The 282558-nt window shown below is 58.2% G+C and overlaps 6 protein-coding genes, 2 long non-coding RNA genes, 4 other non-coding genes and 1 pseudogene across 38 annotated transcripts; 5 read left to right on the top strand and 8 right to left on the bottom strand.

Moving 5' to 3' along the window:
* Positions 1 to 12389: 12389 nt before the first annotated feature.
* On the bottom strand, positions 12390 to 12471 carry TRNAS-UGA (transfer RNA serine (anticodon UGA)). The gene has a single exon. It is a non-coding gene; the product is annotated as a tRNA-Ser (tRNA).
* Positions 12472 to 15410: 2939 nt separating this feature from the next.
* PER1 (period circadian regulator 1) lies at positions 15411 to 38055 on the bottom strand. 7 transcript variants are annotated; one of them, XM_050932731.1, is made up of 23 exons: positions 38007 to 38055; positions 26833 to 27153; positions 26598 to 26696; positions 25851 to 26005; positions 25488 to 25609; positions 25172 to 25373; positions 24972 to 25023; positions 24010 to 24152; positions 23828 to 23906; positions 23483 to 23589; positions 22619 to 22772; positions 22406 to 22514; positions 22178 to 22309; positions 21885 to 21993; positions 21546 to 21702; positions 21096 to 21223; positions 20446 to 20631; positions 19361 to 19561; positions 18764 to 19275; positions 18185 to 18350; positions 17624 to 17816; positions 17050 to 17200; positions 15411 to 15870 (listed from the first exon to the last, which is right to left on the bottom strand). In XM_050932731.1, the coding sequence occupies exons 1-23, from the start codon at positions 38048 to 38050 to the stop codon at positions 15670 to 15672; spliced, it is 3723 nt and encodes a 1240-aa protein (XP_050788688.1). In that variant the 5' UTR covers positions 38051 to 38055; the 3' UTR covers positions 15411 to 15669. The 7 variants fall into 7 exon arrangements, with proteins under 7 accessions (XP_050788688.1, XP_050788689.1, XP_050788692.1 ...); XM_050932732.1 differs by lacking the exon at positions 38007 to 38055 and adding an exon at positions 36243 to 36355; XM_050932735.1 differs by lacking the exon at positions 38007 to 38055 and adding an exon at positions 32032 to 33034.
* An 11965-nt stretch (positions 38056 to 50020) lies between these two features.
* On the bottom strand, positions 50021 to 61736 carry VAMP2 (vesicle associated membrane protein 2). Its single transcript, XM_050933231.1, has 5 exons — positions 61629 to 61736; positions 55854 to 55971; positions 55604 to 55762; positions 51045 to 51096; positions 50021 to 50269 (listed from the first exon to the last, which is right to left on the bottom strand). Coding segments are annotated over exons 1-5 (348 nt in total). The 5' UTR covers positions 61631 to 61736; the 3' UTR covers positions 50021 to 50252.
* Positions 61737 to 87573: 25837 nt separating this feature from the next.
* On the bottom strand, positions 87574 to 140473 carry AURKB (aurora kinase B). 3 transcript variants are annotated; one of them, XM_050933157.1, is made up of 9 exons: positions 140390 to 140473; positions 96531 to 96582; positions 94969 to 95119; positions 94476 to 94539; positions 93438 to 93629; positions 92759 to 92897; positions 88591 to 88739; positions 88332 to 88506; positions 87574 to 87759 (listed from the first exon to the last, which is right to left on the bottom strand). In XM_050933157.1, exons 2-9 carry the CDS (start codon positions 96579 to 96581, stop codon positions 87583 to 87585), a joined length of 1098 nt encoding a protein of 365 aa, XP_050789114.1. In that variant the 5' UTR covers position 96582; positions 140390 to 140473; the 3' UTR covers positions 87574 to 87582. The 3 variants fall into 3 exon arrangements, with proteins under 3 accessions (XP_050789114.1, XP_050789116.1, XP_050789115.1); XM_050933159.1 differs by lacking the exon at positions 140390 to 140473 and adding an exon at positions 98129 to 98282; XM_050933158.1 differs by lacking the exon at positions 140390 to 140473 and adding an exon at positions 96792 to 96922.
* Positions 140474 to 142360: 1887 nt separating this feature from the next.
* Positions 142361 to 142488, bottom strand: LOC127039790 (U8 small nucleolar RNA). The gene has a single exon (XR_007771323.1). It is a non-coding gene; the product is annotated as a U8 small nucleolar RNA (small nucleolar RNA).
* Positions 142489 to 146391: 3903 nt separating this feature from the next.
* On the bottom strand, positions 146392 to 160597 carry TMEM107 (transmembrane protein 107). Of its 4 annotated transcripts, none has more exons than XM_050933215.1 (6): positions 160535 to 160597; positions 157054 to 157180; positions 149465 to 149532; positions 149066 to 149166; positions 147817 to 147913; positions 146392 to 146660 (listed from the first exon to the last, which is right to left on the bottom strand). In XM_050933215.1, exons 2-6 carry the CDS (start codon positions 157138 to 157140, stop codon positions 146543 to 146545), a joined length of 471 nt encoding a protein of 156 aa, XP_050789172.1. In that variant the 5' UTR covers positions 157141 to 157180; positions 160535 to 160597; the 3' UTR covers positions 146392 to 146542. The 4 variants fall into 4 exon arrangements, with proteins under 4 accessions (XP_050789172.1, XP_050789171.1, XP_050789174.1 ...); XM_050933214.1 differs by having other exon boundaries at positions 160460 to 160567; XM_050933217.1 differs by lacking the exon at positions 146392 to 146660 and adding an exon at positions 147353 to 147716 and having other exon boundaries at positions 160460 to 160566.
* LOC127039470 (uncharacterized) lies at positions 146690 to 147451 on the top strand. Of its 15 annotated transcripts, none has more exons than XR_007770980.1 (4): positions 146690 to 146885; positions 147015 to 147084; positions 147155 to 147283; positions 147353 to 147451. It is a non-coding gene; the product is annotated as an uncharacterized LOC127039470 (long non-coding RNA). The 15 variants fall into 15 exon arrangements; XR_007770982.1 differs by having other exon boundaries at positions 147015 to 147154; positions 147225 to 147283; XR_007770981.1 differs by having other exon boundaries at positions 146956 to 147084.
* Positions 154692 to 156062, top strand: LOC127039518 (uncharacterized). The gene is made up of 3 exons (XR_007771096.1): positions 154692 to 154760; positions 154823 to 154909; positions 155744 to 156062. It is a non-coding gene; the product is annotated as an uncharacterized LOC127039518 (long non-coding RNA).
* A 1949-nt stretch (positions 160598 to 162546) lies between the features above and the next one.
* Positions 162547 to 162628, top strand: TRNAS-UGA (transfer RNA serine (anticodon UGA)). Its single transcript has one exon. It is a non-coding gene; the product is annotated as a tRNA-Ser (tRNA).
* Positions 162629 to 168300: 5672 nt separating this feature from the next.
* LOC127039744 (hydroperoxide isomerase ALOXE3-like) lies at positions 168301 to 194743 on the bottom strand. The gene is made up of 14 exons (XM_050933600.1): positions 194301 to 194743; positions 186433 to 186637; positions 185585 to 185669; positions 184194 to 184308; positions 181384 to 181483; positions 180841 to 181013; positions 178984 to 179127; positions 175321 to 175512; positions 174928 to 175014; positions 172843 to 173012; positions 170436 to 170557; positions 169830 to 169930; positions 169050 to 169220; positions 168301 to 168577 (listed from the first exon to the last, which is right to left on the bottom strand). The coding sequence occupies exons 1-14, from the start codon at positions 194445 to 194447 to the stop codon at positions 168398 to 168400; spliced, it is 1992 nt and encodes a 663-aa protein (XP_050789557.1). The 5' UTR covers positions 194448 to 194743; the 3' UTR covers positions 168301 to 168397.
* A 1256-nt stretch (positions 194744 to 195999) lies between these two features.
* Positions 196000 to 222780, top strand: LOC127039742 (hydroperoxide isomerase ALOXE3-like; annotated as a pseudogene).
* Positions 222781 to 234606: 11826 nt separating this feature from the next.
* LOC127039427 (cytosolic Fe-S cluster assembly factor nubp1-A-like) lies at positions 234607 to 254740 on the top strand. 2 transcript variants are annotated; one of them, XM_050933173.1, is made up of 11 exons: positions 234608 to 234697; positions 234811 to 234915; positions 237388 to 237521; positions 244659 to 244727; positions 245805 to 245837; positions 246576 to 246666; positions 248171 to 248325; positions 250623 to 250733; positions 252245 to 252347; positions 253920 to 254003; positions 254579 to 254740. In XM_050933173.1, exons 1-11 carry the CDS (start codon positions 234667 to 234669, stop codon positions 254641 to 254643), a joined length of 981 nt encoding a protein of 326 aa, XP_050789130.1. In that variant the 5' UTR covers positions 234608 to 234666; the 3' UTR covers positions 254644 to 254740. The 2 variants fall into 2 exon arrangements, with proteins under 2 accessions (XP_050789131.1, XP_050789130.1); XM_050933174.1 differs by lacking the exons at positions 253920 to 254003; positions 254579 to 254740 and adding an exon at positions 252576 to 252641 and having other exon boundaries at positions 234607 to 234697.
* Positions 254741 to 264858: 10118 nt separating this feature from the next.
* Positions 264859 to 264940, bottom strand: TRNAL-AAG (transfer RNA leucine (anticodon AAG)). Its single transcript has one exon. It is a non-coding gene; the product is annotated as a tRNA-Leu (tRNA).
* Between the last annotated feature and the right edge of the window lie 17618 nt (positions 264941 to 282558).

Genomic DNA, 282558 nt, shown 5'->3' with positions numbered 1-282558 from the left:
TGGACAGTATATCTGGGGGACAGGGACAGGCAGAGCTGGGGGACATGGATAGGGGTATCTGGGGGACAGGGACAGGCAGAGCTGGGGGACAGGGACAGGCAGAAGGGACAGGCAGAGCTGGGGGTCATGGACAGTATATCTGGGGGACAGGGACAGGCAGAGCTGGGGGACATGGATAGGTATATCTAGGGGACAGGGACAGGCAGAGCTGAGGGACAGGGACAGGCAGAGGGGACAGGCCGAGCTGGGGGACATGAACAGGTGTATCTGGGGGACAGGGACAGGCAGAGGGGACAGGCAGAGCTGAGGGACAGGGACAGGTATATCTGGGGGACAGGGACAGGCAAAGCTGGGGGACAGGCACAATCACAGGGGACAGGCAGAGTTGGGGGAGAGGCACAGAGGACAGGCAGAGCTGGGGGACAGGGACAGGCAGAGGGGACAGGCAGAGCTGGGGGACAGGGACAGGCAGAGCTGGGGGACAGGCACAATCACAGGGAACAGACAGAGCTGGGGGACAGTCACAGAGGACAGGCAGAGCTGGGGGACAGGGACAGGCACAGGGGACAGGCAGAGCTGGGGGACAGGGACTGGTATATCTGGGGGACAGGGACAGGCAGAGGTGTGTGGAATGGACAGGTGGAGCTGGGTGACAGGGAAGGTAGATCTGGGTTATGGGAACAGGGACAAGCAGAGCCAGGTAACGTGGGCAGGTAGATCTGGGTGACAGGGAGAGGCAGAGCTGGGTGAGATGCACAGGTACATCTGGGTAACAGGGACAGGTAGAGCTGGGTGACAGGGACAGGCAGAGCTGGGTGACAGGAACAGGTAGAGCTTGGTGACAGGCAGGCGGAGGTAAGTGGAATGGACTGGTATTGCTGGGGGACATGGACAGGCAGAGCTAGGGGACATGGACAGGTAGATCTAAGTGACAGAGAGGCAGAAGTGAGTGGAATAGACTAGTAGAGCTGGGTGAGAGGGACAGGCAGAGCCGAGTGACAGGTACAGGCAGAGCTGGGTGACAGGTAGATCTGGGTGACATGGACAGGTAGATCTGTGTGACACACAGATAGATGGATTCAATACCCTAAGTGCACTGGCTATTGCATAAGACCTTTATTATATGCCAGCGATGAAGGTGGGGAGACCCTTAGCGTGAGGTGCACAAAAGACAGACCCGTGCGCAGCCCCATATACTCCAGTCGCTGGAAACCCCTTGCAGAGGCTGAGCAGCCAGCAGGCACCTCTCGCTCTAGCCAGGGCTGCAGCCGCCCAACTGGGCCGTTTTTGGGCTGGCGTTTATCTCCATAACCCCGAGGGCTGTTTGCAAAACCAGACCAGTTTAACCTCACACACAAACCAACAGTCTTGCTAATTTTCACAACACGACCGGCCCTAATGCAGACGCAGTTACACCGGCACGAAGGTGCTTCGCAGGTCTCCTGCCCCCTCACTAGGAGTTTTACTGATTGAACTACGAAAAAATTGCAAACACACCCAAGCAAAACGGCTCAGGAACACGGTTGTTGCTTAGATTCCTGGATTCCTAGAGTCAAAGGCCAGCGGGTGACCCCCGTGATCATTTGGTGTTGTGGCTCTCCACCCCCTCCTGTCTTGATTGGAAAATTCCCTTGATGGGGAGAGAACCCACCAGGGCCTTGGGAAGCTAGTTATGTGTCTCCAGCCTGAACTGGTTCAGCTTTCAGCCGGTGGATCTTGGTAGACCTTTGTCTGCTGGATCAAAGAGGCTGTTATTAAGTATTTGCTCCCTATGTGTGTACTTATAGACTGGGATCAAATGCCCCCTTAACCTCCCTTATTAATGATCTGGACGATGGGATGGATTGCACCCTCAGCAAGTTGGCAGACGACACTAAACTGGGGCAGAGGTAGATACGCTGGAGGGCAGGGTTTGGGTCCAGAGTGACCTAGACAAATTGGAGGATTGGGCCAAAAGAAATCTGATGAGGTTCAACAAGGACAAGTGCAGAGTCCTGCACTTCGGATGGAAGAATCCCATTCACTGTTACAGACTAGGGACCGAATGGCTGGGCAGCAGTTCTGCAGAAAAGGACCTGGGGGTTACCGCAGACGAGAAGCTGGCTATGAGTCAATAGTGTACCCTTATTGCCAAGAAGGTTAATGGCATTTTGGGCTGTATAAGTAGGGGCATTGCCAGCGGATCGAGGGACATGATCATTCCCCTCTATTCAACATTGGTGAGGCCACATCTGGAGTAGTGTGTCCAGTTTTAGGCCCCACACTACAAGAAGGATGTGGACAATTGGAGAGAGTCCAGCGGAGGGCAACAAAAATGATTAGGGGGCTGGAGCACATGACTTATGAGGAGAGGCTGAGGGAACTGGGATTGTTTAGTCTGCAGAAGAGAAGAGTGAGGGGGGATTTGATAGCTGCTTTCAACTACTTGAAGGGGGGTCCAAAGAGGATGGAGCTCGGCTGTTCTCAGTGGTGGCAGATAACAGAACAAGGAGCAATGATCTCAAGTTGCAGTGGGGGAGGTCTAGGTTGGATATTAGGAAACACTATTTCACTAGGACAGTGGTGAAGCACTGGAATGGTTCCCTAGGGAGGTGGTGGAATCTCCTTCCTTAGATGTCTTTAAGGTCAGGCTTGACAAAGCCCTGGCTGGGGTGATTTAGTTGGGGATTGGTCCTGCTTTGAGCAGGGGGTTGGACTAGATATCTCCTGAGGTCCCTTCCAACCCTGATCTTCTATGGTTCCACTTACAGACCGGGATCAAATCCTCTCTTTACCTCCTCTTTGCTAAACTCTCACTCTCTAAACCACGTTTGCACCTCTCCTGCGAAGCCTCTGCCGTTCTTCAATAAGAGTGGGATCTTTTCCTGATAGAACCAGTCCAGTACAGAGTGGCTGTAGTTATGGGGCACAAAGCAAAGCATTTCCAGTGTGGGAATCCCTACACCAGTATAAGCACTTTCATCCCGGTATAACTGGAGGAGTTTTCCCAGCGTACTTAAATCAGCCCACATTTTAAGCATACCCAGGCAAGATGCAGCCATTTGACTTAAATCCTCTTTGAAACCAGTTTCGTTAAACTGGTGCAAGCTGCTGTGTGGATGGCTGTACGGCCTTGTCTACATGGGAAAGCGGTCTCGGATAAAGGCCAACAGGAATGTAGCCAAATCTGGTTATAGCAATGGGGATAAATATCTCCCACCCCTTTTGGTTTAGTGTATGTCATTTAGGGAGCGCGCGCACACACACACACAGACATTTGTCCACCAGGATCGTGTCCACACAGGGGTTAACCAGATATAACTGGAGCTTGGGGACAGGGCAATCTTCCTCCACAGCCTGGGGTGTGGCACAGATGCTGGGATCGCTAGTCAATTCCATGCTTGAGGCTAACTCAATACCGAGGTACCAGGGTGAAACTGGCAGGCTGGTGCGACAGTGGGGGACATCGCCATTAACCCCTTCCCCTGCCGATGCCCCCTGATTTCAGCGAACCCTGGCTCATCTCCACTTGGCTCAAAGCAGTCCATGGCTCAGTTTGGAGCCAGCCCACTTCCAGGTACAGACATGGGGAGGGGAGAGACCCCCAAAACTCAAATATGGGTGGAGAGACACCCCCAGATAAAGACATGGGAAGGGAGAGACCCCCCAAAACTCAAATATGGGGGGAGAGACACCTCCAGATACAGATATGGGGAGGGGAGAGACCCCCAAAACTCAGGTATGGGGGAGAGACACCCCCAGATACAGACCTGTGGGAGGGAGAGACCCCCAAACTCAGGTCCAGGTGAGAGACATCCTCAGATACAGACATGGGGAAGGAGAGACCCCCAAAACTCAAATATCGGGGAGAGACACCTCCAGATACAGACATGGGGAGGGGAGAGACCCCCAAAACTCAGGTATAGGAGAGAGACACCTCCAGATACAGACATGGAGGAGAGAGAGGCCCCCCCAAACTCATGTCCAGGGGAGAGACACCCCCAGATACAGATATGGAGGAGGGAGAGACCCCCCAAAACTCAGCTATGGGGGAGAGGGGCCCCCCCAGACACAGACATGGCACAGGAGGAGACACCCCCTGACACACAGGACGTGGAGGAGGGGGACCCCTTACAATGACACAGATATGAGCAACGCCCCCCAAAAGACAGATATGGGGGAGAGACCCGCAGACACAGACACGGGGGAGGGGGCCCCCACAATGACACAGCTATGGGGGAAGGAGAGACCCCCCCAAATACAGAAACGGGGGTTCCCAGCCCCTCTCTATTCCTGCTCCCTTTGGAGGCTGGTTCCAAACAGGCGGGGGGAGAGGGGGCAAGGCCGGATTTGGGCGGAGTTTGTTCCCTCCCCCCTCTGCCCCCGCCTCCCCGCTGAGCCCCTATGGCAGGATGTCCCGTGCTGGGCACGAGCTGTCCAGCCTGCCCCCATCTCCCAGCGAGGTGTGAACAGGAGGCGCCGGGAGGGAGAAGGGGGGCGGGGGCTGCCAGCAGGTGTCGGGGGCGGGGGACGGGGGTGGAGATCACAGGGGCGTGTGGACAGCACGGGCCCAGCACGGGAGACCCCCCATCGTCGCCCCAGCCTGGCTGCTCCGCCCCCTCCCGCTGGGCAACAGCTGGGAACATCTGTCCGCGCCTCGCCTGGCCGCCCCCCACACACAGGTGGCCGGGAGGGGATCAAAGGGACCGAGATAGATAGATAGATAGATAGATATATAGATAGATAAAGGGGGTGTCTGGGGATAGATAGATAGATAAAGGGGGTGGATGGGAATAGATAGATAGATAGATAGATAGAGGGGGTATCTGGGGATGGATAGATAGATAGATAGATAGATAAAGGGAGTGTCTGGGGATAGATAGATAGATAGATAGATAGATAGACGGGGTGGATGGGAATAGATAGATAGATAAAGGGGGTGTCTGAGGATAGATAGATAGATAGATAGAGGGGGTATCTGGGGATGGATAGATAGATAGATAAAGGGGGTGTCTGGAGATAGATAGATAGATAGATGGGGTGGATGGGAATAGATAGATAGATAAAGGGGGTGTCTGAGGATAGATAGATAGATAGATAGAGGGGGTATCTGGGGATGGATAGATAGATAAAGGGGGTGTCTGGAGATAGATAGATAGATAGAGGGGGTATCTGGGGATAGATAGATAGATAAAGGGGGTGTCTGGGGATAGATAGATAGATAGATAGATAGATGGGGTGGATGGGAATAGATAGATAAAGGGGGTGTCTGAGGATAGATAGATAAATAAAGGGGGTGTCTGGAGATAGATAGATAGAGGGGGTGGATGGGAATAGATAGATAGATAGAGGGGGTGTCTGAGGAAAGATAGATAGATAGATAGATAGATAAAGGGGGTGTCTGGAGATAGATAGATAGAGGGGTGGATGGGAATAGATAGATAGAGGGGGTATCTGGGGATGGATAGATAGATAAAGGGGGTGTCTGGAGATAGATAGATAGATAGAGGGGGTGGATGGGGATAGATAGAGGGGATGTCTGGGGATAGATAGATAGATAGAGGGGGTGTCTGGGGATGGATAGATAGCTAGATAGATAAAGTGGGTATCTGGGGATAGATAGATAGATGGGGTGGATGGGGATAGATAGATAGAGGGGATGTCTGGGGATAGATAGATAGAGGGGGTGGATGGGGATACATAGATAGAGGGGATGTCTGGGGATAGATAGATAGAGGGGTGGATGGGGATAGATAGAGGAAGTGTCTGGGGTTAGATAGATAGAGGGGGTGTTTGCAGATAGATAGATAGATATAGGGGGTGTCTGTGGATAGATAGATAGATAGATAGATAGATAGATAGAGGGGGTGTTTGCAGATAGATAGATAGATAGAGGGTTGTCTGTGGATAGATAGATAGATAGAGGGGGTGTCTGAGGATAGATTAGATAGATAGAGGGGGTGTCTGTGAATAGATAGATAGAGGGGTGGATGGGGATAGCTAGATAGAGAAAGTGTCTGGGGATAGATAGATAGCTAGATAGAGAGGGTGTCTGAGGATTGATAGATAGATAGATAGAGAGGGTGTCTGAGGATAGATAGATAGCGGGGACCCTGATCTCTGTCGGGGTCTGTGCAGTGCCGGACATGACTGGCCCCTGATCTTTGCACCTGGTTGTTTCACCCCAACGCCAGCCCTCCCCCCTTCTTCTCAAGCCCAGCATGGGGTAAGAGGGAGCAAATATTGATTGATGACACAAGACCCCCCTCGAATTTCCCCCCTCCCCTGACACCCTGTTCATGTGGGACCCGCCATTGCTAATGTAATACCTCTCCCCCCCAGTCCCTCCCCGCTCCCCCTGATCGCCTCAGGCACCGTCACTCCAGTTCATCCTGCCAGCAGCCCCCTGGGCGCTGTGCTCCCCCTCCCCACGACAGGACCCAAGATCACTGATTTGGGGGAGCTCTCTCATTGATCCTCCCGCCTTAGTGTGTGTGTGGGGGGCAGGCAGCCACAGGGGGTGTCCTGTACAGGGATGATAACCTCCTCCCCATCTCCGGGCCAGGGAGCCCCATAGGGGTCGCAGATGGCCGTGGTATTGTGGGGGAGGGGGCAACCCCTTGGGGGGGGGAGCAGCCTCCTTTCAGGGTGGTAGAGGGCTCCCAAGTCTCCCCAGAGCTGGGGGACCCCTGCTCCCCATCCTCCTAGGGTGCAAAGATAGGGGGTCACCAGGCTCCTCCCGCTCCCAGCCACACACAGGGATTCCTGGCAAAGGGGGGGCGGTTCCCAGCAACCCTCCCAGCCCATAATCATGGAGGTGTTAATGAGCAGCACGTGTCCCCTCCCTCCAGCCGCCTGCGAATTGCAAAGATCCCTTTGATCTGCCGGCCCTTCCTAGCCCCATTCCCACTGACACCTGGGGGGAAAGGGGCCCAGGCCGGTGGGTGGAGGGGAGGTGCAAACTTTCCCAAGAGATCCAGCCTCAGCCCCCAGTCCCAGCCACCCAGGGTTACCTGTGTGCCTCCCATGAATTGGTATGATTCCCGTCAATATCACAGGGTTACCTGTATGTGCCTCATAGATCGGTATGATACACGTCAATATCACAGGGTTACCTATGTGTGCCCCATGGATCTGTATGATACATGTAACCCTGTGATATTGACGTGTATCATACCGATCTATGAGGCACATACAGGTAACCCTGTGATATTGATGGGTATCATACAGATCCATGGGGCACACATAGGTAACCCTGTGATATTGACGTGTATCATACCGATCTATGAGGCACACACATGTAACCCTGTGATATTGACGTGTATTATAAAGATCCATGGGGCACACACAGGTAACCCTGTGATATTGATGGGTATCATACAGATCCATGGGGCACACACAGGTAACCCTGTGATATTGACGTGTATTATAAAGATCCATGGGGCACACACAGGTAACCCTGTGATATTGACGTGTGTGTGCCTCATAGATCGGTATGATACACGTCAATATCACAGGGTTACCTGTGTGTGCCCCATGGATCTGTATGATACCCATCAATATCACAGGGTTACCTGTGTGTGCCCCATGGATCTTTATAATACACGTCAATATCACAGGGTTACCTGTGTGTGCCCCATGGATCTTTATAATACACGTCAATATCACAGGGTTACCTGTGTGTGCCCCATAGATCCGTATGACACATGTCAATATCACAGGGTTACCTGTGTGTGCCTCATAGATTAGTATGATACACGTCAATATCACAGGGTTACCTGTGTGTGCCCCACAGATCTGTATAATACACGTCAATATCACAGGGTTACATGTGTGTGCCTCATAGATTGGTATGATACACGTCAATATTACAGGGTTACCTGTGTGTGCCCCACAGATCTGTATGATACATGTCAATATCACAGGGTTACCTGTGTGTGCCCCATAGATCCGAATGACACATGTCAATATCACAAGGCTACCTGTGTGGAAGGACTGGCGTGGGGAGGAAATTCTGGGCTCCCAATGGTCTCTCTGCCCCAGCAAAGAAAGACAGGGCCAACACACCGGCCGGCGGTCCAAACCAGCCCAGGTCCCATTGGAAATACGATGCCAGTTTTACACAGGGAGGTGCCACTTTTACATGGGAACAAACTGGCCCAAGGGCTGGTGGCCTGTCCATCGCTCAGCAGCCTGGAGACCGTCCGACAGATGTTTTAGCCCAAAGGGGCTCAACAAGGGTGTTTGTACCCCTGGGGGTATGCAGAGGTCTTCTAGGGGTCCATCAAGTCGGCTAGAGAGTTGCCTAGTTTTACCACCGGCTACATAAAAATCACAAGCGAAGTCAGAACAATGAAAATTTCACACAATGACTTCAGCTCCGCGGCTCTTCGCATTGCAATTATCCCGACTGTTAACGATCATTGAATTATTATCATCCTGGCAGTAGCCAGTTAATACTATCGTCGTTAGTCATAAGCCAGAACAGTTCGCCTGAGTCCGGCCCACCCATTTCAGCCCGGGGCCATGGGCTGAGAGCGTGTGCGACATGCGCTCGCTGGGAACTCAATCGGGCCTCAGTTTCCCCGAGTTCCAGGGACCCGGCCCCATCAGCTCCCAGGGATCCGGCCCCTCCAACCCCTTTCCCTTGTTGTCTCCGGCTTGTCCAGTCGCGCTTCGCCGGGTAGTTTAATTAAAGGGTCAGTGAGCAAACCTATTAAAGGCCCCTCTGCCTCACATGCTCAGGTGGGGGGGTTATTAGAGAGGGGGGATTAGTGAGCCAGGAGGCAGCACTAATCCCCCACTGCCCCCCCAACCTGCCATCCTTGGCTGCTCGCTGCAGCTAAGCCCCTTCGTGGCGGGGCAGAAGCAAGGCCTGCACATGCCATCGGGGGTCCCTGGCCTCTGTCATGGGGGGAAGTGGGTCAGAAGCAGAACAATGACGGGGGGTGGGGGAGAGATCAAAGCCCAACAGGGATTTGTGCCCAGTCCTCAAGGTTCTTCGCCCCAGTGCACTTCTCCCCACAACCCCACATGTGAGGATCCCTCCATCTATCCCCATATATACCCATCTATACAATCTATCCCCATCCACCCCCTATCTATCTATCTAGCCCCATCCATATCTATTTATCTATCCCCATCCACCCCCTCTATCTATCTATCTATCTATCCCCATCCACCCCCTCTATCTATCTATCCCCATCCATCCCCTCTATCTATCTATCTATCTATCCCCATCCGCCCCCTCTATCTATCTATCTATCTATCCCCATCCACCCCCTCTATCTATCTATCTATCTCCATCCACCCCTCTATCTATCTGTCCCCAGACACCTCCTCTATCTATCTATCTATCTACACACACACACATCCTCTATTTATCCCCATCCACTCCATCTATTTATCCATCCGTCTATCCCCATATACCTCCTCTATCTATCGCCCTCCACCTCCTCTATCTGTCTATTCATCTATCTATCTATTCCCATACACCTCCTCTATCTATCTATCCCCATCCACTCCATCTATCTATCCATCTATCCCCATATACCTCCTCTATCTATCTATCGCCGTCCACCCCCTCTATCTATCCATCTATCTGTCCCCATACACCTCCTCTATCTCTCTCTCTATCCACACACCCCCTCTCTTTGTACCTAGCTCTGTCCCCTTTCAGAGTAGCACCCCCTAGTGGTAAGGGGGGATAGTATGACAACGAGAGGCAGCTTGTGTGGGCTGAGTTCATGCTCCCCTCTATCCCCCACCAGCTCCCTGTGTGCCACCCCCGTCCCCCTCTACTTCAGGGGCTCCTGCCCCTCCCCCATCCGCCCTTGGCATGGGTTCTGTCTGTGTGCCCCCCATGTCCTCCTCCCCCTGTGGCAGGGAACCCCCCCACACCAGGGTCTCTGTGTGCCTTCCATTCTGCCCCCCAGGGGCTATGTGTGTCTCCCTCCCAGCCCCTCATCCCCCATGCCAGGGACCATGTGTCCCCCCTATTCCCCACCTTGCCAAGGGCTCTGTGCCCCCCCAATCCTCCTCCGTGCTGTGTGCCCCACAGCCCTCCCCCCATACTAGTGACCCCCGTTCTCTCCCCCTCCCTCCATGCCAGCCTTGTTAGCCTCCTCCATTGGACTCACTCCCCAGAGCCCCGTTATCCAGTGGTGGTGAGTCCCACAGGCTAAGCCATGCCCGGAGGTGTGAAAAAGGTCTCCCCGGTCTCTCCATTGAGAATCCACCCCCCCACCACATCCATTCCTCCAGCCGCCCCCACAAACACACCTCCCTCACCTGTAGGATGGGGACGCGGGGAGTGGGGGGTGCAGCATCTCAGACTGTCACTTCTGGGGTGGGGCTTCTGGCTCAGGGCCGGGGGGCACTTGGAAACGGGGCAAGCCAAGTGACTATTAGCCTCTGGGGTCCTCAGAGGGCAAAGGCTTTAACCCCCCCTGCTTTGGGGGGGTTATTAGGGGCTGCAGAAGCCCTCCCAGGGACGGCCACCCGGGGCCCTCCTGCCCTGCCCTATGCAGTGCGCCCCCTAGTGGGGATCCTGGAGTATGCGCCGTTACCCACCGCTGTTAGCGCTAAGCCCCAGCATTAGCTGCCCAGCAATCGCCTGCCACACCATGAACTAAACCACGTCTGGGGCCTGCAGGCACCCGTGACTGTGTGCGCCACACGCTGACTTAGGCCACTCAAGCTAAGGGTTGATCGGATGCCAGGACAAGACCGGGGGGACGGGGTGAGCACGTTGATTGCACGGGAGCTGAGGACCAAAGAGGCGCAACTGGACTTGCTGTGTGATGCCCCGGAGAGCCTGGGTGGGCCCAGAGGCCGGCAGGCACAACCTGGGTGCAGACGGCGCAAGGTGGCACCATGAAGGACAGGCTTCTGCCAGGCTTCTCCGTGCGAGGGGGCTCCGAGCTCCCCGGCCTGCAGGAAATGAGCCCCAATGCAGCAAAGCTAGTGTAATGCCGCTGACTCCTGATTCACTTCGTGGTGAGTGAGTGGGGAATCGGCAACTCTGACTCCACTGGAGTGACTCTGGATTCACACCAGAGTGGGGAATCGGCAACTCTGATTCCAGTGGAGTGACTCTGGAGTCACACTGGAGTGAGCGAGAGGGGAATCGGCCCCTCTGATTCCAGTGGAGTGACTCTGGAGTCACACTGGAGTGAGCGAGAGGGGAATCGGCCCCTCTGATTCCAGTGGAGTGACTCTGGAGTCACACTGGAGTGAGCAAGAGGGGAATCAGTGCCTCTGACTCCACTGGAGTGACTCTGGATTCACACCAGAGTGAGTGGATGGGGAATCGGTGCCTCTGACTCCACTGGAGTGACTCTGGATTCACACCAGAGTGAGTGAATGGGGAATCGGTGCCTCTGATTCCAGTGGAGTGGCTCTGGATTCACACCAGAATGAGTGAATGGGGAATCGGTGCCTCTGACTCCGCTGGAGTGACTCTGGATTCACACCAGAGTGAGTGAATGGGGAATCGGTGCCTCTGATTCCAGTGGAGTGGCTCTGGATTCACACCAGAGTGAGTGAATGGGGAATCGGTGCCTCTGACTCCACTGGAGTGACTCTGGATTCACACCAGAGTGAGTGAATGGGGAATTGGCACCTCTGACTCCACTGGAGTGACTCTGGATTCACACCAGAGTGAGTGGATGGGGAATCGGCCCCTCTGATTCCGGTGGAGTGACTCTGGATTCACACCAGAGTGAGCAAGAGGGGAACCAGCGCCTCTGATGCCACCGGAGTGACTCCTGATTCACATGGGAGTGAGAAGAAAATAAGGCCCCACTGATGCCAGCAGGGTGACTCCAGATTCACCTGGAGGAGATCAGCCCCCCCAGGTGCTGGCAGGGGGCAGGCCGCGTGGGGCTCAGAGCCCCTCTGGCTCTCTGTGCTGTTGGGGGGCAGTGTCTTGCTCGGGGTTGGACGGCAGCGGCTTGGTCCCACAGGGGCCAGTTCCAGCCACCGGCTGCAGACCCAGCCTGGCTTCTCCCGCCGGCATCTGGCTGGGGAGGCCGCTCTGCGGGGATCGGGGCTCCGGCACCGGGCTCACGTCCCCAGATCGGCCCTGGGGGCAGGGTCCCTCCGGAGCAGGAACCAGCCCAAGTGGTGGGGTTTTGGCTGGAGAGTCAATGACGGGTTTGTTGGGGGGAAGGAGCTCTGGGTCAGCGCGTGACTCCTGAATGCTGACCGCCCAGGGCCTGTCTCCAAGCATCGGGGGGATCAGAGGAATTTGGGGGGCATTCCTCATGGCCCCAGAATTTGCTTTTCCTGGACCCAGCAGTGCCACCCACCTGGCCAACCCACAGGCCCCTGCCTGGCATTTCACCTCCGAAAATGCCCCAAGCCAGTGAGATCTCTGGGCATCGCCTCTCCGAGCAAAAGCAGCTAACCGCTGCGAGCAGGATTTGAACCTGCGCGGGCAAACCCCATTGGATTTCAAGTCCAACGCCTTAACCACTCGGCCATCGCAGCTGGGTGCCAGGGACCATCCTGCAGCTCATCGGGGTTGTTACCCAGCTACCGGCGTGAGACCGACTTCAGACCGCAAACGACAACCCCCTCCCGCTCTCACCCCGGGGGAAAACACGGGCTCAGCTACCCTAAGGCCGGAGCGGAAGAAACCCAGCGGCGAACGGCTCGCGAACGGACGCCGAGCGGCTGCCGGGCGAGCCCACAGCCCCGGCTTTGCGGCCTGGGTTTCGATGCCGACGTCAGGGGAAGGCCCTGGTTGCGGGGTCGATTGGCGGGAGGCGGCGAAGGGGAAGTATCGTTTACTGGCCCAACTTTGGGGGAAGAGGGAGACTCGTGGGCCCTGAATACGCGTGGGGCAGCGGAGCTGGGGGCTAGAGCAGACGGGTGCCCCAACGTGAATAGAGAGGGGAAATACAGCGAAGAAAAATCGGCCTGACTAAAGACGCAGGAGGTAGGCCAGGAAGGGGCTCACGCGGCCCAGCCACGCCACGGAGATGGCCTAGAAACAGTCAGGCCCAGAGACCAAATCTATGGGGCCTGTGTCCCCCACTTCCACATCTACCCGCTGCCCCCACCCCCCTCCCACATCTACCTGCCGCCCCCGTCCAGATCTACCCGGGGCAGATCATGGCCTCCCCGTGCAGCCATGGGATGCCAACTGCCCTGCCGGCCCGCCTGTAGGGTGACTGCTCTGCCCCCACCCCTGTGCAGTTTCTGTGACTCAGTTTCCCCACTCCCATGGTATGGCTACCCGCTAGCTGGGACGGGGTGATTTCCTCCTGGCTGCGGAGACCCTGAGGAGGCAGGCCTGGGGTGGCACTGGCGCCACTGTGCCCCAGGACCACCTGGAGAAACCGTGCGCCCACCGTGAAAGGTGAACTCAAAGGACAGAGAGTGAGTGTGTGTGTGTGTTTGGGGGTGGGGGGGGAGGATTACACCGGGTCTGGGCCCCACGGTCTCTTCCAGCCCGAGTCCCAGGCTTGACCGCCAAAGCCCTGGTTGCCCGGGCACAGAGGAGAGGATCCCAGATTACTGGGGTTGCCCTAGAGGAAGTGAGGGGCTGGCAAAGTAAGAGGGTGGGGACGCAGGTCGGGGGGTACAGATGCCAAAGGAAGGGGAGCAGGTGAGGCCCATGGCACCAGCTGGAATTTGGGGGGGGGGGATTCAGCAGGCTTGATGGCCAGTCCGCATTGGGGGTCACCCATCCCAGCCCCATGGGGGCAAAGGGGGGCACAGAAGTCAGCCCCAGCACCCCACCCATGGGGTTCAGGCCAGAGCCCCCCCACACACACACGAGGAAGCGGGGTGGGTAAGAGCCCTGAGCCTGGATTCAAAGGCCCTAGTGCCGGGGGGGGGGGCGCGTTTCTGCCAGAAAACCAGCCCCCTGTGCCTGGCAGCCCCACAAGGCTTGGTGCAATCACACAGGGAAGGATGAAGCAGAAAGTGACCTGGTGGTGCGCCTGTGGGGAGATGCCCCCAGGGATGGGGGCGAGGGAAGCCCTGCCCACCTCCCAGGGCACCAGTAGCAGGAAGGGAGGGTGCCCTGAGGAAAGTAACCAAACACGAGTTGATCATTAGGACTCCAGCCTCTCTCAAACTCCCAGCTACTACAATGAGCGGCGATGAAACAGCGACGTGAAAACCAGGATTCAGCCCTGACAGGAATGATGCCATCAGGGGCTCCGGCTCTTGGCAGACACAGGCAGCGGTGGTCTCACGGGGGGCAGCTCCCTCTTCTCGCAGCAATGGGCTCAGGCTCTCGGCAAACTCAGGCAGCGTTGGTCACGAGGGGCAGCCCCCCTTTCTCACAGCGAGGGGGTCAAATACTCAGCAGCCACAGCTGGGGGTAAGCTACCTGCTCCCCCAGCAACAGCCTCACGCTCTCGGCAGACACAGGCAGCAGGGGTTACTTTCACTCAGGCCCTGGGGGCCACTACCAGGATGTTGTTCTTCCCCCCTCCCGTTTTGCACGGGGCCTTTGTAAATAGGAAACGCTGTCTCCTGGCCCCCAGCTCCGTACACTGGCATGCCCACAAGTCCGTCCACTCGCGAGCCAGTCTCCCCTCCCGCCTCCGCTGGGGTCACGACTTGGAGAAGAGGGCCAACGCGGGGCCCAGGCTTAATTTGGCTGGCAGTGAAAAACTCGCCCTGTATTTCCTGGCGGAGTCAGGCCGGCGCCAACGTCCCATGGATCTCGTTAGAGCTTGGCCGGATCGATGAGCTCTCCCACCTCCCATCTCAAACTGTCCCTTCCCCTAAGCCGGCTCCTAGCGTCTTCCCACTTTAACCACCCACAGAGCTCTTGGGCGACCGCTCTGCCAGGCTGCCCGGGGCCTCGGCCAGCGCACCGGGCCGCAGGACCCCACAGAGTGAGAGCTGCCCTGCTCCCACGCTGCGACTCCCATTCAGATTGGGCCGCAGCCTGGCCCGGGGGACATACATCAAGGGGGTCCCTAACCCCCCAGGCAAGGATGAAAACCAGCCACGTTTGTGGGTGCTGCCCCCCCCCCCACAGGGCAGGGGAGCGCGTGGCTTAGAAACATCAGGTTAGTGGGGCAGGCGCTGGGTGGGCACGGGCAGCTGGAGCAGACAGTTCCCACGGTGGCAGAAGGAACGTGGACTCAGGAGGGGAGTGGGGGCTGATGGGTTAGAGCAGGGGGTCTGGGAGCCAGGACTCCTGGGTTCGCTCCCTGGCTCTGGGAGGGCAGGGGATGTAGTGGTTAGAGCAGGGGGCTGGAAACTAGGACTCCTGGGTCCTATCCCTGATTCTGGGAAGGGAGTGGGGTCTACTGGTTATAGCAGAGACTGGTGCCAGGTGGACAATAAAAGTTAGAGAGGCGCATCAGGGGGTCGGGGAAGCCCGTAGGCCATGACACTCCCTGAGACGGGGGGTGGCCCACAAAGGAGGCAGCGGATCTCACAGGGACGTTGCGGGGACGGTTTATTGTCCCGCCTTTTCATACAAAAAAAACCTTCCAAAAATAAATACTCCACCCTGCGCAGGGCCAGCTCCGGCCTCCGGGGGGCGCCCGCGGGCAGGGTAGGGTCCGGAGCGGGGCCCGGCTCGGCTCTGCGCTCGACCTGGCTGAGTCCCGGGGCCAAGGCCGGGTCGGCACTTCTGGTCCATCCCATGTGGGTGCCTGGCTCCGAGGGGCAGCCGGCGCTGCCTGGCAGTGTGCGGTAAGACGGGCAGGGGCCTCAGCCAGCGTTCTCGGAGCCCGCCTCGGGCCGGGCCGGCTGCCCCGCCTCCTCCTCCTCCATGGCCATGTCCAGGCAGGGGGGGGCGCCGCTGCCCTCCTCCATGGGCTCCAGCGTGGCGCTCAGCTCCATGGCGTGCGGCTCCGTGTCGTAGAGAGGTGCCAGGCGGGAGGCCGGGTTACTGCCGCAGTCCACACAAGCCTGGGGGAGAGAGCAGGGAGGGTGTCAGTGCACTTGGGGCACCCCCGTGATGTTCTCCGTAACGTTTTATGGAAATACGCTTGTGAACGTAACTACAACGTAACTGGAATATGCTTCACGCAGAAGGTCTCTTGTAAGGTATCATTACAAAGCTTATAATCTACTGCGTGTGATCGTCCTATTTGTATGAATGTATCCGTCTTGCATCTGAAACTGGGAATATGATGTTAATTCTGAGGGCCTACTGTAATTATGCAAAGTGTGGGTCATTAATGGTGGGTTGGAAGCTGGATGGCTCCCGTGGACTAGAACAATTGGTTGTAAAGGGCTGTTTACTTGCAAACTTCCCTGGGGGTCGGTCTCACAAGATATGTGACCACATCACCTGATACCGGAATCGATCTTAAACCGGGTGCTTTTCCATTGAGGAGGGTGGGGACCCAGCAAGGCAAAGGATTCCCACCTTGGGCCAAAGCTATAAAAGGGGCAGGGGAGAACAAAGGGGGCTGCCCGTCGTGAGAAATCCCCGAGTTGCCACCACAGCTGGAACTAACATGGGCTGTACCAGGGGACAGGATTGGCCCCCGACTAGGAAGGAGACAAGTCTGTGAAAGAAGCTTAATGAGGGTGAGATTTCCCTGTATTCAGTTTCTTAATGGATTAGGCTTAGACATGCGTGTTTTGTTTTATTTTGCTTGGTAACTTACTTTGTTCTGTCTGTTACTACTTGAAACCACTTAAATCCTCCATTTTATAGTTAATAAAATCACTTTTGCTTATTAATTGACCCAAGATAAGTGATTAACGGGGGAGCAAACAGCTGTGCATCTCTCTCATAAGGGCTGGGCAGTTTATGAGTTGACCCTGCAGCCAGCGTAAAACGGATTTGTTTGGGGTTTGGATCCCATTGGGGGCTGGAGACAGGAGCACTTGCTGAGCTGTTTTCAGTTAAGTCTGCAGCTTTGTGGGGCACGGCCCAGACCTGGGTCTGGGCTGCAGCAGGCTGGCGTGTCTGGCTCAGCAGGGCAGGGTGCTGGAGACCCAGGCTGGCAGGGAAAACGGGCTCAGAGGTAATTCCAGCACGTCGGGTGACAGTCCCAAGGCGGTCTCTGTGACCGAATCCATCACAATCCCCCTACCCGGTGCCCAGGGAGCTGGGTGGGTCCGGGCCCTCCTCACCATGACGTTGATGGCCTTGGGCAGCAGACCCTTCTTCACCCAAGGGTGCACCTCGGCCAGCTCCTTCTTCTGCTCCTCCGTGAAGCGCGGCTGCTGCTTTTGCATCTCCCGCAGCTTCTCCCGGTCGGCCTGCAGCACAGCGGCCACGGGGCTGCGGGGCACAGAGCGGTGTCAAGGGTGGGGGCGATCCGGCTCTGCCCCCCACCTGCAGCGCTGCCCCTTGCCCAAGACCCCGGGGCGTTTCCCTGCCTGTCACCCTCCCCTGTGTGACCCGGTCAGCTCCCCACTCGCTCTGACCCGATCACCTCCCCCTCCCCCTAATTGCCAGCCCCCCCTCTTCCCCAATCACCCCCCCACCCCCCACCAGGACTGCCTATTCCCCCCTAGATCTGCCCCCAATCGCCAGCCCCACCTCTTTCTCAATCACCTCCCCCCTTGCCAGCCCCGCCTCTGCTGCCTCTGATCTGCCCCCCAATTGCCAGCCCTGCCTCTGCCCCCCCGATCTGCCCCCCGATCGCGAGTCCAGCCTCTGCCCCACCCCAGATCTGCCCCCCTAATCACCTCCCCGCCTCACCGGTCAGGCAGCTGGTAGGTCATCATGACCTTCTCGTCAGTGTTGGCCATGAGCAGCCAGAGGGGGTCCTGCAGCACGTACTTGATGAACTGCTCGCCGGCCCCCACCCTGCCCGGCGGCTGCCTCGCCCGCTCTGCCTCCGACGAGTCGATGCTGCCGAAGTATTTGCTGGTGTGGCTGCTTTTGCTGCTGGCTGCGCGGGGCAGGGGGAGAAAAGCGGGGAGGGGGGCAGGGGAGAAAGGAGCAAATCAGCACCAGAGGCAGAAACAGAACCCAGGAGTCCTGGCTCCCAGCCCCCCTGCTCTACCCACCAGCCCCCATTCCCCTCCCAGAACCGGGGAGAGAACCCAGGAGTCCTGGCTCCCAGCCCCCCCTGCTCTACCCACCAGCCCCCATTCCCCTCCCAGAACCGGGGAGAGAACCCAGGAGTCCTGGCTCCCAGCCCCCCCTGCTCTAACCCACCAGCCCCCACTGCCCTCCCAGCACTGGGGAGAGAACCCAGGAGTCCTGGCTCTGCCCCCACCACGGCTTTAGCCAATCCACTCCCAGCCTGTCACTCACTGGTGCCGCTGGCTGAGGTGCTGCAGCCGTTGGAGCCGCTGCGCACGGAGCCGCTACCCGAGGCGGCCGAGCCGGTCCCCGAGTGCGAGTCCTCCTGCAGCAACAGGTCCAGCAGGTCGCTGGAGCTGGACAGGGCATCGTTGTTGGACGAGTCCTGACCTTCCGCCTGCCGGGATGGGAGGAGAGGGGAGATCAGGACGGACCTGGGGGGCTGCATATGCACCTCCTCCAACTCTCACCCTCCTCACAAGACAGGGGTGGGGGTTCTGGAGAGAATCCAGGAATCCTGGCTCCCAGCCCCCCTGCTCTAACCCACCAGCCCCCACTCCCCTCCCAGCGCTGGGGAGAGAACCCAGGAGTCCTGGCTCCCAGCCCCCCTGCTCTAACCCACCAGCCCCCACTCCCCTCCCAGCGCTGGGGAGAGAACCCAGGAGTCCTGGCTCCCAGTTCCCCCTGCTCTAACCCACCAGCCCCTACTCCCTTCCCAGAGCCAGGGAGAGAACCCAGGAATCCTGGCTCCCAGCCCCCTCTGCTCTAACCACCAGTCCCCACTCCCCTCCCCAGCGGACAGCTCCTTACCAGGCCGGTTTCTTTCTGAGGGCCGAGCTCGACAGCACCCGGCGTCCCGCCAGCCTGGCCACCGGGCGCCTCCTGCCACTCGGCCGCCTTGGGGGCCTCCTCCATCTGCAGGAGGTTGAGCTGGAGCGGGGAGCTGCAGCGGGAGTCGAAGGGGGGCGAGTCGGGCCGCTCGGGCGTGGTGGAGCGCGAGGCCTCGGGGGGGCCGGGCAGGCGGGGGCCAAAGGGCTCCCCGAAGGGGGCTGGGAAGTACGGCGGAGGCAGGACATAGTTGGGGAGCATCAGGGCCACCACGGGGGCCACCAGGGGGGCGGGGAAGTGGGGGGCAGGCTCGGCAGGGGGTTGGCTGGGCGGAAAGACAGGCAGCACGGCGGGGAAGGGCAGGGAGGTGGCCGAGGGGGGCCAGGGGCCGGGGGGAGGCGGGGAGCCGGTGCTGTCGGACGTCTGGTGCTGCTTGACACGCTTGGCCTTGGATTTGCCGCGCCGGCCGGCACCCCGCCGCGGGCCGCGGTGCCCTGCCAGGAGAAGACAAGGCGGGGGGTTAGCAAAGGGAGGACAGGGGCCAGGCACGAACCCGCCCCCCCCGGACAAAGACCCCACCTGGCTCGGCGCCCGGCCCCTCCTGACGGCTGCGCCCGGCTGGCGCGTCGAAGACATGGAGACGGCTGAGCTCCTGGAAGCGGGTCAGGAAAGCCTGCTCCTCCTGTTGGGTGTGCACGGACAGCACCTCCTTGGTGAGCCCCACGCGGCGGTACTGCTCCCGGTCGGGGGGCGCGGGGCCCTCCTCCAGCATCGCCGTGTCTGGGGAGAGAGCAAGGGGGCAGGCGAGGTCAGCTGGGGGGGCCGCCGCATGGAGCCGCGTGCAGGGAGAAACGTTACGCAGTGCGCGAGCGGCAGAGCCGGGAGAGAGAACCCAGGAGTCCTGGCTCCCAGCCCCCCCCTGCTCTAACCCACCAGCCCCCACTCCCCTCCCAGAGCCGGGGAGAGAACCCAGGAGTCCTGGCTCCCAGCCCTTCCCCCCATCATGCCACCAATGCCCAGAGACGACCCTGTGTGGGGGCTCCCCGTAGCCAAGGGGCTGTTGCCAAGCAGCTGTGCTTTGTTGGGGGAACCCCCCCCCCCAACCCAGCGGGGGCTTCGCCGGCAACTCGGTCGCCACTAAGGAAGGAAACAAGAGAGGGAAAACACCTGTCAGGGGGAGGCAAATAAAAGGGGGGGGAAATGAAAATCCATTCGGGGAGGGCCACGAATCCAGCGCCTCCCCCTCTCCGGAGTCACCCGCAGGGGTGTGCTGACAGCAGGCGTGGGGTAAGGGGGAAAAAGGCAAATTAAATACACATGGGGAGTCGGGGGAAACCCAGCTCCCCCCACCCTGCCCCGCCACACTGGGGAAGGAAGAGGTGACGGGGTGCGGGGGGGGGAGCGGAGGCTGCCCCTGAATCTTACGCTGTCACTGAGATGCGGCGGAGATGGGGGGGGCCCCCCCCGACGGCAGGGGGAGACCGGGCGGCTCCCTGCCACTGCCGGGAAGGGTGCCGGGGAGCCAGCGGCAGATCCAGCCGCCTGGCACCCGGCCGGAGCCGCCCCACTGCGCTCCCTCCCCGCTGGCGGCCCCGGGGTCGAAACGGCCCCGGGCCGGGGCCCCCCCCCTTACCCCCCACCCAGCGGCGCTTCCCCTCGAGTACCCGATTCCGGGGCTTTCTTATCTCCCACGTGGACGATGGTACTGCTGAAGCTACACTGACTGGTGAGGGACACCACGCTTTCGGCTTTGCTGGGCAAAGCCAGCGGGGCCAGCGCGGGTCCCACCGCCGCGGCGGGCTCCTCCTCCTCCCTCCTGGACCAGCTGGGCAGCATTTCCTCCGCCGCATCTGTTCAAAGAGACAACGAGGGGTTAATGAGGTGGGGGGGGGCGTGCCGCGGTCCCTGGGGCGGCACGGGGCGGCGAGGAAGACAGACGAGGGGATAAACAACCGTCCCGGGCCGTTTTCCCGCGGGGAAAACGTGGCCGCGACCCCAAATGTGCCCCCAAATCGTTCTGATTTCAAGGGAGTTTTGGCGTCGGGAGCCAGCAAACGTTCACACACGGACGGGAGAGAAGCGTTTCGAGGCGGTCGAAGGGGGGGACGTCGACGGCCCCGAAACGTGGCTCCCGCCGGCCGAATTTCACCCGGCGCCGCCAGCCGGGCGGATGGATCGCAGGCCGTTAGCAGCAGCTGCCCCCGGGCCGGCATCTGGACCTGCCTCCAGCAATCCCCGGTAATATCCAGAGGTGGGGAGAGGGCAACAGGTGGACCAGGGAGGGATGGGGCGAACGGGGCAGGCGGGACGCTACCTTTTGCCGAGCCAGCCGCCTCCCGGCCTGCCCGCTGTTTGTCGTCGTCGGAGTTGGACGAGCCGGTGTATGAGGAGGAGCCGCATTTCCGCTTCACCCGGCTGGGGATGTTGTAGCTTTCCAGATACCTAAAAAAGCCACAGGTCCCAGGGTTAGCGAGAGATCCTTATATAGCCAGGCGCCCCACCCCAGAGGTGGCTGCATCTCAGCGCCGGGCAAGGGGTCCCTGAGCAACCAGCCACCCTGCCCCAGAGGTGGCCGCATCTCAGCGCCGGGCAAGGGGTCCCTGTGTAACCAGCCGCCCTGCCCCAGAGGTGGGCGCATCTCAGCACCGGGCGAGGGGTCCCTGGGTTACCGGCCACCCTGCCCCAGAGGTGGCTGCATCTCAGCACCGGGTGAACTCCCAGTGTGGGGAACGGCTCCGAGCTGGGGTCCCCAGCCCCTGCTCACCGGATGATCCCGTCCAGGCAGTTGATCTGCTGGTAGGAGTAACTGGAGGGCTCCTTCCTGCCGGACTCCTCAGAAGAGACCACCTGGCCCGGGCCCCGCTGCGCCTCACATGGGGCCTCCCTGCCTGGCCCATTGCCGTCCTGGGACATCTCCAGGCCTGGAACGAGGGGGGGGGACCCAGATCAGCTGGAGCTGCCCTCGATCCGCCCCACACAGGGGCCCTGCCTGCGTCTCCCCAGCGACTAGGGGTGACCGAAGAGGGGCTGGTACCCAGGCTGGCAAACCCCCCTCCCCTCCAATCTGCCTCCATTCTAGCCGCGAGGGGCCCAGGACTCTCACCTGCGGTGGGGGGCTTGGCAGGCGGCGGCTTGGTCCGGGACTCGATAAACATCTGCTGGCCCTGGTTCTTCACCATGTGCACGTCCTTGCAGAACTGCTGGAAAGTCATCTGGGGACAAGAGGTGGGGTCAGGGCTGTGGGAAGGGGAGCAGTCTCCCCCACACATACCCCCGCTCTAACCACTGGGCACCACTCCCCTCCCAGAACCAGGGAGAGAACCCAGGAGTCCTGGCTCCCAGCCCCCCTGCTCTAACCACTAGCCCCCAGTCCCCTCCCAGAGCTGGGGCTCTTACCGGCCGCTGGGCCGGCGTCTCCTCGGCGAGGAGGCCGTTGCTGTCGCTGGATGAGGCCGCGCTCAGGAACTGCTCGTGGGAGGTGTTGCTGGCCATGCTACAGAGCCCCACGGAGCCGTTGCTGTGCACAGGCTGTGGGGGGAAGGGAAGGTGGGGGGGGGTTAGCACTTAGAGGGAGGCATCTGGTGGGGGGGGGCGATGGGGGGCTAAGAAGGGAGCACGACCCACCTGAAGCAGCAGCCGGTGGATCTGCTCCGAGAGCTCCTGGATGTCTGGCTCCAGCGGTCGCATCTTCAGCGCCTTGGGGGCCATGAAGACGTCTTCGTTGAGGGGACCCCTGTGCGGTAGGGGGGAGAAGGGTCAGGGTGAGGTGGGTGGCCCCCAAGACCGCGAGGCAGCCGGAGAGCTGCGGAGCCGGGGGAGGGGGGACCCGGTACTCACGTGCGCACTTTGTGGCGCCCCATGACGAAGGAGATCTTACGGCTCCAGGGGTTAACGAAACTGGACCAGCTGGTGTCGATGGTGACGTACTCGCCGTGGCGGGTGCAGAACCGGAGCGGGGAGTGGTCGAAGGGCTGCCCGCCACACTGGAGAACTGGGGGGGTGGGAACACGGATCAGGGCCTGAGATACACACACCCCGTTCCCCTCCCAGAGCCGGGGGGAGAACCAGGAGTCCTGGCTCCCAGACCCCCTCCTCGAACCACCAGAGCCGGGGAGAGAACCCAGGAGTCCTGGCTCCTAGCCCCTCTGCTCTAACCCACCAACCCCTGTTCCCCTCCCAGAGCCAGGGAGAGAACCCAGGAGTCCTGGCTCCCAGCCCCTTCTGCCTGCAGCCTCTGCACTGCAGGGAACTGACTGGACAAGGCCCGATGATGCCAGTCGGTGAAAACTGCCAAAGGCCGGGCTGATGTTGCTGGGGTGGGGGCAGAATTCCTCCCTGACCCCAAACCTGGCAAGGCGCTGGACCCCACGGAGAGCTAGCCCCATCACCCGGACAGCTAGGGAGAGGTTCTATGTGTCAGCTAAGGTCACCAGCCCACCCTGGAGCTGAGCTCGGACATTTCAGAGGAAGGTGGAAAAAATTCCCTGCACAGATTTTGCCAATCGCACAGGGGGACCAATCTCCCTTCCTGACCCCGGCAGGCGCCAGGCTGAAGCCCTGAAGCATGAGAGTGGATTAGAGTCAGTGTCCGAATGGGGAGTCGCAAATGGCACTCACCCTTTGGTTCATTCCCCCCGGCACCCTTGGGATTCCCCCTTCCTCACTCAGACACCCCCAGGATTCCCCCCACCGCACACTCACTTTTTTTGTGGATGGCCAGCATGAGCGGCCTGTCCTCCGGGTGCAGGTAGAAGAGGACGGGCGTGCCAATCAGGTCCTGGGGGAGGTAACCCAGCAGGGGGGCAGCCCTGGGAAAACAGACACCGTGAGCTGGGGTCCCTGGACGGCCCCACCACCCACCAAGGTCCTGGCCTCGACAGGACCCACAGCCCAGCTACAGACAAGGCTGACCCAAAGCGATAGGAGGTAGGGGGGCGACAGTGGCTCACTGGGGACCCTCCAAGCTTCGCTGTGCTGCTGGGGGGCAGCCCGGACAGACAGTGGGTCTCCCCCCACCTGCATCCCAGGCTCTGCCAACCTGCTCACCTCTCGTCCACGTCCTGGAACAAGCAGCTGGGGGTGTGTCTGGTGGTGAAGATCCGTTTATCGGGCGGGATCCGGGGAGCTGGGGGGACGAGACACAGGCGGGGGTCAGGACACAAAGCGGAGGGCACAGGCAGAGGGAAGAAGCCGAGGGGCCCTCCCCTGGCCCATCCGCCCCAGCTCACCTTCGTATCCCGAATGGATGCGCTCGGCGATGAGCAGGCAGCAGGGTTGGCCCTCGGCGCCGGCCGCGGGGCGCACCTTGGCCAGGTAAGGGGTGAGCCGGAAGGGGGTGTAATACAGCTCGCGCCCACGGCCGCGGCCTCCACTGAGAAACAAACGCCTGCAATAAGACCAGAGGCCAGAGGAGACCGGGACCAACCAGCAACGACAACCGCAGGAGCCCCCTGCCCCAGCCCCCGGCGCAGCTCCCCATCCTAGCCCCTGATCCCTCCTCAGTCTGGCTAGGAACATGGGGTCCCCTTCCCTGTCCCACGTCCCCCAGGTGCCACCAGGAACACGGGGCCCCCTTCCCCACCCCAGAACCCCTAGACGCCGCTGGGACTGCTGGGAACATGGGGTTCCCTTCCCAGCCCCACCTCCCATAGGCGCTGCTGGGAACACGGGGTCCCCTTCCCTGCCCCAGACCCCCCACCTCAGGCACAGCTAGTAACATGGGTTGTGGGGTCCCCACCTCAGCCCCCGATTCTCCCCTCTACCCAGGGACAGCTGGGAACACGGGGTCCCCTTCCCAGCCCCCTGCCTGGGAGCTGCTGTGAACACGGGGTGCCTGCCTCTCCCAGCGGCACTGCCCACGCCGAAGGGAGCGAGGGGGAAGAGGGGGCACAGACAAGGTCAGCTTGGTTTCCCCAAAGAGGGAGCCTGGACCCCAGCGGACGGATCCGGGGCCGTCTTGCAGCCCCGAGGATCGCCCGTCTCGCAGCCTGGCCCGGCGGGAGCGAGAAGGCGGCAGTGGAGACGCTGGGATGTGGGGCACAAGGCCATAGGGGGTCCGGCACGGCACAGGGAAGCCGGCTGGGATTTGCCGCGTGGGATCTGAATGCCGGGCACAGCCCAGTTCCTTAGGGGTCCCCCAGCGCTACACCCCCTCAGAGACGGCACCCCGCCTGCCGCAGGTGGAACTCACCTGATCCGGCAGAAGACCGATTTCTCTTGGGTGTAGTCCACAGCGGCCGCAGCTGGAGACAAAGGCCAAGGGGCGGGGGGTTAGCGGGGGGCTGGGAAGGCTCTGTGCCCCTTTCAGAGCCAGGGAAAGAACCCAGGAGTCCTGACTCCCAGCCTCCTCTGCTCTAACCACTAGCCCCCGGCCCTCTCCCAGGCACTCACTGGCCGAGGTGCAGGTGCTCCAGGAGGGCAGGTGGTAGGGGGCGGTGGAGCCGTAGAAGATGCTGACGTCCTGGGGGGCCAGGAACTCGGCGAAGGTGGCCCCCTTGAAGACGTCCCTCTTGCAGTGCAGGACGAAGGCCGCCTGGTCCGAGATGTAGAGGATCTTGCCCGTGACGAAGGAGACGGCCACGGCGAACGTGTCCTGCGGGGACAGGGGGCAGTTGGGACACCGGGGAGAGCCGGAGAGGGCTGACAGCGCCGGGGTGAGATCCCGGGAGCAGCTCCCGCGAGGAGGGGGCGGGGGGGGGGCACTCACGGGGTTCTTGAGGGTGTACTCGGAGGTCATGCCCTCCAGCTCGGCGATGGTGTACGTGGCCACGTCCAGGTAGCAGGGCTGGCTCTCGTCGATGGCCCACTGCTGGTAGTAGTCGTGGCTGGCTGTGGGGGGGGGGCGGGGGAGCAGAGACCCGTCAGCACTGGGAGCGCGGGCACCCCCTGCCCACCACAGGCCGGGCACGGCCCTGCCCGGCAGCCTCCGCGATACCACAGACAGCGAGGGGGCGGGTGGGTCCCTTGGATCTCGCCTGGGACTCCCCCGCTGGCCCAGCGACCCCCAGCCGGTGCACCACGCCCCCCAACCGGCCCAGCGCCCCCCCCCCGCCAGCCCAGCACCCCCTACCTTGGACCTGCTTGACGCAGGACAGCGCGTACTGCAAGGTGGCCAAGGTGCCCGACTGGCCCTTGCCGCGTTTCTCCGAGGGCAGCCGGATCTTCATCTCCTTCAGCGCCTTCATCAGGTCCTTCTGGGTCTTCACCCGCGCAGACTGCTCGCTGCTACAAGGGGGGGCGGGACGGGTGAGCCAGCGGGCCACAGGCCAAGCCCCCGCCACCAGCACCCCCCCACCGGGGCCCAGTCGCAGGGAAAGGGAGCAGTTGCCCAAAGGTCATGTTGTGAGTCAGTGGCAGACCCAGGAAGAGAACCCAGGAGTCCTGGCTGCCAGCCCCCCCTGCTCTAACCCACCAGCCCCCACTCCCCTCCCAGAGCCGGGGAGAGAACCCAGGAGTCCTGGCTCCAGGGCCCCCCTGCTCTAACCACCAGTCCCCGCTCCCCTCCCAGAGTTAGAGAGAGAACCCAGGAGTCCTGGCTCCCCGCCCCCCTGCTCGAACTCACCAGACCCCACTCTCCTCCCCGAGGCAAGGAAAGAACCCAGGAGTCCTGGCTCCCAGCCTCCCTGCCCTAACCACTGGCCCCTACTCCCCTCTTTACTCCCACTTGTAATTCTGCACAGTCTGGCTTCTCCAGAGGGGAGAGCAGCTGATGTGCATCAGCCATGCTGCAGTATAGGGGGAAGAGTGGGGAGAGAGGATCTCCCCTAGGGCTGCGTGCACCCCCCACCCCGGCCCCCCACCGCTTGTGCTCGCCTACCTGCAGCCGCTGGTGGAGGGGTTGTCCTGCTCGGAGCTGGTGCTCAGCAGGCTGTAGGCGATGGAGCTGCTGGGGGGAGATGGGCTCTGCGAGTTGGTGCTGCGGGGGAGAGAGTAACGGGGGGCTGTTCAGAACCGCGGCCCCGCTGGAGCGGCACGGAAAGTGGGGTGCCCCGAGGCAGACCCAGAGGGGCCTCCACGCCCCCGGACGCCGGGGTCCACCCCCCTCTCCCTACCTCTTGCTGCTCTCGGTGGTCTCCAGCAGGGCCGAGTCTTTGCCGTTCCCGCTGCTGCTGCGGTCGCTGTGCAGGGAGTCCCGCCCGTGCGACTCGGTGCCGCTGGAGCCGTTGCTGGTGGCGTCCATGTCGTCAGTGGCCCGGGCCCGCCGGGGGGCTCCGGAGCCGGCCCCGCCCACGCTTCCCTCCTCGAAGGGCGCCTGGCCCGGCTCGCAGCCGGCGCTCATGATCGGGGAGGATCTGGGGACATCCCCCAGCCCGTGGGGAGGTGCGGGGTTCGGGGCTAGAGACAGAGCCGGTCGGAGACGTCGCAGGCTGTATCTGTGAGAGCAGAGGGAGCTGGGGTTAGAGGCACCGGGCCCCCCGACTCCAAGATCCGGGCTGCAGGGGGAACCCCCTCCCCAGCTCCTGGGGGGTGGATTGGCTCCGACACAGACTCCCCCCTCGGCCCAGGTCCAGCACCCCAATGCCAGGGCTCCCCCATCTTTCCCCCACACCTCTGCCCTCGCCTGCTGTGACCACCGTGCCAGGCTTTTGGCTGGGCCACCCCGCTGGCGCTTACCACTCAATTCACCCCCCATTCCCTGGGCGCAGCCAGCCCTGGCGCACACCCCGCCCCGATGGGTGGTGGGAGAAAGGGAGCTCCCCATCACACCCCATGGAACATGGACAGGCCGGCTTATTACTCATCAAAAATACACTGCTACGGGACAAACGCTGCCCAGAGCTGGGGAGAGAACCCAGGAGTCCTAGCAACCAGCAACCCTTGCTCTAACCGACAGCCCCCACTCCCGTCCCAGAGCCAGGGAGAGAACCCAGGAGTCCTGGCTCCCAGTACCCTCTGCTCTAACCCACCAGCCCCCGCTCCCCTCCCAGAGCTGGGGAGAGAACCCAGGAGTCCTAGCACCCAGCAACCCTTGCTCTAACCGACAGCCCCCACTCCCGTCCCAGAGCCAGGGAGAGAACCCAGGAGCCCTGGCTCCCAGCCCCTCCGCTCTAACCACCAGCCCCTACTCCCCTCCCAGAACCAAGGAGAGAACCGAGGAGTCCTGGCTCCCAGCCCGCCCTGCTCTAACCACCAGCCCCTATTCCCCTCCCAGAGCTGGGGAGAGAACCCAGGAGTCCTGGCTCCCAGCCCCTGCTCCCCTCCTAGAGCCGAGGAGAGAACCCAGGAGCCCTGGCTCCCAGCCCCCCCTGCTCTAACCACCAGCCCCTACTCCCCTTCCAGAGCCGGGGAGAGAACCCAGGAGTCCTAGCACCCAGCAACCCTTGCTCTAACCGACAGCCCCCACTCCCGTCCCAGAGCCAGGGAGAGAACCCAGGAGTCCTGGCTCCCAGCCCCCCCTGCTCTAACCACCAGCCCCTACTCCCCTCCCAGAGCCAGGGAGAGAACCCAGGAGTCCTGGTGCCCGGTACCCTCTGCTCTAACCACCAGCCCCCACTCCCCTCCCAGGGCTGGGGAGAGAACCCAGGAGTCCTGGCTCCCAGCCCCCGCTCCCCTCCAAGAGCCAGGGAGAGAACCTAGGAGTCCTGGCTCCCAGCCCCCCCCTGCTCTAACCACCAGCCCCTACTCCCCTCCCAGAGCCAGGGAGAGAACCCAGGAGTCCTGGCTCCCAGCCCCCCCTGCTCTAACCACCAGCCCCTACTATCCTCCCAGAGCCAGCGAGAGAATCCAGGAGCCCTGGTACCCACCACCGACTCTGCTTTAACCACTAGACTGCACTCCTCTCCCAGAGCTGGGGAGAGAACCCAGGCGTCCTGGCTCATAGCCCACGCCTCCTCTCCGCTGCATGACTTCCGACAGCCAGGCCCCAGCCCCTGGCCGTCGGTCGGGCAGGACCCTGGGGCACAGCCCGGAGGTGCGGGCACCGAGCCCCACCCCAGATGTCAGCCCCTTTGGTCACGTGGGGCCCACGGCCGTGCCGGGAGCGCTAAGCCCCGGAGAGCCGCTGTGGGTCTATTTCAGGCACCAAAGCCGGCCTATTCTTAGCTCAGCTGTTCGCTTCCAGCCTCTTATCGGGACTCTCCCCGCTCGGCCGGTAAGCTCTTCGCCAGCCGGCTATACTTAGCAGCCTGTCCGAGAGACAGGCGCTAAGCCGGTCTGGGCCGGAGCCAAGGGTTTGTAAACAGCGAGTCGGCCAAGACGCCGCGGAATGACCCGGATTCGCCCATTGCCAGACCCACAGGGCCCCCCCGAAAGCCCCACGGCCGTGCCTACAAACAATCGCTCATTTCAAACGCTTTAGCTACCAGCCGGGACCCGAGCACCGCGCGCCACGTTCCCCTGGCGACAAGAGGCAGCGATGGGGGAAGTCAACAGGCGGTTACCAGAGAAACTGGGAATGGGGTGCTCGGGTCCTGACAGATACGTACACCAACAAATCGATTTTAAAAAAAAAAAAAATTCTTCTTTAGACAGACAATCATTGCTGACGGATAGATGGATGGATAGATGTGGTCATTTTGGCCCAAAACATTACACCGATTGGGGAAACCAGATGGTTCCCCAAGTGCTTGCCTACACCCCTGCTGGCATGGAAAGAGTTCAGTCCACTGAGGCCTGGTCCACACTCCAGCGTTAAATCGATTTAAACAGCGTTAAATCGATTTAACGCTGTACCCGTCCACACTACAAGGCACTTTAAATCGATTTTAAGAGCCCTTAAAATCGATTTCTGTACTCCTCCCCAACGAGAGGAGTAACCCTAAAATCGATATTACTATATCAATTTAGGGTTAGTGTGGATGGAAATCGAAGTTATTGGTCTCATTCTTTTACTGAGCTACCCAGAGTGCACTGCTCCGGAAATCGATGGTAGCCTAGGACCATGGACGCACACCACCGAATTAATGTGCCCTAGTGTGGACGCGTAAAATCGATTTTATAAAACCAATTTTATAAAACCAGTTTTAGTAATTTCGATTTTATGCTGTAGTGTAGACGTGGCCTTAGATGCACACCTTTAATGACGTGTGTGAAAGTCTCTATGTGGCTGCTTATTCTGGAGCAAGTGCACCCTGTTCAGATTTCGTCTACACTAGCAATGGAGAGAATTCAAATCAGACCAGGGCGCTCTTATTTCAGATTAAGGCCTTGGCTACACACCAAAGCCGTATTGCTTCAACTACCCCAGAACTGTTCTGATTTCGATATTCTGTAAGGTTCCTCCCAGTTGATTGAAACTGGAATATAGTGCGTCCACACGGCCTTGTGGGCGAGTGAAACTAAGATGTTTAAAAAATAAATTAAACCTTGATTCAATAGCCCCAAATCAATAATAAAAGAGAAAATTAAAGCTTAGAGTTGGCCCTGGGAAAAAAAAATAAATTCTACCTTTTCTAAAGACAACATTAAACCTACCACTTGCTAGGATTTCACACACACACACACCCCGCCCCGAGAAACAGACACGCAGCAGGAGGAGAACAAACAGCTACGCCCGCACACACTTATTTAGCAGGGAAAGGTGTTTCTAAGCAAGCGAACCCTGACCTGGCTGCGTCTGCAACCCAGATACAATCGCCACAAAGGGGCTGTGTGTGTCTACACCAGAACCTTGCCCCAATTGAATTTAAGGGGAGGGATTTTTAAGCGATTGAAACTGATGCAAAGAGCTGCACGGACACTTTTCCAGTCTTTGCCGGGCAAAGATAAGCCAAGCCCCCCAAACAGCCCCCGCCCCGGGGCATGCACCAGCCGCACTCAATTGGTTTAAAACCTGATTTAAGTGAATCCAGCAGCAAAGCTGGGGCGGGGGGGGTGGGGGGAAATGACTGGTGTCTCTCAGCAGAGAAAGTAAATTTCAGCTCCTGCCTGTCTGATAAGCTCAAGAAAGGAGGAGTCAAAAACACGGACCTGCTTGCAAAGCTGACTCGATTTTAAACGCTTCCCCTGGAAGACTTTCGAGACCCATCTCCAAAACAAATCCAGTCATCCACGACCCCCATCCCAAGACTGTTGCTTCATTTCCTGCCCCCCACCCCCTCCGCAAGTTACAACTCTTGCATCCTTTCGCCTGTGCTGTTTATGAACACATTTGCTACACGCGCATCGGACTAACCAGCCACCTGTCTCTCCAAAGCGGGGGCACGCATCTCCCGCGCCGGCTTTCCACCCCCTGCCCTGGCGGCGTTGCAAAGCCTCGCCCTACAAAATAAATGAATACAGCTTCCCAGGGCTAATTAGCATGCCAGTGACGAAGGCCAAAGGCAGGGAAACCAGCAGCTGGCACGCCCTGTCTTGGCAAAGCAGGGCAGTCGGAACGACTGCTCCCTTTGCAGAGAGAACATTGTGTGCTGGCCGAACAAATCCCCGTGTGTCAGCACCCAGCTGACCTCCGGGGAGGAGCCCGCAGCCCTAGATCCGAAAGGCTGCGCAGGGGGAGGGAAGGCGGTGAGAACAGGGGAGCGCCCGCAGCCGTCAAGGGGGGCAAAGGGGCCGAAATCAACGACGGGGGCGGATTTCAGACTCACAATGACAGCGGCACGTCTCTGGGGTTCTGCCTCTCTTCGGTGCTGCAAACCCCGCCACGGCCGGCCGGCTCTTCCTGGCTGCCCAGGGCTCCAGGGTGCATCCTCTGCAGCCAGGCACCCCCCAAATGCCACCAGCGCCCAGTGGCTTCGGCAGAGACGCTGCCCCCAATTGTGTAACGCCCGGCGGCTTCGGCATTGGCCGACCGCCGGGTGATGTCAGCGCCGTGTTACACAGCCTCGCACGTGGACGGCGGTGCTGCCACCCCTGGTTCCGGGGCGGCTCTCATTGGCCAAACGGGCCGACCAACGGGAGCCAGGTCTGCCTGCATAATCAACCAGCAAAAGCATCAACAAACCGCATGCCAGCTGCTGGCAGGGCACCAAATCAGATGGGGGCGGAAAAAACAGAGCCAAGCAGGATGTGCCACGGGGCTGGAAACAAGGCAGATTTGGGAGGTTTCCCGGCCCATGTGGGAAATTTGGAAAATTTTTACAAACTGGGGGGGGCGGAGGGGAGACCCACAACTGAATCCAAAACTTTCACCCGGATCCTTTCTAACCGTGTGACTCAATTTCCTTAAAACCCCATCTTGGATCCACCACCCAGACCTTGGGGGAAAAAAACCCGTTCCAGAGATGCCCGATTGAATGGGTCATGGTCAGCAGCAGGATGGCCTTAGCCGCTCATAATAAGGAAGGGGACCCAGTAGGGCAGGACCGACCTACTTGTTGGGGCTTTGTACAGCTCCAAGCGCATTTGGGGTGGTCGACAGGCAGACTGCAGGCCAAATCCAGACTGCCAGATGCCAGGACCAAAGAGTCACAGATGGCACCGGGGAGGGGGGAACGACATTCAGTAGTAAGCAGCAGGCAGGAGGGCCGGCATTGGTAAATATTATTTTCTTTGGCAGATAAGAGGTCCCCAAAGAGGAGCAGGGAACGGAGGCACAGGAGGGGTGAAAATATTGACTCTAGCCCACGCTGGCTGATAAGGCAGCTGCGTTGGTCCCCTTTTGCTGATAAATATTTGCACTGTCAGTAAATAGGAGCACTCAGCCAGGAGCCCCAGAGCAAACCTGCTGCTCCCAGCACCGGCCCAGAGGGCAGGGTCTTCAAAGCCAAGCCCCGCCAGGACCAGAAACGGAGGGGATCTCAGCCGGGCGAGCTGCGTTTGGGTCGAGCACTTGTATGGTCCCCATAGTACACGAGCACCGCTCAGTCTTTCATGCATTTATCCTGGCAAACCCGGGCCATCACCCTCATTTTATAATTGGGGAAACTGAGGCATGGACTGACAGCACAGACCTGAGACCCCTGGACTGGCTTCTGTTCCAGCTTCCCTGTCCCCAATCTCACCATCTCCTGTTCTCTAACTGCATGCCCTGTGGGGCAGGGGCTGGCTGCCCTGAGGCCTCGACACACATTAGACTCATAGAATACCAGGGTGGGAAGGGACCTCATCTAGACCATCCCCCTGCTCAAAGCAGGACCAATCCCCAGACAGATTTTTACCCCTGTTCCCTAAATGGCCCCCTTAAGGATTGAACTCCCAACGCTGGGTTTAGCAGGCCAATGCTACAACCCCTGAGCTACCCCTCCCCACTGCACCGTGGACAAGAAGCACAGCTAGCCTCAGTTTCCCTTGCAGACAGCTCTGAGGGCAAAGGCCTGGCGCTCCCGGGAGTTCATTTTGTTCTGGATGGGAGGCCTGGGTCCCCCACCGGATTCACGCCCACGCGCCCGCAGGTCAGGAGCGGACCCCATCTGGCCCCCTCTTCTCCACACCGAGCTGCTTGGCGAGCCCCCCTCCCCGCCGGCTACATTGTTTCCCACCGCCAGGCCCGCTCGCCTGCAGGGCCATTATCCCACCACCCCCGCCAGCCCTTTGATGCAGGGCTCTGGAGAGCGGGGGGCCCCCTGACCCAGCCCACTCAGGGGAAGTGCAGTGTTCCTGCCAGGGGTTAATTACACAGGGCGGGCGAGGGATGACAGAGCCGGAGGGAATGAATGCTCTGAGAAGTTCACTGCTTCCCTCCCAGAGCTGGGGCGAGAACCCAGGCGTCCGGGCCCCCTGCCCCACCTGCTCTAATCACCAATCCCCACTCCCCTCCCAGAGCCAGGGAGAGAACCCAGCTGTCCTGGCTCCCAGCCCCCGCTGCTCTAACCACTAGCCCCCACTCCCCTCCCAGAGCCAGGGAAAGAACCCAGGAGTCCAGGAAATGCGTCTCCTGCACCCAGTCAGCTGTAACCGGAGCCCCCCTGAGCCAGCTTCCTGACATAACCAGGTCACTCGCTCCAGCCTGTGGTGGTTTCATTCACAGGGGCCTTTATGTAATATTTCCCAGCCAGGCACCTGCCTGGCAGCTCCTTACACAACACGCCAGCCCCCCGGGGGGCTTTCCAGGCGCCGTGGTGGTGTCACCGGAGCAGCGCGCCTGCCATTGGCCTGTCCCGGGGGCGGAGGATGTGGGGCAGGCATAAAAGCACCCGAGCTCTGCCCAGCGCCCCGCCCCGGGCCAAGTTTGTCGTGTGGAAATAAACCAAGGCAGAGCGCCGGGAACAGTGTGTTCTCTTGGCTTAACCACAGGCTGGGCGGAGACAGCGACTCCCTCCCCAGCTCTCACAGGCTAATTTATTCGTTGGCTGCACCCAGAGCCAGGGAGAGAACCCAGGAGTCCTGGCTCCCACCCCCCCACGCTCTAACCACTAGCCCCCACGTCCCTCCCAGAGCCGGGGAGAGAACCTAGGAGTCCTGGCTCCCACCCCCTCCTGCTCTAACCACTAGCCCCCACATCCCTCCCAGAGCTGGGGAGAGAACCCAGGAGTCCTGGCTCCCAGCTCCCCCCTGCTCTAACCACCAGACCCTACTTCCCTCCCAGAACCAGGGATCCACCACTGCCAGTAGACAGACACGCGCTAGCGCGCTGAAAACAGCAGCAGAAGGAGAGGGGGTGGGAGTATGTCCCGGCGTGTTTCTGGCCCATCCATTGTATACGGCTGGTCTTAGCATGCTCCAAGCCGCAGTGCAGACGCACCCCAGGCATCACCCCTTCTTTCCCTCCCGCCATCCCCAAAAACCCACTCCGGGACCACCCCTGCCGTCCGGCCTCAAACCGACAGGAGCCAGGCTGAGCAAACCGGGACTCATCTCCGGGGGACGAGCCGTGGGTACCTCGGTGGGACCGGAGAACAGACAGCGGTGGAGCTGGATGCAGTCCAAGAAACCCTGCACGTGGCAAAACACAGCACCAGGCACCACGCCCCCCGCCCCGCTAACACACCCCTGTGTGCCAACACAGACCGAGCGCTCCAATAACCTCTGCCCTACTGTACTTTTTATTATGGCAATCTCACGGGTTGACACACGCCAGGATTGCAACATTGACAGTAACCCCGGCACACCGGCTCTTTCCAAAACAACCCGTGACGCGCAGAAAGCTCGCCAGCGTGCTTTTAGCCGGCCGGGCGCGAACGGTCCTCCACTTCCCAATACACGCAGGAGATTCGGCATCCCCAAACACGGCGCAGAATTTCGCGGGCTTTGTGCAAACCCCCGGGGCTAGCACCAGACGATCCGGCTCTCTCCTGGAGGGGAGGGAGGACGAGACACGGTTACCTTCCTCTGGGTCATCCCGAGCCAGACAAAAGCAGGAATTCAGGAGACGCTTGTTTTAGGAACGGAACCGATGGCCTTTAATTCGGGCCTGGAGAGCAGTAAGGCTCCCAGGAAGAGCCCCTGATCCTCTTGACAGCCCAGGGCATGGATGTTCTCAGCCGTAATCTGTACGCCGGCAGCCCATGAGCGGCTAAGCTGGCTTTTTCAGCCATCCGCCCCCCCCCCCCACAAAGGTCAGAGGGCACTGGAGAATCCAGCATCGGGCAGATCTGCAGGACACACGCAGCCTCCTGGTTGGCGGACGGGGCTTCTCCTCTTTGGGCCCAGGAGGGATCGAGACGGAGACTTTTCGGTACAAAGTTGGGAGATTTCCCAAAAAGACAGGCGGTATTTACCAGTCCCAGTAACTGGCAAGGAGAACAGCCGTGGCAAGGAATGTGAACCCTGCTCCTCCGGGTCCCCATGGAGCCTAGTTACCCCAAAAGGCTGCAAGCCAGGACTCCTGGGTTCTCTCCTCAGCTCTAGGATGGGAGTGGGGGCTAGTGGTTAGAGCAGGGGGGGCTGGAAGTCAGGACTCTTGGGTTTTATCTCCAGCTCTGGAAGGGGAGTGGGGGCTGGTGAGTTACAATGGGGGAAGAGGGAGAGCCAGGACTCCTGGGGCCCTGGCTCAGCTTTGCCATTGTGCGCTCCTGCGTCACTACCCTTGACGCGCGCACACACACAAAGAACACCTCACGCACAGAGCAAGGCTGCAGCAGCAGGGCCGGGGAAAGACACAAAGAGTTTCCAGCCCAAACGCGCCGGGAGCCTCCCCGACACGCCACTCTCCCGGGGCTCTGGGCCCGGCAGCCGAGGGGGCGGCGGGGGGCACAACACAATGACTCAGTCGCCGCCGAGGCGAGCGGGCCCCTCTCCAAAGCCTCGATTACATAAGCCACTCGTGGCGATTATGAAAGGGGCCCACATGCACTTGTCAGCCCCAGCCACGGAGCCCAGCCACCTCCCCAGCTCATCCGCAGGGGGGGTCCCCCCATTGCGTGGCTGGCCAGGTGTGGGCTCCTGAGATGCAGCTAGCTCTGGGGTGGGGCACTGGAGCATAAAGAGGGGGATTCCGGGGCCCTTGCACAGCTCCACTGACCCCCCACAGAGGATCCCACCCGCCCGCTGCTCAGATCCCACAAGCCCTGTCTGGGAGCCCCCCAAAACTCCCCCACGGTGCTGTCAGCTCCCAATGCACCCTCATCAGCCCATCCCCCAGGTACAACTCCTAGCAACTTAGCATGCCCCCAACCCCCCCACAGAGCCTCCAGCTCCTACTGACCCCCAACGCCCTTGATCCGTCATGTCAGGAAAATTCAGGGGAGTGGGGTGTAAACCTGTGTCCAGGGGGGCGGGGGGGGGGGTAATGGGCTGGTCCCATGCCAGAGGGAAGGTGCCCCCGCAGCGCCTCCTCCCATAGACCCCTGACTCCACCCCCCATGGATACCCTATGGGACCCTCACATCCATAAACCCAGGACCCCAATCCCCTCTGCCCCATATAACCCCCAGGCCAGCCCCTCACTTCCCTGCTCCACCCCATCCTACAGACACCTCCAAACCCCTCCTCCTCCATGGATGCCCAATAGATATCCCAGACTCTCTGCCCTAAGAGACCCCCTCATGCCAGCCCCTCCCACTACAGGCACCCCTCCAGGCTAGCCCTGCCCCCCACAATAAAGGATCTTCGAGCCATCCCATAGCCCTATGAAATCCCCCAAACCCCTTAGTTCCTCCCCTTATGGACCCCCCATAGCCCCTCTGCACTCCCATGCTCCCCAGCCGCTCTAGCCTATGGGATCCCCAATTCTCAAATCCTAGCCTCTCACCCAGCCCCTCTACTCCCTCACCCTAGGGACCCACAGCCTCTCTGCCCTATAGATGCCCCCACAGCATCTCTGCCATATGGGACTTCAAAGCCCTCCGCACTCCCACACAGCTCCTCTGCCCTATGGGATCCCCCACAGCCCCCTGCAGCCTCTCTGCCCCACAGGATCCCCACAGCCCCCCCTCACAATCCCTCTGCCCCACGGGATCCCCACAGCCCCCACACAGACCCTCTGCCCTATGGGACCTCCCACAGTCCACCTGTCATATGGGTTCCTACAACCCCCCTATATCCTCCCTGCCCACGGGACCCCCACATCCCCTCTGCCCTATAGGATCCCCACAGTCCCCCTGTGCCACGGGATCCCCACAGCTCCCTCATAGCCCCTCTGCTCCACAGGATCCCCATAGCCCCCACACCCCACGGGGCCCCCAGCCCTTCCAGACCCCCAGCCCCAGGGACTCACCCTGCCAGCTCCCCCCTCTGCCCTACGAGATACCTCACGCCCCACGCGGCCCCTCTGGCTCCCCCCTCTGCCCCACAGGATCCCCACAGCTCCCCCGCCCCACGGGACCCCCCACAGGCCTTCCAGACCCCCAGTCCCACGGCCTCAGCCCCCCAGCTCCCCCTTCTGACCCCCCACGCGATCCTCACAGCCCCCCTGCCCCACAGGGCCCCCAGCCTCACGGACCCAGCCCCCCGACTCCCCCCTTTCCCCTACGGGATCCTCACAGCCCCCCCATAGCCTCTCTGCCCCACGGGATCCCCACAGCCCCCACACCCCACGGGGCCCCCAAACCTTCCGGACCCCCTGCTCCACGGACTCAGCCCCCTGGCTCCCCCACGGGATCCCCACAACCCCCACGGACTCAATCCACCGACTTCCCCCTACGGGGTCCCCACAGCCCCCCTGGCCCACGGGGCCCACAGCCCCCCGGGATCCCCCCCTCTGCCCCACGGGATCTCCACACCCCACGAGGCCCCCAGCCCCACGGGAGCCCCACACCCCACGGGGCCCCCCTCTACCCCACGGGATCCCCACACCCCACGGGGCCCCCAGCCCCACGGGATCCCCATACCCCACGGGGACCCCAGCCCCACGCGCCCCCCTCTGCCCCACGGGATCCCCACACCCCACGGGGCCCCCAGCCCCACGGGAGCCCCACACCCCACGCGCCCCCCTCTGCCCCACGGGCTCAGCCCCACGCGCCCCACTCACCGCGGCGCCGCTCCCCGATCTGCCCCTTCGGCTGCGCAGCCCATGCCCAGCCCCGCCCCTCGCCGCTCGCCCCCATTGGCCGCCGCCGGCCCCGCCCCGCTCGCCGCCCATTGGCCGCCCTGCCGCTCGCGGGCTCCCATTGGCCGGTCGGGCCCCGGGCATGCAGGCGGCCGCGTGAGGCCGCCCGGCCCCGCCCCCGAGGGGCGTGTCCCGGCCGGGCATGCAGGGCCGCGCGTGACCCGGCCCCGCCCCCCGCCGCGGCCCATTGGCCCGCGCCACGGCCGGCCCCGCCCCGCCGGTCGCCGATTGGCCGGCGCCTCACCGCAGCGGCAGCTGGGGGGACACGTGCGGGCTCGGCGCACGGGGCGAGCGGGGGTGCGGCCGGACGCCTGGGTTCCTTCCCGGCCTGTGGCGGGGGGGCGGGGCTGTGGGAGCCAGGAAAGCGGGGAAGGCCGGTACTGCCCCCCCCCAGCCCCGATCTGCGTCCACCTGGATCGGGGGGGAAACTGAGGCCGGGCACCCACAGCCACAGCGTGTACAGCTCGTGGGCCTGCCTTCCACTGGCTTCCCCCGCTCTAACCACCGGCCCCCACTGCCCTCCCAGAGCCGGGGAGAGAACCCAGGAGTCCTGGCTCCCAGCCCCCCTGCTCTAACCACTGGCCCCCACTCCCCTCCCAGAGCCGGGGAGAGAACCCAGGAGTCCTGGCTCCCAGCCCCCCTGCTCTAACCACTGGCCCCCACTCCCCTCCCAGAGCCAGGAGAGAACCCAGGAGTCCTGGCTCCCAGCCCCCCTGCTCTAACCACTGGCCCCCACTCCCCTCCCAGAGCCGGGGAGAGAACCCAGGAGTCCTGGCTCCCAGCCCCCCTGCTCTAACCACTGGCCCCCACTCCCCTCCCAGAGTCGGGGAGAGAACCCAGGAGTCCTGGCTCCCAGCCCCCCTGCTCTAACCACCGGCCCCCACTGCCCTCCCAGAGCCGGGGAGAGAACCCAGGAGTCCTGGCTCCCAGCCCCCCTGCTCTAACCACCGGCCCCCACTGCCCTCCCAGAGCCGGGGAGAGAACCCAGGAGTCCTGGCTCCCAGCCCCCCTGCTCTAACCACTGGCCCCCACTCCGCTCCCAGAGCCAGGAGAGAACCCAGGAGTCCTGGCTCCCAGCCCCCCTGCTCTAACCACCGGCCCCCACTGCCCTCCCAGAGCCGGGGAGAGAACCCAGGAGTCCTGGCTCCCAGCCCCCCTGCTCTAACCACTGGCCCCCACTCCGCTCCCAGAGCCGGGGAGAGAACCCAGGAGTCCTGGCTCCCAGCCCCCCTGCTCTAACCACTGGCCCCCACTCCCCTCCCAGAGCCGGGGAGAGAACCCAGGAGTCCTGGCTCCCAGCCCCCCTGCTCTAACCACCGGCCCCCACTCCCCTCCCAGAGCTGGGGAGAGAACCCAGGAGTCCTGGCTCCCAGCCCCCCTGCTCTAACCACTGGCCCCCACTCCCCTCCCAGAGGCGGGGAGAGAACCCAGGAGTCCTGGCTCCCAGCCCCCCCTGCTCTAACCACCAGCCCCCACTCCCCTCCCAGAACTAAGGAGAGAACCCAGGAGTCCTAGCTCCAGCCCCCCAACCACTAGGCCCCAGTCTCCAATCAGCGCTGCCCAGGAAAGCGTGTCTCAGCCCCTCACCTGGGGCAGGAAGCAGGTGAGGCTCCCGGCAGCCCCACCCCATTGCTCATGGGCTGTGTTTGGGCATAGCAGGTCTGTGGGTGGTAGGGGGCGGGGCCTGGGGAGCTAGGTTAGGAGGCGAGAACAGTTTGTTCCCGCTGCTCTGGGACATCTATTAATAGCCGGAGCTGAGAAAGCCCCAGGCTTTGGCTCTGCTGCGCCAACCAGGCAAGCACCAGTCTGACTCTGGCAACTGGATGTGGCCTACACCAGGGATCTCTCCAACCCCCTGACCCTGTCTCCCTCGTGTAGATTCAACCTTATGTCCAGTCCTGGCCCCTCTAACCACTAAACCCCACTTCCCTCCCTCAGCTGGAAATCAGGTGCCAAAACCTGAGCGACTTGGTGCAGAATCCAGCGTGCGAGGCATAGAAATCGGGAGGATTCGGGGGCAGGATCCAGCGTGCGAGACGTAGAAATCGGGAGGATTCGGGGGCAGGATCCAGCGTGCGAGATGTAGAAATCGGGAGGATTCGGGGGCAGGATCCAGCGTGCGAGGCGTAGAAATCGGGAGGATTCGGGGGCAGGATCCAGCGTGCGAGGCGTAGAAATCGGGAGGATTTTGGGGCAGGATCCAGCGTGCGAGACGTAGATATCGGGAGGATTTGGGGGCAGGATCCAGCGTGCGAGACGTAGAAATCGGGAGCATTTGGGGGCAGGATCCAGAGTGCGAGGCGTAGAAATCGGGAGCATTTGGGGGCAGGATCCAGCGTGCGAGATGTAGAAATACGGAGAATTTGGGAGCAGGATCCAGCGTGCGAGACGTAGAAATCGGGAGGATTTGGGGGCAGGATCCAGCGTGCGAGATGTAGAAATCGGGAGGATTTGGGGGCAGGATCCAGCGTGCGAGGCGTAGAAATCGGGAGGCTTTGGGGGCAGGATCCAGCGTGCGAGGCGTAGAAATCGGGAGGATTTGGGGCAGGATCCAGCGTGCGAGACGTAGAAATCGGGAGGATTTGGGGCAGGATCCAGCGTGCGAGACGTAGAAATCGGGAGGATTTGGGGGCAGGATCCAGCGTGCGAGGCGTAGAAATCGGGAGGATTCGGGGGCAGAATCCGGCGTGCGAGGCGTAGAAATCGGGAGGATTCGGGGGCAGGATCCGGCGTGCGAGATGTAGAAATCGGGAGGATTCGGGGGCAGGATCCGGCGTGCGAGGCGTAGAAATCGGGAGGATTCGGGGGCAGGATCCGGCGTGCGAGGCGTAGAAATCGGGAGGATTTGGGGGCAGGATCCGGCGTGCGAGACGTAGAAATCGGGAGGATTTGGGGGCAGGATCCGGCGTGCGAGACGTAGAAATCGGGAGGATTTGGGGGCAGGATCCGGCGTGCGAGGCGTAGAAATCGGGAGGATTTGGGGGCAGGATCCAGCGTGCGAGGCGTAGAAATCGGGAGGATTTGGGGGCAGGATCCAGCGTGCGAGGCGTAGAAATGGGGAGGCTTTGGGGGCAGGATCCAGCGTGCGAGGCGTAGAAATCGGGAGGCTTTGGGGGCAGGATCCAGCGTGCGAGACGTAGAAATCGAGGGGATTTGGGGGCAGGATCCAGCGTGCGAGACGTAGAAATCGGGAGGCTTTGGGGGCAGGATCCAGCGTGCGAGACGTAGAAATCGAGGGGATTTGGGGGCAGGATCCAGCGTGCGAGATGTAGAAATCGGGAGGATTTGGGGGCAGGATCCAGCGTGCGAGGCATAGAAATCGGGAGGATTTGGGGGCAGGATCCAGCGTGCGAGGCGTAGAAATCGGGAGGATTTGGGGGCAGGATCCAGCGTGCGAGGCGTAGAAATGGGGAGGCTTTGGGGGCAGGATCCAGCGTGCGAGGCGTAGAAATCGGGAGGCTTTGGGGGCAGGATCCAGCGTGCGAGACGTAGAAATCGAGGGGATTTGGGGGCAGGATCCAGCGTGCGAGGCGTAGAAATCGGGAGGATTTGGGGGCAGGATCCAGCGTGCGAGGCGTAGAAATCGGGAGGATTTGGGGGCAGGATCCAGCGTGCGAGGCGTAGAAATCGGGAGGATTTGGGGGCAGGATCCAGCGTGCGAGGCGTAGAAATCGGGAGGATTTGGGGGCAGGATCCAGCGTGCGAGGCGTAGAAATCGGGAGGCTTTGGGGGCAGGATCCAGCGTGCGAGGCGTAGATATCGGGAGGATTTGGGGGCAGGATCCAGCGTGCGAGACGTAGAAATCGGCAGGATTTGGGGGCAGGATCCAGCGTGCGAGATATAGAAATCGAGAGGATATTGGTGCAGGATCTGGCAAGCTGGTGGCTCGTCTGCTGGAAGCGATGCAGCAGGAGAGCGCCCTGGTAGGTGGGTCGATCCTAGGCCAAGGAACTGCCAGTGTAATGGGGCAGCGAAAAAGGCAAGAGCGAACTAAAATGTATCAGCGAAGACAGATACAGGCTGTCGCGTCAGACGAGGCACTGGTAAGACCCCATCTGCCTCCAATTCGGCTCCCCCATGCTTGGGAAAGATGAATTCAGACTGAAACCTGGTGCAGAGAAGAGCTCCTAGAATGATCACGGTCATGGAGGGCCTGTCTTAGGAGATGAGAAGAGCTGCTTTGTCTCGCCCAGCAAAAAACGGACTAAGGGGTGGTGGGGGCGACTGATTTCTCTATAAATACATCAAAGGGATTTGGGGCAGGATCCAGCACCTGTGATGCCAAAATCGGGGGGATTTGGGACAGGATCCAGCGTCTGTGATGCCGAAATCGGGGATTTGGGGCAAGATCCAGTGTGTGTGATGCTGAAATTGGGGGAATTTGGTGCAGGATCCAGCGTGTGTGATGCTGAAATTGGGGGAATTTGGTGCAGGATCCAGTGTGTGTGATGCTGAAATCAGGGGGGAACACCAACGGGTACAACGAGTGACTGAAGCTAAAGGACAACGTTCCCACAAGAACAAGTGGCTATAAACTGGCCCTGGACAAATTCAGGCTGGACAGTAGACGGTTTCTCACCATCCACAAGGTGATCTTCTGGGACAGTCTCCCACTGGGAATTGCAGGGGACAAACAGCTTAATTTGGTTGTAAGAAGGAGCTGGGCAAATGGCTGAAGGCCATTGTATGGTGGGGTTGCTTGGGAGGGTGGGGAGTGGGGCTTGGCCGTCCTGGGGCGGAGGGAAACACATTCCAGTTTCTCTCTTATGTTCTGAAGATCTCAGGCTTCAGGGCTCTGTCCGGTCGCCTGCAGGGGTCAGGAAGGAATCCCCTCCCCTACCTGCCCAGGATATTCTGTTTGTTTTTCTTTCTTCTGGCGCATCGGGGATGGCCAAGCCAGAGGTGGGACGCTGGGTGGGTGGCTGGGCCAGGGATCTGAGTTGGCACCAAGGATTCTTTCTCTCCGGTGCTCGGCTGGTTGCGTCTTGCTCATCTCCTTGAGGTCAAATTTATCACCCTATCCAGGAAGGAAGTTTTTCCCAGTTACATCAGCAGCTGTGTTTATGGGGTTTTTTCACCTTCCCCTGCAGCACGGGGTGTGGGTCATTTGCCAGGATCATCCATCTTATTCTCTCCCTGTAGCACATAAAAGTTTATGGCCTGTGTGCTGGGTTACTTCAGTCTGATTTCAGTTGTTGGCTTTGGTGTGCAGGGCTTGATTGCCTGTGAGGTACAGGAAGTCAGAGGAATCCCTCCTTTCTGGCCTTCAACGCAATGACTTTATATAATCAGGGGCTCTTTGGTGGAGAATTGAGCATGACACCCAGAAAGCATGGCGATTTCATGGACAATTCAGTGTGTGAAACACATTTCGGGGATTTGGTGCAGATATCAGCATGGGAGATGGGAATCAGGGATTCTGTGCAGAATTCAGTGTGCAAAACAGAAATCGGGGGGAACTGGGTGCAGAATTCGGTGTGTGACTTAGAAGTCAGGAGGAATTGGTGCCGAATTTGGTATGTTTGAAAACGAAATCAGGTGCGTGAGGCAGGATTCAGTGTCGGGATGGGGAAATCAGGGAATTTGGGTGCAGAATTCAGTAAGTGTGAAACAGAAATCGGGGGAATTTGGGTGCAGACTTCAGTAAGTGTGAAACAGAAATCAGGGAATTTGGGTGCAGAATTCAGTAAGTGTGAAACAGAAATCGGGGGAATTTGGGTGCAGAATTCAATAAGTGTGAAACATAAATCAGAAATTTGGGTGCAGAATTCAGTAAGTGTGAAACAAATCAGGAATTGGGTGCAGAATTCAGTGCGTTATGTAGAAATGGGAATTTGGATGCAGAATTCAATAAGTTGGAAACAGAAATTGGGAATTTGGGTGCAGAATTCAGTGTGTTATGTAGAGATGGGAATTTGGATGCAGAATTCAATAAGTGTGAAACAAATCAGAAATTTGGGTGCAGAATTCAGTAAGTGTGAAACAGAAATCGGGAATTTGGGTGCAGAATTCAGTGCGTTATGTAGAAATGGGAATTTGGATGCAGAATTCAATAAGTGTGAAACAGAAATCAGAAATTTGGGTGCAGAATTCAGTAAGTGTGAAACAGAAATCGGGAATTTGGTTGCAGAATTCAGTGCGTTATGTAGAAATGGGAATTTGGATGCAGAATTCAATAAGTGTGAAACAGAAATCAGGAATTTGGGTGCAGAATTCAGTAAGTGTGAAACAGAAATTGGGGGAATTTGGGTGCAGAATTTGGTGCGTTATGTAGAAATGGGAATTTGGATGCAGAATTCAGCGTGCGAGACAGAAGGCAGGGGGAACGGGTGCAGAATCAAGCAGGTGACCTAGAAATCAGGGCAAGCCGATGCAGAATTCAGTGTGTGCAACACAGAAGTCAGGGAAATGCGATGCGGCAATCGGGGGGCTTAGGTGCTGAATCCTGAGCACGTGCGGTAGAAACCGGAGGGGAGGAGGAGGTTGGTTGCTGAGGCAGCGTTCAGCGTGGGCGAAGCAGAAATCAGTGGATTCTTTGAGCACGTATCCGGGTGGACCCCATGAGATCAGGCTCTTTTGGCCAGCGGTGGCCATTGTACCCTTGTCCAGCTGTAGACAAAGGGCACAGCCGACCCAGCCAACCCCTCCGTCCCTTTTCATTGCCTGAAGCAAGCTGGTATTTCGCCCTGCCCACCTAAGCCAGATGGGCAGGGCCCGTGGGGGGAGTTTGCCTTCTGGTCCAGCCTGGGGCACCGATGCCCAGCCGGGGGCACGTCTCACTTTGCAGGGACATCAGTCCCGCCCCCCCCCGGTCTCTTGTGCCAGTTTAGTTAGCCAAGTGAAAGGCTTTGGGTGTGGGGCACATTGCAGGGGGGCGAGTGCAATGGATGGTCCGTGCTAGCCAGAGGGACAGGCTGGCTGCTCGAACGGGCCCTTTCTGGTCTTAAATGGCCTTCGTTTAAAATTATTCACCCCTGAGGTGTCAGGGGTACCGGGGGTTTGGCCTCATGGCTGAGATCTAGAGGTTGGCTGTGCTGGGGAATACCTCTCCTTCTAACCACCAGAGCGAAACTCCCCTCCCAGAGCCGGGGAGAGAACCCAGGAGTCCTGGCTCCCAGCCCCCCCTGCTCTAACCACCAGCCCCGACTCCCCTCCCAGAGCCAGAGAGAGAACCCAGGAGTCCTGGCTCCCAGCCCCCCAGCTCTAACCACCAGCCCCCACTCCCCTCCCAGAGCTGGGGAGAGAACCCAGGAGTCCTGGCTCCCAGCCCCCCTGCTCTAACCCACCAGCCCCCACTCCCCTCCCAGAGCTGGGGAGAGAACCCAGGAGTCCTGGCTCCCAGCCCCCCTGCTCTAACCCACCAGCCCCCATTCTCCTCCCAGAGCCGGGGAGAGAACCCAGGAGTCCTGGCTCCCAGCCCCCCTGCTCTAACCCACCAGCCCCCATTCTCCTCCCAGAGCCGGGGAGAGAACTCAAGAGTCCTGGCCACCAGCCCCCCCTTGGCCATGGGGGCTGCCCAGTGCCCCCTTGGGTTTCAGTTCCAGTCAAGGCTCCCTTGGTCCGGACTGCAGCCAGATGGGAATGGGGCTATGGCCCCGCCCCCTTTCTCTAGCAGTGGGGAAGGCTGCCCCCTGCTGGCAGACCCTGACGCTCACCCACCTCCACTGACAGAGAGAGAGTCTTGATTTTTAAGAGTCGGTTCTGGGGAAGAGGAGCCAGGACTCCTGGGTTCTCTCCCTGGCTCTGGGAGGGGAGTGGGGGCTGGTGGGTCAGAGCAGGGGGCGCTGGGAGCCAGGACTCCTGGGTTCTCTCCCCGGCTTTGGGAGGGGAGTGGGGGCTGGTGGGTCAGAGCAGGGGGCGCTGGGAGCCAGGACTCCTGGGTTCTCCCCCTGGCTCTGGGAGGGGAGTGGGGGCTGGTGGGTCAGAGCAGGGGGGCTGGGAGCCAGGACTCCTGGGTTCTCTCCCCAGCTCTGGAAGGGGAGTGGGAGCTGGTGGGATAGAGCAGGGGGGCCTGGGAGCCAGGACTCCTGGGTTCTCTCCCTGGCTCTGGGAGGGGAGTGGGGGCTGGTGGGTTAGAGCAGGGGGGGCTGGGAGCCAGGACTCCTGGGTTCTCTCCCCGGCTCTGGGAGGGGAGTGGGGGCTGGTGGGTTAGAACAGGGGGGCTGGGAGCCAGGACTCCTGGGTTCTCTCCCCGGCTCTGGGAGGGGAGTGGGGGCTGGTGGGTTAGAACAGGGGGGCTGGGAGCCAGGACGCCTGGGTTCTCTCCCCAGCTCTGGGAGGGGAGTGGGGGCTGGTGGGTCAGAGCAGGGGGGCTGGGAGCCAGGACTCCTGGGTTCTCTCCCCAGCTCTGGGAGGGGAGTGGGAGCTGGTGGGATAGAGCAGGGGGGCCTGGGAGCCAGGACTCCTGGGTTCTTTCCCCGGCTCTGGGAGGGGAGTGGGGGCTGGTGGTTAGAGCAATGGGGCCTGGGAGCCAGGACTCCTGGGTTCTTTCCCCGGCTCTGGGAGGGGAGTGGGAGCTGGTGGTTAGAGCAGGGGGGCCTGGGAGCCAGGACTCCTGGGTTCTCTCCCCGGCTCTGGGAGGGGAGTGGGGGCTGGTGTTCAGAGCAGGGGGTCTAGGAGCCAGGACTCCTGGGTTCTCTCCCTGGCTCTGGGAGGGGAGTGGGGGCTGATGGGTTAGAGCAGGGTGGGCTGGGAGCCAGGACTCCTGGGTTCTCTCCCCGGCTCTGGGAGGGGAGTGGGGGCTGGTGGGTTAGAACAGGGGGGCTGGGAGCCAGGACTCCTGGGTTCTCTCCCCAGCTCTGGGAGGGGAGTGGGGGCTGGTGGGTTAGAACAGGGGGGCTGGGAGCCAGGACGCCTGGGTTCTCTCCCCGGCTCTGGGAGGGGAGTGGGGGCTGGTGGGTCAGAGCAGGGGGGCTGGGAGCCAGGAGTCCTGGGTTCTCTCCCCGGCTCTGGGAGGGGAGTGGGGGCTGGTGGGTCAGAGCAGGGGGGCTGGGAGCCAGGACTCCTGGGTTCTCTCCCCAGCTCTGGGAGGGGAGTGGGGGCTAATGGTTAGAGCAGGGTGGGCTGGGAGCCAGGACTCCTGGGTTCTCTCCCTGGTTCTGGGAGGGGAGTGGGGGCTGGTGGTTAGAGCAGGGGGGGTTGGGAGCCAGGACTCCTGGGTTCTGGCCCTGGCTCTGGGAGAGGAGTGAGGGCTGATGGGTCAGAGCAGGATAGGTTGGGAGCCAGGGCTCCTGGGTTCTCTCCCTGGTTCTGGGAGGGGAGTGGGGGCTGGGAGCCAGGACTCCTGGGTTCTCTCCCCAGCTCTGGGAGGGGAGCAGGGGCTGGTGGTTAGAGCAGGGGGCTGGGAGCCAGGACTCCTGGATTCTGGTATGAACTGGGCCATGACTTGTTACCGGTTGAGTTAAAACCTCATTGAGAGGCACGAGTCCCCCTTTCAATTAACAAAACTGTAACCAGAAATCATCCCCCAAGCCAAACACACTCCCTAAGGGGGGCAAGGGTTATGGGAAGGGCCCCCCTAGCCCCCAAGCCGAAGAGGCTTGACGCTGGCTGCTAAGCCCCAGTTCCTTTCATTCCTGGTGCTGCCTCTGGGGTGGTGCATTTGGTTATGCAGGGACCCTTTATCTGGCACCAAGATGCAGCCATCTCTGGGGCGGGGTGGCCGGTTATACAGAGATTGCTCGCCCGGCCCTGAGGTGCATCCACTTCTGGGGTAGGGCGTCCGGTTACCCAGGGACCCCTCGCCCGGCGCTGAGATGCAGCCACCTCTGGGGCGGGGCGGCCAGTTACCCAGGGACCCCTCGCCTGGTGCTGAGATGCAGCCACCTCTGGGGTGGGGTGGCCGGTTAACCAGGGACCCCTCGCCTGGTGCTGAGATGCGGCCACCTCTGGGGTGGGGTGGCTCCCTCCCCTGGACAGACGGCGACAGACAGACAGACGGATGGACAGCAGCTTGGGCGTTCTCCACAGGACATTTATTTATTGTACATTTTCACAGCATAAAGTCACTCCCCGTTCCCTCCACACGGTGCCTCGCCCCTCGCCTGCCGGGGAGCGTGTGGGGGAAACAAGACCAACCCCCCCTCCCTCCGGCTGGGTCTAGGGGATTCCAGCCAGACTGCCCCCCCTCCACCGCCATCCCAGGTGTCTTTAGAATTAGGGGGCGCTGGTCCCACCGTGGGGCATGGTGGACCCTGCGCCCCCAAAGCCGAGGGGCAGCAGTGACACCTGCCCCCCGGCCTGGGGAAAACACGGCCTGGGATCTGCCTCCCCCCCCCCGTTCCCCAGCAGTTCACAACCCACTTTGAAGGGACCCCTGGACGCCCCACTGCCAAGCCAGCCCCATAGGGGGCAGAGCCAGCCAGGTCCTTAGCTCCTGCGTTCCCTCCAGATGGGGAGCAGAGGACCTGCCAGGCTGCCCCCCAAAAAACAGGCATAGTAGGGGACCCCGTGCCAACATCCCTCCGAGCTGGCAGGGGGGCCCCGATCTGCCCCCACTCTAGAGGGACACAGTCACACGTCACGTCTCCTAAGTGGGTGTGGGGGGATCGTGCTATAGAGGCTGGCAGGGAGGGGTCGTGCTATGGGGCTGTCGGAGCTGGGAGAGGTTTAGCGCTATGGGGCTAGCAGGGAAGGTTTAATGCTACAGATGACTGACTCGGGGGTGGGGCAGGGAAAGGTGGGGGTCACTCATCACACGACACGGGGATACAAAGCCGGGCAGGGTCCCGGTGGGGTGTGTGGGGGGGATCCGGCCGGCCAGCACCCCCCAATCCGTACCCTTCCCCCACATAGCCCGACCCACTGATTCCTGCATTGCGGAGCAGCTCAGGGTCACCCCCTGCTGGCCATTAGGGGAACCTCCCCATTAGGGGGTGGGGGAGGGGAATGCCCCATCTGTGCCCACACCCTGTCTGGGGGGCGGGAGGTCGCTGGTCCTGGGCTGCGCCCGCTGCTTTCTCCCCTCCTAGAGGAGACTTACCCAGCCCCCCTTGCTATGGGCTCACCGAGCCCCCTTGCCCCAGCCAGGCCCAGGCCCTGCTGCTGGGTGGGGGGCACTCGGGGGCCAGCCAGCCAGTTAATGGGGAGCCAGCCTGCCCCCCCCAGATCCCCAGAGGAGAGAAGCTGGAACTGCTGGGCTGTGGGGGAGGGGTGGATCTGGGGGCTCCTCCTTTCCCCATGCAGCCCCGCCCCCATGACTCTTAAAGGCTTGGAGCTGGGGGTGGGACACAGCACTGCCCCCTCACCGACATGGGGGGGGAGGAAGATCAATCCCCCCCCAAAACAGACTGCACAGTGCAGCTCCAGGAATGTTACAAAAGCTCACGGGGGAGGGGTTGGCGGATCAGGATGGGGGGGGAGAGGAAGGTAAAGAAACTTATGACATCCACCCCCCGCCACCGGTGGTGTGAGATGCAACCGTCTCTGGGGCGGGGTGGTTGCTTATTCAAGGACCCCTCGCCTGGGTGTTGAGATGCAGCCACCTCTGGGGCAGGGCGGCTGGTTATCCAGGGACCCCTTGCCCAGTGCTGAGATGCAGCCACCTCTGGGGCAGGGCGGCTGGATACCCAGGGACCCCTCGCCTGGGTGCTGAGATGCAGCCACCTCTGGGGCGGGGCGGCCGGTCACCCAGGGACCCCTTGCCCGGGTGCTGAGATGCGACCACCTCTGGGGTGGGGCGGCTGATTATCCAGGAGCTGAGACATGGCCAAACCAGGGGACCCGGCGCTTGTGCTGCCTGGCCTCGCTCTGAAAGGGCAGGGGTGGGTGCTTGAGTTTCTCAGGCTTCTGGGTACCCCCTATTTTATTTTTGGGGAAGGGGGATTGGTCCTTAAAATATTTAAATTAAAACACTAGACACTGAAAACACGGGGGGGGGGGGGGGGGGGGATCCATGACAGCTGGAAATCTAGTAATAAATCTACAAACAGACAAAATATAGAATATATATATATGTATAAATAAGTCAGCCTATATACAGGACGGCCACACGCACCGCAAGACACGCACACACGCCACGGGGGGGCCCGGGGGAGAAAGGGGAAGGGGGGGAGGCTGGAAGATATGGCTGAGATCATGGGAGGCGGGGGGGTCGCAGCCCCTCGTGCCTCTCCCAGCTGCAGCTCCTTTGGGGGGAGGGAGGGGGGGGCTTTGGCTTCCGAGGGTCCATTAAGTGCTGAAGTAAACTGGAAAGGAAAGAGAGACGGGAGCAGAGAGGAGTTAGTTCAACATGCGGCCACCTCGGGGGCCGGGCGGCTGTTATACAGGGACCCCATACTTGGCGCTGAAATGCAGCCACCTCTGGGGCCGGGCGTCTGGTTATACAGGGACCCCTCACTTGGCGCTGAAATGCGGCCACCTCTGGGGCCGGGCGGCAGGTTATACAGGGACCCCTCACTTGGCACTGAAATGCGGCCACCTCTGGGGAGCCAGGGCAGCCTAAGAGCCCTATGGGAAGCACCACAGTTGAGGACATAAAGTGGGACTTTCTTCACAGCGAAGAGGAAGTCTCCCTGTTTAGCCCAATTGGGTGTTAACCCTGGAACCTACTGATGATGGCTGATGTTTACAGGTGGACTGGATGGGAGGAGGAGAGGGGGCAGGTGGCATTTGGGGATGAGACATTACTGTTGCTTCATTCTGATGGGTGCCATCACCTTCACCCCAAAAATACAGAAGGGGCTGCCTCCTTTATGGTAAGGCTATTTGCCACCATGTGGGCGGGGCCACAGAAAGCCACACCCCTTCCAATAACCCTTCGCTGCCCTCTTTAGGGGCCGCTGTGGGTCTGTCTGTGGGCGGGGCCAAGGAAAGCCCCACCTCCTCATTGCCGCACCCCCATGGCAGCTGCCTGGCTGCCTTTTTCGCATCCCAAGAGTAGGAGTGTCCCTAGGGAAGGGGGTGGGGGTCACATGCCACCCCCCTCCCCTGCCAGCCCCCCGCCCCCAAGCCCCCACTCACCAATGATAATGATCAGGATGATGGCGCATATCACCCCCAGGATAATCATCATCTGTGGGGAGAGAGACCATGAGCGCCAGGGAGGGGCAGCGGGAGGGAGGTGGGGGGCAGGGGCTTGGGGCCGGGAGGGCAGCCCTGGCGGAGGGGGGCAGAGGAAGCCAGGAAGGGCAGCTCTGGAGCAGAGTGTGGCAGGGATGAGGAGATGGTATAGGAAGTGGGGGGTTGGGGTCACGGGGGGGCAGTCAGGTGGGCTGCAGGGGACCGTGGGGAGATGTGGGGAGGAAGATGGAGGGCTGCAGGGGGAGTCAGGGGACTGCAGGAGGCCATGGGGGGAAGTCAGGTGGCTGCAGGGGGGGGGAAATGGGGGGGCCCACAGGGGGCTATGGAGAGATGGGAGGGCTTCAGGGGGCCATGAGGGGAGTCAGTGGGCTGCAGGGGACCGTGGGGAGATCTGGGGGGCGGGGGGAAGAAGGAGGGCTGCAAGGGGAGTCGGGAGGCAGGAGGCCATGGGTAGAAGTCAGATGGTGGCAGAGGGGAGACACAGGGAAAAATGGGGGGGCCCACAGGGGGCTATGGAGAGATGGGGGGCCTCAGGAGGCCATGGGGTAGATGGGGGGGGCATAGGAGGAGTCAGTGGGTTGCACAAGGCTGTGGGGAGATGTCAGAGGGCCACAGGGGGCTGTAGAGGGGAGACGAGGGGGCTGTGGGGACTTCAGAGGGCGGGGGGGAGACAAGGGGGCCACAGGGGGCTGTGGGGAGATGTCAGTGGGCGACAGGAGGTTGTGGGGAGACGGAGGGGGGCATAAGGGGCTGTGGGGAGACGAGGGAGCCGTGGGGTGCAGAGGGCTGTGCGGAGATGAGGGAGCCGCAGGGGGCTGTGTAGGCTGCAGGGGAGCCCGTGGGGTGCAGAGGGCCGTGGGGAGATGGGGGGGGCTGCGGAGGCTGCAGGGGAGCCCGTGGGGTGCAGAGGGCCGTAGGGAAATGGGGGGCCGCAGGGGGCCGTGGAGGCTGCAGGGGAGCCCGTGGGGTGCAGAGGGCCGTGCGGAGATAAGGGGGGTTCTGGGGGGCCACGGAGCCTGCAGGGGAGTCCGTGGGGTGCAGAGGGCCGTGGGGAGATGGGGGGGCTGCGGAGGCTGCAGGGGAGCCCGTGGCGTGCAGAGGGCCGTAGGGAGATGGGGGGCCGTGGAGGCTGCAGGGGAGCCCGTGGGGTGCAGAGAGCCGTGCGGAGATGAGGGGGGCTCTGGGGGGCCATGGAGCCTGCAGGGGAGCCCATGGGGTGCACAGGGCCGTGCGGAGATAAGGGGGGCTCTGGGGGGCCATGGAGCCTGCAGGGGAGCCCGTGGGGTGCAGAGGGCCGTAGGGAGATGGGGGGCCGCAGGGGGCCGTGGAGCCTGCTGGGGAGCCCGTGGGGTGCAGAGGGCCGTGCGGAGATAAGGGGGGCTCTGGGGGGCCATGGAGCCTGCAGGGGAGCCCGTGGGGTGCAGAGGGCCGTAGGGAGATGGGGGGCCGCAGAGGCTGCAGGGGAGCCTGTGGGGTGCAGAGGGCCGTGCGGAGATAAGGGGGGCTCTGGGGGGCCATGGAGCCTGCAGGGGAGCCCGTGGGGTGCACAGGGCCGTGCGGAGATAAGGGGGGCTCTGGGGGGCCATGGAGCCTGCAGGGGAGCCCGTGGGGTGCAGAGGGCCGTAGGGAGATGGGGGGCCGCAGGGGGCCGTGGAGGCTGCAGGGGAGCCTGTGGGGTGCACAGGGCCGTGCGGAGATAAGGGGGGCTCTGGGGGGCCGTGGAGGCTGCAGGGGAGCCCATGGGGTGCACAGGGCCGTGCGGAGATAAGGGGGGCTCTGGGGGGCCATGGAGCCTGCAGGGGAGCCCGTGGGGTGCAGAGGGCCGTGCGGAGATGAAGGGGGCTCTGGGGGGCCATGGAGCCTGCAGGGGAGCCTGTGGGGTGCAGAGGGCCGTGCGGAGATAAGGGGGGCTCTGGGGGGCCATGGAGCCTGCAGGGGAGCCCGTGGGGTGCAGAGGGCCGTGTGGAGATGAGGGGGGCTCTGGGGGGCCATGGAGCCTGCAGGGGAGCCCGTGGGGTGCAGAGGGCCGTAGGGAGATGGGGGGCCGCAGAGGCTGCAGGGGAGCCTGTGGGGTGCAGAGGGCCGTGCAGAGATAAGGGGGGCCGCAGGGGAGCCCATGGGGTGCACAGGGCCGTGCGGAGATGAGGGGGGCTCTGGGGGGCCATGGAGCCTGCAGGGGAGCCCGTGGGGTGCAGAGGGCCGTGCGGAGATAAGGGGGGTTCTGGGGGGCCCTGCAGGGGAGCCTGTGGGGTGCACAGGGCCGTGCGGAGATGAGGGGGGCTCTGGGGGGCCATGGAGCCTGCAGGGGAGTCCGTGGGGTGCAGAGGGCCGTGGGGAGATGGGGGGGCTGCGGAGGCTGCAGGGGAGCCCGTGGCGTGCAGAGGGCCGTAGGGAGATGGGGGGCCGTGGAGGCTGCAGGGGAGCCCGTGGGGTGCAGAGGGCCGTGCGGAGATAAGGGGGGTTCTGGGGGGCCATGGAGCCTGCAGGGGAGCCCGTGGGGTGCAGAGGGCCGTGCGGAGATGAGGGGGGCTCTGGGGGGCCATGGAGCTTGCAGGGGAGTCCGTGGGGTGCAGAGGGCCGTGGGGAGATGGGGAGGCTGCAGAGGAGCCTGTGGGGTGCAGAGGACCGTGCGGAGATAAGGGGGGCTCTGGGGGGCCATGGAGCCTGCAGGGGAGTCCGTGGGGTGCAGAGGGCCGTGCGGAGATAAGGGGGGCTCTGGGGGGCCCTGCAGCCTGCAGGAGAGTCCGTGGGGTGCAGAGGGCCGTGCGGAGATAAGGGGGGTTCTGGGGGGCCCTGCAGGGGAGCCCGTGGGGTGCAGAGGGCCGTGCGGAGATAAGGGGGGCTCTGGGGGGCCCTGCAGCCTGCAGGAGAGTCCGTGGGGTGCAGAGGGCCGTGCGGAGATAAGGGGGGTTCTGGGGGGCCCTGCAGGGGAGCCCGTGGGGTGCAGAGGGCCGTGCGGAGATAAGGGGGGCTCTGGGGGGCCATGGAGCCTGCAGGGGAGCCCGTGGGGTGCAGAGGGCCGTGCGGAGATAAGGGGGGTTCTGGGGGGCCATGGAGCCTGCAGGGGAGCCCGTGGGGTGCAGAGGGCCGTGCGGAGATAAGGGGGGCTCTGGGGGGCCATGGAGCCTGCAGGGGAGCCCGTGGGGTGCAGAGGGCCGTGCGGAGATGAAGGGGGCTCTGGGGGGCCATGGAGCCTGCAGGGGAGCCCGTGGGGTGCAGAGGGCCGTGGGGAGATAAGGGGGGCTCTGGGGGGCCCTGCAGCCTGCAGGGGAGCCCATGGGGTGCAGAGGGCCGTGCGCAGATAAGGGGGGCTCTGGGGGGCCATGGAGCCTGCAGGGGAGCCTGTGGGGTGCAGAGGGCCGTGCGGAGATAAGGGGGGCTCTGGGGGGCCCTGCAGCCTGCAGGAGAGTCCGTGGGGTGCAGAGGGCCGTGCGGAGATAAGGGGGGTTCTGGGGGGCCCTGCAGGGGAGCCCGTGGGGTGCAGAGGGCCGTGCGGAGATGAGGGGGGCTCTGGGGGGCCATGGAGCTTGCAGGGGAGTCCGTGGGGTGCAGAGGGCCGTGGGGAGATGGGGAGGCTGCAGAGGAGCCTGTGGGGTGCAGAGGGCCGTGTGGAGATAAGGGGGGCTCTGGGGGGCCATGGAGCCTGCAGGGGAGTCCGTGGGGTGCAGAGGGCCGTGTGGAGATAAGGGGGGCTCTGGGGGGCCATGGAGCCTGCAGGGGAGCCTGTGGGGTGCAGAGGGCCGTGCGGAGATAAGGGGGGCTCTGGGGGGCCCTGCAGCCTGCAGGGGAGCCTGTGGGGTGCAGAGGGCCGTGCGGAGATAAGGGGGGTTCTGGGGGGCCCTGCAGGGGAGTCTGTGGGGTGCAGAGGGCCGTGCGGAGATAAGGGGGACTCTGGGGGGCCATGGAGCCTGCAGGGGAGCCCGTGGGGTGCAGAGGGCCGTGCGGAGATGAGGGGGGCTCTGGGGGGCCATGGAGCTTGCAGGGGAGTCCGTGGGGTGCAGAGGGCCGTGGGGAGATGGGGAGGCTGCAGAGGAGCCTGTGGGGTGCAGAGGGCCGTGTGGAGATAAGGGGGCTCTGGGGGGCCATGGAGCCTGCAGGGGAGTCCGTGGGGTGCAGAGGGCCGTGCGGAGATAAGGGGGGCTCTGGGGGGCCATGGAGCCTGCAGGGGAGCCTGTGGGGTGCAGAGGGCCGTGCGGAGATAAGGGGGGCTCTGGGGGGCCCTGCAGCCTGCAGGGGAGTCCGTGGGGTGCAGAGGGCCGTGCGGAGATAAGGGGGGCTCTGGGGGGCCATGGAGCCTGCAGGGGAGCCCGTGGGGTGCAGAGGGCCGTGAGGAGATAAGGGGGGCTCTGGGGGGCCATGGAGCCTGCAGGGGAGCCTGTGGGGTGCAGAGGGCCGTGCGGAGATAAGGGGGGCTCTGGGGGGCCATGGAGCCTGCAGGGGAGCCCGTGGGGTGCAGAGGGCCGTGGGGAGATGGGGTGTCACGGGGGGGGGGGCCGCACCTTGAGGTTCTTCCACCAGTATTTGCGTTTTAGCTTGGCGGCGCTGGTCTCGAACTGGGAGGCGCCCGCCTGCAGGGCGTCGGCTCGGTCGTCCAGCTCCGACAGCTTCTGGTCCCGCTCCAGCACCTTGTCCACGTTCACCCGCATGATGTCAACCACCTGGGGGGGGGCGAGAAAATCAGACATGGGGAGACCCGGCCAGAGCAGGGACCCAGGCGTCCGGAAGCCGCACGCCACCCCCCGAACTCACCTCGTCCACCTGGGCTTGGGTCTGCTGCAGTCTCCGGTTGCTGGTGAGGTTGGGGGGTGGTGGTGGGGGGCCACCCCCTTCTCCTCCGGCGGCGGGGGGCGCGGCAGCGGGGGCCGACCTGGGGGACAGAGGGCAAAGGTCACAGCGACCCCACACATGAGAAACAGCCCCGACCCTGAACACAGCCAGCCGCAGCGGGTGCTGCCCCTCGATTTTGCCCCATAGCCCCTCATTCCTGCCCCATAGTGCCCTGGTGCCCCTGAATCCCGCCCCATAGACGCCCCCAGCAATGCCAGTGCCCCCCAATAGCCCCTCACTGCCATCCCATAGCGCCCTGGTGCCCCTCAATCCCGTCCCATAGATGCCCCCAGCAATGCCAGTGCCCCTCAATGACACCCCATAGCACCCTGGTGCCCCTCAATCCCGTCCCAGATGCCCCCAGCAATGCCAGTGCCCCCAATGCCACCCCATAGCCCCTCACTCCCAGCCCACAGCGCCCTGGTGCCCCTCAATCCCACCCCATAGACACCCCCAGCAATGCCAGTGCCCCCAATGCCACCCCATAGCCCCTCACTGCCACCCCATAGTGCCCTGGTGCCCCTCAATCCCACTCCATAGATGCCCCCAACAATGTCAGTGCCCTTCAATCCTCCCCATAGACACCCTCCACTCCTGGACTGCCAGTACCCCATAAACCTGCCCCATAGCCAGCCTCTCCCCACAACCCCCCCCCCCATGGCACGGGTGTCCCTCTATCCTGGCTCTTTCGGGGGGGGGCCTGTGGGGCACTGGTGGAGCAGCACTGGAGAATGAACCCCTAAAATTAATCCCCGCCAGGCAGACGTAGACTGCGATCAGCTGGGTAACGACCCAAACCCAGTGCCAGGGAGAGATGCAAATGGGGGCTGCACTGGGGAGGAATCTGGGAGGGGAGTGGGGGCTGGTGGTGAGAGCAGGGGGGGCTGGGAGCCAGGACTCCTGGGTTCTCTGCCTGGCTCTGGGAGGGGAGTGGGGGCTGGTGGGTTAGAGCAGGGGGGCTGGGAGCCAGGACTCCTGGGTTCTTTGCCTGGCTCTGGGAGGGGAGTGGGGGCTGGTGGGGTAGAGGAAGGGGGCTGGGAGCCAGGACTCCTGGGTTCTCTCCCCAGCTCTGGGAGGGGAGTGGGGGCCGGTGGGTTATAGCAGGGGGGGCTGGGAGCCAGGACTCCTGGGTTCTCTCCCCAGCTCTGGGAGGGGAGTGGGGGCTGGTGGGTTAGAGCAGGGGGGGCTGGGAGCCAGGACTCCTGGGTTCTCTCCCTGGCTCTGGGAGGGGAGTGGGGGCTGGTGGTTAGAGCAGGGGGGCTGGGAGCCAGGACTCCTGGGTTCTCTCCCGGGTCTGGGAGCAGAGTGGGGGCTGGTGGGTTAGAGCAGGGGTGCTGGGAGCCAGGACTCCTGGGTTCTCTCCCCAGCTCTGGGAGGGGAGTGGGGGCTGGGGGTTAGAGCAGGGGGGGCTGTGAGTCCGGACTCCTGGTTTCTCTCACTGGCTCTGGGAGGGGAGTGGGGGCTGGGGGTTAGAGCAGGGGGGCTGGGAGCCAGGACTCCTGGGTTCTCTCCCTGGCTCTGGGAGGGGAGTTGGGGCTGGTGGGTTAGAGCAGGGGGGCTGGGAGCCAGGACTCCTGGGCTCTCTCCCCGGCTCTGGGAGGGGAGTGGGGGCTGGTGGGTTAGAGCAGGGGGGCTGGGAGCCAGGACTCCTGGGTTCTCTCCCCGGCTCTGGGAGGGGAGTAGGGGCTGGTGGGTTAGAGCAGGGGGGGCTGGGTGCCGACCTCCTGGCTCACCCAGGCGAGGGAATCTCCCCCGGATGGAGGCCAGTAACGGGTTTGGCTAACGTGCCTCCCGGCCGGATCCGAACACTGGACCAGCCCCCCTCTGCCCCGGGGCAGCCTGTTCCAAAAGGTCCCTCCCCTTCGCGGTCAAACACCGCGGCCCGATCGGGCCCAGCGCCCCCAGGATTGCCTCCGCGGGCCAGTCCTCCCAGAGACACGCCCCGGATGCCACCACAGCCCCGATTGCTCCGGCCCTCGGCTCGGTCCTGGGGCTCTTCTCTGCCCCACTCTCCGGCGTCCTTTGGAAAAACTGCCCCCACACCGCCCTCGTCGGAAGCAGGGGCCGGTCGCGGGCTCACCCACGCTGCAGCCGGGGCAAATCCCCTCCTGGCTCCCCAGAAACATGGCCCTGGGGGGGGGTGTCTCTGCGGATGGTCTGATGGGCCCTTCTCGGCTGAAAGTTGAATCCCTGAACCCATTCCCCCCACCCCGCCCGCTCTGACCATTCACTGCCACTTCCCTCCCAGAGCCGGGGAGAGAACCCAGGAGTCCTGGCTCCCAGCCCCCCTGCTCTGACCCACCAGCCCCCACTCCTCTCCCAGAGCCGGGGAGAGAACCCAGGAGTCCTGGCTCCCATCCCCCCTGCTCTAACCACCAGCCCCCACTCCCCTCCCAAAGCCGGGGAGAGAACCCAGGAGTCCTGGCTCCCATCCCCCCTGCTCTAACCACCAGCCCCCACTCCCCTCCCAGAGCCGGGGAGAGAACCCAGAAGTCCAGGCTCCCAGCCCCCCTGCTCTAACCCACCAGACCCCACTCCCCTCCTAGAGCCGGGGAGAGAACCCAGGAGTCCTGGCTCCCAGCCCCTACTCCCGTCCCAGAGCCAGGGAGAGAACCCAGGAGTCCTGGCTCCCAGCCCCCCCGGGTCTAACCCACCAGCCCCCACTCCCCTCCCAGAGCTGGGGAGAGAACCCAGGTGTCCTGGCTCCCAGCCCCCCTGCTCTGACCCACCAGGCCCCACTCCCCTCCCAGAGCTGGGGAGAGAACCCAGGTGTCCTGGCTCCCAGCCCCCCCACTCTAACCCACCAGCCCCCACTCCCCTCCCAGAGCCGGGGAGAGAACCCAGGAGTCCTGGTTCCCAGCCCCCCCTGCTCTAACCCACCAGCCCCCACTCCCCTCCCAGAGCCGGGCAGAGAACCCAGGCGTCCTGGCTCCCAGCAGTAGGGAAGGGAAACTCGCTCAGGTTTACACTGTACTAATGTTTCCGTTGCCCTGCAAGGCCCCAGCTCACAAACACCATCCTCCAGCCCCCATGGGGTGTGTGCAGACCCCCATCCCCGGCCCTAGAGCATCTCTGGGCACACAAGCCCCAGCTGTAGGGGGTTGGGGTCATCAGGAGTGGGGTAGGCAGACACCCCGCTAGAGAAGGGGTTTGGCGGGCAGTGAAATCGGCCAGCCTCCCGCCCACCCCCGAAAACACACACAGCTCCTGGGGGGCCCCAAAACAGGCACAGCCCCCCTCAATCACACGGCCAAAGACCCACAGCAGCGCTGCAGCTCATCCGCTGCAGGCCAGGGAGGGACCCCGGAGCCAGGACTCCTGGGTTCTCTCCCCGGCTCTGGGAGGGGAGGGGGTCTGAGGTGGGGAGGGGTGGGACCACAGCCTTGCCCTGCCCCAATGCCCTATGCCCCTCCAATCTGCCCAGGGCCCTGCCAGCCCCACAGCTGCCCCTTTCTCCATCCATCCCCCTCTTAATCCTCCAGGCCCCTGCCAGCCCCACATCCTACACACCCCACTGCTACCCTGTCCTCCATCCATGCCCCCCAGCCCCACATCCTACTCCCCTACTCCACTGCTACCCTGTCCTCCATCCATGCCCCCAGCCCCACATCCTACACACCCCACTGCTACCCTGTCCTCCATCCATGCCCCCAGCCCCATATCCTACACACCCTACTGCTACCCTGTCCTCCATCCATGCCCCCCAGCCCCACATCCTACACACCCCACTGCTACCCTGTCCTCCATCCATGCCCCCAGCCCCACATCCTACACACCCCACTGCTACCCTGTCCTCCATCCATGCCCCCAACCCCACATCCTACACACCCTACTGCTACCCTGTCTTCCGTCCATCCCAACCTGCCCCCTAGCCCCACATCCTACCCTCCCACCGCACTGCTGCCCTGTCCTTCATCCATCCCCCAGCCCCACATCCTACCCCCCAACCCGACCCACTCCATTCTCCCTCTGTTTCTTTGTGACCTTCCCGTCTCCTCTAAAAATAAAAAACGACACCCCCCCACCTCCCCAAAAATCCCAGCTGGTGGGGGGCTGGGCTACAACTGGCTATGTGGCCTCCGCATCGGAGGCTGGGGGGCTCTGCAGAAATGGGGGGGACTTCCCCCCCTCCCCGGGGAAAACAAAACATGGGGGGGGGAAGCCAGGCTGCCCACGAGCGGCCATGTTCAGCGTCATCCTGCTGCCGGAGCTAAAAATACCCGGCAGGAGAAATGGGGGATGCAGCCCCCCCGATCCCCGTACTGGGGGGGCTGTGGATGCCCTCTGTCTATGGGGGGGGCATTGGGGACCCTCCCAGAAATTCAGCTCGGCTGAGGCTCTTTTTAAATCCAGTATCCCCAGATGGGTGGGGTGGGGTGGGGGGGGGCCCCCCAATGACATGAGTGTGTATGGGGGGGGGGGAATTTCAGCTGCCTGGCTCTGCTGGGCGGTGGGGGGAGATGGGGTGATGCTAGTTTTAAACCCACTTCCCCATGGCTGGTTCCTGCCCTTTCCCGCTGCCCTCCTCCCCCAAGACTCCTGCCCCCCATCCCAGGCTCCCACTCATCTCCCTCTGCCCCCCAATCCAGGCTCCGGCTCCCCTCCCTCTGTCCCCCCGCACAAGACTCCCGCCCCACCTAACAAGCCCCTGCCCCCCATCCCCCTCTGCCCCCAAATCTGTCTCCCCCCCCACCCTCTCCCCATAACCCTGGGCCCCTACCCCCCACTCTTCTCTCCAGCCCTCCCTCTGCCCCTTTTCAGGGGTCCCCCAACCCAGCCCCCTCTCCTTTGTGCATGGCAGAGAATGCAGCCAGGGGCACCCCCAGGTCCTTTCTTTGCAACCGGGCTTTGCTGGGGCAGGTGCCATAGGGTGTGATGGGACACCCCCCCCCACGGGTGGGGCAGGAAAAATGCGGCTAGCTGATGCATTGGGGGAGGGGGGGTAATGCAAGCAGAGATGCATTGCAAGCGATCGATCTCCTTGCCATCGATCCCCTAGTCCCCTCCCTGCCCTTGCCTGGCTGCGCCCAGCCCCAGGGGCCCTGGGCTTTTGGGAATACGCCCCCCCCCCAAAATGCGGGAACGGGCAAGGAAATCACCCGTGCACCCGGGCCGATGCATCACCCCACGCCTTGCCCTGAGGATGCCCCTATCCCTGCTTTGCAGAGGACCGGCCACGGGAGGGTGGGTAAGCCATCTTCCCAGCGGGGGAGCCCGGATCTCGGGTGCACACCCCAGCCCTGGCTTTACGGAGACCATCCACGGGCGGGTGCATAAGCGCCCTTCCCCTGTGGAGACTGGACCCCGAATCTCGCGTGCACCCCGCTTTATGCAGCCTGGAGAGCATTGCACGCTATTTATCTCCTTGCATTGAGAACACCCCAGCCCTGGCTTTACCGAGCCCATCCACTGGGAGGGTGGATGAGCCCCCTTTCCCTGCGGGGGCGAGGGAGAAGGGGAAGGGCCCGGATCTCGCATGCCCCCGGGTTTATGCAGCCCGCGGAGCATTGCACGCTCTTTAGCGCCTTGCATTGAGCAGCCCCCTGCCCCCCGTTTTGCTGAGCCCCGGGCTCGGCAGAGCCCCCCAGTCCCTGCGGGGGCGGGCGAGGGGGGAGCCCGGCTCTTGCATGCACCCGAAGCGATGCAGCCCGGGGACCATTGCACGCTGCTTCCCTTCTTGCATCGGGGGCTACTCACATGTCGGGGGCGGCGGCGGCGCGGGCCGGGGTCTGCGGCGGGGCGGGCGCTCGGCGAGTGGCGCGAGTCCCTGAGCCGAGCGGGGAAGATGGCGGCCGGGCTGGCGCATCCGGGCACCTGGGCGGGGGGGGGGGAGCGGCTGGGCCCGAGGCCTCTGCAATCAGCGCGGGGGCGGGGCAGCGCGGGGGGCGGGGCCACTCGGGGCGGGGGGCGGGGCCACAAGGGGGCAGATGAAGGGGGAGGGGCAACAGAGGGGGCAGATGAAGGGATGTGGGGCAGATAAAGGGGGAGGGGCCACTCAGGGGAGGAGGAGGGGCAACACGGGGCAGATGAAGGGATGTGGGGCAGATAGAGGGGGCAATGAAGGGGGAGGGGCCACTCAGGAGAGGGGGAGGGGTAACACGGGGCAGATGAAGGGGGAGGGGCAGGAAGGGGGCAAATAATGGGGCACAAAGGGGGCAGATGAAGGGGGAGGGGCAACAGAGGGGGCAGAAGAAGGGATGTGGGGCAGATACAGGGGGAGGGGCCACTCAGGGGAGGGGGAGGGGCAACACGGGGCAGATGAAGGGATGTGGGGCAGATAGAGGGGGAAATGAAGGGGGAGGGGCCACTCAGGAGAGGGAGAGGGGCAACAAGGGGCAGATGAAGGGGACAATGAAGGGGGAGGGGCCACTCAGGAGAGGGGGAGGGGCAGCAAGGGGGCAAATAATGGGGCACAAAGGGGGCAGATGAAGGGGAAGGTGCAACACGGGGCAGATGAAGGGATGGGGGGCAGACAGAGGGGGCAATGAAGGGGGATGAGCCACTCGGGGGAGGGGCAACACGGGGCAGATGAAGGGGGAGGGGCAGTAAGGGGGCAGATAAAAGGGGAGGGATAGATAAAGGGGGAGGGGCAGCAAGGGGGCAGATAGAAGAGGGGGCAATAAAGGGGGAGGGGCAGATGAAGGGGGACGGTCACTCCGGGGAGGGGGAGGGGCAACACGGGGCAGATGAAGGGATGGGGGGCAGATAGAGGGGGCAATGAAGGGGGATGAGCCACTCGGGGGAGGGGCAACACGGGGCAGATGAAGGGGGAGGGGCAGTAAGGGGGCAGATAAAAGGGGAGGGGGGCAGCGAGGGAGCAGATGAAGGGATTTGGGGCAGATGAAGGGGGAAGGGCATCAAGGGGGCAGATAAAGGGGGAGGGATAGATAAAGGGGGAGGGGCAGCAAGGGGGCAGATAGAAGAGGGGGCAATAAAGGGGGAGGGGCAGATGAAGGGGGAGGGTCACTCCGGGGAGGGGGAGGGGCAACACGGGGCAGATGATGGGATGTGGGGGCAGATGAAGGGGGAGGGGCAACACGGGGCAGATGAAGGGGAGGGGCCACTCAGGAGAGGGGGAGGGGCAGCAAGGGGGCAGATAAAAGAGGAGGGGCAGCGAGGGAGCAGATAAAGGGGGAGGGACAGAAAGGGGGCAGATAGAAGAGGGGGCAATGAAGGGGGAGGGGCAGATGAAGGGGGAGGGTCACTCCGGGGAGGGGGAGGGGCAACACGGGGCAGATGAAGGGATGTGGGGGCAGATGAAGGGGCAGGGGCAACACGGGGCAGATGAGGGGGCAGCAAGGTGAGACAGAGAAGAGGGGACAGATGAAGGGAAGGGGCAGCCAGGGGGCAGATAAAGAGGGAGGGGCAGCCAGGGGGCAGATAGAAGAGGGGGCAATGAAGGGGGAGGGGCAGATAAGGGATGCCGGGGGCAAACATTGGACAGGGTCATGGGGCAACAAGAGGGGGAAGACTGGGGAGCTGGGGGCAATAAGGGGGCAGGGGGCCAGTAGTGGGCCCTGTCAGTCCGATTCTAGCCCTCCCCCCCCAGGCGCGGTGCCCGGATGGGGGGCAGGAGGGGCCCGGCCCCCTGTGGCCGTGGGGCTGGGTCAGTCCCCCGCACACAGACCAGGCCCGAGGGACTCCCCCCACCCCGAGCTGGGGCTGATGTGGGGGGAAGTGGGGCAATCGGGGTGAGAAGAGGCTCTGCCCCCAGGCCTGCCCCCCAAGCCAGCAGGCAGCGGCCCTGGCCGGTGGGTGAGGCCCTGCCCCACATCACCCCCTAGGGCCAATCCTGCCTGCAGACCCCCTGCTGAGCCCCCGCCCCACATCACCCCCTAGGGCCAATCCTGCCTGCAGACCCCCTGCTGAGCCCCAGCCCCACATCACCCCTAGGGCCAGCCCTGCCTGCAGACCCCCTGCTGAGCTCCTGCCCCACATCACCCCCTAGGGCCAGCCCTGCCTGCAGACCCCCTGCTGAGCCCCTGCCCCACATCACCCCTAGGGCCAGCCCTGCCTGCAGACCCCCTGCTGAGCCCCCGCCCCACATCACCCACTAGGTCCAGCCCTGCCTGCAGACCCCCTGCTGAACCCCCGCCCCACATCACCCCCTAGGGCCAGCCCTGCCTGCAGACCCCCTGCTGAGCCCCCGCCCCGCATCACCCCCTAGGGCCAGCCCTGCCTGCAGACCCCCTGCTGAGCCCCCGCCCCACATCACCCCCTAGGGCCAGCCCTGCCTGCAGACCCCCTGCTGAGCCCCCGCCCCACATCACCCCTAGGGCCAGCCCTGCCTGCAGACCCCCTGCTGAGCCCCTGCCCCACATCACCCCCTAGGGCCAGCCCTGCCTGCAGACCCCCTGCTGAGCCCCTGCCCCACATCACCCCCTAGGGCCACTCCTGCCTGCAGACCCCCTGCTGAGCCCTCGCCCCACATCACCCCCTAGGGCCAACCGTGCCTGCAGACCCCCTGCTGAGCCCCCGCCCCACATCACCCCCTAGGGCCAATCCTGCCTGCAGACCCCCTGCTGAGCCCCCGCCCCACATCACCCCCTAGGGCCTGCCCTGCCTGCAGACCCCCTGCCGAGCCCCTGCCCCACATCACCCCCTAGGGCCAGCCCTGCCTGCAGACCCCCTGCTGAGCCCCCGCCCCACATCACCCCCTAGGGCCAGCCCTGCCTGCAGACCCCCTGCTGAGCCCCCGCCCCACATCACCCCCTAGGGCCAGCCCTGCCTGCCGATCCCCTGCTGAGCCCCCGCCCCACATCACCCCCTAGGGCCAATCCTGCCTGCAGACCCCCTGCTGAGCCCCTGCCCCACATCACCCCCTAGGGCCAGACCTGCCTACAGACCCCCTGCTGAGCCCCCGCCCCGCATCACCCCCTAGGGCCAACCCTGCCTGCAGACCCCCTGCTGAGCCCCCGCCCCCCATCACCCCCTAGGGCCAGCCCTGCCTGCAGACCCCCTGCTGAGCCCCCGCCCCACATCACCCCCTAGGGACAGCCCTGCCTGCAGACCCCCTGCTGAGCCCCCGCCCCACATCACCCCCTAGGGCCAGCCCTGCCTGCAGCGCCCCCTGCTGAGCCCCCGCCCCACATCACCCCCTAGGGCCAGCCCTGCCTCCAGACCCCCTGCTGAGCCCCCGCCCCACATCACCCCCTAGGGCCAGCCCTGCCTGCAGACCCCCTGCTGAGCCCCCGCCCCACATCACCCCCTAGGGCCTGCCCTGCCTGCAGACCCCCTGCCGAGCCCCCACCCCACATCACCCCCTAGGGCCAGCCCTGCCTGCAGACCCCCTGCTGACCTCCCGCCCCACATCACCCCCTAGGACCAGCCCTGCCTGCAGACCCCCTGCTGAGCCCCCGCCCCGCATCACCCCCTGGGGCCAGCCCCGTCTGCAGACCCCCTGCCGAGCCCCCGCCCCACATCACCCCCTAGGGCCTGCCCTGCCTGCAGACCCCCTGCCGAGCCCCCGCCCCACATCACCCCCTAGGGCCAATCCTGCCTGCAGACCCCCTGCTGAGCCCCTGCCCCACATCACCCCCTAGGGCCAGCCCTGCCTGCAGACCCCCTGCTGAGCCCCCGCCCCACATCACCCCCTAGGGCCAGCCCTGCCTGCCGATCCCCTGCTGAGCCCCCGCCCCACATCACCCCCTAGGGCCAATCCTGCCTGCAGACCCCCTGCTGAGCCCCCGCCCCACATCACCCCCTAGGGCCAGCCCTGCCTGCAGACCCCCTCCTGAGCCCCCACCCCACATCACCCCCTAGGGACAGCCCTGCCTGCAGACCCCCTGCTGAGCCCCCGCCCCACATCACCCCCTAGGGCCAATCCTGCCTGCAGACCCCCTGCTGAGCCCCCGCCCCACATCACCCCCTAGGGCCAGCCCTGCCTGCAGACCCCCTGCTGAGCCCCCGCCCCACATCACCCCCTAGGGACAGCCCTGCCTGCAGACCCCCTGCTGAGCCCCCGCCCCACATCACCCCCTAGGGCCAATCCTGCCTGCAGACCCCCTGCTGAGCCCCCGCCCCACATCACCCCCTAGGGCCAGCCCTGCCTGCAGACCCCCTGCTGAGCCCCTGCCCCACATCACCCCCTAGGGCCAGACCTGCCTACAGACCCCCTGCTGAGCCCCCGCCCCACATCACCCCCTAGGGCCAGCCCTGCCTGCAGACCCCCTGCTGAGCCCCCGCCCCACATCACCCCCTAGGGCCAGACCTGCCTACAGACCCCCTGCTGAGCCCCCGCCCCACATCACCCCCTAGGGCCAGCCCTGGCTGCAGACCCCCTGCTGAGCCCCCGCCCCACATTACCGCCTAGGGCCAGCCCTGCCTGCAGACCCCCTGCTGAGCCCCCGCCCCACATCACCCCCTAGGGCCAGCCTTGCCTGCAGACCCCCTGCTGAGCCCCCGCCCCACATCACCCCCTGGGGCCAGCCCTGCCTGCAGACCCCCTGCTGAGCCCCCACCCCACATCACCCCCTAGGGCCAGCCCTGCCTGCAGCGCCCCCTGCCGAGCCCCCGCCCCACATCACCCCCTGGGGCCAGCCCTGCCTGCAGACCCCCTGCTGAGCCCCCGCCCCACATCACCCCCTGGGGCCAGCCCTGGCTGCAGACCCCCTGCTGAGCCCCCGCCCCACATCACCCCCTGGGGCCAGCCCTGGCTGCAGACCCCCTCCTGAGCCCCCGCCCCACATCACCCCCTAGGGCCTGCCCTGCCTGCAGACCCCCTGCTGAGCCCCCGCCCGACATCACCCCCTAGGGCCAGCCCTGCCTGCAGACCCCCTGCTGAGCCCCCACCCCACATCACCCCCTAGGGCCAGCCCTGCCTGCAGACCCCCTGCTGAGCTCCCGCCCCACATCACCCCCTAGGACCAGCCCTGCCTGCAGACCCCCTGCTGAGCCCCCGCTCCAGATCACCCCCTAGGGCCAGCCCTGCCTGCACACCCCCTGCTGAGGCCCCGCCCCACATCACCCCCTAGGGCCAGCCCTGCCTGCAGACCCCCTGCTGAGCCCCCGCCCCACATCACCCCCTAGGGCCAGCCCTGCCTGCAGACCCCCTGCTGAGCCCCCGCCCCACATCACCCCCTAGGGCCTGCCCTGCCTGCAGACCCCCTGCCGAGCCCCCGCCCCACATCACCCCCTAGGGCCAATCCTGCCTGCAGACCCCCCTGCTGAGCCCCCGCCCCACATCACCCCCTGGGGCCAGCCCTGCCTGCAGACCCCCTGCTGAGCCCCCGCCCCACATCACCCCCTAGGGCCAGCCCTGCCTGCAGACCCCCTGCTGAGCCCCCGCCCCACATCACCCCCTAGGGCCAGCCCTGCCTGCAGACCCCCTGCTGAGCCCCCGCCCCACATCACCCCCTAGGGCCTGCCCTGCCTGCAGACCCCCTGCCGAGCCCCCGCCCCACATCACCCCCTAGGGCCAATCCTGCCTGCAGACCCCCCTGCTGAGCCCCCGCCCCACATCACCCCCTAGGGCCAGCCCTGCCTGCAGACCCCCTGCTGAGCCCCCGCCCCACATCACCCCTAGGGCCAGCCCTGCCTGCAGACCCCCTGCTGAGCCCCCGCCCCACATCACCCCCTAGGGCCAGCCCTGCCTGCAGCCTCCTGCTGAGCCCCCGCCCCACATCACCCCCTAGGGCCAGCCCTGCCTGCAGACCCCCTGCTGAGCCCCTGCCCCACATCACCCCCTAGGGCCAGCCCTGCCTGCAGACCCCCTGCTGAGCCCCCGCCCCACATCACCCCCTAGGGCCAGCCCTGCCTGCACACCCCCTGCTGAGCCCCCGCCCCACTTCACCCCTAGGGCCAGCCCTGCCTGCAGCGCCCCTGCTGAGCCCCAGCCCCACATCACCCCCTAGGGCCAGCCCTGCCTGCAGACCCCCTGCTGAGCCCCTGCCCCACATCACCCCCTAGGGCCAGCCCTGCCTGCAGACCCCTACTGAGCCCCCGCTCCACATCACCCCCTAGGGCCAGCCCTGCCTGCAGACCCCCTGCTGAGCCCCCGCCCCACATCACCCCCTGGGGCCAACCCTGCTTGCAGCGCCCCCTGCTGAGCCCCCGCCCCACATCACCCCCTAGGGCCAGACCTGCCTGCAGACCCCCTGCCGAGCCCCCGCCCCACATCACCCCTAGGGCCAGCCCTGCCTGCAGACCCCCTGCTGAGCCCCCGCCCCACATCACCCCCTAGGGCCAGCCCTGCCTGCAGACCCCCTGCTGAGCCCCCGCCCCACATCACTCCCTAGGGCCAGCCCTGCCTGCAGACCCCCTGCTGAGCCCCCGCCCCACATCACCCCCTAGGGCCAGCCCTGCCTGCAGCGCCCCCTGCTGAGCCCCCGCCCCACATCACCCCCTAGGGCCAGCCCTGCCTCCAGACCCCCTGCTGAGCCCCCGCCCCACATCACCCCCTAGGGCCAGCCCTGCCTGCAGACCCCCTGCTGAGCCCCCGCCCCACATCACCCCCTAGGGCCAGCCCTGCCTGCAGACCCCCTGCTGAGCCCCCGCCCCACATCACCCCCTAGGGCCAGCCCTGCCTGCAGACCCCCTGCTGAGCCCCCGCCCCACATCACCCCCTAGGGCCAGCCCTGCCTGCAGACCCCCTGCTGAGCCCCCGCCCCACATCACCCCCTAGGGCCAGCCCTGCCTGCAGACCCCCTGCTGAGCCCCCGCCCCACATCACCCCCTAGGGCCAATCCTGCCTGCAGACCCCCTGCTGAGCCCCCGCCCCACATCACCCCCTAGGGACAGCCCTGCCTGCAGACCCCCTGCTGAGCCCCCGCCCCACATCACCCCCTAGGGCCAGCCCTGCCTGCAGACCCCCTGCTGAGCCCCCGCCCCACATCACCCCCTAGGGCCAGCCCTGCCTGCAGACCCCCTGCCCCAGATCACCCCCTAGGGCCAGCCCTGCCTGCAGACCCCCTGCTGAGCCCCCGCCCCAGATCACCCCCTAGGGACAGCCCTGCCTGCAGACCCCCTGCTGAGCCCCCGCCCCACATCACCCCCTAGGGCCAGCCCTGCCTGCAGACCCCCTGCTGAGCCCCCGCCCCACATCACCCCCTAGGGCCAGCCCTGCCTGCAGACCCCCTGCCGAGCCCCCGCCCCACATCACCCCCTAGGGCCAGCCCTGCCTGCAGACCCCCTGCCGAGCCCCCGCCCCACATCACCCCTAGGGCCAGCCCTCCCTGCAGACCCCCTGCCGAGCCCCCAACCCACATCACCCCTAGGGCCAGCCCTGCCTGCAGACCCCCTGCTGAGCCCCCGCCCCACATCACCCCTAGTGCCAGCCCTGCCTGCAGACCCCCTGCTGTGCCCCCGCCCCACATCACCCCCTAGGGCCAGCCCTGCCTGCAGACCCCCTGCTGAGCCCCCGCCCCACATCACCCCCTAGGGCCAGCCCTGCCTGCAGACCCCCTGCTGAGCCCCCGCCCCACATCACCCCCTAGGGCCAGCCCTGCCTGCAGACCCCCTGCTGAGCCCCCGCCCCACATCACCCCCTAGGGCCAGCCCTGCCTGCAGACCCCCTGCCGAGCCCCTGCCCCACATCACCCCCTAGGGCCAGCCCTGCCTCCAGACCCCCTGCCGAGCCCCCGCCCCACATCAGCCCCTAGGGCCAGACCTGCCTGCAGACCCCCTGCCGAGCCCCCGCCCCACATCACCCCCTAGGGCCAGCCCTGCCTGCAGACCCCCTGCCGAGCCCCCGCCCCACATCACCCCCTAGGGCCAGCCCTGCCTGCAGACCCCCCTGCTGAGCCCTCGCCCCACATCACTCCCTAGGGCCAGACCTGCCTGCAGACCCCCTGCTGAGCCCTCGCCCCACATCACCCCCTAGGGCCAGACCTGCCTGCAGACCCCCTGCTGAGCCCTCGCCCCACATCACCCCCTAGGGCCAGACCTGCCTGCAGACCCCCTGCTGAGCCCCTGCCCCACATCACCCCCTAGGGCCAGCCCTGCCTGCAGACCCCCTGCTGAGCCCCTGCCCCACATCACCCCCTAGGGCCAGCCCTGCCTGCAGACCCCTACTGAGCCCCCGCCCCACATCACCCCCTAGGGCCAATCCTGCCTGCAGACCCCCTGCTGAGACCCCGCCCCACATCACCCCCTAGGGCCAGCCCTGCCTGCAGACCCCTACTGAGCCCCCGCCCCACATCACCCCCTAGGGCCAATCCTGCCTGCAGACCCCCTGCTGAGCCCCCGCCCCACATCACCCCCTAGGGCCAGCCCTGCCTGCAGACCCCCTGCTGAGCCCCCGCCCCACATCACCCCCTAGGGCCAGCCCTGCCTGCAGACCCCCTGCTGAGCCCCCGCCCCACATCACCCCCTAGGGCCAGCCCTGCCTGCAGACCCCCTGCTGAGCCCCCGCCCCAGATCACCCCCTAGGGACAGCCCTGCCTGCAGACCCCCTGCTGAGCCCCCGCCCCACATCACCCCCTAGGGCCAGCCCTGCCTGCAGACCCCCTGCTGAGCCCCCGCCCCACATCACCCCCTAGGGCCAGCCCTGCCTGCAGACCCCCTGCCGAGCCCCCGCCCCACATCACCCCCTAGGGCCAGCCCTGCCTGCAGACCCCCTGCCGAGCCCCCGCCCCACATCACCCCTAGGGCCAGCCCTCCCTGCAGACCCCCCTGCCGAGCCCCCAACCCACATCACCCCTAGGGCCAGCCCTGCCTGCAGACCCCCTGCTGAGCCCCCGCCCCACATCACCCCTAGTGCCAGCCCTGCCTGCAGACCCCCTGCTGAGCCCCCGCCCCACATCACCCCCTAGGGCCAGCCCTGCCTGCAGACCCCCTGCTGAGCCCCCGCCCCACATCACCCCCTAGGGCCAGCCCTGCCTGCAGACCCCCTGCTGAGCCCCCGCCCCACATCACCCCCTAGGGCCAGCCCTGCCTGCAGACCCCCTGCCGAGCCCCTGCCCCACATCACCCCCTAGGGCCAGCCCTGCCTCCAGACCCCCTGCCGAGCCCCCGCCCCACATCAGCCCCTAGGGCCAGACCTGCCTGCAGACCCCCTGCCGAGCCCCCGCCCCACATCACCCCCTAGGGCCAGCCCTGCCTGCAGACCCCCTGCCGAGCCCCCGCCCCACATCACCCCCTAGGGCCAGCCCTGCCTGCAGACCCCCCTGCTGAGCCCTCGCCCCACATCACTCCCTAGGGCCAGACCTGCCTGCAGACCCCCTGCTGAGCCCTCGCCCCACATCACCCCCTAGGGCCAGACCTGCCTGCAGACCCCCCTGCTGAGCCCTCGCCCCACATCACCCCCTAGGGCCAGACCTGCCTGCAGACCCCCTGCTGAGCCCCTGCCCCACATCACCCCCCTAGGGCCAGCCCTGCCTGCAGACCCCCTGCTGAGCCCCTGCCCCACATCACCCCCCTAGGGCCAGCCCTGCCTGCAGACCCCTACTGAGCCCCCGCCCCACATCACCCCCTAGGGCCAATCCTGCCTGCAGACCCCCTGCTGAGACCCCGCCCCACATCACCCCCTAGGGCCAGCCCTGCCTGCAGACCCCTACTGAGCCCCCGCCCCACATCACCCCCTAGGGCCAATCCTGCCTGCAGACCCCCTGCTGAGCCCCTGCCCCACATCACCCCCTAGGGCCAGCCCTGCCTGCAGATACCCCTGCTGAGCCCCCGCCCCACATCACCCCCTAGGGCCAATCCTGCCTGCAGACCCCCTGCTGAGCCCCTGCCCCACATCACCCCCTAGGGCCAGCCCTGCCTGCAGACCCCCTGCTGAGCCCCTGCCCCACATCACCCCCTAGGGCCAGCCCTGCCTGCAGCACCCCCTGCTGAGCCCCCGCCCCACATCACCCCCTAGGGCCTGCCCTGCCTGCAGACCCCCTGCCGAGCCCCCGCCCCACATCACCCCCTGGGGCCAGCCCCGTCTGCAGACCGCCTGCCGAGCCCCTGCCCCACATCACCCCCTAGGGCCAGCCCTGCCTGCAGACCCCCTGCCGAGCCCCTGCCCCACATCACCCCCTAGGGCCTGCCCTGCCTGCAGACCCCCTGCTGAGCCCCCGCCCCACATCACCCCCTAGGGCCAATCCTGCCTGCAGACCCCCTGCTGAGCCCCTGCCCCACATCACCCGCTAGGGCCAGCCCTGCCTGCAGACCCCCTGCTGAGCCCCTGCCCCACATCACCCCCTAGGGCCAGCCCTGCCTGCAGACCCCCTGCTGAGCCCCCGCCCCACATCACCCCCTAGGGCCAGCCCTGCCTGCCGACCCCCTGCTGAGCCCCCGCCCCACATCACCCCCTAGGGCCAATCCTGCCTGCAGACCCCCTGCTGAGCCCCCGCCCCACATCACCCCCTAGGGCCAATCCTGCCTGCAGACCCCCTGGTGAGCCCCCGCCCCACATCACCCCCTAGGGCCAGCCCGGCCTGCAGACCCCCTGCTGAGCCCCCGCCCCACATCACCCCCTAGGGCCAGCCCTGCCTGCCGATCCCCTGCTGAGCCCCCGCCCCACATCACCCCCTAGGACCAGCCCTGCCTGCAGACCCCCTGCTGAGCCCCTGCCCCACATCACCCCCTAGGGCCAATCCTGCCTGCAGACCCCCTGCTGAGCCCCCGCCCCACATCACCCCCTAGGGCCAGCCCTGCCTGCAGACCCCCTGCTGAGCCCCCGCCCCACATCACCCCCTAGGGCCAGCCCTGCCTGCAGACCCCCTGCTGAGCCCCCGCCCCACATCACCCCTAGGGCCAGCCCTGCCTGCAGTGCCCCCTGCTGAGCCCCCGCCCCACATCACCCCCTAGGGCCAGCCCTGCCTGCAGACCCCCTGCTGAGCCCCCGCCCCACATCACCCCTAGGGCCAGCCCTGCCTGCAGTGCCCCCTGCTGAGCCCCCGCCCCACATCACCCCCTAGGGCCAGCCCTGCCTGCAGACCCCCTGCTGACCCCTGCCCCACATCACCCCCCAGGGCCAGCCCTGCCTGCAGACCCCCTGCTGAGCCCCCGCCCCACATCACCCACTGGGGCCAGCCCTGCCTGCAGACCCCCTGCTGAGCCCTCGCCCCACATCACCCCTAGGGCCAGCCCTGCCTACAGACCCCCTGCTGAGCCCCCGCCCCACATCACCCTCTAGGGCCAGACCTGCCTGCAGACCCCCTGCTGAGCCCCCGCCCCACGTCACCCCCTAGGGCCAGCCCTGCCTGCAGACCCCCTGCTGAGCCCCCGCCCCACATCATCCCCTAGGGCCAGCCCTGCCTGCAGACCCCCTGCTGAGCCCCCGCCCCACATCACCCCCTAGGGCCAGCCCTGCCTGCAGACCCCCTGCTGAGCCCCCGCCCCACATCATCCCCTAGGGCCAGCCCTGCCTGCAGACCCCCTGCTGAGCCCCCGCCCCACATCACCCCCTAGGGCCAGCCCTGCCTGCAGCACCCCCTGCTGAGCCCCCGCCCCACATCACCCCCTGGGGCAAGCCCTGCCTCCAGACCCCCTGCTGAGCCCCCGCCCCACATCACCCCCTAGGGCCAGCCCTGCCTGCAGCACCCCCTGCTGAGCCCCCGCCCCACATCACCCCCGAGGGCCAGCCCTGCCTGCAGACCCCCTGCTGAGCCTCCACCCCACATCACCCCCTGGGGCCAACCCTGGCTGCAGACCCCCTGCTGAGCCTCCACCCCACATCACCCCCTGGGGCCAACCCTGGCTGCAGACCCCCTGCTGAGCCCCCGCCCCACATCACCCCCTAGGGCCAGCCCTGCCTGCAGACCCCCTGCTGAGCCCCCGCCCCACATCACCCCCTAGGGCCAGCCCTGCCTGCAGACCCCCTGCTGAGCCCCCGCCCCACATCACCCCCTAGGGCCAGCCCTGCCTGCAGACCCCCTGCTGAGCCCCCGCCCCACATCACCCCCTAGGGCCAGCCCTGCCTGCACACCCCCTGCTGAGCCCCCGCCCCACTTCACCCCTAGGGCCAGCCCTGCCTGCAGACCCCCTGCTGAGCCCCCGCCCCACATCACCCCCTAGGGCCAGCCCTGCCTGCAGACCCCTACTGAGCCCCCGCCCCACATCACCCCCTAGGGCCAGCCCTGCCTGCAGACCCCCCTGCTGAGCCCCCACCCCACATCACCCCCTAGGGCCAGCCCTGCCTGCAGACCCCCTGCTGAGCCCCCGCCCCACATCACTCCCTAGGGCCAGCCCTGCCTGCAGACCCCCTACTGAGCCCCCGCCCCACATCACCCCCTAGGGCCAGCCCTGCCTGCAGACCCCCTGCTGAGCCCCCGCCGCACATCACCCCTAGGGCCAGCCCTGCCTGCAGACCCCCTGCTGAGCCCCCGCCCCACATCACCCCCTAGGGCCAGCCCTGCCTGCAGCGCCCCCTGCTGAGCCCCCGCCCCACGTCACCCCCTAGGGCCAGCCCTGCCTGCAGACCCCCTGCTGAGCCCCGCCCCACATCACCCCCTAGGGCCAGCCCTGCCTGCAGACCCCCTGCTGAGCCCCCGCCCCACATCACCCCCTAGGGCCAGCCCTGCCTGCAGCACCCCCTGCTGAGCCCCCGCCCCACATCACCCCCTGGGGCAAGCCCTGCCTCCAGACCCCCTGCTGAGCCCCCGCCCCACATCACCCCCTGGGGCAAGCCCTGCCTCCAGACCCCCTGCTGAGCCCCCGCCCCACATCACCCCCGAGGGCCAGCCCTGCCTGCAGACCCCCTGCTGAGCCTCCACCCCACATCACCCCCTGGGGCCAACCCTGGCTGCAGACCCCCTGCTGAGCCCCTGCCCCACATCACCCCCCAGGGCCAGCCCTGCCTGCAGACCCCCTGCTGAGCCCCCACCCCACATCACCCCTAGGGCCAGCCCTGCCTGCAGACCCCCTGCTGAGCCCCCCCCACATCACCCCCTAGGGCCAGCCCTGCCTGCAGACCCCCTGCTGAGTCCCCGCCCCACATCACCCCTAGGGCCAGCCCTGCCTGCAGACCCCCTGCTGAGCACCCGCCCCACATCACCCCCTAGGGCCAGCCTGCCTGCAGACCCCCTGCTGAGCCCCCGCCCCACATCACCCCCTAGGGCCAGCCCTGCCTGCAGAGCCCCTGCTGAGCCCCCGCCCCACATCACCCCCTAGGGCCTGCCCTGCCTGCAGACCCCCTGCTGAGCCCCCGCCCCACATCACCCCATAGGGCCAGCCCTGCCTGCAGACCCCCTGCTGAGCCCCCGCCCCACATCAGCCCTAGGGCCAGCCCTGCCTACAGACCCCCTGCTGAGCCCCCGCCCCACATCACTCCCTAGGGCCAGCCCTGCCTGCAGACCCCCTGCTGAGCCCCCTCCCCACATCACCCCTAGGGCCAGCCCTGCCTGCAGTGCCCCCTGCTGAGCCCCCGCCCCACATCACCCCCTAGGGCCAGCCCTGCCTGCAGACCCCCTGCTGAGCCCCCGCCCCACATCACCCCCTAGGGCCAGACCTGTCTGCAGCACCCCCTGCTGAGCCGCCGCCCCACATCACCCCCTAGGGCCAGCCCTGCCTGCAGACCCCCTGCTGAGCCCCCGCCCCACATCACCCCCTAGGGCCAGCCCTGCCTGCAGACCCCCTGCTGAGCCCCCACCCCACATCACCCCCTAGGGCCAGCCCTGCCTGCCGACCCCCTGCTGAGCCCCCGTCCCACATCACCCCCTAGGGCCAGCCCTCCCTGCAGACCCCCTGCTGAGCCCCCGCCCCACATCACCCCCTAGGGCAAGCGGTGCCTGCAGACCCCCTGCTGAACCCCCGCCCCACATCACCCCCTAGGGCCAGCCCTGCCTGAAGACCCCCTGCTGAGCCCCCGCCCCACATCACCCCCTAGGGACAATCCTGCGTGCAGACCCCCTGCTGACCTCCCGCCCCACATCACCCCCTGGGGCCAGCCCTGCCTGCAGACCCCCTGCTGAGCCCCCGCCCACATCACCCCCTAGGGCCAGCCCTGCCTGCAGACCCCCTGCTGAGCCCCCGCCCCACATCACCCCCTAGGGCCAGCCCTGCCTGCAGACCCCCTGCTGAGCCCCCGCCCCACATCACCCCCTAGGGCCAGCCCTGCCTGCAGACCCCCTGCTGAGCCCCCGCCCCACATCACCCCCTAGGGCCAGCCCTGCCTGCAGCACCCCCTGCTGAGCCCCCGCCCCACATCACCCCCTAGGGCCAGCCCTGCCTGCAGACCCCCTGCTGAGCCCCCGCCCCACATCACCCCCTAGGGCCAGCCCTGCCTGCAGACCCCCTGCTGAGCCCCCGCCCCACATCACCCCCTAGGGCCAGCCCTGCCTGCAGCACCCCCCTGCTGAGCCCCCGCCCCACATCACCCCCTAGGACCAGACCTGCCTGCAGACCCCCTGCTGAGCCCCCACCCCACATCACTCCCTAGGGCCAGCCCTGCCTGCAGACCCCCTGCCCCACATCACCCCCTAGGGCCAGCCCTGTCTGCAGCACCCCCTGCTGAGCCCCCGCCCCACATCACCCCTAGGGCCAGCCCGGCCTGCAGACCCCCTGCTGAGCCCCCGCCCCACATCACCCCTAGGGCCAGCCCGGCCTGCAGACCCCCTGCTGAGCCCCCGCCCCACATCACCCCTAGGGCCAGCCCGGCCTGCAGACCCCCTCCTGAGCCCCCGCCCCACATCACCCCCTAGGGCCAGCCCAGCCTGCAGACCCCCTGCTGAGCCCCCACCCCACATCACCCCCTAGGGCCAATCCTGCCTGCAGACCCCCTGCTGAGCCCCCGCCCCACATCACCCCCTAGGGCCAATCCTGCCTGCAGACCCCCTGCTGAGCCCCCGCCCCACATCACCCCCTAGGGCCAGCCCTGCCTGCAGACCCCCTGCTGAGCCCCCGCGCCACATCACCCCCTAGGGCCAGCCCTGCCTGCAGACCCCCTGCCGAGCCCCTGCCCCACATCACCCCCTAGGGCCTGCCCTGCCTGCAGACCCCCTGCCGAGCCCCCGCCACACATCACCCCCTAGGGCCAATCCTGCCTGCAGACCCCCTGCTGAGCCCCTGCCCCACATCACCCCCTAGGGCCAGCCCTGCCTGCAGACCCCCTGCTGAGCCCCCGCCCCACATCACCCCCTAGGGCCTGCCCTGCCTGCAGACCCCCTGCTGAGCCCCCGCCCCACATCACCCCCTAGGGCCAGCCCTGCCTGCAGACCCCCCTGCTGAGCCCCCGCCCCACATCACCCCCTGGGGCCAGCCCTGCCTGCAGCACCCCCTGCTGAGCCCCCGCCCCACATCACCCCCTAGGGTCAGCCCTGCCTGCAGACCCCCTGCTGAGCCCCCGCCCCACATCACCCCCTAGGGCCAGCCCGGCCTGCAGACCCCCTGCTGAGCCCCCGCCTCACATCACCCCCTAGGGCCAATCCTGCCGCAGACCCCCTGCCGAGCCCCCGCCCCACATCACCCCTAGGGCCAGCCCTGCCTGCAGACCCCCTGCTGAGCCCCCGCCCCCCAACACCCCCCAGGGGCCAGCCCTGCCTGCAGACCCCCTGCCGAGCCCCCGCCCCACATCACCCCCTAGGGCCAATCCTGCCTGCAGACCCCCTGCTGAGCCCCCGCCCCACATCACCCCTAGGGCCAGCCCTGCCTGCAGACCCCCTGCTGAGCCCCCGCCCCACATCACCCCCTAGGGCCAGCCCTGCCTGCAGACCCCCTGCTGAGCCCCCGCCCCACATCACCCCCTAGGGCCAGCCCTGCCTGCAGACCCCCTGCTGAGCCCCCGCCCCACATCACCCCCTAGGGCCAGCCCTGCCTGCAGCACCCCCTGCTGAGCCCCCACCCCACATAACCCCCTAGGGCCAGCCCTGCCTGCAGACCCCCTGCTGAGCCCCCGCCCCACATCACCCCCTAGGGCCAGCCCTGCCTGCAGACCCCCTGCTGAGCCCCCGCCCCACATCACCCCCTAGGGCCAGCCCTGCCTGCAGACCCCCTGCTGAGCCCCTGCCCCACATCACCCCCTGGGGCCAACCCTGCTTGCAGCGCCCCCTGCTCAGCCCCCGCCCCACATCACCCCCTAGGGCCAGCCCAGCCTGCAGCACCCCCTGCTGAGTCCCCGCCCCACATCACCCCCTAGGGCCAGCCCTGCCTGCAGACCCCCTGCTGAGCCCCCGCCCCACATCACCCCTAGGGCCAGCCCTGCCTGCAGCGCCCCCTGCTGAGCCCCCGCCCCACATCACCCCCTAGGGCCAGCCCTGCCTGCAGCACCCCCTGCTGAGCCCCTGCCCCACATCACCCCCTGGGGCCAACCCTGCTTGCAGCGCCCCCTGCTCAGCCCCCGCCCCACATCACCCCCTAGGGCCAGCCCTGCCTGCAGACCCCCTGCTGACCCCCGCCCCACATCACCCCATAGGGCCAGCCCTGCCTGCAGACCCCCTGCTGAGCCCCCGCCCCACATCACCCCCTAGGGCCAGCCCTGCCTGCAGACCCCCTGCTGAGCCCCCGCCCCACATCACCCCTAGGGCCAATCCTGCCTGCAGACCCCCTGCTCAGCCCCCGCCCCACATCACCCCATAGGGCCAGCCCTGCCTGCAGACCCCCTGCTGAGCCCCCGCCCCACATCACCCCTAGGGCCAGCCCTGCCTACAGACCCCCTGCTGAGCCCCCGCCCCACATCACCTCCTAGGGCCAGCCCTGCCTGCAGACCCCCTGCCGAGCCCCCGCCCCACATCACCCCCTAGGGCCTGCCCTGCCTGCAGCACCCCCTGCTGAGCCCCCGCCCCACATCACCCCCTGGGGCCAGCCCTGCCTGCAGCACCCCCTGCTGAGCCCCGCCCCACATCACCCCCTAGTGCCAGCCCTGCCTGCAGACCCCCTGCTGAGCCCCCGCCCCACATCACCCCCTAGGGCCAGCCCTGCCTGCAGACCCCCTGCTGAGCCCCCGCCCCACATCACCCCCTAGGGCCAATCCTGCCTGCAGACCCCCTGCTGAGCCCCCGCCCCACATCACTCCCTAGGGCCAGCCCTGCCTGCAGATACCCTGCTGAGCCCCTGCCCCACATCACCCCCTAGGGCCTCCCCTGCCTGCAGACCCCCTGCTGAGCCCCTGCCCCACATCACCCCCTAGGGCCAGCCCTGCCTGCAGACCCCTACTGCGCCCCCGCCCCACATCACCCCCTAGGGCCAGCCCTGCCTGCAGACCCCCTGCTGAGCCCCCGCCCCACATCACCCCCTAGGGCCAGCCCTGCCTGCAGACCCCCTGCTGAGCCCCCGCCCCACATCACCCCCTAGGGCCAGCCCTGCCTGCAGACCCCCTGCTGAGCCCCCGCCCCACATCAACCCCCTAGGGCCAGCCCTGCCTGCAGACCCCCTGCTGAGCCCCCGCCCCACATCACCCCCTAGGGCCAGCCCTGCCTGCAGACCCCCTGCTGAGCCCCCGCCCCACATCACCCCCTAGGGCCAGCCCTGCCTGCAGACCCCCTGCTGAGCCCCCGCCCCACATCACCCCCTAGGGCCAGCCCTGCCTGCAGCACCCCCTGCTGAGCCCCCGCCCCACATCACCCCCTAGGGCCAGCCCTGCCTGCAGACCCCCTGCTGAGCCCCCGCCCCACATCACCCCCTAGGACCAGCCCTGCCTGCAGACCCCCTGCTGAGCCCCCGCCCCACATCACCCCCTAGGACCAGCCCTGCCTGCAGATCCCCTCCTGAGCCCCCGCCCCACATCACCCCCTAGGGCCAGCCCTGTCTGCAGACCCCCTGCTGAGCCCCCGCCCCACATCACCCCCTAGGGCCAGCCCTGCCTGCAGACCCCCTGCTGAGCCCCCACCCCACATCACTCCCTAGGGCCAGCCCTGCCTGCAGACCCCCTGCCCCACATCACCCCCTAGGGCCAGCCCTGTCTGCAGCAACCCCTGCTGAGCCCCCGCCCCACATCACCCCTAGGGCCAGCCCGGCCTGCAGACCTCCTGCTGAGCCCCCGCCCCACATCACCCCTAGGGCCAGCCCGGCCTGCAGACCCCCTCCTGAGCCCCCGCCCCACATCACCCCCTAGGGCCAGCCCAGCCTGCAGACCCCCTCCTGAGCCCCCGCCCCACATCACCCCCTAGGGCCAATCCTGCCTGCAGACCCCCTGCCGAGCCCCCGCCCCACATCACCCCCTAGGGCCAGCCCTGCCTGCAGACCCCCTGCCGAGCCCCCGCCCCACATCACCCCCTAGGGCCAGCCCTGCCTGCAGACCCCCTGCCGAGCCCCCGCCCCACATCACCCCCTAGGGCCTGCGCTGCCTGCAGACCCCCTGCCGAGCCCCCGCCCCACATCACCCCCTAGGGCCAATCCTGCCTGCAGACCCCCTGCTGAGCCCCCGCCCCACATCACCCCCTAGGGCCAGCCCTGCCTGCAGACCCCCTGCTGAGCCCCCGCCCCACATCACCCCCTAGGGCCTGCCCTGCCTGCAGACCCCCTGCTGAGCCCCCGCCCCACATCACCCCCTAGGGCCAGCCCTGCCTGCAGACCCCCCTGCTGAGCCCCCGCCCCACATCACCCCCTGGGGCCAGCCCCGTCTGCAGACCCCCTGCCGAGCCCCCGCCCCACATCACCCCCTAGGGCCTGCCCTGCCTGCAGACCCCCTGCTGAGCCCCTGCCCCACATCACCCCCTAGGGCCAGCCCTGCCTGCAGCACCCCCTGCTGAGCCCCCGCCCCACATCACCCCCTAGGGCCAGCCCTGTCTGCAGACCCCCTGCTGAGCCCCTGCCCCACATCACCCCCTAGGGCCAGCCCTGCCTGCAGACCCCCTGCTGAGCCCCCGCCCCACATCACCCCCTAGGGCCAGCCCTGCCTGCAGACCCCCTGCTGAGCCCCTGCCCCACATCACCCCCTAGGGCCAGCCCTGCCTGCAGACCCCCTGCTGAGCCCCCGCCCCACATCACCCCCTAGGGCCAGCCCTGCCTGCAGACCCCCTGCTGAGCCCCCGCCCCACATCACCCCCTAGGGCCAGCCCTGCCTGCAGACCCCCTGCTGAGCCCCCGCCCCACATCACCCCCTAGGGCCAGCCCTGCCTGCAGACCCCCTGCTGAGCCCCCGCCCCACATCACCCCCTAGGGCCAGCCCTGCCTGCAGACCCCCTGCTGAGCCCCCGCCCCACATCACCCCCTAGGGCCAGCCCTGCCTGCAGACCCCCTGCTGAGCCCCCGCCCCACATCACCCCCTAGGGCCAGCCCTGCCTGCAGACCCCCTGCTGAGCCCCCGCCCCACATCACCCCCTAGGGCCAGCCCTGCCTGCAGACCCCCTGCTGAGCCCCCGCCCCACATCACCCCCTAGGGCCAGCCCTGCCTGCAGACCCCCTGCTGAGCCCCCGCCCCACATCACCCCCTAGGGCCAGCCCTGCCTGCAGCACCCCCTGCTGAGCCCCCGCCCCACATCACCCCCTAGGACCAGACCTGCCTGCAGACCCCCTGCTGAGCCCCCACCCCACATCACTCCCTAGGGCCAGCCCTGCCTGCAGACCCCCTGCCCCACATCACCCCCTAGGGCCAGCCCTGTCTGCAGCAACCCCTGCTGAGCCCCCGCCCCACATCACCCCTAGGGCCAGCCCGGCCTGCAGACCCCCTGCTGAGCCCCCGCCCCACATCACCCCTAGGGCCAGCCCGGCCTGCAGACCCCCTCCTGAGCCCCCGCCCCACATCACCCCCAAGGGCCAGCCCAGCCTGCAGACCCCCTCCTGAGCCCCCGCCCCACATCACCCCCTAGGGCCAATCCTGCCTGCAGACCCCCTGCCGAGCCCCCCGCCCCACATCACCCCCTAGGGCCAGCCCTGCCTGCAGACCCCCTGCTGAGCCCCCGCCCCACATCACCCCCTAGGGCCAGCCCTGCCTGCAGACCCCCTGCTGAGCCCCCGCCCCACATCACCCCCTAGGGCCAGCCCTGCCTGCAGACCCCCTGCTGAGCCCCCGCCCCACATCACCCCCTAGGGCCAGCCCTGCCTGCAGCACCCCCTGCTGAGCCCCCGCCCCACATCACCCCCTAGGGCCAGCCCTGCCTGCAGACCCCCTGCTGAGCCCCCGCCCCACATCACCCCCTAGGACCAGCCCTGCCTGCAGACCCCCTGCTGAGCCCCCCGCCCCACATCACCCCCTAGGACCAGCCCTGCCTGCAGATCCCCTCCTGAGCCCCCGCCCCACATCACCCCCTAGGACCAGACCTGCCTGCAGACCCCCTGCTGAGCCCCCACCCCACATCACTCCCTAGGGCCAGCCCTGCCTGCAGACCCCTGCCCCACATCACCCCCTAGGGCCAGCCCTGTCTGCAGCAACCCCTGCTGAGCCCCCGCCCCACATCACCCCTAGGGCCAGCCCGGCCTGCAGACCTCCTGCTGAGCCCCCGCCCCACATCACCCCTAGGGCCAGCCCGGCCTGCAGACCCCCTCCTGAGCCCCCGCCCCACATCACCCCCTAGGGCCAGCCCAGCCTGCAGACCCCCTCCTGAGCCCCCGCCCCACATCACCCCCTAGGGCCAATCCTGCCTGCAGACCCCCTGCCGAGCCCCCGCCCCACATCACCCCCTAGGGCCAGCCCTGCCTGCAGACCCCCTGCCGAGCCCCCGCCCCACATCACCCCCTAGGGCCAGCCCTGCCTGCAGACCCCCTGCCGAGCCCCCGCCCCACATCACCCCCTAGGGCCTGCGCTGCCTGCAGACCCCCTGCCGAGCCCCCGCCCCACATCACCCCCTAGGGCCAATCCTGCCTGCAGACCCCCTGCCGAGCCCCCGCCCCACATCACCCCCTAGGGCCAGCCCTGCCTGCAGACCCCCTGCTGAGCCCCCGCCCCACATCACCCCCTAGGGCCTGCCCTGCCTGCAGACCCCCCTGCTGAGCCCCCGCCCCACATCACCCCCTAGGGCCAGCCCTGCCTGCAGACCCCCCTGCTGAGCCCCCGCCCCACATCACCCCCTGGGGCCAGCCCCGTCTGCAGACCCCCTGCCGAGCCCCCGCCCCACATCACCCCCTAGGGCCTGCCCTGCCTGCAGACCCCCTGCTGAGCCCCTGCCCCACATCACCCCCTAGGGCCAGCCCTGCCTGCAGCACCCCCTGCTGAGCCCCCGCCCCACATCACCCCCTAGGGCCAGCCCTGTCTGCAGACCCCCTGCTGAGCCCCGCCCCACATCACCCCCTAGGGCCAGCCCTGCCTGCAGACCCCCTGCTGAGCCCCCGCCCCACATCACCCCCCTAGGGCCTCCCCTGCCTGCAGACCCCCTGCTGAGCCCCTGCCCCACATCACCCCCTAGGGCCAGCCCTGCCTGCAGGACCCCCTGCTGAGCCCCCGCCCACATCCCCCCCTAGGGCCAGCCCTGCCTGCAGACCCCCTGCTGAGCCCCCGCCCCACATCACCCCCTAGGGCCAGCCCTGCCTGCAGACCCCCTGCTGAGCCCCCGCCCCACATCACCCCCTAGGGCCAGCCCTGCCTGCAGACCCCCTGCTGAGCCCCCGCCCCACATCACCCCCTAGGGCCAGCCCTGCCTGCAGACCCCCCTGCTGAGCCCCCGCCCCACATCACCCCCTAGGGCCAGCCCTGCCTGCAGACCCCCTGCTGAGCCCCCGCCCCACATCACCCCCTAGGGCCAGCCCTGCCTGCAGACCCCCTGCTGAGCCCCCGCCCCACATCACCCCCTAGGGCCAGCCCTGCCTGCAGACCCCCTGCTGAGCCCCCGCCCCACATCACCCCCTAGGGCCAGCCCTGCCTGCAGACCCCCTGCTGAGCCCCCGCCCCACATCACCCCCTAGGGCCAGCCCTGCCTGCAGCACCCCCTGCTGAGCCCCCGCCCCACATCACCCCCTAGGACCAGACCTGCCTGCAGACCCCCTGCTGAGCCCCCACCCCACATCACTCCCTAGGGCCAGCCCTGCCTGCAGACCCCCTGCCCCACATCACCCCCTAGGGCCAGCCCTGTCTGCAGCAACCCCTGCTGAGCCCCCCGCCCCACATCACCCCTAGGGCCAGCCCGGCCTGCAGACCCCCTGCTGAGCCCCCGCCCCACATCACCCCTAGGGCCAGCCCGGCCTGCAGACCCCCTCCTGAGCCCCCGCCCCACATCACCCCCTAGGGCCAGCCCAGCCTGCAGACCCCCTCCTGAGCCCCCGCCCCACATCACCCCCTAGGGCCAATCCTGCCTGCAGACCCCCTGCCGAGCCCCCGCCCCAACATCACCCCCTAGGGCCAGCCCTGCCTGCAGACCCCCTGCCGAGCCCCCGCCCCACATCACCCCCTAGGGCCAGCCCTGCCTGCAGACCCCCTGCCGAGCCCCGCCCCACATCACCCCCTAGGACCTGCCCTGCCTGCAGACCCCCTGCCGAGCCCCCGCCCCACATCACCCCCTAGGGCCAATCCTGCCTGCAGACCCCCTGCTGAGCCCCCTCCCCACATCACCCCCTAGGGCCAGCCCTGCCTGCAGACCCCCTGCTGAGCCCCCGCCCCACATCACCCCCTAGGGCCTGCCCTGCCTGCAGACCCCCTGCTGAGCCCCCGCCCCACATCACCCCCTAGGGCCAGCCCTGCCTGCAGACCCCCCTGCTGAGCCCCCGCCCCCCACATCACCCCCTGGGGCCAGCCCCGTCTGCAGACCCCCTGCCGAGCCCCCGCCCCCACATCACCCCCTAGGGCCTGCCCTGCCTGCAGACCCCCTGCTGAGCCCCTGCCCCACATCACCCCCTAGGGCCAGCCCTGCCTGCAGCACCCCCTGCTGAGCCCCGCCCCACATCACCCCCTAGGGCCAGCCCTGTCTGCAGACCCCCTGCTGAGCCCCTGCCCCACATCACCCCCTAGGGCCAGCCCTGCCTGCAGACCCCCTGCTGAGCCCCCGCCCCACATCACCCCCTAGGGCCTCCCCTGCCTGCAGACCCCCTGCTGAGCCCCCGCCCCCACATCACCCCCTAGGGCCAGCCCTGCCTGCAGACCCCCTGCTGAGCCCCCGCCCCACATCACCCCCTAGGGCCAGCCCTGCCTGCAGACCCCCTGCTGAGCCCCCGCCCCACATCACCCCCCTAGGGCCAATCCTGCCTGCAGACCCCCTGCTGAGCCCCTGCCCCACATCACCCCCTGGGGCCAACCCTGCTTGCAGCGCCCCCTGCTCAGCCCCCGCCCCACATCACCCCCTAGGGCCAGCCCATCCTGCAGCACCCCCTGCTGAGCCCCCGCCCCACATCACCCCCTAGGGTCAGCCCTGCCTGCAGACCCCCTGCTGAGCCCCTGCCCCACATCACTCCCTAGGGCCAGCCCTGCCTGCAGACCCCCTGCTGAGCCCCCGCCCCACATCACCCCCTAGGGCCAGCCCTGCCTGCAGCACCCCCTGCTGAGCCCCCGCCCCACATCACCCCCTAGGGTCAGCCCTGCCTGCAGACCCCCTGCTGAGCCCCCGCCCCACATCACCCCCTAGGGCCAGCCCGGCCTGCAGACCCCCTGCTGAGCCCCCGCCTCACATCACCCCCTAGGGCCAATCCTGCCTGCAGACCCCCTGCTGAGCCCCTGCCCCACATCACCCCCTGGGGCCAACCCTGCTTGCAGCGCCCCCTGCTCAGCCCCCGCCCCACATCACCCCCTAGGGCCAGCCCAGCCTGCAGCACCCCCTGCTGAGTCCCCGCCCCACATCACCCCCTAGGGCCAGCCCTGCCTGCAGACCCCCTGCTGAGCCCCCGCCCCACATCACCCCTAGGGCCAGCCCTGCCTGCAGCGCCCCCTGCTGAGCCCCCGCCCCACATCACCCCCTAGGGCCAGCCCTGCCTGCAGCACCCCCTGCTGAGCCCCTGCCCCACATCACCCCCTGGGGCCAACCCTGCTTGCAGCGCCCCCTGCTCAGCCCCCGCCCCACATCACCCCCTAGGGCCAGCCCTGCCTGCAGCACCCCCTGCTGAGCCCCTGCCCCACATCACCCCCTGGGGCCAACCCTGCTTGCAGCGCCCCCTGCTCAGCCCCCGCCCCACATCACCCCCTAGGGCCAGCCCTGCCTGCAGACCCCCTGCTGAGCCCCCCGCCCCACATCACCCCCTAGGGCCAGCCCTGCCTGCAGACCCCCTGCTGAGCCCCCGCCCCACATCACCCCTAGGGCCAATCCTGCCTGCAGACCCCCTGCTGAGCCCCCGCCCCACATCACCCCCTAGAGCCAGCCCTGCCTGCCAGACAAGAGCGCCCCCTCCTGCGCCCGCACCCCACAGCGCCCCCTAGTGCCGTGGGACCAGCCCTGCCTGCCAGGGGAGAGCGCCCCCTGCTGTGTCCCTGCCCCAGAGCGCCCTGGGGCCAGCCCTGCCTGCCAGAGGAGAGCGCCCCCTGCTGTGTCCCTGCCCCACAGCACCCCCTAGTGCCCTTGGGGGAGCCCTGCCTGCCAGCGAGAATGCCCCCTGCTGTGTCCCTGCCCCACAGCACCCCCTAGTGCCCTGGGGGGAGCCCTGCCTGCCAGCGAGAGTGCCCCCTGCTGTGTCCCTGCCCCACAGCACCCCCTAGTGCCCTTGGGGGAGCCCTGCCTGCCAGCGAGAGTGCCCCCTGTTGTGTCCCTGCCCCACAGCACCCCCTAGTGCCCTGGGGGGAGCCCTGCCTGCCAGCGAGAGTGCCCCCTGCTGTGTCCCTGCGCCACAGCACCCCCTAGTGCCCTGGGGGGAGCCCTGCCTGCCAGTGAGAGTGCCCCCTGCTGTGTCCCTGCCCCATAGCACCCCCTAGTGCCCTGGGGGGAGCCCTGCCTGCCAGTGAGAGTGCCCCCTGCTGTGTCCCTGCCCCACAGCACCCCCTAGTGCCCTGGGGCCAGCCCTGCCTGCCAGGGGAGAGCGCCCCCTGCTGAGCCCCCGCCCCACATCACCCCCTAGTGCCCTGGGGCCAGCCCTGCCTGCCAGGGGAGAGCGCCCCCTGCTGTGTCCCTGCCCCACAGCACCCTGGGGCCAGCCCTGCCTGCCAGGGGAGAGCGCCCCCTGCTGTGTCCCTGCCCCACAGCGTCCTTGGGCCAGCCCTGCCTACCAGGGGAGAGTGCCCCCTGCTGTATCCCTGCCCCCACAGCACCTCCTAGTGCCCTGGGGCCAGCCCTGCCTGCCTGGGGAGAGTGCCCCCTGCTGCCCCCACCCCACAGCACCCCCTAGTGCTGCCCTTGGAAATTGGGACCCCCACCCCACACCCAGCAGCAGAGTGCCCCCTATGAACCAGGCTGGGTTATGGCCATGGGGGGGTGCAGGCAGCCAGGAGCTGGGTTGTGGGGACATCAGGACAAATCCAGGTCACGTGGAGGGCAACTGGGGCGTGGGGAAGTAGGAGTGGGGGGTTAAAGGCTAGAGACAAAGGCTGCTGAACCCCTCCCCGCCCCGTATGCCCACCCCCCACAGGCCCCACCCCCAAGCTGCCCCACACTCTTTTCTCTGCCCTTTCCCAACAGACAGACGCAAGGGGACCCCACGGCAAAGTAACTCCAAATTTTATTAAAAAGAGGGCAGGGGGCACGCAGCCTCCCGCAGGGACATTTAAAACAGGGCGCGCCGGGGCATGCCCCCGCCCTGTGGCACGTGGGCAGGAAAGGAGGGGGGGGCAGGGACCCGCTGCCCCTCTGGGCATGGGGGGGGGGGCCTAGCCTGACAGCTGGGAAGGTGGCCAGCAAAACCTCCCGGGGTCAGGGACCGGCAGCCGCACCTGTATTCACAGGCCCGAGCGGGTGTGTCGGCCCCGTGCCCCCTGCCCGTGATCGGCCGAGGGAGAGACGGGCACTGGCGTCATGTGTGTCCGTCGTCCCACCCCGGGGGGGGGGATGAAAGAGGCCGTGGGGCACGGCTAGTTGGCAGGGGCGGGGTTGAAGACGGGCGGCAGCACCCGGCGCGAGTGGGCCTTCACCCAGGGGTGCTCCAGCACGGCCCGCAGCGGCAGCCGCTCCGCGGGGTTGTGGCGCAGCAGCTTGGAGATCAGGTCCCGGGAACCTTCCGACATGAACGGCGGGAACTGCAGATCCACCTGCCGGGGGCACACAGAGTCAGAGAGAGCCCGGACGCCTGGGTTCGATCCCCGACGCGGGGAGTGGGCCTCGGGGGCTAGAGCATGAGAAGCTGGAAGCCAGGACTCCTGGGTTCTCTTCTCTGCTGTGGGGCCCAGGGGGGGACACCCCTTTGCGCCCACCTTCCCACTTGGAGCTGGGGTAACGCCCTCAGCTTGGAGCTCATGACTGAGGTGCCCAGGTGTGAGGGGCGAGAGCACAGATCATCCCAGACTTGGGGGACCCCTCAGAGGGATGCGAAAGGGCCGAAACCCACAGCAGCAGCCCGAGGGTGACTGTGGAGGGCCGCACGGGCAGTCCCCTATGTGCCGTGAGTTATTCTGCCACATCTCTCTGGGGCGGGGCGGCTGGTTACCCAGGGACCCCTGGCCTGGCGCCGAGATGCGGCCACCTCTCAGGTGGGGCAGCTGGTTACCCATAGACCCTTTGCCCGGCGCTGAGATGCAGCCATCTCTGGGGCGGGGCAGCCGGTTACCCAGGGACCCCTCGCCCAGTGCTGAGATGCAGCCACCTCTGGGGCGGAGCACCTCACCTTGGTGATACGGCGATATGTCTCCGTGTGGGTGGAGCTCTCGAAGGGCGGCTGCCCCACCAGGAGCTCATAGCACAAGACCCCGATGCACCACAGATCCACCTTCTCGTCGTGCGTCTTGCCCTCGATCATCTCGGGGGGCAGGTAATCCAGCGTGCCGCACATGGTCCTCCGCCTGCGGGGGGAGCGGTGCGGGGTGAGTGCCAAGCTGAGGACGGCGCAGGGACCCCCCCCCTCCACCCGGCCGGCCGGCTCTCACCTGAGCGAGGGCGCGTGCACGGACCAGCCGAAGTCGGCGATCTTGAGCTCGCCCTTCAGGCCCATCAGGAGATTTTCCGGCTTGATGTCGCGGTGAATCACCTTCTTGGCGTGGCAGTAGATGAGCGCGTCAGCGAGCTCCTCCATGAACTGCGGGGCAGAGCGCGGGCGGTCAGGGGGCTGGGCTGGCACAACCCCCCCCATTTCCCTCCTAAAATCCAAGCTTTTCAAAAACGCTTCGGGGGGGGGGAGGAGGCCTTTGAAACAAGGACAATTCCTACTTGTTTCCACCTGTGCCCCCTTCTTACTGCCCCTAAAAAACGGGGGCGCACAGGTTAAAAATAAATGTTCGGGGGAAAAAAATAAGTTCCTCTGCCTGCAGCGGAAAATGTTAAATGATATTCTGCTCCCCACAGCACAGTGCCCCCTAGTGCCGCTCTGGGGCCAGCCCTGCCTGCCAGGGGAGAGTGCCCCCTGCCCCACAGTGCCCCCTAACGCCGCTCTGGGGCCAGCCCTGCCTGCCAGGGGACAGCGCCCCCTGCTGAGTCCCCTGCCCCACAGCACACCCTAGCAGCCCCCTGGGGCCAGCCTTGCCTGCTGAGCCTCCCTGCTCCTCAGCGCCCCCTAGTGCCGCCCTGGGGCCAGTCCAGCCTGCTAGGGGAGAGCACCCCCTGCTGATTGGGAAACTGAGGCAACAGAGAGTAGAAGTGACTTACAGAAGGGCACGCAGTAGACCAGGAGCAGAGCCACAACCAGTGTAGCCCCAACTCCCCTCCAGAACCGAGGAGAGAACCCAGGAGTCCTGGCTCCTGGCCCCCTCACCCCCCTTTAACTCACTAGCTCCCGCTCCCCTCCCAGAGCCAGGGATAGAGCTCAAGACTCCAAGGAGGAGGAGTGCTAGGCAGAGACGGGCTCCACCTAACGGAGAGAGGGAAGAGCATCTTCACAAGCAGGCTGGCTCACCGAGTGAGGAGGGCTTTGAACTAGGTTCACCGGCGGAAGGAGACCAAAGCCCCGAGGTAAGTGGGGAAATGGGATGCCGGGAGGAAGCAGAAGGAGAATGCAAGAGGGGAGGACTCCTGTCTCAGACCGAGAAAGCAGGACAATCAGCGCGTTATCTTAAGTGCCTAGACATAAATGCAAGGAGCCCGGGAAACAAGCAGCGAGAACTGGAAGTCCTGGCACAGCCAAGGAACTATGACGTGATTGGAATAACAGAGAATTGGTGGGATAACTCACATGACTGGAGTACGGTCATGGATGGATATAAACTGTTCAGGAAGGACAGGCAGGGCAGAAAAGGTGGGGGAGTTGCATTGTATGTAAGAGAGCAGCATGACTGCTCAGAGCTCCGGTATAAAACTGCAGAAAAACCTGAGAGTCTCTGGATTAAGTTTAGAAGTGTGAGCAACTAGGGTGATGTCGTGGTGGGAGCTGCTATAGACCACCAGAGCAGGGGGATGAGGTGGACCAGGCTTTCTTCCGGCAACTAGCAGAAGTTACAAGATCGCAGGCCCTGGTTCTCATGGGAGACTTGAATCACCCCGATATCTGCTGGGAGAGCAATACAGCGGTGCACAGACAATCCAGGAGGTTTTTGGAAAGTGTAGGGGACAATTTCCTGGTCCAGGTGCTGGAGGAACCAACTAGGGGCAGAGCTCTTCTAGACCTGCTGCTCACAAGCAGAGAAGAGTTAGTAGGGGAAGCAAAATTGGACGGGAAACTGGGAGGCAGTGACCATGAGATGGTCGAGTTCAGGATCCTGACACGAGGAAGAAAGGAGAGCAGCAGAATACGGACCCTAGACTTCAGAAAAGCAGACTTTGACTCCCTCAGGGAACTATGGGCAGGATCTCCTGGGAGAATAACATGAGGGGGAAAGGAGTCTGGGAGAGCTGGTTGTATTTTAAAGAAGCCTTATTGAGGGGGCAGGAACAAACCATCCCGATGTGTAGAAAGAATATGGCAGGCGACTGGCTTGGCTTAACGGTGAAATCCTTGCTGAACTTAGAACACAAAAAGGACACAAGAAGTGGAAGATTGGACAAATGACCAGGGAGGAGTATAAAATTATTGCTCAGGCATGCAGGAGTGAAATCAGGGAGGCCAAAGCACACTTGGAGTTGCTGCTAAGAAGAGATGTTAAGAGGAACAAGAAGGGTTTCTTCAGGTACGTTAGCAACAAGAAGAAAGTCAAGGAAAGTGTGAGGCCCTTACTGAATGAGGGAGGTAACTTAGTGGACAGAGGATGTGGAAAAAGCTAATGTACTCAATGCTTTCTTTGCCTCTGTCTTCACGAACAAGGTCAGCTCCCAGACTGCTGCATTGGGCAGCACAGTGTGGGGAGAAGGTGACCAGCCCCCTGTGGAGAAAGAAGGGGTTCAGGACCATTTAGAAAAACTGGAGACGAGCACATGTCCATGGGGCCGGATGCGCTGCATCTGAGGGTGCTAAAGGAGTTGGTGGATGTGATTGCAGAGCCATTGGCCATTATCTTTGAAAACTCATGGCGAACGAGGGAGGTCCCGGATGACTGGAAAAAGGCTAATGTAGTGCCCATCGTTAAAAAAGAGGAGGAGGAGGATCCGGGGAAATACAGGCCAGTCAGCCTCACCTCAGTCCCTGGAAAAATCATGGAGCAGGTCCTCAAGGAATCCATTCTGAAGCTCTTAGAGGAGAGGAAAGTGATCAGGAACAGTCAGCATGGAATCACCAAGGGCAAGTCATACCTGACTAACTTAATTGCCTTCTATGAGGAGATAACTGGCTCTGGGGATGAGGGGAAAGCAGTGGATGTGATATACCTTGACTTTAGCAAAGCTTTTGATACGGTCTCCCACAGTATCTTGCCAGCAAGTCAAAGAAGTATGGGCTGGATGAATGGACTATAAGGTGGATAGAAAGCTGGCTAGATCGTCGGGCTCAATGGCTAGTGATTGATGGACCCATGTCTAGTTGGCTGCCGGTTTCAAGCGGAGTGCCCCAAGGGTCAGTCCTGGGGCCGGTTTTGTTCAGTATCTTCATTAATGATCTGGAGGATGGTGTGGATTGCACTCTCAGCAAGTTTGCAGAAGACACTAAACTGGGAGGAGTGGTAGATATGCTGGAGGGTAGGGATAGGATATAGAGGGACCTAGACAAATTAGAGAACTGGGGCAAAAGAAACCTGATGAGGTTCAACAAGGACAAGTGCAGAGTCCTGCACTTAGGATAGAAGAATCCCATTCACTGCTACAGACTAGGGACTGAATGGCTGGGCAGCAGTTCTGCAGAAAAGGACCTGGGGTTAAAGTGGACGAGAAGCTGGATATGAGTCAACAGTGTGACCTTGTTGCCAAAAAGGCTAATGGCATTTTGGGCTGTATAAGTAGGGGCATTGCCAGCAGATCGAGGGACGTGATCATTCCCCTCTATTTGACATTGGTGAGGCCTCATCTGGAGTCCTGTGTCCAGTTTCGGGCCCCACACTACAGGAGAGATGTGGAAAAATTGGAAAGAGTCCAGCGGAGGGCAACAAAAATGATCAGGGGGCTGGAGCACATGACTTATGAGGAGCGGCTGAGGGAACTGGGGTTGTTCAGTCTGCAGAAGAGAAGAGTGAGGGGGGATTTGATAGCTGCTTTCAACTACCTGAAAGGGGGTCCAAAGAGGATGGATCTAGACTGTTCTCAGTGGTGGCAGATGACAGAACAAGAAGCGATGGTCTCATGTTGCAGGGGGGGAGGTCTAGGTTGGATATTAGGAAACACTATTTCCCTAGGAGGGTGGTGAAGCACTGGAATGGGTTCCATAGGGAGGTGGTAGAATCTCCTTCCTTAGAGGTTTCTAAGGTCAGGCTTGACAAAGCCCTGGCTGGGATGATTTAGTTGGGAATTGGTCCTGCTTTGAGCAGGGGGTTGGACTAGATCTCTCCAACCCTGAGATTCTATGACTCCTAGCTCCCAGCCCCCCCCGCTCTAACCATTAGGCCGCACGCCCCACTCAGAACCTAGCAGAGAACCCAGGCGTCCTGACTCCCAGCCAGTGCTCTCCACATAGACCACGCCACCCTCACAGCCAAGGTGGAGATGGCCCGTGCCAGGCCTGTATCTAACAGGGGCCTGTAGCCCCCATCTGCCCTTGCCCCCGGCATGGGGGGCGCTGCACCCGGCGGGCCCCCGCACGCTCACCGTGGCGGTCTTCTGCTCGTCGAACTGTCGGCATTTCTGCAGCTCCTTGTAGAGCTCGCCGCGGGGCGCGTACTCCAGGATCAGGTAGACCCGCTTCTTGTCGTGGAAATAGTTGTAGAGGCGCAGGATGTTGGGGTGTCTGCGGGCCAAAGGCGGGGGGCAGTGAGAGCCGGGTCTGAGCACGGAGAAAGTGCCCCCCGCCCATGGCACAGTACCCTCTAGGGAGCCCCCCCACCCCACTCTCTACGAGGCTGCTCAGGGAGGGCCGGAGTCAGAGTCAGATCACCAAGGGGCAGGGCAGCTGGGGGGGGTGTCTCCCCTCCCAATACGGGGGCAGCACTCTTCCCTGCCCCAGATCCCCCCACCAGAGACCCCCACATGCACAGCCTGGGACATTGGTTACTGAGGGGGTGTCATGGGGGTGCCCCAGCTGGCCCCTCCCAGGGCAGGATGCCTCCCCAAGCCTGGTCCAATCCACAGCTTCAGGGCTGCGCCCAGAACACCCCCACTCCAAGGGGCTTCCACCTCCTCTCTGCTTCCCGATCTCCTGGGTCCCTTATCTGCAGGCCAGGCTTCGGGAGCCCCCTGCCAATCCCTTCCCAGGGTCGACCCCCCAGCCAGGACCCTGCCCCACCCGGCGCCCCCTGAGTCTGCCCCGCCCGCACCCAGCCCCACCCACTGGAGATGGGACTGGATCTCGATCTCCCGCCGCAGCTGGTGCTCCACGCCCTCCTTCTCCATCTGCGACTTGAAGAGCACCTTGAGCGCCACGATGAACCGGGACGCCCGCTCCCGGGCCAGGTACACGTTCCCGAATTTCCCCTTCCCCAGCGGGCGCCCGATCTCGAAGTCATTGATGGTAAACACTCGCCTGGGGGGGAATGGGGGGGTTAGAGTCGGGGGGTGCAGAACAGGATGCCAAGGGACAGCAGGGGATCTGCACTCCTCCAGATCCCTCCTCCTGCACAGGGACCCTGCTCCCACGCAGCTCTCCGCCTGGGACCTGGCTGCCCCACATCCCGACCCCCACCCCCAGGCAGCCATTCCCCCACAGGGCCTGGCCACCCCAGATCCCCTCTCAAGCAGCCCTTCCCCCCACCCACCCGGGACCTGACCGCCCCAGAACCTACCCCCCCAGGCAGCCCTCCCCCCGGGATCTGACCGTCCCAGATCCCCCCTCCCCCCCACAGGGCCCAGGTGCCCCAGATCCCCCCTTCCTCCCAGGCAGCCCTCCCCCTGGACTGCCCAGCCGCCCCAGATCCCTCCATTGGAGCCCAGCCTCCCCACATCCCACTCCTCTCTGGGTAGCCCTGCCCCAGCTATCCCAGATCCTCCCCGTCCCACACCCCGCACTGGAGCCCGGCCACCCTGGAAACCCCTCTCTCCACCCCAGGGCCTGGCTACCCTAGAAACTCTCCCCCCCTCCAGCAGCCCTTCCCTGAGGCCCAGCTGCCCTAGATCTCCCCTCCCTCTGCTAGCCCCCGCCCACAGCGCTCCCCCAGCTGCCCCAAATCCCCTCCCCTGCCCCAGATCTCCCCAGCCCAGACAGCAGATCGCCAGGGAACCACCTGGATCAGGGTGAGGGCGATGTCAGCCAGGACACGCAGCCCCAAAGTGAGCGCTCTCCCCTCCTCTTCCCCCCACGCAGGAGCCAGAGGAGTCCTCTAAGGGAAAGTGCCAGCCCGGCCCAACCCACCTTCCCTGCAGAGACACTCACTGGGGGGTGGGTTGAGCCGCCTGGGCACCGGAGCTGGATTCGGCGGGCACCCTGCCCGGGACGACTGCGGAGAGGGAGCGAGAGTCACATCCTAGCATACCCCGGTGCACCAGGCCCACCCTCCCCAACGACGGGTCCCGGCGGGCAGCCCTCAGCTCCCGGCTGAGCCAGAGGACGTCCCGTCAGACTGTGAGCGATGCCCCATCCACCGTCTCTGGCCTGGGCGAGCCCGGAGGTCGGGCTGGCTGATCGAATGGGTCCTACTGGGATGTCGGAAATCCCCACTTCGTGTTTCTCCCCCATTCTTAGCTCCTAGACCCATAGATTCCAAGGCCAGATGGGACCCCGAGATCACCCGCTCTGCCTTCCTGTCTAATATAGGCCTCGAAACTGCCCTGAATTAACACTCGGCTGAGGCTGAGCAGATCTGTTGGGGGGGGACCACAGATCCTCCCCCGAGTGTACCCCTAGCCCCCAACCTGCCCCTCCCTACCTGGCTTCTGGATGCTGGAGGACTTCAGGATAATCTTATTGGCGCTGGCCATGGCCCTCTGTGCCAGCAGCGACTCGGAGGGGGTGCCGCTGGGCATGTAGGGATCCTTCCGGGGGACTCGCTGGGGGCCTGGCCCGCTCAGCACCCCATACTGCAGGGGAGGAGAGAGAGAGAACAGCCGAGGGTTACAGGCAGGCGCCGGAGGCCGGACAGGGCCTCTCCAGGACCTGGCCTCAAAAGAAACCCTAGAACAGAACCGATAGAAAACCAGCCCATCTCGAGTGGGAAATTATCAGCGATGGCGAATCCCCATTGGGAAATACTGGTTCCCCGGGCAGATATTTACAGAGTTCACCCCTTCACCTTCTGCTTGGTAAGTGAAACAGACCAAGCTGCTGGTGTCTCTCAGCCCAAGGCCGGTTTTCTCCCAGTTCACTACGTCGCTCGGAATCAGTGCCCCGTCCACGGCCGTATTTATCACGCTGCTACCACTCCCGTTCCGTAGGTAGGCACTGAGCGGGGGCTTTCACTCTGCCTCAGCACCTGGCATGGGGCAGGGGAGTCCGTGTGGTGCCCTGATCTCGGGGGGGAGCGAGGACCCCATGCGGCACCCGGGTGACGGGAGAGGGTTTTGTGCAGCACCTGGGTGGGGGGCTCCGATCTCGGGTGGGGGGAGAGGGTTTTGTGCAGTGCCTGGGTGGGGAGCTCCGATTTCAGCCAGGGGAGGAGGGTTTTGTGCAGCGTCCAAGTGGGGGGCTCCAATCTCGGGTGCAGTGGGAGGATTTTGTGCAGTGCCTGGGTAGGGGGCTCCGATCTCAGGCGGGGGTGGAGGGGGAGAAGGTTTTGTGCAGTGCGTGGGTGGGGGGCTCTGATCTCAGGTGGGGGGGAGGATTTTGTGCAGTGCCTGGGTAGGGGGCTCCGATCTCAGGCGGGGGGGGAGGGGGAGAAGGTTTTGTGCAGTGCGTGGGTGGGGGGCTCTGATCTCAGGTGGAGGGAGGGAGGATTTTGTGCAGTGCCTGGGTGGGGGGGCTCCGATCTCAGGTGGGGGGGGAGGGGGAGAGGGTTTTGTGCAAGGCCTGGGTGGGGGGCTCTGATCTCAGGTGTGGGGGGAGGATTTTGTGCAGTGCCTGGGTAGGGGGCTCCGATCTCAGGCGGGGGTGGAGGGGGAGAAGGTTTTGTGCAGTGCGTGGGTGGGGGGCTCTGATCTCAGGTGGAGGGGGGGAGGATTTTGTGCAGTGCGTGGGTGGGGGGCTCTGATCTCAGGTGGAGGGGGGGAGGATTTTGTGCAAGGCCTGGGTGGGGGGGCTCTGATCTCAGGTGTGGGGGGGAGGATTTTGTGCAGTGCCTGGGTGGGGGGGCTCCGATCTCAGGTGGGGGTGGAGGGGGAGAAGGTTTTGTGCAGTGCATGGGTGAGGGGCTCTGATCTCAGGTGGAGGAGGGGAGGAATTTGTGCAGTGCCTGGGTGGGGGGCTCCGATCTCAGGTGGGGGGGGGAAAGAAGGTTTTGTGCAGCGCTCGGCACAACAGAATCCCTCCCACCACAGGCCCGCGAGCTCGGCTCACCTTGGCCAGGCTGGGGCCGGCACCAGGGGTCACGTTCTCCTTGTAGGCCATTCTGTGGGGAGAAGAGGACACAGCATCAGCACCAGTCCCCGCCCCAGGCTGCCTGCCCAGGGAGACCCCGATCGCCCGAGGGCCCTGGATCAGGAGGATCCCCTGGGGGCACAAGGACCCCCCCAGAGCAGTTCAGGGTCACCCGGGGAGTCAGGGCCAGCCCACTACCCGCATGCACCCAGGGCACCACGCGATCCAGAGTGACCCGACCTGGTCGTTATTCACCACGTCCCCAGCTGTCAAGCTCTGGTGGGGACGATTTGCTGTTTTCTCCCAGGCCATCGAGGAAGATGTTAAAGAGCGTCGGGCCCAGCCCCGATCCCTGTGGGACCCCACTGGAAGCAGACGGCCACGCTGGCATGCCCCAGGGGACCTGACGCACAGACACAATTGCTCCCGGGGGACCGATTTGGGGAGGGAAAGAACATTAACCCTCCTTTATAACAAAGGCTGGAAAGTCGATTTCCTCCCCAAAATAAGGTTATTCCGCTTCCCCTGTCCCCACCCCACAGGCCTGGTCCTGTGGAGGTCTCCGTGGAGGACCAGAGACGCGGACTGGTGATCACCCAACTCTGACGGGGAATTTTACCACAGAGGTCTTTCCTCCCCGCTGTTTGGCAGGCATTGGAGTGACATAGCTCGTCCCCGGAGAACAGGCTATGAGATGGTCTGGATTTACAGCCCCCGCCTGTCTTATCTGCCCCATCCCCAAGCCGGCTTTCCCACTTTACAGAGGGAGAACGGAGGCGCCGACGCAGCAACACGTTGTGTCACACGGCGCCTGGCGTGTTCGCAGCACAGCTCCCGGTGACTCCAGCTGCAAGCGCGTGGCCGGCTGCAAATCAGACCCCGCGGGCTCATTTTGGGCACCCAGAAAGGAAGACTCATCGAGTGGCCACCTGGAAAGCTTGTGGTGGAAGAGACTTGGCCAACGTCTCCTGGGAACTCTGGGACACAGACAAGGGCAGAATCCAGCCCCCCAGGGACAGCAAAAGCCGCGTCCCTGACACCAGGGCCAGATTTCAAGTCCCTGCTCCAGCGCTGGGGGGCGACGGAGGGTCTCAAAGAAAGTCCTAAGAATTTAACACGGGGAAAGCACCATATTTTTTCCTATCTTCATTCTCAGAAACGGCCGAGCCATTTTGGCTGAAATTTTCTGCCAAAAAAGTCAGCCCGAGGCAAAGACCCGGACTGGACAATTTCAGGGCAAACAGTTAAAAGTTTGCCCAAGTTATAAGTAGGCCTGAAAGAAGCTGATTTGTTCTTTTTTGTAATTTCAATGGATAATATCTATATTTATTTTGAAGCACTTCCCCCCCGCCACCAGTGTTTGCATATTTAAATCCCAGCTGTGCAAAATGATGGTTTTAAGCATTTTCCCCCCAATTTTTTTCATTTTCAATTTTCACAGTCATGGGAAATTGGCAAACAATTATTTCACGACTAGACAGCTTGGAAAAGCGAAAGCTTTGCACAGTTACGTGATGCAGACAAAGTGAAGACCCTTACGTCAAATTAATGAGTTTTCAAACAGCCTTTTTCCCTACTTTGCCTGTCCGTTTGGATTATTACGCGTGGAAGTATTTCTCAGCGGTTTGCTGCGTGCCGTGAAATCGACATTCACCCATAAAAGTCTGACCTGGCCAAGACTAGCTATAAGCGAACGGAAACAGGGCGCCGCCGATAAACATTCGGATTCAACTCACTCCTTCGCTTATAGTGGAAAACATCTCGCCTGCATAACCGTCAGCAGCCCTCCGCACAGAAGCGCAAAGGTTTTCATTTTGCACAACGCGCGGCCCGTTGGTGTTTTGCTAGCAAAGCAAATCGCGTCTTAAACCTTTTAAAAAACCTTATTTGCTTTACATACAATAGTTTCGTTCTAGATTATAGACTTCTAGAAAGAGACCTTCTAAAAATGTTAAAATATATTACTGGCACGCGAAACCTTAAATCAAGGTAAATGAAGGAAACCTCAGCACGCCCCTTCTGAAATGCTGCCGGCTCCTGCTTCAGATTTTCCCCAAAAAATTTGCATTGACGACTATCAGAAAGGTTAACTTCCCTCTGGCTAATTAGAATCATTGAACTGGATTGATGAAACAGCTGGAAACGGGTCTCGGTTTCTGCTTAACTCACCCTGCCGTGAACAACGCCCCCCTGCTCTTCCTGAAAGCCACGGGTGGGGGAGGAAAGACAGGGTCCCGGCCTGGGGGGAAGGGGTACCCAGCCCCTGGCATGGTGTGGAGAATGGAGATACTTATGGGGAGAGCTGCAGGGAGCCCCTGAAACAGAGGGGGGCGGGAGCTTGGCTGACATACTCTGAAGGGTGCCACCCTAGTTATGGGTACTAGGGCAGTGCTTGGAGATCCCTGCTGAGATCAGGGCCCCATTGTGCTGGCTATACAGGGCCTGCCCGGGGAAGTACCCTCTGAACAGACCGAGGGCAGGAGGGGAAACTGAGGCACGGGAGTGCGGGGGGAAGAGACCCCCAAAGGCGAGAACAGGGTCTGGACCCCACGGAGTAAACAACTGAGCCACCTGGTACGTCAAGCAACATCCTAGGAAGAGCTGGGCATGGATGGGGGTCGGGGCGGATGTATCTGAGTCACTAGAAAGCAGCCCACCCCCCAGTGGGGCCAAGGGGCTGCCCCCCAGCCAGACGAGGGGCACTCCAACCACCCCAGGAGAAGCCAAGCAATGGCCCCACGCCTGGGGGCCCTGTCCAGCTGCAAGTGGTCTCAGTGTTTCCCCATGAACAGCCCAGTCACTAGTTAGTTCTCTTGCTTACTCTGTGGGGTTCCCCAGGGCTCAACTGTCACCCCCCAACTCCCAGAGCACCCCCTCCCCCAAGCACTCCCACTCAGCCCACCTGCACCCCACACATCCCACCCTAGCCAACAGCCCCCATGCCAGGCCCAGGGAGGGGGAAGCTGGAGTAGCTCCCTGCCCTGCAGACAGTCTGCTCCGAGACGAGGCTCCCCCAAGTCCTGCCCGGCTGCGTAGGAAGCAGTGCCAGAGCGTCGCCCGGGGACCCTGTGACAGCCCCCCACTGCCCCATAACCCACTCATCCTCCAGCCCCCCACTGCCCCATAACCCACGGATCCTCCAGCCCCCACTGCCCCATAACCCACGGATCCTCCAGCCCCCACTGCCCCATAACCCACGGATCCTCCAGCCCCCACTGCCCCATAACCCACGGATCCTCCAGCCCCCACTGCCCCATAACCCACTCATCCTCCAGCCCCCCACTGCCCCATAACCCACTCATCCTCCAGCCCCCCACTGCCCCATAACCCACGGATCCTCCAGCCCTCACTGCCCCATAACCCACTCATCCTCCAGCCCTCACTGCCCCATAACCCACTCATCCTCCAGCCCCCCACTGCCCCATAACCCACTCATCCTCCAGCCCCCCACTGCCCCATAACCCATGGATCCTCCAGCCCCCACTGCCCCATAACCCACGGATCCTCCAGCCCCCCACTGCCCCATAACCCACTGATCCTCCAGCCCCCCACTGCCCCATAACCCACTGATCCTCCAGCCCCCCACTGCCCCATAACCCACGGATCCTCCAGCCCCCACTGCCCCATAACCCACTCATCCTCCAGCCCCCACTGCCCCATAACCCACTCATCCTCCAGCCCCCCACTGCCCCATAACCCACGGATCCTCCAGCCCACACTGCCCCATAACCCACTCATCCTCCAGCCCCCACTGCCCCATAACCCACTCATCCTCCAGCCCCCACTGCCCCATAACCCACTCATCCTCCAGCCCCCACTGCCCCATAACCCACTCATCCTCCAGCCCCCACAATCCCATAACCCACGGATCCTCCAGCCCCCCACTGCCCCATAACCCACGGATCCTCCAGCCCCCACTGCCCCATAACCCACTCATCCTCCAGCCCCCCACTGCCCCATAACCCACTCATCCTCCAGCCCCCCACTGCCCCATAACCCACGGATCCTCCAGCCCCCACTGCCCCATAACCCACTCATCCTCCAGCCCCCACTGCCCCATAACCCACTCATCCTCCAGCCCCCACTGCCCCATAACCCACTCATCCTCCAGCCCCCACAATCCCATAACCCACGGATCCTCCAGCCCCCCACTGCCCCATAACCCACGGATCCTCCAGCCCCCCACTGCCCCATAACCCACTCATCCTCCAGCCCCCCACTGCCCCATAACCCACTCATCCTCCAGCCCCCCACTGCCCCATAACCCACTGATCCTCCAGCCCCCACAATCCCATAACCCACTGATCCTTCAGCCCCCCACTGCCCCATAACCCACTGATCCTCCAGCCCCCACAATCCCATAACCCACGGATCCTCCAGCTCCCCACTGCCCCATAACCCACGGATCCTCCAGCCCCCCACTGCCCCATAACCCACGGATCCTCCAGCCCCCACAATCCCATAACCCACGGATCCTCCAGCCCCCACAATCCCATAATCCACTGATCCTCCAGCCCCCCACTGCCCCATAACCCACTGATCCTCCAGCCCCCCACTGCCCCATAATCCACTGATCCTCCAGCCCCCCACTGCCCCATAACCCACGGATCCTCCAGCCCCCCACTGCCCCATAACCCACGGATCCTCCAGCCCCCACAATCCCACGCTCCCCCAGCCCCCATAAGCTCCTTCTCCCCTAACCCTCACACACCGTAACACCCCCACACACCCTCATAACCTCCCAGCTCCTCCAGCCCCCCACATCCCATCCCCATCACCCACCAGCTCCTCCAGCCCCCCACATCCCCATCACCCACCAGCTCCTCCAGCCCCCCACATCCGCATAACCCACCAGCTCCTCCAGCCCCCCACATCCGCATAACCCACCAGCTCCTCCAGCCCCCCACATCCGCATAACCCACCAGCTCCTCCAGCCCCCCACATCCCCATAACCCCCCACTCTTACACACCCATAACCCACCAGCCTCCCATAACTCCCCCACCCCCAGCCCCCCATATCCCCATAGCCCCCCCAGCCCAGCCCCCCATAACCCCAAAGCCCAGCACATCCTCATAACCCCAGCCCCTCATAACCCCACCACTCTCACAGCCCCCCATAACCCCCCACCCCCAGTCTCCAATAACCCCCACACCCCAGCCCCCCATAACCCCCACATCTCCATAACCCCCCCAGCCCAGCACATCCCCATAACTCCCAGTCCCCCATAACCCCACAGCCCCATAACCCCCCAGCTTCCCATAACTCCCCCACCCCCAGCCCCTCATAACCCCATCTCTATAATCCCCCCCGCCCAGCACATCCCCATAACTCCCAGTCCCCATACACCCACCACTCTCACAGCCCCATAACCTCCCACCCCCAGCCCCCCATAACTCCATAGCCCCCCCAGCCCAGCCCCCCATAACCCCCACATCTCCATAACCCCCCCAGCCCAGCACATCCCCATAACCCCCAGTCCCTCATAACCCCACCACTCTCACAGCCCCATAACCCCCCACCCCCAGCCCCCCATAACCCCCACATCTCCATAACCCCCCCAGCCCAGCACATCCCCATAACCCCCAGTCCCCATACACCCACCACTCACAGCCCCATAACCCCCCAGCCCCCCATAACACCCCAGCCCAGCCACTCATAACCCCCAAGCCCAGCACATCCCCATAACCCCCAGTCCCCCATAACCCCACCACTCTCACAGCCCCCCATAACCCCCAGCCCAGCCCCCCATAACCCCCAGCCCCTCATAACCCCCAAGCCCAGCACATCCCCATAACCCCCAGTCCCCCATAACCCCACCACTCTCACAGCCCCATAACCCGCCACCCCCAGTCCCCCATAACCCCACAGCCCCATAACCCCCCAGCCTCCCATAACTCCCCCACCCCCAGCTCCTCATAACCCCATCTCTATAATCCCCCCCGCCCAGCACATCTCCATAACCCCCAGTCCCCATACACCCACCACTCTCACAGGCCCATAACCCCCCACCCCCAGCCCCCCACATCCCCATAACCCCCCCAGCCCAGCCCCCCATAACCCCCACATCTCCATAACCCCCCCAGCCCAGCACATCCCCATAACCCCCAGTCCCCATACACCCACCACTCTCACAGGCCCATAACCCCCCACCCCCAGCCCCCCACATCCCCATAACCCCCCCAGCCCAGCCCCCCATAACCCCCACATCTCCATAACCCCCCCAGCCCAGCACATCCCCATAACCCCCAGTCCCCATACACCCACCACTCTCACAGCCCCATAACCCCCCACCCCCAGTCCCCCACATCCCCATAACCCCCCCAGCCCAGCCCCCCATAACCCCCACATCTCCATAACCCCCCCCAGCCCAGCACATCCCCATAACCCCCAGTCCCTCATAACCCCACCACTCTCACAGCCCCATAACCCCCCACCCCCAGCCCCCCATAACCCCCACATCTCCATAACCCCCCAGCCCAGCACATCCCCATAACCCCCAGTCCCCCATACACCCACCACTCTCATAGCCCCATAACCCCCCACCCCCTGCCCCCCATAACCCCCACATCTCCATAACCCCCCAGCCCAGCACATCCCCATAACCCCCAGCCCCCCATAACCCCACCACTCTCACAGCCCCATAACCCCTCACCCCAGCCCCCCATAACCCCCACATCTCCATAACCCCCCAGCCCAGCACATCCCCATAACCCCCAGTCCTCCATACACCCACCACTCTCACAGCCCCATAACCCCCCAGCCCAGCCCCCCATAACCCCCACAACCCCCCCAGCCCAGCCCCCCATAACCCCCACATCTCCATAACCCCCCCAGCCCAGCACATCCCCATAACCCCCAGTCCCTCATAACCCCACCACTCTCACAGCCCCATAGCCCCCCACCCCACCCCCCATACCCCATAACCCCCCAGCCCAGCCCCCCATAACCCCCACATCTCCATAACCCCCGCAGCCCAGCACATCCCCATAACCCCCAGCCCCTCATAACCCCACCACTCTCACAGCCCCATAACCCCCACCCCAGCCCCCATAACCCCGACATCCCCATAACCCCCCCCAGCCCCCCACATCCCCATAACCCCCCACCACCCCACATCCCCATAACCCCACATCCCCATAACCCCCCAGCCCAGCACATCCCCATAACCCCCAGTCCCCATACACCCACCACTCTCACAGCCCCATAACCCCCCAGCCCAGCCCCCCATATCCCCACAGCCCCCCCCAGCCCAGCCCCCCGTAACCCCCCAGCCCAGCACATCCCCATAACCCCCAGTCCCCATACACCCACCACTCTCACAGCCCCATAACCCCCCACCCCAGCCCCCCACATCCCCATAACCCCCCACCACCCCACATCCCCATAACCCCCCACCCCAGCCCCCCATAACCCCACATCCCCATAACCCCCCAGCCCAGCACATCCCCATAACCCCCAGTCCCCATACACCCACCACTCTCACAGCCCCATAACCCCCCACCCCCAGCCCAGCCCCCCATAACCCCCACATCTCCATAACCCCCCCAGCCCAGCACATCCCCATAACCCCCAGTCCCTCATAACCCCACCACTCTCACAGCCCCATACCCCCCCACCCCAGCCCCCCATACCCCATAACCCCCCCAGCCCAGCCCCCCATAACCCCCACATCTCCATAACCCCCCCAGCCCAGAACATCCCCATAACCCCCAGCCCCTCATAACCCCACCACTCTCACAGCCCCATAACCCCCACCCCAGCCCCCCATAACCCCGACATCCCCATAACCCCCCACCCCAGCCCCCCATAACTCCCACATCCCCATAAACCCCCAGCCCAGCACATCCCCATAACCCCCAGTCACCATACACCCACCACTCTCACAGCCCCATAGCCCCTCACCCCCAGCCCCCCATAACCCCCACATCTCCATAACCCCCCAGCCCAGCACATCCCCATAACCCCCAGTCCCCATACACCCACCACTCTCACAGCCCCATAACCCCCCAGCCCAGCCCCCCATAACCCCCACATCTCCATAACCCCCCAGCCCAGCACATCCCCATAACCCCCAGTCCCCATACACCCACCACTCTCACAGCCCCATAACCCCCCACTCCCAGCCCCCCATAACCCTCACATCTCCATAACCCCCCAGCCCAGCACATCCCCATAACCCCCAGTCCCCATAACCCCACCACTCTCACAGCTCCATAACCCCCCACCCCAGCCCCCCATAACCCCCACATCCCCATAACCCCCCAGCCCAGCACATCCCCATAACCCCCAGTCCCCCATAACCCCACCACTCTCACAGCCCCATAACCCCCCACCCCAGCCCCCCATAACCCCCACATCCCCATAACCCCCCAGCCCAGCACATCCCCATAACCCCCAGTCCCCCATAACCCCACCACTCTCACAGCCCCATAACCCCCCACCCCAGCCCCCCATAACCCCCACATCTCCATAACCCCCCCAGCCCAGCACATCCCCATAACCCCCAGTCCCCATACACCCACCACTCTCACAGCCCATAACCCCCCACCCCCAGCCCCCCATAACCCCCACATCTCCATAACCCCCCCAGCCCAGCACATCCCCATAACTCCCAGCCCAGCCCCCCATAACCCCACCACTCTCACAGCCCCATAACCCCCCACCCCAGCCCCCCATAACCCCCACATCTCCATAACCCCCCACCCCCAGCCCCTCATAACCCCCACATCTCTATAATACACCCAGCCCAGCACATCCCCATAACCCCCAGTCCCCATACACCCACCACTCTCACAGCCCCATAGCCCCCCACCCCCAGCCCCCCATAACCCCCACATCTCCATAACCCCCCAGCCCAGCACATCCCCATAACCCCCAGTCCCCCATACACCCACCACTCTCACAGCCCCATAACCCCCACCCCAGCCCCCCACATCCCCATAACCCCCCACCACCCCACATCCCCATAACCCCCAGTCCCCATACACCCACCACTCTCACAGCCCCATAACCCCTCACCCCAGCCCCTCATAACCCCCACATCCCCATAACCCCCCACCACCCCACATCCCCATAACCCCCAGTCCCCATACACCCACCACTCTCACAGCCCCATAACCCCCCACCCCCAGCCCCTCATAACCCCCACATCTCCATAACCCCCCCAGCCCAGCACATCCCCATAACCCCCAGTCCCATACACCCACCACTCTCACAGCCCCATAACCCCCCACCCCAGCCCCCCATAACCCCCACATCTCCATAACCCCCCCCAGCCCAGCACATCCCCATAACCCCAGTCCCCATACACCCACCACTCTCACAGCCCCATAACCCCTCACCCCCAGCCCCCCATAACCCCACATCTCCATAACCCCCCAGCCCAGCACATCCCCATAACCCCCAGCCCCTCATAACCCCACCACTCTCACAGCCCCATAACCCCCCACCCCCAGCCCCTCATAACCCCCACATCTCCATAACCCCCCAGCCCAGCACATCCCCATAACCCCCAGTCCCCATACACCCACCACTCTCACAGCCCCATAACCCCCCACCCCCAGCCCCCCATAACCCCCACATCTCCATAACCCCCCCAGCCCAGCACATCCCCATAACCCCCAGTCCCCATACACCCACCACTCTCACAGCCCCATAACCCCCCACCCCAGCCCCCCATAACCCCCACCCCCCATAACCCCCCCAGCCCAGCACATCCCCATAACCCTCAGTCCCCATACACCCACCACTCTCACAGTCCCATAACCCCCCACCCCAGCCCCCCATAGCCCCCACCCCCGTAACCCCCCAGCCCAGCACATCCCCATAACCCCCAGTCCCTCATAACCCCACCACTCTCACAGCCCCATAACCCCCCACCCCAGCCCCCCATAACCCCACATCCCCATAACCCCCCAGCCCAGCACATCCCCATAACCCCACCACTCTCACAGCCCCATAACCCCCCACCCCCTGCCCCCCATAACCCCCACATCTCCATAACCCCCCCAGCCCAGCACATCCCCATAACCCCCAGCCCCCCCATACACCCACCACTCTCACAGCCCCATAACCCCCCAGCCCAGCCCCCCATAACCCCCACATCCCCATAACCCCCCAGCCCAGCACATCCCCATAACCCCCAGTCCCCATAACCCCACCACTCTCACAGCCCCATGACCCCCCACCCCAGCCCCCCATAACCCGCACATCTCCATAGCCCCCCAGCCCAGCACATCCCCATAACCCCCACATCCCCATAACCCCCCCAGCCCAGCACATCCCCATAACCCCCAGTCCCCATAACCCCACCACTCTCACAGCCCCATGACCCCCCACCCCAGCCCCCCATAACCCCCACATCCCCATAACCCCCCAGCCCAGCACATCCCCATAACCCCCCAGTCCCCATACACCCACCACTCTCACAGCCCCATGACCCCCCACCCCCAGCCCCCCATAACCCGCACATCTCCATAGCCCCCCAGCCCAGCACATCCCCATAACCCCCACATCCCCATAACCCCCCCAGCCCAGCACATCCCCATAACCCCCAGCCCCTCATAACCCCACCACTCTCACAGCCCCATAACCTCCCACCCCCAGCCCCCCATAACCCCCACCCCCGTAACCCCCCAGCCCAGCACATCCCCATAACCCCCAGTCCCCATACACCCACCACTCTCACAGTCCCATGACCCCCCACCCCAGCCCCCCATAACCCGCACATCTCCATAGCCCCCCCAGCCCAGCACATCCCCATAACCCCCAGTCCCCATACACCCACCACTCTCACAGCCCATAACCCCCCACCCCCAGCCCCCCATAACCCCCACATCCCCATAACCCCCCAGCCCAGCACATCCCCATAACCCCCAGTCCCCATACATCCACCACTCTCACAGCCCCATGACCCCCCACCCCAGCCCCCATAACCCGCACATCTCCATAGCCCCCCAGCCCAGCACATCCCATAACCCCCAGCCCCCCATACACCCACCACTCTCACAGCCCCATGACCCCCCACCCCAGCTCCCCATAACCCCCACATCTCCATAACCCCCCACCCCCAGCCCCTCATAACCCCCAGTCCGCATACACCCACCACTCTCACAGCCCCATAGCCCCCCACCCCCAGCCCCCCATAACCCCCACATCTCCATAACCCCCCAGCCCAGCACATCCCCATAACCCCCAGTCCCCCATAACCCCACCACTCTCACAGCCCCATGACCCCCCACCCCAGCCCCCCATAACCCGCACATCTCCATAGCCCCCCAGCCCAGCACATCCCCATAACCCCCAGTCCCCATACACCCACCACTCTCACAGCCCCATAAACCCCCACCCCAGCCCCCATAACCCCCACATCTCCATAACCCCCCCAGCCCAGCACATCCCCATAACCCCCAGTCCCCATACACCCACCACTCTCACAGCCCCATAACCCCCCACCCCAGCCCCCCATAACCCCCACATCCCCTATAACCCCCCAGCCCAGCACATCCCCATAACCCCCAGTCCCCATACACCCACCACTCTCACAGCCCCATAACCCCCCACCCCAGCCCCCCACATCCCCATAACCCCCCCAGCCCAGCCCCCCATAACCCCCACATCTCCATAACCCCCCAGCCCAGCACATCCCCATAACCCCCAGTCCCCATACACCCACCACTCTCACAGCCCCATAACCCCCCACCCCCAGCCCCCCATAGCCCCCACATCCCCATATCCCCCCAGCCCAGCACATCCCCATAACCCCCAGTCCCCATACACCCACCACTCTCACAGCCCCATAACCCCTCACCCCCAGCCCCCCATAACCCCCACATCTCCATAGCCCCCCAGCCCAGCACATCCCCATAACCCCCAGTCCCCATACACCCACCACTCTCACAGCCCCATAACCCCCCACCCCCAGCCCCCATAAACCCCACATCTCCATAACCCCCCAGCCCAGCACATCCCCATAACCCCCCAGTCCCCCATACACCCACCACTCTCACAGCCCCATAACCCCTCACCCCAGCCCCCATAACCCCCACATCCCCATAACCCCCCCAGCCCAGCCCCCCATAACCCCCACATCCCCATAACCCCCCCAGTCCCCATACACCCCCCACTCTCACAGCCCCATAACCCCTCACCCCAGCCCCCCACATCCCATAACCCCCCCCCCAGCCCCACTCTCCCAGCCCATAACACCCCCACCCCCAGCCTCATAACCCCCCACATCTCCATAACCCCCCCAGCCAGCACATCCCCATAACCCCAGTCCCCATACACCCACCACTCTCACAGCCCCATAACCCCCCCCCCCCCAGCCCCCCAGAGCCCCACATCCCCATATCCCCCCAGCCCAGCACATCCCCATAACCCCCAGTCCCCATACACCCACCACTCTCACAGCCCCATAACCCCTCACCCCCAGCCCCCATAACCCCCACATCTCCATAGCCCCCCAGCCCAGCACATCCCCATAACCCCCAGTCCCCATACACCCACCACTCTCACAGCCCCATAACCCCCCACCCCAGCCCCCCATAACCCCCACATCTCCATAACCCCCCAGCCCAGCACATCCCCATAACCCCCAGTCCCCATACACCCACCACTCTCACAGCCCCATAACCCCCCAGCCCAGCCCCCCATAACCCCCACATCCCCATAACCCCCCAGCCCAGCACATCCCCATAACCCCCAGTCCCCATACACCCACCACTCTCACAGCCCCATAACCCCCCCCCCAGCCCCCCATAACCCCCACATCCCCATAACCCCCCCAGCCCAGCACATCCCCATAACCCCCAGTCCCCATACACCCACCACTCTCACAGCCCCATAACCCCCCAGCCCAGCCCCATAACCCCACATCCCCATAACCCCCCAGCCCAGCCATCCCCATAGCCCCCAGTCCCCATACACCCACCACTCTCACAGCCCCATAACCCCCACCCCAGCCCCCATAACCCCCACATCCCCATAACCCCCCCAGCCCAGCACATCCCCATAACCCCCAGTCCCCCATACACCCACCACTCTCACAGCCCCATAACCCCACCCCAGCCCCCATAACCCCCACATCCCATAACCCCCCAGCCCAGCACATCCCCATAACCCCCAGTCCCCCATACACCCACCACTCTCACAGCCCCATAAACCCCCCACCCAGCCCCCATAACCCCACACATCTCCATAACCCCCCAGCCCAGCACATCCCCATAACCCCCAGTCCCCCATACACCCACCACTCTCACAGGCCCCATAACCCCCCACCCCCAGCCCCCCATAACCCCCACATCCCATAACCCCCCCAGCCCAGCACATCCCATAACCCCCAGTCCCCATACACCCACCACTCTCACAGCCCCATAACCCCCCACCCCAGCCCCCATAACCCCCACATCCCCATAACCCCCCAGCCCAGCACATCCCCATAACCCCCCAGTCCCCATACACCCACCACTCTCACAGCCCCATAACCCCACCCCCAGCCCCCATACCCCCACATCTCCATAACCCCCCAGCCCAGCACATCCCCATAACCCCCAGTCCCCATACACCCACCACTCTCACAGCCCCATAACCCCCCACCCCAGCCCCCATAACCCCCACATCCCCATAACCCCCCAGCCCAGCACATCCCCATAACCCCCAGTCCCCCATAACCCCACCACTCTCACAGCTCCATAACCCCCCACCCCAGCCCCCCATAACCCCCACATCCCATAACCCCCCCAGCCCAGCACATCCCATAACCCCCAGTCCCCCATACACCCACCACTCCTCACAGCCCCATAACCACCTCACCCCAGCCCCCATAACCCACCACATCCCATAACCCCCCCAGCCCAGCACATCCCCATATACCCCCAGTCCCCACATACACCCACCACTCTCACAGCCCCATAACCCCCCACCCCAGCCCCCATAACCCCCACCCCCCATAACCCCCCAGCCCAGCACATCCCCATAACCCCCAGTCCCCCATACACCCACCACTCTCACAGCCCCATAACCCCCCACCCCCAGCCCCCCATAACCCCCACATCTCCATAGCCCCCCCAGCCCAGCACATCCCCATAACCCCCAGTCCCCATACACCCACCACTCTCACAGCCCCATAACCCCCCACCCCAGCCCCCCATAACCCCCACATCTCCATAACCCCCCAGCCCAGCACATCCCCATAACCCCCAGTCCCCATACACCCACCACTCTCACAGCCCCATAACCCCACACCCCAGCCCCCCATAAACCCCCACATCCCCCATAACCCCCCCAGCCCAGCACATCCCCATAACCCCAGTCCCCATACACCCACCACTCTCACAGCCCACATAACCCCCACCCCCAGCCCCCCATAACCCCCACCCCCCATAACCCCCCCAGCCCAGCACATCCCCATAACCCCCCAGTCCCCATACACCCACCACTCTCACAGCCCCATAACCCCCCACCCCAGCCCCCCCATAACCCCCACATCTCCATAACCCCCCCAGCCCAGCACATCCCCATAACCCCCAGTCCCCATACACCCACCACTCTCACAGCCCCATAACCCCCCACCCCCAGCCCCCCCATAACCCCCACATCTCCATAACCCCCCAGCCCAGCACAATCCCCATAACCCCAGTCCCCCATACACCCACCACTCTCACAGCCCCATAACCCCCACCCCAGCCCCCCATAACCCCCACATCCCCATAACCCCCCAGCCCAGCACATCCCCATAACCCCCAGTCCCCATACACCCACCACTCTCACAGGCCCCAAAACCCCCCCCCCCCAGCCCCCCATAACCCCCACATCCCATAACCCCCCCAGCCCAGCACATCCCCATAGCCCCCACGTCCCATACACCCACCACTCTCACAGCCCCATAACCCCCCACCCCAGCCCCCATAACCCCACAGCTCCATAACCCCCCAGCCCAGCACATCCCCATACCCCCAGTCCCCATACACCCACCACTCTCACAGCCCCATAACCCCCCACCCCAGCCCCCCATAACCCCCACCCCCCATAACCCCCCAGCCCAGCACATCCCCATAACCCCCAGTCCCCATACACCCACCACTCTCACAGCCCCATAACCCCTCACCCCCAGCCCCCCATAACCCCCACATCCCCATAACCCCCCAGCCCAGCACATCCCCATAACCCCCAGTCCGTATACACCCACCACTCTCACAGCCCCATAACCCCCCACCCCAGCCCCCATAACCCCCACATCCCCATAACCCCCCAGCCCAGCACATCCCCATAACCCCCAGTCCCCATACACCCACCACTCCCCATAACCCCCCACCCCAGCCCCCCATAACCCCCACATCTCCATAACCCCCCAGCCCAGCACATCCCCATAACCCCCAGTCCCCATACACCCACCACTCTCACAGCCCCATAACCCCCCACCCCAGCCCCCCATAACCCCCACATCTCCATAACCCCCCCAGCCCAGCACATCCCCATAACCCCCAGCCCCCCATACACCCACCACTCTCACAGCCCCATAACCCCCCACCCCAGCCCCCCATAACCCCCACATCTCCATAACCCCCCAGCCCAGCACATCCCCATAACCCCCAGTCCCCATACACCCACCACTCTCACAGCCCCATAACCCCTCACCCCCAGCCCCCCATAACCCCCACATCTCCATAACCCCCCAGCCCAGCACATCCCCATAACCCCCAGTCCCCCATACACCCACCACTCTCACAGCCCCATAACCCCCCCAGCCCTCCATAACCCCCACATCTCCATAACCCCCCAGCCCAGCACATCCCCATAACCCCCAGTCCCAATACACCCACCACTCTCACAGCCCCATAACCCCCCACCCCAGCCCCCCATAACCCCCACATCCCCATAACCCCCCCGCCCAGCACATCCCCATAACTCCCAGTCCCCATACACCCACCGCTCTCACAGCCCCATAACCCCCCACCCAGCCCCCCATAACCCCCACATCTCCATAACCCCCCCAGCCCAGCACATCCCCATAACCCCCAGTCCCCATACACCCACCACTCTCACAGCCCCATAACCCCCCACCCCAGCCCCCCATAACCCCCACAGCCCAGCACATCCCCATAACTCCCAGTCCCCATGCCCAGCACATCCCCATAACCCCCAGTCCCCTCATAACCCCACCACTCTCACAGCCCCATAACCCCCCACCCCCAGCCCCCCATAACCCCACATCTCCATAACCCCCCCAGCCCAGCACATCCCATAACCTCCCAGTCCCCATTAACCCCACCACTCTCACAGCCCCATAACCCCCCACCCCAGCCCCCATAACCCCCAAAAACCCCATAACCCCCCCAGCCCAGCACATCCCCCATAACCCCCAGTCCCCATACACCCACCACTCTCACAGCCCCATAACCCCCCACCCCAGCCCCCCATAACCCCCACCCCCCATAACCCCCCAGCCCAGCACATCCCCATAACCCCCAGTCCCCATACACCCACCACTCTCACAGCCCCATAACCCCCCACCCCAGCCCCCCATAACCCCACAGCACCATAACCCCCCAGCCCAGCACATCCCCATAACCCCCAGTCCCCATACACCCACCACTCTCACAGCCCCATAACCCCTCACCCCCAGCTCCCCATAACCCCCAGCCCCCCATAACCCCCCAGCCCAGCACATCCCCATAACCCCCAGCCCCCCATAACCCCCCAGCCCAGCACATCCCCATAACCCCCAGTCCCCCATAACCCCACCACTCTCACAGCCCCATAACCCCTCACCCCCAGCCCCCCATAACCCCCACATCCCCATAACCCCCCAGCCCAGCACATCCCCATAACCCCCAGTCCCCATACACCCACCACTCTCACAGCCCCATAACCCCCCACCCCAGCCCCCATAACCCCCACATCTCCATAACCCCCCAGCCCAGCACATCCCCATAACCCCCAGTCCCCATACACCCACCACTCTCACAGCCCCATAACCCCCCACCCCAGCCCCCCATAACCCCCACATCCCCATAACCCCCCAGCCCAGCACATTCCCCATAACCCCCAGCCCCCCATAACCCCCACCACCTCTCACAGCCCCGTAACCCCCCCAGCCCCTGCCCCCCATAACCCCCACATCTCCATAACCCCCCAGCCCAGCACATCCCCATAACCCCAGTCCCCCATACACCCACCACTCTCACAGCCCCATAACCCCCCACCCCAGCCCCCCATAACCCCCACATCTCTATAACCCCCCCAGCCCAGCACATCCCCATAACCCCAGTCCCAATACACCCCACCACTCTCACAGCCCCATACCCCTCACCCCAGCCCCCCATAACCCCCACATCTCCATAACCCCCCCAGCCAGCACATCCCATAACCCCCAGTCCCCTCATTACCCCACCACTCTCACAGCCCATAACCCCCCACCCCAGCCCCTCATAACCCCCACATCTCCCATAACCCCCCCAGCCCAGCACATCCCCATAACTCCCCAGTCCCCATACAACCCACCACTCTCACAGCCCCATAACCCCCACCCCAGCCCCCCATAACCCCCACATCCCATAACCCCCCCAGCCAGCACATCCCCATAACTCCCAGTCCCCATACACCCACCACCTCTCACAGCCCATAACCCCCCACCCCAGCCCCCCATAACCCCCACCTCCCCATAACCCCCCAGCCCAGCACATCCCCATAACCCCCAGTCCCCATACACCCACCACTCTCACAGCCCCATAACCCCCACCCCAGCCCCCCATAACCCCACATCTCCATAACCCCCCAGCCCAGCACATCCCCATAACCCCCAGTCCCCATACACCCACCACTCTCACAGCCCCATAACCCCCCACCCCCAGCCCCCCATAACCCCCACATCCCCATAACCCCCCAGCCCAGCACATCCCCATAACCCCCAGCCCCCATAACCCCCACATCTCCATAACCCCCCAGCCCAGCACATCCCCATAACCCCCAGTCCCCCATAACCCCACCACTCTCACAGCCCCATAACCCCTCACCCCCAGTCCCCCCATAACCCCCACATCCCCATAACCCCCCCATGCCAGCACATCCCCATAACCCCTCACCCCATACACCCACCACTCTCACAGCCCCATAACCCCCCCACCCCCAGCCCCCATAACCCCCACATCTCCAAACACGCCCCCCAGCCCACACGCACCCATTTCCCCATAACCCCCAGTCCCCATACACCCACCACTCTCACAGCCCCATAACCCCCCACCCCAGCCCCCCCATAACCCCCACATCTCCCCTACACCCCCCAGCCCCGCACATCCCATAACCCCCAGTCCCCCATTACACCCACCACTATCACAGCCCCATAACCCCTCACCCCCAGCTCCCATAACCCCAGCCCCCCCTTAAACCCCCCAGCCAGCAATCCCCATAACCCCCAGCCCCCCATCACCCCCAGCCCAGCACATCCCCATAACCCCCAGTCCCCCATAACCCCACCACTCTCACAGCCCCATAACCCCTCACCCCCAGCCCCCCATAACCCCCACATCCCCATAACCCCCCAGCCCAGCACATCCCCATAACCCCCAGTCCCCATACACCCACCACTCTCACAGCCCCATAACCCCCCACCCCAGCCCCCATAACCCCCACATCCCCATAACCCCCCAGCCCAGCACATCCCCATAACCCCCAGTCCCCATACACCCACCACTCTCACAGCCCCAAAACCTCCCACCCCCAGCCCCCCATAACCCCCATATCCCCCCCAGCCCAGCACATTCCCATAACCCCCAGTCCCCCATAACCCCACCACTCTCACAGCCCCATAACCCCCCACCCCAGCCCCCCATAACCCCCACATCCCCATAACCCCCCCAGCCCAGCACATCCCCATAACTCCCAGTCCCCATACACCCACCACTCTCACAGCCCCATAACCCCCCACCCCAGCCCCCCATAACCCCCACCCCCCATAACCCCCCAGCCCAGCACATCCCCATAACCCCCAGTCCCCATACACCCACCACTCTCACAGCCCCATAACCCCCCACCCCAGCCCCCCATAACCCCACAGCCCCATAACCCCCCAGCCCAGCACATCCCCATAACCCCCAGTCCCCATACACCCACCACTCTCACAGCCCCATAACCCCTCACCCCCAGCTCCCCATAACCCCCAGCCCCCCATAACCCCCCAGCCCAGCACATCCCCATAACCCCCAGCCCCCCATAACCCCCCAGCCCAGCACATCCCCATAACCCCCAGTCCCCCATAACCCCACCACTCTCACAGCCCCATAACCCCTCACCCCCAGCCCCCCATAACCCCCACATCCCCATAACCCCCCAGCCCAGCACATCCCCATAACCCCCAGTCCCCATACACCCACCACTCTCACAGCCCCATAACCCCCCACCCCAGCCCCCATAACCCCCACATCTCCATAACCCCCCAGCCCAGCACATCCCCATAACCCCAGTCCCCATACACCCACCACTCTCACAGCCCCATAACCCCCGACCCCAGCCCCCCATAACCCCCACATCTCCATAACCCCCCAGCCCAGCACATCCCCATAACCCCCAGTCCCCTATACACCCACCACTCTCACAGCCCCATAACCCCTCACCCCCAGCTCCCCATAACCCCCAGCCCCCCATAACCCCCCAGCCCAGCACATCCCCATAACCCCCAGCCCCCCATAACCCCCCAGCCCAGCACATCCCCATAACCCCCAGTCCCCCATAACCCCACCACTCTCACAGCCCCATAACCCCTCACCCCCAGCCCCCCATAACCCCCACATCCCCATAACCCCCCAGCCCAGCACATCCCCATAACCCCCAGTCCCCATACACCCACCACTCTCACAGCCCCATAACCCCCCACCCCAGCCCCCATAACCCCCACATCCCCATAACCCCCCAGCCCAGCACATCCCCATAACCCCCAGTCCCCATACACCCGACCACTCTCACAGCCCCATAAACCCCCACCCCAGGGCCCCATTAACCCCCACATCTCCATAACCCCCCCAGCCCAGCACAACCCCCAAAACCCCCAGTCCCCCCATACACCCAACCACTCTCACAGCCCCATAACCCCTCACCCCAGGCCCCCCCATAACCCCCACATCTCCATAACCCCCCCAGCCCAGCACATCCCCATAACCCCCAGTCCCCATACACCCACCACTCTCACAGCCCCATAACCCCCCACCCCAGCCCCCCATAACACCACATCCCCCGTAACCCCCCAGCCCAGCACATCCCCCATAACCCCCAGTCCCCATACACCCACCACTCTCACAGCCCCATAACCCCCCACCCCCAGCCCCCCATAACCCCCACCCCCGTAACCCCCCAGCCCAGCACATCCCCATAACCCCCAGTCCCCATACACCCACCACTCTCACAGCCCCATAACCCCCCACCCCCAGCCCCCATACCCCCACATCTCCATAACCCCCCCAGCCCAGCACATCCCCATAACCCCCAGTCCCATAACCCAACCACTCTCACAGCCCCATATGACCTCCCCACCCCAGCCCCTCATAACCCCCACATCTCCATAACCCCCAGCCAGCACATCCCCCTAACTCCCCAGTCCCCATACACCCCACCACTCTCACAGCCCCATAACCCCCCACCCAGCACCCCCCTAACCCCCCATCTCCATAACCCCCCAGCCAGCACATCCCCATAACCCCCAGTCCCATACACCCACCACTCTCAACAGCCCCATAACCCCCCACCCCCAGCCCCCCATAACCCCCCCCCCCCCTCCCCAACCCCCCCAGCCCAGCACATCCCCATAACCCCCAGTCCCCATACACCCACACTCTCACAGCCCCATAACCCCCACCCCAGCACCCCCATAAACCCCCACATCCCCATAACCCCCAGCCCAGCACATCCCCATAACCCCAGCCCCCCCATACACCCACCACTCTCACAGCCCCATAACCCCCCCCCCCAGCCCCCCCATAACCCCCACATCTCCATAACCCCCCCAGCCCAGCACATCCCCATAACCCCCAGTCCCCCATAACCCCCAGGCCCCCATAACCCCCCAGCCCAGCACATCCCCATAACCCCCAGTCCCCATACACCCAGCCCAGCACACCCCCATAACCCCCACATCTCCATAACCCCCCAGCCCAGCACATCCCCATAACCCCAGTCCCCATACACCCACCACTCTCACAGCCCCATAAACCCGCAGCCCCAGCCCCCCATAACCCCCACCCACCCATAACCCCCCCCAGCCCAGCACATCCCCATAACCCCCAGTCCCCATACACCCACCACTCTCACAACCCCCCCACCCCAGCACCCCCATAACCCCCACATCCCCATAACCCCCCAGCCCAAGCACATCCCCATAACCCCCAGTCCCCATAACCCCACCACTCTCACAGCCCCATAACCCCCCACCCCCAGCCCCCATAACCCCCACCATTCTGCATAACCCCCCAGCCCAGCACATCCCCATTAAACCCCCCAGTCCCCATACACCCCCACACTCTCACAGGCCCCATAACCCCCCACCCCAGCCCCCCCATAACCCCCACATCTCCATAACCCCCCAGCCCAGCACATCCCCATAACCCCCAGTCCCCATACACCCACCACTCTCACAGCCCCATAACCCCCCACCCCCCAGCCCCCCCTAACCCCCAACATCTCCATAAACCCCCCAGCCCAGCACATCCCCATAACCCCCAGTCCCATACACCCACACTCTCACAGCCCCATAACCCCTCCCACCCCCAGCCCCCTCATAACCCACACATCTCCCTAACCCCACCAGCCCATGCACATCCCCATAACCCCCCAGTCCCATAACCCCACCACTCTCACAGCCCATGACTCCCCCACCCCAGCCCCCATAAACCCCCACATCTCCATAACCCCCCAGCCCAGCACATCCCCATAACCCCCAGTCCCCCATTAACCCACCACGCTCACAGCCCCATAACCCCCACCCCCAGCCCACCCATAACCCCCAACATCTCCATAACCCCCCAGCCCAAGCACATCCCCATAACCCCCAGTCCCATACACCCACATCTCACACAGCCCCATAAACCCCCCCCCCCCAGCCCCCCATACCCCCACACCCCATAACCCCCCAGCCCAGCACATCCCCAAAACCCCCAGTCCCCATACACCCACCACTCTCACAGCCCCATAAACCCCCCCCCCCCAGCCCCCCATAACCCCACATCCCCATAACCCCCAGCCCAGCACATCCCCATAACCCCCGTCCCCCATACACCCAACACTCTCACAGCCCCATAACCCCCCACCCCCAGCCCCCATAACCCCCACATCTCCATAACCCCCCAGCCCAGCACATCCCCATAACCCCCGTCCCCCATAACCCCCGGCCCCCATAACCCCCCAGCCCAGCACACCCCATAACCCCAAGACTCCCCCATACACCCACCATTCTCACAGCCCCATAACCCCCCACTCCAGCCCCCATAACCCCCACATCTCCATAACCCCCCAGCCCAGCACATCCCCATAACCCCCAGTCCCCATACACCCACCACTCTCACAGCCCATAACCCCGCAGCCCCAGCCCCCCATAACCCCCACCCCCCCATAACCCCCCAGCCCAGCACATCCCCATAACCCCCAGTCCCCATACACCACCACTCTCACAGCCCATAACCCCCCCACCCCAGCCCCCCATAACCCCCACATCCCATAACCCCCCAGCCAAGCACATCCCCATAACCCCCAGTCCCCATAACCCACCACTCTCACAGCCCCCATACCCCCCACCCCCAGCCCCCATAACCCCCACATCTGCATAACCCCCCAGCCCAGCACATCCCCATAACCCCCAGTCCCCATAACCCCACCACTCTCACAGCCCCATAACCCCCAGCCCCAGCCCCCCATAACCCCCACATCTCCATAACCCCCCAGCCCAGCACATCCCCATAACCCCCAGTCCCCATACACCCCCCACTCTCACAGCCCCATAACCCCCCACCCCCAGCCCCCCATAACCCCCACATCTCCATAACCCCCCCAGCCCAGCACATCCCCATAACCCCCAGTCCCCATAACCCCACCACTCTCACAGCCCCATAACCCCCCACCCCCAGCCCCCCATAACCCCCACATCCCCATAACCCCCCAGCCCAGCCCCCCATAGCCCCCAGTCCCCATACACCCACCACTCTCACAGCCCCATAACCCCTCACCCCAGCCCCCATAACCCCCACCCCCATAACCCCCCAGCCCAGCACATCCCCATAACCCCCAGCCCCCATACACCCACCACTCTCACAGCCCCATAACCCCCACCCCCAGCCCCCCATAACCCCCACATCTCCATAACCCCCCCCAGCCCAGCACATCCCCATAACCCCAGTCCCCATACACCCACCACTCTCACAGCCCCATAACCCCCCACCCCAGCCCCCCATAACCCCCACATCTCCATAACCCCCCAGCCCAGCACATCCCCATAACCCCCAGTCCCCATACACCCACCACTCTCACAGCCCATAACCCCCCACCCCAGCCCCCCATAACCCCCACATCCCCATAACCCCCCCAGCCCAGCACATCCCCATAACCCCCAGTCCCCATACCCCACCACTCTCACAGCCCCATAACCCCCCACCCCAGCCCCCCATAACCCCCACATCCCCATAACCCCCCAGCCCAGCACATCCCCATAACCCCCAGTCCCCATACACCCACCACTCTCACAGCCCCATAACCCCCCACCCCAGCCCCCCATAACCCCCACCCCCATAACCCCCCCACCCCCAGCACATCCCCATAACCCCCAGTCCCCCATACACCCACCACTCTCACAGCCCCATAACCCCCCCCCCCCCAGCCACCCCATAACCCCCCAATCCCATAACCCCCCAGCCCAGCACATCCCCATAACCCCAGTCCCATACACCCCACCACTCTCACAGCCCCATAACCCCCCACCCCCAGCCCCCCATAACCCCCAACCCCCCATAACCCCCCAGCCCAGCACATCCCCATAACCCCCAGTCCCCCATACACCCACCACTCTCACAGCCCCATAACCCCCCACCCCAGCCCCCATAACCCCCACATCTCCATAACCCCCCAGCCCAGCACATCGCCATAACCCCCAGTCCCCATACACCCACCACTCTCACAGCCCCATAACCCCCCCACCCCCAGCCCCCCATAACCCCCACATCCCCATAACCCCCCCAGCCCAGCACATCCCCATAACCCCCAGTCCCCCATACACCCACCACTCTCACAGCCCCATAACCCCCCACCCCAGCCCCCCATAACCCCCACCCCCCATAACCCCCCAGCCCAGCACATCCCCATAACCCCCAGTCCCCATACACCCACCACTCTCACAGCCCCATAACCCCTCACCCCCCAGCCCCCCCATAACCCCCACATCCCCATAACCCCCCAGCCCAGCCACATCCCCATAACCCCCATCGCTCCGCATACACCCACCACTCTCACAGCCCCATAACCCCCCACCCCAGCCCCCATAACCCCCACATCCCCATAACCCCCCCAGCCAGCACATCCCCATAACCCCCAAGTCCCCATACACCCCACCACTCTTACGCCCCCATAACCCCCCCACCCCAGCCCCCCATAACCCCCCATCATCCATAACCCCCCCAGCCAGCACATCCCCATAACCCCGTCCCATACCCTCTACACCACCACTCTCCACAGCCCCATAACCCCCCCCCCCCCCCCCCCATAACCCCCACATCTCCATAACCCCCCAAGCCCAGCACATCCCCATTAACCCCCAGCCCCCCATACACCCACCACTCTCACATGCCCCATAACCCCCACCCCCAGCCCCCCCATAACCCCCACATCCCCATAACCCCCCCCAGCCCAGCACATCCCCATAACCCCCAGTCCCCCATACACCCACCACTCTCACAGCCCCATAACCCCTCACCCCAGCCCCCCATAACCCCCACCCCCCATAACCCCCCCAGCCCAGCACATCCCCATAACCCCCAGTCCCCCATACACCCACCACTCTCACAGCCCCATAACCCCCCCCCAGCCCCCCATAACCCCCACATCTCCATAACCCCCCAGCCAGCACAATCCCCATAACCCCAGTCCCCATACACCCACCACTCTCACAGCCCCATAACCCCCCCAACCCCCAGCCCCCCCATAACCCCCACATCGCCCCATAACCCCAGGCCCAGCACATCCCCATAACCCCAGTCCCCATACACCCACCGCTCTCACAGCCCCCATAACCCCCCCACCCCAGCCCCCCATAACCCCCACATCTCCATAACCCCCCAGCCAGCACATCCCCATAACCCCCAGTCCCCATACACCCACCACTCTCAACAGCCCATAACCCATCCACCCCAGCCCCCCATAACCCCCACATCTCCATAACCCACCCAGCCCAGCACATCCCCATAACCCCCAGCCCCTCATACAACCCCACCACTCTACACAGCCCCATAACCCCCCACCCCCAGCCCCTCATAACCCCCACATCTCCATAACCCCCCCAGCACATCCCCATAACTCCCAGTCCCCATACACCCACCACTCTCACAGCCCCATAACCCCCCACCCCCAGCCCCCCATAACCCCCACATCCCCATAACCCCCCCAGCCCAGCACTATCCCCTAACTCCCAGTCCCCATACACCCACCACTCTCACAGCCCCATAACCCCCCCCCCCCCCAGCCCCCCATAACCCCCACCCCCCATAAACCCCCCAGCCCAGCACATCCCCATAACCCCCAGTCCCCATACACCCACCACTCTCACAGCCCCATAACCCCCCCCCCCCCAGCCCCCCCATAACCCCCACAGCACCATAACCCCCCAGCCCAGCACATCCCCATAACCCCCAGTCCCCATACACCCACCACTCTCACAGCCCCATAACCCCTCACCCCAGCCCCCCATAACCCCCAGCCCCCCATAACCCCCCAGCCCAGCACATCCCCATAACCCCCAGCCCCCCATAACCCCCCAGCCCAGCACATCCCCATAACCCCCAGTCCCCCATAACCCCACCACTCTCACAGCCCCATAACCCCTCACCCCCAGCCCCCCATAACCCCCACATCCCCATAACCCCCCAGCCCAGCACATCCCCATAACCCCCAGTCCCCATACACCCACCACTCTCACAGCCCCATAACCCCCCACCCCAGCCCCCATAACCCCCACATCTCCATAACCCCCCAGCCCAGCACATCCCCATAACCCCCAGTCCCCATACACCCACCACTCTCACAGCCCCATAACCCCCCACCCCAGCCCCCCATAACCCCCACATCTCCATAACCCCCCAGCCCAGCACATCCCCATAACCCCCAGTCCCCCATACACCCACCACTCTCATAGCCCCGTAACCCCCCAGCCCCTGCCCCCCATAACCCCCACATCTCCATAACCCCCCAGCCCAGCACATCCCCATAACCCCCAGTCCCCATACACCCACCACTATCACAGCCCCATAACCCCCCACCCCAGCCCCCCCATATACCCCCACATCTCTATAACCCCCCCAGCCCAGCACATCCCCATAACCCCAGTCCCCATACACCCACCACTCTCACAGCCCCATAACCCCCCACCCCAGCCCCCCATAACCCCCACATCTCCATAACCCCCCCCAGCCCAGCACATCCCCATAACCCCCAGCCCCTCATAACCCCACCACTCTCACAGCCCCATAACCCCCCACCCCAGCCCCTCATTAACCCCCCACATCTCCATAACCCCCCAGCCCAGCACATCCCCATAAACTCCCAGTCCCCATACACCCACCACTCTCACAGCCCCATAACCCCCCACCCCAGCCCCCCATAACCCCCACATCTCCCATAACCCCCCCAGCCCAGCACATCCCCATAACTCCCCAGTCCCCATACACCCCACCACTCTCACAGCCCCATAACCCCCCACCCCAGCCCCCCATAACCCCCACCCCCCATAACCCCCCAGCCCAGCACATCCCCATAACCCCCAGTCCCCATACACCCACCACTCTCACAGCCCCATAACCCCCCACCCCAGCCCCCCATAACCCCACAGCACCATAACCCCCCAGCCCAGCACATCCCCATAACCCCCAGTCCCCATACACCCACCACTCTCACAGCCCCATAACCCCTCACCCCCAGCTCCCCATAACCCCCAGCCCCCCATAACCCCCCAGCCCAGCACATCCCCATAACCCCCAGCCCCCCATAACCCCCCAGCCCAGCACATCCCCATAACCCCCAGTCCCCCATAACCCCACCACTCTCACAGCCCCATAACCCCTCACCCCCAGCCCCCCATAACCCCCACATCCCCATAACCCCCCAGCCCAGCACATCCCCATAACCCCCAGTCCCCATACACCCACCACTCTCACAGCCCCATAACCCCCCACCCCAGCCCCCATAACCCCCACATCTCCATAACCCCCCAGCCCAGCACATCCCCATAACCCCCAGTCCCCATAACCCCCACCACTCTCACAGCCCCAGAACCCCCCCACCCCAGCCCCCCATAAAACCCCCACATCTCCATAACCCCCCAGCCCAGCACATCCCCATAACCCCCAGTCCCCATACACCCACCACTCTCACAGCCCCATAACCCTCACCCCCCAGCTCCCCATAACCCCCAGCCCCCCATAACCCCCAGCCCAGCACATCCCCATAACCCCCAGGCCCCCATAACCCCCCAGCCCAGCACATCCCATAACCCCCAGTCCCCCATAACCCCACCACTCTCACAGCCCCATAAACCCTCACCCCCAGCCCCCATAACCCCACATCCCCAAACCCCCCCAGCCCAGCACATCCCCATAACCCCAGTCCCCATACACCCACCACTCTCACAGCCCCATAACACCCCCACCCCAGCCCCATAACCCCCCACATCCCCATAACCCCCCAGCCCAGCACATCCCCATAACCCCCAGTCCCCATACACCCACCACTCTCACAGCCCCAAAACCTCCCACCCCCAGCCCCCCATAACCCCCATATCCCCCCCAGCCCAGCACATCCCCATAACCCCCAGTCCCCCATAACCCCACCACTCTCACAGCCCCATAACCCCCCACCCCAGCCCCCCATAACCCCCACATCCCCATAACCCCCCCAGCCCAGCACATCCCCATAACTCCCAGTCCCCATACACCCACCACTCTCACAGCCCCATAACCCCCCACCCCAGCCCCCCATAACCCCCACCCCCCATAACCCCCCAGCCCAGCACATCCCCATAACCCCCAGTCCCCATACACCCACCACTCTCACAGCCCCATAACCCCCCACCCCAGCCCCCCATAACCCCACAGCACCATAACCCCCCAGCCCAGCACATCCCCATAACCCCCAGTCCCCATACACCCACCACTCTCACAGCCCCATAACCCCTCACCCCCAGCTCCCCATAACCCCCAGCCCAGCACATCCCCATAACCCCCAGCCCCCCATAACCCCCCAGCCCAGCACATCCCCATAACCCCCAGTCCCCCATAACCCCACCACTCTCACAGCCCCATAACCCCTCACCCCCAGCCCCCCATAACCCCCACATCCCCATAACCCCCCAGCCCAGCACATCCCCATAACCCCCAGTCCCCATACACCCACCACTCTCACAGCCCCATAACCCCCCACCCCAGCCCCCATAACCCCCACATCTCCATAACCCCCCAGCCCAGCACATCCCCATAACCCCCAGTCCCCATACACCCACCACTCTCACAGCCCCATAACCCCCGACCCCAGCCCCCCATAACCCCCACATCTCCATAACCCCCCAGCCCAGCACATCCCCATAACCCCCAGTCCCCCATACACCCACCACTCTCACAGCTCCATAACCCCTCACCCCCAGCTCCCCATAACCCCCAGCCCCCCATAACCCCCCAGCCCAGCACATCCCCATAACCCCCAGCCCCCCATAACCCCCCAGCCCAGCACATCCCCATAACCCCCAGTCCCCCATAACCCCACCACTCTCACAGCCCCATAACCCCTCACCCCCAGCCCCCCATAACCCCCACATCCCCATAACCCCCCAGCCCAGCACATCCCCATAACCCCCAGTCCCCATACACCCACCACTCTCACAGCCCCATAACCCCCCACCCCAGCCCCCATAACCCCCACATCCCCATAACCCCCCAGCCCAGCACATCCCCATAACCCCCAGTCCCCATACACCCACCACTCTCACAGCCCCATAACCCCCCACCCCCAGCCCCCCATAACCCCCACATCTCCATAACCCCCCAGCCCAGCACATCCCCATAACCCCCAGTCCCCCATACACCCACCACTCTCACAGCCCCATAACCCCCCACCCCAGCCCCCCATAACCCCCACATCTCCATAGCCCCCCAGCCCAGCACATCCCCATAACCCCCAGTCCCCCATACACCCACCACTCTCACAGCCCCATAACCCCCCACCCCAGCCCCCCATAACCCCCACCCCCGTAACCCCCCAGCCCAGCACATCCCCATAACCCCCAGGCCCCATACCACCACCACTCTCACAGCCCCATAACCACCCCCACCCCAGCCCCCCATAACCCCCACATCTCCATAACCCCCCAGCCCAGCACATCCCATAACCCCCCAGTCCCCATACACCCACCACTCTCACAGCCCCATAACCCCCACCCCCAGCCCCTCATAACCCCCACATCTCCATAAACCCCCCAGCCCCGCACATCCCCATAACCCCCAGTCCCCATAACCCCACCACTCTCACAGCCCCATGAACTCCCCCACCCCAGCCGCCTCATAACCCCCACATCTCCATAACCCCCCAGCCCAGCACATCCCCATAACCCCCAGTCCCCATAACCCCGACCACTCTCACAGGCCCCATAACCCTACCCACCCCAGCCCCCCCATAACCCCCACATCTCCATAACCCACCCCAGCCAGCACATCCCCATAACCCCCAGTCCCCATTACACCCACCAACTCCACACCAGCCCCCATAACCCCCCACCCCAGCCCCTCCAAATAACCCCCACCCCCCCAATAACCCTCCCCAGCCCCGCACATCCCCATAACCCCGCACGTCCCCAGTACACCCACCACTCCTCAACAGCACCATAACCCCCCACCCCCAAGGCCCCCATAACCCACACATCCCCATAAACCCCCCAGCCCAGCAAATCCCCATCAACCCCAGTCCCCCCATACACCCACCACTCTCCACAGCCCCATAACCCCCCACCCCCAGCCCCCCATAACCCCCACATCTCCATACCCCCCCAGCCCAGCACCTCCCCCTAACCCCCAGTCCCCATAACCCCCCACCCCAGCCCCCCATAACCCCCAGCCCAGCACATCCCCATAACCCCACAGTCCCCATACACCCACCACTCTCACAGCCCCATAAACCCCCACCTCCAGCCCCCATAACCCCCACATCTCCCATAACCCCCCAGCCCAGCACATCCCCATAAACCCCCAGTCCCCATACACCCACCACTCTCACAGCCCCATAAACCCCGCAGCCCCAGCCCCCCATAACCCCCACCCTCCATAACCCCCCCAGCCCAGCACATCCCCATAACCCCCAGTCCCCATACACCCACCACTCTCACAGCCCCATAACCCCCCCCACCCCAGCCCCCCATAACCCCCCACATCCCCATAACCCCCCAGCCCAGCACCAATCCCCATAACCCCCCAGTCCCCATAACCCCCACCACTCTCACAGCCCCATAACCCCCCACCCCCAGCCCCCATAACCCCCACATCCCCATAACCCCCAGTCCCCATACCCCCCCCACTCTCACAGCCCCATAACCCCCCACCCCCAGCCCCCCATAACCCCCACATCTCCATAAACCCCCCAGCCCAGCACATCCCCATAACCCCCAGTCCCCATACACCCACCACTCTCACAGCCCCATAACCCCTCACCCCCAGCCCCCCATAACCCCCACATCTCCATAACCCCCCCAGCCCAGCACATCCCCATAACCCCCCAGTCCCCCATACACCCACCACTCTCACAGCCCCATAACCCCCCCCCAGCCCCTCCATAACCCCCACATCTCCATAACCCCCCAGCCCAGCACATCCCCATAACCCCCAGTCCCCCATACACCCACCACTCTCACAGCCCCATAACCCCCCACCCCAGCCCCCCATAACCCCCACATCCCCATAACCCCCCAGCCCAGCACATCCCCATAACCCCCAGTCCCCATACACCCACCGCTCTCACAGCCCCATAACCCCCCCACCCCAGCCCCCCATAACCCCCACATCCCCATAACCCCCCCCAGCCCAGCACATCCCCATAACCCCCAGTCCCCATACACCCACCACTCTCACAGCCCCATAACCCCCCCACCCCCAGCCCCCCATAACCCCCACATCTCCATAACCCCCCCAGCCCAGCACATCCCCATAACCCCCAGTCCCCCATAACCCCACCACTCTCACAGCCCCATAACCCCCCCACCCCCAAGCCCCTCATAACCCCACAATCTCCATAACCCCCCCAGCCCCAGCCACATTCCCCATAACTCCCAGTCCCCATACACCCACCACTCTCACAGCCCCATAACCCCCCACCCCAGCCCCCCCATAACCCCCACATCCCCATAACCCCCCAGCCCAGCACATCCCCATAACTCCCAGTCCCCCATACACCCACCACTCTCACAGCCCCATAACCCCCCACCCCAGCCCCCCCATAACCCCCACCCCCCATAAACCACCCCAGCCCAGCACATCACCCATAACCCCCAGTCCCCATACACCCACCACTCCTCACAGCCCCATAACCCCCCACCCCCAGCCCCCCATAACCCCACAGCACCATAACCCCCCAGCCCAGCACATCCCCCAAACCCCCAGTCCCCATACACCCACCACTCTCACAGCCCCATAACCCCCTCACCCCCCAGCTCCCCCATTAACCCCCAGCCCCCTCCATAACCCCCCCAGCCCAGCACATCCCCATAACCCCCCAGCCCCCCCATAACCCCCCAGCCCAGCACATCCCCATAACCCCCAGTCCCCCATAACCCCACCACTCTCACAGCCCCATAACCCCTCACCCCCAGGCCCCCCATAACCCCCACATCCCCATAAACCCCCCAGCCCAGCACATCCCCATAACCCCCAGTCCCCCATAACCCCACCACTCTCACAGCCCCATAACCCCCCACCCCAGCCCCCATAACCCCCACATCTCCATAACCCCCCAGCCCAGCACATCCCCATAACCACCCAGTCCCCATACACCCACCACTCTCACAGCCCCATAACCCCCCACCCCAGCCCCCCCATAACCCCCACATCTCCATAACCCCCCAGCCCAGCACATCCCCATAACCCCCAGTCCCCCATACACCCACCACTCTCATCAGCCCCGTAACCCCCCAGCCCCCTGCCCCCCATAACCCCCACATCTCCATAACCCCCCAGCCCAGGCACATCCCCATAACCCCAATAGTCCCCATACACCCACCACTCTCACAGCCCCATAACCCCCCACCCCAGCCCCCCCATAACCCCCACATCTCCATAACCCCCCCAGCCCAGCACATCCCCATAACCCCCAGTCCCCATACACCCACCACTCTCACAGCCCCATAACCCCTCACCCCAGCCCCCCATAACCCCCACATCTCCATAACCCCCCAGCCCAGCACATCCCCATAACCCCCAGCCCCTCATAACCCCACCACTCTCACAGCCCCATAACCCCCCACCCCCAGCCCCTCATAACCCCCACATCTCCATAACCCCCCCAGCCCAGCACATCCCCATAACTCCCAGTCCCCCATACACCCACCACTCTCACAGCCCCATAACCCCCCACCCCAGCCCCCCATAACCCCCACATCCCCATAACCCCCCCAGCCCAGCACATCCCCATAACTCCCAGTCCCCATACACCCACCACTCTCACAGCCCCATAACCCCCCACCCCCAGCCCCCCCATAACCCCCACCCCCATAACCCCCCCAGCCCAGCACATCCCCATAACCACCAGTCCCCATACACCCACCACTCTTCACAGCCCCCCATAACCCTCCCACCCCCAGCCCCCCCATAACCCCACAGCACCATAACCCCCCCAGCCCAGCACATCCCAATAACCCCCAGTCCCCCATACACCCACCACTCTCACAGCCCCATAACCCCTCACCCCCAGCTCCCATAACCCCCAGCCCCCCATAACCCCCAGCCCAGCACATCCCCATAACCCCCAGACCCCCCATAACCCCCCAGCCCAGCACATCCCCATAACCCCCAGTCCCCCATAACCCCACCACTCTCACAGCCCCATAACCCCTCACCCCCAGCCCCCCATAACCCCCCACATCCCATAAACCCCCCAGCCCAGCACATTCCCATAACCCCCAGTCCCCATACACCCACCACTCTCACAGCCCCATAACCCCCCACCCCAGCCCCCATAACCCCCACATCTCCATAACCCCCCAGCCCAGCACATCCCCATAACCCCCAGTCCCCATACACCCACCACTCTCACAGCCCCATAACCCCCCACCCCAGCCCCCCATAACCCCCCACATCTCCATAACCCCCCAGCCCAGCACATCCCCATAACCCCCACATCCCCCATACACCCACCACTCTCACAGCCCCATAACCCCTCACCCCCAGCCCCCATAACCCCCAGCCCCCATAACCCCCCAGCCCAGCACATCCCCATAACCCCCAGCCCCCCATAACCCCCCAGCCCAGCACATCCCCATAACCCCCAGTCCCCATAACCCCACCACTCTCACAGCCCCATAACCCCTCACCCCCAGCCCCCATAGCCCCCACATCCCCATAACCCCCCAGCCCAGCACATCCCCATAACCCCCAGTCCCCATACACCCACCACTCTCACAGCCCCCATAACCCCCCACCCAGCCCCCATACACCCCCACATCCCCATAACCCCCCAGCCAGCACATCCCCATAACCCCAGTCCCCATACACCCACCACTCTCACAGCCCCAAAACCTCCCACCCCCAGCCCCCCATAACCCCCATGTCCCCCCAGCCCAGCACATCCCCATAAACCCCCAGTCCCCCATAACCCCACCACTCTCACAGCCCCATAACCCCCCACCCCAGACCCCCCCCATCAACCCCCACATCCCCATAACCCCCCCAGCCCAGCACATCCCCATAACTCCCAGTCCCCATACACCCACCACTCTCACAGCCCCATAACCCCCCACCCCAGCCCCCCCCATAACCCCCAACCCCCCATAACCCCCAGCCCCAGCACATCCCCATAACCCCCAGTCCCCATACACCCACCACTCTCACAGCCCCATAACCCCCACCCCAGCCCCCCATAACCCCACAGCACCATAACCCCCCAGACCAGCACATCCCCATACACCCCCAGTCCCCATACACCCACCACTCTCACCAGCCCATAACCCCTCACCCCCAGCTCCCCATAACCACCAGCCCAGCACATCCCCATAACCCCCAGCCCCCCATAACCCCCCAGCCCAGCACATCCCCATAACCCCCAGTCCCCCCATAACCCCACCACTCTCACAGCCCCATAACCCCTCACCCCCAGCCCCCCATAACCCCCACATCCCCATAACCCCCCCAGCCCAGCACATCCCCATAACCCCCAGTCCCCATACACCCACCACTCTCACAGCCCCATAACCCCCCACCCCAGCCCCCCATAACCCCCACATCTCCATAACCCCCCAAGCCCAGCACATCCCCATAACCCCCAGTCCCCATTAACACCCACCACTCTCACAGCCCCATAACCCCCGCACCCCAGCCCCCCATAACCCCCACATCTCCATAACCCCCCAGCCCAGCACATCCCCATAACCCCCAGTCCCCCATACACCCACCACTCTCACAGCTCCATAACCCCTCACCCCCAGCTCCCCATAACCCCCCAGCCCCCCATAACCCCCCAGCCCAGCACATCCCCATAACCCCCACCCCCCCCAAAACCCCCCAGCCCAGCACATCCCCATAACCCCCCAGTCCCCCATAACCCCACCACTCTCACAGCCCCATAACCCCTCACCCCCAGCCCCCACATAACCCCCACATCCCATAACCCCCCAGCCCAGCACATCCCCATAACCCCCAGTCCCCCATACACCCACCACTCTCACAGCCCCCATAACCCCCCACCCCAGCCCCATAACCCCCACATCCCCATAACCCCCCAGCCCAGCACATCCCCATAACCCCCAGTCCCCATACACCCACCACTCTCACAGCCCCATAACCCCCCCCCCCCCAGCCCCCCATAACCCCCACATCTCCATAACCCCCCCCAGCCCAGCACATCCCCATAACCCCCAGTCCCCCATACACCCACCACTCTCACAGCCCCATAAACCCCCCACCCCAGCCCCCCATAACCCCCACATCTCCATAGCCCCCCCAGCCCAGCACATCCCCATAACCCCCAGTCCCCCATACACCCACCACTCTCACAGCCCCATAACCCCCCACCCCCAGCCCCCCATAACCCCCACCCCCGTAACCCCCCCAGCCCAGCACATCCCCATAACCCCCAGTGCCCCATAACCCACCACTCTCACAGCCCCATAACCCCCCACCCCAGCCCCCCATAACCCCCACATCTCCATAACCCCCCAGCCCAGCACATCCCCATAACCCCCAGTCCCCATACACCCACCACTCTCACAGCCCCATAACCCCCCACCCCCAGCCCCTCATAACCCCCACATCTCCATAACCCCCCCCAGCCCAGCACATCCCCATAACCCCCAGTCCCCATAACCCCACCACTCTCACAGCCCCATGACTCCCCACCCCAGCCCCTCATAACCCCCACATCTCCCATAACCCCCCCAGCCCAGCACATCCCCAAACCCCCCAGCCCCCCATAACCCCCACCACTCTCACAGCCCCATAACCCCCCCACCCCAGCCCCCCCATAACCCCCACATCTCCATAACCCCCCAGCCCCAGCACATCCCCCATAACCCCCAGTCCCCACTACACCACAACACTCACACAGCCCCATAACCCCCCACACCCCCACCCCCCCATAACCCCCACCCCCCATAACCCCCCCAGCCCAGCACATCCCCATAACCCCCAGTCCCCATACACCCACCACTCTCACAGCCCCATAACCCCCCACCCCCAGCCCCCATAACCCCCACATCCCCATAACCCCCCCAGCCCAGCACATCCCCATAACCCCCAGTCCCCCATACACCCACCACTCTCACAGCCCCATAACCCCCCACCCCCAGCCCCCCATAACCCCACATCTCCATAACCCCCCCCAGCCCAGCACATCCCCATAACCCCCAGGCCCCCATAACCCCCCAGCCCAGCACATCCCCATAACCCCCAGTCCCCATACACCCACCACTCTCACAGCCCCATAACCCCCCACTCCAGCCCCCATAACCCCCACATCTCCATAACCCCCCAGCCCAGCACATCCCCATAACCCCCCAGTCCCCATACACCACCACTCTCACAGCCCCCATAACCCCGCAGCCCCAGCCCCCCATAACCCCCACCCCCCATAGAACCCCCCCAGCCAGCCCAGCCACATCCCCATAACCCCCAGTCCCCATACACCCACCACTCTCACAGCCCCATAACCCCCCACCCCCAGCCCCCCCATAACCCCCACATCCCCCAAAACCCCCCAGCCCAGCACATCCCCATAACCCCCAGTCCCCATACACCCACCACTCTCACAGCCCCATAAACCCCCCCCCCCCCCCCCCCCATAACCCCCACATCTCCATAACCCCCCAGCCCAGCACATCCCCATAACCCCCAGTCCCCCATACACCCCACCACTCTCACGGCCCCATAACCCTCCCACCCCCAGCCCCCCAAAAACCCCCACATCCCCATAACCCCCAGCCCAGCACATCCCCATAACCCCCCGTCCCCATACACCCACCACTCTCCCAGCCCCCATAACCCCCCACCCCCAGCCCACCCCATAACCCCCACATTCTCCATAACCCCCCACCCCCAGCAATCCCCATAACCCCCAGTCCCCATACACCCACCACTCTCACAGCCCCATAACCCCCCACCCCAGCCCCCCATAACCCCCACATCCCCATAACCCCCCCAGCCCAGCACATCCCCATAACCCCCAGTCCCCATACACCCACCACTCTCACAGCCCCATAACCCCCCACCCCCAGCCCCCCATAACCCCCACATCTCCATAACCCCCCCCAGCCCAGCACATCCCCATAACCCCCAGTCCCCATACACCCACCACTCTCACAGCCCCATAACCCCCCCACCCCAGCCCCCCATAACCCCCACATCTCTATAACCCCCCCAGCCCAGCACATCCCCATAACCCCCAGTCCCCATAACCCCACCACTCTCACAGCCCCATAACCCCTCACCCCCAGCCCCCCATAACCCCCACATCTCCATAACCCCCCCAGCCCAGCACATCCCCATAACCCCCAGCCCATCATAACCCCACCACTCTCACAGCCCCATAACCCCCCACCCCCAGCCCCTCATAACCCCCCACATCTCCATAACCCCCCCAGCCCAGCACATCCCCATAACTCCCAGTCCCCATACACCCACCACTCTCACAGCCCCATAACCCCCCACCCCAGCCCCCCATAACCCCCACATCCCCTTAACCCCCCCAGCCCAGCACATCCCCATAACTCCCAGTCCCCATACACCCACCACTCTCACAGCCCCATAACCCCCCACCCCAGCCCCCCATAACCCCCACCCCCCCATAACCCCCCAGCCCAGCACATCCCCATAACCCCCCAGTCCCCATACACCCACCACTCTCACAGCCCCATAACCCCCCACCCCAGCCCCCCATAACCCCACAGCACCATAACCCCCCAGCCCAGCACATCCCCATAACCCCCAGTCCCCATACACCCACCACTCTCACAGCCCCATAACCCCTCACCCCCAGCTCCCCATAACCCCCAGCCCCCCCATAACCCCCCAGCCCAGCACATCCCCATAACCCCCAGCCCCCCATAACCCCCCAGCCCAGCACATCCCCATAACCCCCAGTCCCCCATAACCCCACCACTCTCACAGCCCCATAACCCCTCACCCCCAGCCCCCCATAACCCCCACATCCCCATAACCCCCCAGCCCAGCACATCCCCATAACCCCCAGTCCCCATACACCCACCACTCTCACAGCCCCATAACCCCCCCACCCCAGCCCCCATAACCCCCACATCTCCATAACCCCCCAGCCCAGCACATCCCCATAACCCCCAGTCCCCATACACCCACCACTCTCACAGCCCCATAACCCCCCACCCCCAGCCCCCCCATAACCCCCACATCTCCATAACCCCCCAGCCCAGCACATCCCCATAACCCCCAGTCCCCCATACACCCACCACTCTCACAGCCCCATAACCCCTCACCCCCAGCTCCCCATAACCCCCAGCCCCCCATAACCCCCCAGCCCAGCACATCCCCATAACCCCCAGCCCCCCATAACCCCCCAGCCCAGCACATCCCCATAACCCCCAGTCCCCCATAACCCCACCACTCTCACAGCCCCATAACCCCTCACCCCCAGCCCCCCCATAACCCCCACATCCCCATAAACCCCCAGCCCAGCACATCCCCATAACCCCCAGTCCCCCATACACCCACCACTCTCACAGCCCCATAACCCCCCCACCCCAGCCCCCATAACCCCCACATCCCCATAACCCCCCAGCCCAGCACATCCCCATAACCCCCAGTCCCCATACACCCACCACTCTCACAGCCCCAAACCTCCCACCCCAGCCCCCCATAACCACCTATCCCCCCCAGCCCAGCACATCCCCATAACCCCCAGTCCCCCATAACCCCACCACTCTCACAGCCCCATAACCCCCCACCCCAGCCCCCCATAACCCCCACATCCCCATAACCCCCAGTCCCCATACACCCACCACTCTCACAGCCCCATAACCCCCCACCCCCAGCCCCCCATAACCCCCACCCCCCATAACCCCCCAGCCCAGCACATCCCCATAACCCCCCAGTCCCCATACACCCACCACTCTCACAGCCCCATAACCCCCCACCCCAGCCCCCCATAACCCCACAGCACCATAACCCCCCAGCCCAGCACATCCCCATAACCCCCAGTCCCCATACACCCACCACTCTCACAGCCCCATAACCCCTCACCCCCAGCTCCCCATAACCCCCAGCCCCCCATAACCCCCCAGCCCAGCACATCCCCATAACCCCCAGCCCCCCATAACCCCCCAGCCCAGCACATCCCCATAACCCCCAGTCCCCATAACCCCACCACTCTCACAGCCCCATAACCCCTCACCCCAGCCCCCCATAACCCCCACATCCCCATAACCCCCCAGCCCAGCACATCCCCATAACCCCCAGTCCCCATACACCCACCACTCTCACAGCCCCATAACCCCCCACCCCAGCCCCCCATAACCCCCCACATCTCCATAACCCCCCAGCCCAGCACATCCCCATAACCCCCAGTCCCCATACACCCACCACTCTCACAGCCCCATAACCCCCCACCCCAGCCCCCCATAACCCCCACATCTCCATAACCCCCCAGCCCCAGCACATCCCCATAACCCCCAGTCCCCCATACACCCACCACTCTCACAGCCCCATAACCCCCTCACCCCCAGCTCCCCATAACCCCCAGCCCCCCATAACCCCCCAGCCCAGCACATCCCCATAACCCCCAGCCCCCATAACCCCCCAGCCCAGCACATCCCCATAAACCCCCCAGTCCCCCATAACCCACACCACTCTCACAGCCCCATAACCCCTCACCCCCAGCCCCCCATAACCCCCACATCCCCATAACCCCCCGTCCCCATACACCCACCACTCTCACAGCCCCATAACCCCCCACCCCAGCCCCCATAACCCCCACATCCCCATAACCCCCCAGCCCAGCACATCCCCATAACCCCCAGTCCCCATACACCCACACTCTCACAGCCCCATAACCCCCCACCCCCAGCCCCCCCATAACCCCCACATCTCCATAACCCCCCAGCCCAGCACATCCCCATAACCCCCAGTCCCCCATACACCCACCACTCTCACAGCCCCATAACCCCCCACCCCAGCCCCCCATAACCCCCACATCTCCATAGCCCCCCAGCCCAGCACATCCCCATAACCCCCAGTCCCCCATACACCCACCACTCTCACAGCCCCATAACCCCCCACCCCAGCCCCCATAACCCCCCCCCCCCCAACCCCCCCAGCCCAGCACATCCCCATAACCCCCAGTCCCCATACACCCACCACTCTCACAGCCCCATAACCCCCCACCCCAGCCCCCCCATAACCCCCACATCTCCATAACCCCCCAGCCCAGCACATCCCATAACCCCAGTCCCCATACACCCACCACTCTCACAGCCCCCATAACCCCCCACCCCCAGCCCCTCATAACCCCCACATCTCCATAACCCCCCCAGCCCAGCACATCCCCATAACCCCCAGTCCCCATAACCCCACCACTCTCACAGCCCCATGACTCCCCACCCCAGCCCCTCATAACCCCCACATCTCCATAACCCCCCAGCCCAGCACATCCCCATAACCCCCAGTCCCCCATAACCCCACCACTCTCACAGCCCCATAACCCCCCACCCCAGCCCCCCATAACCCCCACATCTCCATAACCCCCCAGCCCAGCACATCCCCATAACCCCCAGTCCCCATACACCCACCACTCACACAGCCCCATAACCCCCCACCCCCAGCCCCCCATAACCCCCACCCCCCATAACCCCCCCAGCCCAGCACATCCCCATAACCCCCAGTCCCCATACACCCACCACTCTCACAGCCCCATAACCCCCCACCCCCAGCCCCCCATAACCCCCACATCCCCATAACCCCCCAGCCCAGCACATCCCCATAACCCCCAGTCCCCCATACACCCACCACTCTCACAGCCCCATAACCCCCCACCCCCAGCCCCCCATAACCCCACATCTCCATAACCCCCCCAGCCCAGCACATCCCCATAACCCCCAGTCCCCCATAACCCCCAGGCCCCCATAACCCCCCGGCCCAGCACATCCCCATAACCCCCAGTCCCCATACACCCACCACTCTCACAGCCCCATAACCCCCCCACTCCAGCCCCCATAACCCCCACATCTCCATAACCCCCCAGCCCAGCACATCCCCATAACCCCCAGTCCCCATACACCCACCACTCTCACAGCCCCATAACCCCGCAGCCCCAGCCCCCCATAACCCCCACCCCCCATAACCCCCCCAGCCCAGCACATCCCCATAACCCCCAGTCCCCATACACCCACCACTCTCACAGCCCCATAACCCCCCACCCCAGCCCCCCATAACCCCCACATCCCCATAACCCCCCAGCCCAGCACATCCCCATAACCCCCAGTCCCCATAACCCCACCACTCTCACAGCCCCATAACCCCCCACCCCCAGCCCCCATAACCCCCACATCTCCATAACCCCCCAGCCCAGCACATCCCCATAACCCCCAGTCCCCATACACCCACCACTCTCACAGCCCCATAACCTCCCACCCCCAGCCCCCCATAACCCCCACATCCCCATAACCCCCCCAGCCCAGCACATCCCCATAACCCCCAGTCCCCATACACCCACCACTCTCACAGCCCCATAACCCCCCCACCCCAGCCCCCCATAACCCCCACCCCCCATAACCCCCCCAGCCCAGCACATCCCCATAACCCCCAGTCCCCATACACCCACCACTCTCACAGCCCCATAACCCCCCACCCCAGCCCCCCATAACCCCCACATCTCCATAGCCCCCCAGCCCAGCACATCCCCATAACCCCCAGTCCCCATACACCCACCACTCTCACAGCCCCATAACCCCCCCACCCCAGCCCCCCATAACCCCCACCCCCCATAACCCCCCCAGCCCAGCACATCCCCATAACCCCCAGTCCCCATACACCCACCACTCTCACAGCCCCATAACCCCCCACCCCAGCCCCCCATAACCCCCACATCTCCATAACCCCCCCAGCCCAGCACATCCCCATAACCCCCAGTCCCCATACACCCACCACTCTCACAGCCCCATAACCCCCCACCCCAGCCCCCCATAACCCCCACATCTCCATAACCCCCCAGCCCAGCACATCCCCATAACCCCCAGTCCCCATACACCCACCACTCTCACAGCCCCATAACCCCCCAGCCCCCCATAACCCCCACATCTCCATAACCCCCCAGCCCAGCACATCCCCATAACCCCCAGTCCCAATACACCCACCACTCTCACAGCCCCATAACCCCCCACCCCAGCCCCCCATAACCCCCACATCCCCATAACCCCCCCAGCCCAGCACATCCCCATAACCCCCAGTCCCCCATACACCCACCACTCTCACAGCCCCATAACCCCCACATCCCCATAGCCCCCCCAGCCCAGCCCCCCATAACCCCCACATCCCCATAACCCCCAGTCCCCATACACCCACCACTCTCACAGCCCCATAACCCCCCACCCCAGCCCCCCCATAACCCCCACATCTCCATAACCCCCCAGCCCAGCACATCCCCATAACCCCCAGTCCCCATACACCCACCACTCTCACAGCCCCATAACCCCCCACCCCCAGCCCCCCATAACCCCCAGTCCCCATAACCCCCAGCCCAGCACATCCCCATAACCCCCAGTCCCCATAACCCCACCACTCTCACAGCCCCATAACCCCCCACCCCCAGCCCCCCATAACCCCCACATCTCCATAACCCCCCCAGCCCAGCACATCCCCATAACCCCCAGTCCCCCATAACCCCACCACTCTCACAGCCCCATAACCCCCCACCCCAGCCCCCCATAACCCCCACATCTCCATAACCCCCCCAGCCCAGCACATCCCCATAACCCCCAGTCCCCCATAACCCCACCACTCTCACAGCCCCATAACCCCTCACCCCCAGCCCCCCATAACCCCACAGCACCATAACCCCCCCAGCCCAGCACATCCCCATAACCCCCAGTCCCCCATACACCCACCACTCTCACAGCCCCATAACCCCTCACCCCCAGCCCCCCATAACCCCCACATCTCCATAACCCCCCCAGCCCAGCACATCCCCATAACCCCCAGTCCCCCATAACCCCACCACGCTCACAGCCCCATAACCCCCACATCTCCATAACCCCCCAGCCCAGCACATCCCCATAACCCCCAGTCCCCCATACACCCACCACTCTCACAGCCCCATAACCCCCCACCCCAGCCCCCCATAACCCCCCCATCTCCATAACCCCCCAGCCCAGCCCCCCATAACCCCCAGTCCCCCATACACCCACCACTCTCACAGCCCCATAACCCCCCACCCCAGCCCCCCATAACCCCCACATCTCCATAGCCCCCCAGCCCAGCACATCCCCATAACCCCCAGTCCCCCATACACCCACCACTCTCACAGCCCCATAACCCCCCACCCCAGCCCCCCATAACCCCCACCCCCGTAACCCCCCCAGCCCAGCACATCCCCATAACCCCCAGTCCCCATACACCCACCACTCTCACAGCCCCATAACCCCCCACCCCAGCCCCCCATAACCCCCACATCTCCATAACCCCCCCAGCCCAGCACATCCCCATAAACCCCAGTCCCCATAACCCCACCACTCTCACAGCCCCATAACCCCCCACCCCAGCCCCCCATAACCCCCACATCTCCATAACCCCCCCAGCCCAGCACATCCCCATAAACCCCAGTCCCCATAACCCCACCACTCTCACAGCCCCATAACCCCTCACCCCCAGCCCCCCATAACCCCCCCCCCGCCGTTGCCTACCCGGGGCTCGCGCGCTCCGTTGGCTCTGCCGAGCCGGCCTCCCGCGGGCGCTGACAGGCCGCGCGCTCCGAGGGCACCAGCCAATCGCGGAGACCGGCGGCGCCCAGCCCCAGCGGAGCGGCCAATCAGAGGCCTGGACTTGCGGTTCAAAACCGCTCCCGGCAGCTCATTGGGCAGTCAGGCCAAGGGAGGGCGGGTCGTCTGTTGCAACGTCACTGGGGAGCGGGCGGGCTCGTGCCGGCGCCGTTAAGATTAACGGAAGGGAATAAGGAGGTTCCTGTCAATCACTCTGGTTCCCGGCCAATCAGAGCAGGGAGGCGTGGCGCCCCCGCCATTTTGTGCCTCTACCCGGGAACAGAGGGCGGTGTCCAGCCAATCACGAGAGCAGAGGCAGACTCCAGCCAATCACGGAAGGGGGGAGGGCAGCCAACTAGTGGAGGGAGGTGCCCAGCTTCGCGGGGATGATGACGGGCACCTCCCTCAGCCAATGAGAGGGAAGAGATGTCATCAAAAGGGAGCATGAAAAAAAAGGAGCCGGCCAATCACTGGGAAGAGAGAGAACAAGGGGCAAGGCCCAGCCAATCAGAAGGAAGCCAGCGGGCTGCATCCAGCCAATCCCAGGGAAGAGCTGTTGCGAACTCCCAGCCAATCAGAGCAGCAAGGCTGGAGCTGGAGCCCCTCACCCTGGCCCCAGGGCATGCGGGGCTGGGCTGGGAGCCAGGGGGCCCAGGGGCAGCTGGCGCACGGGGCTGCGTCCCTGGCCGGCGTGGGTCATAGCCAGCGGCTGGCCCTGTGGCGCCCAGCTTACGCCCACATCCAGTGGCAAGGAGTTCCGCAGGTTAACGTGTGCTTGCTGCAAATGTGCATCGACTGTCATTCACCTCGATTGCGAGTGACAGGGTGACTGTAACGTGGTCCCCCACTGGGGCAGGGGGCTAGCGTGTGACTGTAACGTTATAACGTGTGCACTGGCATAGACTGTGATCCTATCCTCATTGCAACAGGCTAATTACAGCGTTGTCCCTCACCACTGCAAGCCGGTAGATTGTGACTGTATCTTTCCAATGTTGTCCCCCGCTATTGCAAGCCGGTAGGTTGTGACTGTAATTTTACAACGTTGTCCCCTGCTATTGCAAACAGGTAGGTTGTGACTGTAACTTTACAATGTTGTCCCCCCCATTGCAAGCCGGTAGGTTGTGACTGTAATTTTACAACGTTGTCCCCTGCTATTGCAAGCAGGTAGGTTGTGACTGTAACTTTACAATGTTGTCCCCTGCTATTGCAAGCAGGTAGGTTGTGACTGTAATTTTACAGTGTTGTCCCCCATTATTGCAAGCAGGTAGGTTGCGACTGTAACTTTACAATGTTGTCCCCCGCTATTGCAAGCAGGTAGGTTGTGACTGTAATTTTACAACGTTGTCCCCTGCTATTGCAAGCAGGTAGGTTGTGACTGTAACTTTACAATGTTGTCCCACGCTGTTGCAAGCCGGTAGGTTGTGACTGTAATTTTACAATGTTGTCCCCCGCTATTGCAAGCAGGTAGGTTGTGACTGTAATTTTACAATGTTGTCCCCCGCTATTACAAGCAGGTAGGTTGCGACTGTAACTTTACAATGTTGTCCCCCGCTATTGCAAGCAGGTAGGTTGTGACTGTAATTTTACAATGTTGTCCCCCCCATTGCAAGCGGGTAGGGTGTTACTGTAATTATTACAACGTTGTCCCCCCACTATTGCAAAAGAATAGGTTCTGACTGTAGCCGTGCCCGCCGCCATTGCAAAGAAGTCAGTTGTGAGTGCAACGTTATAACGTTGTCCTGCAGGGGAACAGACTGTTCCTGTGACATTACAACAACAAGCAGACACAACTGCACAACTTAACAACACACCCCACCCCGAGCCGCTCGGAGGACCCGCCGGGCCCCCGTCCCAGCGGCCCCCACACCCCGCCACCCGGCGGGGCCGCCAGCGAGGTTCAGACAGGAGCGAGCCGCGGTGTTGCGGACCGCGGCCGCGGAGACTCTAATCAGGTCTCATGCGCTCTCCGATCATCATGTGCTGCCCCCCGCAGGGGAACAGGTAAGGATGTACCTCACTGACGATACACCGCGCCTCCCGCCGCCGGGACCCAGCGCCCGCCCACGGCTGGCCAGCTCAGGGTGAGCGCCGCAATCCCGCCTTGGGAGACACCCCCCCGCCCCATCGCTGGTCCTGCGGAGCCCTCCCCCGCCCCGAGGGGCTCCCGTGGGGCCCCGGATGGCAAAAGGCTGCGCATTACCGGCCCCGTTCTTTCCTCCCACAATGCCCCACGGCGCATATTTGCATATGCCAGGCTGTAGCGCTCGTATGTCTCAGGAAAGAGGGGCGTGTGGTTTGTTTTGTAGCAGCGGTGTCAGGGCTGTGACCGTAGCTACCCAAAGAGACAGGCAAGCAGATTTGCAGTTGAGAGAGAGAGAGAGAGAGAGAGAGAGAGAGAGAGAGAGAGAGAGTGTGTGTGTGTGTGTGTGTGTGTGTGTGTGTGTGTGTGTGTGTGTGTGTGTTTTGACCCCCCCCCAATTGTGGTCGTTCTGCACGGACGGGTTTCCAGCCCCCCACAATTTCCATGGGGCTCTGGAGCAGTGGCAGAGCCGCCCCTCCCCCAGTCTCTGGCCTCGTTGCTGGTGGGGGGCAGGTCTGAACCAGGACACTCATGTCACACCGGGTACCGGGCTGCAGTAGCTGTGGGCCCAGGGAGCTGCTCTTGTGCCCCCATGTGTGTTGTGGGGGGGGGGGCAGTGTGAGCATTGGCCCTTTAACTGCAAGCGCGGGGGGGGGTGTAACACCAACTGTTTCTCTGCACAGCTGGCTGGGCGTCAGAGTGACAGGCAGGGCCTCACACCGCCCCACTGCACGTCACTGTTCGTTAACGTTGGCACGGGGCATTCGTCCCGCCGGGCGCTGCCCAGACCCCCAGCCGAGACTGGGCCCCGTCGCGCCGGGCGCTGCCCAGACCCCCCGACCGAGACTGGGCCCCGTCGCGCCGGGCGCTGCCCAGACCCCCCGACCGAGACTGGAGCCCCATCGCGCCGGGCGCTGCCCAGACCCCCCTGAGACTGGGCCCCGTCGCGCCGGGCGCTGCCCAGACCCCTGACCGAGACTGGGCCCCGTCGCGCCGGGCGCTGCCGAGACCCCCAACCGAGACTGGGGCCCCATCGCGCCGGGCACTGCCCAGACCCCCCGACCGAGACTGGAGCCCCATCGCGCCGGGCGCTGCCCAGACCCCCCTGAGACTGGGCCCCGTCGCGCCGGGCGCTGCCCAGACCCCTGACCGAGACTGGGCCCCGTCGCGCCGGGCGCTGCCGAGACCCCCAACCGAGACTGGGGCCCCGTCGCGCCGGGCGCTGCCCAGACCCCTGACCGAGACTGGGCCCCGTCGCGCCGGGCGCTGCCCAGACCCCCTGACCAAGACTGGGCCCCGTCGCGCCGGGCACTGCCCAGACCCCTGACCGAGACTGGGCCCCGTCGCGCCGGGCGCTGCCCAGACCCCCCTGAGACTGGGACCCCGTCGCGCCGGGCGCTGCCCAGACCCCTGACCAAGACTGGGCCCCGTCGCGCCGGGCGCGGCCCAGACCCCTGACCGAGACTGGGCCCCGTCGCGCCGGGCGCTGCCCAGACCCCTGACCGAGACTGGGACCCCGTCGCGCCGGGCGCTGCCGAGACCCCCAACCGAGACTGGGGCCCCATCGCGCCGGGCACTGCCCAGACCCCCCGACCGAGACTGGAGCCCCATCGCGCCGAGCGCAGCCCAGACCCCCCTGAGACTGGGCCCCGTCGCGCCGGGCGCTGCCCAGACCCCCTGAGACTGGGCCCCGTCGCGCCGGGCGCTGCCCAGACCCCCTGACCGAGACTGGGCCCCGTCGCGCCGGGCACTGCCCAGACCCCTGACCGAGACTGGGCCCCCATCGCGCCGGGCGCTGCCCAGACCCCCTGACCGAGACTGGGCCCCGTCGCGCCGGGCGCTGCCCAGACCCCTGACCGAGACTGGGACCCCGTCGCGCCGGGCGCTGCCCAGACCCCCCTGAGACTGGGACCCCGTCGCGCCGGGCGCTGGCCAGACCCCCCTGAGACTGGGCCCCCGTCGCGCCGGGCGCTCCCCAGACCCCCTGAGTCTGGGACCCCGTCGCGCCGGGAGCTGCCCAGACCCCCCGACCGAGACTGGGCCCCATCGCGCCGGGCGCTGCCCAGACCCCTGAGACTGGGACCCCGTCGCGCCAGGCGCTGCCCAGACCCCCCGACCGAGACTGGGGCCCCGTCGCGCCGGGCGCTGCCCAGACCCCCGACCGAGACTGGGGCCCCGTCGCGCCGGGCGCGGCCCAGACCCCCGACCGAGACTGGGGCCCGTCGCGCCGGGCGCTGCCCAGACCCCCGACCGAGACTGGGGCCCTGTCGCGCCGGGCGCGGCCCAGACCCCCGACCGAGACTGGGGCCCGTCGCGCCGGGCGCGGCCCAGACCCCCGACCGAGACTGGGGCCCCGTCGCGCCGGGCGCTGCCCAGACCCCTGACCGACACTGGGGCCCCGTCGCGCCGGGCGCTGGCCAGACCCCCGACTGAGACTGGGGCCCCGTCGCGCCGGGCGCTGCCCAGACCCCCTGGGAGGGTTTGGGGGATGGATGAATTGGGGGGATGTGTAGGAGGGACAGATGTGTGGGGATGGATGGATGGGTTGGGGGACGGATGAGGTTGGGAGAAGGGAGGGACAGGGACGTGGGGGGATGGAGGGAGAGGGGCGTGGCTGAGGGGTTTGTGGTTCACCCATAAGGGGGGATACTGGGGAGCCCCCCAGCTCCACCCACTGATCAGCTCCCCCGAGATGGGGACAATCCCTGGGTCTGAGCAGCCCCTCCCCCAATCCGCCCATCCCCTGACCCCCAACCCCAGGAAGATCCCCGCTCTGCTCCCCAGGGAATCTCACCGCTATGCCCAGGTGGGGCAGTGGGGCGGACAGACCCAACAGTGCCTGTGTGCAGGGGGGCGGGGGCGGGTTAGTGGCTGATCCATTCAACACAGTATTTGAGATCCTGTTCACAGCCCCATATATTCAGTCAGCCCCCCAGCCCTGCCGGTGCCCCTCACTCCTGACCCACAGCCCCTGCCAGCCCAGCCCTGCCCCCCCCAGCTCTGCCGGTGCCCCTCACTCCCGACTTGCAGCCCCTGCTAGCCCAGCCCTGCCCCCCCCCAGCTCTGCCGGTGCCCCTCACTCCCGACCTGCAGCCCCTGCTAGTCCAGCCCTGCCCCGCCCAGCTCTGCCAGTGCCCCTCAATCCCGACCTGCAGCCCCTGCTAGCCCAGCCCTGCCCCCCAGCTCTGCCGGTGCCCCTCACTCCCGACCTGCAGCCCTGCTAGCCCAGCCCTGCCCCCCAGCTCTGCCGGTGCCCCTCACTCCCGACCCGCAGCACCTGCCAGCCCAGCCCTGCCCCCCCCCGCCCTGCTGGTGCCCCTCACTCCCGACCCGCAGCTCCTGCCAGCCCATCCCTGCCCCCCTAGCTCTGCCGGTGCCCCTCACTCCCGACCCGCAGGCCCTGCTAGCCCAACCCTGCCCCCCCCAGCTCTGCCAGTGCCCCTCAATCCCGACCTGCAGCCCCTGCTAGCCCAGCCCTGCCCCCCAGCTCTGCCGGTGCCCCTCAGTCCCGACCCGCAGCCCCTGCTAGCCCAGCCCAGCCCCACCAGCCCTGCCGGTGCCCCTCACTCCTGACCCGCAGCCCCTGCTAGCCCAGCCCAGCCCTGCCCCCAGCTCTGCCGGTGCCCCTCACTCCTGACCTGCAGCCCCCCCGCTCTGCCGATGCCCGCACTGCATTTGTCCCTCAAGCCTGACGCACAGCCCCCTGGGGCCAGCAGTGACTGTGAGGTGAGAGCGCCCCCTGCTGAATCAGCCCCCTTCTCATGGGATCACCCCCAAAGCCCCTCGCCGTGTGAGTTCTGCCCCCCAGCCAATGGGGAGGGGGGAGCAGACCGGGACAGACCCCAGCTCGTTAGAAAAGCCAGCTTTATTCATGGGGCAGGGCGGGCTCCTGGGCTGGGGGACACAGCCAGAGGGGGAGCAGCTGGTAGAAACAGCGGAAAAATTCTTCTCCCTCGCCGTGTCAGCTGCTCCTTAGGGGCTCTGCCCCACTGATCCTATCACTGCTGTGCAGTGGGGCTGTGCCAAGTGCACTCCTGCCTGCTGCCACTGGAGGGCGCTGCAAGGTCCCATGGGAATGATGCAGGGTGCAGTATCTCCTGCTGCCACTGGGGTGTCCTGGGGGCACTGAATGTTGCTATGGGACTGATGCAGAGTGCAGTGCCACTCGTTGCCCCTGGGAGTCTCCTGGGGGGCACTGCAGGTTACTATGGGACTGACACAGAGTGCAGTGCCGCCTGTTGCCCCTGGGAGTCTCCTGGGGGGCACTGCAGGTTACTATGGGACTGACACAGGGTGCAGTGCCGCCTGTTGCCCCTGGGAGTCTCCTGGGGGGCACTGCAGGTTACTATGGGACTGACACAGGATGCTGTGCCGCCTGTTGCCCCTGGGAGTCTCCTGGGAGGCACTGCAGGTTACTATGCGACTGACACAGAGTGCAGTGCCGCCTGTTGCCCCTGGGGGGCACTGCAGGTTGCTATGGGACTGATGCAGAGTGCAGTACCGCCTGTTGCCCCTGGGGGTCTCCTGGGGAGCGCTGCAGGTTGCTATGGGACTGACAGAGAGTGCAGTGCCACCTGTTGCCCCCGGGGGTCTCCTGGGGGGCACTGCAGGTTGCTATGGGACTGATGCAGAGTGCAGTGCTGCCTGTTGCCCCTGGGGGTCTCCTGGGGATCGCTGCAGGTTGCTATGGGATTGACGCAGAGTGCAGTGCCGCCTGTTGCCCCTGGGGGGCACTGCAGGTTGCTATGGGACTGATGCAGAGTGCAGTACCGCCTGTTGCCCCGGGGGTCTCCTGGGGAGCGCTGCAGGTTGCTATGGGACTGACGCAGAGTGCAGTGCCGCCTGTTGCCCCTGAGGGTCTCCTGGTGAAGGCCACTGCAGGCCCCTATGGGGCTAACTCAGCCCTGCCCCTAGAGGCAGAGCACCAGGGCCTGACTGCCCCATGCAGCCACCCCATCACCAGCTGCCCCTGTCCAGCGCTGGGTCTGTAGGGCTGAGGAGCAGCGGCGGGCGCTGGCGAGCTCCCTGTCCGGCGTATCCACCCCCCGGCTCAGAGCCCATGGGGCCAGCGGTACAGACCTCCCAAGGGGCCCGGCTCCGGCTCACAGGGGCTTTCTCTTGAACCCGAAGACAGACACGAAGAGCAGGATCTCGAAGGCAGCGGGCAGGGCACTGGGGGCACAAGGGCAGGTGGGGTTAGTGCCAGGAGCTCTGCCATGGGCAGGACATTCCTGAGGGGCCCACCCCACCTCTCCCCGTCGGGGGCATCTACCTGCAGAAGGCCAGGATGTACCAGTAGGTGGCGCTCTCCCAGCGCTCCAAGACAAAGAAGGAAAGACAGATGGAGGCGCTGCAGTGAGCGGCCAGTGCTGGGGAGGAGCCGTCAGGAAAATAACTCATCGTGGAGAGAACAGGCACCGGGAGACAGGCCCTTTGCCCTCTAGGGGGCGCCGGCTCCCACCCAGCCCCAGGGCAGGGACTGGCTGGCTCAGGGGGGGCAGGGAATGGGGCAGGGGCCTGTCCCCTCTAGGGGGCGCTGGCTCCCATCCAGCCCCAGGCCAGGGACTGGCTGGCTCAGGGGGGCAGGGAATGGGGCAGGGGCCTGTCCTCGCTGGGGGCGCTGGCTCCCACCTGGCCCCAGGGCAAGGACTGGCTGGCTCAGGGAGGCAGGGAATGGGGCAGAGGCTTGTCCCCGCTGGGGGGCGCTGGTTCCTTGAGTGCTGTGCAGAGTAGGGTGACCAGATGTCCTGATTTTATAGGGACAGTCTTGATTTTTGAGTCTTTTTCTTACATAAGCTCCTATTGCCCCCCACCCCGTGTCCCGATTTTTCACACTTGCTGTCTGGTCACCCTAGTGCAGAGGGAAGGGGTTGCGGCTCCTGCAGGGGGCGCCACTGACCTGCAGAAGGCAAAGATCCACCAGTAGAGGCTGCTGTCCCACTGGTCGAAGAGGAAGAAGACGAGGGCCACGGTGGCGGCAGCGTGGGCCCCGATGGCTGGGGTGGGAGCAGAGTCAGGGACCAACAACGGGGACTGACGTGGGGAGGCAGATGCAGCTTGGTGGGGGGCAGGGGGCTGCCCCAGTCCCCTCTCTCCCAGACCCATCCAGGCCCTGGTCTCTCCACTGTGGATGCCAACAGTGCTAACCAGGGCGATCCTTTGGGGTTAGCTGAGTGAAACCCCCTCCTTCCCATTCCCCGCCCCCTAAGCCAGCCAGTCCCTGCCATGGGGCTGGATGGGAGCTGGCGCCCCCTAGAGGGGACACGCCCCTGCCCCATTCCCTGCCCTCCTGAGCCAGCCAGTCCCTGCACCGGGACAAGATGGGAGCTGGTGCCCCCTAGAGGGAATAGGCCACATGCCCCATTCCCCCCAGGCCCCTGACAGCAAGTGCAGACCAGAGGTGGCGCCCCCCTGGGGACGACAGTCGTGCTGTGGGGGGGGAGAGCAGGCAGGTGCTGGGGATGCTGTAACACCAGTCGGGGGGTGCAGAGTACGTCCCCCCCAGCAGGGCAGAAGGATACAGAGCAGACTCTGCGTGTTGTTGAACATGGACACCCCGGACAGGAAGCCGGCCAGCTCCACGGCGAACAAGCCCAGCGTCACCGACAGGGCCACCACCAGCCTGGGGTCAGCGCCGACGGCCGGACGGGACACACAGGGTTACACAGGCCCAGGCCGGGGCGGGCACAACCCCACCAGGCCCGTCCACCATCCCTCACTCCCAGGCCACTCCTGCCTGCCCCGGTCTCCCCACAGGCCCAGCCCCCTGCAATCTCATGCCTCCCCCCTCTCTGAGCCCACTTCTGCCCCCTCTGCAGTCCCAGCATCCCCCACCCATGCCCTGCTGGGCCCATCCTCCTCCCACCTGTCATCCCAGGTGCCTCCCGCCCCCCGGTCTCCCCAGGCCCTGGCTGACTCACTCCACGTCCTGGCGCTGGTACTGCTGCTGGCTGTACTGCAGGGGCAGCGAGGCGAGGACATTGTTGTCCTGGAAGACAGGGGGCAGCGAGATCAGCCCTGCAGATTGCAGTGCCCTGGGCATGCCACTCAGTGGAGGGTGGGCTGGGGCAGAGTCGGGGGCAGAGCAGAGGATGCTATTCTGGCTCCCAGCCCCCCTGTTCTAACCCACCAGCCCCCACTCCCCTCCCAGAGCCAGGGAGAGAACCCAGGAGTCCTGGCTCCCAGCCCCCCTGTTCTAATCCACCAGCCCCCACTCCCCTCCCAGAGCCAGGGAGAGAACCCAGGAGTCCTGGCTCCCAGCCCCCTCTGCTCTGACCCACCAGCCCCCACTCCCCTTCCAGAGCCGGTGGGGAGAACCCAGGAGTCCTGTCTCCCAGCCCCACTGCTCTCAGCGCCAACCCCCACGCCTCTCCCAGAGATGGGATAGAACCCAGGAGTCTTGGTGCACATTGTTGCTAGCCACCTCCCTGCAACCATAACCCGTCCCGGATTCCTGCAGCCCACATCCCTCCTCTCACCTCTGGAAAGTGATTGGTGGGTGGGTGGGTGGATGTGTGTGTGTGTGTGTTCACTGTGTGGTGGGTGCATATGCTGGGGGATGGGAGGGGCGCAATGTGTGGGTAAAATGAAAGCCCTGCTGCTTGCGGGGGGGTGCTGGATGATTGTGTACACCGTGTTAGGTGGTGAGTGTGTTGGGAGATCTGTATGTGCGTCACAGGGCTGTGCATGGGGTAGTGGCAGGCGGGTGTTGCCAGGGCAGCTGTGCACGTTGTATGGGTGGTGTGTCATATGGATGGATGTTGTATGGGTGTGCATCGTGGGGACAGGTGGCCATCGTTGGGATGGGCATATGGTCTGGGGATGTATCGTAGGCATGGGTGTGTTATGGTGGGGTGTGTGGTAGGCATGGTCGTCATATGGGCGTGCGTTGTCGGGGTGGGTGTGCGTCAGAGGCATCAACAGGATCGGCATGTTGTATGGGTGTACATCCGAGATGCGGGTGTCATAAAGGTATGAGTTGTCGGGGCAGACATGTTGGACAGGTGTACATCATATGGGTGTACATCCTTGGGGTGGGCGGGCAGACATGCTGTATGGGTGTACCTCACAAGCATCATACGGGGGTGTGTGTTGTCAGGGTGGGCAGGAGGGAGGGCTGTATGGGCGTACCTTGTTGGTGCCATACAGGTGTGCATCATTGTGGTGATTGGATGGGCATGCTGCACAGGTGAGCAGGTGTGCTGTATGAGTATATGTTGTGGGCGTCACATGGGTGTGCGTTGTTGGGATGGATGGATGGGCAGGCATGCTGTCTGGGTGTAGATCATGAGCGTCACATGGAGGTGTGTCGTCGGGGTGGATGGGCGGGCATGCTGTATGTGTGTAAGATCGTGGATGTTATACAGCATGGGAGTCAGGATGGATGGGCAGCCAAGCTGTCTGGGTGTAAGATCATGGATGTCATACAGCGTGGGCATCGGGGTGGATGGGCGGGAATGCTGTCTGGGTGTAAGATCGTGGATGTTATACAGCATGGGAGTCAGGATGGATGGGCAGCCAAGCTGTCTGGGTGTAAGATTGTGGATGTCATACAGCGTGGGTGTCGTCGGGGTGAATGGGCGGACATGCTGTCTGGGTGTAAGATCATAGGTGTCATACAGCGTGGGCGTCAGGGTGAATGTGCGGCCATGCTGTCTGGGTGTAAGATTATGAGTGTCATACAGCGTGAGTGTCATCGGGGTGGATGGGCGGGCATGCTGTCTGGGTGTAAAACCGTGGGTGTCACACAGTGTGGGTGTCGTCGGGGTGGGAGGGCATGGTGTCTGGGTGTAAGACCGTGGGTGTCACACAGTGTGGGTGTCGTCGGAGTGGATGGGCGGGCATGCTGTCTGGGTGTAAGATCGTGGGTGTCATACAGCGTGGGCGTCGGGGTGGATGGGCCGGCGTGCTGTCTGGTTGTAAGATCGTGGATGTCATAGAGCGTGGGCATCGGGGTGGATGGGTGGGAATGCTGTCTGGGTGTAAGATCGTGGATGTCATACAGCATGGGAGTCGGGGTGGATGGGCAGCCATGCTGTCTGGGTGTAAGATCATGGGTGTCATACAGCATGGGAGTCGGGGTGGATGGGCAGGCATGCTGTCTGAGTGTAAGATCATGGGTGTCATACAGCATGGGAGTCGGGGTGGATGGGCAGGCATGCTGTCTGAGTGTAAGATCGTGGATGTCATACAGCGTGGGCGTAAGGGTTGGATGGGTGGGCATGCTATCTGGGTGTAAGATCGTGGGTGTCATACAGCGTGGGCGTCGGGGTGGATGGGCAGGAATGCTGTCTGGGTGTAAGATCGTGGATGTCATACAGCGTGGGCATCGGGGCGGATGGGCAGCCATGCTGTCTGGGTGTAAGATTGTGGATGTCATACAGCGTGGGTGTCGTCAGGGTGAATGGACGGGCATGCTATCTGGGTGTAAGATCATGGGTGTCATACAGCGTTGGGGTTGGATGGGTGGGCATGCTGTCTGGGTGTAAGATCATGGGTGTCATACAGCGTGGGCATCGGGGTGAATGGGCGGTCATGCTGTCTGGGTGTAAGACCGTGGGTGTCACACAGTGTGGGTGTCATCGGGGTGGATGGGATGGCATGCTGTCTGGGTGTAATATCGTGGGTATCATACAGGGTGGGTGTCGTCGGGGTGAATGGGCGGTCATGCTGTCTGGGTGTAAGACCGTGGGTGTCACACAGTGTGGGTGTCATCGGGGTGGGAGGGCATGCTGTCTGGGTGTAAGATCGTGGGTGTCACACAGTGTGGGTGTCGTCGGGGTGGATGTCGGGCATGGTGTCTGGGTGTAAGACCGTGGGTGTCACACAGTGTGGGTGTCGTCGGGGTGGATGGGCAGCCATGCTGTCTGGGTGTAAGACCGTGGGTGTCATACAGGGTGGGTGTCGTCGGGGTGGGAGGGCATGCTGTCTGGGTGTAAGACCGTGGGTGTCACACAGTGTGGGTGTCGTCGAGGTGGATGGGAAGGCATGCTGTCTGGGTGTAAGACCGTGGGTGTCACACAGTGTGGGTGTCGTCGGGGTGGGAGGGCATGCTGTCTGGGTGTAAGACCGTGGGTGTCACACAGTGTGGGTGTCGTCGGGGTGGGAGGGCATGCTGTCTGGGTGTAAGATCGTGGGTGTCACACAGTGTGGGTGTCGTCGGGCTGGATGGGCGAGCGTGCTGTCTGGGTGTAAGATCGTGGGTGTCACACAGTGTGGGTGTCGTCGGGGTGGGAGGGCATGCTGTCTGGGTGTAAGACCGTGGGTGTCACACAGTGTGGGTGTCGTCGGGGTGGGAGGGCATGCTGTCTGGGTGTAAGACCGTGGGTGTCACACAGTGTGGGTGTCGTCGGGGTGGGAGGGCTTGCTGTCTGGGTGTAAGATCGTGGGTGTCACACAGTGTGGGTGTCATCGGGGTGGATGGGAGGGCGTGCTGTCTGGGTGTAAGACCGTGGGTGTCACACAGTGTGGGTGTCGTCGGGGTGGATGGGCGGGCGGGCGTGCTGTCTGGGTGTAAGACCGTGGGTGTCACCCAGTGTGGGTGTCGTCGAGGTGGGAGGGCATGCTGTCTGGGTGTAAGATCGTGGGTGTCACACAGTGTGGGTGTCGTCGGGGTGGGAGGGCGGGCGTGCTGTCTGGGTGTAAGACCGTGGGTGTCACACAGTGTGGGTGTCGTCGGGGTGGGAGGGCATGCTGTCTGGGTGTAAGACCGTGGGTGTCACACAGTGTGGGTGTCGTCGGGGTGGATGGGCAGCCATGCTGTCTGGGTGTAAGACCGTGGGTGTCACACAGTGTGGGTGTCGTCGGGGTGGGAGGGCGGGCGTGCTGTCTGGGTGTAAGACCGTGGGTGTCACACAGTGTGGGTGTCGTCGGGGTGGGAGGGCGGGCGTGCTGTCTGGGTGTAAGACCGTGGGTGTCACACAGTGTGGCTGTCGTCGGGGTGGGAGGGCGGGCGTGCTGTCTGGGTGTAAGACCGTGGGTGTCACCCAGTGTGGGTGTCGTCGGGGTGGGAGGGCATGCTGTCTGGGTGTAAGACCGTGGGTGTCACACAGTGTGGGTGTCGTCGGGGTGGGAGGGCGGGCGTGCTGTCTGGGTGTAAGACCGTGGGTGTCACACAGTGTGGGTGTCGTCGGGGTGGGAGGGCATGGTGTCTGGGTGTAAGACCGTGGGTGTCACAAAGTGTGGGTGTCGTCGGAGTGGATGGGCGGGCATGCTGTCTGGGTGTAAGATCGTGGGTGTCATACAGCGTGGGCGTAGGGGTTGGATGGGTGGGCGTGCTGTCTGGTTGTAAGATCGTGGATGTCATACAGCGTGGGCATCGGGGTGGATGGGTGGGAATGCTGTCTGGGTGTAAGATCGTGGATGTCATACAGCATGGGAGTCGGGGTGGATGGGCAGCCATGCTGTCTGGGTGTAAGATCATGGGTGTCATACAGCATGGGAGTCGGGGTGGATGGGCAGGCATGCTGTCTGAGTGTAAGATCGTGGATGTCATACAGCGTGGGCGTAGGGGTTGGATGGGTGGGCATGCTATCTGGGTGTAAGATCGTGGGTGTCATACAGCGTGGGCGTCGGGGTGGATGGGCAGGAATGCTGTCTGGGTGTAAGATCGTGGATGTCATACAGCGTGGGCATCGGGGCGGATGGGCAGCCATGCTGTCTGGGTGTAAGATTGTGGATGTCATACAGCGTGGGTGTCGTCAGGGTGAATGGACGGGCATGCTATCTGGGTGTAAGATCATGGGTGTCATACAGCGTTGGGGTTGGATGGGTGGGCATGCTGTCTGGGTGTAAGATCATGGGTGTCATACAGCGTGGGCATCGGGGTGAATGGGCGGTCATGCTGTCTGGGTGTAAGACCGTGGGTGTCACACAGTGTGGGTGTCATCGGGGTGGATGGGATGGCATGCTGTCTGGGTGTAATATCGTGGGTATCATACAGGGTGGGTGTCGTCGGGGTGAATGGGCGGTCATGCTGTCTGGGTGTAAGACCGTGGGTGTCACACAGTGTGGGTGTCATCGGGGTGGGAGGGCATGCTGTCTGGGTGTAAGATCGTGGGTGTCACACAGTGTGGGTGTCGTCGGGGTGGATGTCGGGCATGGTGTCTGGGTGTAAGACCGTGGGTGTCACACAGTGTGGGTGTCGTCGGGGTGGATGGGCAGCCATGCTGTCTGGGTGTAAGACCGTGGGTGTCATACAGGGTGGGTGTCGTCGGGGTGGGAGGGCATGCTGTCTGGGTGTAAGACCGTGGGTGTCACACAGTGTGGGTGTCGTCGAGGTGGATGGGAGGGCATGCTGTCTGGGTGTAAGACCGTGGGTGTCACACAGTGTGGGTGTCGTCGGGGTGGGAGGGCATGCTGTCTGGGTGTAAGACCGTGGGTGTCACCCAGTGTGGGTGTCGTCGGGGTGGGAGGGCATGCTGTCTGGGTGTAAGACCGTGGGTGTCACACAGTGTGGGTGTCGTCGGGGTGAATGGGCAGCCATGCTGTCTGGGTGTAAGATCGTGGGTGTCACACAGTGTGGGTGTCGTCGGGGTGGATGGGCGGGCGTGCTGTCTGGGTGTAAGATCGTGGGTGTCACACAGTGTGGGTGTCGTCGGGGTGGGAGGGCATGCTGTCTGGGTGTAAGACCGTGGGTGTCACACAGTGTGGGTGTCGTCGGGGTGGGAGGGGATGCTGTCTGGGTGTAAGACCATTGGTGTCACACAGTGTGGGTGTCGTCGGGGTGGGAGGGCTTGCTGTCTGGGTGTAAGATCGTGGGTGTCACACAGTGTGGGTGTCATCGGGGTGGATGGGAGGGCGTGCTGTCTGGGTGTAAGACCGTGGGTGTCACACAGTGTGGGTGTCGTCGGGGTGGATGGGCGGGCGGGCGTGCTGTCTGGGTGTAAGACCGTGGGTGTCACACAGTGTGGGTGTCGTCGGGGTGGGAGGGCATGCTGTCTGGGTGTAAGACCGTGGGTGTCACCCAGTGTGGGTGTCGTCGGGGTGGGAGGGCATGCTGTCTGGGTGTAAGATCGTGGGTGTCACACAGTGTGGGTGTCGTCGGGGTGGGAGGGCGGGCGTGCTGTCTGGGTGTAAGACCGTGGGTGTCACACAGTGTGGGTGTCGTCGGGGTGGGAGGGCATGCTGTCTGGGTGTAAGATCGTGGGTGTCACACAGTGTGGGTGTCGTCGGGGTGGATGGGCGGGCATGCTGTCTAGGTGTAAGACCGTGGGTGTCACACAGTGTGGGTGTCGTCGGGGTGGATGGGCAGCCATGCTGTCTGGGTGTAAGATCGTGGGTGTCACACAGTGTGGGTGTCGTCGGGGTGGATGGGCGGGCATGCTGTCTAGGTGTAAGACCGTGGGTGTCACACAGTGTGGGTGTCGTCGGGGTGGGAGGGCATGCTGTCTGGGTGTAAGACCGTGGGTGTCACACAGTGTGGGTGTCGTCGGGGTGGGAGGGCGTGCTGTCTGGGTGTAAGACCGTGGGTGTCACACAGTGTGGGTGTCGTCGGGGTGGGAGGGCATGCTGTCTGGGTGTAAGACCGTGGGTGTCACACAGGGTGGGTGTCGTCGGGGTGGGAGGGCATGCTGTCTGGGTGTAAGACCGTGCGTGTCACACAGTGTGGGTGTCGTCGGGGTGGCAGGGCATGCTGTCTGGGTGTAGGATCGTGGGTGTCACACAGTGTGGGTGTCGTCGGGGTGGGAGGGCATGCTGTCTGGGTGTAAGACCGTGGGCGTCACACAGTGTGGGTGTCGTCGGGGTGGGAGGGCATGCTGTCTGGGTGTAAGACCGTGGGTGTCACACAGTGTGGGTGTCGTCGGGGTGGATGGGCGGGTATGCTGTCTGGGTGTAAGACCGTGGGTGTCACACAGGGTGGGTGTCGTCGGGGTGGGAGGGCGTGCTGTCTGGGTGTAAGACCGTGGGTGTCACACAGTGTGGGTGTCGTCGGGGTGGATGGGCGGGCATGCTGTCTGGGTGTAAGACCGTGGGTGTCACACAGGGTGGGTGTCGTCGGGGTGGGAGGGCGTGCTGTCTGGGTGTAAGACCGTGGGTGTCACACAGTGTGGGTGTCGTCGGGGTGGATGGGCAGGCATGGTGTCTGGGTGTAAGACCGTGGGTGTCACACAGGGTGGGTGTCGTCGGGGTGGGAGGGCGTGCTGTCTGGGTGTAAGACCGTGGGTGTCACACAGTGTGGGTGTCGTCGGGGTGTGAGGGCATGGTGTCTGGGTGTAAGACCGTGGGTGTCAGACAGTGCGGGTGTCGTCGCGGTGGGAGGGCATGCTGTCTGGGTGTAAGACCGTGGGTGTCACACAGTGTGGGTGTCGTCGGGGTGTGAGGGCATGGTGTCTGGGTGTAAGACCGTGGGTGTCAGACAGTGTGGGTGTCGTCGGGGTGGGAGGGCATGCTGTCTGGGTGTAAGACCGTGGGTGTCACACAGTGTGGGTGTCGTCGGGGTGGGAGGGCATGCTGTCTGGGTGTAAGACCGTGGGTGTCACACAGGGTGGGCATCGTGGGGGTCTCTCACCCGGGACCAGAAGATGGTGATGACGATGACGAGATGGGCCGTGAGGGTCAGGAAGCGGGCGGGCACCAGTCCGCTGACCAGCACCATCGCCAGGCGCCCCCCACTGGCAGGGTCCTCTGGGCGGCGCCTGGCCGGGGGAGAGCAAAGGCGTCAGGCTGGGGTGACCAAAGGCAGCACCAGGCCCCACAGCCCCCTCCCCGTGAAGCCCCCATCTCCCGTTGTCCCCACCGCAGCCCCACATGGAACCCCCCAATTCCCATTGTCCCCCATCCGCCCCCGCATTGCTGCCACCCCTGTGGAGACCTCCTCCCTCATCCCCGCACCCCCCTCAAGAAACCCTCCCATCCCCGCCCCCTCACAGAGACTCCCTCTCCCCCATCCCCCCCTCATGGAACCCCCCCATTCCCGTCCCCACATAGATATTCCCCCTCCCCCAACCTCACCTCCCCTCGTGGAACCTCACCATCCCCGCCCCCCCCACAAAGACTCCCCCAGCCCCACGCCCCCCCCATGGAACCCCTCCATCCCCAAGTCCCCCCCCATAGAGACTCCTCCTCCTCATTCCTGCCCCCCCTCGTGGAACCCCCCATCCCTGCCCCCCACAGAGACTCCCCCTCCCCATTCCTGCCCCCCCTCGTGGAACCCCCCATCCCCGCCCCCCATAGAGACTCCCCCTCCCCATTCCTGCCCCCCCTCGTGGAACCCCCCATCCCTGCCCCCCACAGAGACTCCCCCTCCCCATTCCTGCCCCCCCTCGTGGAACCCCCCATCCCCGCCCCCCATAGAGACTCCCCCTCCCCGCCCCCCCATGGAGCCCCCCATCCCCGCCCCCCCAGAGACTCCCCCTCCCCATTCCTGCCCCCCCTGGAACCCCCCATCCCCGGCCCCCTTAGAGACTCCCCCTCCCCATTCCTGCCCCCCCCATGGAACCCCCCATCCCCGCCCCCTAGAGACTCCCCCTCCCCGTTCCTGCCCCCCCTCGTGGAACCCCCCATCCCCGCCCCCATAGAGACTCCCCCTCCCCCTCCCCGCCCCCCCATGAGCCCCCCATCCCCGCCCTCCATAGAGACTCCCCCTCCCCGTTCCTGCCCCCCCTTGTGGAACCCCCCATGCCCGCCCCCCATAGAGACTCGTCCTCCCCATTCCTGCCCCCCCTCGTGGAACCCCCCATCCCCGCCCCCCATAGATACTCCCCCTCCCCATTCCTGCCCCCCCTCGTGCAACCCCCATCCCCGCCCCCCATAGAGACTCCCCCTCCCCATTCCTGCCCCCCCTCGTGCAACCCCCATCCCCACCCCCCATAGAGACTCCCCCTCCCCATTCCTGCCCCCCTCGTGGAACCCCCCATCTCCGCCCCCCATAGAGACTCCCCCTCCCCATTCCTGCCCCCCCAAGGAACCCCCCATCCCCGCCCCCCATAGAGACTCCCCCTCCCCGTTCCTGCCCCCCCATCGTGAAACCCCCCATCCCCGCCCCCCATAGAGACTCCCCCTCCCCGTTCCTGCCCCCCCATGGAACCCCCCATCCCCGCCCCCCATAGACACTCCCCCTCCCCATTCCTGCCCCCCCTCGTGGAACCCCCCCATCCCTGCCCCCCACAGAGACTCCCCCTCCCCATTCCTGCCCCCCCTCGTGCAACCCCCCATCCCTGCCCCCCCATAGAGACTCCCCCTCCCCGTTCCTGCCCCCCCCTCGTGGTACCCCCCATCCCTGCCCCCCATAGAGACTCCCCCTCCCCGTTCCTGCCCCCCCTCGTGGAACCCCCCATCCCCGCCCCCCATAGACTCCCCCTCCCCATTCCTGCCCCCCTCGTGGAACCCCCCATCTCCGCCCCCCATAGAGACTCCCCCTCCCCATTCCTGCCCCCCCAAGGAACCCCCCATCCCCGCCCCCCCATAGAGACTCCCCCTCCCCATTCCTGCCCCCCCAAGGAACCCCCCATCCCCGCCCCCCCATAGAGACTCCCCCTCCCCATTCCTGCCCCCCCTCGTGGAACCCCCCATCCCCGCCCCCCACAGAGACTCCCCCTCCCCATTCCTGCCCCCTCATGGAACCCCCCATCCCCGCCCCCCATAGAGACTCCCCCTCCCCATTCCTGCCCCCCCTCGTGCAACCCCCCATCCCCGCCCCCCACAGAGTCTCCCCCTCCCCGTTCCTGCCCCCCCAAGGAACCCCCCATCCCCGCCCCCCACAGAGACTCCCCCTCCCCGTTCCTGCCCCCCCATGGAACCCCCCATCCCCGCCCCCCATAGAGACTCCCCCTCCCCTCCCCGCCCCCCACAGAGACTCCCCCTCCCCATTCCTGCCCCCCCTCGTGCAACCCCCCATCCCCGCCCCCCATAGAGACTCCCCCTCCCCATTCCTGCCCCCCCTCGTGCAACCCCCCATCCCCGCCCCCCATAGAGACTCCCCCTCCCCTCCCCGCCCCCCCATGGAACCCCCCATCCCCGCCCCCCACAGAGACTCCCCCTCCCCGTTCCTGCCCCCCCATGGAACCCCCCATCCACGCCCCCCATAGACACTCCCCCTCCCCATTCCTGCCCCCCCTCGTGCAACCCCCATCCCCGCCCCCCATAGAGACTCCCCCTCCCCGTTCCTGCCCCCCCTCGTGCAACTCCCCATCCCCGCCCCCCCATAGAGACTCCCCCTTCCCATTCCTGCCCCCCCTCGTGGAACCCCCCATCCCCGCCCCCCACAGAGACTCCCCCTCCCCATTCCTGCCCCCCCATGGAACCCCCCATCCCCGCCCCCCATAGAGACTCCCCCTCCCCATTCCTGCCCCCCCTCGTGGAACCCCCCCATCCCTGCCCCCCACAGAGACTCCCCCTCCCCGTTCCTGCCCCCCCTCGTGGAACCCCCCATCCCCGCCCCCCACAGAGACTCCCCCTCCCCATTCCTGCCCCCCCATGGAACCCCCCATCCCCGCCCCCCATAGAGACTCCCCCTCCCCATTCCTGCCCCCCCTCGTGCAACCCCCCATCCCCGCCCCCCACAGAGTCTCCCCCTCCCCGTTCCTGCCCCCCCCAAGGAACCCCCCATCCCCGCCCCCCACAGAGACTCCCCCTCCCCGTTCCTGCCCCCCCTCGTGGAACCCCCCATCCCCGCCCCCCACAGAGACTCCCCCTCCCCATTCCTGCCCCCCCATGGAACCCCCCATCCCCGCCCCCCATAGAGACTCCCCCTCCCCATTCCTGCCCCCCCCTCGTGGAACCCCCCATCCCTGCCCCCCATAGATACTCCCCCTCCCCATTCCTGCCCCCCCTCGTGCAACCCCCCATCCCCGCCCCCCACAGAGTCTCCCCCTCCCCTCCCCGCCCCCCCATGGAACCCCCCATCCCCGCCCCCCACAGAGACTCCCCCTCCCCCTCCCCGCCCCCCATGGAGCCCCCCCCGCCCGCGCGCCCACCCCCCGAACGGGCTCGCGCTCCGTCTCTGTCTCGCGCTCAGGCCCGAGGCCCCGTTGTTGCCCCTGGCAACCGACCAACGGCCCCAGCAGCTCCCGGCCCCGCCCTTGGCCGCAGCCCGCGCGCGGGCAGGAGAGAGCGCGCGCCCGAGCGCTCGGGGCAACTCTCGCGAGATCGGTGCTGCCGGAGCCGCCATTTTGTCTGAGGGCAGAGAGAAGGGCAGCGGCCCCTTCCCCCTGCGCTGAGCCCTCCCCCAGGGCCATATGGGACAAATAGGGACCCCCACTTCCCCAGGGCAATAAGGGATCCCTTCCCCCAGGGATATATTGGGACTCCTCTCCCCAGGGCAATAGGGGATCATCTCCCCCAGGGCCATATGGGACAAATAGGGACCCCCCACTTCCCCAGGGCAATAAGGGATCCCTTCCCCCAGGGATATATTGGGACTCCCCTCCCCAGGGCAATAGGGGATCATCTCCCCCAGGGCCATATGGGACAAATAGGGACCCCCCACTTCCCCAGGGTAATAAGGGATCCCTTCCCCCAGGGATATATTGGGACTCCCCTCCCCAGGGCAATAGGGGATCATCTCCCCCAGGGCCATATGGGACAAATAGGGACCCCCACTTCCCCAGGGTAATAAGGGATCCCTTCCCCCAGGGATATATTGGGACTCCCCTCCCCAGGGCAATAGGGGATCGTCTCCCCCAGGGCCATATGGGACAAATAGGGACCCCCACTTCCCCAGGGCAATAAGGGACCCCCTCCCCCAGGGATATATAGGGACTCCCCTCCCCAGGGCAATAGGGGATCATCTCCCCCAGGGCCATATGGGACAAATAGGGACCCCCACTTCCCCAGGGCAATAAGGGACCCCCTCCCCCAGGGATATATAGGGACTCCTCTCCCCAGGGCAGTACAGGGACTCCCCTCCCCCAGGGCCATATAGGGACTCCTCTCCCCAGGGCAATACAAGGACTCCCCTCCCCCAAGGCCATATAGGTCCCAGCTCCTCCTAGGGCTATATGGTATCCATAAGCCTTAAAGGCTTCTAGTCTGATGAGGGCAAATCCCACCCCCATGGCATCAAGGAACCTCCCCTCCCCACCCCTCATCTGTCCCCTCGCCAAAGTTATGTCCAGCCCCTCTTAACTCCAGGCCCGTGTCCAATCCTGACCTCACTCTTAGGCCAAACTCCCCAGATAGATGGGATGGGGGAATAGATTTGGGGAGCTGGGCTGAGAACCAGGCATAGAGAGGAGTTCTCATAGGGGTAAGATATAGCTGCAGGGCAGGGGGTAGCTCAGTGCTAGAATATATGTATGAGGCCCCAGGTTTGATCCCTGGCATCTCTGATGGTTTTGTTATTGCATCTGGAGCTGGAGCTGTTTCCCTCTGAGGCTCTAGATCCAGGCAGCTCACCAGGGACTGAAAAAATGATTTATACCCAGGTATCAGCCAATCAGCAACCAGTAAAGTGATTTATACCCAGGTTTCTGCCAATCAGCAACCAGTAAAGTGATTTATACCCAGGTATCTGCCAATCAGCAATGAACACATTTATTTATATCCGTGTATCCTCCAATCAGCAAGAGGCAAAATGATTTATACCCAGGTATCCGCCAATCAGCAAGGAGCACAATAATTTATATGCAGGAATCCTTCCATCATCACTGGACAAAACGAATTACACCCAGCTACGCTTCACTGCGCAAGGGGCAAAATGATTTACACCTGGCTACGCTCCAATCAACGTACGGAGCAACATGATCGGCAAGTGCTTCTCGCTGAGTGCGTTTGAAGAATGGTTGAGTCTTGAAACTATGGGCAGAGGGGGGAAATCTGGAAAAAATGTATTTCTCATCTAGTTTTGCTTTCGTAAAGTAAAGGTTAAGGAATAGAATCTATCTACCCCCACCCTAGCTGTCTATGCACCCCTCTGCTCACACACCCCTCTATTTACCTACCTACTTATCCCCTCCTGAAATGTATCTGCTTAGAAAGTCAGAGCTCTGAGCCATAACATGCCCATTGCACCCACAAAGAAATGACACTCTGCAGCAGGACAGAGAAAAGCTGGCATTATCCAGCTGCGATGGCCGAGTGGTTAAGGCGTTGGACTTGAAATCCAATAGGGTTTCCCTGCGCAGGTTCAAATCCTGCTCGCAGCGGTTAGCTGCTTTTGCTCAGAGAGGCGATGCCCAGAGATCTCACTGGCTTGGGGCATTTTCGGGGGTGAAATGCCAGGCAGGGGCCTGTGGGCTGGCCAGATGGGTGGCACTGCTGAATCCAGGAAAAGCGCATTCTGTGGCCAAGGGGAATGACCCTCAAATTTCTCAGAGGGGCTGGCTAGGGGATCCCCCAGTGCTCGGAGACAGGCCCTGGGTGGTCAGCATTCAGGACTCGCACTCTGACTCAGGGCTCCTTCTACCCAACAAACCCGTCATCGACTCTCCAGTCAAAAACCCACCACTTGGGGTGGCCCCAGCTCCGGTGGGATCCTACTCGGGGGCCAATCTGTGGATATGAGCCCGGTGCCAGGACCCTGATCCCCGCAGAGTGGCCTCCCCAGCCGGACGCCGGCAGGGACGTGTCCATCAACAGGCCAGGGCAGAGGTACTGCAGAGATGCCAGGCTAGGTCTGCAGCTGCGGGCTGGAACTGGCCCCTGACCCAGCCACTGATGTCCAACCCAGAGTGAGACCCCCTCGGCCACACGGCACAGAGAGCCAGAGGGGTTCTGATCCCTGCGACACCTGCCCACTGCCAGGGCCTGGGGAGCTGATCCCCCATGTGTAAATCAGGAGTCACTTCAGTGGCATCAGACGTGCCAATTCCCCTTTCGCTCACCCCAGTCTTTGGGCCAGTACGTGGGATGGAGGGAGGGGCATCAGCCCAAAAGTTGCCTTCAAACGGGCATCCCCAATGACCCTCTTCCAAATAAGCTCCACCCACTTGAGCCACCAGCTTTGTCTACTAAGGGAAATTGACCAGCGCAGTGTCAGGAATTAGGGCTTGCGGCCGAAGCCCTTCCCTTAGCCAGACTGGCTGGAGGAACCCATGGACCTCGCTAAAGTCCAGCAGCGGTGGTTGATAATCACTCCAAGTCCCCCTCATGGGGAAGAACAGAATTGCCTGCATTGCCCTCGGTATGATCGCCATGTTTGCTATGCAGCATTCAGCCCTCGACTCCAATCCACTCTCATGCTTCAGGGCTGCAGCCAGTTGCCCACCAGGGGTCAGGAAGGATGGGCCCTTCCCATCCGTCTCAGCTCCTCCTGTTCTCTGCCAGTTTTGTCTCCTGAGAGATAAGATGCTTTGGTCTAGCTAATGTCAGTCTAGGGGTAGCTGCGTGAAATGGACCGGCCTGGAGGTCAGAGTAAATGCTCCGATGGGCTCTTAAAATGTGATTGAATAATACTAACTAATCTTAATAAGATGCAGCTTTTCGGTGACACCTCAAGGTGTCACCCTTTCCCTTCCATGGCACCGTTCGTCCTACCGATACAACCCACAGTTACTAGTTAACATTAGACTGCTGGCCTTATGAGATTTGCCTTTTGTTATTTCAGGGACATTGCACCCTGCAGGGACCTGCAGGTGCATTTGCAATCAGAGTGGGGTGTCCCTAGCCTCGGTTTGCCAGCAGCTGGGAAAGGACGACGGGATGGCTCACTCAGTAATTGCCCTGTTCTGTTCATTCCTGCTGAAGCACCTGGCATCGGCCACTGTCGGAAGACAGGACACTGGGCTGGATGGACCTTTGGTCTGACCCACTCTGGCCGTTCTTATGTTCTTACATCCTGCATTGGTTTTACTTCTGGCAAGATCTTTTTTCCCAGGGAGCAGCATTGAGCATAAGTAGCCGGCTTCCAGCTCCCCACCTGCCCTCCCTCAACCCTCAGGTCCTGCACTGTCTTTCTCCAGCCACCTTCCCTCTGAATTCACAGGCACAAGCATAGTCTCGGCCCCACAAACAAGCTAGGGGTGTCTGTCCCCACGATGCTTCCAAGCATTCACGCACCCCATTTCATATCGGGGTGCGTAGGCCAGGGTGGTATTTTCCTGGAAAGTTTGGGGAGGAAACAGAGCCGGATTGAGACCTTGAGAGGCCCTAAGCACTGAAAAGATTATGGTGCCCCCCCATGTACTTCAAAATAAAAACAATACTATACCGTAAAATAAAAGATTTTATTTTTCGAAATGACACAAAACTTACATGTATGTTGAAATTAAAGTAGCTTCTTTCTAGATCTTCTGATTGCAAAATTCTGAATAAATTCACCGAAGCTGACTCGACGAAGCATGTCTGCTTCCATGCACAACAGGGAAAGGGAATCAAGTCTGTCCTGACACGTTGTTGTTCTCTGAGGGCTTTTTTAGCCCTTTCAGCTGAGAGAAAGAGCATTCTGCGGCGCAGTTAGTAATCACCAATGTTAGAAAAATCGATGGTGCGATCTCTACATTTGGAAATACACAGTGTATTCTGTCTTTCAATATTGTGTCATGAAGATCAATGTGACTGAATTTCATTTTTCCTGCTTCATTAAACTTTGCGCGCATGTAACAGGGTACGAGTCAACTAGCTTTTGGGAACCTTGTGAATATTGTTTGTCAGATAAGTCCGTATCATTTAGAAAAGAAAATCTACTTGATACTTCTTTGTACCCTTCACCTCTCCTCTTCATATGAGCTTCAAGTGTATCAGTTATGGCATATTAAGTAGATACGTGAAATTTGTCTCTAAGATTCAATGCTGTTTCTGTTGCACTGCTATTATTTGCTTGATTTTTCCTTATTCGGTTGCGGGACTGGGCTTCTTTGTAGTTAGTATCAGGCAAGATCTCTTTTGATATGTCTTCAGATCTTTCGAAATCATTCCTCAAGTGCGTAAGTGGTCTGCTAATGATTGACAGAGGTTTGCACAGGTTTTCAAATCCAATTCTTTCTCTTGGAGAGCTGGACTTGTGTGGTCAAAGTGTTGTAAAATTTCATTCCACATGGTCAACAGGAATACCAGCTCGAGTTCTTGCATCTTGTTTGCAATTCTCCCTTTTGTGATTGGGCTTCAGCTATACTTTCTAATATCTTTCAACACACGATCAGTGCCTAAATACGTTTTAAGAACTGCCCATCAGTGTGCTGAGGCAGAGAAAAATACACAAGGTAACTGGACTCTGCCCCTTAGCTCAGTTATCTGCACTTAAAAAAAAAAATTACACAACATACACTATTTGTATAAAAAGCAACAAAGAATCCTGTGGCACCTTATAGACTAACAGACGTATTGGAGCATGAGCTTTTGTGGGTGAATACCCACTTCGTCGGATGCATGTATTTTTATGTATAAGAAAAAATGAATTAAGCACGTATAACTGAGAAGACTATATCAATAATAAAACATAAATTTATTGCAATGCATGACAGGATCTGATTTCCTTGCATTATTTCGATCTATGTTAGTAGGATGCCCCCCCGCTTTAGGTGGGGATAAGTAATAAAAAGAGAACAGAAAAACGGGGGAAGAGTGTGTAGTGGAGTGTAAGGATGTCTAACAAAGTTCTGATTTTTCCCATGATGACTTCTTTGATATTTGATATTTCAAAAAAAAGCATCGAATTTAAAAAAAAATCGAATTTTTTGGTGCCCCCTGCTTTGCTGGTGCCCTAAGCACATGGTTAGTCTGCCTATTAGGAAATCCAGCCCTGGGAGGAAGACTGTTTTCTGGAGTTTGTTAGATCAGATTTCCTGGCTAGTCAGTTTCACCTCGATATCCTTGATTTGAGCCCAAGATTTTAGCTAAGCAAAAATATTTAACTCCTTGGGAGACTAAACTGGCAGAGAACAAGGCCCCTGGGATGCTGGGAAAATTTGGTCCCTGGCAGTTCTGAAAAATAATAAAATAATCCCAGGCCAAACCACAAACCAATTTTTGTTTTGGACATTTACAGCCAAACAAAACAAACGGACCCCTAACCCTAACCCACCTGCATTGCTGGAAAACAGAGACAACTGCAGGTACTTGGGGTCACCAGAAGGGCTCCCAGGGTGGCCAACCCAAGACCTCAGTCTACATACTTCCAGGTGAATTCAGGGTTTCGGGAAGCAAATGTGCTGAAGATGGCAGGGTGTCACATACTAGGTGCTCCACAGAATCAGAGACTCTCAGGGTTGGAAGGGACCTCAGGAGGGATCTAGTCCAACCCCCTGCTCAAAGCAAGACCAGTTCCCAACTAAATCATCCCAGCCAGGGCTTTGTCAAGACCGACCTTAAAAACATCTAAGGAAGGAGATTCCACCACCTCCCTAGGGAACCCATTCCAGTGCTTCACCACCCTCCTAGTGAAATAGTGTTTCCTAATATCCAACCTAGACCTCCCCCACTGCAACTTGAGACCATTGCTTCTTGTTCTGTCATCTGCTACCACCGAGAACAGTCTAGATCCATCCTCTTTGGAACCCCCTTTCAGGTAGTTGAAAGCAGCTATCAAATCCCCCCTCATTCTTCTCTTCTGCAGACTAAACAATCCCAGTTCCCGCAGCCTCTCCTCATAAGTCATGTGCTCCAGCCTCCTCATCATTTTCGTTGCCCTCCGCTGGACTCTCTCCAATTTGTCCACATCCCTTCTGTAGTGGGGGGCCCAAAACTGGACACAATACTCAAGGTCTGGCCTCACCAGGGACGCGTAGAGGGGAATAATCACTGCCCTCGATCTGCTGGCAATGCTCCTACTAATACAGCCCAATATGCCGTTGGCTTTCTTGGCAACAAGGGCACCCTGCTGACTCATATCCAGCTTCTCATCCATTGTAATCCCCAGGTCCTTTTCTGCAGAACTGCCGCTTAGCCAGTCGGTCCCCAGCCTGTAGCAGTGCCTGGGATTCTTCCCTCCTGAGTGCAGGACTCTGCACCATTCCTTTTATACACCTTTTAATTAGAATATCCCATTCCATCAGGTTCCCTCTTCAACGCCGGTACCCGGGACATCGCATCACAGCCGTGTTTGATGTTCATTTCATGGGCTTTTGAATTCATGCACGTGTTCGCAGCCAGGGCAAAAAGCAGAAATCTCTCGAGCGGCACTAAAAGGCAGCAGCAGCTTTAAGAAACCTAGCTGTTAGACCAGGGTGGTGGGGTTATTCTCCTAGTCTTTTGTTCTGGCTCTCTCAAAGGCCTTGGGGCTAGGTCACTTCTTCCATTGTAATAGCTCATGATTACAGTTAGAAGGGTCCTCAGGGGATTATATAGTCCAACCCCCTGCTCAAAGCCAGACCAATCCCCAAACAGCCCTCTCTAGGATTGAACTCACAACCTTAAATTCAGCAAGCCAAGGCTCAAACCACAGAGCTATCCCTTCCCAGGCCTTCATTGCTGATCAGGATTAATTAAAGCTGTCCTTTAACCCCTTCCTGCCCAGTGCAGGGTTTGGGGACACAGGTATTTTGCTACCCATAGACACGACTTGGTGTTGGCTGCATGATTTCACTTAAGCCTTGTGCCTCCCTGCGCTAACTCATAAGACCATGCTCCTCTCCCAGAGCTGGGAAGAGAACCCAGGAGTCCTGGTTCTCAGCTGCCCCCTACTCTAACCACCAGCCCCCTCACTCCTCCCAAAGCCAGCAAGAGAACCCAGGAATCCTGGCTCCGAGTCCCCCCTGCTCTAACCACCAGCCTCCACTCCCCTCCCAGATCCAGGGGGAGAACCCAGGAGTCCTGGCTACAAGTCCCCCCTGCTCTAACCCATCAGCCCCCACTCCCCTCTCAGATCCAGGGGGAGAACCCAGGAGTCCTGGCTCCCAGCTCCCTGTGCTGTAGCCCACTACACAGAATCAGCCATTCAGAGTGGAATTAGTATGTGGTTTATTGCCCCCGGATAGGATCGCAGGGACAGCATTGCCAGCGGCTGCATGGGGCCCATCCCTGGGGCTCGCCGGTCGAGCTCAGATCGACGTGCTGTTCTCGATTTGGAGGGGATCCAGGTAGTGGTAGGGGATGGGCAGGGATTTGTTCCTCTCTTGGATCTCCTGGGAGATCTGGGCCAGGCGCCCCTGGAAGGCTGCAATCAGCCGCTTGGGTTCCTCCTCCGTGAAGTGCTCGTCGGGGTACGTGCCCAGGGATCTCTGCAAGGGAACGGGAGAGCGGTGAGGGACAGCACGGAAGGGCTCCATCACCTGGTGCTGAGATGCAGCCACCTCTGGGGTGGGGCGGCTGGTTACACAAGGATCCCTCACGTGCCCTAGAGCGCAGGGAAGGTGTTTAATGGCTGTGTAGCAACATTGCAAAGAGTTCAGGCCAGGGAGGGAAGGAGAATCCTGTGGCCGGTTGAAACAACACGGTGGAATTTATGTGTTGCTGGGCCGGGACACCTGGGTTCATGCCCCAGCTTGTGGGAAATGTCAGCGGGTCCTTTATTCTTACCACAAGGGGGTGGGGCGGGGGGAAGAACTCAGCTGAACGGCTCATTAAAGAGACACCCCCAGCCACAGCCCAGTGCCCCCTAGCACCACCCTGGGGCCAGCCCCGCCTGCCAGGGGAGAGCGCCCACTGCGAAGCCCCCTGCCCCACAGCCCCCTATAGCTCCCGTGTCCTCACCGAGTCCCCTGGCTCGCAGCAGATGACCCAGAGGGCGAAGAGGCCGTTGCTGGTGCTGTTGACCTCCGGGATGGTGTCCAGGTAGCTCTCCAGGGAGGAGGTGCCCTTGGCCTGGGGTGGGGGGTTCCTCATAGAGGCCGGGAAGTTGGGCATCCAAGCGCCAAACTCGTACTGCAGCCCAGAGAGACCCTCACAATCAGAGCAGCCGGGGACCCCCCTAGCCCAGCCGGGGATCCCCTCGTCACCCCGCCCAGGGGGCACCAGCACAGGGAAGGTCTGGCTCAGCCAAGGGTTCTGGGCATCCAGGGCTTGGTCAGTGTCTCACCCAAGGGCAACGGTTAGGAAAGTCAAGGGGGGGTTGGGGGTGCTAAGTGTGGCAGTAGGGGAGGGTGTTAGGGGGCTGGAGCAGGGTCCCATGGTGTCTGGGGTCTCACTGGGTTTGGGTGCTGGGTGGGGGATTGGATGCTAGAGCAGGGTTCTGGGGATGAGGTGTCAGTGGGGTGGGGGACAGACTGGAGGTATTGGTGGCTGGACCCCAGGGCACTGTGGGGGGCAGGATGGGGGTGTCGACTGGACCCTAGGGCCCTATTGGGGGGGCAGGGTGAGGATGTCAGTGGCTGGACCCCATGGCCCCATGGGGGGGTGCAGGGTGGGGGTGTCGGTGGCTGGACTCCATGACTGCATGGGGGGGTGCAGGGTGCGGGTGTTGGTGGCAGGACCCCAGGGTCCCGTGGGGGGCAGGGAATGGGGCCCCAAGCACCCAGGCTGGCCTCTCCCTACCTGCCCGTTGTTGAGGGCGGCATGCCGGGCCGAGCAGCAGTAGATCCACATGGTCAGGTACTTAATGAGCTCAGGGATGCTCTGCTGGGACGAGGGAAAGCCTGCGGGATGGAAAACAGGCATCACTGACCCGGCCTGGCCCTGTTCTGTGGCCTTGGGCTGGGACCCCTAGAGCCGGGTTCGATGCCTCCCTCTGCCGGAGCCTCTCCCGGTGAGTCACTGTCCTGCTCGGGGACTCAGCTCGGCCAGGCGCCATCTCCCTGCCCTGCCCGTTCCCACGGCTGGGCGGTTCCCAGTCACCCCACAGCCCCTTCCCACCACTGTAATCCAGGCCACCCTGTTCCGGCAGGGTCGGACACCTTGCTCCCCATCCGAGGGTCAAAATCCCTGCCTGCAGGGCCACTTGATACAAGCTGGGGTCTGGCCCCATTGACTCCAATGGACAGATGCCCATTGACACCAGCCAGGATCTGTCCCCATTGACTCCAATAGAGAGATGCCCATTGACACCAGCTGGGATATGGCTGACAGTCGTTTGTCCTCCTGAGACATGCATGGAGCCCCGTGACCAACGGCTGCAGAGCTCTGGGTTCACATGGCCCCTACCGGACGCCTCATTCCCCAGGAAGCCTTCACGGAAGATCTCATCTGCCCAGGCCTGCAGCTCGCAGTCGGCCAGGACGTGGGCGTCGCTGTGGTAATAGTGTCTGACAATGCCAGAGACAAAGCTGGAAAGAGCAGAGATGTGTCGACCTGGATGGGTCACTGCAGGCCACATCACTCCCAAGTGCACCAGTGTCACTCAGCTAGCATCACCAAACAGCCCAGTGGTACCATGCACCCTGGCCGGTACCTAGTGTCCCCTTCACTTCACCCTTTCCTAGCTGTGGGAGCATGGCCTGGTGGCTAAGCCGCCGGCCTGACCTCCAGGTGATCCTGGATCTTGTTTACGGCAGAGCTGAACTTCTCGTTTCAAACTGGACTTGCTCCTGTGGAAGTCAACACGTTAAACAAGAGTCGCCACTGGCACAAAATGTCTTGGCTTGACTGAAGCCAAATGTTTCCATTCACCCCCAATGAGACCTTTCCCCGGAATTTGGTTTTGGATGAAATTCCCAAAAGTTTGACTTTTCCTCTCCATTGTTGTGTATTTACAAGTTTTCATTCATTTTTCCTAAGCCAACCAATCTACCACACAAAGTAAGTAACGGGGGTTAGGATAAAGGCCGGGGAGGGGATGTGACATATCTTCAGTGTCTACATTGATCATAGACCTCTAATAAATCAGCCCAAATTGCTTTGAATTTTTCATGCATTCCCTTTCTCCGGAATGCCAGTCATTCGTTAGCTGTGTGATCAGCCAGATCGCCAAGCCAGGCATCAGTATTTGATGGGGGTTGACTTTTCCATTGCGTTAGGGTTAATTTTTTAGTGCCCAAAGCTGTCCCTTGGCACCACGCTGCCTTGTTACCAGGGAACCTCCAGGTATCAGGAATAGAATCTGTGACACACTGTACGTCAAAATAGCTCCCTGGAAAACCCATACGCCTCATTCATATATAATTGTGATATTTCATACAAAGCATGGCATGTACGATATCATATGAAAGGTCATGACCTGCTGCAACCCATTGTTCTTTCCAAATATGTATATCATTAGTGTGTATGAAGTTATGAGATTTTGCTGGGTGGCTGTTACTGAAATATGCTGTAAATGTGCGAGTGACATATAAAGAACTTCCCCCACCCAGGAGGGTGTTCAACGACCAATAATAAGCAGGAGAGTTGTAATCCAGGGATTTACAATGCAATGAGGGCTGCCCAAGCACCACACAATGGGGACTGTTCCACTCTCTGACGCAGTTGCACAAGACCCACCAGGGGGATTGTTCAACCCAGTGACTCAGCAAAGCCCACCAGGACATCCAGTAGGCTGAGAAAATTGGTTGATCTAAATGCTCATAGACTCATAGATTTTAAGGTCAGAAGGGACCATTATGATCATCTAGTCTGACCCCCTGCACAATGCAGGCCACAGAATCTCACCCATCCACTTCTATAACAAACCCCTAATCTATGTCCGAGTTATTGAAGTCCTCAAATTGTGGTTTGAAGACCTCAAGCTGCAGAGAATCCTCCAGCAAGTGACCCATGCCCCTCAACCTTCTTTTGGCTAGGCTAAACAAGCCAAGCTCGTTGAGTCTCCTTTCATAAGGCAGGTTTTCCATTCCTCGGATCATCCTAGTAGCCCGTCTCTGTACCTGTTCCAGTTTGAATTCATCCTTCTTAAACATGGGAGACCAGAACTGCACACAGTATTCCAGATGAGGTCTCACCAGTGCCTTGTACAACGTTACTAACCCCTCCTTATCTCTCCTGGAAATACCTCGCCTGATGCATCCCAAGACATCATTAGCTTTTTTAACAGCCATATCACATTGGTGGCTCATAGTCATCAAATGCTGCCTAGGTAATAAGGGTTATGATTTAGACTGTGCGCTCATCCTTTATTTTTTTTGGTAACTACCTCTAACATCTTATGCCTGCCATGTATAATCACTAAAAAACTATCTTTCTGTAGCTAATGAACCTGTTTTATATTTTACCTAAAACATTTTGCTTTGGTTGAAGTGCTCAGGAAATCTCAGCTCAGGTACAAAGACGGGTGCATGTCCTCTCCACAGTGAGGGAGGGGCGGACTGGGTAATAAACTGAAACTGGCCAGGCTTCTGACCAGGGCAAGGTGGTGTAGTCCTGGTGTGCAAGGCTGGCGAGTACTAGCTGGTGCCCTTCTCTGTGTGACTCATGACCAGCTCAAGGAGCATTCATGCCGTCTAGCTGAGTGTGTGGGGGTGTCTTTCAAAAAGTGCCTTGTAGGAAATTCCAGGTGTTTTTAATTCAGACTTCTTTACGTGGCAGGAAAGCCGTGTTTCCAAGCAACTCTGAGCTGGTGGGGATTTTCCACATGCCGTCTGCTTCCTCGCCCCCTTCTGCCCCAGCTCCTGCTTCTTACCTCTCAATGGCCGACCAGATCTTCAGCCCATCATCCCTGTAGTAATAGTTGGGGATGCAGTCAACCCCACGCTCTTGGATGTCATCAGGTAAGCAGAGGGAGTTGTAGGTCAGGCAGGACATGCCCTTGGCCATCAGCACCTTGGTCCCCTCGATCCCCGAGCCCATGCCCTGGGAAGGGACCAGAGACAGAGCCTTCAGCCTCTGAGCCAGCAGGCCAGGGGGCGGGTTAGAATGAAATACCGCCATGATCTATTTCAGCGCAACGAGACAACCGACAACACGCCCCATGACAAATGTGCCTCCCCCATGTTTCACTTTGCGTTGTACCCCAAAAATGACCAATCACTCGCAACCTCTGGTGTTTGTCCAACCAGTTTTTAGAAACCTGCAATGATGGAGATCCCAAAACCTCTATGCTTCCTCCAGAGTTAACTATCTTTAGAGAGAGAAAGCTTTTCATAATATCTAACCTAAATCTCCCTTCTTGTGGATTAAGCCCATTACTTCTTGTCCTGCCTTCAGCAGGACCAGAGAACAATTGATCATCTTCCTGTTTGTAACATATTTCAAGACTGTCAGGTCCCCCACTGGTCTTCTCTCAGGACTAAATATGCCCAGTGGTTTTTTTTTAACCTGGCCTCATAGATCAGGGTTCTAAACCTTTTATCATGTTTGTTCCTCTTTTCCAGACTCTCTCCAATTTGGTCACATCTATCCTAAAGTGTGACGTCCCTCCACACCCCCATCCCCACCCCCCTGTTCTCCAGCTGAGGTCTCACGAGGGCCAGACAATGACCTCCTGGGTTTTACACAGGACACTCCCGTTAATACAGCCTAGAATGAAATTAGCCTTCTTCCCAACTGCATCTAATTGTTGTCTTATATTCCACTGTTTTATATTCCACTATAACTCCCAGATCCTTTCGAACAGTACGACCCCCGGCAGCCAGTTACATCCCATCGTGCAGTTGGGCATTGGAGTTTTCCTTCCTCAGTGGTGGACTTTGCACTTGTCTTCACTGAATTTCAGCTTGTCGATTTCAGCCCAATTTTCCGAGCTGTCGCAGTCGCTTTGAGTTCTAATCCTGCCCGTTGAAGTGCTTGCAACCCCTCCTGACTTGGTGTCAGCCACAAATTTGATCAACACACTCTCCACTCCATTATCCAAGTCATTCATGACCAATAATGAATAGTGCCGAACCAAGCATGACCTCTTGTGGGACCCCACTAGATTCCGTTTGACAGCTGACCATTGCGAACCCACTCTTGGCGTCTGGTCTTTCAACCACCCATAGTAATTCCATCCAGCCCAAATTTCCCTAGTTTGCACGTGGGATGTGTCAAAAGACTAAAATCAAGATATAAATCAAGATATATCACGTCTACTGCTTCTTCCCAGCCACTCAGCCAGCAACGCTGTCCAAGAAGGAAATTAGATTGGTTTGGCATGATTTGTTCTTGACAAATCCATGTGGGCCATTCTTTCTAACCCTATGATCCATCCTTGATGGTTTAATAACGTGTTCCAGTATCTTCCAGTTAGACGGACTGGTTTATAATTCCCTGGGTCCTCTTTGTGCTTCTTTTCAAAGAAGATGCCATATTTGCCCTTTTCCAGCTCGCTGGGACCTTACCCGTCCTCCCGGAGTTCTCCGAGTTCATTGCGAACAGTACTGACGAACTGAAGGCAGAGGCTGCATCTGCGGAGCCGTACAGTGCAAACTCTGGGACTAACTGAGATGGAGGCTGGCCCGAAGGATCTGCTCTCTGGGAGGTTCCCGATGTGATTTTCATGGCGAGACAATACGGGAAGAGGGCTTCAGGGGTTCCAGGTGAGGCCAATACTCGGGCAACAGGCGCATTTTACTCCCAAGTACATGGCTCTGGGAGGGGAGTGGGGGCTGGTGGGTTAGAGCAGCGGGGGCTGGGAGTCAGGACTCCTGGGTTCTCTCCCCGGCTCTGGGAGGGGAGTGGGGGCTGGTGGGTTAGAGCAAAGGGGGCTGGGAGCCAGGACTCCTGGGTTCTCTCCCCAGCTCTGGGAGTGGAGCTGGGTCCAATGCCCCTGACCGTGGGGTCCTCTCACCCTTTCGATGACCCCTCTACGTCTGAGTAGCATGGTCCTGGCCATAACGTTGATGTGCAGCGTGTAGCGGGTGTGGGGCAGCAGCAGCTGGGGGATAAGAGACATGGGGTGGGTGAGGGCAAGCAGGGAGCCACCCCTCACCCCAGCAGTGGCTCCTTCTTCCCCATCATTGGGGAGGTGCTGGACCATGATGGGTAGAATGCAGCCAGCATGGGGCACGCCCAGCCTGGCATGCTGGGCACACACACCCCACCGGGCACGCACACGTGCAGCTGGGCACAGGTGGATGCCAGCAGTGGGGCCTGATTGGTACGCTCCCCCTGCTGGGCTCTTCTCTCCCGCACATCTGGGCACAGCTGGCTTGGGGAGGAGGCAGCGCGACCCCTCTCTCACCTTGAAGAGCGGGTGGCACATGGGCAGCTGGCGCAGGGTGGCCAGGGTGAAGACTTCGTCGAGCAGCAGGTGGCTGACGGACTCGTGCACCAGGAAATCGGCGTAGCGCACCCAGGTCTTGGCCAGGATCCAGTCCCACTCGGAGTCGCTGGGCAGGAAGATGGGGCTGTCGGGGCCTGGGCACTGGCTGAGCTGCAGGGGGAAAGACACAGGAGGGCTGGGGTGGGGGCTGGTGCAGCCCGGGGGTGTGAATCCTGCTGCTTCCCCAGGGGAGCTCAGGAATTGAGACCCAGGTGCCAGGATGAAGGGACATGATGGTGCAGCAAATCCAGTTTAAGGAAGAGGAGACCCGCAGAGCTGAGCTGCACACACACAAAACTGGGCACACGCATACAGCTGGGGTGTGCATATACACACAACTGGGGTGTGCATACCCTCCCCTTCCCCCTAGCTCCTTACTCCTAACCCTATGCTATATCCTACCACTAACCATATTCTTTACCATAGTCCTAATTCCTTACCCCAACCCTACTCTAAACCCTAACCCCTAAATGTACTCTATACCCCAACCCTAATTCCTTACCCCAACCTCACTCTAAACCCTAACCCCTAAATGTACTCTATACCCCAACCCTAACTCCTTACCCCAACCCTACTCTAAACCCTAACCCCTACATGTACTCTATACCCCAATCCTAACTCATTACCCCAAACCTACTCTAAACCCTAACCCTTAAATGTACTTTATACCCCAACCCTAACTCCTTACCCCAACCCTACTCTAAACCATAACCCCTAAATGTACTCTATACCCCAACCCTAACTCCTTACCCCAACCCTACTCTAAACCCCAACCCCTAAATGTACTCTATACCCCAACCCTAACTCCTTACCCCAACCCTACTCTAAACCCTAACCCCTAAATGTACTCTATACCCCAACCCTAACTCCTTACCCCAACCCTACTCTAAACCCTAACCCCTAAATGTACTCTATACCCCAACCCTAAATCCTTACCCCAACCTCACTCTAAACCCTAACCCCTAATTGTACTCTATACCCCAACCCTAACTCCTTACCCCAACCCTACTCTAAACCCTAACCCCTAAATGTATTCTATACCCCAACCCTAACTCCTTACCCCAACCCTACTCTAAACCCTAACCCCTAAATGTACTCTATACCTCAACCCTAACTCCTTACCCCAACCCTACTCTAAACCCTAACCCCTAAATGTACTCTATACCCCAATCCTAACTCCTTACCCCAACCCTACTCTAAACCCTAAACCCTAAATGTACTCTATACCCCAACCCTAACTCCTTACCCCAACCCTACTCTAAACCCTAACCCCTACATGTACTCTATACCCCAACCCTAACTCCTTACCCCAACCCTACTCTAAACCCTAACCCCTAAATGTACTCTATACTTCAACCCTAACTCCTTACCCCAACCCTACTCTAAACCCTAAATGTACTCTATACTCCAACCCTAACTCCTTATCCCAACCCTACTCTAAACCCTAACCCCTACATGTACTCTATACCCCAACCCTAACTCCTTACCCCAACCCTACTCTAAACCCTAACCCCTAAATGTACTCTATACCTCAACCCTAACTCCTTACCCCAACCCTACTCTAAACCTTAACCCCTAAATGTATTCTATACCCCAACCCTAACTCCTTACCCCAACCCTACTCTAAACCCTAACCCCTAAATGTACTCTATACCTCAACCCTAATTCCTTACCCCAACCCTACTCTAAACCCTAACCCCTAATTGTACTCTATACCCCAACCCTAACTCCTTACCCCAACCCTACTCTAAACCCTAACCCCTAAATGTATTCTATACCCCAACCCTAACTCCTTACCCCAACCCTACTCTAAACCCTAACCCCTAAATGTACTCTATACCTCAACCCTAACTCCTTACCCCAACCCTACTCTAAACCCTAACCCCTAAATGTACTCTATACCCCAATCCTAACTCCTTACCCCAACCCTACTCTAAACCCTAAACCCTAAATGTACTCTATACCCCAACCCTAACTCCTTACCCCAACCCTACTCTAAACCCTAACCCCTACATGTACTCTATACCCCAACCCTAACTCCTTACCCCAACCCTACTCTAAACCCTAACCCCTAAATGTACTCTATACTTCAACCCTAACTCCTTACCCCAACCCTACTCTAAACCCTAAATGTACTCTATACTCCAACCCTAACTCCTTATCCCAACCCTACTCTAAACCCTAACCCCTACATGTACTCTATACCCCAACCCTAACTCCTTACCCCAACCCTACTCTAAACCCTAACCCCTAAATGTACTCAATACCCCAACCCTAATTCCTTACCCCAACCCAACTCTAAACCTTAACCCCTAAATGTACTCTATACCCCAACCCTAACTCCTTACTCCAACCCTACTCTAAACCCTAACCCCTAAATGTACTCTGTACCCCAACCCTAACTCCTTATCCAGCCCTACTCTAAACCCTAACCCCTAAATGTACTCTATACCCCAACCCTAACTCCTTACCCCAACCCTACTCTAAACCCTAACCCCTAAATGTACTCTATATCCCAACCCTAACTCCTTACCCCAACCCTACTCTATACCGTAACCCCTAAATGTACTCTATACCCCAACCCTAACTCCTTACCCCAACCCTACTCTAAACCCTAACCCCTAAATGTACTCTATACCCCAACCCTAACTCCTTACCCCAACCCTACTCTAAACCCTAACCCCTAAATGTACTCTATACCCCAACCCTAACTCCTTACCCCAACCCTACTCTAAACCCTAAACCCTAAATGTACTCTATAGCCCAACCCTAACTCCTTACCCCAACCCTACTCTAAACCCTATCCTCTAAATGTACTCTATACCTCAACCCTAACTCCTTACCCCACCCTACTCTAAACCCTAACCCCTACATGTACTCTATACCCCAACCCTAACTCCTTACCCCAACCCTACTCTAAACCCTAACCCCTAAATGTACTCTATACCCCAACCCTAACTCCTTACCCCAACCCTACTCTAATCCTTAAACCCTAAGTCCACTCTATACCCTAACCCCTAAATCAACTCTATACCCCAACGCTAACTCCTTATCCCTAAACCTACTCTATATATTAACCCTACTTTATACCCCATCCCTAACCCTTATCCCTAACCCGACTCTGGACCCTCACCCTAACCTTACCCGGCCCCGCTGCGGAAGGGACAGACAGTGCAGGCACCTGCATCGGGATTCAGCTCCGGGGACAAAGGGCTGGAGTACAGAGCCAGGTGCCAGTGAGACTGTAGAGACCCACACGCTGCAGGCGGAGATGGGGGTGGCACAGAATAGTGTGGGGGGGGGGGGCTGGGAGCTAGGACTCTTGGGTTCTCTCCCTGGCTCTGGGAGGGAAGTGGTGCTGGGGGTTAGAGCAGGGGGGGCTGGGAGCCAGGATTCCTGGGTTCTCTCCCCGGCTCTAGGAGGGGAGTGGGGACTGGTGGGTTAGAGCAGGGGGGGCTGGGAGCCAGGACTCCTGGGTTCTCTCCCTGGGCCAGTCCCTTAGATGGCAATGCCCAGCCGTGGGACTGTGTAGGGATGGGGGCTGCATGAGGGGCCCGCCAGGCAGCGTGTGGGGGCTGTTACCTGAATGGCAATGGGGACGAGCTCCCTGGAGGGCTGCAGGTGCAGCAGGCAGAGGGGCGCGGCGATGTACTGCTGGTAGCCGTTGATCGTGTTGGCTGGGATGCCCTCCAGGATTTTATAGTCAGCGAGGAAGATGTTCCCTTTCTGCAAGGCACAGGGGGAGCAGAGCAGAGTGCTGGGGCCAGTGCATCCAGCGGTGCAGAGCGGGGACCCCAGGGCATGGGAGAATGCTGGAATACCAGTGCTGTGAGCTTCCCCGCAGCAGTGCCCTCTCCAGTGCTCTGAGCTTCCTCACAGCAGTGCATCTCCCAGTGCTGTGAGCTTCCCCGCAGCAGTGCCCTCTCCAGTGCTTGAGCTTCCTCACAGCAGTGCCCTCTCCCAGCGCTGTGAGCTTCCCTGCAACAGTGCCTCTCACAGTGCTGTGAGCTTCCTCATAGCAGTGCCTTTCCCAGAGCTGTGAGCTTCCCTGCAGCAGTGCCCTCTCCCAGTGCTGTGAGCTTCCCCGCAGCAATACCCTCTCCCAGCGCTGTGAGCTTCCCTGCAACAGTGCCTCTCACAGCGCTGTGAGCTTCCCCGCAGCAGTGCCCTCTCCCAGCGCTGTGAGCTTCCTTGCAGCAGTGCCTCTCCCAGTGCTGTGAGCTTCCCCGCAGCAGTGCCCTCTCCAGTGCTGTAAGCTTCCCTGCAGCAGTGCCCTCTCCCAGTGCTGTGAGCTTCCCTGCAACAGTGCCCTCTCCCAGTGCTGTGAGCTTCCTCACAGCAGTGCCTCTCCCAGTGCTGTGAGCTTCCCTGCAGCAGTGCCTCTCACAGTGCTGTGAGCTTCCTCATAGCAGTGCCTTTCTCAGAGCTGTGAGCTTCCCTGCAGCAGTGCCCTCTCCAGCACTGTGAGCTTCCCCGCAGCAGTGCCCTCTCCCAGCGCTGTGAGCTTCCCTGCAGCAGTGCCCTCTCCCAGCACTGTGAGCTTCTCCGCAGCAGTGCCCTCTCCCAGCGCTGTGAGCTTCCCCACAGCAGAGCTTCTCCAAGCACTGTGAGCTTCCTCGCAGCAGTGCCTGTCCCAGCGCTGTGAGCTTCCTTGCAGCAGTGCCCTCTCCCAGCGCTGTGAGCTTCCTCGCAGCAGAGCTTCTCCAAGCGCTGTGAGCTTCCCCACAGCAGTGCTTCTCCCAGCGCTGTGAGCTTCCCTGTGGCAGTGCCCTCTCCCAGCGCTGTGAGCTTCCTCGCAGCAGTGCCTGTCCCAGAGCTGTGAGCTTCCTCGCAGCAGTGCCCTCTCCCAGCGCTGTGAGCTTCCCCACAGTAGTGTCCTCTCCCAGCGCTGTGAGCTTCCTCACAGCAGTGCCCTCTCCCAGCGCTGTGAGCTTCCCCACAGCAGTGCCCTCTCCCAGCGCTGTGAGCTTCCTCGCAGCACTGCCCTCTCCCAGTGCTGTGAGCTTCCCCGCAGCAGTGCCCTCTCCCAGCACTGTGAGTTTCCCCGCAGCAGTGCCTCTCCCAGCGCTGTGAGCTTCCCCACAGTAGTGTCCTCTCCCAGCGCTGTGAGCTTCCTCACAGCAGTGCCCTCTCCCAGCGCTGTGAGCTTCCCCACAGCAGTGCCCTCTCCCAGGGCTGTGAGCTTCCTTGCAGCAGTGCCCTCTCTAGTGCTGTGAGCTTCCTCGCAGCAGTGCTCTCTCCCAGCGCTGTGAGCTTCCCCACAGCAGTGCCCTCTCCCAACACTGTGAGCTTCCCCACTGGCTCTGGAATTGGGCCCGCTGGACACCTTTGATCCGTGGCTGCTCGTGCCTGGAGCAACACTGGGGAGAGAGTTGAGACCATGGCTGAGGTCAGACCATGGCTGAGTCCCTCCAGGGGTGTCCCTGGCACCCCACTTACCTCCAGCTCGTCCTGCAGGCTGCTGCTCTCCCCCAGGGAGGAGGCCACCATGGCCGGCGTGACAGGGAAGTTGCGGGGGAGCTCTGTGCAGCGCCGGATCATCATTGGGTGGACCCCGTTCAGGAACTGATACCCGAAGAACGTGTCCTCTCGCCAGTGTGCCCGCACGTATTCTGGGGGGACATGGGCAGGGCAGCCACGGGGTTAACGTGTCAGGCCGGGACTCAGGGGAGCCGGGTTCGAGTCCTACCCTGGATGCCTGGGGCAGCTTTCGGAGTCTCTCGGGGCCACGGCCTCCCCACACTGGAGAACGGGGCTAACGGTCCAGCATGAGGGGGCCTGATCTTGGTGGGAGTCTGGGCAGCACCTGGCACAAGGCTGGGGGGTCCCTGATCGTGGTTGGGAGGCTCTGGGCAGGGCCTAGCACAAGCAGCGCTGGGGTCTCCAGTAGCTTGCATCACACCTGTCCCAATCACCCTGCTCTGTGGGGGGGCTCCGGTGGGCCCAGGCGAGCAAGACTCGGGGTGGGGCTGGGTCACCTACCTGTGATCGGGGTCTTGTTGAAGCAGAAAACCTTGTTGATGTCGTCCAGCTTCGCCCAGGAGTTGGTGCAGCTCAGGAAACCCTTCAGCCGCAGCTCCACCTACCTAGGGAGGGCAAGGCAAGTGTGTGAGAGCCCTGAGGGGGGGCTTGGGATGGGGATGGCCTTTTCTCCCCCTGAGAAAGAGGCATAACAAATAGGGCCCCCCTTTCTTCCCCCCAGAGATGCACTGGTGGCAAAATGGATCCACACTCGGAGCAGCTTCCCCCTGTCAGAGCGATGGGCTCAGGCTCTCAGCAGACTCAGGCAGCATGGCTGCATTGGTTACACCTGGGTTTTCAAGCTCTTCTCCCCTACAGCAAGGACTAGAGTGAGTAATATGGGATGAGGGGTATCTGGCGATGGATAGATAGAAAGATAGATTGATTGGGGGGAGTGGAGAGATTGAGAGAGAGAGAGAAAATGGATGTGTATGGGAATAGATAGAGTTAGGGTATAGAGTAGGGCTAGGGGTAAGGGTTAGGGTATAGAGGAGGGTTAGGGGTTAGTCCCTGGGGCTGGGCCTTGGGGGCTGGGGTGCACACACACACACACACATCCCTCCCACACTGCAGGAAGGTGGATGTCTTGGGGAAGGGTCAGAGTTAAGGTTATGGAAAGGCGTCAGGCTACCTGGTCAGGTTAGGGCTAGCGAGGACTATGGGGCATAGGTGGAGTGAAAGAAAGGGTATGAGATAAGGGTTAGGGAAGGATTAGGGAAATGAGATAGTACAGGGTTAGGGTTAGGGTTTGGGTTTAGTCTCAGGAATGACCTGGGCTGTGGGGGCCGGCAGTCACGCATTGACCCCGTGCTCGAGGAATGGGGAGGTCTTGATGAAGGGTTCAGGTTACTGTGTCGGGTTAGTGTATAGGGTTGTATATAGGGTTATGATTAATGTATAGGGTTAGGGTTACTATATAGAGTTTTGTATAGGGATATGGTTAGTGTACAGGGTTGTGTATTGGGTTAGGGTTACTGTGTAAGGTTGTGTATAGAGTTAGTGTATAGGGTGTGTATAGGGCTAGGGTTAGTTTACAGGAATAGCATTACTATATAGGGTTAGGGTTAGTGTACAGGGTTGTGTACAGGGTTAGGGTTACTGTACAGGGTTAGGGTTACTGTGCAGGGTTAGTGTACAGGGTTAGGGTTAGTGTATAGGGTTAGGGTTAGTGTACAGGGTTGTGTACAGGGTTAGGGTTAGTGTATAGGGTTAGGGTTAGTGTACAGGGTTGTGTACAGGGTTAGGGTTAGTGTACAGGGTTAGGGTTAGTGTACAGGGTTGTGTACAGGGTTAGTGTACAGGGTTGTGTACAGGGTTAGGATTAGTGTACAGAGTTAGTGTACAGGGTTAGGGTTAGTGTACAGGGTTGTGTACAGGGTTAGTGTACAGGGTTGTGTACAGGGTTAGGATTAGTGTACAGAGTTAGTGTACAGGGTTAGGGTTAGTGTACAGGGTTAGGGTTAGTGTACAGAGTTAGTGTACAGGGTTAGGGTTAGTGTACAGGGTTAGGGTTAGTGTACAGGGTTGTGTACAGGGTTAGGGTTACTGTACAGGGTTAGGGTTAGGGTACAGGGTTGTGTACAGGGTTAGGGTTACTGTACAGGGTTAAGGTTACTGTACAGGGTTAGTGTACAGGGTTAGGGTTAGTGTATAGGGTTAGGGTTAGTGTACAGGGTTGTGTACAGGGTTAGGGTTAGTGTACAGGGTTGTGTACAGGGTTAGGATTAGTGTACAGGGTTAGTGTACAGGGTTGTGTATAAGGTTAGGGTTAGTGTACAGGGTTGTGTACAGGGTTAGGGTTAGTGTACAGGGTTACTGTACAGGGTTAGGGTTAGTGTACAGGGTTGTGTATAGGGTTAGTGTACAGGGTTGTGTACAGGGTTAGGGTTAGTGTACAGGGTTAGGGTTAATGTACAGGGTTGTGTACAGGGTTAGGGTTACTGTACAGGGTTAGGATTAATGTACAGGGTTGTGTACAGGGTTAGGATTAGTGTATAGTGTTAGTGTACAGGGTTACTGTACAGGGTTAGGGTTAGTGTACAGGGTTGTGTACAGGGTTAGGGTTAGTGTACAGGGTTGTGTATAGGGTTAGAGTACAGCGTTGTGTACAGGGTTAGGATTAGTGTACAGGGTTGTGTACAGGGTTAGGGTTAGTGTACAGGGTTAGGGTTAGTGTATAGGGTTGTGTACAGGGTTGTGTACAGGGTTAGGATTAGTGTACAGGGTTAGGATTAGTGTACAGGGTTGTGTACAGGGTTAGGGTTAGTGTACAGGGTTAGGGTTAGTGTACAGGGTTGTGTACAGGGTTAGGGTTAGTGTACAGGGTTAGGGTTAGTGTACAGGGTTGTGTACAGGGTTAGGGTTAGTGTACAGGGTTAGGATTAGTGTATAGGGTTAGTGTACAGGGTTGTGTACAGGGTTAGGGTTACTGTACAGGGTTAGGATTAGTGTACAGGGTTGTGTACAGGGTTAGGATTAGTGTACAGGGTTAGGGTTAGTGTACAGGGTTGTGTACAGGGCTAGGGTTCGTGTACAGGGTTAGGGTTAGTGTACAGGGTTGTGTACAGGGTTAGGGTTAGTGTACAGGGTTAGGGTTAGTGTATAGGGTTGTGTACAGGGTTGTGTACAGGGTTAGGATTAGTGTACAGGGTTAGGATTAGTGTACAGGGTTGTGTACAGGGTTAGGGTTAGTGTACAGGGTTAGGGTTAGTTTCTAGGGGCAGGCGCTGGGATCGGGTCTGGCCGCGGGGCAGCAGCACTCACGCGTTCACCCCACGCAGCAGGAAGTTGGTGCTCTTGGTGAAGGAGTACATGGTGTTACGGTCCAGCTCAATGACGTTGTCCACCGCCAGGCACCGGGGCAGTCCAGGGGCGTATTCCTTCCACCTGGGCATGGAAAGACAGCAGGCGACGTTAGCCCTGGCCTGCCCCTGTGTGACGTTATTGACACGAACTGTGACCATATAGACCATTGTTGCAACCAAGCCCCTGTAGTGTCAGCAAATCTTGTACAAAGAGAGGTCAAATAAGGTGTCTATAAGGAGGGTATGGTCTGCTGGTTATGATTATGCTGTCTGTATGCATGTGTCATTTTTGTATTTAAAGTTATAAGTATCGGCTCTATACTGTCCGTAGTTCAAACTTGTGCTATGCTTTTGGGTGACACCCCAGACAAGTTGGCATCAGCTCTGCCTAGCCTGCTTGGTGGCCCATTAAGGCCCATCAGCTGTACAACTGACCCACTGAGAGAAGGCAGATACGCCTTGTGACTCAGCAAAGCATGCAGGGACCTGCCTATGGCAGAGCTCTAAGGTTTTTCTGTGCCACGTGCTGGATAGAGTGTCCTTGGGACAAAGAAAGCAAAGACCACATGGCAAGAGACTGTAAAAGGCTGATGCCTCGTCTCCCTCTTGTCTTCAATCCTGCTTCGTACCTCTGAAGGGACTTTGCTACAAACTGAAGCTCTGTACAAAGGACTGAATGACCCATCCCAGCTGTGGATGGACTCCAGAAACTTGATTTGAACCTGGAGTTTTTTCCATCACTGCGACAAGCCTGAACCAAGAACTTTGCCATTACTGCCTGTAATTGATTCCTTTAATCAGTTTTAGCTCTCATCTAGATTTCTTTCTTTTATGAATAAACCTTTAGATTTTAGATTCTGAAGGATTGGCAACAGTGTGATTTGTGGGTCAGATCTGATCTGTATATTGACCTGGGTCTGGGGCTTGGCCCTTTGGGATCGGGAGAAACTTTTTTATTGTATGGGGGTATTGGTTTTCATAGCCATTTGTCGCCATAACGAGTGGCACTGATGGGGATACTGGAGTGTCTAAGGGAATTGCTTGTGTGACTTGTAGTCAGCCAGTGGGGTAAACCGAAGTCTTTTCTGTTTCGCTGGTTTGGTTTGCCTTGGTGTGCGAAGGACCCCCAGTTTTGGGCTGTAACTGCCCTGCTCTAAAGAATTTGTCCCAAACTGATACTCTCAGTTGTGTCCCGCCAGAGGCAGCATCGATACATCCTGCCCAGCCAAATCCAGCCACCCTCAACCACAGTCCCGGGCTGGCCCGTCCTGCAGCTCCTACCTCTCCCTCCCGCCCTGGGACCCCGTACAGGCCTGGGCCCCAGGGAGCTCTCCCAACCCCCACGGGATCTCACTCACCCATAGCACTTGCGTCGGTGCGTCAGCTCAGCCTGCCGCTGCGCCAGCAGCAACGGGCAGTCGGCATCATCGCAAACCGTCTGGCCTGGGGGAGAGGAGAGAACGTGAGAGAGAGAGACAGGGGTGTGTATGGGATAGATAGATAGATAGATAGATAGATAGATAGATAGATAGATAGAGTGTGTGTACGGGGATGGATAGACAGAGGGGTGTATGGGGATGGGTAGATGGAGGGGGTGTATAGGGATGGATGGAAAGATAGATTCATAGATTCATAGATTCTAGGGTTAGAAGGGACCAATGTGATCATCTAGTCCGACCCCCTGCACAAAGCAGGTCACAGAACCCTACCCATCCACTTCTATAACAAACCCCTAACCTATGCCCGAGTTATTGAAGTAATCAAATTGTGGTTTGAAGACCTCAAGCTGCAGAGAATCCACCAGCAAGTGACCCATGCCCCACGCTGCAGGGGAAGGCGAAAAACCTCCAGGGCCTCTGCCAATCTGCCCCAGAGAAAAATTCCTTCCCGACCCCAAATATGGCGACCGGCTAAACCCTGAGCATGTGGGCAAGACTCACCAGCCAGCACCCAGGAAAGAATTTTCTGCAGTAACTCAGATCCCATCCCATCCAACATCCCATCACCAACCACTGGGCATACTTATCTGGCGATAATCAAAGATCAATTGCCAAAAGTAGGCTCTCCCGTCATACCATGAGAGATAGAGGGGTGTGGATGCGAATGGATAGATAGAAGGGTGTGTACCGGGATAACTAGCTTGCTATGATCCTAAGCAGCACTAGACCAACCCCCATGTGCCTTCCCCCAGCCTGCAGCCCCCTACCTTTGCCCTCCCGCAGCTCCAGGGTGCGGTAGCCCTCGATCCACTGGTAGCAGGGGAAGCGGTAGGTCTGGCCGTGGGGGGAGATGACCTCCACGAAGCTGCAGTACCAGTTGTCGGTGGGGTAGAAGGAGTAGGGCTCCTTGTGGAGCCGCACCAGGACGATGTCCCCCAGCCAGCGCCGGCAGCACAGCTGGAACTCCTCCACCTGCAGCGGGGCGGGCGGGGGGGACGACAACCAGAGCGTGAGGGTGTGACTCAGGGGTTAACCGTCAGCCTCTGTCTCCCCCTCCCCAAATAAAATACTTGCTGACCTCCGTTGTGTGGAAGTCTCCAAGGAAACACAGCTCGGCTAAGTCACTGTTGCAACTACTGTTCTGCTCAGCACCTGCCTTTCATTAGCCCGGAGGTAGAGGCCAAGTTTTCCGGTTTGAGGTGGCTCAGCATAACCAAGCAGTGTATAGGAGAAGGGCACAATCCCTTTAAAGCCTTTGGGGGGTGCCCACCGTGCTTTAGAAGCTGCCAGAAAAGGGTCAGAGCAGCCGCGTGCATCTAAGCTCGGCCTCGGTTAAAGCAGAAGATGATGTTCTGCCCCCCGCCCATCCAAGCTGGCAGAGAAAAAGGGCTCAGAGGTAGTTTCAGCACATCAGGTGACAGTCCCAAGGGGGTCTCTGTGACCAAACCCATCACACCCCACCCCCCAGGGCCCCAGTATTGAACCCCGGCCTGCCAGGTCCTCGGGCACCCTCCTGAGCCGTTGCACCTCCTTGAACCTGCAGCCCCAGAGCAGCCACGGCCCAGGCCCCCGATGGGCTGGGTTGGCCACGCTCTCTGTGGGTACCCAGACTGTAAAGACCCCAAGAGCCAGAGGAAGCTGGCTGAGTGACAGACTGATGCCTGTTGAGGTTAGGCCTCAGCTGGAGTATTGTGTCCAGTTCTGGGCACCGCATTTCAAGAAAGATATGGAGAAATTGGAGAGGGTCCAGAGAAGAGCAACAAGAACGATTAAAGGTCTTGAGAACATGACCTATGAAGGAAGGCTGAAGGAATTGGGTTTGTTTAGTTTGGAAAAGAGAAGACTGAGAGGGGACATAATAGCAGTTTTCAGGTATCTAAAAGGGTGTCATCAGGAGGAGGGAGAAAACTTGTTCACTTAGCCTCCAATGATAGAACAAGAAGCCATGGGCTTAAACTGCAGCAAGGGAGATTTAGGTTGGACATTAGGAAAAAGTTCCTAACTGTCAGGGTAGTTAAACACTGGAATAGATTGCCTAGGGAAGTTGTGGAATCTCCATCTCTGGAGATATTTAAGAGTAGGTTAGATAAATGTCTATCAGGGATGGTCTAGACAGTATTTGGTCCTGCCATGAGGGCAGGGGACTGGACTCATGACCTCTCAAGGTCCCTTCCAGTCCTAGAGTCTATGAGTCTATGCCTGATGCCTCACCCAGCCCTGCCCCATGGCTTCGCCCAGCCCTGCCCCACTGCCTCACCTGATCTCCACCCAACCCGCTGACCCGGCCCCATGCATCAGATCTTCCGGCCCTCCATGAAAACTCCAAGCATCATCCCGGATGTCTCCGATACTGATCAATCTCCCAGCTATCCAACCCCTTGAATCTTGCTCTAGACCCCCGCTCCCCGCTTAGCCCGCCGTGTCCCCCAGGCATTACGGTGCCTGTAAACTGTTCCCCTGTGATCTCCAGCCCCAGGCACTGGCTACTCACCAAAACATCAGGCCTGCCATCCCAAAGGAGCTGCAGCTTGGGGCTGGCATGGCCCTTAACACTGCTGCAGTGAGATCGAGTACTAGCGAAAAGGAGACGGAGTTCATTTTCCGTGTAGATGCAGATCGTGAGTCCGGGTGTTGGCCTCTAGGGTCTACCGTGAAACATATCAACGCCAGTTCGGCAGCGTCTCTTCTGTCTCTTTAGACACCAGGCTGTGACTCCCCCAAGGAATACAGCAACTTCTGCACTTGGATGGGTCCAACGGGCCCATCCAGCCCAGTATCCCGTCTCCCACTGTGCTGCGGAAAGCTGCTCAGTTTGAGTGAGAAAACCCACAGAGAAACATTTTGCAATAATCTTCCCCCAAGTAAGGGTCTCCCTTGGGAACTGGCTAGGGACCAGGAACCGCAGGGCAGACAACCCTTGTTTACTGCAGCAGGTGGAAATCTGGATGATATTACAGTGACTTACTGCATTATTGAATCCCTCTGCTCAACCCTGCTCAACTCTACCAATTAGTAGCAGTGAATCCTGGGGTGAATGTAAAGCCTTTTAATCCAGTTACGTTTTTGCTGCTTTTGTTGAATGTCCTGTTATTTACTTATCAATTATTATTATTATATTCATAATATTAATAGAAGAAGAGGTCACATTTTCCAGATTTTTTCTGCCCCGCAAACAGAAGAAATGCAGTTTTTAAAAAAAAACAAAACCCAAAACCCTAGATTCTCACAGATTCACATGACTCCAGGTGCTTGGGGCTTTAAGATATACCCCAAAGATCACATGATGCGCCAAAAAGTCAGACGAGTTAGCAATGCTGTAGAAATGCCAGCGCTGTTAACTATTTCAATACTATCCACAAACGTTCACACACTGTCGGTGTACAGGCTTGTTTGTCAGCCTGAGATTGAATTTGGGGTGTGACTTTTTGAATACACTCAGATCTTATACCAATATGTGTAAACAAAAGACAAAGATTAGGGGAGTGCACGGCAGGTATATTTGGGCCTGCTAAGGAGGAGGAAGGGGGAAATAGGGAAGAGGGACACAGGCCGGTCTCTGCTGCGTCAGAGCTGGGAAGGGGAACATGGGGAACCAGACACTGCCAGCGTGTAGAGCACTTTGGACAGTTGGCCGCCTGCTTTCCGTCCACAGGACGAGAACCCTCTACACACTCCCATCGGGACTAGGGTGCACAAATGGATCTGTGGAACTCATTGCTGTGTGCAAATGAACCAGCCCACACTACCTGGTTCCATACCACGTGCTCAAGCCGGTGTGGACAATACCCCGTTTGCCTGTGAATATCCCGTGGACTCATAACACGGACAACACCCCGTGAAACCTGCAGGACCAGCTCGCTGTCACTGCCAACGGGACAAATTTAAAATATACACTCCAGAATGGTGTTAAAAGAGCTTGGCCCTGTCAAAGGAGGAGAAGCAGTTCTGATGGTGGCCCGGATGTTGGCCTATATTACCATGATCAGGGCTCCCGATGTTACTGTGGATTATTATGGCTCTTGGCCTGCTGATAAGTAGGCTAATGTCTACCATGGTGGTTAAGGGACAACCACTAATTATCATGGAAGAGGCCCCCCACCACAGTGGGACAGATAACCCCAACCCAACCTCTCGGGCACACCGTGATGGGGCGTCTGGCACACTCGTTGGAATATGGATGTCCACACGAGGGAAGGTGCAGGGCACAGGGGGCAGTGGGGCAAATGGAGCATCAGCACATTCCACCTTGATGCCTGGACCTATCAGGAAATGTGCTGCCACATGTCCTAGGCTTCTCCTGGGATACCTTGGCCAGCAGATCCCAGAAGAAAAGAAAGAGAAAGGGGTGGAGTGTGAGGATATAGGCTTGTTCGTCAGCCTGAAATAGAATTTGGGGTGTGACTTCTTGATCCTTATACTAATACGTGGGAAGGAAAGACAAAGACACGGCGTGCTCCATCGGCCCAAAGCCAGATGGGGTGATAAGAGATAAGAGACAGTATTGGATTCACCATGGTGCTGGGCCCACGGTCCAAAGGGGCCTCGCCTCGGCCGGCTCTTCTCTGCCCCCAACTCTCTCCTGTGGGGGCAGGAGCTGGGTCCTGCCGGCTCCTGCCTCTTCCCCCCTTGGGAGCTGCCACTTGACGTGCCAAGACTACCTCTGCCCCTGCCTTCCTGCCCTGTCAGTTTAAGATTTCAGGGCCCTGCCTGGTTTGAGCCAGGCCTGCTCACTTGCGTCAAACCCAGACCCAGGTCTGAATCGCATCCCCTAACAGCTGGTAGGCTTACCTGAAAGCAGCTCACAGAAGCGTTCTTGTGTTTAACACTCAGATGCCCAACTCCCAGTGGGGTCGGAACCCAAATAAATCCATTTTACCATGTATAAAGCTTATACAGGGCGAACTCATGAATTGTTCACCCTCTATAACACTGATAGAGAGATACGCACAGCTGTTTGCTCCCCTAGGGATTAATACTTCCTCTGGGTTAATTAATAAGTAAAAAGTGACTTTATTAAATACAGAAAGTAGGATTTAAGTGGTTCTAAGTAGTAATGGACAGAACAAAGTAAGTCACCAGGAAAAATAAAATCAAACACACACATCTATGTCTAATCAAAGTGAATACAGATAATCTCACCCTTAGAGATGCTTAATTAGGTTTTTCCTCAGACTGGACACCTTCCAGGGTTGGGCACAATTATTTCCCCTCTACAGCTCTTGTTCCTGCTCAGGTGGTAGCTAGGGGGTTCCTCATGATGGCTCCTCTCTCCCTTTGTTCTGTTCCACTTATTTATAAATCTTCTGCATAAGGCAGGAATCCTTTGCCCCTCTCTGGATTCCCACCCAGGGCCGGCTTTAGGCCGATTCCCCTGAATCAGGCCCCACGCCTAAGAGAGCCCCACACCAGCGCCTAAGAGGGCCCCACACCTTAAAAAAGAGCGCCTAACTTAGGCGCCTTTTTAATTTTTACTCACCCGGCGGCGCTCCGGGTCTTCGGCGGCATTTCGGCTGCGGGGCCTTCAGTGCCGCCCAAGATCCGGAGCGAGTGAAGGACCTGGTGTCGAAACTATTCGAATCGGGCCTCGCACTTCCTAAAGCCGGCCCTGTTCCCACCCACTCCTTGTCAACGGAAAGACACTGGGTTAAAGATCGATTCCAGTTCAGGTAATGTGATCACATGTGATTGTAAGACTCCAGGAAGGCCTGCCTGCAAACAGAGCCAGCCACAGTTAATTGTCCTAGTGAAAGGGAGCCATCAAGATCCCAAACCACCATTAATGACCCACACTTTGCATAACTACAATAGGCCCTCAGAGTTATATTTCAAATTCCTAGTTTCAGAGGTTTATCACCTTCCTCTGCAGCGTGGGGCACGGGTCGCTTGCTGGAGGATTCTCTGCAGCGTGAGGTCTTCAAACCACAATTTGGGGACTTCAACTCAGACATAGGTTAGGGGTTTGTTATAGAAGTGGATGGGTGAGATTGTGTGGCCTGCTTTGTGCAGGAGGTCAGACTAGATGATCATAATGGTCCCTTCTGACCTTAAAGTCTATGAGTCTATGATACATTTATGCAAATAGGACGATCACACTCAGAAGATTATAAGCTTTGTAATGATACCTTACAAGAGACCCTTTGCATGAAGCATATTCCAGTTACATTATATTCACTCATTAGCATATATTTATAAAATCATATAGAGTACAACGTCACCACCCTTCCCCCTCCCTGCCCCCAAACAGCTGATCACCTGCGCCCCGGAGGGGGAGGGGAGGAGTTGCAGGGCGCTGGCTGCAGGGGGAGGAGATGGAGAAGAGATGGGGGCTTGGTCTTGGGGAAGGGGGTGAAATTAGGGCATACCCCCTTCAGCCCCACGACCCCAGCTCACATCCCCAGCCCTCTGCCCTGACCCCTGCACCCCCCCACACCCTGACTCCTGCACCTCCTCACAGCCCCACCCTGAGCACCAAACAGTAGCTCCTGCACCACCACCCCCACATTCCCACCTGCCCCCCTCACACCAAATGGGAGCTGCCCCAGGTAAGCGCTCCACACCCCAACCTCCTGCCCCAACCCTGAGCCCCCTCTTGCATCCCAGAACCTGCACCCCAATCTCCAGCCTGGTCCTGCACCCTAACTCCCTCCCAGACCCTGCACCCCGTGCTCAGTGCAGAGAAGTGAATGGGCAGAACCAGGGAGAAAGTCGGTACCCGCTTTATGTGAGTGGGGACGGGGGGATCCTGTTTACCCCCTCCCCAGCCCTGCGCCACTGCGGTTGTGGGGGGGAGGTGGAGGCATATGACACAGAGAAGAGCCTGGTTTTCCCCAGGACACAACCTCACTCCTTACCCCTCCGTAGTGGTGCTGGTGGGGGAGAAGCAGCCGGGGAGGGGCAGAAGCAGCCGGGGAGGTTATGGAAACCTGCCGCTAAGGAGGGCGAGGCTTGTTAGGAGCCGGAGGGGAGGTAGCTGCTGGGGCAGAGAAGATATAAGGAGCGGCCAAGCCAGGGAGGAGGACTGGCTCCCAGGCATAACACCAGAGATCGAGCAGTGCTGGGCAGGCTCAGGGGAGCGGAGGGGGAGCTTTGGCCTGTTATCTGCTCAGCTGGGCAGGGAGGCTGCAGCTAGAGGGTCTCTGGGTGGGGTGGGCCTGGGTCCCCCCCTGGCACTGCACCTGGCCACAGAGGAGCAGGGACAATACAGACTGCACCTTGCCCCTGCAGCGAGAGGCCAGACTTTGGGTTGTGGTTGGCCCCTGTGGCGGGCTGCTGTGACCCCCAGAAGGGGACTGAGGAAGAGGTAGTCGGCATTGCTGGGGGGCAATGTCCTGAAGAGAGCCCCGCCAAGCAGGGGAGCAACCCGGGTCTGAAACAGGGGAGTAGAGCAGGCAACGGGCAGGACCCCCCCCTGCAGAGGGTGCTCCGGAGCTGGACTGAGCTAATCCCCAGAGCAAGGGGTGAGTCCTCCGCACCGTTACACCCTCCCCAAGGGGTACAAAAGCGGTGGGACAAAGACCCCAGACTCACGCCCCTCCAAACAGAACCTGACCATAAGTGGTAAGGAGTGGGAGCAGGGGCGGGCATGGCTGGTATATTTGGGGCTGATAAGGAGGGGGATGGAAACGAGGAACAGGGACGCAGGCCGGGCTCTGCAGTGTCAGAGCTGGGAACAGAGCCCTGGGAAATAGACTCTGCCAGCGTGTAGAGCGATGGGTGTTTGCTTGGAACTAACCCCAATAAACATCTCACTTTCTGTCTGCATGGCAAGAAGCAGGGGAGGGGGTGAAGGGAAAGCCCCCTAACACGCACCATCCCTCAGCGTCCCTCCCAAACCATCATGGGGAAACTGAGTCACAGAAAGGCTTTCACACAGGAAGACTGCGGTAGCAAAGGGACTGGAACCAGGATCTAGCATAGCCCTGGCAACTACTCTAACCACTAGACAATCCTCCTCACATAATAGAATGAGGACATTGAATGGATTTTTCAGTTCTGGAATTTCCAACAAAGTTGGGCCGAGGGGGAATTCACTTCTGGTCAAATCGAAAAAATGCAAATTTTGGCAAATCTGAAAGTCAGGGGACATCATTTTAAATAAAATGAAACATAAAAGAAATGCTCATTGCCTAGAAAAATTGAACACTTTCATTTTGAAAATGAGAAGACCAAAACATTCTGTGTTTTTTTTTATTTTGGAACTCAAACAGTTCAATGGAATCAGTGCAAATTTGTGAAAGGTCATGCCAAATAGCCATTTTTCACCACAAAAAAAATTACAGTTGAAAATTTGCACCCCTTTCTCCTCTCTAGCATAAGCTGTAACATTCTCACAATAAAAGCTACCAGTCTCCTGTCATAATCACGTGACTCCAGGCACCAGAGATTTAAGAAAAAACACCAACTATTTGGAGATATTTTAAGCTGCACTTAGAAAACCTGAACTACGCAACCACAAGGACTAGAAACTTCAATTTTTTTTTCAAATGAATGCAGAGTCACCCAGAGTAACCCCATGATTCCAGAAGCTGGGGATTGATGATCAAACAGCCCCAAGTCACGAGCATTGGCGACCCCTCCACATTTTCTACTGGGAGGTTCTGTCCCCAGAGCCTGGCCGTGTTCTACTAGTACTCACCGCCCCAGGGTTGAAGTCCTTCCCGCAGTTGTCGAGGAGCTTCTTGTCGCTCTCCTCGTGCGTCCCCACCAGGGTGATGGAGATGGAGCTGAAGGTCCCGGCTAGGAAGAAGTTCCCGGTGGCAACGTGGACTTTGTAGGTGCCCATCGTAGTTGGTGAGGCAGGGAGGAGCGTATCTGGCAGGATCCCTTGTCTGGCTTGCCGGAGATCCGGTGTTATCTCCCAGTCCTGCCTCGCTGCTGGTTTTTATATTGCCCTCATTAAGCAATTGGTGATGTGAGTGGTGAGTTCTTCCATGGATCAACCACCCCCAGCCCAGGGGGTTGGACACAGGCAAAGGGCGGTGAGGCTGACTTGGCTAATTTTCATTTCCAATGAATGCTTAAGGACGCCTCCGCTCGCTGCCCACACAGGGTGATAAAACAAAGCGGTGACAGCCCAGGGACTCTTAGGGGGGCCCTAAATTAGAGAAATCCCATGACATAGTTTTGGGAGGCACATTATGGGTTCTTCTTGCTGCTTCACAAAATTCAGTGGGTGATGGGGGGGCCTTCTTATCAGAGAGCTGGTAGCAGGGGATGATTTTCAGGCAGTCAATCTGTAGTCAATAGAGAGATACCAGCAGAAGGCTCTGGAGCGGGGAGAAGGAATAATGCAAAAGAGATATATTGGAATTGGAAAAAGTACAGAAAAGGGCAACAAAAAAGATTAGGCGTTTGGAACAGCTTCCGTATGAGGAGAGATTAATAAGACTGAGACTTTTCAGCTTGGAAAAGAGATGACTAAGGGGGGCGGAATATGACAGAGGTCTGTAAAATTATGGCTGGTGGGGAGAAAGTAAACAAGGAAGTGTTATTTACTCCTTCTCATAAAGCAAGAACTAGGTGTCACCAAATGGAATTAATAGGCATCCAGGTTAAAACAAACAAAAGGGCGTATTTCTTCACACAACGCACAGTCAACCTGTCAAATGCCTTGCCAGATGTTGTGAAGGCCAAGGCTTAATCTGCAGCGAGGTAGATTTATTTTAGATATTTAGAAAAACACTAACAATCGTTAAGCTCTGGAATACCTGGTTGGTCCTGCTTTGAGCAGGGGGTTGGACTAGATCAGACCGGCAGCGCGGGCGGCAGACAGGGCTGCCGAGAGCGGGTTCAGGCTCCAGTGAAAACAATTTTTGGGGCCCCCCGGCAAGGGTGCACCAGCCAAACAGGGCCGATGAAGCCGAGTCCCGATAATTTGTACCGGCCTCCCACCCCTCTCATCAGCCCTGGGGGCAGACAGATCCCCAGACCGGCAGCGGCTAAGACCCCGGCTGGAAACAGCGTGCCACTAAAAATCAGCCCATGTGCCGCCTTTGGCACACGTGCTGTAGGTTGCAAACCCCTCATCTAGATTTCCTGAGCTCTCTTCTAACCCTAATCGTCTATAATTCTAGGTGGCCAAGAAAGGTTGTGGAATCCACATCACTGGAGGTTTTTAAGAAGCTGTTGGACAAATACCAGTCTGGGACAGTCTAGGTTTACTTGGTTCTGCCATTTCTATGATTTTGATGCCAAATGTCATGGGTTCAAATCCCCCATGCGGCCGTGAAAGGGCCAGTGAAAATGGCTATTCCTTCCCGTGAAATCCCATGCCCTGACATAGGAGGGCAGACCAGATTAGCACCGAGGTCCCTTTTGGCCTGGGAAATCTCTGAATGGCCCCCCCTCGACTTTACAGATGCGGGGAGAGCCCCAAGCACCAGCTGGATCGTCAAGGAAAGGACTTTGCTCCCGGAGCTGTGAGTGTGAGTCCTCCCTCCTCCACAGCAGCTGTCTCCTGAGGATTTCCCAAGGGGGAAATTTCCGAGAAGGACACCGGCAGCTCTGCATTCAGGCAATCTCGTGCTTCAGATGGTTTTCCATAGGGGTCAAGAATGACCCCCACTTCTCTGCTCAATAACTGATCTGGTGCATCCTGCTTTTTTTTCCTCCCCACCTTCCTCTGAAGCATCAATGCTTGGACACCCGGCAGGATGGCCGGCACTCTGAGCCGGCCCAGAGAATCCTCTTCCTAGCTGCCTGGCTGGCGTGTCTTGCTCACGTGTTGGGGTCCAACCAATCACCAGATTGGGGGTCAGGAAGGAAATTCTCCCCCAGGTCAGGTTCCTTGAGGGTGTTTCCATCCTCTGCGGCATGGTTCATCTACTGGCACCATCTGAGTACACCAACCTAATCAATCCCCGCCATTGCAGGGACTGGCCAGAGCAGCGAATCCAACCAGGCCACTATCCAACAGTGGCCGACACCAACTGCTTCATGAGAAATTGCAAAAGACCCCTCAATGAAGGGCTAAACTGCCCCCATTTCCCTCCTGTCCCCTGTTGTTCAGAGCTCTGAAGCTCTGAAGCACGATGATTTCTAATCCATCCGAAACCCTTAGAAACTAATGAACTAGGGAGGATAATAATTTACCTGTTTAGATTGTGGCTTTTTGTGGGTTTTCGGTATGTGTCCGTGCAGCACTGGACGCAAAGGGGGCCCTGATCTCAGTCGAGGTTTGTGCAGCGCCCGGCACAACAGGGGCCCCGATCTCAGTCAGGGTCTGTGCAGCGCCTGGCACAACAGGGGCACCGATCTCAGTCAGGGTCCGTGCAGCGCCTGGCACAACAGGGGCCTGACTCCTGTTGGATCTCATCGTGCTACTGCACTACCCACAATAGTGCTTCTCTAGATCTCTTGTTCTCAGGGGGGCAACTCACACGTCCCCGCTGGGAGCAGAGGCGTGGGGCTCTCGATCTTTTGCCAGCCTTTGGCTGGGTTAGATCTGGCAATATTGCTGCGCTGACCCCCAATCTCTGGGCTCTGTGTGAGTGGTGCCCCTGGAGGTCACGTCAGACAGAGCCCCCATGAGCCAGGGTGGTTCCCCTTTTCCCTCAGAAGCCGGAGCAGAAGTGCAATGAGCAGTGTGCAGGAATTAGGGGCAATCCCGGGCATCCCTCAACTCTGTGGGGGGGTCTAACCCTGCTCCCCCCGTCCCTTCCCCTGCCCTCTCCCCCCATAGGTGGACAAATACCAGGTGCCCAGCGCACAAAGCCTGGGGCCAATCGTGCTGAACCGACCACACAAGCAGCCCTATTCCTTCTTCCCCTCGGACAGCTGGCTCTGCAACTGTGTCCAGGTGATGTTGCCCGAGGGGGACACCTACCGCTTCCCCTGCTACCAATGGATCTGCACCATGGAGCTGCGAGAAAGGGCAGGTAGGTTCCCAAAGCCAATTCCCCCACTCCACACAAGGGATCACAGGCCCTGCCTGCCCACCGCTCCCTCCTCTCCACGCCCCCTAACCCGAGCACCTCCCGTCCACTCAACAACTGGTCAGCGGCGAGCCCTGGTGCCCCTTGTCCCCCTAAACATGGTGATTCTGAGGGGTGGGGGGAAATTTCCCTCTTGACTTGATGGATGTCACCATGTCTTCCGCGAACGTTCATGGATTCTCACATGGATCAGTAACTGGTTAATGGCTAGACAATGGAGTAGGAATGAATGGGCAGTTTTCACAGTGGGGAGAGGTAAATAGTAGGGTCCTCCTGTCACAGAGTGTGAGGGAGACAGGGTCCTGCATCCCTCCACATCCTGCCATTCACGGTGACTCTCAGCCAGTCGGTAACACAGAAGGTTTATTAGACGACAGGAACACAGTCCCAAACAGAGCTTGTAGGTACAGACAACAGGACCCCTTGGTCAGGTCAATCTTAGGGAGCCAGACCCGGTTCTGGCCACTTTCCATTTCCCCAGCCAGCTCCAAACTGAAACCCCCCTCCAGCCGTCTCCTCCAGCCACCCCCCTGGCTCCTTCTCCAGCCTTTATCTAGTTTCCCAGGCAGAAGGTGTCACCTGGCCCCATCTCCCTCCTGGCTTGGATTACATGCTCAGGGATCATCCCTCAAGTGAAGTCACCCCCTGATATCCAATCCCCAGTGCAGACAGTACCAGCAAAACTCCCATGCAACATCCCCAGGTCAATCCTCCCCACTCCCTGCTTCATCACACCCCCAAGGGTCTGTCCTGGGACCAGTGCAGTGCAACGCATTCATAAAAGATTTGGAAAGGGTGTATGGGTGGGGGCTGGAGAAAAAAATGGGGTGACGTTTGCAGGCTCTGTCAGGGAGGTCACAGGCTCGGTGCTCCGGTACTGCTCTGAATCAAACCCAGGCAGGACCCTCGTCAGTGAGACACCCCTCGGGGCGCGCTCTGCTAGGGGAAGCCTCCTAGGCTTCGATGCCTCCTGGGAGAGACCTCGGAGCGTTCAGCACCCCTGGTCTCGCCGGGAGCTCCCTGAAGGATCCAACCCTGATTTCTCTTGCTTAACAGAATCCATCGGCTGACTGGGGGCTTGGCTACACTGGAAAGTTGCAGTGCCGGGGGTGGCTTTACAGCGCTGCAACTCACTCACTGTCCACACTTGCAAGGCACATACAGCTCTGTATCTCCCTGGCTACAGTGCTGGCTGTATTCCACCTCAGCCTGGGAAATAATGACTGCAGCGCTGGTGATGCAGCGGTGCTCCACCAGTGTGGCCACCAAAAGCACTGTTATTGGCCTCCAGAGGTATTGGGAGGTATCCCAGAATGCATGCTCAGCCACTCTGCTCATCGGTTCGCACTCTATTGCCCTGGCCTCAGGTGACCCGCCCTTTAAATGCCCCGGGAATTTTAAAAATCCCCTTCCTGTTTGCTCAGCCAGGTGTGGAGTGCAACCACTGAATCTTTCCAGGTGACCATGCCTCCACGCAGCAAACGAGCCCCAGCATGGAGTAATGGCGAGTTGCTGGACCTCATCAGTGTTTGGTTGGAGGAAGCTGTGCAGTCCCAGCTGTGCTCCAGCCATAGGAATTACGATACCTATGGGCAGATCTCAAGGGCCATGCTGGAAAGGGGCCATGACCGGGATGCGCTGCAGTGCAGGGTTAAAATGAAGGAGCTGCGGAGTGCCTATTGCAAAGCCCGCGAGGGAAACCGCCGCTCCGGCGCTGCCCCCATGACCTGCCATTTTTACAAAGAGCTGGACGCGATACTTGGGGGTGACCCCACTGCCAATCTGAGGACCACGATGGACACTTCAGAGTGGGGGGGAAGGGGAGGAGGAGGACGAGGGGGAGGAGGAAACCGAGAGTAAGGGTACTGGGGTGGGGGGAGACACCCCGTAATCCCTGGAGGCATGCAGCCAGGAGCTCTTCTCAAGCCAGGAGGAAGGTAGCCAGTCGCAGCAGCCGGTACTTGGTGGAGGACAAACAGCGGAGTGGGTTCCCGGTAAGCGGTTTTTATTTTCAGGATGGAAATTTTTCGGGAGAGGAGGGAGGGTTCTGCATGCATGCCTAGTTGTGGAATAGCGAGGGGTGGGGAGACCATTGCTGCAAACAGACAAGCTGCATAGGGGCCACGGCAGAATCCGCATTGCTGTAGAAGACCCTCCCGCTCTTCCCAGGTGACCCGCAGCAGCGAGATATCTTCCAGGATCAACTCCTGTGGAAAATGTTGGGAGAGTGTTCAGTGTAGGTGCCCCCTGCAGCTGTTTGCTTTCCCCAACGCACAGAAACCCCGAGGAAAAGTACAGCCCTGAAGCAATCAGTCCCCCTTACTCACCATTTCGGAGCTCCTGTGGGTTATGTGCGCTCTCTTTGGTATGGGAAAATTATGCTATTGTGAAGAATGTTACTCCTTCACTGTGTGGGAATAACTGTCTGAGATATAAACAATGCTGCCTCTGTTAAGTGTTGCCTTTTTTTGCCTTTCCACAAGCAACCTTGAGTTCTCGGCTGCCCGTGTTATCAACAGCTCAAAGACTCCAAAACCTCCGGAAGACGCCGCGAAAAAGCAAAGACGACCCGCTGCAAGCAGTTATGGATCACTCTGCCACAGAGAATCAAAAAGTGCAGGACTGGAGGGAAAGGGAAAGCAGGATCCGCCAGAGAAACGCAGCGGCCAGGAAGAAAAGCACAAAGCAGCTGATAAGCGTCCTGGCGTGCCAAGCGAACTCTATCCAGGCGCTCGTAGCCATGCAGGCAGAGCACTACTGCACCAGCCCCCCGCCGTCCCAAAGCTCTTTCCCTCGTGCCCCAATGTCAGCTCAAAACCCCCTTCCCCAGCATCCAGATTCTTACCACCACCAGCTGCCCCCAACACCTGTACATTCACCTACCTGCTTTGAGAACTACGACCCTTACCCTCTGCACTCAACCCCCATCACCATGCAGTATTTTCATCCTGAAGTGCAGCAGTCATTGCACAGCACTCCAGACAGGACATATTCAAACCTGTGACTGTACAGTTCCTGCCCCCCACCCTTTTAGGTTCCCAAAATGTTGTGTGTCGGTCAAGAAAGTTATTTTCTTTTCAATAAATGAATTCTTGGCTTTGAAAATAGTCTTTATTATTGCAGAAAGTGAAAGATATCTTAGCCCAGGAAAGAAACAGGCACTGCAGATCAGCTTAGGAAAAACAGATTCCTACTAACATTGTGTCAGGGACTCTAACCCCGACGGCAAAGTTCGTTGTCTGACCGCAAGAGAGACAGGCAACACCAGCAAGGTCCGATCAAAAGCTCTTTATTGACAAGTGCACGCATCAATAGAGAGCAGCTCGTCTCCAGAGAGAACCAGCCCCCCCTTTACATCTTAGTATAAGCCTATATAGACAGTTCCGTCGCGTCATAAATTATTCACTGGAGCAACCCACCCCCTTCTTCTAACAACTAGAAACTAGACACCTTTAGTATACATGCATGCCTAAAGTTAGAAATGTAGGGGAGTTAAAAACAAGCAAAGAACAGAACCAGGGAGTGAAAGCAAGGAGGCTGGGAAGCTAGGGCTCTTATCAGTTCTTCGAAGGATCTGCCCTATCACAGCACATCTGGTACTATGCCAGGAATGCAGCTTTTCTCTTATCTCACTTTTTCCCAGCGCTTGTGAGACATGCTGCTTTTTCAGCATTTTCCACTCAGGGATTACCCACAAACCTCTATTAGCCTGACTTTGGTCAGGTTGGCATACCTGGTTCTGTCTGCTATATCTTTATTCAGGCCTAACAATTGTAACCACTGCACTTCACTCTCGTGCAAGGCACCAAACATTACTGCTGGTTTTCAGCCTCAAATTCCTTCCTCAAAGCATCCCTAATCCTTGCAGCCCTGTGCTGGGCCTCTCTAGTAGCCCTGCTCTCTGGCTGTGCAAATTCAGCCTCCAGGCGTTGAACCTCGAAGGTCCATGCCTGACTGAATCTTTCACCCTTCCCTTCACAAATATTATGGAGGGTACAGCACGCGGATATAACCGCAGGGATGCTGCTTTCCCCCCAAGTCTAGCTTCCCATAAAGAGATCTCCAGCACCCTTTTAAACAGCGAAAAGCACACTCCACAGTCATTCGGCACCGGCTCAGCCTGTAGTTGAACTGGTCCTTGCTCCTGTCAAGCTTCCCTGTATATGGTTTCATGAGCCAAGGCATTAACGGGTAAGCGGGGTCTCCAAGGATCACAGTGGGCATTTCAACGTCCCCTACTGTGATCTTCCGGTCTGGGAAAAAAGTCCTGGCCTGCAGCTTCCTGAACAGGCCAGTGTTCTGAAAGATGCGTGCATCATGCACCTTTCCGGACCAGCCTGTGTAAATGTCAATGAAATGCCCATGGTGATCCACAAGCGCCTGGAGAACCATAGAGAAATACCCCTTCTGATTAATGTACTCGGATGCTAGGTGGGGTGGTGCCAGAATAGGAATATGTGTCCCATCTATCACCCCTCCACAGTTAGGGAACCCCATTTGTGCAAAGCCATCCAGAATGTCCTGCACATTCCCCAGAGTCATGGTTCTTCTTAGCAGGATGTGATTAATGGCCCTGCAAAGTTGCATCAACACGATTCCAACGATCGACTTTCCCACTCCAAACTGGTTCCCGACCGATCGGTAGCTGTCTGGAGTTGCCAGCTTCCAGACTGCAATAGCCACTCGCTTCTCCACCGGCAGGGCAGCTCTCAATCTCGTGTCCTTGTGACGCAGGGTGGGAGAGAGCTCAGCATACAGTCCCATGAAAGTGGCTTTTCTCTTCCGAAAGTTCTGCAGCCACTGCTCGTCATCCCAGACTTCCATGACGATGTGATCCCACCACTCAGTGCTTGTTTCCCGAGCCCAAAAGCGGCGTTCCACGGTGCTGAGCATTTCCATGAAAGCCACAAGCAATGTCGTGTTGTACACGTCAGGCGACTTGCAATCATCGTCGGACTCCTCATCACTTTGGAGCTTAAGGAATAGCTCAACTGCCAAATGTGATGTGCTGGCGACACTCGTCAGCAAAGTTCTCAGCAGTTCGGGCTCCATTTCCCACAGAAATCGCGCTGCACAGAAACCGTTGGGAGAATCACAATGGCGCCAAACGTGGACGGAAAAAACAGGGCTTGCTGGGATGTAAAGCGATGCATCATGGGACGTTGGGACAGGAAGCAGAATGACCCGTACCCTTCGCCCCCTTCCCACAACCCACGGTGCCAAAATGGAGTCAAAATGGGACGAGGTGCTCTGTGGGATAGCTGCCCATAATGCACCACTCCCAACACTGCTGCAAATGCTGCAAACGTGACCGTGACACAGAGCGGGTAGCTGTCAGTGTGGCCACACTGCAGCGCTTTTCCTACACAGCTGTACGAAGACAGGTTTAACTCCCAGCGCTGTACAGCTGCAAGTGGAGCCAAACCGACTGAATTTCATCTGCCATTGTGTTGCCCAGTCAGCCAGTTTTGTGCGATCCCTTTGTAACACTTCTCAGTCAGCTTTGGGCTTAACTATTTTGAGTAATTTTGCATGGTCTGCAAATTTGGCCTCCTCCCTGTTTACCCCTTTTTGCAGATCGTTTATGAATACGTTGAGTAGGACTGGTCCCAGAACAGACCTCTGGCAGACACCGCTATTTACCTCTCTCCGTTCTGAAAACTGGCCATTTATTGCTGCCCTTTGGTTCCTGTCTTTTAACTAGGGCACCTGGGAATACTTTTAGGATCATGTAACGATCTTTAGTTTAATTTAATGAGAAGCCTTTTGTGATCTTAGTCACCCAGCCTCTGTCAATAAACAAACTCCCTGCCCCAGGGGCAGAACGGGGAGCAGCACAGAACGTCTCACATTCCACACTCAAGCTTCGCCTGGGGCTAGGGCATGTGCTGTGACCAGACCTCAGGTACAAAACTAGGGGGCGGGGGGGGGGCAGAAACCACTATGGCTCATGGGTGTTGAGCACCCCTATTTTTTTGCCATAGGTGCTTGAGCTCCGGAGCACCCATGGAGTTGGCACCTATGGCTCCTTTCATGGATCAGTAACTGGTTAAAATATAGACAAGAGAGCAGAAATGAACCATCAGTTTTCACAGCGGGGAGAGGTAAATAGCGGGGTCCCCCAGGGTCTGTCCTGAGACCTGTGCCGTGCACCATATTCATAAACAATTTGGAAAAGTGTAGGAGCAGGGAGGTGGCAAAGTTTGGAGCCACCACTAAATTACTCAAGATAGTTAAGGCCAAAGCCGACTGCGAAGAGTTACAAAGGATCTCACAAAACCAGGCGAGTGGGCGACGAAATGGCAGATGAATTTCAGTCTTGATAAATGCAAAGTTAATGCATATTGGAAAACATAATCCCAACTATAATTCAAAACGACGGGGGCTAAATTCGCTGCTACCGCTCAAGAAAGAGATCTTGGAGTCATTGTGGATAGTCCTCTGAAAACATCCTTTCAGTGTGCAGCAGCAGTCAAAAAAGCGAACCAAATGTTAGGAACCATTAGGAAAGGGATAGATAATAAGAAAATATCATATTGTGTCTATATAGATCCACGGTATGCCCACACCTTGAATATTACATACAGTTCTGGTTGCCCCATCTCAAAAAAGATGCAATGAAATTGGAAAAGGTAACGAAAAGGGCAACAAAAATCATAGAATCATAGAAAATTAGGGTTGGAAGAGACCTCAGGAGGTCATGTAGTCCAAGCCCCTGCTCAAAGCAGGACCAACGCCAATTAAATCATCCCAGCCAGGGCTTTGTCAAGCCGGGCCTTAAAAACCTCCAAGGATGGAGATTCCACCACCTCCCTAGGTAACCCATCCCAGTGCTTCACCACCCTCCTAGTGAAATAGTGTTTCCTAATATCCAGCCTAGACCTCCCCCCCTGCAACTTGAGACCATCACTCCTTGTTCTGTCATCTGCCACCGCTGAGAACAGCCGAGCTCCATCCTCTTTGCAACCCCCCTTCAGGTAGTTGAAGGCTTCTCTCAAATCCCCCCTCACTCTTCTTTTCTGCAGACTAAACAATCCCAGTTCCCTCAGCCTCTCCTCATAAGTCATGTGCTCCAGCCCCCTGATCATTTTTGTTGCTTTCCATTGGACAGAGGAGTATGGAACAGCTTCCACATAAAGAGAGATTAAAAAGACTGAGACTGTTCATCTTAGAAAAGAGACGACTAAGGCGGGATATGATAGAGGTTCAGAAAATCATGACTAGGGTGGAGAAAGTGACCAAGGAAGTGTTATTTGCCCCTTCACATAACACAAGAACCAGGGGTCACCCAATGAAATTAATAGGCAGCAGGTTTAAAACCAACCTAAGGGCGTATTTCTTCACACAACGTGCAGTCAACCTGGGGAACTCCTTGCCAGAGGATGTTGTGAAGGCCAAGACTATAACAGGGCTCGAAAAAGAGCTAGATAAGTTCATGGAGGATAGACCCTTCAATGGCTATTAGCCAGATGATCAGGGGACAGCCCCATGCTCTGGGTGTCCCTAAACCTCTGGCTGTCAGAAGTGGGGATTGGATGGTAGGGGATGGATCACTCGATAAATTGCCTGTTCTGGTCTCTCTGTCTGAATCACCTGGCACTGGCACTGTCAGGAGACAGGATATTGGGCTAGATAGGCCATTGTTCTGACCCAGTCTGGCCATTCTTATGTTGCTATGTAATGGCTCTTGATTGTCATTTCCTGGGCTGGCTAATGGATGGTTACTTGGAACTGGTTTCACGTAAAACTTGGCTTGGGGGGTGGCCCCTCCTGGCCTGTTTTGCTTCCCCGCCCTCACATGATGTGATGCTAAAGTTGAATCATGGTTATGCAACCCTTCTGCCCCTCTGAGTTGGCAGCAACAAGGGCTGGGTTCAGTATCTAGGGATTCTGTTTCAATAACACAATGCAAAACCAGCTCAAGCCCCCACCCAGTGACCTGGGACACTTACACACCACCCCCAGGGTGCCTCTAGGAAGCAATACTTCCCCTCTCGCAAGCGCGGAGTCTGAGTGTAGCAAAATCCTTTTAATAAAAGAGGGAAACAATGCGGCATTATGTTGGGGAAACACCACAAACAAGATTCGTAACACAAACCATGAGCAAAAGACCCACCTCCAAGTAACTTTGGCAATGTCCTTTTCCCCTCAGGGTCTTAAGTCCAAATCACCCCAAAGTCCAACAACCCAAAAGTCTTTGTCCCTGTCTGTGCCGCCCCAGAGTTCAAAAGTTCATCTGCAGAGTTTTACCCTCCCAGCCTGGGTGGAATGGGGCGGGCACATGGGGTGTTAAGGAGCATCTTACGTGGGCCGAGGCCGACTGCCCTGCCTCTCCTTGGAGGTCTGCTGCAGCCTTCACCACGAATGGCTCTGCTCCACCAGCCACTCCGCTCCTCTCCTCCAGCCGTCCCCGCAAACTGCTCCGATCTGCTCCACTCGCTGTTCCACGGGCCGCTCCCACCATCCCACAAGCTGCTCCACTCCACCAGCCATCCCATGAACCCCTCCAGCTGTCCCTGTGGTATCTCATGCGGAGCGAAGAAAATTCACACAGTCAACACAGCTGCAAACAAGTCAGGAATCTCTTTTATTCTTTTCTACTACCCCCTTATATAGTTAAGTCTGGTTACATAAGAACCAATCATGCGGGCTAACATCATACATGCTAGCAATCTAATTGGACAAAAAGAAAAATCACGCGCTTACCATGCCTCTAATCATCCCTGATTGGCCAACCGCAACGACGCAATCCCCGACCACACAAAGAACGATCTACAGCCTCTTCCCCCGAACCAATCGCTCTGTGTGAGACACAGAAAACAAGCGGATCCAAGGCGCGAGCTGCAGCCCGGACTGGCCCCCCCAGCGCCCCCCGCCACAGCCACAGGGCTCCGGCCGAGGAGGCAACGGGTTCTTCACGTGGAGCTGCCGCCTCCTCGCTGCCCCCTTGCTTCCCCCCAGGCCAGTCTCTCTGCTGCCGCCGTCCGGGAGATGAGGCGAGTGGCTCGGGCCGCGGCCCCCGCTTCTCACTCCCTCTCATACACTCGGGCACCGGGCGCTGCTGGGGCCCCGGCCAGGCAGCGCAGGGAACCCAGGCGACCGGGCTCAGCGCCGCTCCCACTCTGGTCTCAGGCATGTGTGGGTCTCTGCGCGGGGCGCTCCGCAGGCAGAGGTGGGCGGCAGCTGCCACGAGTGAGTGCCCGTTGCCTCCTCGGCCGGAGCCCTGTGGCTGTGGCAGGGGGTGCTGGGGGGGCCGGTCCGGGCTGCAGCTCGCGCCTCGGATCCGCTTGTTTTCTGTGTCTCACACAGAGCGATTGGTTCGGGAGAAGAGAGGGGAAGAGGCTGTAGATCGTTCTTTGTGTGGTCGGGGATTGCGTCGTTGCGGTTGGCCAATCAGGGGTGATTAGAGGCATGGTAAGCGCGTGATTTTTCTTTTTGTCCAATTAGATTGCTAGCATGTATGATGTTAGCCCGCATGATTGGTTCTTATGTAACCAGACTTAACTATATAAGGGGGTAGTAGAAAAGAATAAAAGAGATTCCTGACTTGTTTGCAGCTGTGTTGACTGTGTGAATTTTCTTCGCTCCGCATGAGATACCACATGTCCCCACAAACTGCTCAGCTCCACTCTGCTGCGCTCACCGCTCCAACTGTCTTGCACACTGCTCTGCCAGCCACTTAGCAATATATCTTCAGGCTCCCCCACTAGTTAACACAGCACTCATCATCTCAGCTCTTTCAGTGGTTTCAGCTCTTAGTGATTTCAGCTTGTAGTAGGGGAACCCCAGTGCTTATGCACCATTGGCCCAAAGTGAATTCAGCTCAGCAGTCTCTAGCTAGGCCCCTAATACAATCAAAATGAGCTCTGTTATTCAACAGTGGGGAGGGGGGGGGGAGAGAGAGAGAGAGAGAGAGGAGGTGCAATTGGTGTGCCAGGCCCTCAAAAGGGCCCATACCATCAGATACACACACCTAGCTCCAACCTGGAACCCATGTCCCTTGTCTAACGAGTGCAACTTGGTTGATGGTGAGACTCTCTGTCATAAAACAGTCCCATAATCCTTCATTCACATAATCAGGGTAACAGCACTTTATTCCTCCTACCCCAATAACCGAGACATTGGGGATTGCACAGCTGTCAAAGTGACCATTTTGGGCTGCTGTGGGTTCATATTTTTTCCACACTTGCCATAATTTACCACCAGACGTCAGAGTAGAGCTTATCCTGACTCTGCTTACAGTGACAATGAACACTTCTCTCTGTATACACATGCACACATTCATAACCACAGCCTGGATGCCTTGCTTACAAGGGCCAGTCAGTTCAGAACATCACACGGTTGCATAAAAAACCGTACTCGGGATATTTGTATGGTAAAAATAACACTGTATACAAACAGTTGATTTAACTTCTTGGGTGGGTGGGGGCGAGTGTTCAACCTTCTGTTCTCCCCGGGGAGGAGCACCTGGACCCTGATTCTTACACCCCATCCATCATTCATGCATGTCTGTCCTCAGGTTTGCACTGTGCACATCTGGCCTTCATAAGGTCTGTCACCTGCACATCTGTCCTTCAAGAGGTTCGCCACATGCAATATCTGTCCACATGTACTATGAGGCTAGCCTGCCCCGTCCACATCTGTCCACAACTATATTTCATGAGGTTTGCCATGGGCACATCTGTCCACATGTGTCCTGGGCCTGGTTTGCCACATGTCCTCCATGGGGTTAGCCCCATCTACACCTGTCTATTTTCAGGTTGGCCACATGCACATCTGTCCTTGATAAGGTTGGCACCTTGCACATCTGGCCACATCTGCCCCAGGGCAGGTTTGCCTCATGCACAGCTGTCCACATCTGCCCTGCCAGCATCTGACAGTCCCCCTGCACCCCTGCTCTCTTCTCAGTACCCTCCCCCAAATCAGTGAAGCTGTAGCGATGCTGGCTTTGGTGGGATCCAACTGAGAGTGCCAATTCAGGACAAATTACTTAGAGCAGGGCAGTAACAGCACGAGGCTGGGGTTCCTTTGCACACCAAGGCAAACCAAACCAGCCAAACAGAGAAGACGTCAGTTTTACCCCACTGGCTGACCAAAAATCACATCAACAATTCCCTTAGACACTCCCATTTCCCAGTATCACCACCAGTGCCCTCGTTATGGGGACGAATGGTTACGAAAACCAATATTCCAGTAAAAGAAAAAGGTTCCCTCGATCCCAAAGGACCAAGGCCTAGACCCAGGTCAATATACAAGTTAGGTCTTACCCACAAATCACACCGTTGCCGATCCTTTAGAATCTAAAATCTAATAGTTTACTCATAAAAGGAAAAAGATATAAATGAGAGTTAGAAGTGGTTAAATGGAATCAATTACATGCGGTAATGACAAAGTTCTTGGTTCAGGCTTGTAGCAGTGATGGAGTAAACTGCAGGTTCAAATCACATCTCTGGAGAACATCCATTGCTGGGTAATTCAGTTCTTTGTTCGGCGTTTCAGTTTATAGGAAAGTCCCTCCAGAGGTATGAAGCAGGATTGAAGACAAGATGGAGATGAGGCAACATCACCTTTTGTAGCCTCTTCCAGGTGTAAGGACAAAATGGAGTTTGGAGTCACATGGGCAAGTCACATGTCCATGCATGACTCCGTTCTTTACAGGCGGCAGCCGTTGCCCACGTGTTATCTTGACCATCCCCAGGAAGATTTCTTAGGTGGATTGGAGTCTCCCAAGGTTCATTGTCTGTTAAGTGTTTCTTGATTGGACACTTACTGAGAACAGTCCCTTCTCAAGAAACTGACCAAATGCTTCACTGAGGCTTCTTAGAATCAAACACATTGAGATACAAGTACATAGCCAGTATTCATAACTTTAACTACAAAATTGATACACCCCTCTAGACAGCATAACCCTAACCAGCAAATCATAACCTTGTCTTAGACACCTTATTTGACCCCCTTTATACAAGATTTGGTGCCACCACAGGACCTTGGTTGCAACAATGATCTATACGGTCCCAGGTCATGTCAATAACATCACAGAGGAGAACCTTTTTTGGGGGAGGCAGCCTGGTACACCCCCGTTAGAGAAAGCACGCGTCCTCCTTGATTCCCAGGAGGAGCAGCAAGAGATGCTGTTTCTCACTCTGTTTGGGACCAGGCCTCCTCCCCTCAACCCACATGGCAGGGTGGGTCCGTTGTGTGGCTAATGCCCGGGTGTGCCATCGGCTTTCAAACACCCCCTTCTCCCTCCAGCCAAAACCACGGCTGAGGATGCCCAGCACTGGCAAGAGGAGCTGAAGGTGAGGCAGGAGGCCTATTGGTGAGCCGGGTGGGGGCAGCATGCACCCAGGAAGGACTGGAGGATGGGGAGGGTCAGGCTGATAAAGTCATAAGCACTGTCCAGGAGAGGACGATAATAAGCACCAGTCCTGCTTTCACTCCCTTCCCCTGCCTCCCACTTTGGGCTCTCAACTCCCCAGCTCTAACCACTAGACACCACTCCCCTCCACAGCCAGGGAGAGAACCAAGAGGCTCATGGGGACCCTGATTCAATCCTACACCCTCACTCCCCAATGCCAAAATAAGCCAGGATGTGCTGTCTCCGTTCTCAGCTGCCACAGCGCCTCCAGAAGGGAAGGGTCTTTTCATAGAATATTAGGGCTGGAAGGGACCTTAGGAGGTGTCTAGTTCAACCCCCTGCTCAAAGCAGAACCAATCCCCAACTATTTTTTTTTTGCACCCCAGATCCCTAAATGCCCCCCCCAGATTGAACTCACAACGCTGGGTTTAGCAGGCCAATGCTCAAACCACTGAGCTATCCCTCAGCCTTTGCTCTCCACCTGGGAGGGGTAGGAAGGCTCCAGCCACTGGCAGAAGAACTTACGCTGGGTGAGAATCATCTAAAACCATATCTCTGCCCCATCATACCCCCCTGGATAGGCCTTACCACCCCCTACTCTCCATCAATCTCCCACACCTGCTCTGGGGAGACAATGGAAGAGTTAACCCTGTGGCATCAGCAGCTCAGGGCTTCTCTGAAAGCCCCAGCACCTGGAGTCATGGGGTTATCCCGGGGAAAAACTCAGCTTCTGTTTTAAAAGCCAAGTCACTCTCCAGACATTGTGTGTAGGGAGAGCAGCTCAGAAATGTGACCCCACCTACAGGGCCTGAGGCCGTTAGAGTAAGTAAGACCCCAAAGGGTTATTTACTGAAATCTCAGGATTTGGAAGTCAATCTTGTGATTTTTTTAGAGGGGAGGGGGGGCTGGTCCATGATCTATGAACCCCTGGGGTTTGCAACACTATTTGAACTATCCTCTTAGGGCATTTGAAGGGAATAGAGGCAGTTCTTGGAGCAATGGGCTCAGGCTCTTAGCAGACCCAGGCAGCATCACTGCATTAGCCACACTAGTAGCAGATCTCCCCCGCTCATGGCAATGGGCTCAGGATCTCTGCAGACTCAGGCAGCATCGCTGAGTCGGGCACACTGGCTGCCCATTTTGGATGGTTCCTCTGTAATTGCAAAAGCTGCAGATGGTCTTATTTTTGCTTGGAAGCTGAGCGGGAGAGGAATTTCTTTGCCCATGGGAAGCCTCCAGCCACACCTGGGTGAGTCAGAGGAGGTCTCTGGTGGGGCCCATGCCTGCGCTTTCTCGGGCATGGGATGGTGAGCCCACGTGCGTCTCCTGGCAGCTGGAAGGAATATGCCCCCGGCTGGCCAAGATGCCTGGACGTGGCAAGCGTGGACGAGCTGGACTCCAGCCTGACCAAGACCACCATCTTCATGATGCGCACCATTAAAACTTGAGTGTGGGGGGACACTCACCCTGCAGCCTGGGGCATTGGGGCAGTGGGATTTGGGGAGGGCTCAAAGGGGATCAACCCCCTCCCCAGGTAACCCAGCGGGGATGGGTTGATCTGAGAGTCACTCCAAAGAGGCCATCTTCTAGCTCAGATCCTGCCTACAGAGCAGGACTAATGCCTGTGTCTGTACCTGACATCCCCAGCCATTCCTCTCGGTCGCTATGTTATGCCGGGCCCTGGCGACCCACAGTGAAAGACAGCACATGGCCCAAAGTCCTCCCGGTCTAAACCCTCCTCTCTGACTTAGTTTCCCCTCCGACCCCCTGTTTAGACCTCAGATCACCAGCTGCACAGTGGTAGCAGTAGAAATCATGGCTTCCAAGTGAACAACCAACTGAAAACCTATCTACCTATCTATCTATCAGATTGGGGGCATGGTCAGATATCTCTAATCTGCTGCTATTCCCTGCCCCCAAGTGCCCACAGGGGGTGGATTGGGGCCATGGCTGGCACACGCTGTGGTTATGGAGCCCTGGCAATGCCCTCCCTTCAGTTGGGTGTTTGGCTGCGCCCCCTTTCTCTTGACTGGCTGGGTCCATCTGTCTCTCCTCCAAGGGTCTCTCTTGTCCCCAGGTAGCTGAAGCTGAAGGGCTTCTTCTCATGCACGGGCTCCCGAGAGAAGCTGGAAGATATCCGGAAGATATTCTGGTGTAACAAGAACCCCACTTCAGGTACGTACCCCGCCCCATCCCATGGTTCATGGACGTGTCCTGCCCCAGGCCCCCGACACAGTCTGACCCTGTGCCCACAGACATGAGGTGAAATTACCCTGCTGGTCACACCACACCCACTGGGCAAAGCTAAGGGCTGAGACTCATTGCTCCTCCTGTGCTGACCTGAGCACTGGGGCTGGAGGGTGAAGGACAAACGGGCTTCGTGAGCCCTCTGCAGCCTCCCCGGTTCCATCCGCATGGGAGACTGGAGGGCAGCTCTGGCTTGAATCAAGATGTAACCCCCAGCAGCTAGTTCCCACCACATCTCCCATAGCTAGAGGGAGATCATGATCCCCCATCTATTGACTCCCATGGAGAAAAGCCCATGGACACCAGCTGGGGTCTGACCCCATTGATTCCCATGGAGAGATGCCCATTGACATCTGCTGGGATCTGGCCCTATTGACTCCAATGGAGAGACGCCCACGGACACCAGCTGGGGTCTGGCCCCATTGATTCCCATGGAGAGATGCCCATTGACACCTGCTGGGATCTGGCCCCATTGACTCCAATGGAGAGATGCCCATTGACACCAGCTGGGATCTGGCCCCATTGACTCCAATGGAGAGACGCCCATTGACACTAGCCGGGATCTGGCCCCATTGACTCCAATGGAGAGACGCCCATTGACACCAGCTGGGATCTGGCCCCATTGACTCCAATGGAGAGACGCCCATTGACACTAGCCGGGATCTGGCCCCATTGACTCCAATGGAGAGACGCCCATTGACACCAGCTGGGATCTGGCCCCATTGACTCCAATGGAGAGACGCCCATTGACATCAGCTGGGATCTGGCCCCATTGACTCCAATGGAGAGACACCAGTTAGAGTCTGGCCCCACTGACTGCAGTGGAGAGACACCCATTGACACCAGCTGGGGGTCTGTCCCTATTGACTTCAATGGATAGACGTCCATTGACATCAGCTGGGATCTGGCCCCATTGCCCCTCATGTTGTTATCTGTGTCCCTAGAGTACGTCTCCGAGAACTGGCAGGAAGATTTGTTCTTCGGGTACCAGTTCCTGAATGGGGTCAACCCGGTGGTGATGCGGAAATGCACATCACTCCCGGAGAACTTCCCTGTGATGGAGGAGATGGTGGCCAGCTCCCTGGGGGAGGGCACCACCCTGCAGGACGAGCTCAAGGTAAGACGATGCTGATGGCCTCCCAAAAACCGTCTGCAGGGCAGAGTTCTGTGGGTCCCTTTCCCTGGAAGAAAACCCAGCTCCCTGTTTCATGTGAGAGATGAACCCATCTCTCCGCCTTGCAGAAAGGGAACATCTTTCCAGATTACAAGATCCAGGAGGGGATCCTACCACCCAGTTGAATGGGGAACAGCAGTACCTGGCCGCACCGCTCTGCCTGCTGCACCTGACACCTGGCGGGCAGGTCATGCCCTTGGCCATCCAGGTAATGAACATGCCCAGCCTCTGCCTGGTCCTCACAACAGCCCAGGGAGCCCTTTGGCCCTGCCAGGCTAATCCAGAACAGAGGAATTGCCCCCGATCCAGACCAGTGGGCCCTTTCTAGTGAGCAGGTACCTCAACATTTGGCGGGTGAAACATTGTCCCATCAGAAACCCCACTGACATGGATCCTCCCATACAGGGTAATTTTGACAGAGCGTTTCTGTTACTGGACCCAAACAGGAAGTGTGATAGGACTCAAAACGTTGTGGGGCGGGAGGGGGGGTTTCAGAAAATGAAAAATTTTGGATTTGGAGGTGGGGAGTTGCTCCCCCAATTTCCTTTCCTCTTTATTCTCTTTTCTTCTTCTGCATTTTTCACCCCTGAAACGTTAAGAAAAGAAAGAAAAAGAAAGACAGAAAACCTCTGAAAGTGGGGCTGGAAAAGGAGAAAATCCACTTTTCACCCTTTAAAAACAAATTATTTTACAACGGGGCAGGAAGGCCAGACAGATGAACATCAGGATGGATTGGCCGAGTAGACCAGAAAGACGGGAGGATGGATGGGAGGATGAATGGGCTGAGGAGACCAGAGGGATGGAAGGACGGACGGGAAGGTGGATGGGCCGAGGAGACCAGAGGGACAGAGGGTGGATGGGCCAAGGAGACCAGAGGGATGGGAGGACGGACAGGAGGGTGGATCGGCCGAGGAGACGGGAGCGATGGGAGGACAGACAGGAGGGTGAATGGGCCGGGGACACAGGCGCCAACTTTCTCCAGTGCCTGTGCATTCCTGCAGCCCCTACCCCTTTCCCCGCCTTTGGCCCCACCCCGACTCCACCCCATACCCACACTGGCCCCACCCCCATTCCAACTCCATTCCCAAAGTCCCCACCCTAACTCCGCCCCCTTCCTGCCCCATTGGATCCCTTCCCCAAATCTCTGCCCCAGTCTCTGCTCTTTCTCCAATGCACCGTGTTCCCCCTCCTCCCCCTTCCCTCCCTGCCCCGCAAATGAGTTGTTTCATGGCACAAGTGCTGGGAGGGAGTGGGGAGAAGCAGGATGTGGTGGCGTGCTCATGGAGGAGGTGGAGGTGAGCTGGAGCAGGGGGGTAGGGGGGAGCTGCCAGTGGGTGCTGAAAACCCACCAATTTTTTTCCATGGGTGCTCCAGCCCCGAGCACCCATGGAGTTGACGCCTATGGCCAGGAGACCAGAGGGACAGAAGGATGGATGGGAGGGTGGATGGGTCAAGGAGACCAGAGGGATGGGAGGATGGACAGGAGGTTGGGTGGGATGAGGAGACCAGAGGGACAGGAGGATGGACGGGAAGGTGGATGGGCCGGGGAGACCAGAGGGATGAGAGGATGGACAGGAGGACGGATAGGAGGATGAATGAGCTGAGAAGACCAGAGGGACGGGAGGACGGACTGGAGGGTGGATGGGCTGAGGAGACCAGAGGGACAGGAGGACGGACAGGAGGATGGATGGGCTGAGGAGACCAGAGGGACAGGAGGACGGACAGGAGGATGGATGGGCTGAGGAGACCAGAGGGACAGGACTATGGATGGGAGGATGGACAGGAGGATGGATAGGCAGAGGAGTCCAGAGGAATGGGACTATGGATGGGAGGATGGACAAGAGGATGGATGGGTCGAGCAGACCAGAGGGACGGGAGGAAGGATAGGAGAGTGGATGGGCTGAGGAGACTAAAGGGAGAGGAGGATGGATGGGCCGGGGAGACAAGAGGGACAGGAGGATGGACAGGAGGATGGATGGGCAGGGGAGGCAAGAGGGATGGGAGGATGGATGGACCGAGGAGACCAGAGGGATGGGAGGACAGACAGGAGGATGGATGGGCTGAAGAGACCAGAGAGACAGGAGGATGTATGTCAGGGGAGGCAAGAGGGATGGGAGGGCGGATGGGAAGATGGACAAGAGGATGGATGGGTCGAGCAGACCAGAGGGACGGGAGGACGGACAGCAGGGATGGACAGACGGGTGGGACGGATGGAGGGGTACGACAGATGGATGCACAGTTGCTGACTTCTATTTTTCCCAGCGGCTGCTCCACCCCTATTCTGTGCTGAGGCCCTGCCACCCCTCCGACCCTTCTCATGAGGCCCCACACTTGCTCCACCTCCTCCCACCCCTGCTTCACCCCCCACCTGCCACTCGCTGCTCTCCGCTCTCCCCCGAAGTGCCTCTCACCAGCCACCAACAGCTGATCTGCTGCCCAGCTGTGGCTGGTGGGTGCTGAGCACCCCCTATTTTTTTCCGTGAGTGCTCGAGCTCCGCAGCACCCGCAGAGTCTGCACCTATGGCTGGGTGGACCGAGGTGCTGGGCAGGAGGGATGGACGGATGGACCAGAAGTCTCACAGGAGGGCTCTGATTCCCCCTTTCCTGCTCCAAGTACTCATTCAGGAGTGGGGCCCTCCTGGGTGGGGCAGCCCCCCTCTGGTTCCCACCCACTGGGTGTCTCGGGATGTCACAGCCCACAAACCTTTGCCCTACCTCCAGGTGCAGGGCTCTCCGTCCAGTCCTGGGCTGCTCCCTGCTGGCAACTCTCAGCACGTGAGCCATGCGGGAGGCTTTTTTCTTCTCAACTCCTTTCCCCACCCCACAGCTCAGCCAGCTCCCGGACCCCGGCAGCCCCATCTTCCTGCCCAGAGACCCTGCGTGGGACTGGACCCTGGCCAAGATCTGGGTGTGCCTGGCCAGCTTCCATGTCTGTGAGGTCAACACCCACCTGCTGGAGGCTCATTTCCTCTGCGAGGTCAATTGCATGGCCACACTGCGCCAGCTGCCCATGTGCCATCCTGTCTACAAGGTGATGGGGGCGAGGGACCGAGCAGGGGGAGGGTTACTCCCTCATGTCCTTCCTGTGCCTTTGGCCAGCAAACAGCCGTGTGCCAGCTGTTCCCAGCTGTGTCCCCCAGCTGTGCCCAGCTGTGTCTGTGCCCCAGATGTGCCCAACTGCATCCATGTCCCAGATGTGCCCAGAGGCATCCGATAGCACTTCAAAATGTGCCCAGCTCTCCCTGCCATGGCCCATCAGTGTCTGCATGGTCCAGGGCACCCAGGTGTTTCCCCAGCTGCAGCCCCTGCCCCAGATGTGTCCGCTGTGTCCGTTCCCAAGCTGGGTGCGAAGGTGCCCTCTGCACCTAGCTGTGCCAAGATGTCTGGGTCATGCTCTGGACACACCCAGATGTGCCCTGTCCCAGTTGTGTGTGGGCACGTCTCTGTTTCACACAGCTGCATGGGCCCCAGTCGACCTTCGATGTGCCCTGTTTCCCACAAGGACTGTGTCACTGGGAGTGGGGAGATTGGACTTAGAGTTAGCACCAAGGTCCCAGCTTAGCCCCACGTCTCTCTGCTCCCCACAGCTCCTGATCCCGCACACCCGCTACACCCTGCACATTAACACCCTGGCTAGGACCAACCTCATCCAGCCTGGATGGGGCTTCAACAAGATGAGAGGTGACTTCCCCCTCCATTGCCTGGTAAGAGTAGGGTGGGGGCTGGGAACCAGGACTCCTGGGTTCTAGCCATGGCACTGGAAAGGGGAGGAGGAGCTAATGGGCAGGGGGGGCTGCTGGATTTCAGGATGTTTCATATCTTTGCAGCTCCGCCACTCACTTGTGATGTGACTATAGTCACTCGTGTTTCCTTCTGTGTCTCTCTGTTCCCCCATCTATAGAAGGGGTGGTCTCGTGTGACTGCTCCAGGCATTCCTACAGCACGCTCCCACTGGCCCTTCTAGGATGAGGCCGTGGGAAAACAAAAGGGCTAACACAGAGGCCTGGTCTACACTACGCTGTTAAACCTATTTTAACAGTGTTAAATTGATTTAACGCTGCACCCGTCCACACTACACTGCTCTTTATATCGATTTAAAGGGCTCTTTAAATCGATTTCTGTACTCCTACAAAACAAGAGGAGTAACACTAAAATTGATATTACTATATCGGATTAGGGTTAGTGTGGACGCAAATCGACATTATTGGCCTCATTATTTTACAGTAGCTACCCACAGTGCACCGCTCCAGAAATCGATGCTAGCCTCGGACCATGGACGCACACCACCGAATTAATGTGCCTAGTGTGGACGAGCACAATCCACTTTATAATATCTGTTTTATAAAATCGGTTTAAGATAATTCGAATTTATCCTGTAGTGTAGGCGTAGCCAGAACAGCCATAGGGTGCTGGCAGTTAACTCTGGGTGGGCTTTTTGTGTGTAGCTTGTGTTTTTTGGTGGAAAAAAACTGCAGATCTGGTGACGCTGAAAGGTTCTGCGGATTAGTGTCAATTTCCCTAAATTCTTTCCTTTAAAAAACCCCACAACTTTTTGTTTAAACCTGTTTTTAAAAAGGTTGAGATGCAAATGAAACAGTTGGATTGTACTGAAGCGAAAGCATTTGCAGGAGGGGAACCATTTCCATTTTGGCCAAACAAAACTTTTTGTTTGATCCAGAACAAATCTAGATTTTAGTTGCACATTTCCCCCTCGCCAAACATTTCAAGCACCTTTGTTTTCAGCTGGATCTGGAACGATTTTTCCCTCCAATGTTTTGGAATTGTCAGTGAGCTGAAAAAGAAAAAAAAAAAGTCTATGGACTGCTCTGGGTATGGCCTCAGCAAAATTGTGACTGGAACAGGGTTCCCCCTTGTGGTGTCTACATCTTAGCGGATGAGTTGTTGTCTGGACAACCTGGCTCACCGTGAGACACTAAAGCAAGAAACGCTGTATCTGGAGATCTCAAACTTTTCTTGCTCGGACCCCTTTGAAAATATTTCAGGCTTTAAACCCCAAAAAGTAACGACCTCACACACACAAACATGCCCCCGCTTACTTCCGTGCTGCTGCTGACGGCAGCACTGCCTTCAGAACTGGGCACCATTCTCATGATGTCCCCTACTATACTCATGCAACCCCCTTTTGGGTCGCGCACCTCAGTTTGAGAAATGCGGCTCTACATTACTGATGGGGAAAGGAGATTTAATCACACTCTATAAGTACGTGCCTAGGGAGATTTCAGAGAGCAGAGGGCTCTTTATTCACCAGAGCAAGATCTAGTACCTGGGAGTTGAATTTAGATCTCTTCTGCTTGGAAATGAGGGGCAGCTGGGTCCCAGGCTGGAGAAGAAGCTTTCGAAGCAGCTTCCCAAGGGGTGGTGGAGGGTTCATCACTGGGAAACTTTAGCCCCAGATTGTAGGTTTCTTTCTAAAAGATCTGCTCTCGCTCAGGCATAATTTATTAACCCAGCTGCTGTCAATTGGCACTGAGCCAATGGAGTTACAGCCGATTAACAGATGTTGGGGATCAGACCCTATTGATTCCAGTGGAGAGACGCCCATTCACACCGACTGGGATCTGGCCCCACTGACTCCAGTGGAGAGACACCCATGGACACCAGTTTGAGATCTATCCTCTGTAAAGATTTCCAGATTCTTGCCTCTCTTCCAGGCCTCCTCGACGGGTCGGGATGGGATGCTGAAGCTGCTGGCCAAGGGCATGGAGAATGTGAGCTACGAGGTGCTCTGTCTGCCAGACAACCTAGAAGCTCGTGGTGTCACCTCGCTCCCCAATTACTACTACCAGGATGATGACATGAGAATCTGGACAGTGGTGGAGAGGTGAATCCAGGGGTGGGACCCAGTGATGCCTTAGAGGAGGGGGTGGAGAAGCCACAGTAGAGCTGGGGAGAAGCAGTGAATCTCTAGGGGAAAACAGAGGAAGTGGTCTCCTAAGCCGCACCCACAAACAAAGCCCCATCCACTCATTCCCCTCCAATGAGGTGCTGCTCCTAGTAGAACATCACAATTTGCTCTGTAATATGCTTTCAACAGCACTGATGTAGTCATCGGGAGCTGGAAATTGTTCTCCTCATGTGTCAGAGTTAATGACCCTTATGGGGAGCAACTCACCACCTTCCTCTCAAAGCAATGGGCTCAGGCTCTCTTCAAACTCAGGCTGTGTCGCTGCATCAGTTTACATTCAGGTCACATCCTGAAGGTTTTCTTCATATCCATGAGGCCTGAAGATTCAGGCTGGGTCCACAGCTGATGTGAATCTGTGAGACTTCAATACACCTGTGTTTATTCACATCCTCTGAGGTTCTGGTCCTATCATTTTTAGTCATAGATTACATAAGGCCACAAAGAACCATTATGATCATCTACTCTGATTTGCTGTCTCATATAGGCCAGAAAAGGTCCCTAAAATAATTCCTAGGGCAGATGTTTCAGGCAAAAAACCAGCAATTCTTGATTTAAAAATTGCCAGTGAGGGAGAATCCACCATGATTCTCGGTAAATTGTTCCAACGGTTAATTACTCTTGCCTTAAAAAAATGACACCTTATTGCCTGTCTGAGTTTGTCTAGGTCCACCTTCCAGCCATTGTCTCTTCATAGACATTTCTCTGATAGTCTGATTGTTGGGGATTGAGCCTGCTTTGAGCAGGGGATTGGACTAAATACCTCCTGAGGGCCCTTCCGAGCCTGATATTCTATGATTCTGTGAAGAGCCCATTTGTATATCTTTGTTCCCCATGTGGATACTTATGGACTGCGATCAAGATCCACAAGTGGATGTGATATACCTCGACTTTAGCAAAGCTTTTAATAGAGTTTCCCTCAGTATTTTTATCAGCAAGTTAAAGAAGTATGGGCTGGATGAATGGACTATAAGGCAGATAGAAAGCTGGCTAGATCGTCGGGCTCAACGGGTAGTGATCAATGGTTCTATGTCTAATGTATTATTGAAAGTTTTTTTGTTTTCTGACATTTTGTGAAAAAAAGGTCAATATTGAATCACATGAAACTTTTCAGCCAAAATCCTCAGGCTGATCGAACAGCTGTTTTTTGACAGAAACCAAAAGTTTTACAGAAACAATTCTGTTTGGTCCTCTCTGCCACCCTTTGTCTATTTAGATTATGAGCAGGCTGAGACAGGACCCTTTTGTCCGTGGGTGTCTCTCTCTGCAGCACCTAGCAAACTCAGGGTACTGATCTCAGTCTGGGTCTGTGCAGCACCTGGCACTGTGGGGATATAATCTTGACTGTAGCAAAGTATGATAACCTTAGAATCATAGATGATTAGGGTTGGAAGGGACCTCAGAAGGTCATCTAGTCCAACCCCTGCTCAAAGCAGGACCAATTCCCAACTAAATCATCCCAGCCAGGGCTTTGTCAAGCCGGGCCTTAAAAATCTCTAAGGAAGGAGATTCCACCACCTCCCAAGGTAACCCATTCCAGTGCTTCACCACCCTCCTAGGGAAATAGTTTTTCCTAATATCCAACCTAGACCTCCTCCACTGCAGCTTGAGACCATTGCTCCTTGTTCTGTCCTCTGCCACCACTGAGAACAGCCGAGCTCCATCCTCTTTGCATCCCCCTTCAGGTAGTTGAAAGCAGCTATCAAATCCCCCCTCAGTCTTCTCTTCTGCAGACTAAACAACCCCTGTTCCCTCAGCCGCTCCTCGTAAGTCATGTGCCCCAGCCCCCTGATCATTTTTGTTGCCCTCCGCTGGACTCTCTCCAATTTGTCCACATCCCTTCTGTAGTGGGGGGCCCAAAACTGGACTCAAAACTCCAGTTGTGGCCTCAACAATACCAAATGGAGAGGAATAATCACTTTCCTCGATCTACCGGCAATGCTCTTACTAATACAGCCCAATATGACGTTGGCCTTCTTGGCAACAAGGGCACACTGCTCACTCATACCCAGCATCCCATCCACTCTAATCCCCAGGTCCTTTTCTGCAGAACTGCTGCTTAGCCAGTCGGTCCCCAGCCTGTAGCAGTGCATGGGATTCTTCCCTCCTAAGTGCAGGACTCTGCACTTGTCCTTGTTGAACCTCATCAGGTTTCTTTTGGCTCAATCCTCCAGTTTGTCAATGGGGCCAGATGCCAGTTGGTATCAATGGGCATCTCTCCTTTGGCATCAATGGGGCCAGGTCCCCAGGAGGTGTAAATCAGCATTGTCCTATTGGCGGCAGTCCAGGTGTGACATCCTGATCAGGACACCCAGGGGCGGCTCTAGGCATTTTACCGCCCCAAGCACGGAAAGCAGGCAGCCTTCAGCGGTTTGCCTGCGGAGGGTCCGCTGGTCCCGCGGCTTCGGCAGACCTCCTGCTTGGCGTGCTGAGTCCTGGAGCCGCCCCGAGGACACCCAGAACTATGACCACCCTGTTATCCCTCAGCCTCAGCAAGGACTTGCCGGGGGACATTTTAATGCCTGGATTAGGCAGGGGGGTCAGTATAGGTGACTGGAGTTGGGTTAACTTCCAGGAATCACTGAACAGTGCTGTTAGCAGCATCCTGCCACCGAAACAAATATATCTGTGTGCAATCAATGTGTGCGGCAAACGGCTTACAGCTGAAACTCTGTTAGGAAATGTACAATGTGTATTCCTAGTCCTGTGGTGCCATCTAGTGACTTTCGCATAATATTTCATTCTCTGTAATTTCTCATCTGGTTGGGGTTTGATTCCTTTCTCAGGCCTGGTCCATACTACGCTGTTAAACCGATTTTAACAGCGTTAAATCGATTTAACGCTGCACCCGTGCACACTACACTGCTCTTTATATCGATTTAAAGGGCTCTTTAAATCGATTTCTGTACTCCTACAAAACGAGAGGAGTAACGCTAAAATTGATATTACTATATCGATTTAGGGTTAGTGTGGACGCAAATCGATGTTAGTGGCCTCATTGTTTTACAGTAGCTACCCACAGTGCACCGCTCCAGAAATCGACGCTAGCCTCGGACCACGGACGCACACCACCGAATTAATGTGCCTAGTGTGGACACGCACAATCAACTTTATAATATCTGTTTTATAAAATCGGTTTAAGCTAATTCGAATTTATCCTGTAGTGTAGACGTACCCTCACTGCCCCCTTGTGTAAATCAGGAGTCACTAGGGCTGGTTCCCCTCTCGCTCACACCAGTGTGACTCTGGAGTGACCTCACCGCAGCATAATCAGCCCCGAGCGACCTGGTGCACTGGTTTCTCCTTTAACCCCCCACAGGTTTCTCTGGCATCATTGGGCTGTACTACCAGAGCGACGCCACTGTCGAGAAGGACTCCGAGCTGCAGGCCTGGGTGGCAGAGATCTTCACCGATGGGTTTTATGGGCAGGAAGTCATCCGGTACCATCCTCCACTCCCTCGCTCACCCTCTCCATCGTAGCTAGTGGGGTCTGGTTAGAACTCACTTCGGGCTGGGTGAGGCTTAAAAGGTACCAGGGTGTGGCTGCATCTCCCGGGGAAGGAACCATGCAGACCTCTCCTTGCGGCCTCGCTGCTCCAGGTAGAGGCCAAAGCAGTGTATAAGGCCCCACATGGGGAAAAACAATTTGATGACGGGCTCTGAGATCGAGCAGAGAAAGATCCAGCGGCTAGAAATTGAAACCAAACCAATTCCCACTGGAATTAAGGTGTAAAATCTTGCCAGTGAGGAGAATTAATCAGTGGGGAAATGTCTGAAGGGCTGCAGAGGAGTGTCCACCACTGGTAATTTTTAGCTTAAGAGTGGATGTTTTTCTGAAGGCTCTGCGCTAGCATAATGGGCTTTAGACTACGGTTACAGGAAAAAGAACCAGGAATTAATAATGGGAAGTTACACAGGTGAGAGTAGATTGTCACGGTGGCTTTGGCATCTATGAAATGTTCCATTTCAATGTTCTCAGAAAGCAACATTTTGATTTTCTTTTCAAAACAACCTTTTGTTTCTAAATTTGTTTTTTAAAATCTTATTTATTTAATCAAAATCAGGAGGGAACTTTTCTTTGCTGCTACAACGGAGCGTGCAGCTCCACCTGAAAGGAAATATTTTAGCAAATTCTGTTGTGCGACAAAAGTCTAAATGTGGCGGCTTTGTTCTGCAAAAAATCTCAGATTTTTTTGTGGAAGGGAAATTCCGAGTTCTGCACAGTTCTAGTCTGGAGTCAGGGCCCAGGGAAAACAACCCCATAAGCCTGCAGGTTAACGCTACTTTTTAGACATACCCACGGTCTTGATAATCCTAAAACATCCAAACTCATGGATCAGCCCCCCCACCCCCACTAGGAGGGCGGTGAAGCACTGGGATGGGTTCCCTAGGGAGGTGGTGGAATTTCCATCCTTAGAGGTTTTTAAGGCCCTGTGACTACTGTGTGGGTCCCTCAATTTCCCCATGCAGTTATTAAGTATCTAGGTGGTGGGATGAGGGTGTTTTGTTGTTGCAGAGCCCTAGAGGGCCAGTACGATTGTGTCTGCATAGAGAATTGCCGACACCCTGTCTCCTGGCAGCTGATGGCCTGGGCCCCTGCCCTGCAAAGGTGCCAACTGAAGGTGTTGGAGACAAAGGGATCAGGTTATTGATGTCACTAGGTAGAAATCTCCTTGCTTAAGGCCTATGTTAAGGCCTATGTGAACCAAAGTACCTCCATGTTAGAAGCCTTTGCATTAGCGTCACTAAACTTGTGTAACCTTTTGTACTAAAATGCTGACTGTAACTTTCTGTGCTAATGAGTGTTGACTGTAACCACCTGTGTTATAAGCTAACTGCTAAAACAATAGGGCTGTAGTTAGCAGGGCCGGTTACTACTAGATACTGCTCATACTAGATAAGATAAATGAAAAGCAGATGTGATGGCCAAGGCCATGTGCATGAGAAAGTAGCCCACACAATGAACAGCATAGAAAAAAGGATACAAGAGGGGGGGGGTATAAATACGAGTACCCCGTCTGTGTGCGATGTGCAGGATTTGAGATTGTTTCTCCCTTGCACCTTATTTGAGCTCAAATAAATTTGGTTGTTTGCTTCTCCACCCTGGTGTGTTCATTGGCGCTAAGCACTCTGGGCAACTTTGTGTGTCGGCAACAAGGTGACCTCCTGGCCCTGGAAAGAGACAAAGGCCAGAGGAGAGGCTGGAAAGTTTCAGTTTGGAGCTGGCTGAGGAAATGGAAGGAGGCCCAGACCAGGCTCTGGGGTCCCTACCCCGAAGATGGACCTGACTGAGGGGTCCTGTTCTCTGGACCTTCAAGCTCTGTGTTGGACCACGTACTTGTTGTCTAATAAACCTTCTGTTTTACTAGCTGGCTGAGAGTCATCTCTGACTGTGGAATTGGGATGCAGGGCCCTCTGGCTTCCCCAGAAGCCCCGCCTGTGCGGACATGCTGTGGGAAGCACACAGTGAGTCACAGGAATTGGGGGGCGGAGGGCCCTGACTCCCCTACTCTCTGTGACAGGGGGGATGTGGATGCCCGCCTGACTGCCTTCGAGCAGACTGGTGATTTGAACCAGGGGGACCCTGCACAAAAGCCCCAGTATCCAGGTCCCTTACTGGGTCCTAAGGTGGTAGATGCCATCAGCCAGATGGGTGGGGTGGAGGACAGGCTCCCACTCCTGACCCCAACCTCTATGTCTGTGTGGAGTCTTCTGGGTTCAGGCCCCTCAGATCCCCAGTGGGAATGGAAGGTGGTGGTGACGTTCCTGGGGTGGCGAGACCCTGGGACAGAGATAACTGTTGTTGGGCCCCGGGGTGGTGCAGCCCCACCAGATGCTGAGGGGCTGTGGGACCTGGGTGAAGGTCCCTGGGATGAAGCCCTTTGCCCTGCCTATGACCCGGATCCCTGTTCAGACACAGAAGGTGTCAGGCTGGCTGGTGGTTGGGGTTCTCCAGCATATCGGTTGTGATACCCTGTTGGGGGGTAACTGTGTCTCTTTGGGACAGGATCCAGGCCCTGCTCCTGCAACGGCCGAGGGTTTGAATTTGAATCCAGGGAACCATTTGGCTGAGACTGAAATTGTCAGTGAAACTGCAAATGACCTGGTTGGCAGGGGGGAGGAGCGGCTGGGCTCAGGATACCTGCCTACCTGTAACCAGAGCCCTGGGGCTGAGTGGGAGGGAGAGATGCTCCCCGCCGAACAGGGGCTCACAATGGCTCTGATGCTCGGACCAATGCAGCGAGCTGGGTGGCTGCCCCTATTGGGACAGGAAGGGCAGCGCTGAGTGTGGTGGGAGCTGAGACCCCAGATGAGTGTGTGTGAGTGGGGCAGGGACACAGGCAGGGCAGGTCGGCTGCCAACCAGGTTTGCCTGGTCCAGACGTGGTGCTGGGAAATGATCCCACAGCAGGGAGGGAGCTGCCAGGGACAGGGCTCAGGGGGGCTGTGACCCCAGGCCCAGCCAGTGAGAGGGAGCAGGTCCCACTCCCTGCCCCAGCAGCTGAATCCCAGACCGAGCTGCAGAGGGATCCCTCCTTGGAGAAGCTGAGGGAACTTGCTGGCCACAGTGCTGCAAACGCCCTTGGGGAAGGCTGCAGGGACAGAGTCCTGCGGGAGAAGGGATTCCTGTCCCGGGAATGGGCTCCCCAAGGGGAAATAGAACTGGGGGGAATTGGGGGGCAGCTGGTGGTGCCCCAGAAGTATCACCGCAGGCTATTGTACTTGGCCCACAATGTCCCTCTCTCGGGACACCAGGGGATCCAGCGCCCCAGGCAGCAGCGGCTACAGAACTTTTACTGACTCAGTCTGTGACACAGTCCAGCAGTACGGCAGGTCCTGCGACCCCTGCCAGAGGGTAGGAAAGGCCCAGGAAAAGCATGAAGCCCTCTTAAATCTCCTGCCCCTCATAGAGGAGCCTTTCCATGAGGGGGCTATGGCATAGTGGGGACCCGCAGCAGGGAAACATGGTTGGGAAAGAAATACATCCTGACGGTGATGGATTGCACCACCCCCTGCCCATCGAGGCAGACATCATGGCAGACATGCTGCTGACCATCTTCAGCAGAGTGGAGGGGGCCCCTGTGAGGTTCTTACAGACCAGGGGTCCAATTTAATATCAACCTTGCTCTGGGACTTGTGGGGGAAATGTGGGGTCTGGCCCAGCTGGGCTTCTGCATATCACTCTCAGTCCAACGGGCTGGTGGAGAGATTTTATGAGACCCTGAGGATGATGCTGAGGACCTTCATGAATCAGCCTCCGCAGGACTGGGACAATTACTTGCCCCACCTACACTACGGGGAAGTGCCCCAGGAACCCCCAGGGTTCTTCCCTTTTGAGTTGCTGTATGGGAGGAGAGTGAGGGGACTCCTGGACCTGGTAAGGGAGAATTGGGAGGAGAAGGGGGAAGACACTCTGGTGCATCTCTTCCCTGAAGAGGGAGCCAATCCTCTCACCAGATGTCCCTAGTTCAGAGTCACTGGGAAAACAGCCCAGAACCTGGATAGAGAGGTCAAGGACGTGCTGGCTTTAGAGGTGATCCAGCCATTCAATAGCCCATGGGCCTCACCTGTGGGGCTGGTCCCCAAGGAAGACGGGTCGATCTGGTTCTGTGGGGACTATGGGAAGCTTAATGCCATCAGTGTATCTGATGCTTGCCCCATGCCTAGGCCTGGTGAGAGTCTAGACAAGCTGTGGAGGTCTCATTACCTCTCTACAATGGATCTCATCAAGGAGGACTGGCAGGTGCCAATGGGCCCAGATGCCAGGTTGAAATCTGCCTTCAGCACGCCTGTGGGGCAATTTGAGTTCCTGGTACTGTCTTTCAAACTCAAGGGGGTGTCGGCCACCTGCCAGCGCTGGGTGGATTGGTTACTGAGGGGGATGGAGAACTTGGCCCTGGTGTACATTGATGACATCTGTGTCCTTAGTCAGAACTGGGAGTAATAAGTGTCCCAGGTGAAGAGGGTGCTGGGCTGCCCCAAGGAGGCAGGACTGATGGTAAAAGCTGGAAAGTGTAAGATGGGAATAGCAGCAGTGTTGTACTTGGGCCAGAAGATCGGGAGCGGCTGCGTAAACTCAGAGCTGGCAAAGGTCTAGATGGGGTTCTCAGCCAAGACAGTTTGACTCGCAGCCCTCCAGACTGGAAGAGTGGGAGAAGATTCAATCCCAGTTCGAACCCCAGAGGTATTAGGGTGGTGAAAGGCCACAACCTGTGTAAACCTTCCCACATAGACTCATAGAATATCAGGGTTGGAAGGAACCTCAGGAGGTCATCTACTCCAACCCCATGCTCAGAGCAGGACCTACTCCAACTAAGTAATCCCAGCCAGGACTTTGTCAAGCTGGGCCTTATAAACCTCTAAAGAAGGAGATTCCATCTCCTCCCTACGGAATCTGTTCCAGTGCTTCACCACCCTGCTAGGGAAAAAGTTTCTCCTAATATCCAACCTAGACCTCCCCCATTGCAACTTGGGACCACTGCTCCTTGTTTTGTCATCTGCCACCACTGAGAACAGTCTAGATCCATCCTCTTTGGAACCCGCTTTCAGGTAGTTGAAAGCAGCTATCAAATCCCCCCTCATTCTTCTCTTCTGCAGACTAAACAATCCCAGTTCCCTCAGCCTCTCCTCATAAGTCATGTGCTCCAGTCCCCTAATCATTTTTGTTGCCTTCCGCTGGACTCTTTCCAATTTTTCCACATCCTTCTTGTAGTGTGGGGCCCAAAACTGGACACAGTACTCCAGATGAGGCCTCACCAATGTCGAATAGAAGGGAATGATCACATCCCTCGATCTGCTGGCAATGCCCCTTCTTATACAGCCCAAAATGCTGTTGGCTTTCTTGGCAACAAGGGCACACTGTCGACTCATATCCAGCTTCTCGTCCGCTGTAACCCCTAGGTCCTTTTCTGCAGAACGGCTGCCTAGCCACTCGGTCCCCAGCCTGTAACAGCCAATCTAAGGGGTGAGGGGGCACATGAAACTGGAAGGGCCTGGTGTAACTCCAACCAAAAATGGGAGAGGTTCTGGGGCATCCGTGGTAATGTTGGTGGTTTCCCCAAGCCACTGGCTAAAGTGACCCTGCTCAGTTCGGTCTCAAAAAGGGGAGATATGTGACAAAGTGGGAATGTTCTTAATCTTGCCTCTGAATACTGGTGGGTGCCTCAGTTTCCCATATGCAGTTCTTAAGTGTCTAGGTGGCGGGATCAGGGTGTGTGGTTTTTGCAGAGCCCTACAGGGCCAGTGCAATGGTGTCTGCACAGGGATCCAGACCATAGGCAGGGTGAATGGCTTCATACTTGGAACATTTCCACGTCATCATAGGCCCAGCTTGATAAAGCCCTGACTGGGATGATTTCGTTGGTGTTGGTCCTGCCCATCCCCACGGTAATGGATTCAGGCTCTCACAGATTCAGTTACACTCGGGGAAACGTCAAAACAAAATTACGAAAAACCACTCAATAATAAATGAATAAGACCAAAGAAAGAAAGAGTCGCTACTGATTAGTGATTGTGGCTCTTTTTTCAGTGACCGTACTCCAAAGCCCATTATGCTTCTCTCCAGATCATTGCAATCAAATCGGTTCTTCAAACTTACATACTTCCATACAAACTTACAACTTCAAACTCATTACCGATAAGTGCTGGTGAGCTCTTTCTCGTGAATTCCTCACCGCAGGCATCTATACAGATGATTTGGTCGAAAACTACTCGTGAAAATTACCAACAAAGCAAAATTTATAACTGATCATTGTAGGTTAAACATTGTGAGAACATTTTTTTTTGAGTAGCAGCTGCCTTAGTCCGCAAAGAGAACAGGAGGACTTGCGGCACCTAAGATGCTAACAAAGGCCAGGTCTACACTACGCTGTTAAACCTATTTTAACAGCCTTAAATCCATTTAACGCTGCACCCGTCCACACTACACTGCTCTTTATATCGATTTAAAGGGCTCTTTAAATCGATTTCTGTACTCCTACAAAACGAGAGGAGTAACGCTAAAATCGATATTACTATATCGGATTAGGGTTGGTGCGGACGGAAATCGATGTTATTGGCCTCATTCTTTTACAGTAGCTACCCACAGTGCACCGCTCCAGAAATCGACCCTAGCCTCGAACCATGGACAAACACCACCGAATTAATGTGCCTAGTGTGGACGCGCACAATCGACTTTATAATATCTGTTTTATAAAATCGGCTAAAGCTAATTCGAATTTATCCTGTCGTGTAGACTTAGCCAAATAGAGTTGAGCATAAGCTTTTTTGTGCTTCTCGTGTGCGCCATAAGAAGCACAATGCAGGGTGCGCTGCACAGAATAGAGAGGCTATGAAAACCAGTTTCATGACTGGCCAGATTCTGGAGCAACAGTTGTGTGTGTTTCTGCTTGATGCAAACCTGCCCCCTTTGTTGATTTCGTGGAAGTAGCGAAAGAACTGACAGGGATTTGTAGGGGCTCTTAATGCATGACAGTCTCTGTTAGCAAGAGTCAGGCTAACTGTAACCCTAATAACGCTAGATTTGTAGAAGCGAGGATTGTGTGAGGCAAGTGGAAAAGAACTGCATGAGAAGTTGTTGCGACCTTGTGTAGAGAATGTGTAGCTAATATGAAAAGTAGACTTGGAGTCTCATAAGTGAGAAAAACAAGATATCAGGATGACCTATGTATAAACAAAATGCAGCTGTTGCTTGTTATCAGGGCCTACTCTAGCCATTTTGCCACCCCAAGCATGGCGGCACGCCGCTGGGGGTGCTCTGCTTCTCGCTGGTCCTGCGGCTCCGGTGGACCTCCCGCAGGCGTGCCGCCATGATGCTCCACCGGAGCCGCAGGGCCAGTGGACCCTCCGCAGAAACACCTGCGAGAGGTCCACCGGAGCCGCCTGCCGCCCTCCCGGCAACCGGCAGAGCGCCCCCCGCGGCATGCCTTCCCAAGCACGCGCTTGGCACGCTGGGGCCTGGAGCTGAAATGGGGGACCCACCATCCTGCCGTAGTTACAGCAGAGACTGTCTCCTCCTTTCCGGCACGCAGAACACCGTGTAGCAGGGCGGCCAGAGACGGGTATAGCTAAAACAGGGGGGTCACAAAGGCTCCAGTTCGCAAATGCCAAAGGGAATCAGTATGTAAAGTGCAACCTTGAGCAACCCAGGCGTCTTTTTCGGCTTCTGGGGCAGAGTCCTGGAGCAGGGTGAGGTCAGTGAGGGACGGCGGGAGAGGGGCCTCCCTTGCTAGGGTTGGGAAGGAGGTAGGTGGTGTAGGATATTGCTCTTCTCATATGATCTCTCCCTCTTGGCTCTCACTGTTAATCTAAAGTGGCTCCTTTTAAATGAAGCTACCCTCCCCTGACACGAATCTCCCTATGGCACTGATCTGGCACTACCTATGAGACTATAAGTTGGCATTTGAGAAGTGAAAGGGATGGTAGCCCTAAGGGAAAAGATAGCTTGGCTTTTTGTGTTAAATAGCTGTCTGCGAGCCTCGGACTGCTGAATGAGCTTTAGGGGTTGTACATGACTTTGGCACCCTCTGGCAAGCTTGGGGTTTCCTTACCTCCGCCGGGACGCTTATCAACAATGGCCCCTGGATGCAGTTTTACTTCCGTCTGCCTTAGCTACTGTTAAGTGCCCTGGCCACTCGATGGCGGATGCGGATGTTGCTAATGGTAACCCATTTGCTGATGCCTCTGCTAAACGTGCTGCTGCCATAGAACCTTCCCCAGATGCATTTCTAGGTTCCCTCTCTGTTTCTGTGCCACCGCCGTCCCTCACTGACCTAATTTGGGTGGTGGCAGCAAAACCAGATCTAAGCTGGTAGGTAAGATTAGAGGTTCTCATGCAGGGCCTCACATCTGTACCCTAGAGTTCAGAGTGGGGAAGAAACCTTGCCCTCCCCCCAAACATACTATAAAAACTCCAGGGCCCAGCAGGGGAGAGGGGGACTTGGGGCTCTGGGCTGGGGGTGGGGCTTGGTCTTAAGTGTAGTTTGACTTTTATTTTGGGGGAGCAGGGGCCAGTGAGCTCGAGCCATCTCCACACGGCAGGGTCCAGGGAAGGAGTACCACCTGCGCCGTGACTCACCTCTGCCACCCAACCTGTTGGGGGGGGTGGAGGGGCGCAACCAAAAGTTATAACTCAGAGGTGGGAGGCTCAGCTCAAAAGGTTTGAAAACAGCTCAGGATGCAGGGAGAGGGGTAACTAGGGGCCATGTGTGAGCAGAGGGGTAGTTCATGGTGCAGGAAGAGGGTAACTGGGGCCATGTGCGGGCAGAGGGGTAGTTCACGGTGCAAGAAGAGGGTAACTAGGGGCTGTGTGCAGGCAGAGGGGTAGCTCAGGGTGCAGGGAGAGGGTAACTAGGGGCTGTGTGCGGGCAGAGGGATAGCTCAGGGTGCAGGAAAAGGGTAACTGGGGCCATGTGCGGGCAGAGGGGTAGTTCACGGTGCAAGAAGAGGGTAACTAGGGGCCGTGTGCAGGCAGAGGGGTAGCTCAGGGTGCAGGAAGAGGGTAACTAGGGGCTGTGTGCAGGCAGAGGGATGGGTCAAGGTGCAGGAAGAGGGTAAATAGGGGCTGTGTGCGGGCAGAGGGATAGCTCAGGGTGCAGGAAGAGGGTAACTAAGGGCTGTGTGCAGGCAGAGGGGTAGCTCAGGGTGCAGGAGGAGGGCAGCTGGGGCTGTGTGAGGACGGGAGAATAGCTCTGCAGGGAGGGTCTGTGTGCCAGGAGGGCTTCCCTGCAGTCCCTGTTCCCTGAGGGCTCTTCCAGCCACAGAGCTGGGTCCTCCACCTGGGCAGCTCTTACAAGCTGCATGAGCAAAGTGGGGGCTGGGAGCTGTTATTCAACCCCCTGCATCAGCAGGAGACAAGGGCAGTGGCTGCCTGCCCCATGGCATCAGCCAGAGCAGCAGCTGTCCTGCATGCCTGGCTCTGGCTTCCCACCTCCGACCTGGCCAGGGGTTGGGGAGAGAAGGAGGTGAGGAGCTGCCCTGGGACTGCCCTGCTCTTGCCCTGTAGTTTGGGGAAAGCAACACTCCCTATGCCCCTGCACTCTGCCCATGGGCTATGGCCTTCTGCCCTGTGGGGAGTACCAGGGCTTGGGAATTCAGCCTGCTGTTCGTGGGGCAGGAGTAAAGAGAGGGTTGTTAGCCTCGGTGTGAGAATCGAGGGCAGCAGAACCGTCCAGTAACTCCTCCCTTAACGTCGTAGTTCCTGAAAAACGCTACTTTAAGCAAAAGTAGCAAAGAGTGCTGTGTCCCCTTATAGACTAACAGACGTTTTGGAGCATGAGCTTTCGTGGGTGAATATGCATGCATCTGATGAAGTGGGTATTCACCCATGAAAGCTCATGCTCAAAAACATGTTAGTCTATAAAGTGCCACAGGATTCTTTGCTGCTTTTACACATCCAGACTAACACGGCTACCCCTCTGATACCATTGCAGGGGGCAACAGCTGGGGTTCGTTTGCCCGGTGTGCGTATCCCCAATAATTACACCGGAGTGGAAAAACAAGTGTCTTTATTTGAATTCAAATAAGGTGCTGGGAGATATACAAATCTCAAACCCTGCACATCCCGTTATCCTTTGCCACGTCTTACATACCCTACCCTACTTGTTTACAAAGATGTTCACAGGTGCCACAATTGATTATTTACAATTCATTAAGTTCCGGAGCCTTTAATTAACTACATCCTTTACCCACACTACAGAGCCCCCTTTTGATCGATTACATTTTATACCATAAACAAAAGAAAATGATAAATGATTACATGTACTCATGCTAGCTTCAAGGGAACATACTGATTAATCTGAGGGGCAATTTGAGGGCGATAGCAGGCCTGAGAATGTAAACTTTTAAACCCACGCCATATTGCCAGTTACTTGGGGCCTTGCCCCCTCCCTCAACAATACTTTAAGCAAAACAATGTTAAGCGAATGCGATTTCCCCATAAGAATTGATGTGTGTGTGTGGGGGGGTTAGGTTCTAGGGAAATTGTTTTTGCTTGGTTGAGGTGGGTAAGTCAGGGAGGGACACTTCCCAGGGGATGCCTTGCGGCTCACTAATGAACTAGCATGCGGCTGAGCCCTCAGGAGTTGCAAAGAGTCCTGCGGCACCTTAGGCCTGGTCCACACTACGCTGTTAAACCGATTTTAACAGCCTTAAATCGATTTAACGCTGCACCCGTCCACACTACACTGCTCTTTATATCGATTTAAAGGGCTCTTTAAATCGATTTCTGTACTCCTACGAAACCAGAGGAGTAACGCTAAAATCGATATTACTATATCAATTTAGGGTTAGTGTGGACGCAAATCGACATTATTGGCCTCATTCTTTTACAGTAGCTACCCACAGTGCACCGCTCCAGAAATTGACGCTAGCCTCGGACCACGGACGCACACCACCGAATTAATGTGCCCTAGTGTGGACGCGCACGATCGACTTTATCATATCTGTTTTATAAAATCGGTTTAAGCTAATTCGAATTTCTCCTGTAGTGTAGACGCAGCCTTATAGACTAACAGACGTGTTGGAGCGTGAGCTTTTGCGGGTGAATCCCCACTTCTTCAGATGCGTGCTGGGAGCTAATTCCTGGCACCGAACGCAAGGTTCAGTGTGGAAGCCGTGTCAGTCTGCAGCAGCCGAAACCGACTGGAGGGAGGAGACACAGGGGCAGGGCAGAGACGTGTGTGTGTGTGTGTGTGTGTGTGTGTGTAATGCGCATTGCCCCTTTAAGGAGAAGGGCCCCACTCCACTCCAAGGCCATCGCCTTTTTAAGAAGATCAGCTGTGTGTGTGTGTGTGTGTGTGTGTAATGCGCATTGCCCCTTTAAGGAGAAGGGCCCCACTCCACTCCAAGGCCATCGCCTTTTTAAGAAGATCAGCCGTGTGTGTGTGTGTGTGTGTGTGTGTGTGTGTGTGTGTGTGTGTGTGTGTGTGTGTGTAATGCGCATTGCCCCTTTAAGGAGAAGGGCCCCAGTCCACTCCAAGGCCATTGCCTTTTTAAGAAGATCAGCAGAGTGTGTGTGTGTGTGTGTGTGTGTGTGTGTGTGTGTGTGTGTAATGCGCATTGCCCCTTTAAGGAAGAGCGCCCCACTCCAAGGCCATCGCCTTTTTAAGAAGATCAGCAGTTGAGATGGCAGCGGGGAGAGGCAGCTGAGCGCCTGCGCAGGGGCGGGGCACTGCCGGCTCCGCCCACTCCGGCTCCTCTCCCAGGGGGCCCAACCACGTGACACGGGAGCGTCGCGCGCCGGGACAGCCGCACGTTCCCCCAACGGCTCGGCGACGTCCCAACGGCCGCCTGGCCGCCCCGGAAGTGGTTCGCCGCCCCGGAAGTGGTTCCGCGACCCCGGAAGTGGGGCTGAGGCGGCGGCTGAGCGATGGCGGAGGCTGCCGGAGCCGCGCCGCACGGTGAGGGGAGCCGGGCGCGCTGCGCGGGGGCGGGGCCTGGCGGCGGCGGATGCGGCGTCTCGGCTCCCCTGACCCGGGCCCCCGCCCGCTCTCTCTCTCGCCTTCCCTTGCAGGCTGCCCCGGCACCAGCAGCGCCCAGGCGGGCAGAGCCGCCGCCTGCCAGGGGTGCCCCAGCCGGGGGCTGTGCGCGGCCGGCGGCCCCGCCGCCTCGGACCCGGGTGAGCGGCGCTGGGGGGCGGGGGGGTGGGGTAGCTATTGGGGGTGTCTGGGGGGTGCCTGTCTCGGGGGGGGAGGGGTCGTTATTGGGGAAGTGCCTGGAGCATGTCTCTCGGGCGAGGAGGGGGGTGGGTAGCTATTGGGGGTGTCTGGGGGGTGCCTGTCTCTGAGGGAGGGGAGGGGTCATTATTGAGGGGGTGCCTGGAGTGTGTCTCGGGCGGGGAGGGGGGTGGGTAGCTATTGGGGGTGTCTGGGGGGTGCCTGTCTCTGGGGGAGGGAGTGGGGTGCATTCGCAGAGGCGGGGTAGGGATCATTATTGGGGAAGTGCCTGGAGCATGTCTCTCGGGCGAGGAGGGGGGTGGGTAGCTATTGGGGGTGTCTGGGGTGCCTGTCTCTGGGGGAGGGGGTGGGGGGCATTCGCAGAGGCGGGGGAGGGGTCGTTATTGGGGGGGGTGCATGGAGCATGTCTCTCAGGCGAGGAGGGGGGTGGGTAGCTATTGGGGGTGTCTGGGGGGTGCCTGTCTCGGGGGGGGAGGGGTCGTTATTGGGGGGGTGCCTGGAACATGTGTCTCGGGCGGGGAGGGGGGTGGGTAGCTATTGGGGGTGTCTGGGGGGTGCCTGTCTCTGGGGGAGGGGAGGGGTAGTTATTGGGGAAGTGCCTGGAGCATGTCTCTCGGGCGAGGAGGGGGGTGGGTAGCTATTGGGGGTGTCTGGGGTGCCTGTCTCTGGGGGAGGGGGTGGGGGGCATTCGCAGAGGCGGGGGAGGGGTTGTTATTGGGGGGGGTGCATGGAGCATGTCTCTCGGGCGGGGAGGGGGGTGGGTAGCTATTGGGGGTGTCTGGGGGGTGCCTGTCTCGGGGGGGAGGGGTCGTTATTGGGGGGGTGCCTGGAACATGTGTCTCGGGCGGGGAGGGGGGTGGGTAGCTATTGGGGGTGTCTGGGGGGTGCCTGTCTCTGGGGGAGGGGAGGGGTAGTTATTGGGGAAGTGCCTGGAGCATGTCTCTCGGGCGAGGAGGGGGGTGGGTAGCTATTGGGGGTGTCTGGGGGGTGCCTGTCTCTGGGGGAGGGAGTGGGGTGCATTCGCAGAGGCGGGGTAGGGATCATTATTGGGGAAGTGCCTGGAGCATGTCTCTCGGGCGAGGAGGGGGGTGGGTAGCTATTGGGGGTGTCTGGGGTGCCTGTCTCTGGGGGAGGGGGTGGGGGGCATTCGCAGAGGCGGGGGAGGGGTTGTTATTGGGGGGGGTGCATGGAGCATGTCTCTCGGGCGAGGAGGGGGGTGGGTAGCTATTGGGGGTGTCTGGGGGGTGCCTGTCTCGGGGGGGGAGGGGTCGTTATTGGGGGGGTGCCTGGAACATGTGTCTCGGGCGGGGAGGGGGGTGGGTAGCTATTGGGGGTGTCTGGGGGGTGCCTGTCTCTGGGGGAGGGGAGGGGTAGTTATTGGGGAAGTGCCTGGAGCATGTCTCTCGGGCGAGGAGGGGGGTGGGTAGCTATTGGGGGTGTCTGGGGGGTGCCTGTCTCTGGGGGAGGGAGTGGGGTGCATTCGCAGAGGCGGGGTAGGGATCATTATTGGGGAAGTGCCTGGAGCATGTCTCTCGGGCGAGGAGGGGGATGGGTAGCTATTGGGGGTGTCTGGGGAGTGCCTGGAGCATGTCTCTGGGGGAGGGAGTGGGGTGCATTTGCAGAGGCGAGGGAGGGGTTGTTATTGGGGGGGTGCATGGAGCATGTCTCTCAGGCAAGGAGGGGGGTGGGTAGCTATTGGGAGTGTCTGGGGGGTGCACTGATCATGTCTCTGGGGGGGAGGGGAGTGGGCAGAGGAGGAGGGGTAGTTATTGGAGGTGTCTGGGGAGTGCATTGTGCATGTCTCTTGGGGGAGGAGGGAGGCCGAGTGGGGTGCATGTGGAGAGGTGGGGGAGGAGTTGTAATTGCGGGGGTCAGGGGTGCATTGAGCATGTCTCTCAGGGAGGGTGTGGGGTGCATGGGGGAGGGGCAGCTATTGGGAGTGTCTGGGATGTGCATGAAGCATGTGCCCCAGGTGAGCAGTGGGGAGGGGTAGTTTATTAGAGGTGTCCGGGGTGTGCATGGCGCATGTCTCTCGGGGCGGGTGTGGGGCACATGGGAGGTGGGATAGCTGTTGGGGGTGTCTGGGGAGTGCATTGAGCATGTCTCTCAGGGAGGGTGTGGGGCACATGGGAGGTGGGATAGCTGTTGGGGGTGTCTGGGGAGTGCATTGAGCATGTCTCTCAGGGAGGGTGTGGGGTGCATGAGAGGAGGGATAGCTATTGGAGGGTGTCTGGGGAGTGCATGGAGCATGTCTCTCGGGAGGGGGATGGGATGGGGTGGGATGCATGGGGAGAAGAATCGAAACTCTGGCCCGCAGCCCTTTCACGTGGTAGGGGGGCCTAAGCTGAGGGTTCCTGGGGTGCCATCCCTTATGTTCATTTCGCAAACTCTTGGGAACGCCTTTGCCTTTGCAGCTATAGAAGAAATAAAGGAGAAAATGAAAATTGTGAAACACAAAATCCTAGTTTTGTCTGGGAAAGGAGGAGTTGGCAAGAGCACTTTCAGCGCCCACTTGGCTCATGGCTTAGCAAAGGATGAGACTAAACAGGTGAGAAACCCCTCTCCAGTAGGTCTTTGTGTGGATATACAGAGACTACAGCTTGGGGTAAAAATATAGACGGGAATATCTGATTTAAACTTCACTTTAACATGTCCAAGGGGCCGGGGGAAAAGACTACATAATTTTTTTTTAGACAAATGCTAAAAATTATATACCAGACTTTTGTTACTTACCAGATGACCTAAAACTACAGTTACAGATGGTTCTTACGGTATTTTACTTGATTTTCATTACTGTTGTCAAAGTCTAGTAGCTTGGTGGTACATGAATAAAAGAAATGCTCTAGATATTTTTTTTTCAGACATTGAGGACAAGTGGAGTATGTAATATTTTTAAGTCTTTGTAATAAAGTCTTGAGAGAGAGTGTTTTCATGGTTTTCTACAATGCAAATCAAGTTCTAACAAATTTGGGCAGTGTTTTCCAGGGTAACTGGGTGCATAGAAAATCCTAAATATGAAAGTTGAATAGAACAGACAGATGTGGCATTGAGTGATTAATATTCACCCACAGAATCTCATGCTCCAAAACGTCTGTTAGTCTATAAGGTGCCACAGGACTCGTTGCTGCTTTTACAGATCCAGACTAACACGGCTACCTCTCTGATTCTATACACTTATTATCTTCATGATGTGTTTGTGCTACAGTTTTCACAGTTTTAACTCTGTGGGTTTCTGCATATATGCTAGTCACGTGAAAGTGACATCTTTCTTTGCTTACTTGTAATGTAAGGCCCTGAACTTGCAGCCACTTAACCATGTAAATCATTCCATAGGACGAGTCACGGACAAGTTATGTACATAAGCTTTGATGGGAGTGGTTTGTAGGTTGCTACTAGTTTAGTAACTTCTAATTTCATTTTAGAATGCTACTTGCTCTACTATCCTTGTCTTGAAGCATTCGGTGGGGTGGGATAACTTAGTGGCTTGACCATTGGCCTGCTAGACTCAAGGTTGTGAGTTCAATCTTTGAGGAGGCTATTTAGGGATCAGGGGCAGAATCTGTCTGAGGATTGGTCCTGCTTTGAGCAGGGGGTTGGACTAGATGACCTCCTGAGTTCCCTTCCAACTTTGATAGATATTTAGTAGGGCTGTTGATTAATTGCAGTTAACTTAGGTGATTAACTCAAAAATTAATCATGATTAAAAAAAATTAATCACGGTTTTAATTGTACTGTTAAACAATAGAATACAAACCAACATTTTGGATGTTTTTCTACATTTTCATATATATCGTCTTCTGTGTTGTAATTGAAATGAAAGTGTATATTTTTATTACGAATATTTCCACTGTAAAATGATAAACAAAAATTTGTATTTTTCACTTTACCTCATACAGGTACTGTAGTGCTGTCTCTTTGTCGTGAAAGTGCAAGTTACAAATGTAAGGTTTTTTTGTAACATAACTGCACTCAAAAACAAAATAACGTAAGACTTCAGAGTCTGCAAGTCCACTCAGTCCTACTTCTTGTTCAGCCAATCGCTAAGACAAACAGGTTTGTTTACGTGTACAGGAGCTAGGGCTGCCCTCTTATTTACGATCTCACCAGACAATGAGAACAGATATTTGCATGGCACATCAGTAGCTGGCATTGCAAGGTATTTATGTGCCAGATATGCTAAATATTCATATGTTCCTTCATGCTTTGGCCACCATTCCAGAGTATATGCTTCCATGCTGGTGACGGTCATTAAAAAAATAATGCATTAATTAAATTTGTCACTTAACTCCTTGGGGGAGAATTATGTCCCCCCACTCTGTTTTACCCGCATTCTGCCATATATTTCGTGTTATAGCAGATGATAAACGAACAACATGTGCCAGGTCAAGAACACTTTCACTGCAGATTTCACAAAATGCAAAGAAGGTACCAATGTGAGATTTCTAAAGATAGCTACAAGGTTTAAGAATCTGAAGTGCCTTCCAAAATCCGAGAGGGATGAGATGTGGAGCATGCTTTCAGCAATCTTAAAAGAGCAACGCTCCGATGCAAAAACTACAGAACCCAAACCACCAAAAAAGAATCAACCTTCTGCTGGTGGCATCTGACACAGATAATGAAAATGAACATGTGTCAGTCCGCACTACTTTGGATTGGATGTTAGGAATCATTAAAAAAGGGATAGAGAATAACATGGAGAATATCTTATTGCCCTCATATAAATCCATGGTATGCCCATATCTTGAATACTGCATAGAGATGCGGTCTTGTCTTATCTCAAAAAAGATATACTGGCATTAGAAAAGGTTCAGAGAAGGGCAACTAAAATTGGAAGGGTTTGGAACGGTTCCCATATGAGGAGAGATTAAAGTGGCTAGGACTTTTCAGCTTGGAAAAGAGGAGACTTATGGGGGATATGAAAGAGGTGTATAAAATCATGAGTGATGTGGAGAAAGTAGATAAGAAAAAGTTATTTACTTGTTCACATAATATAAGAACTAGGGGCCACCAAATGAAATCAATGGGCATTAGGTTTAAAACAAATAAAAGGAAGTTGTTCTTCACACAGCGCACGGTCAGCCTGTGGAACTCCTTGCCTGAAGAGGTTGTGAAGGCTAGGACTATAACAGGGTTTCAAAGAGAATTAGATATATTCATGGAGGTTAAGTCCATTAATGGCTATTAGCCAGGATGAGTAAGGAATGGTATCCCTAGCATCTGTTTGTCAGAGGGTGAAGAAGGATGGCAAGAGAGATATCACTTGAAAATTACCTGTTAAGTTCACTCCCTCTTGGGCACATGGCATTGGTCACTGTTGACAGACAGGATACTGGGCTGGACGGACCTTTGGTCTGACCCAATATGGCCATTCTTATGTTATTAACCCGCATCAGGATGGATGCATGTCCGCTGGAATGGTGGTTGAAGCATGAAGGGATGTATGAATCTTTAGCGCATCTGTTACATAAATATCTTCTGATGCTGCCTACAACAGTGCCATGTGAATGCCTGTTCTCACTGTCAAGTGACATTGTAAACAAGACAAGGACAGCATTATCTCCTGCAAATGTAAACAAAGTTGTTTGTCTGAGTGATTGGCTGAATAAGAAGTAGGACTGAGTGGACTTGCAGGGTCTAAAATTTTAAGTTTTTATTTTTGAATGCAGGTTGGTTTTTTTACTTAATTCTTCATTTGTAAGTTCAACTTTCATGATAAAGAGATTGCACTACAGTCCTTATATTAGGTTAATTGAAAGAAATACTATTTTTTGGTTTTTTACAGTGCAAATACTTGTAATCAAAAATAAATGTAAAGTGAGCACTGTACACTTTATGTTCTGTGTTAACTGAAATCAGTATATTTGAAAATGTAGAAAACATCCAAAATATTTTAATGATTTTCTTCAACAGTGTGATTAATCATGATTAATCTTTTTAATCGCTTGATAGCCCTAATATTTAATAGTAATTTAACTGTTTAAAACTCTGGTGGAGAACAAACAGTTGTATCTTTCATGTGTGTTGACCTTGACAGTTGGTGTGTTTTTTTTGTATAAAGGTGCTAAGAGTTTCTTTTTTCGTGTGACACTGATTACTTGGAAAGTCAGACTTATGTCTGAAAATTTTTATTCTTGGTGTTATAGTAATCTTTAGGTGTCATTTCTAACTGAAAAATTTCAGGAAAAGACTTTTTTCCCCACTGCATTTACTTTTTATATTTGACAGTTCTTCCTGTATTGTTTTTGTATGGATCTCTTACAAAGCACCAGGGGGGAAAGATTCTGGGCTTTTTATTTTTTGTTTTTGTTAAATATGGTCATAAAATCACAAAGTGGAAGAAGAACACAGGAGCAGCTGTAGCTCATGAATTCCAGCCCTCTTGCCCACCCGTATCTTTGCAAGCATTTAAATGTTCAGAGCAGTAGGCTAAAAGCTGCCTTTGGAACCAGTACTGTTCCATGGAACGAGCACTTGTAAAAGAAAAACAACTAATTGTACTCCCCAAAATCTAAACAAACCACGCACACACAAATCACCCAGGGTTTATTTTAACTTTTTATCACTCAGCTTTGTCATGCTCCTTCTATTGGCAAAAGAATGCTCCATGGCAGTAGGTGAGCCCACCCATCTGACATAATGGGACCTAAAGATGGCTGTATGTAATGTGCCCTTTGCTCTAACAGGCAAGAAAAATGTAAGAAAAATGAGCTATAGAATCAAAATCCTGTTTTCGATTTCCATTTCCTGCCAGCATTAGAAGAGATGCTTGCAGACCCTTCAAACTATTAACCCTTCGAGAGAATATTTTGTATTGAACTTAAAATAAGTAAAACATGATGTTGAAGGCACCTGTCGTGGATAGGAGGAGTGAAAGGCAGTTTGAAAAAAAGTGTGTTTGTCAGCTGTATTCCTAATGGGCTGTTTCTAAAACTACTAAGTTGCTAGACTTTGTGCAAGCAAAGGAATTGGGGCTGTTTCTCCTGTTTGCTGGGGAGGGCTGAGTACTGTCATTATGCCAGAAGATGTAAAAACTGTCCCTTGCCTTTTTAATGCCCAATTCTGAAGAAGGAAAATGCTGCATAACGGACTTCCCTTTTTGTATGAGGAATTCCTGTTTATCATTCATTACTCCTGGTATAAGAGGAATTGCTGGTGTGTTTAAAATTCTTTTGTAAATAAGAGATTTGTCATTCCCTCAAAAACTGCAAGCACTGAAATTGCAGGAACTGCTGTTAGGTTGAAGGAAAACACTTTTGAAATCCCCAAAAGATCATATGACTGCCCCACATGAGTCTCTTACAGATTCAATATTTGCGTATGTGTGCGCACACAATCTGTAAGACAGCTCAGTCCATATCTAGGTATTATGTTGAAATAAATACAAATAACTACAGTCCATCTGCTATCTGCCTGCTCTCTTTTGTGTCCCATCCTCTTCGCCCCTCCTACACAGATGCGCACATCACTGATAGGGGTCTTGGAGGTGAAAAGGAAGCTGCTTGCATCTTTAAAAGGGCACAGTCTAGCTAGCCTTGCCACTGGGCAGGAGGATATGTAGGAGGTGAGAAGCGACCATAAAACACATTATTCTGCACACACCTGAGAAAGGAGGTGAGAAGCGGCCATAAAACACATTATTCTGCACGCACCTGAGAAGGTAAAAGTAGTTCAGGCATGTGGTTGTCTTTCCATGTGCCTGTTAGTTCTTAGGGGTTCTGTGAGTAAGAAGGGGGCTTTATTTTACTCCTCTACCTTCCTTCCCGCCCCAGAAAAGTGAAAGCTACTAAAATGCATCTTTAAAAAAACCAAAAAAAAACAAACCCTTACATACATAGGGAAAAAACCTTAACATTTCATTGGTTGTTTCAAGTGCAGTTAAAAGATCACAAAAATAACTCTAAGAATGGCACGTGCCATTCTTCCCCAGTAGCTTCCATTATCAGATCTGTTACAAGTCAGCACAAGACTTGTAAGCTTAACTGCCAACAGATTCAGTCTGAAGCCTGGGTTCGAGATATGTGGTGTGCAGCTGCTCTTGGCTTCCTACTTCCTCAGTCACCATAAACAATATTTTCTTAAATATGAGCTTAAGACATTTGTGGTGCTCATACGTGAGGTGGTCTGGAATGTCGCTGACTCTTCTAATGCTGTCTGGATTCCTCAATGCTGATAACAAGAAAAAGTTGCCTGTGTCAGTATGCACAAGGAGAGAAATTTTGGGCAGCACAGAGCAAATAGGTTCAAGATGTTGTTACTGAACCTGTGTGCTATGTGCTTAGTACTGATAGAATTTTATTTTTATGAACTTTTTTCCCTAAAATCTGTCTCAGTAGGCTTGCAGTTAATGCTGTGAAATCAGCTTCTGTTTTTCAGAAAAGAATTTTCCTTTAATTAATCGCTAGCTTTTAAATCCTTTCCCGTGCTTGTGAGTTTCCACATGTGGTATTACTTCATTCAGAAAGACACGTCTTTCACAAACACTTCATATAGGATCAATTCGCATTTCCCTTTACCTTGATGTGGCACAGCAGATTCCTATATGGAACAGATTTCTACAGAGTATTATATTTCAGGCATGTTAAAGAAATTAAAAAAAAAACTAGAAATAAGTTACTTTATTTTGTGACACATATTGTGATTTGCCTAATGTATAATATGTAACGACTAAGTGAAATATTTTCTTATGCTGCTTGCCTGTTGGCCAGTGAAATCTGTGACTGTGTGGACAGTTTGGCCTTCGTACTACTGAATAAGTTAGTTCAGTCTGCATTTTCCCAATGCAAATTCAAATACCTGAGTCTGACATTGCCTCCATGCAAGTAGAACTAGGGTTGCTGAGGCCTAACAAGGTTTATTAGATCTTTTCAACCATACAATGCAGTTGCGTAAAATTGTATTTGATTCATATGCTTTCACTATCAGCCATTGACGGTTGCATTCTAATTGCATCAGTTTGAAGGTAGTCATGCAGTTGGTTGTGTTATCCAATACTTTCTGATGCTTGAGCAGTGCCATCTGGGTTCTAAAATCTTTTTATAAATCCACCACTCTGTTACTGAGACATTAAATACGTACACAAATATAGAAACTGTTTGTTTCTGTATAATTTATATACCAGTCAGTCACCAAAGGGAGCATGAATTATACCCAGGTCCCAGAGCTGTGTTACCATACATCAAAAAGATCAACAGGAATTGTGTGAAGATCAGGTTACATTTGGGCCTCTTAAGAGAGATGGGTTGAGGGTGGGGAGGAGCTGGGGGTGGAATTTGTTAGATGTAAACATAAATGATTAAAACAAAGACAGGGTTTCAAACTTCTAGGAGGATGCTTCCAATCATTTTGTTATTCGGTGTCTTTTGTAAGGTGGATCTGTAGCCCTGTTGACTATGCAATATAGTTTTTGTAGGCAAACTAAGAGTAAAACGGAAGGATTAATGCTCAGTCAACTACTAAGGAAGATACAAATTAGCTTCCACTGAGATGGTGAATGACTGTCCATTAGAACCGGGCCTGCTACCAAAAATGAATTTAGTAAAGGCAGTCGTGTCTTCATGTCAGGATGCTTCGTTTCCCATTACTAATCTAAGCTAAATACTCTCCACATTTCAACTCACTTTAGTGTTTGCTTCTAATTTATGTAAACAACTCTGTGTGCTTATTTCCAACTTTTTTTCTTTCTTAGGTTGCTCTGTTGGACATAGATATTTGTGGACCATCAATTCCTAAAATAATGGGTATAGAGGGAGAACAGGTATGATTGTTTTTGTTTTAAAAACAGTAAGAGCAACTTGTCACAAGTTGCCTAACAGGTTATATATATATAAAATATGGCTTTGTTTAATAAATAACTTGTGGGGGAATATGCGTGGAAATGCGTACATAATAAAAAGCAAGCCGAGCCCCTCCAAATTCAGTAGAGCTTGACTAGCTTGTACAAATGAATTGCACACTTCAAGTAAATAGTTAATGCCAGGATAAGACAACATAAAATGAACTTTATTGCTTTGGAAGACTTTAATACTGCAGAATCATCGCTTTGTACAAAATTCTGACGCTTTAGTGATATGCAGCCTTATTATATCTGTTTTTTCAGTTTTTGAGAAGTAGAGGCACGCGCTGTGTTTTGGTACTAATAACGTACACCGTTAATATTAGTAAGGTTCACCTTGGTTTCCTTAAAGACTAGCTAACTGGCATAGGAGAAAGACATTTAACATTCTGTACAGGGAATTTACTTTTAAATGTTGTTTATCGGGTATGGTACTGTTTGTATTAGGATATTTGAGCTGCCTTTGCCATGCGATTAGCAGCCTCTGAGACATTTATCTCTGATCAGGCTGACACATTAATAGGACAGTAATGCCATTGGCATAAGGCAGTACTGTCTTTGAGAGAAATTTGTACATACTTGTGTTTCTCTGGAGTTGGTTGCCAGTCTCCTTTCTGGTTTTGTTGTACTATGTAGCAAACTTTTTTTAGCAGGTATCCCTATACTTAACGGGCAGTGGCTAGCGGCATCTGCCTCTTTCTTTCCTTCAAATATTTCTCAGAGTGGTGTCCTTCAGGGTGAACTCTTCTGCAGCAAGGGAATGAGGGCTATATTGCAGATGGTTAGGCAACCTGTTTGCTGCAACATTAGCAGAATCCATTGTTTACTGACTAATTCAGGAACTCTGCCTTTTTGCAGTTTCTTATATGGCCATTTGGCTCTTTGATTACAGTGACATTTCAAACCAGATGCCAAGAAATACGCTATCATTACAGCGTAGCTTATATTTTGCATACTTTATGTATATATGGGGTTTTAAAACATTGCTTTTATCCTCAGGTTCACCAGAGTGGTTCTGGATGGTCTCCGGTGGTAAGTTAGTGAGGTTTTTTCTTTTCTTTTTTTAAAAAAGAAAACAGTTTTTAGGGGGGCCTATTCCAGAGAGAAACTAGAACTATTTTCTCCCTGCTACCCATTCTTTTTCCATACACAGAAGTCCTGCTCCTTAAAGAGGCACTACATATTAAACATCATAGCTTTAAAAAAATTCCTTCTGTTACTAACATCACAGTGGGTTAACACTTTAAAACAAAGTAAAGTTTCGCTTTTTCAGCTGTTTCCCTTTGCACTCATTTTGGTTTGGACAACCAAGATAGACTAGCATGCACTTGCATAATACTTCATTTCCAGTTATAACAACACTGCTGATAATTAAATCCCAAGGAATAATAGAGGTGATGTTCTTTAACAAAATGCATGGAAATAGTTCAGGTTTTGTTCAAACTTTTGTACATGCCACTACACACACATTTTTCTGATGCTGAGGAAGGGAAGTCACTTTAGCCACATGCCTTCTCAGTGGTGATTCTGTGAAGATTTATTGCAGTAATTGGCATTATCAGTTTGTAAAAGGCTCTTTAAAAACTGTTGTACAGAAATCATGCAGCCTTTGACTGATGGAGGAAAAGTAAGGACACTTCATTTTTTCAGAACATCCATTTTCTTAAACTGTTTTGATCCATTAAAATCTTTCAAGAACTGGTAAGGATATTATTTTGGTAAGTAAATTTCTTTCTGGGCTATCTTAATAATATGCTTCCTCTTTTCTAGTATGTTGAAGAAAACTTGTGTGTCATGTCTGTGGGTTTCTTGCTCAGTGGTCCTGATGATGCTGTTATCTGGAGAGGACCCAAAAAAAATGGTCTGTATCTCAAGTATTTTCATTGTTGGTTGTTGCATCGGGGAGCATAAACTATTGCAATTTAGACAGTGCTTCCTTTTTTCCATATAAAACTTCGTTGGCAAAGCAGTTATTCGCATTTTCTTTCACTCTAGGATGGTTATCGTATATTGAACTGAGCTCTCTAACATAATCAGAACAACTTAGTTTACACTGGCTAGAGGGAAACTAAGGAGTCTATATTTGATGAAATATCATTGCACGCATACTACTGATTAACACATACATTTGATACTTGGGCAGAATTTATATCTATAGTTTATATCTATAGTTAACATGGGTCTGATGAACTTTCTAAATAGGCATGGATGTTGATTACGTTTTAAAACAGATTCCTAAATTGATTGCATATCTGAAAGAAATCGCAATGTTCAACATCATAATTTTTAAGTTACCTGATGTTCAGTGGGGTTTGTTTGTTTGGGAGGGATGTGTGTGTAAATGAATGTAGGTAGCAAAACTGTCTTATTTGGTTAATAATTCAACCGTATAAATGTATACTGTTGTACTGTCCTTTTGTGCATAAAAGACAACTGGAAGTAGACCATTTGGTTATGGCAATAGACAATAATGTTCTTTTGAGCCAGTTTTGCTGATGAATTTATGTAATAAAACTGCTCATGCTTTTTTCAGAACTTAACGTGTGATTTCCATGTTACTGTAGATTTAAAAGTACTTTTGTTTTAGCCCTTTCAGGCGCACATCTCATTGCTTTCTGCTTACATTTTCTGCTAGATTTTCTGAAATAGAATGTACCTAGCTTTTTATTGATAACACTCAATTCTGGTTCGACAGTGCATACTTCAAAATACAGAGAAATGTGAGTAGAATGCTCTGGAAGTATAACTTAAGGTGCAGATCCTTCTGAAACAGTGATTCTGTACTGATATTGTGAGGGTCCAGGATTGTTGTAGCCAGAACGTCTATATTTAAAGTGATCAGCTGAAAGGACGGGATCTGAGAGTAAAACTGGGTTCTTTACTTTATAGCATTACTGGTAGTAATGAAACTTCTGACGGCAAAATTATGGCTTCAGTGACCTCTTATTGCTTGCCATAGATTGGAACTTGCTAAATAATTCCGATACATGTGAAGTAATCGAATCCACCTCACTCATCTGTGTTGTTTCTGCACTGTTCTGGTAACAGGAGTAAAAATATATATTTGCTGAAGTCAGACAGAGCAGATATTTTGAGTGAGATGCCATCTTACATACTCTCCTTGCAGAATAGTCCCATGCTTTGAGATTAAGTGTGGCTGCCGTCATATTTGGGGTAATCGTTTAGCACAGAATAGATTCTCAAAGTGCCTTTCAGACTTTTCGAACAACAGACCAAATTCTGAATGTCTCACTCAAGCTTTGGCTCCTTTAAGTTTACAGTAGAGATTGAGGAAACTGTGCACACTTGCTGTTTTCTAGCTTGTATGTTTCTAAATTTCAAATTTGTTGTTCATCTGTTTTTAGGAATGATCAAACAGTTTCTTCGTGATGTAGATTGGGGTGAAATTGACTACCTTATTGTGGATACACCTCCAGGTACTTCAGATGAACATCTATCTATTGTGCAATATCTAAGTTCCTCACACATAGATGGAGCAGTTATAATCACTACTCCTCAGGTAAGAGAAGTACTGCTACAAATGTAATACCAGTTAAAACGAATTTTTGCTTTGGAACACTTATTAACTTTAAAGAATGGCCACGTTCATCAACTGTAGCATGTAGGCACAGAGAAATGTCTCTCCATGGAAGGAGATGATTTAACTCCTCCAGCTGGCTTTGGAATCTTCTTCCTGCCCTTTGGGACCCGTGCCCAGCACAATCCATTCATCACAACCAAATTATTGGATGCTGATCCTTAGAGATCAAATTATTTTCTCATTTAAACGACAGTTTGTTGAACACATACAGCTCTGTGGCATGTTAGAGACTTCCTGAAGACAAAGGACTCTGTACTTGCAATACTGTTGACTTTCAGATGATGCTAGGAGGGAAGTAAGGAATGATAACATTAGACAGAAAGAGGATACTAGTGATGTTGGGGTGGGGGGAATCGTGGTGAGTATTTATTTAAGGATAGTAGAACCTCTGGGTTAGTATACTTTTCCTTCTTGGGATGTATATAGTGTTTTTTATGGGGGAGGGGGTTGGGGGGGGAGGCTTTTTGTTCAGAGTCAGTGCTAAGATTAGTGGCAGAAGTCTAGCTAAATCAAAGGTGCATTCTTAGTGGGAAATTTGAAGGAGGGGGAGAAGAGTCCAATTGTGCAGAAAGAGGCACAGTTTTCCAGGAGTAGGAACAACAAGAAAATGTCTAGAGGCACAAGTGGAATACTAAATAGGGAGTAGTGAGCAGAATGCAAGGGATGTGGAAGGAAATGAGGTCAAACATGGTTTTAGTAACATGCTTTTAGTAAAGGGGAAATCATGCCTCACTAATCTACTATAATTCTTTGAGGGGGTCAACAAGCATGTGGACCAAGGAGATCCAGTGGATATAGTGTACTTAGATTTTCGGAAAACCCTTGACAGGGTCCCTCACCAAAGGCTCTTACGCAAAATAAGCTGCCATTGGATAAGCGGGAAGGTGTTCTCATGGATTGGTAACTGGTTAAAAGATAGGAAACAAAGGGTAGGTATAAATGATCAGTTTTCAGAATGGAGAGAGGTAAATAATGGTGTCCCCCAGGGGTCTGTTTTGAGACGAGTCCTATTCAACATATTCATAAATGATCTGGAAAAAGGTTTAAACAGTGAGGTGGCAAAATTTGCAGATGAAACAAAATTACTAAAGATAGTTAAGACCCAGGCAGACTGTGAAGTGCTACAAAGGGATCTCTCAAAACTGGGTGACTGGGCAACAAAATGGCAGATTAAAGTGAATGTTGATAGATGCAAAGTAATGCACATTGGAAAGCATAATCCCAACTATACATATAAAGTGATCAGATCTAAATTAGCTGATACCACTTAAGAAAGAGATCTTGGAGTCATTTTGGATAGTTCTCTGAAAACATCCACGCAATGTGCAGCGGCAGTCAAAAAAGCCAACAGAATGCTGGGAATAATGAAGAAGGGAATAGAAAATACAAAAAATATCATGTTGTCTCTGTATAAATCCACAGTACTCCCACATCTTGAATATTGCTTGCAAATGTGGTCGCCCCATTTTAAAAAAGATATATTGGAATTGGAAAAGGTTCGGAAAAGGGCAACAAAAATGATTAGGGGAATGGAATGGCTTCTGTATGAGGAGAGATTAATAAAACGGGGACTTTCCAGCTTGGAAAAGAGACAGCTAAGGGAAGATACCCTGGTTGGAAGGGACCTCAGGAGGTCATCTAGTCCAACCCCCTGCTCAAAACAGGCCCAATCCGCAGACAGATTTTTGCCCCGGATCCTTAAATGGAGGGTTGAACTCACAACCCTGGGTTTAATGGGCCAATGCTCAAACCAACCCCTCCCATTAGAATTGACTTTGGAAAGCGTGAATAAACCCATTCCTGCACACCTTCCTTAACACCTTCACCAGATTAGTTTTTTGATGTCTTTCTGTAAACTAAACTAGTAGATGGAAAAGTAATATTTGCATAATCCGTTCTATTTAAAGAATACTTTTCACTGGAGATACAACATTAATGCAGGCGATATGAATAAAGATGCTTTATCCCATACCAGAATTGCTGGACAGATTTAAAGATGCTGGAAGCTAAGTTGGTTGAATAAAGATCTAAATAGCGTGATAATCTTTGGTCAGTCTCAAAACAGAAGATACCTTAATTGAGTAAAACAGAAAATAGGTTATCTGTTTAATCTGATGGTGGAAAACATGCTCAGAAAGTTTGCTTTGCAGGGAAAACCCATAGATGGAAAAAGTCCAGTACATGTGGACTGACAAAATAACATTTGCTTTTGATAGGAAATATCACTTCAGGATGTTCGAAAGGAGATCAACTTCTGTCATAAGGTGAAACTGCCAATTATAGGTGTCGTTGAAAATATGAGTGGCTTTGTATGCCCAAAATGTAAGGTAAGACTCTCTAAAACTTATTGCTAATATTTTCACTCGTCTTAATATACGCAATCCAAATGTCTGTTTTGTGGTGACCATAAGGGAAGGGAAAGGATTTACTTATCATGGCACAAACTTGCTTGATCTCCTGAATTTAAAAAAAAGAAATCCTGTTTTCTGTTGGTGGAAACGGTATCAAGCTCCTTTATACAGGAACTGTTGTTCTTAGATAGTTACCAAAGGTGCATTCCCGAGGCCAAGAATTAGTTTTGTAGCTTCTTTTAGGAGCCAGAACACTGTATAAAAATAGCAATTTTGAAATGGAGGCTTCAGCTGCACAGCAGGATGTTACGTGTTAAGACATCTATATTTGAATAATAGACCTACTTTAAGATCTGTGTTTAACAACTCTGTCTTAAGTGCTCTTGTTATGAGGCACCACCGGCTGGCATCTCTGAATCGCTGATGTGGGATGTTGCAGCTTCTGTGATGTAGGTAACTACTGAAGTGCTGGGTGTTGAAGCACTACAGCATCCTCCCTTCTTGTTTAGTTTTGCTTCTAGATGTTTCTGTATTACTAACAATTTCCTTTAGATGTTGAACGCCTGATGTCCCTGTTACATAAGTGAGCTACACGTACTGCTTTTGCTTCAGAACTTTCCTGGCGTTTTCAACACATAAAAGTAAAAACTGGGAGCATTATGGAATGAGGTGTAGCTACACTGTGTACTTTAATCATTTACTAAAAACATTCCCATGCCGGATTGTATGTGCCAGTCATGATAAACGTGGAATCTGAGGATTGGGCTAGGAAGGGAACAAGATGACAAATGACAGGTTAATGACCCAGTTAGAGAAGGAACTGAAGGATGGTAATGACCAATCAAACATGCAGACTAATGCACTATCAGCTTGTCTTGGGAATGTGGGTCCACGGGTTTCAGGTGAGTTCCTTGGCGTCAACCTCTTATCCGTCTTCAAAGCGATGTGAGTGCTTGAAAAATCGGACATAATGTCAGTCTCTGCTCACGAGTCCCAGGTCCTGGAAAGAATTAGGTTTTTCATAATTAAAGAATAGTTTTGGCTGGCCACGCTATCTGCTTTCAAATCCCTTGCTCTTGTACATTTAAATTCTGACAGTTTTAAAATTAGGATTATGTATATACCACGATAAATGTCTTGGAGAAATAGTAACCTAAAGTAGATGAATAGAGGACAAATGTATTAGAAATGGTGCTTATGATTTATGTATGCACCTAAAGTGCTCTTAATGGGCAGAAATGATTTGTGTGAAAGCTTAGATCAAATGTTTTAATTTGGTAGATCTCTAACATGTTTAGTGATAGTATGTGAGGACCTACTGCACATAGCCGTCCAAAGCCTACAATGGTGGTCCTGTTTTAATTGGGACTTCAATAAGTGATGTTTGGAACATGCCACTAACCAAAACTGAAGAACTGTCGTTCTCAAAATGATCTTTTCTGGTGTCATCTTGTATTACTTGTCCTTTTTTTTCTGTTACATCACAGATTGAATCTCAGATCTTTCCTCCAACAACTGGAGGAGCAGAGAAGATGTGCCAAAATTTAAATATTTCTCTCCTGGGGAAAGTGCCCCTAGATCCGCAAATAGGTAAGCTTGGCACGTTACATAATACAAAGCAGCAATGTGCTTGCCATTACTTCAGGGTTATTTTTGGTGTATCAGCTAAGGTTTAGACATACTCACTGTGATAAACACAAAACAGTGTCCAGTAGCTGACATTTTTAGAATGAAAATTCCTGTAAATATAGTTCGTGGAACGGTGATAACATGGTTTGGTCTGAAATCAGTAAAACGATGAGAGAACTTCCTGCTTAGGTTTAAATAGGAATCATGTCAGCCGTTCACCGTGAGTAACAGGACTCGTATTGAGTGTGCCATTTGTTTGAAAAACTGCTCGTTTCCAATTGCAGACTGGATGAAACCATACCACAAGGAGGAATAAAATCTTGTAACATCAAATTTTGATCTAGTTAAAGCGAGAGTTTCTATAACTGAAAAAATGCTTGTATGAATTTAGGTAGATTTTTTTCCAGTGGATAATTAGATGTACTAACAGAAAAGAAGTAGTATGTAAAGGACCAAGTTACTAGTAGATAATATATGCCAGTCTACACAGTATCAAGTGTAAAGCAAGACCATCTTGGTGCTACTCTTCCATGGAATTAAGGAACAGCATCCCACGTAGATGGAAGGATGGTAGAGTCAGGCATGTGTCACGGAGTCACCGGGCGATGCTCTGGAACTACTCGATACAAAGCCAGTCAGGACTCTGGGGGAGCCTCCTCTCTGTGAGCAGACTAGCTCCCTGCCCTGGAGACTACACAGCTTCCACCTTCCTGGGTCTGACCTCGGAGCAGTCAGCATCCCCTGCCCCACAGTGCGCTTCCCACAGTGGGTCCACGCAGGCAGGACTCCTGGGGAAGCCAGAAGGCCCTGCACCTCACCTCCGCAGTCAGACATGACACTCAGCCAGCCAGTAACACAGAAGGTTTATTAGAGGACAGAACACTGTCCAAAACAGAGCTTGTAGGTACAGAAACTGGACCCCTAAGTCAGGTCCATCTTGGAGTAGGGGAGGCCAGACCCCGGGTCTGGGCCTCCCTCTCCTTCCTGAGCCAGTTCCAAACTGAAACTCTCCAGCCCCTCCTCTGGCCTTTGTCTCTTTCCTGGGCCAGGAGGCCACCTGATCTTTGTTCTCCAACACCTTCATTTGGCACCTTTGCAGGCCATCAGTTGCCAGCAGACAGGGTGTCAGCCATTCTCTGTGCAGACAACATCACACTGGCCCTTTAGGGCTCTGCAGCAATAACATACTCTTATCCCATCACCTAGATACTTAAGAAAGGCATAGGGGAAACTGAGGCATCCGCACATTATTCAGAGAAAACATTAAGAACATTCCCACTTCATCACATAGTGCATAGGAAAACCTCGGACCTCGATCTGAAAAATGACATTGTTCTGCTGCTTAGTTCTAATAGCTGTCTATAAGAAAATAGCGAGCATGCTTCATTTATGTGTTACTGACTCAGGAAGAACATAAGCCCTCGGTTCACTGAACTGGTGCAGCAATTTTGGGGGTGGGGGGTAAATTTCAGGCAATTTTTTTGTTTTGTTTTTCCAGGGTTTTTAGCTTATTTTTTTTCCGTATTTTTTTAGGGAAAAGTTGTGATCAAGGCCAATCTTTTTTCTCTGAAATACCTGAGTCCCCAGCTACTTCATCTTACAGGAATATCATCCAAAGTAAGAATGTCATGTTAAAAGGCTGATGTGTGAGTTACTTGTCTGAGCAATTAGTTTCTACAATACGTTATGAAGGTGTCAACAGCATAATTTTGGCAGAATGTACAGTATAAGAATCATGAAATTGCACCATTTGTTCTCTCTCCTTGTCTCGAATTACTTCAGCCACTTATATTTTAAACAATTAAATGATGCTCAAATGAGAGCTAGTTAACCTCCAGGTAACTAAAATAAGAGTGGCTTAGTTTGACCTTCATTGAGTTCCAGCAAATACATCATGTCCTCTTACTGACAAACTCAAGTAGTTTTGCTAACTTTCTATGAGCAGGCATGTCTTAAATGGAATTTGGTAGCTTACCAGTGAGTGAAGCTGTTGCAAATGTACAAAATGCACAAAGTATTCAAATAGCAGAAGAAAAATGGGTCTAAAATTCTTTAAACTATTTCAAATATAAGTTAGGGTAATACGATAGACAAAATTGTGTGACTTACGCCCACAGCAGGCAATAGATCCATGCAGTGATCAACAGTACATAACATAAGTTCACTACTACCTTCTTTTTGCCTCTTTGCAGGGATTCAAGAATATTGTGGCCTACACCACTCTCAAGAAAAATTATCTAACCAAGGAATGGAATAAATGTGCAGTTATATAGGAAAGCATTGATTGTGTCGTGAATCGATAGGAAAGACTTGTACTCCCTTTCTGTATTGCAAATAAATAATTTTTAAGTTAATGTCCTTGCTTTAATTTCCTGGTCTTGTTGTGTGCGATCACCATAATATTTGAACATCTAGTCCACCTGATGTCTCAAAGCTTTGTTATAAGTTTATAGAAATAAGTCACTTTGTACATCAGAGATGAAATCTAAATGCAGAATTTTGTGATACCTGAAATCTTGCATATGTAGTTACTGAAATTAATCTTCAAAGATGTTCGCATATAGACGTTATTCAGAAACTTATACATTAAATACATATTTTCATTGAAACATTTACCTGAGTCTCTTTAAAAAAAAAAAAAAATTAGTACTTTCAAGCCGTCTTCATTTGAGGATGAATTGTAGTGTGTATTTCCATGCTGGATAAGATCACTTGGACATCTTTTCCTTTGATTAGCAGAGTTCCGTATTTAGAGTGCAGTCACTTAAATTTAGGATTGGCTCCTCTTTTGTGACCAGAGTGTCTGGGAAAAGAAAACCAAGTTTCAGCCTAGTGGGAACAAATTACTAACCAATTTTTTTACTTGGACCAAGTTAACATTAGTTTCCTTGTTTTGTAATGCAAGAAATTAGAGGGCAAGTATCAAGGGAAAATGAACGGCCTTTGCTTTCAAATTAAAGTCAATATAAATTTGTCTGTGTGACTGCAGAACAGAAGGAGTTGACATGAAGGAGCCTGCTGCCTGCTTGATTTGTAGCAAGGAAATAAGTTGGTGTTCAGGCTTTATTAATTTATTTGTAGGAGTTTAATTCACTAAGTGCTGTGTTGCCAGAAATCCCTCTCAAATATGCCTTTCCTCTGCTCTCCTCAACCCAGTCTCTGATTCCAGACCCCCACTTCCTTCAAGACAGAAATTAGCCAAAGGGAGGAAAGTAAAAGGAGATGGGTAACTACTCTACTCTGCACTCTCAAGAAGGCTATTTGCTCCCTGAGTGTTAACAAGTCTTTTGACTTGTCAGTGGTTAAATCTCCCAGTCTCTGAGAAATGCGTAGCACATCCTGAAGGAAAATTGCAGCTAACTTTTATATTACACTTCTGAAATTATGCTGCCTGATCTACGTAGTATGAATATCCCAGAACTGAGGGTACGTCCAGACTACCCACCCTATCGGCAGGTAGCGATCGATTTATCGGAGATCAATATATCGCGTCTCATGTAGACGTGAGATATCGATCCCCGAACGCACTCCCCATCGACTCCGGAACTCCACCGAAGCGAGCAGCGGTAGCAGAGTCGATGGGGGAGCTGCGGACATCGATCCCGCGCCGTGAGGACGAGAGGCAAATCAATCTAAGATACTTCGACTTCAGCTACGCTATTCACGTAGCTGAAGTTGCTTATCTTAGATCAACACCCCGCCCAGTGTAGACCAGCCCTTTGTATTAGAAACACCCAGAAATCAGGAATCCTCCAGAGGCTTTTATCTTAATAACTAAAATGACCCCAATCATTAACTATCAAACTCGGTATTAACTTCTCAAACAGGAGCAAGGAATTATTTGCACAGGATATAAATTAGCCTTCGGCCTCTTTTAAGTAAAATTTGGAATTTTCCTTCCTGCACACACTGCCTTTTTATGTTAGCTTATAACTGCAATCAAGGAACTCATCACTAAAAATCTGAGTTTGACACGTTTTGACCACACAGTTCTTTTCTCTTGTTCAGACCGAGTTGATATTCTAGAATTGTTACTTAATAAATGTTGTCTTATTGCTAATCCATTTTTCCTATATCAATCCTCAACTTACACAGTCACCTAGCGGTTATGTAGTTCCATATCCTTCAGGACATCCATTCCCTGAATTTCTTCTTCTCTCTCCTGTAGAATGAACGCATGAAATCCAAAGATGATGTTCTACTAACCTCACGCTGCTTCAGCATTAGTATCTAGAACATCTACTGTAATCATTTTTGCTGTCACCTCTAATGTACTTTACAGAATCTTAATCTTAACTATTCCAAGGAGGTAATACAAGAGCACACAACAGGTTTGTTGTAAAACACATTTGTGACATTGCACTCCGCTTTAGCAAAATACGCTTGGAATGGGAATGTAATGTAACTGGAACGTGCGTTTACGCAAAAGGTCTCTTGTAAGGAATCATTACAAAGCTTATAACCTACTGAGTGTGGTCATTCCATTTGTATGTATGTATCAGTCTTGCATCTCAAGCTAGAAATATGAAGATAAAATGGCTGGTTACCTGCAAGCCTTCCTGTGTACTGAGGTCTCACAGGACATGTGAACGGGTCACATGATAATGGAATCCATCTTAAACCTGGTGCTTTTCCAGTTAGAAGGCGGGATGGGGACCCAGAGAGACAAAAAAATATAAAAGCGGGTGGAACGGAACAAAGGACCCTGCCAGTCATGAGAAATCCCCTAGTTACCATCTGAGCTGGAACTGACAAGGACTGTACTAGGGAAAGGACTGGGCCCAGACTAGGAAGGAGTCTAATCTGTGAAAAAAGCTTATTGGACCATCTCTAAGGGTGAGATTTACCTGTATTCTGTCTCGTAATGTATTAGGCTTAGACTTGTGTGTGTTTTGTTTTATTTTGCTTGGTAACTTACTTTGTTCTGTCTGTTATTACTGTAAACCACTTAATCCTCCTTTTTATAGTTAATAAAATCACCTTAATCACTTACTCTGGGTTAGTTAATAACTGGGGGAGCAAACAGCTTTGCATATCTCTCTATCCGTGTTATATTTTATGAGTTTACCCTGCATAAGCTTTATACAGAGTGAAACGGATTTATTTGGGGTTTGGATCCCGCTGGAGACAGGAGCACTTGCTGAGCTGTTTCCGTTACGTGCAGCTTTGGGGGCGTGGTTCAGGCCTGGGTCTGTGTTGCAGCAGGCTGGTGTGTCTGGCTCAACAAAATGGGGTTCTGGAGTCCCAAGCTGGCAAAGAAATTGGGCTCAGAGGTAGCTTCAGCACATCCGGTGCCATTCCCAAGGGGGTCTCTGTGACCAAACCAGTCAGAACATTGTCTAATTCTTTTAGCCCTCAGGCATGCAAACAAGACAATTTAGAAAAGTTACGTCACTTTTTCCACACTGCATGGAGAAACAATGGTGCTTGTTTTCCTGAGCCACTCAATTTTGCATCACTTGGGAAAGTAGAAATTGATGGGCTTTGCCATCCACAGCCATAAAAGAGAAGTGTAGTAGCAACAGCAAGATATTTTCTTGTGCCATGAACCGAACTCAAACAAATACCGGGACAATTTTATAGGCCACTTGTCAAGGCAATACCTTCATTTATTGTAAAGCAGTCCTTGTCAATGGGTCCTTTTGGCTTCTCTGCTCAGGTCACACGTTAGTCCATACAATTCCCAAACTCCTCATTCATGCCTATCGAAGTGTAAATCAGCTTAATGCCCAATTCCCCAAAAAAGCTGCTGTGGAAAACACATACACGATACGGCTATTGAGAATAACTAATCTTAATACAACCCTGTGAAAGATCTGCTGTGACAAAAACCTTGACGTTACCTTACTGATGCTTCCTCCCCTCCTAATTTACAGTGGATGTAGCCATATAAGTTAGCTGGAATCTCCCTTCACGTGAGCCTGCAGAAGTTGGCCCAATAAAAGGTATTACCTCACCCAACTTGTTGCTCTAAGGCCTGGTCCACACTACGCTGTTAAACCGATTTTAACAGCGTTAAATCGATTTAACGCTGTACCCGTCCACACTACAATGCACTTTAAATTGATTTAAAGGGCTCTTAAAATCGATTTCTGTACTCCCCAACGAGAGGAGTAACGCTAAAATCAATATTAACATATCGATTTAGGGTTAGTATGGCCGCAAATCGAAGTTATTGGCCGGATAGTTATAGTGATAGCTACCCACAGTGCAACGCTCCGGAAATCGATGCTAGCCTCGGACCATGGACGAACACCGCCGAATTAATGTGCCTAGTGTAGACGTGTGCAATTGCCTTTATAATATCTGTTTAATAAAACCGGTTTAAGTTAATTCAAAAGTATCCTGTAGTGTAGACGTACCCTAAGAGGCTATAGATAATCAAAAGCTTAGTGTGGACAAAACGATAATGCTGCTTACTGTAAGTAATAAAAAGGAATTTACCTTCAAATAAATTAAAACTTGCATTTTAGGCAGCTTAAATAACCAGTAACACCCTTCCCTACCCACTGACAGATGTGCCTTATTTTGGGAAGTCTCATTTTGAGGATGGAAATCATTTCCACCCTCCTCAGCTCTGGTCTCACTCCTTCCAGCTGGACCCATTATGTCAGTGCTTTGTGCCAAACGATAAGACATCAGTCTGACTCCAAAGAGTAACTTTAAATCTACCTCCCGTCATGCTGCCTTCATTTTAAGACGTTCGTAGCCAAATTCTCACTACTGGCTATTTACAAGACCTTTTAATTTAATTTAACCTTGAATGGCACTACCCCTTACCCAGGGCTGGATGTAGGTTTTTTGCCACCTCAAGCAAAAAAATTTTTGGCTGCCCCTTGCCAAGATATGTGCTCCCCCTCCTGCCCACCAGTGCCCCCCCACTCACAACCCCTGCTGTCCCAGCACTGGGCCCCCCCCCCCAAACGTGGGATCCGCTACCAGCAAATGGCAGCCAAGCCCTGGCCCAGCTGCGACTCTGTCCCCATGCAGGTGGAGCTGCTGGGCGGGGCGGACCGGTAGTACTTCCAGGTGGCGGCATGGCTGCGGGGCGACACGAAAAACACGGCCCCCTCCCTGGGCTTCGCGGCACTGCTGGTAGCCAAGGTGGATCAGTTCGTGCTCACCGCCCTCATCCCCGACGTGCTGGACCTGGAGAGCTCCCCGGACCTGTTGCTCTTCAGCCTCACGGTGCCCTGGCCCAGCCCCGGCGGGCGGGAAGACGAGTATCTCCGGCTGTGGGGCTACCTGCTCAGCACCGATGAGCCCAGCCGGCCGCTCACGTCCTCACACACTCGGGGAGCCCCTCTCGCCGCAGCCGGGGCTCGGTTCCAGGGGACCCCGCTTCCCTCCCTCCTTGGCTTCTCACACACTCTGGGCAGGGCCGCCCAGAGGATGCCGGGGGCCTGGGGCAAAGCAATTTCGGGGGCCCCTTCCATAAGAAAAAGTTGCAATTCTATAGTAACATGTATTTGGAAATGTGAAAAATAACCAGTGAAATACATTCAAAAATTCATTTGTAATAATTTGAAAATATACCAAATACATGATTAAAAAACATTAAATGCTTTATTGGTACATGTACATTTGCAATCACATAATGGGCTGTTGCTGGGTGATGGTTGGTGCCAATGGGCTGTTGCTGCCTGGGGGTGGTGCTGCTGTTGCCCAGGGCTGGGTGGGGAGCTGGGCTCTGGGTTGGGGGGTGCCCGGCTCACAGGGGCTGGGCTCAGGACTTGGGGGGGGATGGTGTCAGGGGTTGTCCGGCTCAGAGGGGCTGGGCTCAGAGCTGGGGGTCAGGGTTGGGGGGTGCCCGACTCAGAGGGGCTGGGCTTGGAGCTGGGGGTCAGGTCTAGGGGGGATGGGGTCAGGGGGTGCCCGGCTTAGAGGGGCTGGGCTTGGAGCTGGGGGTCAGGGCTGGGGGGGGATAGGGTCGGGGGTGCCCAGCTCAGAGGAGCTGGGCTTGGAACTGGGGGTCAGGGCTGGGGGGGATGAGGTCAAGGGGTGCCCGACTCAGAGGGGCTGGGCTTGGAGCTGGGGGTCAGGTCTAGGGGGGATGGGGTTGGGGGGTGCCCGGCTCAGAGGGGCTGGGCTTGGAGCTGGGGATCAGGGCTGGGGGGGATGAGGTCAGGGCGTACCCAGCTCAGAGGGGCTAGGCTTGGAGCTGGGGGTCAGGGCTGGGGGGGGAATGGGGTTGGGGGGTGCCCGACTCAGAGAGGCTGGGCTCGGAGCTGGGGGTCAGGTCTAGGGGGGATGGGGTCAGGGGGTGCCTGGCTCAGAGAGGCTGGGCCCAGAGCTGGGGGGATGGGGTTGGGGGGTGCCCGGCTCAGAGGGGCTGGGCTTGGAGCTGCGGGTCAGGGATGGGGGGGGATGGGGTCAGGGGGTGCCCGTCTCAGAGAGGCTGGGCTCAGAGCTGGGGGTCAGGGCTGTGGGGAGGATGGGGTTGGGGGGTGCCTGTCTCCCACCCACAGGGGTGGCTCTAGGTATTTTGCCCCCCACACATGGCAGGCAGGCTGCCTTCGGCGGCACGCCTGCGGGAGGTCCCCAGTCCCGCGGATTCGGCGGCACGCCTGTGGGAGGTCCCTAGTCCCGCGGATTTGGCGGCACGCCTGCGGGAGATCCCCAGTCCCGCGGATTCGGCGGCACGCCTGCGGGAGGTCCCCAGTCCCGCGGATTTGGCGGCACGCCTGCGGGAGGTCCCTAGTCTCGCGGATTTGGCAGCACGCCTGCAGGAGGTCCCCACTCCCGCAGATTCAGCGGCACGCCTGCGGGAGGTCCCCAGTCCCGCGGATTTGGCGGCATGCCTGCGGGAGGTCCCCAGTCCCGCGGATTCAGCGGCACCCCTGCGGGAGGTCCGCCGAAGCCACAGGACCAGGGACCTTCACGGTGACCGGCAGAGCACTCCCCGTGGCTTGCCGCCCCAGGCACGTGCCTGGTGTGCTGGTGCCTGGAGCCACCCCTGCTAGAAAAGCCAGCATGGTGGTATTGCCAATGAGCAGCAGCTGCTTCTTTCCAGTAAGGCCTGCCCAAACCTTAAATGATGCAAGGTGACAGAGTGGGCTGGTGCAAGCCATGGAGACCAGGAGCCTGGGTGGTGAAAGGATGTTGGTACAAATATTAACCAAGTCCCAAGAAGACATGCAAAAGTAAAACCCAACTGCAGAGTGGTTTCTCCTTTTTGTTTCTCCGGAAACAAGAGTTTTTTAGCTTGGGGTATTACATAGGTGGAGTTTTCTAAACTGAAGCTGCCAGCAGAAACATTTGACTTCGGAGAAGAGGGCTGATTGACCAGAACCTAGGGGGGTGGAGAGTAAGGCCTGGTCCACACTACACAGTTAAATCGATTTAAACAGCGTTAAATCGATTTAACTCTGTACCCGTCCACACTACAAGGCACTTTAAATCGATTTTAAGGGCTCTTAAAATCGATTTCTGTACTCCTCCCCAACGAGAGGAGTAACCCTAAAATCGATATTACTATATCGATTTAGGGTTAGTGTGGACGGAAATCAAAGTTATTGGTCTCATTCCTTTAATGTAGCTACCCACAGTGCACCGCTCCGGAAATCGATGGTAGCCTAGGACCATGGACGCACACCACTGAATTAATGTGCCCTAGCGTGGACGCATAAAATCGATTTTATAATATCGGTTTTATAAAACCAGTTTTAGTAATTTCGATTTTATGCTGTAGTGTAGACGTAGCCTAAGGAATTATACAGTCTGTGCCAGGCCTAAGGGGAACAGAAACCTGCTCTACACCACCTTGAACCTGTCACTGAAATCTTCTAACTTCAGTTCTCATTTCCTAGGCAATCTAACTTAAACCTATGTTTTTAACAGACGTGTTTTTCTGCTCCTGTCCTCCCCCAGATCAGATGCCGTTACCCCGTGCTTAGCAGCCTCGTCAACTTCAAGGAAAACCAAGTGCTAAAAAAAAAACACCACTGTCCAAATAACGGGACAGCTAATCAGTCCAAATCAAAAGATTCAAGCTTCAGCTTCTGTGGAGGCAGCTATGCTTCAAAATCCCCGACAGTGGGTAAGGACTGGGACATGTTATTAATATGCATTACGTTCCTCTTCCTGCTGTTTTATATAATATCAGCTGTAGCTACCTGAGAGAAATTATTTCCTATTGCCTGGGTTAGGCTGGCATTCAGTTGACTGAAATCACATGCAGCACGGGAGAACAATTCACAGTTTTTAAAAAACAGGATTAATTTTCTTTACAGCCAGAGAAATTGGTCATGCCCTGAACGCTGCTTAGAACCACAGTTATGCAGGAAAACTCGTTGAACCACAAAGCATTTTAGACATTTATATTTTGCATGAAACACCCATTCAAATCCAAATTGATCTTCAACTCTATGAAAGGAAACATACTAACCAGTAGGACTTAAGTTGATTTTATTTAAATGCTACCAAATGACGACGTACCCTGGGCCTTCCAGCACCCTACAGTGTTTAACAGGCAGAATAATGTTTTAGGAGCGATTGTGAACCGAACTGCCTCTTACTTTTCAAAAAAATCAAAGTGTGATTTTGGCTTTTATTTTATATTCTCTTATTTAACCTGATTGTGGATTTTAGAAAAACTAGGAGTACAGATCAGTCTACTCCAGTGGTCACCAACCAGTTAATCCTAGAGACTCTCCCAGCCGTGAGCCGGGTGGAGGGGAGGAGCAAGTACCGCCTCCACAGCTCCCATTGGCCACAGTTCCCCATTCCTAGCCAATGGGAGTTGCCTGAGGTAAGCGCTGCCTGGCAGGAGACCGCACCCCACTCCTGACCCCCGCCTCCTGGAGCCAGTACCCCATACTCCCTCCTGCACCCGGAACTCCCCTGCCACAGCCCTGATCCCCCACCCAGAGTCAGAACCCCATAGCTCCTCCTGCACCCCAACCCCCCTGCCCCCTCCCAAAGCCAGCACCCCATATCCCTCCTGCCCCTGCCCAGACACCCCGCTTCCCAGACCCAGCACCCCATATCCCTCCTGCACCCCAAAGCCCCCTGCCCCAGCCCTGACCCCCCCCTCCTGGAGCCAGCACCCCATATCCCCTCCTGCACCCTGAACCACCTGCCCCAGCCCTGACAGCCCTCCCAGAGCCAGCACCCCAAACCCCATAACCCTGCCCAGCTCCCCCCCATACCTCCTCCTGCACCCCATCTCTGCCACAGCCCGGAGCCTCCTCCTGTTCTCAAACTCCCTCCCAGAGCTTGCACCCCCTCCCCCCTGCCCCAGCCTCAGTCCGGAGTCCCCCCCCACATTGAAAACCCCTCAGCCACAGCCCAGAGCCCACACCCCCTCCCAAATCCCAACCCCCAGCCTGGTGAAAGTGAGTGAGGGTGGGGAAGAGCCAGTGATAGAAGAGGGGGGAATGGAGTGAGTGGGGTTTCAGGGAAGGGGTGGGGTCGATCCTGGGTTGCCCTTAAATTCAAAAAGTGATCTTGGGCATAAAAAAGTTTACTAACTAGTGGGGAGAGGGATAGCTGAGTGGTTTGAGCATTGGCTTAGTTAAACCCTGGGTTGTGAGCTCAATCTTTGAGAGGGGGCTAGCTGGGGATAGGTCCTGGTTTGAGTAGAGGGTTGGACTAGATACCCTTCTAACCCTAATAATACATAGTCCTGCCATGAGTGCAGAGGATCTCTGGCAATCCCTTACAGTCCTATAATTTTGTCACTGATATAAAGCTAAGAACTTATCTAGACAGCAAAATCTAAGGTGTTTGTACCATTATCAGGTACTGGGACACCCATTTTTCAGATACCCAGGATATCAATCTCCCCATGACTGTTTTGGGAAGGGAATTCTATTAATTTTCTTTTCCAGTGGTTTATCCCCCAACATTTCCTATAAAGTCTTCGGTCAAGTAATACTGAAAATACTCAGTAGCACGGTGGGGGGGGGTCTCCAAAGTCAGTTTAATGTACTGCAAAATCTGGACAGCAGGGAGTGCAGCTCACATCTGTGTTTCTTAAACATCTAAAAGGCACCAAAGTTTTTAAAGTGGCCCGGGAGAAGAGGAGAGGAGGCGGGGGGGACACACGCAGGCCTAAAACCTCCACAGCAGCAGCGAGCAGGGCCTTTTCAGCAAAAATAAATACCAGATATGTAGTGGTAGTAACTGAAATGACCTTTTCTCCCCATCTCTCACAATTTCCTTTCTGTCCCCCCCCCCAAAAAAAATCCCCTACCCCCCAAAAGTCAAACTCCCCTTCAAGCCCAGCTATCTGTATCCCACTGAGGATATAATATCCAGTGCTGGACTTAGCTAGTGATGTGAAAGGCGGTCCAGTACTAGGGTGCTGGCTGTCAGTTTTAAAATAGAGGGATGCCTAGATGGGGGGCCGGGGGTGGAGGAGAGGGCAAGAGGAAGTAACTGATGAGGAGGGTCTGGGGTTAAGAAGCCCTGGAAATAGGGACTGAAGCTCCATTCTGTATCCATAGGAAGTTCAGAGTGGCTAAAGAGATGGCAGTGGTGGGATTCGAACCCACGCCTCCGAGGAGACTGGAGCCTTAATCCAGCGCCTTAGACCGCTCGGCCACACTACCAGCTGAGATGAGAGACACCTGCCTGCTCCTCTCCCTATGAAGACTTGTCTTCACTATGGTGTAAACTGGAGGAGGGACCCCCGGCCCTCAGCAGCTCAGGGGAGTTTCTGGTAACAGAAAGAATTTCTTGCTCACAAAAAATGCAGCAGAGAATCTGATGATTCCAGGAGCCTGGGGAAATGGACCTGGGGAGACAGGTCAGGTTGCTAGGAAGATAACAGGATGCTGACCCCCTCAGGAAAGGGATAGCTAAGAAGACAGAAAAGATTGCCTCTATATCGATCCATGGTACTCTATATCAATTCAGAGCACGCCATACATCCTCCTGCACCCTGAACCCCCCTGCCCCAGCCCTGGGCCAGCACCCCATACTCCCTCCTGCACCCTGAACCCTGCTGCCCCCCCTTCCAGCGCCAGCACCCCATACTGCCTTCTGCCCCAGCCCTGATCCCCCTCCCAAAGCCAGCATCTCATAGCTCCTCCTGCCCCTGCCCAGACCCCCACAGCATTTGCAGCTGTCCCTCCATCTATCTGGGAGGGAGGCCACACACCCCTCGCTACACACACCTTTATCTTGACTATACATGCAGATCTGGTCGCCCCATCTCAAAGACGATATATTGGAATTGGGAAAGGTACAGAAAAGGGTAACAAAAAATGCTGAGGGTCATGGAACAGCGTCCGTATGAGGTGAGATTAATAAGACTGGGGGCTGATCTACACTGGAGTGGGGATCGATCTAAGATACACAACTTCAGCTGCGTGACTAGCGTAGCTGAAGTCGAAGTATCTTCGATCGAGTTACCTACCGTCCTCACGGCGCGGGATCGACGTCCGCGGCTCCCCCTGTCGACTCCGCTACCACCGTTCACGTTGGTGCAGTTCCGGAGTCGACAGGCAAATCGATTGCTACCCGCCGATACGGACGGTAGTGAAGACGTACCCTGGGATAGTTCAACTTGGAAAAGAGACGACTATACATACAATATAACTATAACTATATATACACACACACACACACACACCATGATGGGGTCTAAATTAGTTGTTACTACTCAAGAAAGAGATCTTGGAGTCACTGTGGACAGTTCTCTGAAATCATCCACTCAATGAGCAGTGGCAGTCAAGAAAGTGAACAGAAAGTCCGGAATCATTAAGAAAGGGATAGTTAATAGGACAGAAAATATCCTATTGCCTCTATATACATCCACAGGACACCCACACCTTGAATACGGCATGCAGATGTGGTCACCCCAGATCAAAAAAAGATATATCGGCATTGCAAAAGTTTCAGAAAAGGGCAACAAAAATGATTAGGGGTATGGAACAGGTTCCGTATGCAGAGAGATTAATAAGCCTGGGACTTTTCAGCTTGGAAAAGAGGCAACTAAAGGGGGATATGCTAGAGGTCTCTAAAATCATGACTGGTGTGGAGAAAGTAAATAAGGAAGTATTATTTACTCCTTCCCATAATACAAGCAAAAGGGGCCACCAAATGAAATTAATAGGTAGCAGGTTTAAAACAAACACGAGAAAGTATTTTTTTCACGCAACACACTGTCAACCTGTGGAACTCCTTGCCAGAGGGTTTGTAAAGGCCAATACTATAACAGGGTTCAAAAAAGAACTAGATAAGTTCATGGAGCATAGGTCCATCAATGGCCATTAGCCAGGATGGACAGGAATGGTGTCCCTAGCCTCTGTTTGCCAGAAGCTGGGAATTGGCGACAGGAGATGGATCCCTTCCCTCTGGGGCACCTGGCATTGGCCACTGTCAGAAGACAGGTTACCGGGCTAGCTGGACTTTTGGTCTGACCCAGTATAGCTGTTCTTCTATTCTTAGAAAGTGGGTGAGGGGCACTGAAGGTCCAGATGGGGAATGTCCCGAACTCCCTGTGACGGAGCAGGGAGCAGGGCGGACTTGACTGGGGAATGTTGCAGGGAGGTTACATTGGGGATGAGAGGAAATCTACCTTTGCTGTAACCTGGGCCAGAAAGGGGGTTGGGAGAATTCACACCGTCTGCCTAGGGAGACTGAACAAAGGACTTTTAGTTTCTGGGTGTTACAATGCAGAGAACCCCAAGGCTGGGGTCTAAGCTCCCTGAACCCCCAGAAGGACTTGATTGAGGGGTCCTGGTGGTGCCTCCAAGCTCTGCTATAGCCTGTGTTCCTATTGTCCAATAAACCTTCCGTCTTACCGGCTGGCTGAGAGTCACTGTGAATCCCAGAAGAGGGGTGCAGGGCCCTGACTCCCCCACACTCCGTGATACTCCCCAATCCCACTGACAGCTGAGCTCTTCCTGCCCATTGAAGCCAGGAGAGACAGTGGGTGTTGGGTGAGTTTGTACCCACATAACTGACAGAGCCAAGCCAGGGGCAAAGAAATGTCTGCTTCAGTCACCAGGTCTCTGTTTCTATTGCTCACTCCCTCTCTCCCCTTCTCTGACAAGGAGCATCAGTAAGAGAAGAAAAGGTTAAAACACGTGCTAGGTGGTGGCCAGGTTTGGATGACAAATTCAAAACCACCGCAGTGTGACACTGACACTATCAGATTCTGACCTTTCATTGACAACGTCATGGATAAATGTTTCCATCTAAGGTGCCACAAGTGCTCCTGTTCTTTCAATAAAGTATGTTGCTATGATTACTTCAGTGCTCCTCCTTCTGGCTGGTTTATAGATTCATAGACTCCAGGACTGGAAGGGACCTCGAGAGGTCATCGAGTCCAGTCCCCTGCCCTGATGGCAGGACCAAATACTGTCTAGACCATCCCTGATAGACATTTATCTAACCTACTCTTAAATATCTCCAGAGATGGAGATTCCACAACCTCCCTATGCAATTTATTCTAGTGTTTAACTACCCTGACAGTTAGGAACTTTTTCCTGATGTCCAACCTAAATCTCCCTTGCTGCAGTTTAAGCCCATTGCTTCTTGTTCTATCATTGGAGGCTAAGGTGAGCAAGTTTTCTCCCTCCTCCTGATGACACCCTTTTAGATACCTGAAAACTGCTATCATGTCCCCTCTCAGTCTTCTCTTTTCCAAACTAAATAAACCCAATTCTTTCAGCCTTCCTTCATAGGTCATGTTCTCAAGACCTTTAATCATTCTTGTTGCTCTTCTCTGGACCCTCTCCAATTTCTCCACATCTTTCTTGAAATGCGGTGCCCAGAACTGGACACAATACTCCAGCTGAAGCCTGACCAGCGCAGAGTAAAGCAGAAGAATGACTTCTCGTGTCTTGTTTACAACACACCAGTTAATGCATCCCAGAATCACGTTTGCTTTTTTTGCAACAGTATCACATTGTTGACTCATATTTAGCTTGTGGTCCACTATGACCCCTAGATCTCTTTCTGCCATACTCCTTCCTAGACAGTCTCTTCCCATTCTGTATGTGTGAAACTGATTGTTCCTTCCTAAGTGGAGCACTTTGCATTTATCTTTATTGAACTTCATCCTGTTCACCTCAGACCATTTCTCCAATTTGTCCAGATCATTTTGAATTTTGACCCTGTGTTATTGCGTTATTTGGAACCTGCACCGAAAATTACACCCTTCCTGGGAGCAAGATTCAGAACTGCCCAAGGAAACCCGAGTGAGTTTCAAATGCAACACAGGCAGGGAGGCAAGGAGACAGCCCTCTGAGCTCCTCCTTTGTCACAGGGAGTGGGGTCTAGTAGGTTGGAGCCACGGGGGGGGGGGGAAGCTAAGAGTCAAAACACCTAGGTTCTAACCCTGCTAATGTGGGGACAGTGGGGACCAGTGGTTAGACCTCAGGCTGCGAGTCAGAACTCCTGGGCTCTAGTCCTGGTTGTGGGGGTGGAGTGGGGTCTAAGTGGGTTAGGGCAGGAGTGGCTGGGAACCAGGACTCCTGGGTTCTATTCCTCGTTGAGTGGGGCCACCGAAGAATGAAGCCGTGGCAGTAGAGCAGCTGAAGTGCTGCCGATTACGGCACCCCCCAGTAGTGGCGGTTGTAGTCACCAGGCGGCACTCAGAGGCTTCGGCAGCACTTTAGCGGTGGATTCTTCACTCTGTCCGAGTCTTTCTCTGCACTGAAGGACCCGCCCACGAAGACCCGGATCCAGTGGAAGACTAGCCGCTGAAGTGCTGCCAAAACCCCGCAGCAGCTCATGGTCCCTGCGGGGCCTGGGGCAAATTGCCCCACTTGCCCCCCCTCGGGCGGCCCTGGAGAGGGGAGGTTTCTGAGAGCCGGGATAGAGATGGAGATTTTAATGAAATGGGGAGAGGCCAAAGTAGGGCCTTTAGCTGGAGCAAAGGGGAAAGTTTTTGGTGCAGTTTCATTTTATCCAGCCTCGCACCCTGTAGTCCCTGGTGACCCCCCCGCCCGCCCCCGGCAACATGTGACCTAGAACCAAGCCATCTGTGACTCCTGAGACAGCCCCACTGCTCTGGCCCTCCTCCCCGACTGCAAAAGCTGCAGAGCCCCCAGCACTCCCTCTCCTGGCTGGATCTCCTGGGAACCAGAGCTCTCCGCAGAACTGCCATGGTTGCTCTTCTGGGTGACTGTTCAAGGACGGCTACTGGCTTCTCCTGAGAATGCAGCTGAGAAATGACTTTTACCACCTGTTAACGCAGCGCAAACCGCCCCCTCCATTCTGGCTCAATGTCAAAAGTTTCCAATGTCTCCATGGAAGACAATTTTTAAATCCCAGATGTGTAGAGGGGCCATTGCCCACCTCTCTTGCACACACAAGCACAGTTCTCTTTGCGCGGATGGATGAACAGCAAGATCTTTCTCTGTCCCTTGTGCAAAGCAGAGCGTGAAAGTCCGTGGAACCTTTCTCTTCTGCAACAGAAACAGAGGACAAACCGAGGGGGCCTGGGCACATCCAGCACATCCTGGCAGCGAGATGTTCACTCCCCAACTGCTTTATGCTGCTATTGTTATGTCATGGAATGCCTCTGGGATGGGGCAAGAGCTGAGTTCACTCCATGTTGAGGGGAAAAAAAGGACCTCGAACCGCTGTGCCCAATATCACAAATTGTCTTCCACGGAGACACTGGGAACATGTGATATGGAGCCAGGCTGGGAGGGTCGGGCTGCATTAACTCCTGGTATTTCTCCTTCTGCCATGTGGCTGGAGATCCCCCAGGGAAAAAAATAGTGGTTGACAGCCTCCCTATCAGCACCTATCCCTCTATCTACAACTAGATCCACTTCATTAACCATCGAAACAGGCTAACCCTGCTGCAGATAGAAGGGCAACTGGGAGCGACTCTTTGCTGTACAGCCATGGAAACAGTGACCCAATTGCACTGAAGTAACCGTGCTGGGGAAAGCTGGACTTTACAGGCAGGTGGAAATAGCAGAAACACCTGGAGCGCCCCACACCGCTTCTGCCATGCAACTGACAATGGTTGGTTTGTGGTTAAGGGTCTGGCTCTGACTCAGAAAATTTGGATTCAGTTCCCAGTTTGGCCCCATTATTCTCTGTGCAAACACGGACAAATTGCATCATATCTTCGGGCCTCAGTTTCCCCAACTGTAAAATGGGAACTGCCTCCCACACTTTGTCTATTTCGCCTGTGAGCTCTTGAGAGCAAGGGCTCGCTCTCTCTCTCATTATGAATTGTACAACACCTGGCAGATGTGGTCTCCTCTCAAAAAAGATAAACTGGCATTAGAAAAGGTTCAGAGAAGGGCAACTAAAATTATTAGGGGTTTGGAATGGTTCCCATATGAGGAGAGATTAAAGAGGCTAGGACTTTTCAGGCTGGAAAACAGGAGACTAAGGAGTATATGATAGAGGTATATAAAATCATGAGTGATGTGGAGAAAGTGAATAAGGAAAAGTTATTTACATGTTCCCATAATACAAGAACTAGGGAACACCAAATGAAATGAATGGGCATCAAGTTTAAAACAAAAAAAAGGACACAGCGCACAGGCAACCTGTGGAACTCCTTGCCTGAGGAGGTTGTGAAGGCTAGGACTACAACAGGGTTTAAAAGAGAACTGGATAAATTAATGGAGGTTAAGTCCATTAATGGCTATTAGCCAGGACGGATAAGGAATGGTGTCCCTAGCCTCTGTTTGTCAGAGGATGGAGAAGGATAGCAGGAGAAAGATCACTTGAAAATTACGTTAGGTTCACTCCCTCTGGGGTACTGGGCATTGGTCACTGTTGACAAACAGGATACTGTGCTGGATGGACCTTTGGTCTGACCCAGTATGGCCGTTCTTATGTTCTTAATCAGGGCCCCTACTCTCAGTCAGGGTCTCTGCAGTGCCCAGCACAACAGGGCCCCAATCTAGGAGCCCAACGATGGTACAAAAATCTCCCCTTTCATTTATTTATGTTTAAAACTCCATTTTTAGCCTTTGAATTTGGGCAGAAAACATGGCCCAAGTGTCCCAGAAAAAAAACAAGAAAGAAATAACATTATCCCCAAAGGTAGCAGTTTTAAACATCTCATGATTTTTAAGCTGTCCTCTGGATTTCTCAGTCCAGTTATTGAGTGTTGGGAACTGCATCAATCATGTGTATTGTAGTTAATAACCACCTGCCCGGTTCCTGCTATGGGAGATGTTTTTCTCCCATTCTCTCCTCTAGGGTGGCCGACTGTCTAGGCCAGAAGCCGACGGAGCATGCAGAAGGTTGTGAGAGGCTCCTAGGAATGTGATTCTTCTTTGCCCTGCTAAGTAGAGCCACTTATAGTCTCGGCAATAGGGCTTCAGTCATGAGTATCATAGATTATTAGTGTTGGAAGGGACCTCAGGAGATCATCTAATCCAACCCCCCGCTCAAAGCAGGGCCAATCCCCAAATGGCCCCCTCAGGGATTGAACTCACAACCCTGGGCCTAGCAGGCCAATGCTCACTTGACCCAACTCCACTGCTTAGTGTGGTGGTGGACAACCTGCTGGGGACAGTGTATACCCAGGACAAATTATAGAGAGCAAAGTGGAACATCTGAGGGATTTTACATCAATTGTTGATACGAGGTAAACATCTGTGTGTATTTCACATCAATAGTTGATAAATGACTAAAGAGGAAATGGGCAACATTTGCAAACATTTTATATCCACTTTTAGGAATCTGCGAAAAGGGGGGGCTGTTTGACTGGATTGTGGATGTCAGGCCAAGTGATGGTTCCCGTCTCTGCCATCATTCACACGGGCAGAAGGGAGTCCTTTGAGGAGCTGATTTAAGAGGGCAAGGGAGAGGAAAGGGGATCTGGAAGGCTCTCTGGGTGAGGGAAGGGGGCAGCAGAAGGGGATGGGCATGTTACTGATGGCTGGGGGCAACTGTGTTGGTAATTAGGAGGAAGCAACTGGGATCGGAAAACCGGGGTCCGGGCAGTCCCCATGGGGGACACGTGCGCCTCCTTTCCCTGCCCTGGTAGAGAACGGGCATCTCAGCCCATCCCCACTGCACGGCCAGCCATGTTCTGGGGAATGACCCAAGGCAACAATTTCCCACCTAAACAAGGACAAATCGCTCCAGATAAAATGGGTGGGAAAATCCCCCACATCGGAGAGATTTTAAATTGACGTTTGAGATTTATGGAGAGAACAGGAAAAATCAGGAGAGGGGAGAGAGCTGATCATTTGAGGGGAAAGGGGGAATCTCCCCGGATTTTATAGCCCCGTGTGAGATACTGAGGGTTTGGCTACACTTGCAGCTGTACAGCGCTGGGAGTTACAGCTGTCTTCGTACAGCTGTGTAGGGAAAGCGCTGCAGTGTGGCCACACTGACAGCTACCAGCGCACTGTCGTGGCCACATTTGCAGCATTTGCAGCGGTGTTGGGTGTGGTGCATTATGGGCAGCTATCCCAGCGTTCAAGTGAGATACTGAAAGAAAAAAAAGGGGCAGAACTAGAGAGAATTTGTATCAGGGGGCGAGCGGAAAGTGGCACAAACAGGGACAGGATCCAATTAACTCACCTCCCCCTTCTCCACCCGCCACTTGTTCCCCGCGGATTTCCTGGCTGCACAGAGACAGTTCAACCGCCCACCCCTCCATCGCGTCTCCCTGCACTGGCTTGCTCTCCCCTGCTGCTCACTCAACCCAGCTCTGGATTGCTCCAGGTCCGAGCCCAGTCCCAGCTCCACCCCCAGCCCCGCTCTGCTTCAGCACGGCTTCTCTGTCTGCAGCTCCCTGGGCCGCTTTTCGGGCTGCTCTGGTTTGCTCCAGCTCTGCTCCCAGCACAGGTCTGCTCCCTGGACTGCTTCTGTGACTCTGCTCCCAGCACTGACCTGCTTCCTGGGCTGCTGATGTGGCCCGGCTCTGCTCCCAGCTCAGCTCTGGCCCCTGCTCTCTCCTTAACTCAGCCCTACGCTGTCTGACCCAGGCAATTCCAGCTTACCTGGAGGATGGGAATCCCTGATTAGTCTGCCCACCCTGTCGATCAGGCTGACCTGGAGCATTGGCCTCGCCCCATTGTTCCAGGCGACTGTCAATCTCAGGGTCCTCATTTCCCATCAACCCATCCCTTTCTTTTGGTACTCGGAGCTAGCAATCAAAACACCCAAACTGAGTTGTAGAAAGGGGCCAACAGTCCCCTTACATAAACCAAACCCTTTTTAAAAATCTTTCCTCATAGGTCACGTGCTCTAAACTTTTTATCATTTTTGTTTCTCCTCCTCCGGACTTTCTCCAATTTCTCCACATCTTTCCTGAGACGTGGCACCCAGAACTGGCCACAATCCTCCTGTGCAGGCCTAAACAGTGCAGCGTGGAGCTGTCATAAACAGATAGTTAAGGGTTAATGTCTCTTTTACCTGTAAAGGGTTACAAGCAGTGAATCTGGACCACTTGACCAGAGGACCAATCAAAAGACAAGATACTTTCAAATCTTGGTGGAGGGAAGTCTTTGTGTGTGTGTGGTTTTTTTTTTGTCTGTTGTTCTCTCTGGGTTCTGAGAGGGTAACCAGACGTACCTACAGGCTCTCTAATTTTCTATTCAAATAGTAAGTAACAGTATAAGATGGTTTAGTCTTTTTGATTGTTTTCTCTATTTGCAAATGTGTATTTTGCTGGAATGATTTTAATGTGTCATTGTGCTGGGGGGAAGGCTCCTCTCTAGTGTCTATAGCTGAAAGACCCTGTAACATTTACCATCTAAATTACAGTGACAACTTTTACTTTTTTTTCTTTCTTTTATTAAAAGTTTTCTTTTTAAGACTTGATTGATTTTTTCCCCCTTGCTGAGGCTCAACGGAATTGAGTCTGTACTCACCAGGGAATTGGTGGGAGACAGGGAGAGAGAAGAGAGGAGGGAAAGGTGGAATCCCTCTGTTTTAGATTCACGGAGCTTGAATCTGTATTACCTCTTGGGGAGCGGGAAAGAGGAGGGGGCAAGGTGCACTCCTCTCTATCTTTAGATTCAAGGATCTTTGTCACCTAACTAACAGACGTTTTAGAGCATGAGCTTTTGTGGGTGAATACGATGCATCCGACAAAGTGGGTATTCACCCACGAAAGCTTATGCTCCAAAACGTCTGTTAGTCTATAAGGTGTCTATAAGTCTATAAGGTGTCTATATAGTCTATAAGGTTTGAATCACAGTGATCTTCCAGGGTAACCCAGGGAGGGAAAGCTTGGGAGAGGCAACGGTGAGGGTGATCTTTCCTTGTGTAAGATCCAGGGGATCTGGGTCTTGGGGTCCTCTGAGAAGGTTTTGGGGGACCAGAGTGTACCAGGCACTCTAAGTCCTGGTTGGTGGCAGCACTACAATATCTAAACTGGTAATTAAGCTTAGGGGGATTCATGCTGGTACCCCATCTTTTGGACGCTAAGGTTCAGAGTGGGGATTTATACCATGACAGGAGCGGAAGAATTACTGCTCGTATCCTTCTTACAGCGCCCCTGCTGATACACTGCAGAACCTCTGCTTTGTTTGCAACAGTCCTACACTGTTGACTCATATTTAGCCTGTGATCCACTATGAACCCCAGACCCCTTTCCGCGGTATTCCTTCCTAGGCAGTCATTTTGTATTTTATATTCGTGCAATTGATTGTTCCTTCTTAAGCGGAGTACTTGGCATTTCTCTGTATTGAGTTTCATCCTATTTACTTCAGAGTATTTCTCCAGTTTGGCCAGAGCATTTTAAATTTTAATCCTGTCCTCCAAAGCACTTGCAACCCCTCCCAGCTTGGAATTTTCCACAAACTTTATGTGTACTCTGTACCCCATTATCTAAATCATAGATGAAGTATTGAACAGAACCAGATCCCAAATTGATTCCTCCAGGACCCCACTTGATGTGTCCGTCGTGCTGGTCTGGTATAATCTATCTTTTGTAAAACCATATTATATGGGGTTTGTTGGTAGGGGAGCCCAGGCTCTTCCAGTCCACCAGGCTCTGACCTATGGCCCTTCTAGGGCAATCAGTGCTCTGACAGCCGGGGCTGCTAAAGGACACTTCCTGTCACCTCTCCCTGCAATTCTCCCAAAGTTGCCATCCAGGTTTAGGGGGTGTGAGAGTTGTCTGCTCACCAGAAGGCACCTTCTCATATCTGCCTGTAGTGTCTTCTCCTAGGGTATAGCCCAGCCTCCCCGGGACAGCAGAGTGTTTGGGTGGCGTGGGGAACCTGGGCCGACCCGCTCCACTGAAGTCCAAGATAGGGCCCTGGGAGGCTGGTTGGATTTCACTTACCTTTCTAACAGTGTCAAGTCAGTCTACCTGGGTCACCCCCTACTTTCCTCTGACACTAGTCAGGCCTCTGGCAGAACCTCTAGGGGAAGAGAAGGAGAATGGCCACTGAGAGGCACCAGGTCTCATTGTGGTGGGGGGTGCTAAAGTCCACGTCAGCCCCTCCCTTAGGCGGAGTCTGATGCCACAGGAAGGGGCTACCTAGGCCTGAATATTTTGTTCACTATCTACAGCCACATTAAAAAAAGACTTGGTAGCTAGCCCCACTTGTTTAGCAAGGGAGGCTCTGTTTCGGGTGAACCTCTGAATCAGGGCCGGCTAAGCACAGTTCTGCTGCCCTTTCCTCCTACGATAAGCACTACACCATTTTATTAATCTTGCATTCAAACACAAATGTGCCAAAATGAATAACTTGGGGAAAGCAGCTCTGTCTGCTGAGCACCTAGGCAGACTAGGCGTGTCTAGGCAAACATGGTCTGCCTCTGAAACCTCCCCCCACATCGCATCAGTAGATGTCAGGGGAGAGCTCATTCAGAGCCTGCTTGCACTGGGGAATCGATAAGGGATTTTGTAAAGGATGAACTAGTGACCCATTGAAAGATGTTTTTAACTCATTAAGAATTGTTTAAGCAGCAAAGAATCCCGTGGCACCTTATAGACTAACAGACGTTTTGAAGCATCAGCTTTCGTGGGTGAATACCCCCTTCGTCGGATGCATCCGAAGTGGGTATTCACCCACGAAAGCTCATGCTCCAAAACGTCTGTTAGTCTATAAGGTGCCACAGGATTCTTTGCTGCTTTTACAGATCCAGACTAACACGGCTACCCCTCTGATACTTAAGAATTGTTTGCTGTTACAGCTGTGATTAGTAATAATGACAGGGTTACAGATTCCCTTTTACTCTTCAGTTAAGTAAACTGAGGCCCATCAAAGAAATGCCATCAGTAATTAGGAAAACAGAACTCATGGGAAAGGACTTTCCCTCCCAAAAGAACTTTCTTTGCCTCTGTCATAACTTTCCTACTCAGATCTGAACCTTAGAGTTCAGAACATGAGAAGCTAGCATGAAACCTCCAAACTTAATTACCAGCTTGGATCTGATATTGCTGCCACCAGCCAGAAAATTCCAGTGTCTGGCTCACTCTGGTCTCCCCAAAACCTTCCCTGGGGGACCCCAAGACTCAGATGCCCTGAGTCTCACCACAAAGGGAAATAACCCACTTCCCTTCCCCCTCTTTACTTCCTCCCAGATTTCCCCGCCCTGGGTACTCTAGGAGATTCCCTGCTTCAAGTCCTTGAAACACAAGTACCGAGAGATCAAATCTCTCTCTCCCCTCACCCAGAGAGTATGCAAAGTCAGGCTTAGTAAATCTAACACAAAGAGATGTTCCCCCTGACTTTGTTCCTTAGCCTTAACCAGTGAAAAAACTCAAACAGGTCTTCAAAAGAAAGCTTTATATAAAAAGAAAGAAAAAGACATAAAAATGGTCTCTGTATCAAGGTGACAATATACAGGGTCAATTGCTTAAAGAAAAAATGAATAAACAGCCTTATTCAAAAAGAATACAATTTTAAACATTCCAGCAACTACACACATGGAAATACAAAAAAACAATATAAACCTATTGTCTTACTGTCCTTGTACTTACAACTTGGAAACAGAAGATTAGAAAGCCTAGAGATAGAGAGATCACTCTCAGAGCCAAGAGGACCAACGAACCAAGACAAAGAACACATACCCAAAAACTTCCCTCCCTTAACATTTGAAAAATCTTGTTTTCTGATTGGTCCTCTGGTCAGGTGTTTGGTTCCCTTTGTTAACCCTCTACAGGTAAAAGAACATTAACCCTTAGCTATCTGTTAATGACAGCCTCACACACTAGTAAAGGAACGAAGATGGGAATTGTGCCAGTGAACACTGTCTGCTTTGCCCCAGGGATGGAAGAAGGGACCAAATTGCCTGCTCTTTGCAACGTACAAAGGGTGCTAAAGTATATCTTCATTTTGCATCGTGTGGTGTTACCCTTCTGTTACTAGTCTTTGAGCCAGTGGCGTTTCAGCCTGTTTGACAATCTCGATTTGTTATGCTATTCAAACACGGAACAGCATCTGCAGTACATTAACATTGCAAATGGCCAGCTGTCATAAACAGATAAGTAAGAGTTAATAGACACAAGTACTTCATATCTCTTTTGCCTGTAAAGGGTTAACAAGCTCAGGGAGCCTGGCTGTCACCTGACCAGAGGACCAATCAGGGGACAGGATACTTTCAAATCTTGAAGGAGGGAAGTTTTTGTGTGTGCTGTTAGTTTTGGGTTGTTGTTCTCTCTGGGTTCTGAGAGTGACCAGACGTGGAACCAGGTTTCTCTCCAATCTCCCTGATACAGGTTCTTATAGATTCAAAATAGTAAGTACTAGGTAGATAAAGCGAGTTAGGCTTATGTTTGTTTTCTTTATTTGCAAATGTGTATTTGGCTGGAAGGAGTTCAAATTTGTATTTTGCTGGAAGGATTTTAATTTGTACTTGTATGCTTAGGCTGGGAGGGTATTCCCAGTGTCTATAGCTGAAAGACCCTGTAACATATTCCACCTTAAATTTACGAAGATAATTTTTACTGTTTTTTCTTTCTTTAATTAAAAGCTTTTCTTGTTTAAGAACCTGATTGTTTTTTTATTCTGGTGTGAGACCCCAGGGGACTGGGTCTGGATCCACCAGGGAATTGGTGGGGAGAAAGGAGGGAAGGGGGAGAGAAAGGTTAATTTCTCTCGGTGTTAGGATTACTGTCTCTCTCAGGAAGAGTCTGGGAGGGGGAGAGAGAAGGAGGGGTGAAGGTGAATTTTCCTCTCTGTTTCAAGATTCAAGGAGTTTGAATCACTGTGATCTTCCAGGGTAACCCAGGGAAGGGAAGCCTGGGGGAGGCAACGGTGAGGGAAAGGGTTTACTTTCCTTGTGTTAAGATCCAGAGGGACTGGGTCTTGGGGGTCCCTGGGCAAGGTTTTGGGGGGACCAGAGTGTACCAGGCACTGGAATTCCTGGTTGGTGGCAGCGCTACAGGTTCTAAGCTGGTAATTGAGCTTAGAGGAAATCATTCTGGTACCCCATCTTTTGGACGCTAAGGTTCAGAGTGGGGAATTATACCATGACAGGACTGTTTTGGCTGTACTCTGTGGAATGGGGGGTAATACTCAAAGACAGGAGGAGGGCATAAAATAAGGGACAGTGACCACCACATGACCTCTCCTCTCCCATCTCTACTCAGGGCAACAGGATTGCTTGAAAGACAGCAGAAGCATCAGTGACCTGGTTGGGGGAGGAGGATGCTAGTTGGAAGGCTTTTCGGTTAGTATGAACTGATGAACATTTGTGGGTGAGATAAACCTTTTTGCCTTCAAAACGTATTTATCTTGGCACAGCTTATGAATCAGCTTGCGGTTTTTAATCTTTTTTCTTCTTTGTAACTAGTTCCAACTTTTATGTCTTTATTAGTGAGATTTGAAGTGATTATATCTTTCCCCAGTTAATACAGTTGTTTTTATTCTGTCTAAAGCAGTGTGCTTTGGTTGACGTGTGTGGGGGAATCGCTACTCAGATTAAGAAAGGCTGGGGCATGAGCATTTCCTTGGATGAACTGACGGGCTATCAATGATCTTGCTTTGGTCAGCAGTTTGCTGGCCTGAACAAGATGCATAGTTCTGGGGGGCAAGGCTGGGACTAAGAATTTGGGGATGTTGTCCTTTCTATAAGTCATGAGTGGCTGGGACAGCATTCGTGTAACTCAGCTGGGAGTGACTTTGCATGCTTGTGGCTGTGTGAGAAGAGCCTGGAGGAGTTTGTTGTTCGCCAGCAAAGCTGTGGGCTGGAGCGTTGGGGGAACACAGCAGTTCAGTGGTCCAGGTTGTACCCCGGGGAATGTCTCATTAAGTCTCTAGTTTATGTCGTAATCGATTTAACAAAGGTATAATATGAATGCACATTTGGCAGGTCCTTGGTCACCACAGCTGTGATGCGCAGAACAAGAATCACATCAAGGTGGATGCCGACGAGCAAAGGCATCTTGGCCACCAGCACCTTCGCCCCTCCACCTTCAGCCAGCAGCCGCTGGGCCCCTAGGGCAAGGCATGAGAAGCATCCAGTGGCTCTGAGCAGGAAAATACCCACCAAGAAGCTATTCTGAACTGCCAGGATCCCCAGAAAGACCACCCTGCCCAGGGCCAGGAATAGCTCTAAGAAAGTGGTGGCTGCAGCAGGGACCAAAACGGCAGAGAAAAGCCCCCAAAAGGTCAAAGTTGCCAAGCCCCAGGCAGTGGTCCTGCACCTACCTAAAACCCAGACAGGAAAGCGTGAGGCCAAAGCCAACCCCAAAGCCAGGGCCAAGCAAGTGGTCCTGAGAAAGAAGTGAAGAGATTGCCATGGCATTGAGTCCTCTCCCCCAACGACTCTTTTAAGAATCCCCGTGGACCTCCCAAAAAGCCAGATCCCTCAGGCTTGGCAGCCCCACGGAGAGTCCAGCGACGTAGGAGGGAAGTGTTTCTCTCCAGAGGGGAAGTGCTGTGTTTTGTGAAACGCCTCCCAGGTGACAGGGCAGCTGCCCATAGCTCCCACAGGAGCTTGTCGTCTTTGATCAGCTTCTGCTGTTCAGAACCAGCAGTAGAGCGAGCGCGTGACTCCACCAGCTACAGAACAGGCTGTGTTGGCATCTCCCAGTTTTTAATTTATTCCTATTGTGAGAACTGCACGATACTCTGCCTCATTCTAACTTTCTGGTCAGAGGGCGAATAGAGGGAGGAATGGACTAGTTGATGTTACTTCCACTACATGCATCCGACGAAGTGGGCATTCACCCACGAAAGCTCATGCTCCAATACGTCTGTTAGTCTGTAAGGTGCCACAGGACTCTTTTCTGATTTGGTACAAAAATTGGCATAATGTGGGACGGAAAACTCTACTGGAGATGGGCCCAAGCATGTTAAAAAATAAAATAGCCGAATTTTATCAAACTATCTGATACGCATTCAAACCTCTCTTTGTGCACGCAATATAAACTGGGGCTATAATAAATGGCAGTTTTCCTCTAACGCAGATCACTCTACTTTTGTAACTTTCAGATGCATTGAAAGGGCAGCTGTTTAAAGTTAACGTGCTTCTCCTATTTCATGATTGGCAGCAGAGTCTCCCTAAGTTTGCCAACCAGAGCTGGGTGTGTCTGCATCTTTTGCAGGATTAGTGTAGTACCAGCTAGTTACTTAGTTAGATACAGTAACAGTGATTTTAAAATCTCCCCACCTGCAGGGTGGGACGGGGAAAGGATGCTCAGGCTGTTACTTGATTTGACGATCCCTGGACCACAGGACCATCCCCAGCCCTTTGCTAGAAAAACACAGAACCAGGCTAAGAAAAACGCTTATGGCAGTCAACAATGGTTCCCCTGGGGTAGTAGCAGTATTGGGCAGCTGGAAATGTCACACAGGAGCTAGAGCATTGGTGGGTCAGTGGATGGTGCCTTGCCTGCAGCGTGGGAGGCCAGGGTTTGTTTTCTGGCCAATAGAGGGCTGTGTTTTATTGCTTAGAAATTTCAGTCAAAAAGTCAGACTCAAACTGTGTGTGGTGGGGAGATCGTGTGTGTGTGTGTGTTTCTTTGGTTCTGATTTGTTTTGTTTCTTTCTCTCGCCGTAAATGTTCTTGATGACTTTAGTGGCAAAAATATTTGTAGGCAGCCAATTCAAGGTAAAGAAAAGCTAAAAGTCTGCCTGGGAGTGAGGGGTCTCTGAGTGTCAGGGCAGAGAGAGATATTTTCATGGAAGGAGAAGTTAAGAGATAGAGGAGAGTCTTTTGCTGGAGCACAGGGAGAGGTTTTCCAGCTTCATTTTAATCATGTGACAAATTCCCCATCTTGCCCCCTCGCTGCTGCCCCAGCTCAGACCCCATAATAGGTGATCTTTAGTCTCCCCTCTGGCAAAGCCCCCTGTAAATCAGAGAAACTCCCATAGTCTCACCCTGAAACCACTCTGCAGAGTCCAGAGCAACTCCCTCCCAGCTGGAGCTCCTGGGGAAGCTGCCAGGCCTGACCTCATAAGTATAGTGGTGACCCGTGTTCCCTCTAAGCTGCGTGCCTGCTCAGCTGCCCAAGAGTCAGTCAAGTGCCTCGCCCATCTGGCGACTTGTGTTCAGGTGCCTCTCCTCCCTTCCTGCAATACAGATATTCTCTGTCATTTATTCAACAGGGCTGTTGGTTTAGTTTTTGACTGGTCTGTGCATTTCATAATTGTATTTCTCTCTTATGCATACGCTGAATTCTTTGAGTAGTAAGTTCTAAAAGGCCTAACCTGTCCAGGCTGGAGTAATTATCCCTATGGTAACTTTTAAATATATATCATATCATATCTAGGCTTTTGGTTTCTACTGTTAGCGCACAGCCACACATCACCTTGCTATTGGTGCCCATAACAAAATCCATTCCGCACATGGATGGAAAAATTAGAGGCAACATTGGGACTGTCGCCACCTGTCACATCGGAGATTGGGCCATGAGTCCCTGATTGGAGAGCTGTGATTTTCACACTAACTCAGACCCTCCTGCTGCTCACCTCTGAGCCATGTCTAAATGCTGCAAATTATCCCAACCGCCAGGAACACAACCACAGTAGCATCAATAGTGACATTTTAGTTGCACGGGGATGGGATGCAACCAAGTTGGTCATTTCAGATTGTGCAGTGATCCCCTCCAATGCCCTTAAGAGCAGAAAAATCACTCTCAGGTGAAACCCTTTCCCCTCCCGATCATCCCAGCTGCGATCTGTGACAGAGCAAAGGCTCATTCCAGGTAGCGAATCACAGTCAGAGAGGAGTCCTGGCAGCTCTTCTGGGAATACAGGGAGAAATGCTCCCCCTTCTCTAGATTCTCCCGCTGGGGTTCTGGAGAGCAGGGTGGGCATGTGTGATAAATTCCATCCCCCTCTGAGCCCACGCTGGTTACCAGGGCATCCTTTGG

This window comes from Gopherus flavomarginatus, chromosome 23 (genome assembly GCF_025201925.1).
Source record: "Gopherus flavomarginatus isolate rGopFla2 chromosome 23, rGopFla2.mat.asm, whole genome shotgun sequence".
Taxonomy (NCBI): Eukaryota; Metazoa; Chordata; order Testudines; family Testudinidae; genus Gopherus; species Gopherus flavomarginatus.
Note: the sequence above shows the minus strand (reverse complement) of the source record. Positions and strands in the feature narration are given on the sequence as shown.

Coding starts and splice junctions, on each gene's coding strand:
- PER1 (XM_050932730.1), bottom strand. CDS start 31,406: ATGCACCCTGGAGCCCTGGGCAGCCAGGAAGAGCCGGCCGGCCGTGGC. Junction 23,907..24,009: donor CATCCATTCGGGATACGAAG/GTGAGCTGGGGC, acceptor TCGTCCCCCCAG/CTCCCCGGATCCCGCCCGAT. Junction 22,515..22,618: donor GGGCGCCACAAAGTGCGCAC/GTGAGTACCGGG, acceptor CCTACCGCACAG/GGGTCCCCTCAACGAAGACG.
- VAMP2 (XM_050933231.1), bottom strand. Junction 55,763..55,853: donor CCCAAGCCCAGGTGGACGAG/GTGAGTTCGGGG, acceptor GCCCCCCCCCAG/GTGGTTGACATCATGCGGGT. Junction 51,097..55,603: donor ACTGGTGGAAGAACCTCAAG/GTGCGGCCCCCC, acceptor CTCTCCCCACAG/ATGATGATTATCCTGGGGGT.
- AURKB (XM_050933157.1), bottom strand. CDS start 96,581: ATGGCCTACAAGGAGAACGTGACCCCTGGTGCCGGCCCCAGCCTGGCC. Junction 88,740..92,758: donor ACGAGCAGAAGACCGCCACG/GTGAGCGTGCGG, acceptor TCTGCCCCGCAG/TTCATGGAGGAGCTCGCTGA. Junction 87,760..88,331: donor CATATCGCCGTATCACCAAG/GTGAGGTGCTCC, acceptor TGCCCCCGGCAG/GTGGATCTGCAGTTCCCGCC.
- TMEM107 (XM_050933215.1), bottom strand. CDS start 157,140: ATGGTGCTGGTCAGCGGACTGGTGCCCGCCCGCTTCCTGACCCTCACG. Junction 149,533..157,053: donor TCACCATCTTCTGGTCCCGG/GTGAGAGACCCC, acceptor CCTGTCTTCCAG/GACAACAATGTCCTCGCCTC. Junction 147,914..149,065: donor CAACACGCAGAGTCTGCTCT/GTATCCTTCTGC, acceptor GCTCCTCCCCAG/CACTGGCCGCTCACTGCAGC.
- LOC127039744 (XM_050933600.1), bottom strand. CDS start 194,447: ATGGGCACCTACAAAGTCCACGTTGCCACCGGGAACTTCTTCCTAGCC. Junction 179,128..180,840: donor GCCTGCAGGACGAGCTGGAG/GTAAGTGGGGTG, acceptor TGTGCCTTGCAG/AAAGGGAACATCTTCCTCGC. Junction 168,578..169,049: donor GCTGCGAGCCAGGGGACTCG/GTGAGGACACGG, acceptor GTTCCCTTGCAG/AGATCCCTGGGCACGTACCC.
- LOC127039427 (XM_050933173.1), top strand. CDS start 234,667: ATGGCGGAGGCTGCCGGAGCCGCGCCGCACG. Junction 244,728..245,804: donor TGGGTATAGAGGGAGAACAG/GTATGATTGTTT, acceptor TTTTATCCTCAG/GTTCACCAGAGTGGTTCTGG. Junction 245,838..246,575: donor GTTCTGGATGGTCTCCGGTG/GTAAGTTAGTGA, acceptor CCTCTTTTCTAG/TATGTTGAAGAAAACTTGTG.